Raw genomic sequence first — 288358 nt, forward strand, 5'->3', positions numbered from 1 at the left:
TAACATGACATACTATTACTAGGGTAGTATGTATCTAGGTGTACCTCTAGAGGTGTAGCTTACTTTTACATACTAGTATGAGAGTACTATACCGACATACTACACCTGCTAGAGGTGTAAATTAGCATGACATACTATTACTAGGGTAGTATGTATCTGGGTGTACCTCTAGAGGTATAGCCAATTTTTACATATTTGTGTGAGAGTACTATACTAACACACTAAACCTGCTAGAGGTGTAAAATAGCAGGACATACTATTACTAGGGTAGTATGTATCTAGGTGTACCTCTAGAGGTATAGCCTATTTTTACATACAGTGGGGCAAAGAAGTATTTAGTCAGTCACCAATTGTGCAAGTTCTCCCACTTAAAAAGATGAGAGAGGCCTGTAATTTTCATCATAGGTATACCTCAACTATGAGAGACAGAATGAGAAAAAAAATCCAGAAAATCACATTGTCTGGTTTTTAAAGAATTTATTTGCAAATTATGGTGGAAAATAAGTATATTTGGTCAATAACAAAAGTTCATCTCAATACTTTGTTATATACCCTTTGTTGGCAATGACAGAGGTCAAACGTTTTCTGTAAATCTTCACAAGGTTTTCACACACTGCTGCTGGTATTTTGGCCCATTCCTCCATGCAGATCTCCTCTAGAGCAGTGATGTTTTGGGGCTGTCGCTGGGCAACACGGACTTTCAACTCCCTCCAAAGATTTTCTATGGGGTTGAGATCTGGAGACTGGCTAGGCCACTCCAGGACCTTGAAATGCTTCTTACGAAGCCACTCCTTTGTTGCCCGGGCAGTGTGTTTGGGATCATTGTCATGCTGAAAGACCCAGCCACGTTTCATCTTCAATGCCCTTGCTGATGGAAGGAGGTTTTCACTCAAAATCTCACGATACATGGCCCCATTCATTCTTTCCTTTACACGGATCAGTCGTCCTGGTCCCTTTGCAGAAAAACAGCCCCAAAGCATGATGTTTCCACCCCCATGCTTCACAGTAGGTATGGTGTTCTTTGGATGCAAATCAGCATTCTTTCTCCTCCAAACACGACAAGTTGAGTTTTTACCGAAAAGTTCTATTTTGGTTTCATCTGACCATATGACATTCTCCCAATCCCCTTCTGGATCATCCAAATGCTCTCTAGCAAACTTCAGATGGGCCTGGACATGTACTGGCTTAAGCAGGGGGACACGTCTGGCACTGCAGGATTTGAGTCCCTGGTGGCGTAGTGTGTTACTGATGGTAGCCTTTGTTACTTTGGTCCCAGCTCTCTGCAGGTCATTCACTAGGTCCCCCCGTGTGGTTCTGGGATTTTTGCTCACCGTTCTTGTGATCATTTTGACCCCATGGGGTGAGATCTTGCGTGAAGCCCCAGATCGAGGGAGATTATCAGTGGTCTTGTATGTCTTCCATTTTCTAATAATTGCTTCCACAGTTGATTTCTTCACACCAAGCTGCTTACCTATTGCAGACTCAGTCTTCCCAGCCTGGTGCAGGTCTATAATTTTGTTTCTGGTGTCCTTTGACAGCTCTTTGGTCTTGGCCATAGTGGAGTTTGGAGTGTGACTGTTTGAGGTTGTGGACAGGTGTCTTTTATATTATTAACGAGTTCAAACAGGTGCCATTAATACAGGTAACGAGTGGAGGACAGAGGAGCCTCTTAAAGAAGAAGTTACAGCTCTGTGAGAGCCAGAAATCTTGCTTGATTGTAGGTGACCAAATACTTATTTTACCGAGGAATTTACCAATTAATTCATTAAAAATCCTACAATGTGATTTCCTGGATTCTTTCCCCCCATTCTGTCTCTCATAGTTGAAGTGTACCTATGATTAAAATTACAGGCCTCTCTCATCTGGGAGAACTTGCATAATTGGTGGCTGACTAAATACTTTTTTGCCCCACTGTATTTGTATGAGAGTATGATACTAACACACTACACCTGCTAGAGCTGTAAATTAATGACATACTATTACTAGGGTAGTATGTATCTACCGTAGGTGTACCTCTAGAGGTATAGCCTATTTTTACATATTTGTATGAGAGTACGATACTAACACACTACACCTGCTAGAGCTCTAAATTAACATGACATACTATTACTAGGGTAGTATGTATATACCGTAGGTGTACCACTAGAGGTGTGGCTTACTTTTGCATACTAGTATGAAAGTACTATACTAACATACTACACCTGCTAGAGGTGTAACTTAACGTGAGATACTATTACTAGGGTAGTATGTATCTAGGTGTCCCTCTAGACGTGTAGTTTCCTTTTACTTGTTTGTAGTAGGAGTACTATACTCACATACTGCACCTGCTAGAGCTGTAAATTAACATGAGATACTATTACTCGGGTAGTATGTATCTAGGTGTCCCTCTAGACGTGTAGTTTCCTTTTACTTGTTTGTAGTAGAGCACTATACTAACATACTACACCTGCTAGAGCTGTAAATTAACATGAGATACTATTACTCGGGTAGTATGTATCTAGGTGTCCCTCTAGACGTGTAGTTTCCTTTTACTTGTCTGTATTAGAGTACTATACTAACATACTACATCTGCTAGAGCTGTAAATTAACATGGCATAGTATTACTAGGGTAGTGTGTATCTAGGTGTCCCTCTAGACGTGTAGTTTCCTTTTACTTGTTTGTAGTAGAGTACTATACTCACATACTACACCTGCTAGAGCTGTAAATTAACATGAAATACTATTACTCGGGTAGTATGTATCTAGGTGTCCCTGTAGACGTGTAGTTTCCTTTTACTTGTCTGTAGTAGAGTACTATACTCTCATACTACACCTGCTAGAGGTGCAAATTAATATGACGTACTATTATTACTCGGGTAGTATGTATCTAGGTGTCCCTCTAGACGTGTAGTTTACTTTTACTTGTTTGTAGTAGAGTACTATACTCACATACTACACCTGCTAGAGCTGTAAATTAATATGGCATACTATTACTAGGGTAGTATGTATCTAGGTGTCCCTCTAGACGTGTCGTTTACTTTTACTTGTCTGTAATAGAGTACTATACTCACATACTACACCTGCTAGAGGTGTAAATTAATATGATGTACTATTATTACTCGGGAAGTATGTATCTAGGTGTCCCTCTAGACGTGTAGTTTACTTTTACTTGTCTGTAGTAGAGTACTATACTAACATACTACACCTGCTGGAGCTGTAAATTAACATGGCATAGTATTACTAGGGTAGTGTGTATCTAGGTGTCCCTCTAGACATGTAGTTTCATTTTACTTGTCTGTACTAGAGTACTATACTAACATACTACACCTGCTAGAGCTGTAAATTAACATGACATACTATTACTCGGGTAGTATGTATCTAGGTGTCCCTCTAGACGTGTAGTTTCCTTTTACTTGTTTGTAGTAAAGTACTATACTCACATACTACACCTGCTAGAGGTGTAAATTAATATGATGTACTATTATTACTCGGGTAGTATGTATCTAGGTGTCCCTCTAGACGTGTAGTTTCATTTTACTTGTCAGTAGTAGAGTACTATACTCACGCACTACACCTGCTAGAGCTGTAAATTAACGTGAGATACTATTACTCGGGTAGTATGTATCTAGGTGTCCCTCTAGACGTGTAGTTTCCTTTTACTTGTCTGTAGTAGAGTACTATACTCACATACTACACCTGCTCGAACTGTAAATTAACATGACATACTGTTACTAGGGTAGTATGTATCTAGGTGTCCCTCTAGACGTGTAGTTTCCTTTTACTTGTCTGTATTAGAGTACTATACTCACATACTACACCTGCTCAAACTGTAAATTAACATGACATACTTTTACTAGGGTAGTATGTATCTAGGTGTCCCTCTAGACGTGTAGTTTCCTTTTACTTGTCTGTATTAGAGTACTATACTAACATACTACACCTGCTAGAGCTGTAAATTAACATGAGATACTATTACTCGGGTAGTATGTATCTAGGTGTCCCTCTAGACGTGTAGTTTCCTTTTACTCATCTGTAGTAGAGTACTATACTCACATACTACACCTGCTGGAGCTGTAAATTAACATGGCATAGTATTACTAGGGTAGTGTGTATCTAGGTGTCCCTCTAGACGTGTAGTTTCCTTTTACTTGTCTGTATTAGAGTACTATACTAACATACTATACCTGCTAGAGCTGTAAATTAACATGGCATAGTATTACTAGGGTAGTATGTATCTAGGTGTCCCTCTAGACGTGTAGTTTCCTTTTACTTGTCTGTCGTAGAGTACTATACTCACATACTACACCTGCTCGAACTGTAAATTAACATGACATACTGTTACTAGGGTAGTATGTATCTAGGTGTCCCTCTAGACGTGTATTTTCCTTTTACTTGTCTGTATTAGAGTACTATACTAACATACTACACCTGCTAGAGCTGTAAATTAACATGGCATACTGTTACTAGGGTAGTGTGTATCTAGGTGTCCCTCTAGACGTGTAGTTTCCTTTTACTCGTCTGTAATAGAGTACTATACTCACATACTACACCTGCTAGAGGTGTAAATTAATATGACGTACTATTATTACTCGGCTAGTATGTATCTAGGTGTCCCTCTAGACGTGTAGTTTCCTTTTACTTGTCTGTCGTAGAGTCCTATACTCACATACTACACCTGCTAGAGGTGTAAATTAATATGACGTACTATTATTACTCGGCTAGTATGTATCTAGGTGTCCCTCTAGACGTGTAGTTTCCTTTTACTTGTCTGTCGTAGAGTACTGTACTCACATACTACACCTGCTAGAGGTGTAAATTAATATGACGTAGTATTATTACTTGGCTAGTATGTATCTAGGTGTCCCTCTAGACGTGTAGTTTCCTTTTACTTGTCAGTAGTAGAGTACTATACTCACACACTACACCTGCTGGAGCTGTAAATTAACATGGCATAGTATTACTAGGGTAGTGTGTATCTAGGTGTCCCTCTAGACGTGTAGTTTCCTTTTACTTGTCTGTGTTAGAGTACTATACTATCATACTACACCTGCTAGAGCTGTAAATTAACATGGCATAGTATTACTCGGGTAGTATGTATCTAGGTGTCCCTCTAGACGTGTAGTTTCCTTTTACTTGTCTGTAGTAGAGTACTATACTCACATACTACACCTGCTGGAGCTGTAAATTAACATGGCATAGTATTACTAGGGTAGTATGTATCTAGGTGTCCCTCTAGACGTGTAGTTTCCTTTTACTTGTCTGTATTAGAGTACTATACTAACATACTACACCTGCTAGAGGTGTAAATTAACATGAAATAGTATTACTCGGGTAGTATGTATCTAGGTGTCCCTCTAGACGTGTAGTTTCCTTTTACTCGTCTGTAGTAGAGTACTATACTAACATACTACACCTGCTAGAGGTGTAAATTAACATGAAATAGTATTACTCGGGTAGTATGTATCTAGGTGTCCCTCTAGACGTGTAGTTTCCTTTTACTCGTCTGTAGTAGAGTACTATACTCACATACTACACCTGCTAGAGGTGTAAATTAATATGACGTACTATTATTACTCGGCTAGTATGTATCTAGGTGTCCCTCTAGACGTGTAGTTTCCTTTTACTTGTCTGTCGTAGAGTCCTATACTCACATACTACACCTGCTAGAGGTGTAAATTAATATGACGTACTATTATTACTCGGCTAGTATGTATCTAGGTGTCCCTCTAGACGTGTAGTTTCCTTTTACTTGTCTGTCGTAGAGTACTGTACTCACATACTACACCTGCTAGAGGTGTAAATTAATATGACGTAGTATTATTACTTGGCTAGTATGTATCTAGGTGTCCCTCTAGACGTGTAGTTTCCTTTTACTTGTCAGTAGTAGAGTACTATACTCACACACTACACCTGCTGGAGCTGTAAATTAACATGGCATAGTATTACTAGGGTAGTGTGTATCTAGGTGTCCCTCTAGACGTGTAGTTTCCTTTTACTTGTCTGTGTTAGAGTACTATACTATCATACTACACCTGCTAGAGCTGTAAATTAACATGGCATAGTATTACTCGGGTAGTATGTATCTAGGTGTCCCTCTAGACGTGTAGTTTCCTTTTACTTGTCTGTAGTAGAGTACTATACTCACATACTACACCTGCTGGAGCTGTAAATTAACATGGCATAGTATTACTAGGGTAGTATGTATCTAGGTGTCCCTCTAGACGTGTAGTTTCCTTTTACTTGTCTGTATTAGAGTACTATACTCACATACTACACCTGCTAGAGGTGTAAATTAACATGAAATAGTATTACTCGGGTAGTATGTATCTAGGTGTCCCTCTAGACGTGTAGTTTCCTTTTACTCGTCTGTAGTAGAGTACTATACTCACATACTACACCTGCTAGAGGTGTAAATTAACATGAAATAGTATTACTCGGGTAGTATGTATCTAGGTGTCCCTCTAGACGTGTAGTTTCCTTTTACTCGTCTGTAGTAGAGTACTATACTCACATACTACACCTGCTAGAGGTGTAAATTAATATGACGTACTATTATTACTCGGCTAGTATGTATCTTGGTGTCCCTCTAGACGTGTAGGTTACTTTTACATACTAGAACTAGTAGAGTGCTATACTGAAGGTGTCGACTATTTTGACATTAGTAGCCTACTATCGCATAGTACTTAGTAGGCTAGTATAGTATGCTGAAGAACCTGCTGTACACAACTGCACTAGGCACAATGGAGTACTTCGCGTGCACGGCTCACGGTGCCACACCCTCCGGCACGTGCGGTCGTCGAGCAGGAGCTTGCACGCGGAGCCGAGAGCGAAAAGGAGGAGGAGGAGGAGGAGGAGGGGAAAGAGGAGGAGGAGGAGGGGAAAGAGGAGAAGGAGTAGAGGAGGAGGGTGATGAGCGCGCGCAGCATCAGCAACACACACACACACACACACACACACACAAAGAGGTCGGAGAGCTGGCGCGTGAATGGGAGATGACGGTCCCTGCAGGACGCGCTTGAAGCAGGACTGATACACTGATCATCCACACAGGGAGGTAAGATCTTTCCTCTACAGTCTGATGGCTTTAAGGGCAGAAGCATTGCTTCGTCTGGGATGTTGACCTTGTCGTAGCTCATATTGTTCTACAGATCTGTTCTGCACAGATGTAAGCACACAGGAGTGGGTGGGGGGTGGAGTGTGACACAGATTGCATTTTATTAAAAAAAAAAAAACACCCAAAACATATTATGTAGCACATCATGCACAAGTGACACGTTGACCTCATCTGCTGAGAAAACGCCTTGTGTTGTCTGTCTGTGTCTCACATCTTGTCTTATTCCCCAGCCTTTCATTCTGGCTTAAATTCTAAGACGTCCATCATTTTCCATACACCACCATACTTCATGGGGTTATTATAATGTCCTGTCACCACTATATGTGTGTGTTTTAATGAACAGGAACAATCACAGTGCTTGAACCCCTGATGCTTTGATTTATTCGTGTATGGCTGCATTTGTTTTCCTAATGTACAGACCAGCCGTGCCACCGTGCATGCTATTGTGCCCCAAGCATGCCAACAGCAGCATGAACAGAACATCCAGACATCAAAACTGCTTTCTATCACTGCATCCTTAGAGCTAATGGGAATCAGGTTTCATAATATATTCACATTTGTGGAATATTGTGTACATCTGCATGAATTAATTAAGGGTTTTGACTTCGTTTTCTGCAAGAAAGCCCATTCATTTTTGCGATGATGTCATGTTTGTACTGTAGGCCCACAATATGCACCCTAACAGGGTATGACATGTGTGTGTACATACAGAATTATTCTTATACATTACCAAATGCAGCTCATGTTTGACTAAGAGGGGGGGGGGGGGGGGGAACTGGTGAAAACTATATCATTTAATAGGTTATGATTTCCATTTAAAGTTCCCTTACATTGCACAGATCAGATATCATAAACAGCTTAGGACATGGATCAACGTCGGCAGTTTGCATTCAGTGATAAAACGACACTGACATCCATGACAGATATGTTTATATTTTAGCTTTCCCCCTGTTGGGTCCCTATGCAATGATCATATTCTTCAACTTCCTGGATTTTAGGCTATCCAGTGTCAATTGCAGCTTGCTGTCAAAATGTAAATAAATGTAAATACTGTTTAATGACAATAACACCACTTATATTAGGTCTGTCTATAAGCCGTGCATCATTGGGAATTAAGTCAGTATGGCTAAAACCTTTGCAAAATCTGACCCAAGGGCGAAAACATTGATTTCTTCTCAATTTAAGTCTTGTTCCAGGAAACATCCTTACAGCATATAATCCAGAAATGCTATTTTGGCTCTTTAAAATAGCCAAATGCCAATTTTCTGATTGCAATTAACAGCAATTTGTTGTAATTCCTGGATTTATAAGACGACATAGCCTGCAGGACACCAACCTTTTCAGTAGGGCAAAAGTGATGGAACCAAAACACGAAGAATGTGTTCAAGCATTTCCAATCCTTTGTCTTTTATGAATTACTTAAAGCTCTTATTAGGGATTTTCACAGCACATTTTGCCTAATTGTAGCTTGATAGGACAGGGGGGAATGTTACCGGTATCAGTAATATCAGGAAAGTGGAGATGTTCACAAAGAATGCCAAGAAGCTTCATATAACATCAGGAAACAAAACCAGACTAGAAGGGCACTCGGTAGAGTGCGTACCTCTGCCAAGCTACATATTCAGATTTGCATCAAAATCTAATCAATTGTTCCTTGGTCCATGGCTCACATTTCCTCAAAATTTAATCAAAATCCATTTGCTATAGTTTGAGTTACGTTGGGAAAAGGCAAACAAATGGAGGCGAAAATATAACCTCCTCCAACTAAGTTGGCAGAGGTAATAAACGGCATTAAACAGTCATTTGTGAAAAGCATGATGAATAATACTGACAAAGTCGTGTTGGATTCTCACATATTCAGGGTTTGGAGTTATAGTGGCAGTTATACACTCACTGGCCACTTTATTAGGAACACCCATCCATCTGCTGTTTTATGCAGTTATTTAATCAGTCAATCCCCTGAAAGCAGCACAATGCATAAAATCATACAGATACAAATCAAGACCTTCAGTTAATTTACTTCAAACATCAGAACGGGAAAAATTGTGATCTCTGTGATTTTCACTGTGGCATGGGTGCACGGGCGCAGATAGAGGGGGGGACGGGGGGATTCGTCCCACCCAGATTTAAATTCACCTCGTTCGGTCCCCCCCACTTATAGGGAGGAAAAAACGTCTATGCTGTCTTTCTTTGCATAAGGCAAACCTCACGGAAAAATCAAAAGACTAATTACCATTCGGTTTATTGAGGTGCACAGCAGTGTATACATAGTTGCAACAACTCACATAAAACAAAACAAAGACTGATATTCGGTTGGTTGAGCTGCGCAGACTGCATAGGTTGCGAGCTCAAGCTTGGTTGCTATGGATACTAACAACAAGTTTGACAGGCATGTTGGGGTTGGTTTGCTGGCAGCTTTGTCCCCCCCCAGTTTTTTGTCCCCCCCAGTTCAAAAAACATATCTGCGCCCCTGCATGGGTGTTGGTGCCAGATGGACTAGTATTTCAGAAACTGCTGACCTCCTGGGGTTTTCACACACAACAGTCTCTAGAGTTTACACAGAATGGAGCGAAAAACAAAAAACATTGAGTGAGCGATAGTTCTGTGGGTGGATACAAATGCCTTGTTGATAAGAGAGGTCAGAGGAAAATGGTCAAATTGATTTGAGCTGCCAGAAAGGAAATAGTAACTCATAGCAACTCTTTACAACCATGGTGAGCTGAAAAGCATCTCAGCATTCAACAACAGAAGACCACATTGGGTTCCAGTCCTGCAGCCAAGAACAGGAATCTTAGAATCAAGAACAAGTTTCTGTTAAAGTGCCCAGTGAGTGTATATACTGTACATTTTTTTATGTTATCCCTGTGTCCACTTCTTTTGGGTAGAGTGCTCCCACATATATTAGTGACTTTGTCAATGTGTGCATGTGATGGATTTTGTGGGATTGGTGTCGTATCCATGGTGCACTTCCACCTTGCACAGAACTTCCGAAATAAGATTCAGATCCCACACGACATTCAATAATATCGAATGTGAATTTAGTCAGTGAATGAAGAGACACCTTGAGTCTGACCCAAGCACACATTATTTTTTATTTTTATTTTTTTTTAACGGACGATACGGATACGTTATCTTACAAGTTAATCAAGACAGGTAGCTTCACAATGGCGTATCAGAGAGCTGCTGCAAAAGATGTTACATTTTTTTTGGGCCTTTTTCCCTCCACAATTTCTCACTCTCCTGCATAAAGGGAGTGAAATTTATCTCATCTCATCTCATTATCTCTAGCCGCTTTATCTTTCTACAGGGTCGCAGGCAAACTGGAGCCTATCCCAGCTGACTACGGGCGAAAGGCGGGGTACACCCTGGACAAGTCGCCAGGTCATCACAGGGCCGACACATAGACACAGACAACCATTCACACTCACATTCACACCTACGGTCAATTTAGAGTCACCAGTTAACCTAACCTGCATGTCTTTGGACTGTGGGGGAAACCGGAGCACCCGGAGGAAACCCACGCGGACACGGGGAGAACATGCAAACTCCGCACAGAAAGGCCCTCGCCGGCCACGGGGCTCGAACCCAGGACCTTCTTGCTGTGAGGCGACAGTGCTAACCACTACACCACCGTGCCGCCCGAGTGAAATTTATATTAAACAAAATGGTTTATATGTCCTTTGGTCTTGTTGGTGTAAGCCAGAGAAAAAAATTAAGTAAACTGATCCATTCATTCATTGATGTCAGGAGGTAAATTCAAATGGCCCTTTGGCTACTGATTTATATTAATTAGCACAGACACAATCATATACTGTGAAGTTTTAACCACCAGAGATTCCGGTTACACAGCCTACAGGTTTCGCTTCAACTAGGCCAGTCCAAGCACAGCTAATTTGATGTACAAATCAGTCAGAAAAATAAATAAAATCCTGCGCCATACTTAGGAGGTAAAGAGACAAAACAGGTCAAATATGAACTGTTAAAAATGTATAGTAGGGTAGTATGCATGCAGATTATTGAGTTTCCTAATTTCACAATGTGACAGTAAAGTGTAGAAATGTTTCAGACAGGTCGTATTTCAAATACTGATTGATCGTGATAAAGAAAAGATTTTATCAGAATGCAGTCAGAGTAGCACGCAGCTCGATCGTGTGTGACTGAATGACAAGAACACACATGCTCACATCAGGAGCCAAAGCCTTTTATTACTCACATGGGAACATAACATAACTGTGTATACACCCTCTCTCAGACATGCCTTATTAGCTGTGAGGGATTTTAGAAAATGCTACCTAGAAGGCAGAAAACAATTTATGATGGATGTGTTGTTAATGCTTTAGTCATGCATATACTTTTTTTTTGAAAGAGGGATGGCCTTCTCTGTGAGATAAAGCCCAGCTGAATGGAAAGAGGGAATTATTTAACAGTGAGCACACACACATGCACACGCACAGAAAGACATGCTGAGAAGAGACAAGACAGAACAAAACACGTCAGTCTGCTGGTATGATTTAGAAAGAATTGAAATCAGAGAATAAGACTGACACTGACAACAGCGTTGGCAGAGCGAGAAAGGAACACAAGGAGTGCAAAAGAAGGAAATTAAAAAAGAGCAGTAAATAAGATATAAGAGGGAGAGGTGATAGATATCAGAAAATGGACAGAGTGAGGTGCCAATATATTTAACAGTTATTCCACGAAATGGAGTCGTACATGAGCTGATAGCTGATGAGGTGTGTAGCACTGAGTTAGCTATAAGCCATGTACGACGAGATTGAGGGGAATAACTGTTTTTTCACATTCACTGAATTTTGAGAAACGGAGCATTTTTATTTTTTTCAAATTCAATAAATAAAAACTTTATACAAAACGTCTGACAAAATAATTTCTGCTTAGAATGTAAACAAACCGGCGAAATGACAGTAGCAATTTGTAAAAATGTGATAATAATAATTCTTGAAAAATAAAAAAAGAGACTTTTATTCCATATTTTGTTGTTGCTTGTATTTTTAGGGTTTTGTTTTTGAGTAGAGTTTTTATTTCGTCCTTGGTTGCTTCAGCAACACGCGCCGCCATTTTGTTTTTCTCTACTCACGGTATATGGGCTGATATCCTAGTAGTAGAGTAGCCAATCAGAGCGTGCACTTGCTCATATCCAGTGAATGTGGACAGAGTAATAGCAGGCTTGTAGTATTTGAGTCCAGGACTTGGACTTAAGTCCGACTTGTGCCCTAATCTTAAGGATTTGTGACTTGACTTGGACTTGAGCACTGATGACTCGGACTTGGACTCGGACTCGTACATTAACTGCATTCGCACTCGTAAATTGGAGACGAGGACTCGGATTTTTTCTTTATTTTTTGTAACATGCCATAATAATTTGGTATAAGAGATTTATATCTACATCAATTTTTGTACTAATTTTGTGCAAGAGTGTCACACCTGTGCGCCTTGGCGCGTGCAACAGATAGACTCTTGGGCACACTCCGGACAGCGCGTAGGCTGTAAATGGTTTCACATAAAGGCAAACAGCCACTGTCAAATGATGCGGTTGGAGTCTTGTTCTAGGACTCGACTCGGATCAATAGTGGACTTGACTTGGACTTGACTCTAAATTTTCTTTAATGACTTGGACTTGACTCGGATTTCAACACTGGGGACTCGAGACTGGACTCAGATTCGAAGTTTAATCACTCGACTACAACACTGAATAATAGGTACTAGGCACGCTCTAGTGTGTATAATAAACAGGTAACTAGGGCTTTAATAAAGGCTGAATCTGTATGATGGGGTGCGTGAGACCATGTTATTGGATTTTCAGAGTGTCCACATGGCCACATTCATCAGATTCCAGTTGTGTTTTTACTGGCATGTACTGTATTGTACATACGTCATGTATTCATATGATGAGAGAGAGAGAGAGAGAGAGAGAGAGAGAGAATGTGGCAAAGATACACACTTTAATTACATTCCTAAATTCACCTCAATATTGTGTCTAATTTTATACACCCTCTGCACACTGTAAGTAACTCATTGTGGTCTGAATACACACAGGGACTAGGAGTGCATACTCTCTGTCTGTCTGTCTGTCTGTCTGTCTGTCTCTCTCTCTCTCTCTCTCTCTCTCTCTCTCTGTCCACTCACAAACATGCACACACTTTCTTCTAGATTAATGTTGCAATAAAGAGAATGTGAGAAAGAGCAACAGGAACCTGAAACATACCATCTACTTCAGTACATAACCACATACTTGCACTAATTACACTCAAAGCAAAATAGTGAAGCATCTCTGATTTCACTGAAACCACAAAAAGAAACTTATAAAAACCAACAACCTTAGCTAACCCTTCTCCGTGCTGAGAGTGGTGACCGTGTTCCAATACGAGCTTATTACAGAAACTTAGATTTAAAAAAAAAATAAGTCGAGACTGTTTTTGTGCTTCATATTTAAAATGTTTTGTTTATTCTGCAGAATGTATTTCACTTTTCAGACATTATGAAATGCAGCAGAAGGGCAGGGTGCATTCGACCATTTTGGTGTAATGGATAATAATGTCTCACAGTCAGCGGCCACCCAGCTAACATCAGCACAGAGGCCCACATTTAGCGGATCAGCGAAATCTAACATCTGCTAATGATGAAGCTAAAGCAGCAGTGGCAGAATGGGCTTTACTTTCACTGAAGTTGATCAACCAAGCAGTTCAGGTTTGCTTTCAGGTTTGACTTTGGCCATTCATATGCATGAGTTAAAGAACAAAATCACCCTGAGTGTCTTTTAATCGACTTGTATGGCAAGATTTATTTTGTAATGAAATTCTGTGTTGACCAGATCACTGGTGATCTATTTTCCTTTTGCTTAACAATGTACTATATTACCCACAATGCTGTTCAAATACCTGCTGATGTTGGCACCGGTTGCAGATTATCCCTCACTTTTTTCTTTTTTTTTTTACCCAAAAAGGCACAGCACAGCAGTAATTTAGTCCTTTAGCCTACTGAGTTCTCTCACCTTCTCATCTGTACTCTTTGCTCAAACAGATCAGCTTCCAAAGCTTCAACTTTCATACTAACACTGCCATCATTACCATCGTATTTATCATCTCATAGCTTGTGAACTCACTGACCTGAATCTGTGTACGTGTTGTATCGCTGCATTGCATTCTGGACCTTTGAGTCGCCACTATTTTTTACATTGGATTTCTTATTAATATGATATCGAATGGGCGGCACGGTGGTGTAGTGGTTAGCGCTGTTGCCTCACAGCAAGAAGGTCCGGGTTCGAGCCCCGTGGCCGGCGAGGGCCTTTCTGTGCGGAGTTTGCATGTTCTCCCCGTGTCCGCGTGGGTTTCCTCCGGGTGCTCCGGTTTCCCCCACAGTCCAAAGACATGCAGGTTAGGTTAACTGGTGACTCTAAATTGACCGTAGGTGTGAATGTGAGTGTGAATGGTTGTCTGTGTCTATGTGTCAGCCCTGTGATGACCTGGCGACTTGTCCAGGGTGTACCCCGCCTTTCGCCCGTAGTCAGCTGGGATAGGCTCCAGCTTGCCTGCGACCCTGTAGAACAGGATAAAGCGGCTAGAGATAATGAGATGAGATGATATCGAATGACATCACTGGAAAATAGTGAATGAGAAAAGAAGCTCTTGGTCTTTTTTAGGCACTAGCAGCAAAATCGGACCGTTTTCCCTTATGTGTGAGGTCATTGAAATGTTTTTTATCCAACTAAACATCAATGTAACTCACCTAGCACTGTTTCACTGTGACAGGAATAATGAAAATACAGCACTGACCAACAAACTACCACCAGAATCACTGAACACATCACGCATTTAATGTTTCAGGGTGGAGTTTATCTTTGTTGTGTAATGTAGTCAAAGTCCCTTCAAGAACTGTTTTAGGTGCTGGATCTTTTTAGGTGAACATCTTTCCATCTTATATGTTACATGTTGTCATATTAAATGGTTATAAACTGGTATTATTTATAATATTAATAATTAAGACTATTTTGTATTTTTATTTAATATTCGTTAATATTTTATTTTTATATTTATATTAATATATTAGTATTTTCTATGTATTTTATTTTAATAGTTAATATTAATTTTTCTAAAATAAGATTATTTAATATTAATATTTATTTATGTAGCAGCACGGTGGTTAGCGCTGTCGCCTCGCAGCAAGGTATTGGGTTTGAGCCCAGTGGCTGACGGGGGCCTTTCTGCATGGAGTTTGCATGTTCTCCCCGTGTCTGCGTGGGTTTCCTCCGGGTGCTCCAGTTTCCCCCACAGTCCAAAGACATGCAGGTTAGGTTAACTGGTGACTCTAAATTGACCGTAGGTGTGAATGTGAGTGTGAATGGTTGTCTGTGTCTATGTGTCAGCCCTGTGATGACCTGGCGACTTGTCCAGGGTGTACCCCGCCTTTCGCCCGTAGTCAGCTGGGATAGGCTCCAGCTTGCCCGCAACCCTGCACAGGACAAGCGGTTACAGATAATGGATGGATTTATTCATCTCATTATCTCTAGCCGCTTTATCCTGTTCTACAGGGTAGCAGGCAAGCTGGAGCCTATCCCACACAGACAACCATTCATACTCACATTCACACCTACGGTCAATTTAGAGTCACCAGTTAACCTAACCTGCATGTCTTTGGTGGAAACCGGAGCACCCGGAGGAAACCCACGCGGACACAGGGAGAACATGCAAACTCCACACAGAAAGGCCCTTGTCGGCCACGGAGCTCGAACCTGGACCTTCTTGCTGTGAGGCGACAGCGCTAACCACTACACCACCGTGCCGCCTGGATGGATTTATTTTTGTGTTAAAATTTAGGGCTCATATTGTAGCTTTACATAGGATGTGACATCTCGTCAAGTCTAGAATTATTTGCCTCTTTATGAAAATGCAGGAACATGAAAGTAACATTCAGTGAAAAAGTAAAAAAAAATAGGGTGACATTCAATGAGTGACATTTTTAATATCTACCCTGCAACAAATGGCATCTTAGCAAGTGCTTAAAAGCATCTAGGATTTGCTGTTGTTTCTTATTAGTACATCATATTATATGTATTTCTACTGCGTGTCTATGTTTTATACAGGTGTTATATTGAGAAATAATGAACAGAAACATTAAACGCACAGCAAAAGCATTACTGAATGTCAGCTCAGTATATCAGCCTGTGACCTGACAGTAACCTACGCCAGCATTGGTTAAAATTCCACCATTGTGGATGTTATGTCCATGACAAAATTTAGGATCTCATTGGATTAACAGCCTGTATGTAATCACAGCAGCAGAGCATGTTTATTATAATCTGGCGGTCAGTAGAGATCTGTATACGTGATATTTACTAAACCAATGAATGAAATTCACCATGTTATTTGGTGTAAAATGGGCTTCACCTCCAAACCCGCTGTACCTGATTTACATCCAGTGTCACTGAAAATTTTTAATGGAGTTGTCCTGAATGTCACTGTATCAAGTGTCTCATGAGCTTCATATCTAACTGCCCACTCCCATCTGCATGAAGAGTAAAAGCCGCTCGCTCCCAAAATGTTTTTTAATCCCTGTGTTAACTTACACGCTACCACAGTGCTGCTTTCTGCATGGCTTGTCTTTTTCACTTTTTTCTTACTGACATATCATTGCATTCTTTGCATCCTTCACCACCCTGCTTACTGCATATGGAGGCATCTTATGGCCTTTTCAGGCTCAGTGGTACAACCCCAATTCCAAAAAAGTTGGGACAAAGTACAAATTGTAAATAAAAACGGAATGCAATGATGTGGAAGTTTCAAAATTCCATATTTTATTCAGAATAGAACATAGATGACATATCAAATGTTTAAACTGAGAAAATGTATCATTTAAAGAGAAAAATTAGGTGATTTTAAATTTCATGACAACACCACATCTCAAAAAAGTTGGGACAAGGCCATGTTTACCACTGTGAGACATCCCCTTTTCTCTTTACAATAGTCTGTAAACGTCTGGGGACTGAGGAGACAAGTTGCTCAAGTTTAGGGATAGGAATGTTAACCCATTCTTGTCTAATGTAGGATTCTAGTTGCTCAACTGTCTTAGGTCTTTTTTGTCGTATCTTCCGTTTTATGATACGCCAAATGTTTTCTATGGGTGAAAGATCTGGACTGCAGGCTGGCCAGTTCAGTACCCGGACCCTTCTTCTACGCAGCCATGATGCTGTAATTGATGCAGTATGTGGTTTGGCATTGTCATGTTGGAAAATGCAAGGTCTTCCCTGAAAGAGATGTCGTCTGGATGGGAGCATATGTTGCTCTAGAACCTGGATATACCTTTCAGCACTGATGGTGCCTTTCCAGATGTTTAAGTTGCCCATGCCACACGCAGTAATGCAGCCCCATACCTTCAGAGATACAGGCTTCTGAACTGAGCGCTGATAACAACTTGGGTCGTTCTTCTCCTCTTTAGTCCGAATGACACGGCGTCCCTGATTTCCATAAAGAACTTCAAATTTTGATTCGTCTGACCACAGAACAGTTTTCCACTTTGCCACAGTCCATTTTAAATGAGCCTTGGCCCAGAGAAGACGTCTGCGCTTCTGGATCGTGCTTAGATACGGCTTCTTCTTTGAACTATAGAGTTTTAGCTGGCAACGGCGGATGGCACGGTGAATTGTGTTCACAGATAATGTTCTCTGGAAATATTCCTGAGCCTATTTTGTGATTTCCAAGACAGAAGCATGCCTGTATGTGATGCAGTGCCATCTAAGGGCCCGAAGATCACGGGCACCCAGTATGGTTTTCCGGCCTTGACCCTTACGCACAGAGATTCTTCCAGATTCTCTGAATTTTTTGATGATATTATGCACTGTAGATGATGATATGCTCAAACTCTTTGCAATTTTACACTGTCGAACTCCTTTCTGATATTGCTCCACTATTTGTCGGCGCAGAATTAGGGGGATTGGTGATCCTCTTCCCATCTTTACTTCTGAGAGCAGCTGCCACTCCAAGATGCTCTTTTTATACCCAGTCATGTTAATGACCTATTGCCAATTGACCTAATGAGTTGCAATTTGGTCCTCCAGCTGTTCCTTTTTTGTACCTTTAACTTTTCCAGCCTCTTATTGCCCCTGTCCCAACTTTTTTGAGATGTGTTGCTGTCATGAAATTTCAAATGAGCCAATATTTGGCATGAAATTTCAAAATGTCTCACTTTCGACATTTGATATGTTGTCTATGTTCTATTGTGAATACAATATCAGTTTTTGAGATTTGTAAATTATTGCATTCCGTTTTTATTTACAATTTGTACTTTGTCCCAACTTTTTTGGAATCGGGGTTGTATTTTGAATTGCTTTTGTACTTTCATTTGTTATAGATTCCTCTTGTTTATAGACAAAAAGAGATGCTCGTGCAACCTGACACTACTTGATTTTAATCTGACTGTAAAATCTCTAAGTGTTACTCAGGAATTAGACTGACATTAGCTTAAAAGCTAAAGTAACACTTTATAACTCTAGATTATCAGTATGACTTGGCGTCCTGTCAGTGGCTAAGGCTGTTTTCACACCCTTTTCATTTACTCTGATCCAAATCAGTTGATGCGTTTGTAAAACCTGGACCATTTTCCCCTTTGGTTTGGTTTCTGTTCACATGTATCACTACAAACCACAAACCATAAAGAATGTTCACTCCACTTATTGGTCAGATGTGTTTATGTCTGGAACAGGAGCAAGAAAGTAAATACAGGAAGACGGTCCCGTATTCTGGACTAGTGCATATTTCTTTGAGAGAAACCTTGCTATGCAATTTGACATGGAACAACAGCAGAGTTGACATTTGCTCGTAACTGTGATAATTATCTGAGCAATATACCAGGCAAAAATAAGGTACCAGTCAAATGTTTGGACATACCTTCTAATTTTAATTGTTTTCTTTATTTTTATGAATGAAAAGACACTTCATGTCTTAAAGTATTGATGGATGTCATTTCTCTTTACTTAGTTGAGCAGTTCTTAACATACAACCCCAATTCCATAAATTTGGGACGCTGTGTAAACGTAAATTAAAAAAACAGAATATGACAATTTGCAAATCATGGAAACCCTATATTTCATTGAAAATAGTACAAAGACAACATATCAAAGGTTGACATGTAAAATTTTATTGTTTTTTGAAAAATATATGCTCATTTTGAATTTGATGTCAACAACAGGTTTCAAAAAAGTTGGGACGGGGCATGTTTACCACTGTGTTGCATCACCTCTACTTTTAACAACTTTCTGTAAACGTTTGGGAACTGAGGAGACCAATTACTGTAGTTTTGAAAGAGAAATGTTGTCCCATTCTTTCCTGATATACAATTTCAGTTGCTCAACAGTTCGGGGTTTCCTTTGTTGTATTTTGCACTTCATAATGCGCCAAATGTTTTAAATGGGAGACAAGTCTGGACTGCAGGAAGGCCAGTTTAGCACCCAGACTCTTTTACTATGGAGCCATGCAGTTTTAATCTGTGCAGCAACAGGTTTGGCATTGTCTTGCTGAAAGAAGGAAAGCCTTCTCTGAAAAAGATTTTGTCTGGATGGCAGCATATTGCTCTGAAATGTGTATATATCATTCAGCATTAATGATGCCTTCCCAGATGTACAAGCTACCCATGTCATGTGCACTAATGCACCTTCATACCATCACAGATGCTGGCTTTTGAACTGTGCACCGATAACAAGCCAGATGGTCCCTCTCCTCTTTAGTCTGGAGGACATGGTGTCAATGATTTCTCAAAAGAATTTCTACTTTGGCGGCACGGTGGTGTAGTGGTTAGTGCTGTTGCCTCACAGCAAGAAGGTCCGGGTTCGAGCCCCGTGGCCGGTGAGGGCCTTTCTGTGTGGAGTTTGCATGTTCTCCCCGTGTCCGCGTGGGTGTCCTCCGGGCGCTCCGGTTTCCCCCACAGTCCAAAGACATGCAGGTTAGGTTAACTGGTGACTCTAAATTGACCGTAGGTGTGAATGTGAGTGTGAATGGTTGTCTGTGTCTATGTGTCAGCCCTGTGATGACCTGGCGACTTGTCCAGGGTGTACCCCGTCTTTCGCCCGTAGTCAGCTGGGATAGGCTCCAGCTTGCCTGCGACCCTGTAGAACAGGATAAAGCGGCTAGAGATAATGAGATGAGAGATGAGATGAGATGAATTTCTACTTTTGATTTGTCAGACCTTGGGACAATTTTCCACTTTGCCTCAGTCCATCGTAAAAGAGCTCAGGCCCAGAGAAGGTGGCAACGTTTCTGGATATTGTTTATGTATGGTTTTAATTGCATTTGTGGATGCAGTAATGAACTGTTTTCACAGATGATGGTTTTCTGACGTGTCCCTGAACCCATACAGTGATTTCCAATATAGACATGTGTCTGCTTTTAACGCAGTGTCTCCTGAGGGCCTGAAGATCACAGGCATCCAATGTCAGTTTTCAGCCTTGTCTCTTGCATACAGAGATTTCTCAAGATTCTCTGAATCTTTTAATGATATTTTGTACCATAGGTGATGTGATCCCCAAATTCTTTGCAATTTTACATTGAGGAACGTTATTCTTAAATTGTTGCACTGTTTGCCCAAGCAGTCTTTCACAGAGCGGTGAACCCCTCCCCATCTTTACTTCTGAGAGACTCCACCTCTCTGGGATGCTCTTTTTATACCCAATCATGTTACTGACCTGTTGCCAATTAACCAGATTAGGGCTTTTTTTTAGCATTACACAACTTTTTCAGTCTTTTGTTGCCCCTGTCCCAACTTTTTTCAAACCTGTTGCTGACATCAAATTCAAAATGAGCATATATTTTTCAAAAAACAATAAAATTTCTCAGTTTCAACATTTGATATGTTGTCTTTGTACTATTTTCAATGAAATATAGGGTTTCCATTATTTGCAAATTTTCACATTGTTTTAATTTACGTTTTACACAGTGTCCAAAATGTATGGAATTGGGGTTGTAATATGGATTCCTACACTTGTGGAATAGGGCTATTTGTAGTTAGGGGCAGCCATGGCCTGAAGGTTAGCGAAGCAGCCTTGGGCCCAAAGGGTCACCAGTTTGATTCCTGGGACCAGCAAGAAAAATGTGAGGGGAGTTGAGTGAATTAACAGTACTTTTCCCTTCCTCTGGATGATGGCTGTAGTACCCTTGAGCAAGGCGCCTAACCCCCAACTGTTCCCCGGACGCTGTAGCATAGCTGCCCACTGCTCTGAGTGTGTGTATGTGTGCTCATTGCTCACTTGTGTGCCTGTGTTCACTACTTCAGATGGGTTAAATGCAGAGGAGGAATTTCACTGTGCTTGAGTGTACATGTGACAAATAAAGGCTTCTTTTTCAGTTTACTGTATTTTTATTATTTACAGTTTACTGTTTGATCTCAAACGTATTAAGAAGGCAAGAAATTGCACCAGTTAACTTTTGACGAGGCATAGCTGTTAACTGAAAAGCATTCCGGGTGACTACCTCATGAAACTGGTTAAGATAATGCCGATAGTGTGTAAAGTATCATCAAGGTAAACGGTGGCTACTTTGAAGAATCTAAAATATGAAACATTTTTTTGTTTTTTAACACTTTTTTGTTGACCACATAATTACCTCCGTCAACTGCATTGGAGGAGGTTATATTTTTGCCTCTTTGTTTATTTACTCTTCCCAACTTAACTCAAAAAGGAGTGAACGGATTTTGATGAAATTTTGAGGAAAGGTGAGCCATGGACCAGGGAACAATTGATTAGATTTTGATGAAAATTCATATATATATATATATATATATATATATATATATATATATATATATATAGTCAGCTGAATGGTAAGAACAAGGTCCGAGCCATCAACATGTACGCACTACCAGTCATCAGATACCCCACTGGTATCATAAACTGGCCAAAGGAGGAGATAGAAGCCACAGATATCAAGACTAGAAAGCTCCTCACCATGCATGGAGGGTTCCACCCCAAGTCCAGCACCCTGAGACTATACACTAAGCGGAAAGAGGGAGGCCGAGGGCTAGTGAGCATCAAGACCACGGTCCAGGATGAAACATCGAAAATCCAAGAATACATCAGAAAGATGGCCCCAAAGGATGAACTGCTAAGTGAATGTCTCAGGCAGCAGAACCCTGATGAGAGTGCAGAGGAGGAGGAGGAACAGACAACCTGGAGGGACAAACCCCTACATGGCATGTACCACCGTCAAATAGAGGAAGTGGCTGATATCAAGAAATCCTACCAGTGGCTGGATAATGCAGGACTGACAGACAGCACAGAGGCACTAATCATGGCAGCACAAGAACAGGCCATAAGCACAAGAGCCATAGAGGCCAGGATCTACCAGAGTAGATCAGACCCAAGATGCAGACTGTGCAAAGAAGCCCCTGAAACAGTCCAGCACATAGTAGCAGGGTGTAAGATGCTAGCTGGATCAGCGTACATGGAGAGGCACAACCAAGTGGCTGGGATAGTATACAGGAACATCTGCAACCAGTATGGAATAGAAGTACCCAAGTCCCAATGGGCCATACCACAGAAGGTGGCTGAGAACAACAGGGCCAAGGTTCTGTGGGACTTCAGCTTCCAGACTGACAAACAGATCCTGGCTAACCAACCGGACATAGTGGTGGTGGACAAAGAGCAGAAGAGGGTGGTGGTGATAGATGTGGCGATCCCAGCTGACGCCAACATCAGGAAGAAGGAACATGAGAAACTTGAGAAGTATCAAGGGTTGAAAGAGCAGCTGGAACAGATGTGGAAGGTCAAGGGCTGCGTGGTCCCCGTGGTAGTGGGGGCACTTGGGGCAGTAACCCCCAAACTGGGAGAGTGGCTCCAGCAAATCCCAGGAACAACATCTGAAGCCTCAGTCCAGAAGAGCGCAGTCCTAGGAACATTGAAGATACTGCGCAGAACCCTCAAACTCCCAGGCCTCTGGTAGAGGACCTGAGTTTGAGGATGACATGGATACCACCCCCCCCGCTGGGGGTGAGAAGGAGATTTTATATATATATATGGCGGCACGGTGGTGTAGTGGTTAGCACTGTCGCCTCACAGCAAGAAGGTCCTGGGTTCGAGCCCCGGGGACGGCGAGGGCCTTTCTGTGCGGAGTTTGCATGTTCTCCCCGTGTCCGCGTGGGTTTCCTCCGGGTGCTCCGGTTTCCCCCACAGTCCAAAGACATGCAGGTTAGGTTAACTGGTGACTCTAAATTGACCGTAGGTGTGAATGTGAGTGTGAATGGTTGTCTGTGTCTATGTGTTAGCCCTGTGATGACCTGGCGACTTGTCCAGGGTGTACTCCGCCTTTCGCCCATAGTCAGCTGGGATAGGCTCCAGCTTGCCTGCGACCCTGTAGAAGGATAAAGCGGCTAGAGATAATGAGATGAGATATGTATATATATATATATATATATATATCCTCAGGATTTTTTTGTCTGTTCCCAAAGTAGTGAATGGATTTTGATGGAATTTAGTGTACAGCTTTAGTATTATCTTAGGTTCAAGGATTTGATTTTGATGTTGATAATATGTGGCTTGGTGGAGGTATGCACCCTACCAAGTGTTCTTTAGTTCCATATCTGTTCCATATATAATTCCATAGTTTTGATGTCTTCAGTATTGAAGTATCTACAATGCAAAAAAATAGTCAAAATACAAAAAAACATATGAATGAGTAGGTGTGTCAAGACGTTTGACTAGTACTCTATATTAGCAAAATGCTGAATGTGCTTCGAGGAAACGTCTTGAAAATACTATAATGCTTCGCAGTTGGCAAAGAAGATGTTTTGCCGTGTTGTTCGTCCAAGTGAGACATTGGTTCATTCTCCAGCTAGCTGCTACTACTACTGTGCGAGTTGCTACAGTTTGCTTGCTCTGCTACATCCCAGAATGCAAAGCACACCTGGCTACAGAAGCCATTTATCACAAACCTGCAGCGTACACCTGGTAGCCGGGTCGGATCAAGTTTTGAACCAAAGCTATCACATTCCCACCACAAATGCTCCAGAGTTCGTTTGGAACCAAAGTGAGACCACCTCCGCTAAAGAAACTCGGTGTGGTTGCTTTGGTCCACACCTGAGTACGATTACTGTATTCACACCTGCTCAAATGAATCGTACCAAGGGGGGAAAAAACAAACAAACCAGAGTTTGATTTAGTTGGACTAAAAACCACAGGTACAAAACACTCGACATGATGTTAAGAGTGAGCTAACCTGCAATGTCCAGACATATTTCATAGAAACCCAGAACAGTTATACTCAAAAGAAACTGAAGGTCTCTTGATGCCTTGTTTTTCCCATATGTACAAATTTTGTTGTTCGTGGGCAGTTTCAAGACTTAAAGCTTAATGATTGCAGCATCAAGGACATCATTACACTGAATGCTGAGGTGGTGTCATAAACCCATTTGTCAGCTGAACAAAGTTAGCTAGCTAAACATGTTCATTATAAGCAAATCCTCAGTAAGAACATGACCTAGATATCTAGTGTTAGCTAGCTAGTTTCTTGACGTAGATTTTAGGTGCACCACATAAGTTCATTAAAGCAATATAAATTAGACATGTTGGCAAACTAGTAAGCTGAGCGTGTTAAATTCTTAGTTAGCAAGCCAACTTCACCTCGGAAAGATGGAATTGGCATTGTAAGGCTGGAGCTCCAGACCATGACTTATGATTGCCTGTAACTACAACCATCTTCTGTTGGCTTTGGAAAGATGTCTGATTTGATAATGTGCAATAAAAATGAATATGTTTATGAACACTTTTCGGATTCTGACACCCAACAACACAACGTGAGATTTTAGAAAACAAATTGCTGTTAAAATTCACTATGTATCACGTAAGGGGTCTATTATATGACTTGTGCAGGTCTTACAATTTATTTTAAATATTCTTTTGGAGTGTTCATGTGAATTGCTATTATTTAAATAACTAGCAATTGACTATAATTGAGTGTACTTTTATAAAGACATTTTTGCCGGTTCTTTTGACAGGTGCCATTCTTTGTGGAGTAGTTTTGGGATGTGTTGAGGTTTAACCAAAGAAAATACGTCCTTAGTTCTGAAATATTTCACTTCATACTGTAAAATAAGGCATGTGTGTGACACACCTGGGATTCCACAGTTTATAGACTTTAGTGCACACAAGATCATGTCTGAATTCCTGCAGATTTGGAACATGAAATAGGTCTCATGTGTGATCTGATTTACCCATAATTCCTATCTTATCTCTAAAGCATTGAAAACCCCTTATGGGCAGGCGTAGTAAAACAGAACTGTCATGATGATGTTTAATGCAGCTGTAGATTTCTAACAGAATTAACACACGAATTTGTGTGCTCTGACAGACTGTGGTGTATGTCAGTGGATTTATGGTGCTGGTCTGTGTTCCCTTGTGTGCAGTGCCATCAGATTGCTTTCAGGTTTCTACAACATGCCTGTGGGACGCAGCATTATTAAACATTCTTTGAAGTGCAGTGTAGACCGACTAGTGGCCTAGTGGTAGTGTGTCTGCCTCTCGATCGGGAGATTGTGAGTTCTATTCATGGTCAGGTCATACCAAAGACCATCATAAAAATGGTACCTACTACCATCTGGCAAGGCATGCTGCAATACAGATGCGAGTGGGGAGTTAAACTCTCGTGGTTACCAGAGGACTAGCCCCCCCACTGTAACCCTAGCTATGTAATAGGTGAGAGGCCGAGGGCTGCGGAAACGGAGATCGGCGCCACCACATGGTGCGGGAAGGACTTTAACTTTGAAATGCAGTGTACCCAAGCAACAATTCCTACGCGACTCTTCCTCACAGAATATCTGTGATGACTATTTAAGACTGGAAGATCACAGAAAGAAGGGAAACTTATTTTAACCCACATATGAGTATTTTGCTAACTGTACAGTACATATATCCTGTCCTCATATTTAACCACATATTTAAGCCAGGGTTATGGATAATTAAGAATCAACAGATTGATGAAAATCTAAATGTCAGATTGTACCCAATGTTACTGTTCATGAGCAAACAACGTTGAACCCAGTTAACTCGAATACTTTGACTGAAGTCCAGGGTACGCCCAGGTATTTAGTGCTATAAAACAGAACATTGCTGTGGTGTACCACAAGTTTGTGCATGTGCACATGGGCAGGCACACACACACACACACACACACACACACACACACACACACACACACACACAGGTTATTCTTTGACTTGTGTCAGCGTTACTGTAGCTCAGGAAATTCATCTAACAGCTTAAACTGACTGTAAACCTAACCTCAGTAGCCCAGAGGAAATTTTTAATTTTTAAAACAAACCCTAAAACTTATTTTTAATCAACAATAAGCATTTCTTTCTTTATACCCTAAAAATTCTATTATGATGTTATAGGCTCAATGTTTTTGTTAGTCTAAGTATGCATAGAGTTGTGTGTAAATAAATAAGTATAGTATATTTAACCACAATGTATGTTTGTATAGTTCTCTTGTTCTAACACACACACACACACACACACACACACACACACACACACACACACACACAGGGTGTTTAAAAAAATTTTGATATTATTTGAGATGTAAATATCCCAGAAACTACATAGTCGAGGCAAATGAAACTGAACAGGCTTAATGTTGAGCAATATAAGATTTATTCCTCAAAATTTGAATGAGAAATTCAAAGCTATGTGAATTCCATGAACCATTTCGCAAATTTTCAATATTCGCGCTGCCTGAGACACAGACGCACAGACAGCCTTCCTCCTTGAACTTTTTGTGCCGTGTCCAAATCTGCATTGCAGTTGGTGCATTTTTAGAGAATTCTCTCATAAATGCACACTGCACAGTCTTGTTCAACTGTGTTCGGGTGTACTCTAACACACACACAACACCTTTTCTTTTCCAGTGAATGGCATTTCTATACCTAAAAAGATAAAAACAAAAAGCATTAAATATAAAATCTTGACCTGTTTCCACACACAGGGGCGCAGATACGTTTTTTGAACTGGGGGGGACAAAGCTGCCAGCAAACCAACCCCAACCCCACCCCCAACATGTGTTGTCAACATGTGTTGACTTTCTAACTATGCCTGTGTGTTGCGTGAGCAGCAGTCAGTCAACAACTCTTCGCAAAGTTTCCTTATGAAACAATATGCTCGCTGAAATTATGGCAGGGAACGCCAGATTAAACATTAAAACTGCCTTCTGAGCACTGTATCTACAGGCTACCACCGAAAGAAGGAGGCTACCAGAAAGGCATCTCTACTCCGGACGATTTTACTTTCACTACGACATTACTTTGAACAGACTATCAAAAAATTGCAAGGTGATATGATAAAGTAAGGCACAGTTTACTTACAGTCATTGTTTTCTGAAAAAACGATGCAATCGTTTTCTGCCTTTTCGGTTTGGCACCCTTCATCATGCCGTGTTGGGGTCCTGAACTAGGAGCTGTCCCCGATATGCCTGTCAAACTTGTTGTGGGTAACCATAGCAACCAAGCTCGAGCTCGCAACCTGTGCAGTCTGCGCAGCTCAACCAACCGAATATCAGTCTTTGTTTTGTTTTATGTGAGTTGTTGCAACTATGTATGTACTGCTGTGCACCTCAATAAACCGAATGGTAATTAGTCTTTTGATTTTTCCGTGAGGTTTGCCTTATGCAAAGAAAGACAGCATAGACGTTTTTTCCTCCCTATAAGTGGGGGGGACCGAACGAGGTGAATTTAAATCTGGGTGGGATGAATCCTACCCGTCCCCCCCTCTAGCTGCGCCCGTGTCCACACATGCTGTTAAAATTTGAGGTCAATTGAACGAGAATTGGCAAAGTTATTAGACTGTGAAATGATACACACACACACACACACACACACACACACACACACGAAAGTTTATACTGTTTCAACAGCCACACACACCTTACATCAATAATTGTAGTAACTATTGTTTGCAAATTCTTTTCTATTACATATAATTGTACTAAGCCTTTTAGTAAATTTTCTTTCTCATATTATGTTGTGTGCAAATAAAGTGGATTTGAGCACTTTTTTTGTAAGGATCATATAAAACATAAAAAAGTCACATGTTCCTAATTGTAGGGTAACATCAAAAAGGGATTAAAAACAAACACAGACACACGATATGCATGTTTAAATGTACCGCACTCAAGTTGGTGCTTAGTATATACACAGTACAGCCAAAAGTATGTGAACACCTCACCGTCACAGTGGTATAGTGTGGTTTTGCATACAGTGGTATGCAAAAGTTTGGGCACCCCTGGTCAAAATTGCTGTTACTGTGAACAGTTAAGCAAGTTGAAGATGAAATGATCTCCAAAAGGCATAAAGTTAAAGATGACTTATTCCATTTATAATTTAAGCAAAAACAATTTTTTAATTTTCATCTTTTACATTTTCAAAATTACAAAAAAGGAAAAGGGCCCAAAGCAAAAGTTTGGGCACCCTGCATGGTTAGTACCTAGTAACACCCCCTTTGGCAAGTATCACAGCTTGTAAACACTTTTTGTAGCCAGCTAATAATCTTTCAGTTCTTACCTGGGGGATTTTCACACATTCGTCCTTGCAAAAGGCTTCCAGTTCTACAAGTTTCTTGGGCTGTCTTGCATGCACTGCTCTTTTGAGATCTATCCACAGATTTTCAATGATGTTTAGGTCAGGGGGCTGTGAGGGCCAGGGCAAAACCTTCAGCTTGTGCCGCTTGAGGTATCCCATTGTAGATTTTGAGGTGTGTTATGGATCATCATCTTATTGTAGGACCCATCCTCTTTTTAACTTCAACTTTTTTACAGATGGTGTGATGTTTGCTTCCAGAATTTGCTGGTATTAATTCGAATCCATGCTTCCCTCGACCAATGAAATGTGCCCTGTGCCACTGGCTGCAACACAACCCCAAAGCATGATCGATCCACACCCATGCTTCAGAGTTGGAGAGGTGTTCTTTTCTTGGAATTTGGCACCCTTTTTTCTCCAAATATACCTTTGCACATTGTGGCCAAAAAGTTCTATTTTGATTTCATCAGTACACAGGACTTGTTTCCAAAATGCATCAGGCTTATTTAGATGTTCATTTGCAAACTTCAGATGCTGAATTTTGTGGCTAGGACGCAGGAAAGGTTTCCTTCTGATGACTCTCCCATGAAGGTCATATTTGTTCAGGTGTCGCTGCATAGTAGAACAGTGCACCACCACTCCAGGGTCTGCTAAATCTTTCTGAAGGTCTTTTGTAGTCAAACGGGTTTTTATTTGCCTTTCTAGCAATCCAACGAGCAGTTCTTTCAGAAAGTTTTCTTCATCCTCCAGACCTCACCTTGATCTCCACTGTTTCTGTTAACTGCCATTTCTAAATAACATTACAATCTGAGGAAACGGCTACCTGAAAACACTTTGCTATTTTCTTGTAGCCTTCTCCTGCTTTGTGAGCATCAATTATTTTATTATTCAGAATGCGAGGGAGTTGCTTAGAGGAGCCCATGGCTGTTAATTTTAGGGACAAGTTTGAGGAGTCAGAGAATTTATACAGCTTTGAAATCTGCATCATCTGACCTTTCCTTATGAAGAATTTGAACAAGCCGCAGCTCAATAAGCTAATTAAGGTCTGGAACCTTGGTAAAAGTTACCTGAGAACTCAAATGTATTGGGGTGCCCAAGCTTTCGCATGGTGTTCCTTTTCTTTTTTCACTCTCCAATTGTACAAAACAAAAATAATACACAAATCTTGCAGAAAATGCTGAAATGTATCGTCTTTACCTTTATGCCTTTCGGTGATCAGTTCATCTTCTGCTCACTTAACTATTCACAGTAACAGACATTTTCAGTAAGGGTTCCCAAACTTTTGCATGCCACTGTATGTCTTTGTTCCTCAAACTACTCTCACAAATTTGGAAGCACACAATTATATAGAAGAAGAAGGACAACAACAACAACTTTATTTATCACACGTACTGTACAGTTAAGCACAGTGAAATTCCTTTCTGCATGTGGGCAGCTATGCTACAGCATCCAGGGAGCAGTTGGGGGTTAGGTGCCTTGCTCAAGGGCACTTCAGCTCAAGGTTGCCCCATGTTAACCTAACCGCATGTCTTGTCTTTGGACTGTGGGGGAAACCAGAGCCCCCAGAGGAAACCTGTGCAGACACGGGGAGAACCTGCAAACTCCACACAGAAAGGTCCCCATCATAACTCTATGAGCTGGGCTTGAACCCCGAACCTTCTTGTTGGGAGGCGACAGTGCTAATCACTACACCACCGTGCCGCCTTAGCCATCCTATATAGAATGTCCTTCTATAGTACTGTAGCATTACAATTCCCTTCACTGGAACTAATGGGCCTTTTCCACTACCCTTTTTCAGCTCACTTCAGCTCACTTCAGCCCAACACAGCTCGCGTTTCGACTACCTCAGAGCAGCACGACTGAGCTCACTTCAGCCTTACTCAGCACCCAAAACTCGCACGGTTTTGGAGTGGGGCTGAAGTGAGCTCAACCGAGTCGAGTGGGACTAGGGGCATGAGGAGACACTCCCCTGTGCACTGATTGGTGAGGAGGAGTGTCCTCACATGCCCACACACATCTGGTTTACAGATCCCAGCGAGCACGCTGGGATCTGTAAACACCGTAAACCCAGAAGAAGAAGAATTACGACAAAGAAGAAGAAGAAGATCAGAAAACTAGAAGATGGAAGACCAACCCAAGCGAGGAAAAGCCAGCCAGTTTATTGTTTACTATCCGGGTCGTGAGACTACCGCTTAAAAGGTCACTGATGTCACTGTTTGCGCCGCCTAACGACATCACGTGACGTCCACCCACTTTCGCTAACTCCACCCAATGTGTCCACCCACTTCCAGCCAGCACGGTTCAGCGCGGTTGTAGTCGAAATGCAACCCCAACAGCCCCACTCAGCTCGACTCAGCCCAACTCAGCCGCGTTGGTAGTGGAAAAGCCCCATAAGAGGCCCAAACCTGTTCCAGTATGACAGTGCCCATGAGCCAAAGCTGCTCCATGAAGGCATGGTTTGCCAAACTTGGAGTGGAAGAACTCAGGAGCCCTGACCACAACCCCAATGAACACCTTTGGGGGTGAACTGGAACACTGACTGCATCCCAGACCTCCTCATCAACATTCATGCCTGATCTCACTAAAGTGCTTGTGGTTGAATGAACACAAATCCCCACAGCCACGTTCCAAAATCTGGAACGGGCTGCTTAAAAAGCATACATGAATGGGATGGTCAGGTGTCGACAAACCTTTGGCCATATAGTGTATATCTCAGTAAAAGAGCCCTCCCTACAATTAACAGCTTTAGGGAGATTGAAACCATTCTTGATCACAAGCCTAATGTAATTTGCAGTTACATAATTAACAATACATCAACACACCCTTAAAAGAATAGTATACTATACATGAACAATACTAAATTCAATAAGGCTGAATTCAGTAGAGCTGAAGAGATAGTACACAAAAAACAGCATCCTACCTTACCATTCTGTTATGCATTTAACAACATAACCTCCATGAACTGAGGATGCAGTCTGGTTGTCAGTAGGAAGGATATCTTGCTAGACCTCCTTTTCAGAACCAGGAATGCGAAAGGATGTGAAAACATGGATAAAATACTGTACTGTGCAGCACAGAAACTGTTATATAACTCTAATGCTTGAACATGCAACCCACCTCATGCGTAAACTCTTGTACAGTGAAAACGAAGAAGCTAGTCAGACTCAAATAATGTTGTTACATGCGAGATAATATCACAGCTCATAATGTTAGCCAAAGCCTTTCTGCTTTTTGTTGAGGGTACAAAAACAATATTTCATCACCAAGTACTCATACAGTAGTCTGTAATATTGCATTTAATCAGTGTCCTGGTCACACTACAGCTCGCGATGGGTTTGCGAATACTTGGCAATGAAAAATTGCTTGGATTACCACCAATCGTGCAATGGACGGCGAATATTCTTTAAGCTTTGCGAGTAATTTTTGGTGTATGCATGCATTTGGTGCATGCATTGATATTTGGTGGCGATGTTTTCATCAGCAAACAAATACTCGCAGATGGGTTTGGGAATACTTCCTGAAGCTTGGGGAAGCAGTGCCACCAAAATGCCTCATTTTCATCAATAACCTATCGCAAAGCATCGCGAGCTCTAGTGTGACCGTAGCCTTAGCTTATCATTCTTAACGTTAATTTAAATTACATTATATCACAGCAGGGCAGCACGGTGGTGTAGTGATTAGCACTGTCGCCTCACAGCAAGAAAGTTCTGGGTTTGAGCCCAGTGGCTGATGGGGGCCTTTCTGTGTGGAGTTTGCATGTTCTCCTCGTGTCTGCGTGGGTTTCCTCCGGGTGCTCCGGTTTCCCCCACAGTCCAAAGACATGCAGGTTAGGCTAATTGGTGGCTCTAAATTGAGCTTAGGTGTGAATGTGAGTGTGAGTGAGTGATTGTCTCTATGTGTCAGCCCTGCAATGACTTGGCGACTTGTCCAGGGTGTACCCCGCCTCTCGCCCATAGTCAGCTGGGATAGGCTCCAGCTTACCTGCAATCCTGCACAGGATAAGCAGCTACAGATAATGGATGGATGGATATATCACAGCATGGTTGAATTTTTGAATCTGTTTGGTCAGAAGTTGTGCATTATTTTTATATAGCAGCACGGCTCAGACAGCAGTTCTGGCTTTATCATGAACGATAGTTTTGTATTAATGGACTCAATCTATTACGTTATTGTTTCTGTAGTAACAGCTCGTACCCAGGGACTTGTACAGCAGAAGTTTCACATAATCTAAGAATAATAATAAACAGAATAAAGAAAACGTTTTGTTGTTTAGTAAAATCTCATCTCATCATCTCTAGCCGCTTTATCCTTCTACAGGGTCGCAGGCAAGCTGGAGCCTATCAAATTTGTATCCCACAATGCCTTGCGCAAATGGGGAAAGCCCACCACATGATGCTTGAATTGGATCATGGTGAAGCAAGAAAAACGCTGCCCTAAATTCATTAATTGTTCTATTTTAAAAAAAACACAACTAATAAAATCGGAAGTCTGTGATTCAAATTCAGTAGCTTTCAGTCCACTAAACAAAAATAATTGGGTGTCAGGGAAAATTCTTTTTATGACCTACACTTAAAATCTGAAAGGCAGTACAGCTTTAAGATTTATGGAAGGAGTCTTGGTTGTAAACTTTGCAACAGTCAAAGTCTTGAGGACAGATGAGTTTACGCTTCCCGATTAATCTGAGAAATGACAGGCTGCTTTTTTTTTGAAAGAGAGAGAGAGTGAGAGAGAGAGAAAGAGAGAGAATCTGGTGAGAGATCAACTATTTATTGTGGCTATAATGTCGGTGAGAACAGGAGCTAACTTGTCTTTTGGACGTTATACAACATTAACTATAAGCCATTAAAATGTGTAATGTATCATCCATTAACAAATTAAACATTGTAATCATTGTTAAATTGCTGTGGTGGAAGTAGTAACAGCACTCCGCTGCATGTTGTGTCACATCACACCACCCCCCTCAACCCGGGGTGCATTATTTTCTTATAACAGACTGATCTGCCTTGTGTTATTCCTTACTTAGCCAACACTTTTCAGGCTGGTTCATTGGTTGGCTAGCTCACAGAGTTAATACATAGAGAAAGCAGACTTCGACAGTTGTCTGTTATACAGTATGCGCCATGACGGAGTTACCAATATGACGACCAAAACAGGAAACAATAACCTATGCCAGTATACATAGAATAGAAAACTGGCAGTGTACACACTATGTAAAAGTTGCATACACCTATATTATTTTGGCTCTGTGTGACTATATACATTATTACAGCTTCAAACTAGCACTAGTAGTAGTAGCTACTGCTGAGGACTGGTCCATGAGCATTTGTTTACAATGAGGATGAGGCGAGAGGGCAAGCACTGGAGAGTGAACCAAGTTTGGACACAAACTTTCTTAAAAAAAATTGTTTGATTGAATAAATTACGCCTATGCCCTGTGGAATCTGAAAATGATCTAGTGAAATATAACAAGGCCCGTGGCAGTGCCTGAGGAGGTATCATTTTAAGGCCCGGTCCCACTGGCCGATGGACACAAAACGTATGCAAAAAGGACACAGCGGACGAGCAAAATTTCGGGGGTGGCTTTATCCGTTTTCATCCGCTACAGAAATGGACAAAATTGGCGAAAATTTGCGAAAACAGAACGGAAAAGAACGGACGTGGGTAGTATATAGCGGGGATGTTAAACGCATGTTCATAGGAAGCCTAGCGGATGAAAGTGGATGGAAGTGGATGACAGCTCCGAAGCGGTTACCGGTGATAACTGAGAAGCGGACGCATAGCAGAAAGAGCGGATGCATAGCGGATGAAGGGGATGCATCACGTACGCCTAACGGAAACAAAGGGGATGTTGCGCGGATGTATATCGGATGCAGACCGTTCACTGCGCATGCGGGGGGTATGAATTGCGTCTGCTCCGTGGATATAAAGGGATGCAGCACGCACGCCGTCAGCATAAAGCGGAAAGACGTGCTGGCGGCTACATCGATACATCTCTACTACATCTCGTTTTTGAAGAAGGCTACATTGATACATCTCTACTACATCCTTCTACATACTCTAGACATACTCCAGACATCCTAAATATATGAGATACATCCCAGATATAAACGCTTTGTCCGTTTTGAATACTTTATATACGAGATGCATACGCTTACATTCTGTTTCCGTGCTACTAACAATGAATAGACGTTTCATGTACCTTATCTTTCCTCCCTCTTTCCGTTTTCAGCTGCAACGGATGTGAGTTGCGAGGATGCCCAGAGGATGCAGAGAGGATACAGCAGACGTTTAACGGATGATAACGGATATAGAACATTTGTTGCTCGTATATGTCGCGGATTTACATCGTACACGGCGGAAAGTTCATCCGTTCTAAAAGTTTTGTGCAGCTCAAAACTTTTTGCGCGGATGAAATCACAGTGGACGGATGCTCGATGGACAGAGCGTATGAAGCACGTATGCAATGAGTACACAACGGATGCATAGCGTTTTCCAACGGATGGCAAAGATTTTTTTACGTTTTACATCCTCTTTGCATCCGTAAGTGCAGTGGGACCGGGCCTTTAGCTGGAAATGGATCTCCAAATATGGTTAAAACACTGATGATCGTGACCTCTTTCTAAGGCACCTTAGATCAACTAGTTGCAGGGCTGGTGTCATTCGCAAGCTGTTGAAAAGCTCTTTTTAATGGTTATAATGTGGTACATGTCGGTTATTTGTGCGCGCTATTGGGCTATCAGGCACTTAAGTGCAGATGATTCCTGTTTTGGTGCAGGCTCATCGTGGAAGAGAGAAGTTCACGTGATCAGTTTTCTATCTTTTAACTCGATGAGCAAGCTAATGAATTTATCATAATGCTTCACCTAAACCTAAATTTGACAGTTACCTGTAAAATCAGTAATGGATTTGAGCTGATTTATTATTATTATTATTATTATTATTATTATTATTAATTTTAAATAAAACTTGTGTGTGTAAACATTTTATTCTCCCCATGAAGACCAGATAAATGTCCCCACAAGGTCAAAAGTATCCTGTATTTCTATCTTCATGAGGACATTGGGTCCCCATAAAGACATTTTTACACACACACACACACACACACACACACACACACACACACACACACACACACATTACTGTATTTCTATCTTTGTAGGGACACTCACATTCCCTAGGCTCTTCCACAGCCCTTTGAAAAAGTGAGGACCAGCCAAAATGTCCTCAGTTCTCAAAAATGTCCTAAGTCTGTTGGTAAAAAACATATAACATATTCTGTTCCTCAATATGTAGCAAGTACACACACACACACACACACACACACACACACACACACACACACACACACACATATTACTGTACTTCTATCTTTATGGGGACACTCACCAATATAATGCATTCCCTAGGCTCTTACCCTAACCTTAACAATCGCAACTAAATGCCTAACCCCAACCCTTACCCTAACCCTAACCGAAACCTAATTCTAACCTAAACCCTGATGCTAAGTCTTAACCCTTAAACAGCCATTTGAAAAAATGAGGACCAGCCAAAATGTCCTCACTTCTCAAAAATGTCCTAAGTCTGTTGGTAAAAAAAATGTATTCCGTTCCTCAATATGTAGCAAGCACACACACACACACACACACACACACACACACACACACGTATTTACAGTTTTTTAACAATTCTGGTCTTTGTGTGAGTCAGGCAGTTTAAAATGATCAATGCCCATCTGTTCCTCCTGCTTTGCTAAGCTGGCTGAGGAACAGAGTGCCATTCTGTGAGCAGAAACAGAGATGGCTGTAGAAACCAAACCATACCACCTCAGTATCACCCACTCTCTCTCTCTCTCTCTCTGCTTCTATTCTGTTGCTTTCTTCACTTCATGGTCATGCTCATGAATATGCATGTGCACATACTGCACATACTGAACATTACTTCCTTTTCGTATTTTCTCACGCTTTCAACCCTGTACAAAAACACTTTTTCACACATAACACGCACACACACACTAAAAATATACATCCATTGTTGCTCATGAAGAGTGCGCACAAACGCATGCTTGCTTATACTTGTTCAAATATTCTTCTTCTTATTATTATTATTATTATTACATTTCTCATGCTTTTTTCATGGTTCTAAATCTAAAAAAATAATATTATTGTTAGCTTGAAATATAAAATATCACATTCATTAAAAGTGTGTGTATGTTTGTAAGGTAAACATAAGTGCATATATGTGTTATGTGTAAATTGTAGTAAGATGCACGTGTGAGTTGACCAACACTCACACACTCACAAACACTCTTCAGGTCGCAAAGTGACACCTGACTCCAGATAATGTCCCAGTTACACAACGGCAGGGAGGTGGAATGGACACACACACACCCACACACACACACACAAACTGACACACACATGCTAATAGATGTACTTTCCCTGGGATAATTCAGTAACAAGGTAAGCCTACATTTTTATAGATTGCATCCTTATTACAGCTTCTTTTGTTCCATGTTAAAGCGTTCATCAATAAATGACTGTAGTGTAGCCTGTTAGAGCACAATGCACTTCTGTTCTCGAGACAGCTATTATTTACCAGCCATGCCACTCTGAAATCCTCACACAGGCCTGTGCTGTTGTTTTACTTTAGCATTTGAGATATAAATGGCTACATGCACAAACACAGCAGCACTTTTCCTGTATGTTTTGCTGTATTTAACCTACTAAATAACATATAAGGTGAGTAACTGAATAAAGAAGGTGGGCATATGACACTGTCTTTATTGTGTTATCAAAGAGTGTAAACGTTATAAATCCAGGTTGCACCTTTTATTATTTTATATTGTACAGTATCTTTGAGATAAGTCAATTAGTACTACTTTTTGATCTGCTAGTTGTTTTTTTTTTTGCATGTACCATTATTTTTGTTCAGCTTATGTGTATGTATGTGTGAGAGCCTATAGGCCTTTTTATTTAGTATTATTTCAGTGTTCTTCTATTTTCCTCATCATTTTCAGCCCCCTCATACCATCTTAGAATGCCATAGGAAGCAGCATAAACAGAGTAATGTGAAAATGATAAAAGTATGCATGTAACTATATATATATATATATATATATATATATATATATATATATATATATATATATATATATATAAAATGCGATGATAAATCACGGTGAAAATTAATGGCGATTTGAATCAATGAAAAAAAATTAATCATGATTATTATCAGGCTGTGTAATCGCGAAGTTTTTATGAACTGTAATTGTGTTGTTTAGACAGCAGAGGGCACAATAACATACAATAGCAGGAATGCACGGGACTTCACCCTAGGCGGAAGTAACACAGCTCTAATGCTGTGAAAACCATGATCTCTATGTAAAATATCTGGGTGGCTCATTGGCTCATCAGAGTGAAGCCATCTGGCTGCCATCTTACCATGCACATCGGATCAGTACGGTTATCTCTCTGCCTAGGAAGCTACACAAAACTGGACATGTTATTCATCTAACTGTTGAGAAAAAAAACACAAACTGGACGTTATTTATGCACGTGCATGAGTGTGTGAATGGTTGATTTTTGTGGTGTGTTTGTGTTTTAATCATAATGTACAGTATTCAATACATTTTATCATCATGGATACATTCAGGAAGATTACTAAAGAGTTTATAATAATAATAATAATAATAATAATAATAATAAACACTGGCAGATCTTTTACCGATAATTCACCCAAAGGAGCAGGCCACAACCCATGGCCAAAGGTCCATTGAATCTTTCTCCACTTAGGTTTCAAGCACCTTCCTTAATATCCTGGCTGCGCCTAACAAAGTTGTCTAGGAGAGCTACATCAATCTTCAATTCCAAATTATCCAGCCATTTTTAAGGGCTTTCATCACTGAGCCTAAAGCCCCAATCATTATTTTAATAATAATAATAATAATAATAATAATAATAACAACAACAACAACAACAACAACAATAATAACACGACCAAATAGAAAATGCATAGACAATACATGCATAACAGAGAAGAAAACAAAGTGTACATGACAACGTGACAGAACAATTCTGGTTTACACAGAGATGGAGACAGCATGTGGGTTCGGGTCCACAAAAGTAAAGTCATTTCCTGTTGCCCGGAGGCATATGAACCTCATATACTGTTCCAGATCAGCAATAAAAAAAATAAACAAAGACATTCTATTCCACAGAATGAAAAATGAAATGAAACTAATCATGCAAATAATGGATGGAACAGCGAGTTACATGTAGATATTACAAATTAACTATTTAGAAACAGATTGATACCAATCTATCGCTATAGATACAAATTAGGTATAATCAATCATCTAATAATAATAAAATTAAACAAGTCCTACATTAATTACAATGTACTGCTTAATTATAATAAAACAATACATTATACTAATACTCCATTTATTAGAAAATATTTCCATACAAATTAATATTTCCAAAACATTTTTAAAAATTTGACGTAAATTTCAAGGAAACTTAAATAACTTTGGGCAATATTTATTTATAACTACATCAAACAAAAATAAGATCAATACAACAATTCAGTGGGCGGCACGGTGGTGTAGTGGTTAGCGCTGTCGCCTCACAGCAAGAAGGTCCTGGGTTCGAGCCCCATGGCCGGCGAGGGCCTTTCTGTGCGGAGTTTGCATGTTCTCCCCGTGTCCGCGTGGGTTTCCTCCGGGTGCTCCGGTTTCCCCCACAGTCCAAAGACATGCAGGTTAGGTTAACTGGTGACTCTAAATTGACCGTGAGTGTGAATGGTTGTCTGTGTCTATGTGTCAGCCCTGTGATGACCTGGCGACTTGTCCAGGGTGTACCCCGCCTTTCGCCCGTAGTCAGCTGGGATAGGCTCCAGCTTGCTTGTGACCCTGTAGAAGGATAAAGCGGCTAGAGATAATGAGATGAGATGAGACAACAATTCAGTAGTATAAAAAAAGCCAATGTGTGTTAAAGAATATGAGATGTGAGATATTAGCGTGAGCACTGAGGAATAATCTATAAGTTATTGAACTCTATCAGGATCGATTCATGTGTGATGTGAATTATGTGACCAATAAATACTGTTAAGACATGACTGTGAGAATGAAGTGAAAATAGCAAAGAACATGAGAAAATAATCCAGTTTCAACAACTGTCCTAAATACAAAAGGAAGAAGAAATATACGAAAGAGAAAGATACACTGTATCGGAGAAAACTGAAATAATCTCCGTAAACATAATAGCAAAAGAGCCATTCAAAACATGATCAGAGACTGGAAAAAAAAAACAATAACAGTGAAGGGGAGCGCTGTAAAGATATGTAAGGAATGTGGGTAAAGTTGAGAAAATAAGAGGAGGTAATGAAAGGGGAAAAAAGTCAGGAAACACTTTTCTTGGGCCAAATTTGATCGGATATGACGGTTTAACACATAAACCAAATACATGCGATGTGCGTCATAATATGGCAGCCAGATGGCTTCACTCATCTGTACAGTGCGGATTAGACAATGAGCTCTCCAGGTATTTTACGGAGAGATCAGTGGCAAAAACACACAAAAAGCAGATCTGAAATGGGAAAGAGTTGTTGTGTACTTGACAGTACAAATAGATTTAATAAGAAATCGGAGCCTCTTTTTACAGATTGCTGAAAGCTAAAGAAAAAATAAGGAAATGGAGGTAGTACAAATGTTCATAACATTTTATTAAGGATAGTCGTATTTGTTATTTATTTTTAATAAAAGGAATATTTTAGCGAATAGGCCATTTTATTTTTTTTTCATGGTCCGGTTTCCATCAAATCCTACCCTCTGCTTGGCTGGCGAGTGGGTCTGTATCCTATGGTACGGATCCCAGTTACGGACCCTGGATACGGACCTCTGGCGACTCGCTCGTTCACAACAACAAACATAGTAGCAATTTTTTTCAACATTTATTTTCGCATTTCTCAGGAGAATAGCATTAATTTTACAGCATGGATAGCAATAACGACAGTGTTCACAGCGAAAGCGAGTTTTACTACCCTGAGGAAGAAGAAATAAAAGAAAACATTGCAGGAGAAAGCTAAACACCTGTAACTGTTGCTAACGCCGAGCAAAAACATGGCTGAATCCTGAATGACTAAATTTTGTATAAATAGGGGACTACATAGGCGGAAAAATGTAGGTTTTTTTTCTGCCATGGAAGTGCACTTGTAGACCGAGGAGGAAGCAATTTGCATTACAGCCGTGAATGATTCAAAACGGCGGCTCGCCTCAGCTCGGCTTTCCCTTTTGGCATTCTAGTTTTCTGTTAGAATTTGGTAAAGAAAAAAATAAATATATTATTTACCAGCTTAAGGTCGGTCCGTATGGTGAAATACCATGACCTCGGCCTTAAATACTGACCTCGTCCCAGAGGGCCTCGCTCAGTACTTTCAAGACCTCGGTCACGGTATTTCACGATACGGACCTCCCAGCTGGTAAATAACATATTTTACTCTAACCTTTAGAAATATGGGTAAATAATTATCGTTGGTTATTACAAAAATTAAACAAAGGGATTTTTTTATTTAACAAAAGGAAAATGTAAGTCGATAAAGAATAAGAATTTTTTTTTTTAGTTTTTGAGAATAAAATTCTCTTCATTTAATTTTTTTAAATATATTGTGAGAAAATTGAATTGTTAATTCAATATCATGAATCAAATCTAATCGAATCCTGAATTGGGTGAATCATTATATGCCTAGGCAAAAGTAGCTTACAGTATGTTAGTACATTCTAAGATTACTCCATCATCATCTTCCATACATTACCTAATGACTTTAGTAGTGACTGTGAATGTGTCATGTAAGGTTCATGGGCTTCTGTTTCCCAAATTTCATTTTATATATACACTGGCATCACACAAACTGATGTCATTCATATAGACACGATTCACAGTCTGTCTTATATTTCTCTCCTAAGTGTCAAGGTGCAGCAACAGGTAAAGCTACCTGCGGAAGACTGATCCCATGTTCCCTAAGGTTTTCCTGCAGTGGTATGCGGCATTTTCCTCTTGTGCAGCTAAATTAGGTAAAGGTGCACTTTCAAGCACCAAGCATTGCATCACTATGTACGCCTGCTTGCTACAGCATTGCATATTCTGTATGCTGTAAAGCTGCTGCACTGCAACTTGTGGCTGTAGCTTGCCATTGACAGAACAGGATATTCAGAAATGTATTACACTGTTTTAAAAAAAAGACGATGGAGGCCTTTCTGTGTGGAGTTTGCATGTTCTCCCCGTGTCTGTGTGGGTTTCCTCCAGGTGCTCTGGTTTCCCCCACAGTCCATAGACATGCAGGTTAGGCTAATTGGTGGCTCTAAATTGACCGTAGGTGTGAATGTGAGTGTGAATGGTTGTCTGTGTCTATGTTGCCCCTTTTCCACCAAAGCAGTTCCAGGGCTGGTTCGGGGCCAGTGCTTAGTTTGGAACCGGGTTTTCTGTTTCGACTGACAAAGAACTGGCTCTGGGGCCAGAAAAACCGGTTTCAGGCTAGCACCAACTCTCTGCTGGGCCAGAGGAAAGAACCGCTTACGTCAGCGGGGGGGCGGAGTTGTTAAGACCAACAACAATAACAAGACCGTGAAAGATCACCATTTTTAAGCGACGAGAGGCAGCAGCTGTACAAATGCGAAGTCATCCATTATTATTGTTGTTGCTGCTGCTTCTTCCGTGTTGTTTTTGCTTCGATATTCGCGCCAAGGTTTATGCAAACGTAACGACGTAACTGATGTATACAGCGATGTAATGACGTATACAACGACGTAATGACGTGGCTTCCCTTAGCACTGCGAGCTATGGAAAAGCAAATTGGTTCTCAGCTGGCTCACAAGTTGAACGAGTTGTGAACCAGCACCAGCACTGGCCCCGAACCAGCCCTGGAACTGATTTGGTGGAAAAGGGGTATGTGTCAGCCCTGCGATGATCTGGTGACTTGTCCAGGGTGTACCCCACCTCTTGCCTGTAGTCAGCTGGGATAGGCTCCAGCTTGCCTGCGGCCCTGCACAGGATAAGTGGTTATGGATAATGGATGTTTAAAAAAATCCTGTAAGAAATGGTCAGAATAGGGGCGGCAGCAGAAAACCATTCAATTATATTAACCCATTGACGCCGGATGCTGCGTTGCGCAACATTGCCCCTAGCGCCGGTTGTTGCATAACGCAACATTGCCCCAAATGCTGGTTGCTGCATAACGCAGCATTGTTGATTTGTCATTATTTTCAAGACGCATGCCAGATTTGTTTTTTTTTTTATAAAAATGTGTTAGTGTTAATGCTGAATGAACATGATCCAATAAAAGCAGATAATTTTATCTTTTAAATGCAACTTATTTCATATCTTTATGTGCTTCAGAGACTGAGATATTGAATTTTTCATAGGCATTTTCAATTAATTATTTTTATTTCAGAAAACCCTCAGGCAGATGGGGACCTTTTCTAAAAACTGGCTTAGGCATTTGCAGACGTTTTTTTGCAGGCGTTTCAGGCGTCAATGGGTTAATTTACCATGTGGAAAGAAAGCATAAGCAAACCATTTATTATTACAGTGATTCATTTTCCAGAAAAATAAACAAGTATGCAGTAAAAACAATGCGCCTTGCTGTCATACGAAAAATAATACACGCTGAGGTGGTATGCTACGGCCTGACCAAAGTGATTTCCATTGATTGTGGGTGGTAGAAATGGGCAACTGGACTTGCTTGAAAATTCTTGAAAACGTTTCACCTCTCGTCCAAAAGGCTTCCTCAGTTCTGTCTGACTAATAGGGAGTATCAGATATTTATCTTCTCCTGGATCAGAATCAGAATCAGAATTCTGATGACCAGCTCATCTAAAGTGTCATTGAGGCATCATGTTGGTGTGGGTCACTGGAGGCTGGGTGTGAACGGCGAGTCATTAGGGTGATCGTTTTCAAGAATTTTCAAGCAAGTCCAGTTACCCATTTCTACCACCCACAGTTTACTATGACCTGGATGATTGAGAATCTTCACAGACATATTTCCATTTATTAAAATTTTTAATTTATTAATGAATAATATCACTTTTTAAACCAGTTTATAGTTACAGTTAACGTTGCGAAACATCTGCAAGACAAGTTAGATCCTCTCATTACTTACATTTTAACAGTTGTTCCCTTACCAGCATCTCCTTCTCGCTCTTGGAGTTAATGAGATTTAAAACAAAAAACAAAACAAAAAAAACACAGCTTGTCATTTTGGAAAGTAGAATCTTCTGTCTTGAAGATTTTCCCATTCTGGAAATCTTTACAAATCACCTTGACTGTTACACACAACTCCTTCCATAAATGTTACGTAAATGTCTCTTACAAAAAAAAGAAAAACTAACTTCACCACATCCATAGCTATACATATTTCTTTGCTAAACTAGAACACAATTTTCAAAAACCTGTGTATTATTAGTTTTATGATGTGTTCAGATTGTCCACTTGTCCATTCACTTACTCACTATACAGTGTTCGTTACAAAGAACATTTTCTAGGGCATAAGGGCAGACAGCTGTTGATACATTTCCGACACTAGAGGGATGTTACACTGCGACATAATTATGCACCGGATATTCGTAATTATTCTATCCATGTTCACTGGACATGAGCAATCGCGTGCTCTGATTAGCTACTCTACTACTAGGCTATAAGCTCATATACCATGAGTAGAGAAAAACAAAATGGTGGAGCATGTTGCTGAACCAACCAAGGACGAAATAAAAACTCTACTTGAAAACAACCCCCCCCCCAAAAAAAACCCCAAAAAAGCAACAAAATATGGAATAAAAGTATCTTTTTTTTTATTTTTAAAGAATTATTATTATTATAGCATTTTTCACAAATTGCTACTGTCATTTCACTGGTTTGTTTACTTTCTAAACGGAAATTATTTTGTTGGACATTTTGTTGTCAGAATGCAGGCACTTACAGATGTAAATGCAGAGGAGAGCAGGGAAGCAGACTGTCGACGATGCCAAAACAATAGACTAGAAGCAAAGTCAGGAAACAAGCGAGAGTCGGGCGATCAGCAAACAACGTAGAATAGATGAGACAAAGCGCGTAAACGAAATAAAGCTAGCAAATGTCAGAAAATTGAGAGTCAGATAGAGAATAGTAAGCCTTAGTATGGACTGGATGAAACAGAATGATACTTCACATGGGAGTGGTGTTTGAGAGTGGCTTAAGTAGGGAAGAGCTAATTAGGGAGATGAGTGTCAGCTGTGATTTATACTCTGGGACAGAGGGCACTGTGGATCTTGGGGCTTGTAGTTCTGAGTGTCCATGTTTTGTAGTTTGTGTGTCTTTGGTAGGTTTACTGACAGAGCCCCCCTGAGGAGCTGAAGTTTTTTGAGGACACCCCCTACCTTGAGGTGCTGGTTTGTATGGCTGTTGGGCATGGAATTCTTGCCTGAGGAGAGGGTCTAGAATGTCTTTGGCAAGAACCCAGCTTTATTCTTCTGGTCCATAACCTTCCCAGTCTACCAGGTATTTGACCTGTCCTCTTCTATGTCTGGAGTCGAGTCTCTTATTTACCTGGTAGATGGGTTCCCCCTCTAGAAGGTGTTCAGGGTGTTCTTGGACTGGAGTGTTTTCAGCAAGAGGGCCCAGGATAGCTGGTTTAAGGTTGGAGACATGAAACGTGGGGGATAATCTGCTGTGAGGGGGTAGTTCTAGGCGGTGGGAAACTTCATTAATGCACTGTAATACCTTGAATGGCCCAATGTAGCGTGGCTGAAGCTTTCTGTAGGTGTTGGGTTCTCTAAGATTTCTAGTGGCCACCCATACTCTGTTGCCCGGGGAAAAGTCTAGATTTTTTCCTCTGTGTTTGTCTGCATATTCTTTATACTTAGCATTGACTGTTTTGAGACATTGGTGAACCTCCTCCCATATCATTTGGCTGCGTGTGAACCAATCCTCCACGGCCTGTACTTGGCTTGGTGGATCGTCCCAGGGGAACGGGGTGGTTGATAGCCGAGTATGCACTGAAACGGTGTTAATTGTGTTGCAGAGTGTCTGAAGGAGTTTTGTGCATACTCGGCCCATGGGAGAAAACATGCCCAGTCCCCCTGGTTGCGCATGCAGAAGATTCTCAAGAAGCAGCCGATTTCCTGGTTGTCTCTCTCAACCTGGCCATTGGATTGTGTGTGGTAGCCTGATGTAAGACTCACTGTGACCCCTAACCTCTCCATAAAGCAGGTCCAGAAGCGAGAAATGAATTGTGAGCCCTGGTTGCTGATTATATCCTCTGGGATATCATAGTACCTGAACACATACTGGAAGAGGAGTTCTGCTGTCTGGGATGTTGTTAGGATGCCTGGTAAGGGGATGAGTTTGAGAGCCTTTGAGAAGCGGTCCACAGTCACCATAATGGTGGTGTTCTCTTCTGAGGGAGGGAGGTCTGTGATGAAGTCAATGGCTATATGGGACCAGGGTCTCTGAGGAATGGGGAGGAGGCACAGTTTGCCAGCAGGAGGGGTTCTAGGAACTTTAGCCTAAGCACACGTAGAACAAGAAGCTATGAACTGGTGAATTTCAGAAGGCATGTTTTCCCACCAATACTTATTCTTTAGCATTAGATGGGTGCGATGACTGCCAGGATGACTTGTGGCAGATGACGAATGGGCCCATGTGTTTGGTCGACCTTGAAATCACTTGGGCACATAGAATAGACCAGGTGGGAGGTTATTTGGAAGAATTTGTGGTTGAGCGTTCCTTCTTGGTCCAGGTCCCAGGTGATGGATTGTATGAAACATTGAGTTGGAAGAATGGGGTGGTTTACGAAATCTTGGTGCATGGAACCAAAATTGCGAGATAGAGCATTGGCCTTGGTGTTCTTGGAGCCGGGGCGAAATGAAATGGTGAAGTTGAACCTCATGAAGAACAGTGCCCACCTGGCCTGTTGAGGGTTTAGCCTCTTGGCTTTCTTGAGATATTCCAGATTCTTGTGGTCCGTAAGAATGATAAAAGGGTGAATGGACTCTTCGAGCCAATGCCGCCACTCTTCGAGAGCTAGCTTAATGGCAAGCAGTTCCCTGTTGCCAACGTCATAGTTCCCCTCTGCAGAAGAAAGGTTTTTTCAAGAAGAAAGCTATGGGATGTAGTCTCTGTTTCTCACCAAACTGCTGAGACAGAATCGCGCCTACTCCCATGTCAGATGCATCCACTTCTACTGTAAATGGTTTAGTGGGATCTGGATACTGGAGGACCGGAGCAGATGTGAAAGCCTGCTTGATACGCTGAAATGCTTTCTCGGCCTTGGGGTTCCACTGGAGGTGCTTTGGTCCCTTCTTCAGCAAAGTCGTTAAGGGGGGAGCTATAGTGCTGAAGCCCCTGATGAACCGGCGATAGAAATTCGCGAACCCCAAAAAGCGCTGAAGCTCTCTCACAGAAGCAGGTATGGGCCAGGATGTGACTGTGGAGACCTTGGAGGAGTCCATGCTAACTCCTTCGGCACTTATAATATATCCTAGGAAGGAGATTCGAACCTCATGAAACTCGCATTTCTCAGCTTTGACGTAGAGGTGATTTTCTAGCAGGTGGTTCAAGATGGTTGTGATTTTCTTCATCTGGGGAGTAGATCAGGATGTCAATGTATGCGATGGCATATCTACCTAGCATGTCCCGTAGCACGTCGTTGATGAAGCACTGGAACATGCTAGGTGCTAAAGAAAGACCATACGGCACCACCTGGTACTCGAAATGGCCGGCGGTCGTGTTAAAGGCGGTCTTCCATTCATCGCCCTTTTTGATCCTGATCAAGTTGTATGCACTGCGGAGATCCAACTTGGAAAAGATCGTAGCTGATCTAAGTTGTTCTAGTGCTGCAGGAACTAGTGGAAGAGGGTAAGGGTATTTTACCGATACCTGGTTCAAACCTCTATAATCAATACATGGTCAGAGTCCACCGCCTCGTTTCTGCTGGAGCTGTACAGGACGTACTAATGGGACAGTGGTTAAGCTGATGCTCAGAGTTCCCGCAATAGAAGCACAAATCCTCCCTTTTTCTTTCACACTCAGAGTGGGACAGCTGGGTGCATGAGACCTCCATGGGCGAGCTGTCCACAGAAGCTGTGATGGGCTTAGTGCTTTCCTGAATGGAGGGGTGGTGTGCCAACAGATGATCGAGTCGAATGGCTAAATCTCATCTCATCTCATTATCTCTAGCCGCTTTATCCTTCTACAGGGTCGCAGGCAAGCTGGAGCCTATCCCAGCTGACTACGGGCGAAAGGCGGGGTACACCCTGGACAAGTCGCCAGGTCATCACAGGGCTGACACATAGACACAGACAACCATTCACACTCACATTCACACCTACGGTCAATTTAGAGTCACCAGTTAACCTAACCTGCATGTCTTTGGACTATGGGGGAAACCGGAGCACCCGGAGGAAACCCACGCGGACACGGGGAGAACATGCAAACTCCACACAGAAGGGCCCTCGCCGGCCCTGGGGCTCGAACCCAGGACCTACTTGCTGTGAGGCGACAGCGCTAACCACTACACCACCGTGCCGCCCGAATGGCTAAATCAATAAGAAAATCCAACTAGTTCACTAAGAATTGCGAGACGTAGACCTTGGTGAAAGACGGCTTTCAAAGCAGGCTTGTTCCATCCACTGGCTGCTGCTAGTGTTCTGAAGTCGAGAGCATATTCTGCCACGCTTAGGGGACCTTGTGAAATGGAGAGTAGACTTTCATTGATTTTGATACCCTCCGGTTCATGGTCAAAAACTCTCTTAAACATAGAGAGGAATTGTTCATAAGAAGTGGCTTGCTCTTTGTTCTTGTTCCACACTGCACTTGCCCAGTGTAGTGCTTTGCCAGTGAGGAAAGAAAGGAATTTGGCGATCTTATGTTTATCGGAGGGCGGCACGGTGGTGTAGTGGTTAGCGCTGTCGCCTCACAGCAAGAAGGTCTGGGTTCGAGCCCCGTGGCCAACGAGGGCCTTTCTGTGCGGAGTTTGCATGTTCTCCCCATGTCTGTGTGGGTTTCCTCCGGGTGCTCCGGTTTCCCCCAAAGACATGCAGGTTAGGTTAACTGGTGACTCTAAATTGACCGTAGGTGTGAATGTGAGTGTGAATGGTTGTCTGTGTCTATGTGTCAGCCCTGTGATGACCTGGCGACTTGTCCAGGGTGTACCCCGCCTTTCGTCCGTAGTCAGCTGGGATAGGTTCCAGCTTGCCTGCGGACCTGTAGAAGGATAAAGCGGCTAGAGATAATGAGATGAGATGTTTATCAGAGAGGTTTGGCATGGTAGCAAAATACATGGAGCATTGAAGCAAGAAACCCTTACAGTCAAGAGCATTTCCAGCAAACTTCTCAGGTGCAGGAAGTTGTAACATGGGGCTGGAAAGAGGCTCAGGGTGCGGTAGGAGGGCCTGCGACATCACGGTTGCTAGTTGCGTCATACGGGTGTTGAGATCTGCTAGCATCTGTTGATGTTCTCCCAATGAGCGTCCCTGAGCATTCAAAGCAGTCTGCTTCGCCTCTTCCGCTAAATCCATGGTGGTGAAGTATCCTGTCAGAATGCAGGCACTTACGGATGTAAATGCAGAAGAGAGCAGGGAAGCAGACTGTCGACGATGCCAAAATGATAGACTAGAAGCGAGGTCAGGAAACAAGCGAGGGTTGGGCGATTGGCCAACAATGTAGAATAGATGAGACAAAGCGCGTAAACGAAATAAAGCTAGCAAAGGTCAGAAAATCAAGAGGCAGATAGAGAATAGCAAGGCTTGGTATGGACTGGATGAAACAGAACGATACTTTGCATGGGCGTGGTGTTTGAGAGTGGCTTAAGTCGGGGAAGCGCTAATTAGGGAGATGAGTGTCAGCTGTGATTTATACTCTGGTGACAGAGGGCACTATGGATGTTGGGGCTTGTAGTTCTGATTGTCCATGTTTGTAGTTTGTGTGTCTTTGGCAGGTTTACTGACATTTGTATAAAGTTTTTATTTATTGAATTTGCAAAAAATAAAAATAAAAATGCTCCGTTTCTCAAAATCCAGTGAATGTGGATAGACTAAAACAGTTATTTCACTCAATCTCGTCGTACATGGCTTATAGCCAACTCAGTGCTACGTGCCTCGTCAGCTATCAGCTCATGTACGACTCGATTGTGTATAATAACTGTTAAATATTATCTCTGTCATATAAACTAGAACATGGACAGCAACATTGCTGTTTTTTGTTAAGTACATGATGCAACTGACATAACTCTTCACAACGTTGAAATTAAAATAAAACAAAACATTTATAAAAAATTGTAATAAAACTTTCCAACTCACATCACAGGCCGCAATGCATGATGGTCTAAGTTGACCAATGTAGAGTACAGCTTCTGTACAATACATTTCAGTGTGCATCATGATGATTTTGTAATGCACTATATAGTGAATGAAATTTACAGTTGAGAGTTCGAAGGCACTACAAAATGCCTGATTCACTACATAGTGGACAAGTGGATGTTCCGAACACAGCATTAGATTATGTGGAGCATCCAGTGATCAAAGCCCCTGTGTAGGAGCTGTTACTATAGAAACAATAAAATATTAGAAAGAGTGCATTAATATAAACCTATTATTCATGTTGCAGCCGGAACTACTGTCCAAGCCACGTGTTTATATAGAATTAATCCACAGCTTCTGACCAATCACAATTGAGAATTCAGTCGTGGTGTGAGTATGGATACTTCAAATGATTATTTCACACGAAGTTACAGGCTGGTAAATTAACACAGATAGTCGGTTAAATTTTTATGGTAACCTTAAACTGAGGAAAACGGATTATTCAAGTTGACGTTCTATCAATTATTATTGTAATAAAAAAGCACAATATGCTATATTACAACAAATACTTTCAAAACATCCGACAATTGCGGTCTTAACTGTCATTTTACACAATTACAGCAGATTTGAGAAGAGAAAATGTGTTATTTCGCTTTGTTGTGTTGCCCATAAATAAGCAGTAATTGTTTAAAGGCACAAAGTGTTCCAGCACTATGGGCTTGGTCTTTGAATAATACATTGTAAATCATGATCCAGAAAACAGAAACGTAACACAAAGCGAAATAAACTTTCATCCATTATCCGTAACCACTTATCCTGTGCAGGGTCGCAGGCAAGCTTGAGCCTATCCCAGCTGACTATGGGCGAGAGGCGGGGTACACCCTGGACAAGTCGCCAGCTCATCGCAGGGCTGACACATAGACACAGACAACCATTCACACTCACAGTCAATTGGAGCCACCAATTAGCCTAACCTGCGTGCCTCTGGACTGTGGGAGAAACCGGAGCACCCGGAGGAAACCCACGCAGACACAGGGAGAACATACAAACTCCATACAGAAAGGCCCCTGTCGTCCGCTAGGCTCAAACCCAGAACCTTCTTGCTGTGAGGCGACTCCTAAAACCACTACACCTGAAATAAACTTGTGAACTGTTAATTATAGCCGTTTTTAATGTTAGATGGAAAAAACGCAGACGAGCCATGTTTCCATTAACCTGCTTAATGCACAGTTTCAAATAGTGAACTAAAATTGAGTAATGGAAATGCGTGAATTTCGAGGAAAAAAACCCCCTGACTCTCAAGTACCGCAAAAAAGTTTTCATGCTTGCATGAGGTGGCTTTTCAGATGATTCGATAGAGCAATATTTCACTAAAGTGAAATGGTAACACATTTTTCGCATTTTCGTCCCACACTTGACATGAGGGGCAAATGGAAATACTACTTTCTGGAAAAAGAGCACTAGTAAGAACTATCACGAGAGGATAAAACCCAGCTTTACTTGCATAATATCACAGACCATTCGCAACTGTGTTTTATCAAAATGCTTCAAATATCACTTCTATTATTATTTAACGATTAACAAATGATAAACAGGATTTTATGACAAATACACTTAATCAAACAAGTAAACATGCAAGATGAAGTAAGCAAATAGAAAACACGATGAAGTTAAAACCAAAGTAGAAATATATACATAAGCATTAAGTATAAGCAGGCAGATAAGGCAAAAAAAAAGTTAAATAAATAAATAAATAAATAAAAGCCAAAAAAACAATAGATATTAAGGGGGTGGAGAAAACAAAACAAAACCAAAGATAGAAGCACATGGAATCAGAACTCTGGGGAAGTGTCATGGGCGTGTCACAGTGGATGTGCGCATTACATATTGGATTACACTACTAAGGTTACTCTCCTCTCCATTCAAGTCTGCCAAATTTACAATGACCAAAGAACTCTTGGGTTTCATAAAAAGACTGCTACTTGTTCGTGTTTTTCCTCAATGTTTCTCAACTTCATGAGGAAAATGCTTCTTTTGAATTGTTTAAAATGTCCATATTAGGACACCGAAGTCAAACTCACTTTTTTATTAAGCATGAGCAAATAGTCAGGAACAAGGCTCTGTCGAATTGTCTCGCTCATAGTTACTGCTGTAACTGAAGATGTCTGAAGCACAATGATTTGGAAGAAGAGGATGTAGATATTGGTTCTGATAGTCTGTCTAACTGTTTATTCCAACCGACAACAAAAGAATAAGCAAAGCTATACTAATAATACACTTAAACACTCCAATAGTTTTTGTTCCCTTAAAGGTAGACTGCCTTTCAGATTTTTCAAGTGTAGGTCATAAAAAGAATTTTCCCCGACACCCAATTGTTTTTGTTTAGTGGATTGAAAGCTACTGAATTCAAATCACAGACTTCCAATTTTTTTCGTTTTTTTTTTTTTAAATAGAACAATTAATGAATTTAGGGCCATGTGGCCCTAAATTCTCCGCTATTTTTTCCTGCTTCACCATGACCCAATTCAAGATACTACGTCATGCATCATGTGGTGGACTTTCCCCATTCATGCAAGGCATTGTGGGATACAAATTTGAAACAGGAGAGAAAAATGGAGGACGTGGGTATGCGAATGAAACGTGAAAGACTGACTACAGTAACGGAAAGTGAGAAGAAAAGACGTTATGTTGCGAAGGAAAGGAAACACAGGACCAAACTAATAAATATCAGCGGTCAGCGAGCACTTCGGTGTGATCAGCTGTTCGTTTAGCGACAGAATGATGGAACTGTCAATGCACGGTCAAGGTAAACCTGCGCATGCGCACACGGACTTCCTCTGTCTGCTTGACTGCGCGAAGTGAGCGATTTCATGCACATTATTTGCTCGGAAATCCCCTCAAATGAAATAACTTCCCAGCCACAGAATGACCTGATATTTTGTGAGATATTACAGAAATAAACATATATCACAATGACCAAATTTCAGAGGGAACTAAATTTCACCGATTTTTTTGAAATCGAAAGGCTGTCTCGCTTTAAAATGGAGCATCTTGCCACAAGGGTCAAACTAACTAAAGCATTTATTATTTGCATAAATGTGAGAAAGTGAATGTCAGCATGTCTAATTAGTTCTGATGGAGACAGAATAGTAGTACAAGATAAATATTCAGTACCAGTCAAAAGTTTGGACACCCCTACTCATTCATAGGTTTCTCTGATTTTTTTAAACTATTTTCTGCATGGTACAGCAATACTGAAGACGTCAAGACTATGAAATAACATATGGAACTTATAAGGAATTATGTGGGAAAGAAAAAAGTGTTGAGCAAAATGTTTCATATTTTAGATTCTTCAAAGTAGCCACCATTTACCTTGATGACACTTTGCACACTATTGGCATTCTCTTAACCAGCTTGATGAGGGAGTCACCTGGAATGATTTTCAATTAACAGCTATGCCTCGTCAAAAGTTAATTAGTGCAATTTCTTGCCTTCTTCATGCATTTGAAATCAAACAATAAATAGTAAATAATACAAATACAGTACATAGCCCTAGTCCACAACTGTAGTAATCCATATTATGTCAAGAACCGCTCAGCTAAGTAATGACATCCATCATTACTTTAAGACATGAAGTCACTTTTAATTAAAAAAATGAAGAAAAACCACTGAATTAAAAGGTGTGTCCAAGCATTTGTTTTGATAAGTCTTGATTTAATTGAATTTTATTTTCTACTACACTGAAGTCAACATTAATAACAAGCATTATTATTTGCGAATGACTTTAATCAGGTATGTCCCTATTTACGTATTACTTGCTAGACAATATTAGCAAGCTGACAAACAAGCTAACCTACAGCGCCCTCCACAATTATTGGCACCCCTGGTTAAGATGTGTTAAAAGACTTAAAATAAATTCAGTTTTTATTGCAGAAGCATAATCTCACACTGAAAATTGTAGAAAAATGTAACTATTACCTCAAGTGAATTAAAAAAAAAATCCCTGACTAAGAAATAATTATTTTTCATAAAATCACCTGTTCCACAATTATTGGCACCCAGAAAAAATTCCTAGAAAATAAATGTAATTGAAGCATTTCTGTCATTTCTACTGTAGTTTATAAAGTTGATCAGCATATCTAGGAACCTTTAATTAGTAATTCATCACATCCTGTTTCCCTGGGGTATAAATATGATGTGACACAGAGGCCTATTTCTCTTATCCACTCTTCAACATGGGAAAGACAAGAGAACACACCATTCAAGTAAGGCAGATGTGTGTCGACCTTCATAAGTCAGGCAATGGCTACAAGAAAATAGCCACTCGCCTACACCGGCCCATATCTACAGTCAGAGGAATCATCAAGAAGTTTAAAGCAACTGGAACAGTGGCAAACAAGCCTGGACGAGGATGCAAGTTTATCAAGCCACCACGCACAGTGAGGAGGATGGTAAGAGAAGTAAAAAGTTCTCCAAAGCTCACTGTTAGAGAATTGCATCAAAGAGTAGCATCTTGGGGTCACAAAGTCTCCATAACAACCATCAGGCGCTATCTACATGCCAACAAGCTGTTTGGGAGGCATGCACGGAAAAAGCCTTTTCTCACTTACAAGCATAAACGTAAACTTCTGGAGTTCGCTAAGCGGTACTGGGACTTCAACCGGGACTGTGTGCTTTGGTCAGATGAGACCAAGATAGAGTTTTGGCAACAAACACTCTAATACATCACAAAAGATGAGTATGCGGAAAAGCACCTCATGCCCACTGTGAAGTATGGGGGAGGATCGGTGATGCTGTGGGCCTGTTTCTCTTCCAAAGGCCCCGGGAACCTTATTAGGGTGCATGGCATCATGAACTCTTTGAAATACCAGGACATTTTAAATCAAAATCTGGTGGCCTCTGCCCGAAAGCTGAAGACGGGTCGTCACTGGGTCTTTCAGCAAGATAATGACCCTAAACATGTGGCCAAATCTACACACAAATGGTTCACCAGACACAAAATCAAGCTCCTCCCATGGCCATCTCAGTCCCCAGACCTCAGTCCAATTGAAAACCTGTGGGGTGAGCTGAAGAGGAGAGTGCATAGGAGAGGACCCAGGACTCTGGATGATTTAGAGAGATTGTGCAAAGAGGAATGGTCGAATATCCCTCTCTTTGTATTCTCCCATCTTGTGAAATGTTATAGGAGAAGATTAAGTGCTGTCTTGTTGGCAAAAGGAAGTTGTACAAAGTATTAACATCAGGGGTGCCAATAATTGTGGCACACATGATTTCATGTAAAAGAATTATTTCTTAATGTGAGATTTTTTTCACACTGAATAAATGCACTTGAATTAAAGGTTGGATTTTTTCTCTTTTTTGTATTGTTGTCCTATATTATTAAAAAAAAAGAATTTATTAGAAGCCTAAGAACATATCTTAACGAGGGGTGCCAACAATTGTGGAGGGCGCTGTAAATGTTCATACATTGGTCACTGATGTGATGAATCTGGAAATCTGGGAACGCCGGACATGAGGCAGAAACACACCCTGGATGTGACAGTTAACCTAACCAGCTAGTGCTTCATCAACAACAAAAATATTATTGTCGCTAGTTACTTTAGACAATCTTAGTGAACTAATTATTGAAAAATGAATCCAAATATCGTAACATAAAGCAGAGCAAGTAGCACTTCCACCTCACAGCTCCAGGGTCCTCGGTTCAATCCTGATCTCAGGTTACTGTCTGTATGAAGTTTCTGTGCATGTTCTGTGCACTGTATCTGCGAATATGTACAGGCATCCACACAATCAAGGTCGCAAGATCAGATTAAGGTCCATTAGTTTTATAAAATACAGTCAATGTAACCCTCAAGATATATTTACTGTAGGTTGATTTAGATATTTAGGTTGAATTATTTGCAGTGTACTCTTACTAGCATAAAACTGTTTCTTTAAAAATAATCTCAAATTTATGATGTTGCCCCTGTGAATATATAGATTTATTTATTTTTTACAGTGTATTAAAGACCCACGTATTCATCTGTTGTACTGTATGTGATGCCTTACAATTGTAACTCAATTGTGGATAAATGGGGCTGTAGAATTACTAAATGCTTTCATTAGAGCAAAACTGCCGACTAACTGAGCTGCGCTATACTCATAAAGCAATGCCATTATGCTTCTGCCGTGCCCCACCTGGTGTGTGTGTGTGTGTTGTGCATGTTTTAGTTGTAATAGATCCAGGAACTACAGGATCTGCACAAGTGGCATAGGTGAGCCAGCTGTGTAGAATGATGTGCTGTTTTTCGTCCTCATGTATCGTGTGTTTAGCTTCGAATGTTTATGCCTGTGCTGGCATTTTTAGACTGAGGAAGCAATGAAGGGTTAAAATTATACTTCCTGTTACAGCCAACAAGAAAGGCAGAAGTAGGAAAAAACATGGTGGGATAAGTGAATCATGCTTCTGTTAGCTACAAAGCTGCAGTTGTGTGGCTGTGTGTGTGTGTGACTGAGGAACTGTGTCCGACTCCAAAGCATATGCTGTACTTTGTGCTTTCTAGCATCATCCCATTCACAGCTTCTGCAGCATGCACGCACACACACACACACACACACACACACACACACACACCACTGATAGTCACAGAATAACTCGTACTGTGAATGACCAAGTGACTCAGTCTTGATACAGTTTATTATATTTCCTTCTTGTAAGTACAAGCACAGATTTTTAAGGTCAAGAGTCCATGTTTTCTTCTCTCCTGCATAGCTGCTTCCACACAAAACTGTAAATATCAATCTTTCAACTTGATCTGACTCTGTAAAAATAGAAATATTGCACTGCAACTTGATCTATTCCCATTCCCGACTTTTATTTATCTGTAACTAGGTACTATATATAACTCTCTACTTGCTTTCCACATCTAGTAACCCTAACTATACCTGAGCAGTATTTTATCCAATATACACTGTAAAAAATGTCCGTAGAATTAACAGTGAATTTATGTAAAATCATGACATAAAAAAACTGTAAATACAAAAACAGTGAAGCAGTGTGTAATTTACATCAATATACTGTAAAACTCCTAACCAAATGCCACTGTTAATTTAACAGTAAGAATATGTTGAATTGATCATATTTTTTTGTATAATTTACAAATTGTTGTAGTTTAAACACAAACAAACTGTAAGACTAAAACAGAATGTGATGGTTAAAATTACATCATTGCCCTGTTAAAAAAACAAAAACATGCCCACCATTGTGGCTCAGTCAACTAAGGTGTCATACAATGAATCTGGGGACCTGGGTTCAATTCCGACCTGAGGTCATTTCTCGATCCCTCCCCGTCTCTCTTTCCAGCTCATTTCCTGTCTCTGCATTGTCCTATCCAATAAAGGTGAAAAAAGCCCAAAAAAATTCTAAAAATATATATATATATCTGTCTAGTAGATCATTGCTTGTAACCATCATTTTGAATCATTGTTTATTGTACAATGAATATCCGTAAAATTAACAGTTATGTACTGATTATTGTACATTGAATACCTGTAAAATTGAACATTTTCAAACTGTTGTTTTTACAAGTGTTGATATACCTTACCGTAAAGTCATATACACTGTCACTGTATTTTTTACGGTGAAAAAATGGCAACCACAGCTGCCAGTTTTTCACTGTAAATTTGACAAGATTTTTTTTTACAGTGTAGTCTCACAGATTAAAAAAAAAAAAAAGGATTCACTGCAGCACCTTCTATAAATTGAATATCAACATTCTGGCACAAGCCTACATTTTGTTTCACTCTAAAATACAACAATATATTATATGGACACAAGTGTTTTACTGGGAAATACACCACTCGTATTTTTTATACAAACTACATCCGGGACATGGAGAATCAAAACCGTGACACAAATCTCTATATGTCACTCGTGAGGAAATCAGTGAATTGTTTTGATAAATTTGGGCACTTTTTGTTTGTGAATGTGTCCATATAATAAAAAGAAAATCACGAGTTGGCTTGAAGACGTGAAGTTTATCTTCTCATGTTGAAAAACTTGCATTTTTCATACAAAATACATCGTGGATCTGAGTGACATATTTTCCGATATTTCACTCTGATGACGTCACTTCTAGTGTTTTCCCGCTGACTAGACGTGTGTTGTCAAAATGCTGAACCGGTTCAAAATTAAAATTCTTTTGATTAACTTGCATATTTTTTGTGGATGTGTCTATATAATATAAAGAACATTACACAGTGGCGTGAAGATATGAAGTTTAGCTTCTCCTGTTGAAAATACTTCACTCTTTTGCTTCGCTCACTCGTGAATATATACGTTCATCACTCGCAGATAAACTTCATGTCTTTGCGCAACCGTGTAAAATTCTCTATAGATTTTAACTAAACTAACCTCTAGCAATATGCTCTCTGAGTAAGATCAATATGTAATGGATAATTTTACCTCTTCCTTTGTTTAAAAAAGATAATCAGTGTTCGCCAATTTATGCGTAAAGTTTGTGCTTTTTACAGCATACAGCCCTAAGGCTGGGGCGGCACGGTGGTGTAGTGGTTAGCGCTGTCGCCTCACAGCAAGAAGGTCCGGGTACGAGCCCCGTGGCCGGCGAGGGCCTTTCTGTGTGGAGTTTGCATGTTCTCCCCGTGTCTGCGTGGGTTTCCTCCGGGTGCTCCGGTTTCCCCCACAGTCCAAAGACATGCAGGTTAGGTTAACTGGTGACTCTAAATTGACCGTAGATGTGAATGTGAGTGTGAATGGTTGTCTGTGTCTGTGTGTCAGCCCTGTGATGACCTGGCGACTTGTCCAGGGTGTACCCCGCCTTTCGCCCGTAGTCAGCTGGGATAGGCTCCAGCTTGCCTGCGACCCTGTAGAACAGGATAAAGCGGCTAAAGATAATGAGATGAGATGATTAGGGCTAATAAAACGACAGTTTTGCAAGTGATGTAGTAATGCAGCACACGGTAACACGGGTATTTCTAAAGTACAGAAATTCCCTGCTAAAGAATTTATAGCTTAAAGGTTATCTGCACTTTGAATAGACCCATGTTACCATGCTGCGTAACCACTAGAAATTGCAGAATGCTCAATATGTGTAAAAGGATGATGTCAGATTATTTTTATTACATTCTTATTGAATATATTACTGTATACAGTGGGGTTCAACCATATGAGGGCACAAGTGAAAATGCTTCTTTTTTGCATTCTGTTCTAATTGAATACAACAATTTTCATTATTACAAATTATATTATTTATAGTCATATTATTTGAGAGAAAAGTATAATCTGAAATATTTACATAAATTTCAGAGTTTCTTAGTATGTATTTCGTCCCCATTTTTGCTTTAATGACAATGTGCGTTTGAGCTGACACGGCCTTCGCAAGTTTGTGCAAAACCTTATGATCCATTTTAGATCAAATCCACCAGAGTGCCAACTGAACACATGCTTCAGTAGAAGAGATTAGACATGAGGGAAGTATTACCTTTTGTACAAAGCAGTTAACATGATCAATATCACACAGTTGTTTACATTTAAATATAATAGTGCAGAATCTTATATAGTAAATATTTGAGATAACAAACATTTACTTTCTTTGCTTTAAATAATTCAAAAATTCCAAATCATTCTGTCTATTTCCATATTATTCAGTGTGGTCTCAGACTTTTGGACCAGATAGCTTCGTGATAAAGGCTAGCTTTTCTCATACAGAGCATTCAAATAAACATTTTAAACATTGTTATGTAATATACAGTACCAGTCAAATGTTTGTACACCCCTACTCATTCATAGGTTTTTCTCTATTTTGACTGTTTTCTACATTGTAGAACAATACTGAAGACATCAAAACTATGAAATAACATATTGAACATATATGGAATTATGTGGTAAACAAAAAAAAATGTTAAAACATGTTTGATATTTTAGATTCTTCGAAGTAGCCAGCGTTTGCCTTGATGACACTTTGCACACTGTTGGCATTATCTTAACCAGCTTCATGAGGTAGTCACCTGGAATACTTTTCAATTAACAGGTGTGTCTCGTGCAATTTCCTGCTTTCTTAAATAATAAATAATACAAATACAGTAAATAGCCCTATTCCTCAACTGTAGTAATCCATATTATGTCAAGAATCGCTCAACTAAGGCTACATCCACACGACAACGGCAACGAGATTTTATTAAAAAATATATCGCGTCCACATGGGCAACAGATCAGTAAAATATCTATCAGGTACATATGGCAACGCAACGCTTGCTGAAAACGATGCAATACACATGCCACACCTCTACGTGCGCTGTAAAACGGTCCCATCGGAGACACCAGAACAATAGAAGAAGTAGGACGCATGCGCATAAACCCCTTCTTCTACCCAGCGTGAAGTACTCAGGAACAAACACACAACAACAAGAAGAAGATGGCTGCGACTACGTGAGGAAATCGTGCCTTCTGTGTGTACAAATTAGTTTTATTAGTGTGCATAGTTTTATATAACTTAATTTTCTTATTGTGTGTGAACATTTTGAAAAGCATTTTTATATAATTTATATAACTTTTTATATTGTGTGTGAACATTTTGAAAAGCAGTCTTATCCAATAAAAAAAAGAAATTCAAGAAATGGTTCAGTTACTTGTTTATTTGAAAGAAAAGCTGTATACAAAAGTGAATGCAATGCAGTGGTTCATACAAAACAGCGAGAGTGCTGCTTGTTCTAGTCATGTGGTTGTGACGTCATCGTAAACAAATCCGTTCTACTCATCCAGACGACTTCGCAACGGCGCCGTTGCCAGATTTTTCCACTCTGGAACCCGTTCTCGTTTTGGGGCACCCAAAACGCCGGTGCCGTGTGGACGCCAGGCCGAAACGATAAACAATTTTATCAGATTCACCTGAATCTGTTGCCGTGTGGACAGCCTCTCAGTAAAGAGAAACGACATACATCATTACCTCTGCCAATTTTGTTGGAGGTTATGTTTTCACCTCTGTTTGTTTGTTTGTTCCCAATGTAACTCAAAAATAGTGAACAGATTTTGATGAAATTTTGAAGAAAGGTGGGCCATGGGCCAAGGAACAACTGATTAGATTTTGATGCAAATCTGAACACATGGCTTGGCGGAGGTATACCGAGTGCCCTTCTAGTTACTTTAAGATATGAAGTGTCTTTTAATGAATAAAAGAAAGAAAAAAAAACCTTAAATTAGTTGGTGTGTCCAACTTTTGACAAGTACTGTATACTTTTTCCAGAACATTGATCTTCAAAATATCAGAGGTGCTGCAAATAAGTTGAATGTGAACATTGTTTTCTGTGAAACTGGGTTGTTTTTTTCACTGTGTGTTGTGTTCAGTGTCCTGTCTAATGCTGCTAGTCACCAAATGTCCTTTACTTTGTCTCACATGTTATTTGCACCAGCACATTTTTATGTTTACACCGGAGGCTAGCTAAACTGTTTCATCATACATAATACACGCATGTACAGTATAATGAAACATTTAATTATTTTATTGTTGTTTGTTCAGTGCAGACAGTGTGATTCAGATTGACCAGACATCACAGCTCTCAGAGTTACCTTACAGTTGACTATTATATACACTCACCGGCCACTTTAATAGGAACTTGTTGTTGATTCTAAGAGTCCTGTTCTTGGTTGGCAAGAGTGGTCTTCTGCTGTTGCATGCTGAGATGCTTTTCTGCTCACCATGGTTGTAAAGAGTTGCTATGAGTTACTATATTCTTCCTGACAGCTCGAACCAATCTGGCCATTTTCCTCTGATGTCTTTTATCAACAAAGCATTTGTTTCCACCCACAGAACTGTTGCTCACTCAGTGTTTTTTGTTTTTCGCACCATTGTATGTAAACTCTAGAGACTGTTATGTGTGAAAGCCCCAGGAGATCAGCAGTTTCTGAAATACTCAAACCAGTCCATTTGGCATCAACACCCATGCCACAGTGAAAGTCACAGAGATCACAATTTTTCCCATTCTGATGTTTGAAGTGAACATTAACTGAGGCTCTTGATTTGTATCTGTATGATTTTATGTATTGTGCTGCTGGATTGGCTGATTAAGCCAGTATCTCAATGGCTGCGACAGCTTGCGACAAATTGCAAACATCATTCGCGGGAGTTTCAAAAGTGTCTTGAAACATTCGAGGGGCATCTCAATTTCCTCACATGAGTCGCAAAGTGTCGCTCCTTCGTCGCTGAAATTTTGAACATGTTCAGAAAATTCGTGCGACAAAATTTCTCTCAAAATAGCCGCAAATGCGTCGTTGGGGCCATTATTAAAAAATGTTCTGTTTCCGGTCCGCCGGCCGGGTGAGTGCCGTTTGTGCAGGTGAAATTTTTTTTTAAACGCCGGTTTTTCGACATTTTTTTCGGGTTCATAAATCTAAAATCGAACTTGACATTTCCGCATTCCCAGGGCTTTCCACTAAGGTCCATACTAGCCAGCCATGACAAATAAGTAGCCAGCCGGGGGGGTAAACACAAAATAAACTCCTGTGCACGCAGTTCCCAGGGTTAAGTGTATTTTCCACAGACCATTTATTTATTCACTTTACTCAAATACAAAGTAAAATGGCAGTAAATCTTCTTTCTTTTCTTGCGTATTGCATCATGAGGCGTTCCTGGCTTGTAAATCTCTTATTTTCGGTGCATGACACATTCACGCAACTGAGCATGCGCCGAGTGCGCACGCACACCGCATGTCGGGGCCGCGGATGAGTTACTCTCCCTTGATCAACGGTTCAGTTTGACATTATTGTCAGTCCGTTAGATAAACATTTAATTTTATTAAAATCGAAAATTAATATTTAGAGCCTGTGGGCTACAAAAATAGTCATTAAAGTAGCCGGCTGGACTTAATTGTGTGTCCAGCGCTTGTGGAAAGCCCTGTCGAATCAGCTCTGCGCATGCGCTGTGCGGCACAAAAAAATGGCAGCCACCATGAAGGAAGGAGATCCGGAGCTTTCAAACATTTGCTGAAGTGTGAAATCGCAAAATGGTATTCTAGCGAACAACAAAATAGTAAAGATTCAGAAAAACAAATCATTCAGTGATCATTTTAATAGTGTAATTTCATCCGAACTAGGCCTAACGGTCGATTTAGAACTACAAAAAGTCCGTGTGTCGGACATTTTAAGTACCTTTGTAAAAGTTTTGCAAATGTTGCAGTCAGCATTTAAAATGCTAACTTAAAGTTTTTGTACAAGTTTCAGTTGATTTAACTGTCATATTTTATTAAATGTGTCTGCTTTTGTAATAAAAAAAGTACTGAAAGAAAAAGCAAACACAGCATTGCGATTTCTTATCCATCCATATATAATAAAATTTTTTTTTTTTAAAAATCCCTCCCTCCTGACTGAAATTTTTTTTGCCCACCCGGTGGACAGGAAACGAATTTTTTTTTAAGGATGGCCTGGTGTCGCAAATCCGTCGTGAACCCTTCTCAAGTCAGTTTCCGTGAGGCTTCCTCTACTTCCCTGCCTGCTGAGGGAAAGCCGGGCTGCGACAGCCTGCGACTAGTTGGAGACACAATTGTGGTAAAATATGCGAATATCAATTCAGTGTGATTCCAAGTGAAAATTGTCGCTAATTCACATATTTTATCGCAATTGTTGTGTCTCCAACTAGTCGCAGGCTGTCGCAGCCCAGTGAGATACTACCCTTAGATAACTGCATAAAACAGCAGGTGGATGGGTGTGCCTAATAAAGTGGCCAGTGAGTGTACGTGTTTATAAAAGCTACACACGTACATACAGTACATGTATCAGACACTCTGAGCTTCATTTCATAGACATGGGCTACAGGGTGAATACACACACACACGTCAGCAATTATATAGGTTAGATATTAGCTATGGTTAATTCTAGTGTAGGTGTAGGATTTGCTTAGCATTAGGTTTGGGCTGTCGTTAGTGTTTGAATAGTCTTCTTATCTTAATATCTTTGTGAGGACTTTCCATGCACATAATTATTAATGCAACTGATTAATGCTATCCTACACCTAACCCTATCCTACACCTAAATCTTCTTAACCAAAAGGATTTTTAAAAAAAATGGTTTAATAAAAGCTGCAGTTCTTGTAAAAAGCGGTTTTAACTTTGTGGGGACCAGCCAAATCTCCCCACAAAGTCAAAACTGTCAGATTGTCCTTTCCCTTTGGGGTCATGCCAGATATTGACTTTGTTTAGTGCATTACATTTTATTGTTCTTTATATGTGCCTGAGATTATACACAGTACCGTGTGTGTGTGTGTGTGTGTGTGTGTGTGTGTCTATCTGTATCGTAAGATGATAACTGTAAGTCTCTTCATCTCCAGTCATTAATCTGAATTAGGTATGACTCCCACGACAGGCCCATATCTATAATGCAGTAATGACCTAAATAATCTAATGACAGTTCTTTTTCTATCTGTATTATCAGTATGATGGAATTAAATTGTGTGCACACACAGAGAAACACACACACAAATAAACACACATACCTAGACCTGTGTAACTTGAGCTTGTTATTCAATTCCAAACTCGAACAAATACTCTATCTGCCATTCTGTCTTGCCAAAGCTGTAGCATGTTAATTGAATTTTGTTTGATCCACTTTCTTGACGTGACTTAGTTACAGATGTTTATGCATATTTCACATCTGGACAACAGTGTGAGAGAGACAGGATGCCTGATGATGGAGAAATATAGCAATGTTGAGAAAAATGTGACAAAGCTGTTGATGGCACAATTGAGGAGAGGAATAAGGAATACGTTGAAAGATGAAAGGAGAAAAAGTACAGATTAAGAGTCAGAGAGAGAGAGAGAGAGGGAGAAATCAGACGCAGCTGAGCCATCAGCATCATGGTCTCCCTGAGCAACTGAGAGCTCACATTTCCTCTAATCTTCTTCACCTCCTCCGTTACACTCCCAAATCCAAACCCTTCCACTTATATTCACATCAGATCCAGTGGAATTCTCCCATGTGTTTATGTTTCTCCCTACTCTCTACTCTTGATGCAGGTAAAAAAGCTCTCCATAACCATGGTGATGGACAGTAAGGAGGCTAAGCATGACGCATGTGTAGACGTAACCCTATCTGAAGGCCCAGGTAAACAGAGCAGCCGCCTTAAAGAGACAGCGCTCCTACCCAAATTATGTCAGTGTGGTAAATGGAGCAGTTAAAGGTGATAATTACCTGATTTAAGTGCTGTCTCTTTAAGAGGAGTGTGACACTGATGGGTTGTAAGAGGTCATTAAAACTTACAAAAACCCATCCAGGACTTGTGTGCCGTGCTCTCTGCTCTAAATGTATGCCTCCAGTTTATTCCATTGCTGTGTATCGTGTGATGCTGTGCATCTGGTGATACTACATTTCTACATATGATTTAATTTAAAGTGTCAATCTATTCCACGTTCATCTCAATGTTTGGAAGTCGTTTTGAGTCAGTAGAACACTGTGCTGTGCAAATAAGGCAGTTAGGAGCCATATTTCCCTGCATTGTAATATACTGAGCTTTACAGTATTGAGCTAGAGAATGATATCAGAGATGAACTCTAGATTTAATGGGGGTTTTGTTTGTATGAAGCTTGAGAACCAGGAAATTCTATTTTTAAATAACCCTTCCCACACACCCGGAATGGTGTTAGTCGTGTATGTAGTGAGTGTAGGGTGACCACCTGCTCATAAGCCCAAGGGGGGGCAAGGGGTATGTTTTTGAGGGACAATGTGGGACGGCGCCCCCACTGCGCCGCGCCGGCCGCTGGAAGACTCACAGATAGTGGTTTACCCATTTCTAGCACATACTACCTTGCATGGTATATCAATAGGGGTGTTCACACGGCAACTTTTACTCCGGTGTAGCACCGGGGCTGCCCCGGTAGAGCGTTCACACGGTACAAAGTTATACCGGTGTAGCCCCTGAAAGCTGCTTAAACCGGTGCAAATCTAACCCTGCTCGGGAGGTGGTTTAAGAAATTTACTCCGGAGTAAATGCTAGTTTGCGGGGCAGCACCGATATAAAATGGGCCGTCTGAACGCTACAGGGGTAGACTCGCTACGCGTGAGGAGAGTTGATTACATACGGGCATTGCATAATTTGCATCCTGGTATTTTGCGCTTCCAAAATGGCGAATATCAACAACAACAGAACTGCGTGTCTTCCAGTGTTGCCAGATTGTCAGTTTTAAGTGCATTTTGGTGGATTTGAACATATTTTGGGCTGGAAAAAGTCAACAATATCTGGCAACACTGGTGTCTTCATCCACGTTGTTTTCCCGGCGCTTGATGATGCCATGACAACCGGGAAAAGGAAGTACATTTTCACGCATGCGCATATTTCATTTCCGCATTATTACTATCGGAAATGATAATAATAAAAGGAAATGATATCAAAACTTTATTACTATCAAAGGAAATGATAGTAATAAAGTTTTTGCTACTATTGCACGGTCGCAGAAACTGCCGTGTGACCGCAAGTGGGGCTGCACCGGTGCTGACACGCTTCTCTCCAGTAAGCAGGGTTGTGACGTGTGAACGCTCCACAAAATTTACACCGGCGTAAGATATATCGCAACAAAATACATCGGTGCAGCATCGATGCAAATATGTGCCGTGTGAACAGGGCTTTAAATACCCTATTCTGCTGTTATTGGTGATGTATGGTCATGAACAGGCCACCAAATGTGTTTTTTTTTAAATAAACATAATATTTTGACCATTCAGTGACTTGACAGACACACTTCCACTTATGATTTACTGAAGCTACTCAGTTTTATTTATTTTCCATTACAATTCATTCACTTTAAATCAATCATAATATAATATTGAGTCTGAGGCTTTGCAGTGCATCAGAACAGCAGGAATAGTGACAAGTCTCCATTTAGTTTTCAGTGGATTAACAGGAATTGTAGTGGCTCAGCACCACAGAAACAGTAGAAAAAAAGTCTCTTAACTCACAACCGCAGTCACTTTGTCAGCTAGAGAGTCGTTTTTAGGTCGGAGGAAAGACGTTTCTTTCTGTTGCACACGTTTCTTGTGAGTCTCCGCGAGCCTGTCGTTTCACATCGTATTCCCCGCCATGTCCGACTGAGAAAGATGTTTTGCAAAGGTCACAAAAAGCCCTCTCGGTATCCCTCTCAACCCCTTTCAGCCACAAATATTCATTTTCCCACTCTTTCCTGTACATACACCTTCTCTTTTTAACTGGAGGTGGTGGTGCCTCACCTGCCATCTCCCCGGTACCTTTCTCCATTTTTTAATATGAAAGCAATGCATGCGTTGCACCTGCGTCCCTCGTCACTGTCTGTGCACGTGAGTGCGGTGTCATGGCAACAACAAAAAGTTGACAACAACCAGTCAGTTGTGAAGGGTGTGTGTGTGGTTTTGTTCTACAGTCTATAGTGGCGACGGTGGTGTGCTGAAATGTCAAGTAATATTCGTTTGGCTGCCTGGGTGGCCCGGGGAGAGCGACATCCCCCTCAGCAAGCATCGATTATGCGGGACACGTTCTGAATTTGCGGGACGCATAAATTCGGCTTCAAATGCTGTACGCGCACGCGCTATGCGGGACAGGTGGTCACCCTAAGTGAGTGCAGAACTTGTTCTTAAATCCAACTCGTCACAATTTCTGTGAGAAACTCAGAATTGACATACTCTTCTTTAATCATTAAACTTCTTAGTCTTAGGTTTAGTAAATAGTGTTAATTAGTATCTTAAATGCCAAGTATTAGTGCTGTACACTGTGTCACAATATGAAATACAGGAGTTAGAATGACATGAGGTGTTGGACTTCTGATCAGAAGGTCAAGAGTTCCAATCCCAGCACTGCCAAGCTATCACTGCTAGGACTTGAACAAGACCCTTAACCCTCATTTGCACAGTTGTATAAAATGAGACAAATGTAAGTCGCTCTGATAAGGGCATCTGTTAAATGCCGTAAACATAAATGAGGTGAGTGAGCGCGTCTTCCTTCATGGATGCTAACAACAGTACCTTCAGTTCAATGGATGAACTGAATACACAGCGGATGTATTAAATGGAGCTCTCAAAACTGATATCACTTGATATATCTCTTCATGTACTAACTATGTTTAAATGATAACCAGCTGTATAAATCTTCAGCATTCCCCGATTGTTCCTTTGCCAAGTTTGGCAATTAAAATGATAGTTTAAAGCAAAAGCACAACTTTATGCATCACACACTTGTGAAATTCTTCTCTGCATTTAACCCATCTGAAGCACTGAACACCCACATGCATACACACGTGAGCAATGAGAACACACACATACCCAGAACAGTGGGCAGCCATGCTAACAGTGCCCGGGGAGCAGTTGAGAGTTAGGTGCCTCGCTCAAGGGCACCTCAGCCCAAGGCCGTCCCATATTAACCTAACCGCTTGTCTTTGAACTGTGTGGGAAACCGGAGCACCCGGAGGAAACCCACGCAGACACGGGGAGAACATGCAAACTCCACACAGAAAGGCCCCCGCCAGCCGCTGGGCTCGAACCCAGAACCTTCTTGCTGTGAGGCGACTGTGCTAACCACTTATTAAACCTTTTAATCAGTACACTGGTGTTCCATTCTGATGGTGGAATGGAAATTGGCTTATCAGACATTTTCAATCCATATAAACAAACTAATTATTGTATCAGCACAAGTCTGTTCTAAGATTAATCAGGACACTGTTGGGTTTCTGTATCCAGAGTATCATGACACTGTGTTTAGCTGCTGGTAAGCAGGTAGATAGGAAAGTGGAAGGATGTGAGCCCCTTGCTGGGCAAACAATTCACATCTCTTCACAGTAACACTGGTATAGAGATAAAACAGACAGCATAACTACAGCTTTTTTGATAGTAGAAGACCTTAAATAACTGTCACAATAAAATTATTGCAGTTAAATCTAGTAGGAGAGGTAACACCAGAAATACTCATGAAATGTTTTAAAGCCCTGAGTGTCTACTTTCATATGAGCCATTAAGCACTACTGTGGAGTTTGACATCACAAATAAATTCAATGCTGAACCTGGGCACCCCAAAAACAGGCAGAAATAACGTTTTTTGGCCTCTGGTAAAAAAGCGTTAACAGAATAGATGCAAATCCAATAATTGTCAGCAATAAACCAGTCCAGGTCATACACAAAATATCAGAGGGCAAACACAATCCAATCCACAAATCCAAAAGTCAGGTCAAGGAGCAAGTAATAGTAGGCATGTGGTAAATGAGACACACCAAGATTAGGGCTAATCCAAACAGATAAAAAGGAAACATGGCAAAGGTTCAACATGAAAACCAGTCACGATACAAATTCCTCAGAATTTACAAGACTGAACAGACGAATTATAAGGCTTAATGATGTGAGTGAGAGTTCATGTGATTTATACAACCCCAATTCCAAAAAAGTTGGGACGCTGTGTAAACTGTAAATAAAAACAGAATATAATAATTTGCAAATCATGGAAACCATACATTTCATTGAAAATAGTACTAAGACAACATATCAAATGCTCAGTTTGAATTTGATGTCAGCAACACATTTCAAAAAAGTTGGGACAGGGCATATTTACCACTGTGTTGCATCACCTCTACTTTTAACACCACTCTGTAAACGTTTGGGAGACCAACTGCTGTATTTCTCATCTCATCTCATTATCTCTAGCCGCTTTATCCTGTTCTACACGGTTGCAGGCAAGCTGGAGCCTATCCCAGCTGACTACGGGCGAAAGGCGGGGTACACCCTGGACAAGTCGCCAGGTTATTGCAGGGCTGATACATAGACACAGACAACCATTCACACTCACATTCACACCTACGGTCAATTTAGAGTCACCAGTTAACCTAACCTGCATGTCTTTGGACTGTGGGGGAAACCGGAGCACCCGGAGGAAACCCACGCGGACACAGGGAGAACATGCAAACTCCACACAGAAAGGCCCTCGCCGGCCACGGGGCTCGAACCCGGACCTTCTTGCTGTGAGGCGACAGTGCTAACCACTACACCACCGTGCCGCCCAGTTGCTGTAGTTTTGAAAGAGAAATGTTGTCCCATTCTTGCCTGATATACAATTTCAGTTTCTCAACAGTTCGGGGTTTCCTTTGTTGTATTTCGTGCTTCATCAAACCAAATGTTTTAAATGTGAGACAGGGCTGGACTGCAGGCAGGCCAGTTTAGCACTCTGATTATTTTACTACGGAGTCATGCAGTTTTGATATGTGCAGAAAGCAGTTTGGCATTGTCTTACTGAAAGAAGGAAGGCCTTCCCTGAAAAAGATTTTGTCTGGATGGCAGCATGTTGCTCTGAAACGTGTATCATTCAGCATTAATGATGCCTTCCCAGATGTACAAGCTACCCATGACATGTGCACTAATGCACCCTCGTACCATCACAGATGCTGGCTTTTGAACTGTGCACTGATAATAAGCTGGATGGTCCCTCTCCTCTTTAGCCTGGAGGACGTGGTGTCCATGATTTCTCAAAAGAATTTCTACTTTTGATTCATCAGACCTCGGGACAATTTTGCACTTCGCCTCAGTCCATCATAAAAGAGCTCGGGCCCAGAGACGGTGGCGGTGTTTCTGGATATTGTTTATATCTGGTTGTAACTTGCATTTGTGGATGCAGTAATTAACTTTTCACAGACGATGGTTTTCTGAAGTGTTCCTGAGCCCATACAGTGATTTCCACTACAGTAGGGTGACCAGATTTCCCTAGTCTGAAACCGGGACACTTTTGCGCGCGACCATGCTCATGCACGCACACCTTTTTTTTACGTAAACGTGACACTCAGAGAGGTGCTCTTATCATTTTGTTGAAGCTCACATTTATCAACATCTCACATGAAATAAAACAAACAGGCATTTTGTTATCTAGTAGCATAGTGGTATACAGATCAGTTAAATTATGGTCAGACAACAGATTTTGTAATGGCTGAGAATAGGCCAGGCTATGTCCATAGGCCAAATTTACACTGATTTATTTCACCTGTTTGTGAGAACACCAAGAAGAATGCATATGCACATGTAGGCTATATCTCTAAAATTGTATGCACATAGCATGAACTTAAAAAGTAGATATGTGACCTCAACATAGCCTAGGTCAGAATCAACCTTACTAACCATTCCCCACAACTGAATGAATAAAGCAAGATGATGTGTACAAAAGTGAACACTTTAATGGAAGGTGCAACAAGCTGTTCAACACAGCAATATGGCCAAACTGTCAGAATGGTATGTTAAACAGAAACAAAAAAGAGACAAGTGATTTGAGAATATATACTACGGAAGCTGAGAGAGGCCCTTCATATAATCCTTTTTTTATTCACCTTGTTATCCCGAGATAACGACATAATTAATTAGGATCTCTAGAAAACAACACAACTAATTCGAGATCTCGAGAAAACGAAACCGTTATTTCGAGATCTCGAGAAAACAAAACAATTATTCTGTGATCTCGAGAAAACAAAACAATTATTTCATGATCTCGAGTAAACAGCTGAGAAATGGTTCATTCAGGTGCGCCAAGAGACTTGTGATATGCTGACTTTGGGGCTATTTCTCATTCTGTATAGACGCAACTTTGGTCATTAGAATGTCTGGAATAATCGATCACCTAATAAGGCAATATTTTGATCAGGGGTTGACACAGGGAGAGATTGCATTAAGTCTTTTAATAAGGGATAATTTCAAAATTAGTCCGCGGCACCTCCGCAGAAGACTGGCCCGGCTTCGTTTCCTCGAGATCCTGAATTAATTATGTCGTTATCTCGGAATAACGGTTTTGTTTTCTCGAGATCTCGAATTAGTTGTGTTGTTTTCTCGAGATCCTGAATTAATTATGTCGTTATCTCGGGATAACAAGGTGAATAAAAAAAGATTATATGAAGGGCCTCTCTCAGCAATAAAGGAGGAGAGGGGCGACAGCCCGAGGAAAGTCCCCACAGGAGCGCACAGCATTTGCAGCATAGGCTACCGAACTCAGTACAAGAACAAAGCACTTACAGTGTGTGCAGTAGGCTTCGTGCGCATTGTTCTGCACCTCTCGGAGGAAGGGGTAGGCGCCCTGTAAATCTTTGGAAAAGGTACATTTTCTTTTCGGCATAATTGCTGCGGCGTTACTGCTGCTAGCTGCTAGACAAAGAACATTCGCGCCAGTTAATGTTTATTTTATTGTTGCATGGCAACACGTTCTGTTGTCTGGAATAACGTGGCTAAATAAACACCCATGCCACAGGGCCAGGGGGCAGTAACCAGGAAAGTTTGCGATTCCTGTCAATTCATCAAAATAGTAAATGCAGACATTTCTCCGCTAATGATTCCCACGCTGCTCAGTCGCAAACATCGCGAGTGGCGAAAACCGGGACATATCCGTGTCCCGACAGACTTTTGTCGGGAATCGGGACACACAACCCCAAATCGGGACTGTCCCGGTAAAACTGGGACGTCTGGTCACCCTACACTACAGACACGTGTCTGCTTTTAATGCAGTGTCGCCTGAGGGCCTGAAGATCACAGGCATCCAATGTCAGTTTTCAGCCTTGTTTCTTGCATACAGAGATTTCTCCAGATTCTCTTTTAATGATATTTTTTACCATAGATGATGTGATCCCCAAATTCTTTGCAATTTTACATTGAGGAACGTTATTCTTAAATTGTTGCACTGTTTGCCCACGCAGTCTTTCACGGAGCGATGAACCCCTCTCCATCTTTACTTCTGAGAGACTCCGCCTCTCTGGGATGCTCTTTTTATACCCAATCATGTTACTGACCTGTTGCCAATTAACCAAATTAGTTGTTGTTGTTTTTTGCATTACACAACTTTTTCAGTCTTTTGTTGCCCCGTCCCAACTTTTTTGAAACCTGATGCTGAAATAAGATTCAAAACGCGCATATATTTTTCAAAAAACAATACAATTTCTCAGTTTCAACATTTGATATGTTGTCTTTGAACTATTTTCAATTAAATATGGGGTTTTCATGATTTGCACATATTCACATTCTGTTTTCATTTATGTTTTACACAGTGTCCCAACTTTTTTGGAACTGGGGTTGTATACTTTGTGGCCAGGAAATGGAAAAAGATACATGAAGAAGTGTTCAAACTTCATGTGTGGATGCCCTCTGGTGGCGTGATGGTAAATTATCCATGGCTGGTGTGACCACTGTAAAGCCTTTAAATTAACAAACATTTTTTTAAAAGTTTTTTTTTTTCATATCAGTCTGCCCATTTTTAATAAAGAGAGTTTGTTTTCAGCTGTATGATGACCCACTGCCATTTTGCCCATTGGAGCATGTTCAGTTTCTTACAGGTAAACACAGCTTAGGATTAGTATTGGGCCATGGGTTGTTTGTTATTACATGGAAGACTCATGTGAAATGCTAACAAGGTCCTGTTGCAATACACATTGGTTTCCTTAAAATGCAGGACATCTCAAAATTCAGTACTTGGGCAACGCAAGTGGGCTTGATGCATTCACAGCAGTGCTGCACTTCCTGATTTATACACTACCGTTCAAAAGTTTGGGGTCACCCAGACAATTTTGTGTTTTCCATGAAAAGTCACACTTTTATTTACCATCATAAGTTGTAAAATGAATAGAAAATATAGTCAAGACTATTTAATCGACCCCACAAACGTGATGCTCCAGAAACTCAATCTGCTCAAAGGAAGGTCAGTTTTATAGCTTCTCTAAAGAGCCAAACTGTTTTCAGCTGTGCTAACATGATTGTACAAGGGTTTTCTAATCATCCATTAGCCTTCTGAGGCAATGAGCAAACACATTGTACCATTAGAACACTGGAGTGATAGTTGCTGGAAATGGGCCTCTATACACCTATGGCGATATTGCACCAAAAACCAGACATTTGCAGCTAGAATAGTCATTTACCACATTAGCAATGTATAGAGTGGATTTCTGATTAGTTTAAAGTGATCTTCATTGAAAAGAACAGTGCTTTTCTTTCAAAAATAAGGACATTTCAAAGTGACCCCAAACTTTTGAACGGTAGTGTATAATTTTCATTATGATAAAGTAAGATTAGATTTTCTTAATTTGATGGAACTAAGTTCACTGAGTCAGAAAACAACTTTTATTGACATTTTAACTTCTTAAAGTATTGTAAGGACTCGATGACTCAGACTTATGTACTGATGACTAGAACCTGGAACTTAAAAACGCTTTTTAATTCCAGTATAGACTGAGATTAAGCCTTGTTACTGTATCAGTTGAGCTGAGCTGAAGTTTAGCTCTAATGTGTTACTGTCATTGATTGGCGCACTGTGGAGTTGTGGAGTCGAGTGTTGGGTTAAGTAGGTTGGTTGGAGTACTCATGCAGTGTGGTGTATACATTTAGGGATGTAAATGTATTGATATGTGTTGATGCATCACTCTGAAAGTAATGACATAAATGCAAAGACTGGAATGACAGAATTGATTGTAATCGTTACACAACAATATTCAATTAACTATGTACAATGCCAATTCCAAAAAAGTTGGGACGTTGTGTAAAATGTAAATTAAAACAGAATGCAATGGTTTGCATATCTTTTATGACTTATATTCAATTGAATACAATGCAAAAACAAGATATTTAATGTTCAAACTGATCAAATTTATTGTTTATGCTCATTCTGAAATTGATGTCTGATATATATTCTCAAAAAGTTGGAACAGGGGCATGGTTACCACTGTCTTACACACATTTTCTTTTAATAACACTCAGTAAGCATTTGGGAACTGAGGACACTAATTGTTGAAATTCTGAATGTGAAATTCTTTCCCATTCTTGCTTTATATATGAGTGATTCCACGCTTATGGGTACTGAAATGGGGACATGAACTTATTTTTAAAAATTCACCTAAAACCATTTCTTTTTTTACCATCAGGTCACAAAACATGTAATCTTTAATGAATGATATGTTAAAAGATAACTTTAATTTTCTGAGATGTAATAAAAACATATTTATATGTCAAAGTCAAGCCTATGAGTTCCAAAATGATGTCTGTTACATTACTTCTGTTACGATTGTCCATCTCGCGTCTGTTACAAATTAATTACAATCTAGCTATATACCATGTTAATCTTATTGAAAGAATGCGCATGTTTATTCTACTACACGTTTATTAATTATATTTGCTAAAACATCACCTTCCTATGTTTCAAAAAGTAATTCTACATTGTTAAAATTGAGAATATATATGTCCACAACACTTCTGTTACGTTCTGACTTTGGCATATAAATATGTTTTTATTACATCTCAGAAAATTAAAGTTATCTTTTAACATATCATTCATTAAAGATTACATGTTTTGTGACCTGATGGTAAAAAAAGAAATGGTTTTAGGTGAATTTTTAAAAATAAGTTCATGTCCCCATTTCAGTACCCATAAGCGTGGAATCACTCATATGACTTCAGTTGCTCAACAGTCCAGGGTCTCGTCTGATGTATTTTATGCTTCATAATGCACCACACATTTTCATTGGGAGGCAGGACCATTCCCATAAAATCAGTTCCATCCAGGCCCATCCCTAAAATCAGTTGAAATCCCTAAATTCCTCACAATTGTACATTGAGAAACATTGTTCTTAAACTGTTGGACTATTCCTAAATTGGTGAACCTCGTCCCATCCTTATTTATGAGTGACTGAGCCTTTCCAATTCCCAGTGAACCTGTTTACCTGTTGAATGCTCCAAACAGGTGTTTTGTCCCCCCGCATTTCACAACTTTCCCAGTCTTTTGTTGTCCTTGTCCCAACTTTTTTGGAACATGCTGCAGTCATCAAACTCAGAATGAGTGTACATTTACAAAAAAAAAAAAGAGTTTATCAGTTTGAACATTAAATATCTTGTCCTTGTATTGAATTCAGTTAAATATAGGTCAAAATGATTGGCATTTTAGGGGTGGCACAGTGGTGTAGTGGTTAGCACTGTCGCCTCACAGCAAGAAGGTACTGGGTTTGGGCCCAGTGGTAGACGGGGGCCATTCCGTGTGGAGTTTGCACATTCTCCCAGTGTCTGTGTGGGTTTCCTCTGAGTGCTCCGGTTTCCCCCACAGTCCAAAGACTTGCAGGTTAGGCTAAATGGTGGCTCTAAATTGACCGTGAGTGTGAATGGTTGTTTGTCTCTGTGTGTCAGCCCTGCGATGACCTGGCGACTTGTCCAGGGTGTACGCTGCCTCTCACCCATAGTCAGCTGAGATAGGCTCCAGCTTGCCCGTGACCCTGCACAGGATAAGCGGCTACAGATAATGGATGGACTTGCATTTTACAGAGTGTCCCAACTTTTTTGGAATGAGGGTTATACTAAGTACTTTGTGCTGTACCTATTATTTTTGGCCAAAATAAAATTCCTAGCGTATTTTCAGATGTGAGGAGAATGAAAATTTTGATGTATTTAGTTTAATTGTCTGTATAACACAGCTGTGCTTTTTAAATTATATTCAAATCATTCCAACTTAATTAAATTATATAAAATCAGGAAGAGATCTGAGAGTCAGGATCCATTTGTCATTTTGAGGTCAGAGATCTACACCTATTCTGTTACATTTAATAGAAGTTTTAGTGCATCTATAGTGTGGTATTGAAAAGTTGTTGGATGCGCCGTCAGATGTTGGCTGTACCTTAACAAATATATGTGCAAATTTAAAAGAGAGACTATTTTATTTTTAATATTCAATTTATCACAATGAAATTTAGATATAAACTTTGGTTTGCTGCAACATTGTTAGTTTGGATTCTTAGACAAAACAAGCCAAGTATTACTGGTGGCAAGTTTTCCATTTCATTATTATACTGCAATAACTATGTTGTAATGGCTATATTATGATATTAGTAAGCACTCCATCTCATTTGTGTTCAATACACCGACCATTATACAGTGGGTTCAGAAAGTATTCAGGCCCCTTCTGGTTTTGTACATTTTATTGTATTATAGATTTGAATTAAAATGGGTTACATGTTACTCTAAACTGCCCATATGTTCCTCTCTGTGTTAGCCCTGCGATAGATTGGTGACCTGTCCAGGGTGTACCCCACCCCTTGTCTGAAGTCAGCTGGGATTGGCTCCAGCTTTCCCCGTGACCCTGATGCATGAGTGGTGTAGATAATGGATGCATGGACGGATTAAATGTACTTTTTTTTTAACCTATTAATCTACATACAATAATCCATAATAATCCAAAGCAAAATAGTGCAAGAAGCAGATGGTCTGACCGTAGTTCTCAGGTGGCATCATAAATCATTCATGGTTTCAGGATGGACATTAGACAAGCAATTTGTAAAAGGATTAAAACAAAAATGTAGTGTTATGTTTCTTACTGTCAACTGTGATTACCACCCGCCATGGTTCTGCTGTATTATAAGACTTTTGCTTAATTGTATTTTATTTTCCAGTAAATATTAGGCAATGATTTGACAAGGTTGTTTTTTGGTGGGGAGTGGAAGGGGGTTGGGGTGAAGGGTTGAAAATTATTGGGATGGGGTGCAATTTCTCAGGAAATGGGGTTCATTGGGGAAAAACTTTGAATACTTCAGGCTTATATACTGTATATGGCATATGCCATCAGCTTGTGTTGTTCACAATAACATGGCCCCCCTTTTTCTGCTCCTTAATATTGTCAAGCTGGTTATCATTATTGGTCTAGATGCATTGGAGTCTGAGTGTAGATGTACTGTGGTGTTCAGTGGATTTGTATCAGTGTAAGTTTATGATGGTGTAGTAGAGTGATGTGAGTAGCCTGTGGTTGTACTATAGTATTGAGGTGAATGGTACAGATGCATTGAGCGGCACCAAATGCCACTCTCCTCACAGAGTGCTGTCATGTCCACTTCCATGCCTCAGTAACTGAACATGCCTGCAGCACTATACTGTGCAAGAGAGACAGGACCAAACCCGGGAACAGCATATACAGAGAGAGGGAGAGAGAATAGGGATTTCCATCAGCCTCGTAAGACAAATAGTAATAGAGAATTACAATATTATGACATATTATAACTTCAATCAAATGAAACTTATATAAGGAATGAAAAGTAATATTACTGAAACAAAATACTTGGAGTGGTGATTTAATACATCTGCCGCAAGCAGAACATCACAAGCACCTATGCATCAGTGACACTGTTGTCATTCTTCCACACTGCCTTTGTGTGCTAAAACACAATTTGTAACTCAACACGTCTTTCCACTTTTAGACTGTAACAGATCCATCCAGGTCCCTAAATGCATTTACCGTGTCAGCGGTGTAGAGTGGCCCTGTAATGAGAGATCTCACATACACAAAAACACATGCAGATGTCTGAAGTAGAATCTTATCTATCCATCTGTATGGGGTTTATGATTGAGTATAATTCAATGCCAAACGCAGACTCATAGGAGTAGCTAGTAGAAACCAAAGGTCCTTCTCTTATCTTTAATTTCACATTATTACATGGACATAATCACACAGAATGAGTTCCTGGTGGCTGTGAAAATTTGCAAAGAGAAAACTCTGTTATAAATGGTAGGTCAAAACATTTTTTTTTTTTAAATTGAATTTATTTCACATATTTTAAATGTATACAAAACTGATGTGAAATCTGAGACTTATACCCATTAGCAAGTTTGGTATACGTTGAAGAAATCAGGCGGGATCATGTGAAACAAAATCACGTGTATAAGTGCATTCAAATATACAGTAGCTGTAGGTATGTATGTATATGTGTTTTTAAAATCCTCAGTGTTCTCAGAACATGAACAGAAATGTGTGTGTACATATATAGGATTGCTGTATAAAATAATTGTAAATTGGGACTAATATAATAAATCACATACATGATACTGGGGCCAATATTAAATTCAGTAGATGAAGAGGTGCAAAGCGTATAAAGTAATGGGTTTAATAAATATGTTGGTTATTTATATGAATTATTTTGTGTGGTAATATCACAGAGCTTGTGCTAAATATGAGAATAATTTGTTGTGTTAAAATTAAATACACATCAAGTGGTGTGTTAAACAATATTTATATGCTCTATAAGCACTATCTTACTTCAGTGCCTGTTAATATGTATAATATTTTACTTATATGCACTTTATACTGTCTGAAGAAATCTCCACATGATCAGCAGTAATCTGTTCTGTAGGCTATCTGGACAAAATTTATTGCTTTAGTCATGTGCTCGACGTTCTTCTAAATAGTAATGCGTTTTGTACAAATGATGCTAAATAGCCACTGTTTTGAAAATGACTATACCACAGTAAATTGTAAGGCTAAAAAAGGCTGACCAATTTTATCGCTTGGTATACACAGGACATCAACCCGTAATACAAAAGATCTGGAAACACAACAAGGAAACAAAAGACACCACAAATTACCCAGGCACACAGATACCCAGATTATTGGGTGGTAATAAGCCCATTAACGTATTGCAGATGTGACGAGGAAGTGGTGGTGCTGGAACAAAGCAATAGGTCAGTCAGTCCTGGAACTAACAATCCTTTCTAATGGATTTATAAACTGTGCTTCACATTTTGTGTGTAAATACAAGGAGATAAAACACTATACGCTATACATAAATTTCACTCAAATGGGTTGCACCTTTGCCTGTAATCTTCTGTTTAAAGCAAAATGTACGTAACGTACACCTATCTCCACTTCCGATGGTTCTTGACTGTGACAAATAAACATCTGTAGGCATTTATACAGACGTGGACAAATTTGTTAGTACCCTTCCATGAAAAAAAAAGAACCCACAACTATCTCTAAAATAATTTGAAACTGACAAAAGTTAATGGCATCCATCATTGTTTATTCCATGTTTAACACAAATCAGACTTCGCTTTTGATTTTTGATTCAACTGAATCTTTCACATAACAAAACAAATGAAAATGGCGTAGACAAAAATGATGGTACCTTTAACTTAATATTTTGTTACACAACCTTTAGCAACAATCCCTGCTAACAATCTATGTAGCTCTCAACAAGTCAAGTTTGTTTGTATAGCACTTTTAACAATAGACATTGTCCCAAAGCAGCTTTACAGAATCTGAATGACCCAAGACATGAGCCAATTTTATCCCTAATCTATCCCCAATGAGCAAGCCCGTGGTGATGGTGGCAAGGAAAAACTCCCCCAGACAACATGAGGATGAAACCTCAAGAGGAACCAGACTCAAAAGGGAGCCAATCCTCACCTAGACGACAACAGACAACATGACTATAACATTAACAGTTTTAACATGAAATCAGTTTCGTTGATGTTATAAACACTTCATTAATGGAAACTTGAGTGCAAAACTGTTCATGACAACTGCAGTCCCAAAGTTACCAAGTCAACTATAGTCCTCAGTCATAAGGGGGGGACACAGGTTGTTAGGTATGCCCAATGTCACCTGAATAAGTAGGTACAGTATATATTTTGCGCTGAGTACAAGCAGGGGCTCCGTCAAAACTAACTATGACAGCATAACTAAAAGGGGAGAGCCAGAAGGTAACACAGGCATGAGGGCGCCCCGGGACATAAAGCAGCAGCCACTACACCATCAACAAACTCGAGTGAGCAAGCGAGTGGGGACTGACAGCATTCATACATCCCAGTTTACCAAAGCACTCTATGTCTGAGGACCCTCCAGATCTACTCCTTTACCTCATAAACACCATTAACAAAAGGCTTGACTAAACAGAGATGTTTTCAGCCTAGACTTAAATGCTGAGACTGTGTCTGATTCCCAAACACTATTGGGAAGGTTGTTCCACAACCGTGGGGCTTTGTAAGAAAAGGCTCTGCCCCCTGATGTAGCCTTCACTATACGAGGTACCAGCAGATAGCCTGCACCTTTTGATCTAAGTAGATCGGACCAGGCGGGTCATAAAGGACCAGAAGTTCGCTCAGGTACTGTGGTGCGAGACCATTCAGTGCTTTAAAGGTCAGTAGTAGTATTTTATAATCAATACGAAATTTGATTGGGAGCCAATGCAGTGTGGATAAGACAGGGGTGGTGTGGTCATATTTTCTAGTTCTAGTAAGGACTCTTGCTGCTGCATTTTGAACTAACTGGAGCTTGTTTATGCACTTACTGGAAAATCCAGACAGTAAGGCATTACAATAATCCAACCTGGAGGTAACAAAAGCATGAACTAGTTTTTCTGCGTCGTGTAGTGACATTACATTTCTTATCTTAGCAATATTTCTGAGATGAAAGAAAGCTATCCGGGTAATGTAAGTTTCGAATGAAAGACTGGGGTCAGTAATCACCCCGAGGTCTTTTACTGCTGCACGTGAAGAAACAGAAAGGCCATCCAGAGTTACTATGTAATCAGAAAACTTACTTCTAGCTGCATGTGGTCCTAGTACAAGTACTTCAGGCTTGTCAGAGTTAAGCAGAAGGAAGTTAATAAGCATCCAGTGTCTAATGTCCTTTACACATTCCTCAATTCTATAACAAGACTTCTGCATCTGCCAACAGGTAGTTTGGCCCACTCTTCATGAGCAAACTGCTCCAGCTGTTGCAGGTTTGAAGCGTACCTTCTCCACACTGCATGTTTCAGCTCTTTCCAGAGATGTTCAACAGGATTCAGATCAGGGCTTATAGAAGGCCATTTCAGAATAGTCCAATGTTTTGTTCTTTGCCATTCTTGAGTGCTTTTAGCTGTGTGTTTTGGGTCTTTATCCTGTTGGAGGACCCATGACCTGCGACTGAGACAGAGCTTTCTGACACTGGGTAGTTTGTTTCGCTCCAGAATGCCTTGATAGTCTTGAGATTTCATTGTGCCCTGCACAGACTCAAGGCACCCCATGCCAGACGCAGCAAAACAACCCCAAATGATAACCAAGCCTTCTCCGTGTTTCACAGTAGGTATGGTGTTCTTTACTTTGAAAGCTTCATTTTGTTCTTCTGTGGACATAAAGCTGATGTAACTTGCCAATAAGTTTGAGTTTTGTCTCATCTGTTCGAAGGACATGCTCCCAGTAGCCTTGTAGCTTGTCAATATGCATTGTAGCAAATTCCACTCTGTTTTTTTTGTTTTTTTTTAGTTTTTCTTTCAATAGTGGAGTCCTCTTGGGTCTTCTTCCATTGAGTCTGCTGTCGCTCAAAAAGTGACAGATGATGCAAACAGACATTGATGTACATTTGACCTTGGAGTTCAACTTTTATATCTTTGGAAGTTGTCCTTGGCTCTTTGTCTACCACTGGCACTATCCTTCTGTTCAATCTGTGATGGATTTTCCTCTTGCAGTCACATCCAGGAAGGTTGGCTATAGTCCCATGGAACTTCTTAATAATATTTGCAACTGTAGTCACAGGAACATCAAGTTGCTTGGAGATAGTCTTATAGTCTTTGCCTTTAACACCCTTTAGTGTCTGTAATTTTCTTTCTGATCTCCTCAAACAACTCTCTGCTTTGCTTTCTCTGGTCCTTGTTCAGTATGGTGCACACGACGATACCAAACAGCAGATTGACGACTTTCCTCCATTTAAATCGACTGAATGACTGATTACAAGATTGAAGACACCTGTGATACTAATTAAGATTAAACAATTAGTTTGAAATATCACTATAATCCAATTATTTATAATCTTTTCTAGGGGTACCAATACATCTGTCCAGGCCGTTTTAGAATATCTTTGTAAAATAAACAATAAATCATTTATTTTCACACTTTCTTTTGGTTTACTCTGACATACCAAAGGCATGCAAGTATACATGAGAAAATTGCCTTTCAGGAGGAATAAAGCATTGTTTCGACGAGCTATAAGGGTACCAACAAATTTGTCCATGTCTGTAAATAAAAAACATTGCACATTCATTAGATAGTTTGACAGCCCATTTTGTTTATGATGTTACCAGTCGTACGGCACCCCAAAGCTGTATTCAGAGTATGAATATTATCCTGTATACTAAGAGTTTCATAAATAACAGCAGTGGGTACCATTGTTGTCGCACAGCTCCAGCTAGAGTCCCTGGTTAGCTCCTGAGCTCGGGTTAATGTCTGTCTGTGCGTGTGTGTGTGTGTGTGTGTGTGTGTGTGTGTGTGTGTGTGTGTGTATGTATGGGGCTCTGTCTTAAACACAACAAAGTGAAAGTACTGGAGCAACCATCACAAAGCCCTGACCTGAATCTGGTAGATAATTTGAAAAAGTGCCTGAGCAACTGACAAACCTGACTGAGTTACACGAGTTCCGTCAGAAAGAATGAGCAAAATATTGTGAGAAGCTTACAGAAGGCTATGCCAAGTACTTGATTCAAGTTCAAGCAATGAAAAGGCAACAACAAATATTATGAACGTGTATGTAAATTTATGACCAAATTGCAAATATTATATAGTAAATAAAAGCTTAAATTAATCCCTTGTCTTAGCTATTAATCTGAAATGTTCTCTTATGGAAATAAACTAGATGCCATAAATAACAACACAGAAAATGTACAGCAATATAAAATTTGTCAAGCTGTGAAAAATTGAGTTTGACCGTTTCTTTATGTTTAATAACAATTTGTATGATTTATAATGGCAGTGGGTAAACTGTGAGAGTCGTATTTTTTGTTTGATGGGACCCACGTTTTATTACACCAGATGTGTTGTGCAGTAGGAAACCAGACTTGATGTGTTTTTACTCAAAGTAAAATATGGTGGTGCTTGAAAGTTTGTGAACCCTTTAGAATTTTCTATATTTCTGCATAAATATGACCTAAAACATCATCAGATTTTCACACAAGTCCTAAAAGTAGATAAAGAGAACCCAGTTAAACAAATGAGACAAAAATATTATGCTTGGTCATTTATTTATTGAGGAAAATGATCCAATATTACATATCTGTGAGTGGCAAAAGTATGTGAACCTTTGCTGTCAGTATCTGGTGTGACCCCCTTATGCAGCAATAACTGCAACTAAACGATTCCGCTAATCAGTGCTGCACACCGGCTTAGAGGAATTTTAGCCCATTCCTCTGTACAGAACAACTTCAACTCTGGGATGTTCATGGGTTTCCTCACATGAACTGCTTCCTTCAGGTCCTTCCACAACATTTCGATTGGATTAAGGTCAGGACTTTGACTTGGCCATTCCAAAACATTAACTTTATTCTTCTTTAACCATTCTTGGGTAGAACGACTGGTGTGATTAGGGTCGTTGTCTTGCTGCATGACCCACCTTCTCTTGAGATTCAGTTCATGGACAGATGTCCTGACATTTTCCTTTAGAATTCGCTGGTATAATTCAGAATTCATTGCTCCATCAATGATGGCAAGCCATTCTGGCCCAGATGCAGCAAAACAGGCCCACACCATGATACTACCACCACCATGTTTCACAGATGGGATAAGGTTCTTATGCTGGAATGCAGTGTTTTCCTTTCTCCAAACATAACGCTTCTCATTTAAACCAAAAAGTTCTATTTTGGTCTCATCTGTCCACAAAACATTTTTCCAATAGCCTTCTGGCTTGTCCACATGATCTTTAGCAAACTGCAGACAAGCAGCAATGTTCTTTTTGGAGTGCAGTGGCTTTCTCCTTGCAACCCTGCCATGCACACCATTGTTGTTCAGTATTCTCCTGATGGTGGACTCATGAACATTAACGTTAGCCAATGTGAGAGAGGCCTTCAGTTGCTTAAAAGTTACCGTGGGGTCCTTTGTGACCTCGCCGACTATTACACATCTTGCTCTTGGAGTGATCTTTGTTGGTCGACCACTCCTGGGGAGGGTAACAATGGTCTTGAATTTCCTCCATTTGTACACAATCTGTCTGACTGTGAATTGGTGGAGTCCAAACTCTTTAGAGATGGTTTTGTAACCTTTTCCAGCCTGATGAGCATCAACAATGCTTTTTCTGAGGTCCTCAGAAATCTCCTTTGTTCATACCATGATACACTTCCATAAACATGTGTTGTGAAGATCAGACTTTGATAGATCCCTGTTCTTTAAATAAAACAGGGTGCCCACTCACACCTGATTGTCATCCCATTGATTGAAAACACCTGACTCTAATTTCACCTTCAAATTAACTGCTAATCCTAGAGGTTCACATACTTTTGCCACTCACAGATACCATATGTAATATTGGATCATTTTCCTCAATAAATAAATGACCAAGCATAATATTTTTGTCTCATTTGTTTAACTGGGTTCTCTTTATCTACTTTTAGGACTTGTGTGAAAATCTGATGATGTTTTAGGTCATATTTATGCAGAAATATAGAAAATTCTAAAGGGTTCACAAACTTTCAAGCACCACTGTAGATTTACCCACCCACCCAGCTTTGAAACTTTGCAGTATTGTTCTCGTGGCATTGCACTGAATAGACACCCATCCATCCATTATCTGTAGCCGCTTATCCTGTACAGGATTGCGGGCAAGCTGGAGCCTATTCCAGCTGACTATGGGCGAGAGGCGGGGTACACCCTGGACAAGTCGCCAGGTCATCACAGGGCTGACACATAGAGACAAACAACCATTCACACTCACATTCACACCTACGGTACGCTCAATTTAGAGCCACCAGTTAGCCTAACCTGCATGTCTTTGGACTGTGGGGGAAACCGGAGCACCCAGAGGAAACCCACACAGACACGGGGAGAACATTTCTCCACACAGAAAGGTCCTCGCCAGCCACTGGGCTCGAACCCAGGACCTTCTTGCTGTTAGGCGACAGTACTAACCACTACACCACTGTGCCGCCTCCTGAATAGACACAAACAGCATAAAAACATATAAAAGCATGCACTACTGGTCGGGAGAAAAATTATGACATTAAAAATGAAGCTATGTTACAGGAGTGAATTAATGAGAAACATGACATGCGTGCTGCTAGCATAGAAAAAAACATCAAAAGGATGGCTCTGTTACGACACAAATCTCTGAGTCTGTATTATGCATATCTAATGAGTGACATGCTTTATGCTTCTATATAAAATGCAGATGTGTCAGTATTCATTGCATGAAACTATCAGTTACAGATACACACACTTCCATATCTTCACGCTTTCTTACTTCATTCACAATCACAAAGCTAAAATTGTGTCTTTCATCACATGATGATTTCTTTTTCTCGCTTGCAGACCGGCGGCGGCCGGGTAAATTCCAGCCATTCCGCCGCCTGTTTGGGAGGAAGAGGAGGAGGGAGACAGAGCGAGGGTTTGAGGAAACCAAACTGAAACCCAGCCACTCCACTGGTGATGTGTGCAATGGGGTGGTCTCAGGCCTGGAGGAGTCCAATCAACATCTAAGGTTATAGATGTGGCAGGAATGTTAGAAGTATTAAAAAAAAAAGAATAAAAATTATTGGATAAAATACTGTTGTATTTCATCATACTTTGACTTTAGAAGCATCAACGTAAGGCTTTTTCCCCCAAATACTAATCTAGAATATGTTTGACTTTCATATTCCATCCAATGAGTAAAATGCTACAAAATAATAGTTGAATAGCAGAAGTGAAATTCTAGCTTGTATGTTGATAATAGTAAAATTTGGTTTGTAATTTGCTTTGTAGCCCTGTGATGACCTGGCAACTTGTCCAGGGTGTACCCCGCCTTTCGCCCGTAGTCAGCTGGGATAGGCTCCAGCTTGCCTGTAGCCCTGTAGAACAGGATAAAGCGGCTAGAGATAATGAGATGAGATGAGATTTGCCTTGTTACAGAAACATTTTGAGCTAAATGTTTGTGTGTGTGAATACAGAGAGCTAAATCCCCTGGGATCTCGAGCTTTTTCACACGAGAGCATCTTCATCCCTGAGGATTCTGTAGAGAAGCCGTGCACAGAACTGACCATGTCTCAAGAGAACGTTTCAGACAAAGTCAGGAACCTACAAGTAAGTGTTTTTAATAAAATATTCGTTCTCTTATACAGATGCATAAGTGCAAACACATATAACAAGGAAATGCTATTACAATTATTATCTCGATTATCCTCTATTTTTTCTCTCTGGATGTTAAGGCATAAAAATTCAGCTTTTCGTGTTACCTAGAATCCAGAAAGTGCAAAGTCTTCTGGACTGAAGACAATCTCATGGTGGAAAACTTCGTAAATTTTGCAAATTGCTGACACCTGAAGCTCCTTCCATCAACGTTAAATAAACGTCTGCTTATATAAAGCTTCATTTAATTTTCCAGTCTGTTTGGTCAGAAGGTTTTCATTAACAGTAGTGTCAAAGCCTCACTCACTCACTTTCAGTAGCCGCATTATCAGGGTCGTGAATCCGGAGCCTATGCAAGTACCACTGCACACAAGGTTGGAGAATTCACTCCAGATGAGATGCTAGTCCATTGCAGGGCACCATTCACATACTCATTCACACCTAGGGGCAATTTAGCATAATTAATCTGCATACCTGCATGCTTTTGGGAGGAACCTGGAGGAAAGCCCTACAAACACAGGGAGAATATTCACAGACAATAACCCGAGCTCAGAATCGAACCCAGGAACTATGAGGTGACGATGCTACCTCTCTGTGCCATAGTATCGACCCCCAGAGTCCATGCTGTTATATAAACTTAATCAACACTTTCTTACTAATCATACTTGAGTAGTCAATATACTTATTACTATTATTTTTACAGTATTATATTCAAATTTAAATCTAGCACCACTTACCTCATAATATAACTGAGATCTCTGCCCCATGTTTAATTCTAGAAGCAGATAGCTCATAATATAAAGTTTGGTCAGAAACCTCCCTCACTAAGAAAAAATGAAGGAGATGAAGGTAGCTCCGATGAAGAGGAGGAGGTACCGAGAAGTCCATTGCGAGTCCTGGCACAGGTGGAGCCAGAGCCACAGGACACTGAAGCCAGGGAACAAGTAAGAAAAAGAACCTTGAAACTTTAAAGAACCTTTCAAAGTCCTGTACAACAAAAATCACAGATTTTGATTTAAAAAATGTATAGCCCTAAGACAGTATAATGGAACTATTGTACACTATCTGACCAAAGGTTTGTGGGCACCTGACCATCACCTGACTTTTGCACTTGTACGTCGCTCTGGATAAGAGCATCTACTAAATGCCATGTAATGTAATGTAATCACACCCACATATGCTTGCTGAAGAGCCCATTCCAGATATAGGCATCTTTGCTGGGATAATAACCTCCACTCTTCTGGGAAGGCTTTCCACTAGATTTTGGAGCATGGAAGTGGGGATTTGTGTTCATTCAGCCAAAAGAGCATTAGTGAAATCAGTCAGTGATGTTGGGTGAGGAAGTCTGGGTACAGTCAGTGTTCCAGTTCATCCCAAAGGTGTACAATGGGATGAACAACTGAATGTACAATTTGCCCACGCAGTTTTTCACAGAGCGGTGAACCCCTCCCCCATCATTATTTCTGAGAGGCTATCTGGGATGCTCTTTGTATACCCAATCATATTACTGACCTGTTGCTAATGAATCTAATTAGTTTTTTAACAGTACACAACTTTTCCAGTCTTTTGTTGCCCCTGTCCAAACTTTTCTGAAAGGTGTTGCTGGCATCAAATTCAAAATGAGCATATATTTTTCAAAAAACAACAACACTTCTCAGTTTCACCATTTGATATGTTGTCTTTGTACTATTTTCAATGAAATATAGGGTTTCCATGATTTGCAAATCTTCACCTTCTGTTTTTAATTTGTTTTACACAGCGTCCCAACTTCTTTGCAATTGGATTGTATAACTTTAATATTTATTTATGTGTATGGTCTATGAAATTATTTGAATGTCATTGCTTTTTACTATGACTCTCTTCTGTTTCATAATTAGGTTGTATCTGCTACCCATGAATTGGTTCACTATAGGACCCCTGTGAAGTCCCCTCGCACAAAACGTCCTCCTCCCCTTGGTACGATTGAATCAATTAACCTAGACGCTGTTCCCCAGTCTGCTCCACGCCTGGATAACACTGCTGCCAAACATAAACTGTCTATCAAACCCAAAAACCAACGAGTGTCACGCAAGCACCGCAGATTCACACAGGTAAGAAAAAAATATTCTTTGAATGACACCTAGGACAATTGTGAACATCTGATAGCAACATGATGGACTCTGATTCAGGGCAAGGATCCATGTGCAGAAGTTTAATAACAGTTCCCATTTCAAAATATGCACACAATCCAAGAATCAAAAGTCAATAAGGCAGCCAAAGGGGTTCAAAAATCACCCTATAGCAACCAGAGGGCAATCCAAACTACAAAATCCAAAGCACAACAGATAAACTACTGACAAGGCTTTGCAATAACCAAGTGATTAACTCCATGATCTGCTTATATAACATTAAACCAGGCAGTGATCTGGAAGTGAGGTGCAGCAGAGGTCACACTAATAGTCTGGAAAACACAACCTCTGCTGGCAGAGAGGGGGAAAAGCATAAGGGGTCCTGAGTCCCACTTACACTTTTTTGGTTTAGCCATTACAAAACTCATGTCTTTCTTTGTCAATTTAAGGAGTTTCTGGAGGGGGATCTTTCAGCAGATCTGCAGGAAGAGACAGATGTGCAGAAACTTGTAGAGGAAACAGGAGTTTGGAGAGAAAGGCATGCAAGGAGTCACTGGACCAGAGATGATCAAGAGCTTCCTGAAAGATCTAAGAAGCAGAGACTTCATGAAGAGGAGCAGGAACGTCTGGGGCTTCAGAGAATCCAGGAGCAAGAGAAACAGAGAATAAGAGAAGAAGAAGAAAGAAAAGCTGAGGAACTGAGACTGGAACAGGAGACATTGCGCAGAAAACAGGAAGAATATCAACAGAGGGAGGAAGAGGAACGAAGACAGCATGAAGAAGTCAGAAGGAAGGAAGAGGATGAGAGGAGAAAGAGGGAAGAAGAGCAACGCTTGAGGGAAGTGGAAGAGAGGAAGAGACGTGAAGAGGAAGAAAGAAAAAAGAGAGAAGAAGAGAGACGTAGAGCAGAGGAAGAAAGAAGAGAGCAGGAAATCATAGCAGAGCGCCTTCGCTTGGAGGAGGAGATCAGAAGGAAAGAATTGGAGGAGCATAAACGAAAAGAGGAGGAGGCAGAAAAACTGAGACTTTGGGAGTTACAGGAAAAACAGCGCAGAGAAGAAGAAGCACGCCTTTATGAGGAACAAAGAAGGCAACAAGAAGAAGAGGAGGCTGAGATGAAAAGATTGGCTGATGAAAAGAAAAGGAAGGAAGAAGATAAAAGAAAAAGGCAGCAAGAAGAGTTGAGAGCTGCTGAGGAGCACTCCACATCCTCTGATCCAGAGTGGAAGAGGAAAGCAGAGGAGCTGCGATGGAGGGAGATGGAAGAGAGGCAAAGACCTTTCACCTTCAAAGTGTCCTCAGGTGAAAAGCAAATCTTATTTCAGAAGGTCAATCTAACACCAGTTACCCCAGTACCTCCTCAGCAGGGTGAAACAGCTGCTGAAATCAGGGAAGCCACTTCAGGTGTTCCTGATTCACCAAGTTTATCTTCATCCCTGTATGTTCCTCACACTGCTATATTAGTGACTGGAGCCCAGTTGTGTGGTACAGCAGTAAATTTGGATCAGATAAAAGATACAGCCTGTAAGTCTCTGCTTGGTCTCTCTGAGGACAAAAAAGCCTTTGGGACACCAGCAGGGAAGAACAAGACCTCACCAGATCGCAAATCTGGAAGAACTAAATCATTAAACGAATCATCTTTATCTACAGACCAGTCTAGTGCTGCAGTCCTGGCAGAGTGGGCCAGTATACGATCCAAGATTTTTAAAGGTGGCCTAGATGGAAAATACCAGGAATACCCAGACAGACAGGTGCAGAGCCGAACAAAAAGTGAGGACATCAACGATTCACCATTCTCTCACACCAATCTCAGGAAGACCATGTCAGCAAGCGCTAAGTTTTCTATCACTCCAGCCAGAAAGAAGTTTCCTGACTCAAATAGAAGTTCTGAGGTCTTTAGTCAAGAAGAGACAGAGGGAAGTAGGGGGGAATTACCATCTACAGATTCTGCTCCAAGCCAGCATCTCCATTCACCTTCCTCTGCCAGCAAAGGTCAAAATAAGGGAGGAAAAATGGTCCGTATCTCAGACACTAAAGAAGAATGCAAGTTTGCCAAAGACCTCCCTTCCTTCCTGGTTCCAAGCCTGCCACATGGAGCCCAAAAACCTCTGATTTCTGAAACAGGACCCCTGAGCCAGGTGGAATCAGAGGACTCAGACACAAAGGATTATGGGGAACAGAAAGACCAAAGTGGTGATGAGAGACCCTCACCATTTGGTATCAAGCTGAGGAGGACCAACTACTCCCTTCGTTTTCACAGTGAGCAATCCACAGAGAAGAGGAAGAAAAGGTATAGTGCGGGTGACAGTTTTGAAGGCGTATCAGTGCCCCTGACCTCTGTTGACCAATACTCTGACTCTTCTGCATTCTCTGAGAAGACCACCATCACAACTCCATTTGGAGACAGTGGAATGAAATTCCAAGGAATCTCTAGTATAGAGTCACGCTTCAGGCCTGGTAGAAATGTTCCCACTTCAGGATGTAATGAACGTGACAAAGTCATCTTTAAGCCCCCAATTTATCAGAAACCAGCCACATTACCCAAACCATCTGATGGTGCCACACCTCCACCTTCTCCACTACCTAAACCTGGCAGAAGGACTTCTGGGGACATGCTGTCCCAGAGATCAGGTGGGCCAGAATTGGCAGTCTCTGAAGAGCGTACTGATCAAAAGTTAGAGCCCTCAGAGTCCATGCAATGTCAGAAGAATGGTCAGGGGGATGATGAGCCAAAAGAAAAGAAATCCTTCTTTCCATCCATTAGCATTCCATGGAGGGAGAAAACAGATCGGAGGACAGAACTCATAAGGAGAGGCAAGTATGATCTCACTTGTCATATGAATACTTAAATGTCATATGATCTTTAAATGTCTTGATACAAACAAATATGTATGTTAAAATTACATGCCATTCTATAATAACACATTATATCCTGACCAAAAGAGTAATGAATAATGTAACTTCCATAAACGTGAACACAATACAGAGCATCGTTAAGGTAATCAAGTCTTTGCTTAATGTGTCTCTGTCACCTAGTGTGTAGATGCAAACTGCTCTCCTGTCTCCCTTACAGAAAAGCCCTCTTTGCAGACCAGGCATTCCTTAGACAGCTCACGGACGCAGGAGAAGGAGACGGGACCATTATGGATCACTCTGGCTTTGCAGAAACAGAAGGGCTTTCGAGAACAGCAGCAAAGCAAAGAGGAAAGGAAGAACCATAGAGAAGCCAAGCTGGCTGAGAAACAAGCCAGAGACAGAGAAAGCGTACGTACAACAGCACCAAACACCTGTTTTACCTGTAGTTCGTATAAAGCCGAGTGCACACTACATGACTTTCAAAATCTCAGAATCATTGACCCTTTCACACTACATGAATTGAATAACTTGTAATCAGTTGTTTGGTGGACGCAAGGGTGTACACCCTACCTGGAGGGAGCCCCGTAGAAGCCCATCTGATCAACAGATCCCACTTTCTCAGGAAAATGAACAAAAGAGCTCTCTATCATGTGACTTTGGAACTACACTGCAAAAAATTATATCTTAGCAAGTGAAAATATCTTGAAAATAGTTGAAATGATCCACAGTGGTGCTTGAAAGTTTGTGAACCCTTTAGAATTTTCTATATTTCTGCATAAATATAGCCTAAAACATTGTCAGATTTTCACACAAGTCCTACAAATAGATAAAGAGAACCTAGTTAAACAAATGAGACAACAATATTATACTTGGTCATTTATTATAAATAAAGGACCAAGTATAATATTTTTGTCTCATTTGTTTAACTGGGTTCTCGTTATCTACTTTTAGAACTTGTGTGAAAATCTGATGATGTTTTAGGTCATATTTATGCAGAAATATAGAAAATTCTAAAGGGTTCACAAACTTTCAAGCACCACTGTAGCATTTCCTATTAGAAGAATACAAGACACCAATTCTGAGATTATTAAACCTAGATCTAGATTGCAACCAACTTATTCTAAGATGTCTTATCAAGTAAAATTATCTGTCCATGCAGCAAGATAATTTCACTAGTATTAAGTAATTTTCTCCTCAAATTCAGTTTTCAATTTTTTGCAGTATATTTTGTATTGAAACAAGAAAAAAGAGAAATAAGAGAAAAATGTGGCGGAAGGATTGGTTGGGGAAACACAAGCAGTGAGGACTGTTCTGCAAAGAGAACCACTGGTATAGTGCTAAAAAATAGCTGTTTTTATCCTGTGCACCACCCGGAATCACATTGGTTTTGTTTTATTATTGTATGATATGCCAAATAGGGCGGCACGGTGGTGTAGTGGTTAGCGCTGTCGCCTCACAGCAAGAAGGTCCTGGGTTCGAGCCCCGGGGCCGGCGAGGGCCTTTCTGTGTGGAGTTTGCATGTTCTCCCCGTGTCCGCGTGGGTTTCCTCCGGGTGCTCTGGTTTCCCCCACAGTCCAAAGACATGCAGGTTAGGTTAACTGGTGACTCTAAATTGACCGTAGGTGTGAATGTGAGTGTGAATGGTTGTCTGTGTCTATGTGTCAGCCCTGTGATGACCTGGCGACTTGTCCAGGGTGTACCCCGCCTTTCGCCCGTAGTCAGCTGGGATAGGCTCCAGCTTGCCTGCGACCCTGTAGAAGGATAAAGCGGCTAGAGATAATGAGATGAGATGAGAGATATGCCAAATAATTTCTTACAGAAGCAATATTATTTGTGCTTTCATATTATTCTTGCTCTTCCACACAAATAGATGGATGATTAACTGGGTCTAGTGCACATGAGAACAAATGAATTTGCAGAAGGTTTCACATTATGTGATTCATCATTGAGAAAATCAAACATGCTTAAAAAGATCAGCGCCTGGGAAATCAAGGCTATGTAGTTTGCACTACACTTAAGCTACAATGAATGTTTACAGGTATCTACTGTGGGATGGGAAACATCTCAGGAATTGTCTTACAGGGTAGAATCGTGAGCCCTACAGAGGGTAAGGGGAATGGAAACTCCAGTACTCCGAAGGCACAAACCCCAGAGGAGAACAAGAGACCAGAGACATTACTGACTCGCTTTGAACGTCGGGACAACTTAAAGAAGGCCAGTACCCTACCTACTTCTGTCACAGGTGCAGTTTTTTTTTTCTGTTTATTAGCATGTCCTGCACAAAATACACTTATGTTAAAAATATTTAAGGGCTTTTGTCCACCAGATGCATTTTTTGCCCTGGCAGCGCACACAACCTCAATTTTCAGAGCATTTCCACAGCCCTTGTTGTTGCTAGGTTACAGAAGACATCTTCTAGCACTTCCGGCATTCCTTCTTTGTGAACGTCAAGTCTCTATTTACTTTAAAAAGGTGATTTCAAATGCTGATCATGATAAACCTTCAATGATAGATTGTAAATAACTGGGTTGTCAGTGAAAGCAAGGATCAGTTTCTCCTCTGCCATTGTTGACAGTGTTGATATCGTAAATCCTTCGTGATTTTGATTCGTCAGTGAGGGAGAAGTAACACTGGTGAGCTCGGTGGTGTTCCAAAAGTTGAACTATTTTCAGCTGAAAACATCCTGAGCGAGGGGCGGCACGGTGGTGCAGTGGTTAGCGCTGTTGCCTCACAGCAAGAAGGTCCGGGTTCGAGCCCCATGGCCGGCGAGGGCCTTTCTGTGTGGAGTTTGCATGTTCTCCCCGTGTCCGCGTGGGTTTCCTCCGGGTGCTCCGGTTTCCCCCACAGTCCAAAGACATGCACATTAGGTTAAGTGGTGACTCTAAATTGACCGTAGGTGTGAATGTGAGTGTGAATGGTTGTCTGTGTCTATGTGTCAGCCCTGTGATGACCTGGCGACTTGTCCAGGGTGTACCCCGCCTCTCGCCCATAGTCAGCTGGGATAGGCTCCAGCTTGTCTGCGACCCTGTAGAACAGGATAAAGCGGCTAGAGATAATGAGATGAGATGAGAGACATCCTGAGCGCTGAGGGCATTTTTGTGCTCAGGACGTTGAGGATTCTTCATAGGATTTGTATAGAAAATAAACGCTGCCAGCACAAAACACACATTCGGTGGACACAGGTCCTAAATGTAAAATATAATCAGTGAAGTAGGTCTATTGTTCATCTTTTTTCAGTTGAGATAGCAGACTCTACCCCATCACCCCCAGCAGCAAAGGAGATAAAGCGCTTCCCACCTAGTGACACTCCACAGGTTTCCACTGAACCAGCTTGGCTTGCTCTTGCCAAGCGTAAGGCCAAAGCATGGAGCGACTGCCCACAGATCATTAAATGATGTGTTAACTCTGACTTCTATTACAAAAAAGGGAAACACACTTTTCATCAGCTGTGTCACTCACAGGGTATGATTTCACCATACTCTTGACCATTCACAAAATACCACACTATCCGTAAAACTGCATTTGTTTTTCTTTTTGTTTGTGTGCCATTTTCACCCCTCAGAATGGGTAGCAAGCAGCACGTAATTCAAAAATATTGACATACTTGTAATATTATGTAAAATGGTCCATACAGTGGTGCTTGAAAGTTTGTAAGCCCTTTAGTATTTTCCATATTTCTGCATAAATATGACCTCTAACATCAGACTTTCAAGTCCTAAAAGTAGTTAGAAAGAACCAAATTAAATGAGACAAAAAAATTATATTTGGTCATTTATTTATTGAGGAAAATGAGCCTCTTGGCCCTTTTCCAGCTCACTTCAGCTCGCTTCAGCTCACTTCAGCCCGACACGGCTCGCGTTTCGACTACCAAAAAACAGCACGACTCGGCTCGCTTCAGCCCTGCTTAGCCCCTAAAACTCGCACCGTTTTGGAGTGGGGCTGAAGTGAGCCAAACCATGCCGAGTGAGGCTGGGGGCGTGAGCAGACACTCCCCTGTGCACTGATTGGTGAGGAGGAGTATCCTCACATGCCCACACACGCCCCGCGAGCACGCTGGGATCTGTAAACACCGTAAACCCGGAAGAAGAAGAATTACGAGAATTTCTGAAGCCTTATGCGCCTCGCCTCATCTATACGCTCTTGCCAGTATCTGTTGGCGTTGTTGGTGACAACAAGCCACAGCACCAAGACCAGCAACACTAACGACTCCATGTCCTCCATGTTTATTGTTTACTATCCGGGTTGTGAGACTACCGCTTAAAAGCTCACTGATGTCACTGTTTGCGCTGCTTAACGACATCACGTGACGTCCACCCACTTTCGCTAACTCCACCCAATGTGTCCACCCACTTCCAGCCAGCACGGTTCAGCGCGGTTGTAGTCGAAATGCAACTCCAACAGCCCCGCTCAGCTCGACTCAGCACGGCACGGCTCAGCCGCGTTTGTAGTGGAAAAGCGGCATATATTCCATATCTGTGAGCAGTCTGAATACATACCTGTATTCATATATCGACTGCTATATACACTAATAACTTTTTATTCTATCCACATTCACTGGATATGAGCAATCGCATGCTCTGATTGGCTACTCTACTACTAGGCTGTCAGCTCATATACCGTGAGTAGAGAAAAACAAAATGGCGGAGCGTGTTGCTGAATCAACCGAGGACGAAATAAAAACTCTACTCGAAAACAAAACCCCCAAAAATACATAAAAAGAGCAACAAAATATGGAAAGTATTTGATGGTAAGAACGTATCTTTTTTTAATTCTTCACAAATTGCTACTGTTATTTCGCCCATTTGTTTACATTCTAAGCGGAAATGATTTTGTCGGACGTTTCGTATAAAGTTTTTATCAAATTTGCAAAAAATAAAAATGCTTCGTTTCTCAAAATCCAGTGAATGTGGATAGGATAAAATAGCTATTCCACTCAATCTGGTCATACATGGTTTATAGCCTACTCAGCGTTACGTGCCTTGTCGGCTATCAGCTCATGTACGACTCGATTTCGTGGAATGACTGTTAAATCTAAGAAATACCATTAACACTAAGTAACTTTCTGATAAATTGAATATAAACCAGTGTACAATTTAAAAAGAAAATATAGTGAACTAGTGCGTGTGCCAGGCTGGTGGTGATTAGCACTGTCGCCTCACAGCAAGAAGGTTCTGGGTTTGAGCCCAGCGGCTGGCGAGGGCCTTTCTGTGCGGAGTTTGCATGTTCTCCCCGTGTCTGCATGGGTTTCCTCCGGGTGCTCCGGTTTCCCCCACAGTCCAAAGACATGCAGGTTAGGTTAACTGGTGACTCTAAATTGAGCGTAGGTGTGAATGTGAGTGTGAACGGTTGTTTGTCTTTACGTGTCAGCCCTGCGATGATCTGGCGACCTGTCCAGGGTGAACCCCACCTCTCGCCCATAGTCAGCTAGGATAGGCTCCAGCTTGCCCGCAGCCCTGCACAGGATAAGCAGCTACAGATAATGAATGGAAATGGATGGATGGAGAGTGTGTGCCAGAGTGACATATTTGGTACTGTTGGAAACCAGAGGAATTCTGCTTCAAGAACATGCAACACTTATGACAATAAACTGAACAAAGATAAATTTGCATTTTATCCACTAATAATTTACCAAAAGAAAGATGCATAACCCTAATTAACACAAAAGAACATTGTGCTTACCTAAATTACATTGTAGGAAATCCCGGTGAATCTGACTTCTCAACCAATCAGCGTATCCAATACACAAGGGTTTCCCTACTACAGTGAGACCGGAATAGCAGTCTGCAATGGTGAAAGGTTTCATTTGGTTCTCTTTATCTACTTTTAGGATTTGTGTGAAAATCCGATGATGCATTAGGTCATATTTATGCAGCAGAAATATTTAAAAAATTCTAAAGGCTTTACAAACTGTCAAGCACCACTATAACTCGAGTGATTTGTTCAAACATACAATTCTGGATTTGAGAGACAGACATGAATAAAGCAAAGCTTCTCAATGTAACTCAAGATAATCATAAATTTTTTTATTAAAAACAAAACAAACAAAAAAAACCCAACCAACCACCAAACCAGGTTTCAAGTACGTATCTTCTAATCACAACCCGGGAATCTAAGCCCAGCAGACCCTTTGCTAGCAAATCATTTGTCCAAATATATAAAGCATGTGTAGTGTACAATGAAATATTACTAAAACAAAATGATTCATGATTCACAACTTCTTTAACGGTTTGAGATAAACTCTTTGGGGAGTCTTTTCAGAACTCACTCAAGGGCTAAAGTCACCCTGAAAAACGTCTTGCTTCACTCTGACTCTCTGATATGTATTACAAGCATGAACATCGGAACTGGCTATATATTTTTTTTTGTAGTCTAGATTCTGGTCCTGACACATTTCAAAAATGTGTTTGTTAAATTGTCTTAACACCTCATATCTAATATGGACAAGGTTAATTCTCTTTTTGTTTTTGTGAAAATTAACTTATTTGATATCTTGGCCAAGATTTTCACTGTGTGACAAACGACTGCTGTCATTTAAGCTGTCACTGAAAATTAACGTAATGATGACGGTCACTGTGTTTACTTATGTAAATAACTTGCATAGTAAATGTTATTAATGACGCTTCCGTTCGAGCACCATGTTAAATCATTTCACTGGAAACCATTAACCAAATGTTAATGAACTATCTGCTTCTTGCACAGTGTTTATGCCCTCCAGTTTCTTTGGAAATAGTTCTCTGGAACACAGACTGCTTGCTTGCTGTAATAAACACCATTATCCTGTAGCTTGTCCTAGCTCCTCTTGCATCAGACATTAAAAGCAAATCAGTGGGAGATCAGTGCTTTAAAAAAATCCTGCTGGAGGAAGTCTAACCAATGCCGTTGCATATGAAAAGACATTATTCTCAGAAATAACAACAGCTTCGAACTAACAAAAAGCCTTGATCTCCCAGCAAAACACTGACCCCCTCTACTTGACGTAATATTTTGTATGTATGTATGTAATGTATGTAGGTATCTATGTACAGAGGTGGACTGAACTGCACTGTGTTCCTTTGAAGATCCATGAGCTCTGTCGCATTGTTTTTAATTTGGTCGTGTGCAATCGTGTAGCGTCAAAACAGTGTTGTACGTAACATTGAAATAAAAGCAGTTTGTTGGTAATTTCACTTTTTTTTTTGTTCCATTTACAAAAGGTACTCATGAGAAGCTTCTGAAGTAATACAAATGTTATGAATTTAATTCTGTAGAAAAAACCCCCACTAAAGACAAATGTTTGGCGTCTTGTTGAAATACTCGATTTTGCCTAGAAATCTCTCTCAGGCAATATTAGAAAATAATTTATTAACATCTGTACAATTTAATACCAGTGCATAGAGCTAAAATGCTACTACTATTCTAGACAACATTATACACACACACACACATTATAGTATAGCAATTTACACAACCAGTAAGAACGTTTTACATATTGTACCCAGAGATGATTTAGTTATTCCTTCTTGCTAGTCAGTTCCAAGCAGTACACGTAGTCATTCCGACATCCTATAACTATAGTGTGACCCCACACGATAGGAGAGGAGAAGAGTTCTCCAGGTAAGAAGAAAGAGGTTTTCAGTGTTCCCTGTTCTCCATCTAGGACCCACAGGGTTCCATCAGTTGAAGCTATGGCTACCAGGGTTCTGATGCCCCAGGGAGTACCATCAAAAACAAAAGGACTGGAAAACACCTTTCCTGTGGTTTGGAAGCGCCACAGTAATGATCCGTTAGCGGAATTGATGCAGTATACGGAGGAGTCATGTGACCCACAAAAAACAGCTTGACAAGCTGGAGATAATGTTGTGCAATTGTCATATGATCCCGAACTGGTTCTCTGATTGGTCGAAGCTGGCAATGAGGCCAGGCATGGTGATGAGAAGACAGGTCCATCAGTGAGAAAGTCCCATAACTAAAGAAAGGCAAAAAGGATTGAAAAAATTATAAAAGGAAAACAAGTCAAAAGCAACTCACAAGCAAAACGCACTGACCTCTCTATAGACGCTGGCCAGACTTGTTTAAAGGAACAGTCCACCGTACTTCCATAATGAAATATGCTCTTATCTGAATTGAGACGAGCTGCTCCGTACCTCTCCGAGCTTTGCACGACCTCCCAGTCAGTCAGACGCAGTCAGACGCGCTGTCACTCCTGTTAGCAATGTAGCTAGGCTCAGTATGGCCAATGGTATTTTTTGGGGCTGTAGTTAGATGCGACCAAACTCTTCCGCGTTTTTCCTGTTTACATAGGTTTATATGACCAGTGACATGAAACAAGTTCAGTTACACAAATTGAAACGTGGCGATTTTCTATGCTATGGAAAGTCCGCACTATAATGACAGGCGTACTAACACCTTCTGTGCGCTTCGGCAGCGCACTGATATCTGAGCTCCGTATCAATGCGTTGCCGAAGCGCGCAGAAGGTGTTAGTACGCCTGTCAATATAGTGCGGACTTTCCATAGCATAGAAAATCGCTACGTTTCAATTTGTGTAACTGAACTTGTTTCATGTCACTGGTCATATAAACCTATGTAAACAGGAAAAACGCGGAAGAATTTGGTCGCATCTAACTACAGCCCCAAAAAATACCATTGGCCATACTGAGCCTAGCTACATTGCTAACAGGAGTGACAGCGCGTCTGACTGACTGGGAGGTTGCGCAAAGCTCGGAGAGGTACGAAGCAGCTCGTCTCAATTCAGATAAGAGCATATTTCATTATGGAAGTACGGTGGACTGTTCCTTTAAAGTTTCTGTCAAAACTCAAATATGAATGCACATCATAACCTTTCTATACTCCACTGCCTCTTTTTTCACACTTGTTTAACTACAGCCACCCCGTCCCCCCACCCCACCTGTACCTTCTCTTACCACATTTCCGTCATGGCTTAATGCACTGATGTGTCCATTCACTGAACCAATGCAGACACAGGAGTCAGAACAGGAAGGAGAGGAGAAAAATGGAACATTACTGGAATATGTCCACAAGACTTGACCACTGTCCTATAAAACAAAAACAACTGAAATGAATTTTAAACTTTATGTCCATGATCAAAATCAGAATATGGATTATGAGAGGACAATACTAGGATGAGACATAATTTGATCTGTCATCTGACATCAAACCATGAGCTGACCTAGTGGTTAGCGTGTCCACCTCTTGACCGGGAGATTGTGCATTCTGATAGCAGTCAGGTCATACCAAAGACCATCATAAAAATGGTACCTACTGCCATCTGGCAAGGCATGCTACAATACAGATGCGAGTAGGGAAGTCAAACTCTTGCGGTTACCACAGGACTAGCCCCTCACTGTAATCCTAGCCATATAGGCGAGAGGCCGACAGCCATGAAAACAGAGATCAACGCTGCACCCATACGCCTCAAAGAGCTGGTTAGTACTGGGACAGGAGACTGCCTGGGAAGTAAGGTATTAGGCAGAGACCCGTCCACCCGTAAATTTGACGGGCAATTGCCGATTTCAACGGGCAAGTATACACACAGACGGATACTGAAACGGACGATAATGCCGAAAATTTTCGCACATGAATACTCCCACATGTCATCCGATAAATCCAGTTATGTTCCGCCCACACACGGACTGGCCATCGGGAGTAGCGGGAGTTTTCCCGGTGGGCCGGTGGTTCAGCGTGGGCCAGCGGAGAAAAAAAAAAAAAAAAAAAAAAAAAAAAAGTTGCGCGCTGGCCTTTAATATGATAAGCAATGTTAACAGTTTCTTTAACAAACTGTTAACATTGCTTATTACAGTTGCGCGCTGGCCTTTAATATGATAAGCAATGTTAACAGTTTGTTAAAGAAACTGTTAACATTGCTTATCATATTAAAGGCCAGCGCGCAACTGTTTTTTTTTTTTTTTTCTCCGCTGGCCCACACTGAACCACCGGCCCACTGGGAAAACGAGGGTTATGTATATAACCACGGTTCTATGAGTTTCGGATGACCGCCAGAGGCGGTGCTTTCAGCACATGGATATCCATCACACGAACGTGCAGGTCGAGTAATAGTAACAACAAAGTCACGTGTGACCTGGGTGACGTCACCCCGTGACCCCGGCATAAAAGACCGGTAAACCCAGGAAGTGACCTCTTGGCAAATCTTCTCGTGTACACTCCGAGTGACTGCCAAGCTCTGGCGGTCATCCGAAACTCATAGAACCGCGGTTATATACATAACCCTCGTTCTATTTCGTTTCTACTGACCGCCAGAGGCGGTGCTTTCAGCACATGGATGACTAATACCAACCAGGTCATGAGGAGTGCCTACCCGTACCCAGTGCTGCTGCGACGGGCCTGGAATGACAGCCGTCGCCACAGGATTATGTGGGACGACATTAAGACGGTAAAACCTGGTGAAGGTGCAGCTGGAGCCCAGGAGGCTGCGCTGCATATGTCTGAAAGGGGCACGCCCTTCAGTGATGCCCATGAGGCTACCACGCCCCGTGCAGAGTGCGCCCTGGCAGCCGGAGGAATCGGGAAGCCACTGTGCCTGTAGGCATGTAATATGGCCTCGACTATCCACTTGGATAGCCTCTGCTTAGAGAGCGCCAGACCCCTCGACGGTCCTGTGTGGCACAGAAACAGGGCGTCACTCCTACGGAAGCCCTCTGTACGCGACACATACACCCTGAGGGCGCGAACTGGGCACAAAAGTTCCGACCTCTCACCATGGCCCGCCTCGAACGCCGCAAGGCTAAGGGGCTGGTTGACGAAGGTAGCAGAGAGGGTCTTTGGGAGGAAAGAGGGGTTAGGCCACAGGGTGACCCCACTGTCGCCGGAGTGCCACTGCAGGCACTCCCCACTGACTGACAGCGCGTGTAGTTCCCCGACGCGCCTCGTCGATGTAATAGCCAGAAGAAAAGCAGTCTTCAGGGAGAGCCATGAAATGTCTGCCGTGAGCAGGGGCTCAGAACGGTGCGTCGCAGAGAGCCTGCAGCACCAATGAAGGTCCCATGTGGGTACCCGGCTCCGTCGGGGGGGGTCTCAACCGGAGAGCACCCTTCAAGAAACGTGCCACCAAGGCGTGGGACCCCACGGTCCTTCCCCCAACTCTGGCATGCTGAGCAGAGATGGCAGCTGCATAGACCTTGATGGTGGCAGGGGTAAGACCCTTATCAAAAGCAGAGACTGGCGGAACAGTCAAATGGTCGGCAGGGGGCAGCATGTAGGCTCCTCCCCCCGAGTTAAGCACCAGTTGGAGAAAAGCCTCCATCTGTTGGCATAGAGGGCATTGGTGGGGGGTGCCCGAGAGCTTGCAATGGTATTGACCACTGCCGGCTCACAAGGACCTCGCAGGGGGTCCGGCCCTTCAGCGGCCATACCCAGAGCTGCAGACGGGCTGGATCCGGGTGCCAGATCTGCCCTCCCAGCTGTGATAGCAGGTCAGTCCTCACTGGCAGGCACCAGGGGTCGCCGTTCAGAAGTTGCAGCAACTTGGGAACCACACTCTGCCCGGCCACCGGGGGGGCGACAAGCAGCAGCCCGTGGTGGTCCATCGCAACCCTGTGTAGGGTTGGCATGATCAGCAGCAGAGGAGGGGAGGCATACAGCAGTTGCCTCGGCCAAGCATGCGCCAGCGCATCCTGGCCCAGGGGACTGGGCCGTGGAGGCTGAACCACAGAGGGCAGTGTGTCGACTCCCGGCAGGCAAAGAGGTCCACCTCTGCCCTGCCAAAATGTTCCCAGATGGCGAGAACCACCGCTGGGTTGAGTCTCCATTCCCCGGGATCGGGGTCCTGGCGGGACAGCAGATCTGCTGCCCTGTTGGCAGTGCCTGGCAAGTACATGGCACGCAGGCTCAAGAGATGTCGATGGGCCCACCGCAGAAGTTGGCCAGCCACTTCCAAGCACTGGAGGGACTTTGTGCCTCCCTGGTGGTTGATGTAGTACACTACCGTAGCGTTGTCCGTCCGCACCAGAACGTGTCTGCCGGTCAGGCCTAGGAGGAAGTGCTGTAGGCCGAGGAACACAGCCCGTAGCTCCAGCACGTTGATGTGCTGCGCCCGTGCAGCACCGGGTGGAGGTGGAGACCGTTGAACCACCTCTGAAGCGGCAAGTCCAGAAGTCCCAGCGGGACCAGAGAGGAGGCTGCCGTAAGCATGCCCAGCAGGCGCTGAAAGGTCTTCAGGGCGAGTGACCTACCCCGTCCGAAGCGGCCAAGCAGTAGGCGGATGTTGTGGATCCTTGTCTGGGAGGGAGTTACCATCAACGACCTCGAATCCAGGTGCACGCCCAAGAAAGTCGTCTCCCGGCTGGGCACCAGCGAGCTCTTCTTGTAATTCACCCTGAGCCCCAGCTCTACGACATGCGAGAGCACAGTCGCGATGTTGGTGCGGGCCTGAGCTGCTGACCGTGAACAGACAAGCCAGTCGTCCAGGTAGGGCAGGACACGCAAACCCCTTGCCTGAAGTAGTGCCGATGCCACTGCCGCACACCCGGTGAACACACGGGGTGCCAGCGATATCCCAAAGGGCAGAACATTGAACTCGAAAGCCTGGCCCTCGAAGGCAAACCGCAGGAACTGCCTGTGGTGTGGCACAATGGGAACATGGAAGTAGGCGTCTTTCAGGCCAAGGTGACAACCAGTCGCCCGCCTGGATGTGGTGTAAGACATCCACTGTACGCAGCATGCGGAATCTCATGGTCCTCAAGTGGGAATTGAGGGACCTCAGGTCGAGGATCGGGCGGATACCGCCGTCCTTCGGAACCAGAAAATACCTGGAGTAGAACCCACCTTGCTGTCTCTGCCTGTCGACGGGAGAGACTGCTCCTTTCTCCAGGAGGGTGGCGATTTCCTGCCGGGGGACGAGGGACTTCCCCGGATGGCTCACGGTGGTGTTTGACCCCATGAAACGTGGTGGACAGCGGCAGAACTGGATGCGGTAACCCTCGGTGAGGGTCACCAGCACCCAGGGGTCAACGCTCTCCAGCTTTGGAGCTGTTCGCTGGAAAAGCGGCCGACCGCCGGCGCGCTGATGTCAGCGCCGTCCAGAGCGCCCCCGTCGGTCACCATGGGGGCGACAAGGAGTGGACTGGGTGTAGGGGGCGGCACCGCGGGTCCGGGAGGTGGTGGGGTGGCGAAAGTCATCAACCCGTCTGGTCTCCTGGCGGGTGCGTGGCCGAGACAGAGTCGGTGTGGGCCCCCTGAAGGACTGGGCAGCATTGCCATGGTGGTGGGCCTGGCGGGGGCCAGCGAACTGCTGTTACGCCTAGATGACCTGGGCACTCCGATCCAGGGCTTGCTGAGTGGCTTCGCCAAACGGCTCCCCGGGGACAACAGGGAGAGAGTGCAGCACACGCCGGTCGGGCTCGGCCAGAGGGGACTGTGCCCGCCATATCTGCTGGCGGCCGAGGGTGAGATACGACATCAGCCGGCCCAGTTCCCGCGACGAGTAGGCAAAGGCCTGGAGCCGCGTCACACAGCTCCCGTGATGCCGCGCTCGTCCCCTCCAGCGTCTGGGGGTCCATGACACCTGGCTGGCAGAAGGGAACTTAAATAGGGTGAGAACGCTCCAAGTAAGTAGCCCAAAATAAACTATCAGGCGGAAATAAGAAATAAACGACCGGGCGAACACACCCGTGGTCGGGAATATTAACAAGGATGGCGCCGTGCGCTACAGAACTGATAAACAGCGGCAAGAAACACCGCTTTAATTTAAATGAATGAAGACCGCTTACCTGAGCGACAACAAACCGGCCTCCAGCAGCGAGGACACGCCTCGGAGGGCTAGTCAGCTAACTCCACCGAGCGAGAGCGCTCAGCTTAACGGAGTAACAACCAATACGAATATAACACACAAGACAGCCGGCCCGTGAGCAGGCCGGAGACAAGACTACACAAAACAAGCGGTTGATAATATTAACAAGGATAGGCACTGTGCGCCACAGAACTGATAAACAGCGGTGAGAAACACCGCTTTAATTTAAATGAATGAAAGCTGCTTCTCAATGTTGGGCATCTGCAGGAGGCCATAGGTAGGGGTGTCCTGCATTGCCGCCAGGGCCCTGCAGTCACTAGGGAGGTGGGAAGGCATCTAGGGTCCGCCCAACACCTCTGTAACTCCTCGATATATGAGGCCGAGGGCGGAACAGACAACGAGGAAGGCTATGTGGGACCTCTGAAGAAAGCGCTCTGATGCTGGGCCACCGGGGCGTGTCCAACCCCAGACGGGCCAATGCAGCCCTCAGCGTTGGCTGGATGCTCAGGCACATGCAGTCTGCGCAGGCCATGTCCGTCAGCCCCTGCCGCAGGTGATCAATACCCAGGCATGAGGGGCACTCGCGGTGGCCGTCCTCCGGTTCGAGGGGGACCGGCAGTTGGCGCAGCGAGAGAAGAGGTCCATGACGCCTGGCTGGCAGAAGGGAACTTAAAAAATAGGGCGAGAACACCCCAAGTAAGCAGCCCAAAATAAACAATCAGGCGGTAATGAAAAACGACCGGGCGAACACACCCGTGGTCGGGAATATTAACAAGGATAGGCGCCGTGCGCCACAGCACTGATAAGCAGCGGCGAGAAACACCGTTTTAATTTAGATGAATGAAAACCGCTTACCTGGGCGACAACAAGCCAGCCTCCAGCGGCGAGGACACCGCCCCGGAGGGCTAGTCAGCTAACTCCACCGAGCGAGAGCGCTCAGCTTAACGGAGTAACAATATGAATACAACCCACAAGACCGCCGGCCTGTGAGCAGGCCGGAGACAAGGCTACACAAAATAAGGCGGTTAATAATATTAACAAAGATAGGCGCAGTGCGCCACAGAACTGATAAACAGCGGCGAGGAACACCGCTTTAAATTAAATAAATGAAAACCGCTTACCTGAATGAGGACAAGCCGGCCTCCAGCGGTGAGGACACCGCCCCGGAGGGCTAATCAGCTAACTCCACCGAGCGAGAGCGCTCAGCTTAACGGAGTAACAAACAATACAACACAAGACCGCCGGCCTGTGAGCAGGCCGGAGACAAGGCTACACAAAATAAGGCGGTTAATAATATTAACAAAGATAGGCGCAGTGCGCCACAGAACTGATAAACAGCGGCGAGAACCACCGCTTAAAATTAAATGAATGAAAACCGCTTACCTGAATGAAGACAAGCCGGCCTCCAGCGGTGAGGACACCGCCCCGGAGGACTAATCAGCTAACTCCACCGAGCGAGAGCGCTCAGCTTAACGGAGTAATAAATCAATACGAATACAACACACAAGACAGCCGGCCTGTGAACAGGCCGGCGGCGAGGCTACACAAAACAAGGTGGTTAATAATATTAACAAGGATAGGCGCCGAGCGCCGCAGAACTGATAAACAGCGGCGAGAGGAACGCCGCTTTAATTTAAATAATGAAACCCGCTTACCTGAAGCGAAAACAAGCCGGCCTCCAGCGGTGAGGACACCGCCCCGGAGGGCTAATCAGCTAACTCCACCGAGCGAGAGCGCTCAGCTTACGGAGTAATAAATCAATATAACGACAAGAAGAAAAGAGTTGGTGGACTTAGCGCAGTTTCTTGGAGGGTGCATAAGCACAGCCCCAACCCTACGGGTAACGAAACTACCACAGCGCTTTGTCCAAATTTCAATCCAACTCGCAACCTGCAAACGCGAGAAGATGTAAGAGGTCACTTCCTGGGTTTACCGGTCTTTTATGCCGGGGTCACGGGGTGACGTCACCCAGGTCACACGTGACTTTGTTGTTACTATTACTCGACCTGCACGTTCGTGTGATGGATATCCATGTGCTGAAAGCGCCGCCTCTGGCGGTCAGTAGAAACGAAATAGAACTCCCGCTACTCCCGATGGCCAGTCCGTGTGTGGTTCCGCCATCATTTACAAATCGTAAGAAACACAGTTTAATACGAAAAATACTGAAAACTTGAAATGAAAAATCAGAATATTTCATCGTTTCCGCCATTTTGGCCCGCACTGAATCTTGTAACATGCGGACTGCATAAATCGCGAATTCTGATTGGTCGAAAATTGCCAAACACCCTGCGTTGTAGTTTCCTCTTTCTTGGCGGGAGAACCGCATTTTTTTTTGCTGACTCACTCTTCTGGATCAAGATGAATCCCAACAAACGCCCCAAATTGAATGTGACAAAAACTGATTCGTTTTTCCACAAAAAGACAGAAAAGGTATGTGTGATACATTGATTAACAAGGGGGTTTCATTGGGGTATGGTAAAATAGAATACTGTTGGTTTTTTTTTTTTATTAAATACTGTAACTAGATCAAAAGATTATATACAATTCATTGTTGTTTATTTTCTTTTCACTTTTGTTACCAAATCAAACACCATACATACATCTGATACATTCAGGAGTGAAACTGAAAAAAATACAAAGTAAAAATATGCAATATTTCTGATCAAAAATTACACGCCATTTCACCCTGAAAATGTCCTAGAATGCAGGAAATGAAGTCTAAATTTCAAAAATTTTCTGGGGGGGCATGCCCCCAGACCCCCCTAGAGGGACTTCGCGCCTGCGGCGCTCGTCTTCGCACCTGCGGCGCTTATCAGGATTATATAAAATATTATTTTTGACTGGTAAATTTCTTTTTCTGCCTAATACCCTACTGGGAAGACCAGATTCTGGCATGGAAGGGACTTTGACTTGACATCTGACATCAAACTAACAGGTCAAAGGTTAAAATTGTCAGCATGATCTGTTTATGGTACATAAAAAGAGGCAAGTTACAAAGCTAATAAACCTCACTATCCAAAGGTCGAAAGGGAGTTCTGTTTTTCTGCTATCTACAAAGAATGTCGAATAATCACCGGACTGAGGCAATGGAGCTGCCCTCTTAGTGTGGCTGAGTACAGTCGCCTGGGAGAGGAGTGGACACAGGGGGAAGAAAACACCGCACCACCTCCACAAAAGTATTTCCACACGCAACGCTTCACCTGAAACGCACACATACATTACACACATCATCTCTGCTGATTGTACAGGATTTGAGAAACACTAATATTTACTAAAATGTAATGAGTATTATTAAGCAGATGATAACAGTTGTCCGTACCAACGGTTCTAAAGCGTAGACATGTCCATCATGGGAACCAATGATAAACGATCCAGTCTGAGGGTCTACAGCAGGAGAACTCTTCACTGCATCTCCTGTCTTAAACACCCAGCACGTCTCCCCCGAGTCCACGTTCAGAAAATACACCTGCCCATCATAACACCCTGAGAACAGAAGTTTGGTACTGGACTATCAACAGTAATGGTAGGTATTCACTCATGCCTAATACTAGCATTTCTGTGGAATCCATCACCGAAATAAATAATGCAGGTTTGAACAAATTAATAATGTCCCCAAAATTCATCAGATCATAACGGTTCTCTTAACTGACAAGAGTACATTCTTAACAATGGATGTACTCTTCACCAAGAGCACCAAGTTTTTTTAAACTAAAATTTAAAGCTCTATTTACTCATTTTTATTTATTACTTATCTCATCTCATTATCTCTAGCCGCTTTATCCTTCTACAGGGTCGCAGGCAAGCTGGAGCCTATCCCAGCTGACTACGGGCGAAAGGCGGGGTACACCCTGGACAAGTCGCCAGGTCATCACAGGGCTGACACATAGACACAGACAGCCATTCACACTCACATTCACACCTACGCTCAATTTAGAGTCACCAGTTAACCTAACCTGCATGTCTTTGGACTGTGGGGGAAACCGGAGCACCCGGAGGAAACCCACGCGGACACGGAGAGAACATACAAACTCCACACAGAAAGGCCCACGCCGGCCACGGGGCTCGAACCCAGGACCTTCTTGCTGTGAGGCGACAGCGCTAACCACTACACCACCGTGCCGCCCCCTATTACTTATAATTGCTTTGATTAATTACACACACACACACACACCTATATATCTAAGTATGCATCTACCTAAATACAGCACAAATGTATTTTCCAACATTCATGAACTAGTTCTTAAAACACTTCTTACATAATCTTAAATCTCATATTATATTAGTAATGGAAAAAAAAATACATTCCTCCAGGTATGCACCAGTATGAGCACAAATATGAAATAGAGCGGCGGCTACAATTATCGACACCTTAATGAGCTTTTGGCCATTGCAAAAGTAGAAAAAACTTTCAATACGTAAATTGTGCATGAATAATTACTCAAACTTCCCCTGGAAAAAAGATGAGTCGATTCCAGATTACTTAGCGTATCAGATCGCATGACACTGTTCCACAATTATCGACACCATTCCACAATTATCAACATCCAGATGATTATTTATTTAAAAAAAATTTTAAAAATCAATATGTGGTATTAAGTTAACAAAACATGGTTTTTATTTAAAATTTGTTTTACACAGACTTATATTCTCATCTCATCATCTCTAGCCGCTTTATCCTTCTACAGGGTCGCAGGCAAGCTGGAGCCTATCCCAGCTGACTACGGGCGAAAGGCGGGGTACACCCTGGACAAGTCGCCAGGTCATCACAGGGCTGACACATAGACACAGACAACCATTCACACTCACATTCACACCACCGTGCTGCCTAATGTTTAACCTGTGTCAGAAAATCTTTTTGTTCCCCTTTCTAAGTACAAACCTAATGCCACCAGAGTTCCACATTTAGAAACAGCAGCAGAAGATTCCAGTCGGTCCCCAAGCACACGCTCCCACACCACCTCACCATTGCTCAGGTCCAGAGCCTGCAGTCTGTGTGAGTGAGAGCCAATAAACACTGTGGCCCGCTCAGGACCAATCAGTAGCACTGGTGAAGCATCCACACATCTGCCCGTGTCAGAACTCCAACAAACCTGCAGGCACAGGGGTTGGCTGCCTTTTGTAATGCCTACTTGCGAAGTAATATCACTTCCTGAGTCACTGTGCTGACTTTGTCCATCCCCAGATGGATTGTCTCTGTTAACGTGAATGCTGTCTGTGGATCTTACAGAGGAACTGGTCGTGACTGTCATACTTGGTTTGCATATAGATAATGGGCTGCGTTCTGCACTCTGATAATTCTCCTGTATCCTGCCCATGTTGTCACTGGCTCCTTTTGAATTTGTAACAAGTCTCTGCTCTCTGTCTGGAAAGTAATCCCAAAATACAACATCTCCAGCTCTACGAACAACTACAAATCTCATATTGCTTCTTTCCGAGGACACCACAGGTTGTAAAATCCCTTCAGGGTCGACGTTTGCATCAACTTCTCTGTGGTACCTCTTCGTTGGAACAACAGATACAGAATCCTCAGGTTGTCTCTTGCTTGATGTCTTGACAGGATTTTGGTGGGTTGCTGTGATGTGTTTCAGGACATCTGAAAAAGAGCCATCTAGAATAACCTCCAGCAGACCTGCAGAAGCGGTTTCCATAGTAATAGTGATGTAATCAAAGAGGCGCAGGGCTTGTAGAGAATCTCCGCCGCTTAACATGAAGTGTGCATCATCTGCGACAACACCATCCTCACAAAGGCCTAGACACTCCTACCATACACACACACACACACACACACACACACACACACACACACATAATTAGGGACAACCTGAAATCAAAGCTTTTTATACCTTAGTTATAATGTGCAAGATTCATCTGTATTAATCACATAAAAGACAATTATCAACATCATCTGATTTTTGACCAGGTCACCCAAGACACATTAGCTATGGAAAATAATTATAGAAGGTGGTGGTGCGGTTTAACAGGAGTGTAGAAGAAGCCCTTATTTGTCACATGCACACTCAAGAACAGTGAAATTCATCCTCTGTATTTAACCCATCTGAAGCAGTGAACACACACAATTGAGCAATGAGCACACACACATACCCAGAGCAGTGGGCAGCTATGCTACAGTGCCCAGGGAGCAGTTGGGGGTTAGGTGTCTTGCTCAAGGGCACTTCAGCCCAAGGCCACCCCATATTAACCTAACCATGTCTTTGAACTGCGGGGGAAACCGGAGCACCCAGAGGAAACCCATGCAGACACGGGGAGAACATGCAAACTCCACACAGAAAGGCCCCCTGTCGGCCGCTGGGCTCAAACCCAGAACCTTCTTGCTGCGAGGCGACAGTGCTAACCACTACACCACCGTGCCATGTAGAAGGTCAGTATAATCCCCCATGATCTGTAATGAGGCCTGCAGAGTTGGAGTAGTAGAGAACCAGGCCACGTCTGCAATCTACGGGTGATATGCTGAGTACTAACAAGTATACGCATCAGGCTTTGGTGAATCGATCCTGCTTGTAGACCCTGATCTACCAAGGTCTATTTCAAGATGTGGCATTGGATAGTGGCAAGGAGGTGAACGTGAACTGGGTTCATAAGAATATGTACACTTATCTTTTGGTGCTACTCCAAGGACCAAAAGCATAGAAGGCAGGTGCTGGTTAGTCACTGCCTTTCCCAACTGGTAATTTTAGGCACAGACTAGCCAAGTGTTATTCAGTTAGCAGAGGATTTATGACAGGGTGTGTCCTGACCAGTAAAGTAATTCATAGTTTATGCATCACTAGGAGCAGACACTGACAGAGAGGGGACAAGGGAGTCAAGCAGGACCTTCCCATCACTCCTGAGCCCCTCTGCAGAGTTACCTTTGGTGCACTTGCACAATGAAACCTTCAAACAGGTGGCAACAACTGAGGGGGAGAATATGTCAGGGTCATGTTAACTTAATTTTCCCTGTTGTAGATTCAAAATATCCATCCATCTGTCCATCATTTATACTGCTTATCCATCCAGGTCACAAGAGAAGATGGAACCAATCCCAGCTGACTTCAGGCGAGAGGTGGGGTCGAGTCTGGGCAGGTCGCCAATCTATCGCAGGGCTGACACAAAGGTGAACAACCATTCACACTCACATTCACAACTACTGACAATTTAGAGTAGTCAGTTGACCTAATCCACATGTCTCTGGACTGTGGGAGGAAACTGGAGCACCCAGAGGAAACCCAGGCAGGCACGAGGAGAATATGCAAACGCCACACAGAGTCGAGGTCCTCAGAGTCGGCTGTGAGGTTCAAACCCAGAGCTTTCTTGGTGTGAGGCAACAATGCTAACCACTGCACCACTGTGTTGTCCTGGTTCCAAACAGTTACAGTGAAATTCTTTTCTATGCAATTCCTTATAAATTGCCGCATTTCTGTTGGGCATGCTTTCACAGTGATGTGCGTCTTGTTGTGAATGTCCATCCATCCATTATCCGTAACCGCTTATCCTGTATAGGGTCGTGGGCAAGCTGGAGCCTATCCCAGCTGATTACGGGCGAGAGGCGGGGTACACCCTGGACAAGTCGCCAGGTCATCGCAGGGCCAACACATAGAGACAAACAACCATTCACACTCACATTCACACCTACGGTCAATTTAGAGTCACCAATTAGTCTAACCTGCATGTCTTTGGACTGTGGGGGAAACTGGAACACCCGGAGGAAACCCACACAGACACGGGGAGAACATGCAAACTCCATACAGAAAGGCCACCATTGGCCACTGGGCTTGAACCCAGAACCTTTTTGCTGTGAGGTGACAGTGCTAACCACTACACCACCGTGCCGCCCTGCTGTGAATGTGAGCTAGTGAATCCATCAGCTACCCCAAACTGGCTGGAGTGCCCTGTTCCCCTTATTGGCATCCCTTTCAAAAGAATTATGGAGTATGGATCTCTTTAAGCCATCAGACTGGGCAGCACAAGGGTATTTCTTTGCATCAGTCCTACACGACCCTGATCCGGAAGCAGTGCCTCTGTGAAAAGCATGGCTGAGGCACTTTTTGTGTGTTCTACCTGATCAGGCACATCAGTTAGGTCATGTACACTACAAAAATATTTCAAATTGCTGGGAATTGGTTACTGGCCTGATGGCTCCTGGCTTGTCAGTTGGGGTATGTCATAGGTGGGGGCGTGGTTTATCGTGAGTGATTTAGGGAACGGGTTGAAAAGGTGATAGTGCACACCTTAAGCCACATTTGTATTGAATTTCTGAAGCCCTATTTCTGTTTTCTTGGCAGGAGACTGAGTGTGCGTGGCTGTGAACAAAGCAAAGCTGATGCCATAGGGGAAAGCTTTGGTGTTAAAAGTTTTGCAAAGAGTTAAATGTTGGCACACATTAGAAAGGCTCATGTGCACTGTTAACTTGGAGCTGCTGTGTTATCTGAGCAGCACACTACCAAAACTGTTACACAAAAACCATCCATTCATTATCCGTAACCGCTTATCCCGTGCAGGATCACAGGCAAGCTGGAGCCTATCCCAGCTGACTATGGGTGAGAGGCGGGGTACACCCTGGACAAATCGCCAGATCATCACAGGACTGACACACAGAGACAAACAGCAATTCACACTCACATTCGCACTTATGGTCAATTTAGAGCCACCAATTAACCTAACCTGCATGTCTTTGGACTGTGGGGGAAAACGGAGCACCCGGAGGAAACCCACACAGACACGGACAGAACATGCAAACTCCACACAGAAAGGCCCCTGTTGGCCACTGGGCTCGAACCCAGAACCTTCTTGCTGTGAGGCGACAGTGCTAACCACGACACCACCGTGCCGCCCCAAACAAAAACCCTGAGTGAAAAAACTTTCACTCTGAAAGTTGTCACAGTATGGAATACAAATGCATCATTATTTCCAATGTAATGTTATCCTTAATAGTTCTTTCACTAAGCCTGGATAAGAGTGTCTGCTAAATGCCATGTAATGTAATGTAATGTAATGTAAAAGCCTCTTTGAGAATGTGGTTATTTAAACCACAAATATGCAGTTTGTACAATGGTAAGTTTGTCTAGTAGTTTACCATGTAATTTCATATTCCTGAAATTTTCCTTCAGAAGTATTTGTTTGGTCAGCCAAGCAATAAGTAATAATCGTCATACCTTCCATAGCGCCTGTAGTCTCTCTCTTATGGTCACCATGTCTCCCACTGTGTTAGTGTGCTTACCACTGACATCTCTCTGTCTCTCATACATCTTCATTAGCTTCTCCATGGCCACTTTACCTATAGAATTCACAATTCAAAACAAATATGAGAGGGAGATTACTGTACTAGAGTTACTGATCATCACTACAACAAGGGAACAAAGCCCCAACTTGTTGCAATTAAATGTGCTCCAGTTATGCACTGGTGATTTTAATAAAGCGAGTGGGTTTCCCCCCCCCCATGATGCATGCTTCAGGCCTACTGATTTGTGATGCACACAGGGGAAAAAAGCACACTGTACCATGATTAGTGAGTGGCAGGGCAGGGACCAATAATACAGTATCTGGAATGCTGTGATTGGGCACAAGTTGAGACAGTCCTTGAAGCACTTCCATCTCTAGAGCTCTGGAGGAAACACGGAAGTCCTCAGAGTCCTTAGTGGAGTTGCGCACATGCTGTTCTTGATTGCCATTGTCTTCAGAGGACAGGGTTCTTGTGTAAATTTTAGGCACCACAAAAGCCACCAATCTACTGCTCTTGTGCAGACCCACCACACCTGCTTCGACCTGAGGCAAGCTCTCCATGGCCTGGTGGCATGGCCAAACAGACCATCAAAAAAGACAAAACACAACCAGAAGATCAGACAGACTGACAAAGGCTTTGCTCTTTCCAGAAAGCTCAAAATCCTTAGTTTACACCGATATGTTCTCAATATTATCAGCACAGGTAAGCAGGATAAGGAAAGACACACCTACCTGTTGTAAGGCATCCAGGTGTAGCATCTGACCATGCCGTTTAACCAGACAGTCCTTTCTACCTAAGTAATAGAGGTGTGAGTTCTGCACCATCACCCAGTCCCCTGTAGCACGCATCACTCCTCTGGCAGCAGTCATCGTCTCATCATCTAGCAAGCATACCCTCTCCTGACCACCTACAATATAGTTCAAATATGCGCTGGAATTCTTCACTCTGTGCCATGCATAAGTGATGACACATTCAACACTGAGCTTTTTTTAGCTTCGAGTGATACCAATATTGTTAACAAGTAAATCCTAGTAGGCTGGAAGAACCAGTAGAACTCGAAGGGGTCTGCCTTTGCCGGCAACAAGTATAATCCTTCATTTTACAAATATGTATGGCTGAAATACCCTTAAAATATACTTCAAACTGGAAGGAAGCTATTACTGTAAAGCTAGACGGCCTTTTGATTTCATAAAGACGGTGAAATTTAGTTCCCTCTGAAATTTGGTCATTGTGATATATGTTTATTTCTGTAATATCTCAAAAAAAAAAAAAAAAAACAGGCCATTTTGTGGCTGGGAAGTTATTTTATTTGAAGGGATTCCCGAGCAAATAATGTGCATGAAATCGCTCGCTTCGCGCAGTCAAGCGGACAGAGGAAGTCCGTGTGTGCATGTGCAGGTTTACCTTCTTCTTCTTCTTTTGGGTTTTATGGCAGCTGCTGGCATCCACAGTGTTGCATTACTGCCATCTACAGGTTTACCTTGACCGTGCACTGACCGTTCCATCACTCTGTTGCTAAATGAACAGCTGATCACACCGAGGTGACTGCCAATAATTATTAGTTTGGTCTTGCATTTCTTTTCCTTCGCAACATAACGTCTTTTCTTCTCGCTTTCTGTTACTGTAGTCGGTCTTTCACGTTTCATTCATACACTCACGTCCTCCACTTTTCTCTCCTGTTTCAAATTTGTATCCCGCAATGCCTTGCGTGAACGGGGAAAGCCCACCACGTGATGCATGATGTAGTATCTTGAACAGGGTCATGGTGAAGCAGGAAAAAACAGTGGCGAATTTAGGGCCACGTGGTGCTAAATGCATTAATTGTTCTATTTTTAAAAAAAACTAATAAAAGTTAGGGTTTTTTTTTAAACTAATAAAAGTGGGGGGCGGCACGGTGGTGTAGTGGTTAGCGCTGTCGCCTCACAGCAAGAAGGTCCGGGTTCGATCCCCGTGGCCGGCGAGGGCCTTTCTGTGCGGAGTTTGCATGTTCTCCCCGTGTCTCACCCGGGTTTCCTCCGGGTGCTCCGGTTTCCCCCACAGTCCAAAGACATGCAGGTTAGGTTAACTGGTGACTCTAAATTGAGCGTAGGTGTGAATGTGAGTGTGAATGGTTGTCTGTGTCTATGTGTCAGCCCTGTGATGACCTGGCGACTTGTCCAGGGTGTACCCCGCCTTTCGCCCGTAGTCAGCTGGGATAGGCTCCAGCTTGCCTGCGACCCTGTAGAACAGGTTAAAGAGGCTCGAGATAATGAGATGAGAATGAGACTAATAAAAGTTATTCGAATTCAGTAGGTTTCGGTCCACTAAACAAAAATAATTGGGTGTCAGGGAAAATTCTTTTTATGACCTACACTTGAAAAATCTGAAAGGCAGGACAGCTTTAAAGAAAAACTGTATCAGACTTTTTTTTAAAGATTTTTTTTGGGCTTTTTTCACCTTTATTGGATAGGACAGTGTAGAGACAGGAAATGAGCGGGAGAGAGAGACGGGGAGGGATCGGGAAATGACCTCGGGCCGGAATCGAACCCGGGTCCCCGGATTTATGGTATGGCGCCTTATCCACCTGAGCCACGATGCCCCACTGTATCAGACATTTGACCATGCTGTGACCTTGACCCTGTTCAGATCAGTTCCAAAATCTAATCAGTTCATCTGCTGCTTACAATGATAATTCCACATAAAGCCAACAAACATTCAACTGCTCATTCTTGAAATATCATACTAATGTGAATCTCAGACAGATGAACAACCTGAAAATATACACTCGCCGGCCACTTTATTAGGAACACCCATACACCTGCAGCTTTATGCTGTTCTCTAATCAGCCGATCCCTTGACAGCAGCACAGTGCATAAAATCATGCAGATACAAATCAAGAGCTTCAGTTAATGTTCACTTCAAACATCAGAATGGGAAAAACTGTCATCCCAAAGTGTGACTTTCACTGTGGCATAGGCATTGGTGCCAGATGGACTGGTTTGAGTATTTCAGAAACTGCTGATCTCCTGGGGTTTTCACACACAACAGTCTCTAGAGTTTACACAGAATGGTGTGGAAAAAAAAAGAAAAAAAAAACCCCACTGAGTTCTGTGGGTGGAAACATCTTGTTGATAAGAGACGTCAGAGGAAAATGGCTGGATTGGTTCAACCTGCCAGGAAGGATATTAGTAACTCATATAATCACGCGTTACAACTGTGGTGAGCAGAAAAGCATCTCAGCATGCAACAGCAGAAGACCACATTGGGTTCCATTCCTGCTAGCCGAGAACAGGAATCTTAGAATCAAGAACAAGTTCCTTTTAAACTGCCTGGTGAGCGTAATGCCTCCACCGCCTAGTAGCCCATTTCATTATCTCTCTAGCCGCTTTATCCTTCTACAGGGTCGCAGGCAAGCTGGAGCCTATCCCAGCTGACTACGGGCAAAAGGCAGGGTACACCCTGGACAAGTCGCCAGGTCATCACAGGGCTGACACATAGACACAGACAACCATTCACACCTACGGTCAATTTAGAGTCACCAGTTAACCTAACCTGCATGCCTTTGGACTGTGGGGGAAACCGGAGCACCCGGAGGAAACCCACACGGACACGGGGAGAACATGCAAACTCCGCACAGAAAGGCCCTCGCCGGCCACGGGGGTCGAACCCGGACCTTCTTGCTGTGAGGCGACAGCACTAACCACTACACCACCGTGCCGCCCCGCCTAGTAGCCGAGGCATAAAAATCAGAATTTTTACTCTGTGGCTCCTGTATTGTTGTAGCAAGGAGTAAATGCCATAGTTAAACTGGAGATGTTAGCACTTGCCAATGTGATGGAAATACGAGGGTAAGTCAAAAAGTTCTAAGACAAATGAAAAAGTCTTTATTTATAAAAATAACAAAGCTATTTCTCTACATATTCTCCATTTAAGTCTAAACACTTCTGCAAGCGATGTTTCCACTGGAGAATTCCTTCTTTGTATTCCTTTTTTGAATTCCTTTTGAAATTATAACATCTGTCTTAGAACTTTTTGACTTACCCTCGTAGATATATACAATATACAAACAGCACATTACATGTTAGTTATGCGTTAGAAAGACCAAAGCACTGACCCATTATTATTATTATTACCTATAAAGAGCTGTCCCTCTCCTTCAGTCACCAGGCGTCCATTCTCATCTCTCACTTCTACAGCAGTGTCCATGAGCGGTTCCCCCAGAGGCACACACCCACTGTTCCTTTCAAACATGACACTCTAAATTACCCACAATGCACTTTACTAACTACAGTTTCAGCCTGTGTATCTCAAGATACTTTGTATCTGGTTCAAAACTTTAGTTACCTTTCTAATACACTTTAAAATACAACTCAGGGAAACAAGAATACGTAGCAACGATTTAAAACGAGCACATTCATGCAATAAATATCAGAAGTCAAGCATCACTCACATGTGGTCTGAGGAGAGGAGATTGTCTGGCAGTTTGTAGCAAGAAGCCCAGCAAGAAACTTCCGTGGTGCCATAGAGATTATAAATATGCGTCTTGTTACCTGCTTGTCTCCAGCTCTTGAGGACAAATAGCGATGGACATACCTCTCCACCCAAAGCCAACACCCTCAATGAGGAGCCTGCACTGAGTATCTCCTCCTGCAGGACACGTCCCCCAAAGCGCCTCAGTAGAGTTGGGGTGGCCTGATGAACAAAAAAAACAAAATGAGAATTGAATCTAGCCCTGTGATGACCTGGCGACTTGTCCAGGGTGTACCCCGCCTTTCTCCCGTAGTCAGCTGGGATAGGCTCCAGCTTGCCTGCGACCCTGTAGAACAGGATAAAGCGGCTAGAGATGATGAGATGAGATGAGAATTGAATCTCGTGAATCCAGCCATGATTTAAAAAAAAAAAGGATAATCGCTTTGTTGCTTACAGAGTCTGACAATGATGTCAACAGAACAAGCTTGAAATAATACTGCTAATGTTGTTCTTTGAGATTATGGTTTTTTTTTTGTGATGAACACAAGATGAAAAAGACCAAACATCTCATCTCATCTCATTATCTCTAGCCGCTTTATCCTGTTCTACAGGGTCGCAGGCAAGCTGGAGCCTATCCCAGCTGACTACGGGCGAAAGGCGGGGTACACCCTGGACAAGTCACCAGGTCATCACAGGGCTGACACATAGACACAGACAACCATTCACACTCACATTCACACCTACGGTCAATTTAGAGTCACCAGTTAACCTAACCTGCATGTCTTTGGACTGTGGGGGAAACCGGAGCACCCGGAGGAAACCCATGCGGACACAGGGAGAACATGCAAACTCCGCACAGAAAGGCCCTCGCCGGCCACGGGGCTCGAACCCGGACCTTCTTGCTGTGAGGCAACAGCGCTAACCACTACACCACCATGTCGCCCACGACCAAACATATCAAACAAATAAAAAAAATTTTATCATTTCAGAAAGCAATTTTCGAACATTATAACATTACTGCACAGCCTGTTAATAACTACCTCTGGGAGGAGGTTGCAGTCTCATCTCATCTCATTATCTCTAGCCGCTTTATCTTGTTCTACAGGGTCGCAGGCAAGCTGGAGCCTATCCCAGCTGACTACGGGCGAAAGGCGGGGTACACCCTGGACAAGTCGCCAGGTCATCACAGGGCCGACACATAGACACAGACAACCATTCACACTCACATTCACACCTACGGTCAATTTAGAGTCACCAGTTAACCTAACCTGCATGTCTTTGGACTGTGGGGGAAACCGGAGCACCCGGAGGAAACCCACGCGGACACGGGGAGAACATGCAAACTCCGCACAGAAAGGCCCTCGCCGGCCACGGGGCTCGAACCCGGACCTTCTTGCTGTGAGGCAACAGCGCTAACCACTACACCACCGTGTCGCCCACGACCAAACATATCAAACAAATAAAAAAAATTTTATCATTTCAGAAAGCAATTTTCGAACATTATAACATTACTGCACAGCCTGTTAATAACTACCTCTGGGAGGAGGTTGCAGTCCATTAGAACAAAACCTCATGCCATAAGGCCAGCTTTTTCCCCACTGCAGTTGGCCTCATCAACAAGGTCAGAGACCCCTGGTGACCCGAAACTCACTCTCTCTAACATTAATGCATTTCCTCTCTGGACCGCTATTTGCACAGTCCATGGTCATGACATTCCATCTTCACTCTGTGATCTTTTATTGCACATTCCAGCACACACTGTACAGCTTGGTTATCTAAATAGCCCATTGCACATATTCTCTTCTTCTTGCACATTTCATGTCATGACTCTTCATTTTCATCCCGTGTCCTATTATTGCACTTTCCAGGACATACTGTACAGCTTGGACTTTTAAACTATCCATGCACATACTCTTTAAATATGTAAATTTTTTCCAATTGTATATTTTAAATTTCTACATATACCACTTGTTTTGCCTCTTACTAAATTCCTTTATTCAAGCACCAACCACTAAAGCAAATTCTTCGTATGTGAGAACATGCTTGGCAATAAACTTGATTCTGATAAATATAATCACAAAACAGAACAAAACAACAACAAACAACTAGAACGGCACTCGAAGACTGCAGACTTCCATCAAGGCCAAAAACCGCATCTAGTGAAAGAGAAACTAAATGCATGACTCCGCCCAGTGACTCGAATCCACTCCAAATTTTAATTTGTTCTTCCTTGGCCCGTGCTACACCTTTCCACCAAACTTCATGGACATCGGGTGAATAGATTTTGCGCAATTCTGCTTAAAACCAGACAAGCAACCCTGTTTGTCGACTGCTTCTTCTTTTGTGAGGATTAATGTTATTACATTTAAAGAGTTTAACTGTACAGTGCTTCAACATATAAAAAAGTAAAGCGTCATAATTTTTAAAGAAAACTATATCAGATGTGTCGATATCGGCTGGTATTCAAGGTTTCACCATAAGTAACAAAATAATAAGTGCTTTCATGCCATCTTGATCTTGGGAAATATCAGTTTTGTTTTGTTTTGAATTAAGCCAACACTAGCTCACTTCAAGCTTCAGTAACTCACTGAAACATCCCTTGTGAACATTTACCTGTAAAATGGTGGTGGCATTTCGTCTAAACAATACATTGGCTAGTCTGCTAGGCATTCTTTTCACAGCAGAAGGAACCATCAGAAGACAAGCTCCAGAAGACAGAGCCAAAAACATCTCCACCACTGAAGGGTCAAAGGTTAAAGGTGATGCAAGGAACACAACATCGTCTGGGGTCATCTGAAATAAAGAGCTGAAGAGATCATAATTTAAGCAGCTCGTGACGACCGCACGCTGTCACAAGCTTATACAATAAACTATTAAAACAGATCAATTTATCACTGAAAGTCCTTATAAAACAAATAAAAAGCCAATATAATTAGTATGCAACTTGTGAATACTGTAGATTTGGATAAAATATTTGTGCAGATATGCGAAAAACTCTCAACTGCTTCTATTAGGTGTTAAATACAGAACTCTAAACTCACCTCAGATATACTATATTAGGCACAATACACTTGTGTGGAACCTTTACTATTTTAGGAAGCCCTGTTGTTCCAGATGTGTGCAGAACATATGCTAAATCTTCTGCCTGGTGTTCCTTTCCAGGATCATCAGCACTGGGATGCTGCCTTTCCTCCTGCTCGGTCTTTAACGTCGGATTATCTTCCATCGACGGTCTTCTGTTGCTTGCTTCAGGTGACATCAGGGATCTTTTGTGTAGCTTTACTAATGTAAGCTTATGTGCTGACCAGGATGCGAACACTTCAACTGACAGTAAAGTGGAAAAGGCACTCTGGAATTGCTGGACAAAAAGAAAAAGGAAGAAAAACCTGTAAAATCGCACATTAAAAGTAAAATCTGCTTTCAGGGTGTTTGTAGTTGTTCTGAAAGGCTGAGATTTAAAAAAGTGTTACATAGCAGTGTGTTAAAGCAACTACTATTTGAATATTTATTAAACACGTGTACAGTAGGGCGGCACGGTGGTGTAGTGGTTAGCGCTGTCGCCTCACAGCAAGAAGGTCCTGGGTTCGAGCCCCGGGGCCGGCGAGGGCCTTTCTGTGTGGAGTTTGCATGTTCTCCCCGTGTCCGCGTGGGTTTCCTCCGGGTACTCCGGTTTCCCCCACAGTCCAAAGACATGCAGGTTAGGTTAACTGGTGACTCTAAATTGACCGTAGGTGTGAATGTGTGTGAATGGTTGTCTGTGTCTATGTGTCAGCCCTGTGATGACCTGGCGACTTGTCCAGGGTGTACCCCGCCTTTCGCCCGTAGTCAGCTGGGATAGGCTCCAGCTTGCCTGCGACCCTGTAGAAGGATAAAGCGGCTAGAGATAATGAGATGAGATGAGACGTGTACAGTGTGTGTTTATTGTATATAGTGTATGCATGGATTGTCTACACCAACCACTCACATGAGCTAAACAAACATGTGGTCTGAAATCTTATCAATTGCTACAACATCCAAAAAGACAACAGAGTCCCTTTTTTATTTCACTTGTATTGTGAACACTAAAGGAACTGAGGTCGTTTGCAGCTACAAGTAGTTCTCCTTCAGGTCCACTGTAACAGAAGTGAGGATTGTTTGTTTAAAAAAGAAATACAGTGGTGCTTGAAAGTTTGTGAACCTTTTAGAATTTTCTATATTTCTGCATAAATATGACCTAAAACATCATCAGATTTTCACACAAGTCCTAAAAGTAGATAAAGAGAACCCAGTTAAACAAATGAGACAAAAATATTATACTTGGTCATTTATTTATTGAGGAAAATTATCCAATATTACATATCCGTGTGTGGCAAAAGTATGTGAACCTCTAGGATTAGCAGTTAATTTGAAGGTGAAATTAGAGTCAGGTGTTTTCAATCAATGGGATGACAATCAGGTGAGTGGGCACCCTGTTTTATTTAAAGAACAGGGATCTATCAAAGTCTGATCTTCACAACACATGTTTGTGGAAGTGTATCATGGCACGAACAAAGGAGATTTCTGAGGACCTCAGAAAAAGTGTTGTTGATGCTCATCAGGCTGGAAAAGGTTACAAAACCATCTCTAAAGAGCTTGGACTCCACCAATCCACAGTCAGACAGATTATGTACAAATGGAGGAAATTCAAGACCGCTGTTACTCTCCCCAGGAGTGGTCGACTAACAGAGATCACTCCAAGAGCAAGGTGGTGTAGTGGTTAGCACGGTCGCCTCACAGCAAGAAGGTTCTGGGTTCGAACCCAGCGGCCGGTGAGGGCCTTTCTGTGTGGAGCTTGCATGTTCTCCCCGTGTCTGCGTGGGTTTCCTCTGGGTGCTCCGGTTTCCCCCACAATCCAAAGACATGCAGGTTAGGTTAATATGGGATGGCCTTGGGCTGAGGTGCCCTTGAGCGAGGCACCTAACTCCCAACTGCTCCCCAGGTGCTGTTAGCATGGCTGCCCACTGCTCTGGGTTTGTGTGTGTGTGCTCATTGCTCACGTGTGTGTTCAGTGCTTTAGATGGGTTAAATGCAGAGAGGAAATTTCACAAGTGTGTGATGAATAAAGTTGTGCTTTCTTTCTTCTTAGTTGGCAAAGTCACAAAGGACCCCAGGGTAACTTCTAAGCAACTGAAGGCCTCTCTCACATTGGCTAATGTTAATGATCAGGAGAACACTGAACAACAATGGTGTGCATGGCAGGGTTGCAAGGAGAAAGCCACTGCTCTCCAAAAAGAACATTGCTGCTCATGTGCAGTTTGCTAAAGATCATGTGGACAAGCCAGAAGGTTATTGGAAAAATGTTTTGTGGACGAATGAGACCAAAATAGAACTTTTTGGTTTAAATGAGAAGCGTTATGTTTGGAGAAAGGAAAACACTGCATTCCAGCATAAGAACCTTATCCCATCTGTGAAACATGGTGGTGGTAGTATCATGGTTTGGGCCTGTTTTGCTGCATCTGGGCCAGGACGGCTTGCCATCATTGATGGAACAATGAATTTTGAATTATACCAGCGAATTCTAAAGGAAAATGTCAGGACATCTGTCCATGAACTGAATCTCAAGAGAAGGTGGGTCATGCAGCAAGACAACGATCCTCAGCACACAAGTCGTTCTACCAAAGAATGGTTAAAGAAGAATAAAGTTAATGTTTTGGAATGGCCAAGTCAAAGTCCTGACATTAATCCAATAGAAATGTTGTGGAAGGACCTGAAGCCAGCAGTTCATGTGAGGAAACCCACCAACATCCCAGAGTTGAAGCTGTTCTGTACAGAGGGATGGGCTAAAATTCCTCCAAGCCGGTGTGCAGGACTGATCAACAGTTACCGCAAACGTTTAGTTGCAGTTATTGCTGCACAAGGGGGTCACACCAGATACTGAAAGCAAAGGTTCACATACTTTTGCCACTCGCAGATCTGTAATACTGGATCATTTTCCTCAATAAATAAATGACCAAGTATAATATTTTTGTCTCTTTTGTTTAACTGGGCTCTCTTTATCTACGTTTAGGACTGGTGTGAAAATCTGAAGATGTTTTAGGTCATATTTATGCAGAAATATAGAAAATTCTAAAGGGTTCACAAACTTTCAAACAAACACCCTAAATATCTTTCCTGTTAGTTTCACTTCAGCTAGTTATGCTTTAAGAGCAACAGCTGGATGTCAAGTTGTTCAACAGAGACTCAATACCTGCAGCAAAGTGCTCTGTATCAAGCAGAACTTCAAATGGCATCTGTCCATTATTCTCATGGTAAGCAGAGGTGGTGAGACTGGGTCCAGAGGAACATAGGCAGCAGGCACCTGCAGGATACTGAGCAGTGAAGAGACTGTGACTTGGTGGGAAACTGAAGCATTGGATGGTTACAATATAAAAATGCAGTTCAGCGTGTTGTTTGCAGTGAACGGTACACTATATGGCCAAAAGTTTGTGGACGCCTGAACACTCATATCCATTTGCTTTTTGAACATGCCATTATAGCTTTAGTCCCTGCTTTGCTCCACTCTCCTGCGAAGTCTTTCCACTAGATTTTGGAGCATAGCTGTGGGGATTTGTACTCCTTCAGCCATAACCATTACTGAGGTCAGGAGGGGGCCTGGGGTGCAGTTCATCCCAAAGAGGCTCTGTGCAGGCCATTCAAGATCTTCTACAATTTTGACAAACCATGTGTTCATGGCAGCTTGCTTTGTGCACAGGGTTATTGTTATAATGGAACATAGTTCCAGAGAAGGGAAGACATCCTATACAATTGTGTGTTTCCAACAGTTTAGGGAAGAACCACATCTAGGTGTGATGTTCAGGTGTCTACATACTTTTTGTCCATTTAGTGCATCAGACAAACTTATATACCTAAAGATCCAGACCGGAAGGAAGATGTTCACATCACAGAACACACCAATAGCCTGTTCATTCTCTCCTACTGCTCCCTGGAGATTTCTGCATAGCTCGTTTCCTAAAGCTACAAGCTGATCATAGGACAGGCAGGTAGCAGGCGACGCGCTTCCGGTATCGAAGATAGCAGCAGTTTTAGTGCCGTAATGAACAGCAGCCTCATGCACCATCGCGTGCAAACTTTTCATGATTACGCGCTTACCAGATTTTTAAATAAAGCAGCAGTTCGTTCTTAACATGTAACCAAAACATGAAAACGGTCGGTCCAGCTCCAAAGTAACGAGTCGCTCTTCTTTTTGAACGACTCTTTTTAGTGACTCATTCGTACCGGTTCACAAGCATCACTGAATCGTCAATTGCATATAGTTAGTTGGAAAACTTTGGTATTACTACGCATAGAGCACAATAATGGACTAATAACAAAGAGCAAGAAAGTGTGGACTCTAAAGAAAATACTGTACCAGGTTCGGTTTCTCGAACTGTTCGAAAGAATCGATTCACTAAAATGACTCGAGCTGCCCACCACTACGCCAAGCAATGCGTCGCGCAAAAATGACGCGTCATCTAACCCGCCAATCAACGCGAACTATTTTACAACGGGGGAAATTTGAAAAATATATGGATTAGCGAGTGATGCTGTTAAAGTCTGCTATTGAAGCGGGTTAAAGTCATATTTCTTTATTCTGGAAAATTTTTATCCTTTAAAATGGAGCGCCATCATGGCCGGTCTGATCTGAGTCAAAAACTAATTTCAGAACAGTTCAAGAAAAATAACGAAACGTTCAGAAACACGATGGAGCGGATTTTCCAAAAAGTGAGTAGCTGACTTTACTCCTGGCTAACGCTAGGGAGCCATCTTCATTAGCTAGTCATGATATTTCACTAAATTTAGTTTATTAATTAACCTCCCTAATCACACACTAGCTACAAGTTTAGCTTAATAACTTTTAAAAACGTAACTGCTGTAAACATTTACCTGACTGACTTTCACAATCACAAAGTACAGAGAGTCTACACACATGATCAGGCTACAGCAATAACAACAACAACAACCACCATCTCTCTCAGTATTCGAATTTAGATGATCCAGGACCTGACGTCTGTCTGAAAACACTGACCTTCAGATCAGGGAAAGGTGAGACAATATTTACAATACTGATCTAAGCCAAAGAATTGTGCAATTTTCTGACCTGTTACACTATGTAGCCAAAAGTATGTGGACACCTGACCATCACACCTACATGTAGACTTTCCACGGTGACTGAAACACAAAGTTGTACATGGTGCCTCATCTCATCTCATTATCTCTAGCCGCTTTATCCTTCTACAGGGTCGCAGGCAAGCTGGAGCCTATCCCAGCTGACTACGGGCGAAAGGCGGGGTACACCCTGGACAAGTCGCCAGGTCATCACAGGGCTGACACATAGACACAGACAACCATTCACACTCACATTCACACCTACGCTCAATTTAGAGTCACCAGTTAACCTAACCTGCATGTCTTTGGACTGTGAGGGAAACCGGAGTACCCGAAGGAAACCCACATGGACACGGGGAGAACATGCAAACTCCACACAGAAAGGCCCTCGCCGGCCCCGGGGCTCGAACCCAGGACCTTCTTGCTGTGAGGCGACAGCGCTAACCACTACACCACCGTGCCGCCCTACATGGTGCCTTTTGAATGTAATTTCTCTTCCCTGGAACTAAGACTGGACGACACGGTGGTGCACTGGTTAGTACTGTCGCCTCACAGCAAACCGGGTTCTGGGTTCGAAGCTGGCAGTCGACTGGAACCTTTTAGACCAGTGGCGAGGAGCTGAAAATAAAGGGCATACCCCTCCAGGCGGTAGAACAAAGCGGGACCTGTTTTATTTGAAGGGTATGGGTGTCTACTTCATAAAAAACATGGTTGTACAAAATTAATATTGTAACAACATGTGGTCCTTATTTGCCGGACCATCTGCAAAATTCCGTATCGCTATACCAGAGGCATTTCCTCTGCAATGAATGCACATATTGATGTGTGGGCATCAATGCACTGCATCATTTAGGTCCATGATATGCTAATGCAACCTTTCTGGGCGTTTAATTTGATTTTCATCAATTTATGGGTGTATTAACTCCTTAGAATCCAAATATTTGAGTTTTTTTTTCAGGTTGTTCGTTGAATATTTCAATTATAAATGATTAATTGTCAGGAAAATAAGAGAAAACTTATTCTATAGTTTTAGATGTCTTTTATTCAAAAATACCAGTTTGAATTGTTCAGAATGGGTACAACACTGCCAATTGAGGTTTTTCACCCACGTGACCAAGTCATGTGAGGCTGCCATTTTGGAGGTCACGGCTCGAATCAGTTTGAATGCGAGGAAGGCGACAAACGAAAAACATAAAAGAAAAAGGAGCGAGATGCAGAAAACACCTTCACTATCCAGCGACGTAGGGCATTTACAGGGCGAGCAGAGGGAGAGGTATTTGCAAAAATTGAGGTTAGCAGGCTTAGAGAACGACGTTTACCCGCTTCCACCGGGATTGTTCACTGACGTACGGAAGTACACGAAGCCCTCGTCTTTACCTGACTTCGGCCCACATGATCTGTATACCTATGTCGTTAAAAACCCATCGCCATACACAGGTATTGATCTGAAAGCGTATGAGTTTGGATACCTACAAATATTTTGTGTCAGGCTGGGTAACATGCCTGGGTAACATGCCTAAGCGGGTCGTCCCTGGAGCCGGTGGTCGCCATCTTATTACAGCTAAGGTTTGTTCACATTTTCATTTACTTTCGGTCCTCAGGATAAACAAAATGTTATTAAATGTCACTGAAATAACTTCTTAGTCTGTTGAGACATGGCCCGTTATAAATTTGCTGTTACCAGGCAATGACCAAGAACTGTATTATTAGGGTCGGTGTCTGTGTTGTAGCAGTGCACTAGCAGCTAGCTGTTAGCAGTAGCTAATGTCAACAACATCATAGCTGGTATGTTACTGTAGCAATGTTTACGTTCAGTCATTTGGATGACTGTTAAAACCTTTCAGTCTCAAGTTTTTCCTTTACTGTATTTACTAGTTTACTGTAATTATGATCCGGCAGCTATTTACACCGGATCCAGTGTAAATAGCTGCCGGAGCACGCTCCGGCTTGCTCCCCCTCAAATTAAGCAGCGCGCTCCGGCTTGCACTCTGGGAGCAAGCCGGAGCGCGCTGCTTAATTTGAGGGGGAGCAAGCCGGAGCGCGCTCCGGAACCTCGGCCGGAGCACTCCGGGAGCAAGCCGGAGCGCGCTGCTTAATTTGAGGGGGAGCAAGCCGGAGCGCGCTGCTTAATTTGAGGGGGAGCAAGCCGGAGCACGCTCCGGAACCTCGGCTGGAGCACTCCGGGAGCAAGCCGGAGCGCGCTGCTTAATTTGAGGGGGAGCAAGCCGGAGTGCGCTCCGGAACCTCGGCCGGAGCACTCCGGGAGCAAGCCGGAGCGCGCTGCTTAATTTGAGGGGGAGCAAGCCGGAGCGCGCTGCTTAATTTGAGGGGGAGCAAGCCGGAGCGCGCTCCGGCAGCTATTTACACTGGATCCGGTGTAAATAGCTGCCGGATCATAATTACAGTAAACTAGTAAATACAGTAAAGGAAAAACTTGAGACTGAAAGGTTTTAACAGTCATCCAAATGACTGAACGTAAACATTGCTACAGTAACATACCAGCTATGATGTTGTTGACATTAGCTAGCTTGACCTTCAAAATGGCGGACACCGGGGCGTCACGTGACCCTGTGACGTCAGGTGAAAAACCTCAATCAACCCTTTGTTTGCGACTGCGCATAAACCCAGATTTAACGTTGAAATCACAATTTGAGAAAATGAAGCCGATATTTTCTCTATGGATGAGTTGTACGTTACTAAGGAGAGAAATCATTATTTCAAAGATGCAAATGTAGTCTGAGACATGTTTTCAAGCAATTTAACCCCTTCCTAGCTAATACAGGTTGATCGGGTCATTGGTCATACAAAACATTGCTGACATCTTTGATCGTGAAATTAGGTTTGCTAGCATAAGATATTTTTGAAAAGCACTATCTTACTAAACATCTGCTTCCTCTTCTATAAAAACCTGTTGATGTTTTTGTATTGAAACAATACACACATTATTTGGATGGTTTGTACAACAACACGAAAATGAATAGAATATATTTTGTTCATTTTGTGCAGATCTGGGGATTCTTTTGTGCTGTTAACCCTGAACAGTTACTAGTAAATAATAGGCCTTCATTTCGATCAAACATGACTTTCAATAATTATAACCCTTTTTATTCTCAGGTTGAAATCTAGTTCACTCATTATGTCAAGGGGTGGTCAAGTAGAGATTCATGTAGAAAATGCCATGCTGTATGTCATTCACATCTCTGCCAATGTCTCCTGATCATGGGGGACATTCGGACAGGAAACACACTCACAAATGTCAATGCAGAAGAGCCCTGCCGACACACAAACACACTTGGTACCTTCTGAGCAGTTACCGTCCGTACAGTAGAGGTGAGTGATATCACGGACTTCGGCTGGTCCTGATTCTTTCGTGTACAGAACCTGATGCAATCCTGGGATAGTGGCCAGACTGAGGTTTGGTGGCCACAGCAATTACATAATCCAGCGTTGGCTGCCCATAGAAACACAGAGTTCCATTCATTGTACATGAAGCCATGTGCTGCTTAGGACTGTGCAGCATGCAGTAATTAAGATGGCCATAGGCCTTCCTCCCACAACTCTTACCTTAGTTGGAATGAGAATTAGGTTCAAATTACAGAAAACTTTGGCCATACAGAATTTTGCAGATGGTCCGGCAAATAAGGGGTTAATCCATATGTTGTTACAATATTAATTTTGTACAACCATGTTTTTCATGAAGTAGACACCCATACCCTTCAAATAAAACAGGTCCCGCTTTGTTCTACCGCCTGGAGGGGTACCACCTCTTTTTAGAGGGCTTTTCAAGGGTTGGCCGCTGCACTATTTCTGTGTAGAGGTTAGATGTTCTCATGCCTGTGTGGGTTTCCTCCCACATTCCAAAAGATTAGGTCAACTGACTACTCTAAATTACCCATAGGTACGAATGGTTGTCTGTCTATCTGTGTTAGCCCCATGATAGACTGGTGACCTGTTCAGTGTCAGTTGGGATTGGCTTTAGCAGCTCGCCTGTGACCTGCAATGGATAAGCAGTATAGAAAATGAATGAATGACAGTGCCTCTGTATGCATAGTGAGCTCCATGAAGACATTTTTTGCCAAGTTTTATATGTAAGAACTTGCATTTCCTGCTCACATCCCTGACCTGAACACCTCTGGGATGAACTGGAACTCTGACTGCAGCCTAGGCCTCCTTGCCCAACATCAATGCCTGATCTCACGAATGTTCTTGTAGCTGAATGAACACAAATCCCCATAGCCACGCTCCAAAATCTAGTGGAAAGCCTTCCCAGAAGAGTGGAGGATATTATAGCAGCCAAAGGGGGAACAGCTCAATATTAATGCCAATGCTTTTGGAACAGAATACTCAGGTGTCCTTATACTTTTGGCAATATACTATATGAGTCTGTGGAAGGTTCAGGGTTAAAACATTCAATGGCTCCGAGATTTGATGCTGTGTTTTTCAGCAGGTTCTGTGCCTTTGAACAGCGCCACAGCAGAAAAGGAACTGGAGCACTTAAGGGTAAGAAGAAAATGAGATCACATAACACAACTTTAGACTAAGGCCAAGTTTACATTAGACCGTATCTGTCTCGTTTTCTTCACGGATGCACTGTCCGTTTACATTAAAATGCCGGGAAACGGGAATCCGCCAGGGTCCACGTATTCAATCCAGATCGTGTCAGCTCCGGTGCTGTGTAAACATTGAGAATACGCGGATACGCTGTGCTGAGCTCTAGCTGGCGTCGTCATTGGACAACGTCACTGTGACATCCACCTTCCTGATTCGCTGGCGTTGGTCATGTGACGCGACTGCTGAAAAACGGCGCGGACTTCCGCCTTGTATCACCTTTCATTAAAGAGTATAAAAGTATGAAAATACTGCAAATACTGATGCAAATACTGCCCATTGTGTAGTTATGATTGTCTTTAGGCTTGCCATCCTTCCACTTGCAAGTGGTAAGTGACGCGCATGCCCAATATGCGCTGGGATCACACACACAGCGGCTCAGTCCCGAATCACTGCTCGTGCGCTTCACTCGCGCGCTGTGTGAGCTGCGCAGGGCCGGAGTGCGCACCCTCCAGAGGGCACTCGCTGTTCAGGGCGGAGTGATTTGGAGCGCAGGATGCCTGCGGAGCTGAGCGTATCTGTGTATTGGCATTGCTGTGTGCACGCTAATCGTTTTAAAAACGTTAATCTGATGATCCGCTGATACGGTCTAATGTAAACCCCACCTAAGTGTCTGGTTTTGATGGACATGGAGGTCAAAATGGCATGTTTTTATTTTACAGTGGATACGCTTCATAATTGAAAGGATGTTTATTATAGTAACACAATTTAAATGATAATAGTTTACCTCGATTGAAAAATGTTGTGTTGGACACAGACAAGCCTTGCTTAGTAACTCAGCGATTGATTTTAACACGGACAGAGATATAAAAATGTCATCAAGGCCACATCCTACAACATTTTTGTTTAAAATTGTATGTAGGAAATAACCAATAAACAAAGAAGAATTTTTACAACTCATGGGGAATTCTGATAGTGCATAGATTAATCTTGGAAGGAAGTAGTTTTGTTTATGATTCACTACCAGCTAAAACCTGGCTCCTGGACACACATTAAAAAAAAAAAAGTCTGTTGTCATGGCATTCCTTCTTTTGTTGGTATGTTACAAGATCACATCAGTGCCTTTTGTACCAGAGTACAAAAATCTTAACGAATGTGTGATGTTTCCTTATGCGCACTCATTGTTCTTGCAGAATCAACTCAAAGAGCGGTCAGTGCAGGGTAGGAAACATTTTGTTTTGGCACTGCTTTTCTACATACTTATAATGAATTGCTTTGCAATTGATGATCCCTTTCACAGCCCACATTTAACTTTTTTTTTTTTCCCTTTTTCATCTAGCTTTGGATGTTCTTCAGGAAGAAGACGCTCTCTTGGATCAAGATGCAAATTTATCTCTTTCTTCATGCCAGGTGGTGTGACTTGTGTTTTTAACACCACTATAAAATTTTCCTTCTTGATTCTCTGCCAGCAAATCATGATGTAAGGGTTAATCAGTCCTCCTTTTTTTTGTGGTTGCTATACTTTGAGTTACAGGTAAGACATTTGTTTACATACATGGCTGGGTGTTTGTTTTGGGGGGAAGGAGAGAGAATGATCTTCTTGAACTGCACTGAATAAGTAAATAAAACCCTTTTGTCTTGTCCTAAATCAGATGGATGATGCAATGATTGATCTTGACCGTTCCAGTCAGATTGAAAACAGCAATAGCAGCCTGTGTAAGAACTCGCCACTTGAACCTATATACATGCTCACATACTCCCTCGAGTCAGCTGTGTACAACTTTGCATATACAGTATGAATACTTATTGAATGAATAAGAGAGGAATTCTGAAGGCACTCCCTGCAACACTAATTATGTTGTCTCAAACACAGGGTGTGGTTCTGAGACATCCCAGCTCTCTGTGAAATCAATGAGCAGCTCTCGTAGCTGTTTGTGGGGCGAGCCGTCTCAGCCTGAGGAAGAGGATCGGGATCTGGAGAGGACGCTAAGCAGCCACGGCAGCACTCTCTTGGACCTCTACCCCAGCATGCTGAACCAGATTGGCGAGGCGTACCGACGTCAGCACGTGACTGAAGCAGCTAGTGCTGTCTTGCGCAGATATCGTCACAGGCGCTGGCAATCTTCCCAAGCACAGCACCGCAGTCATGACTTCAGCAATACCTTCAGTCATACGTTGAACAGGACAAGAGAGAGCTCACTCACTGTCCCAAAACCACCCGATGAAACCATCACTAACCACCAGCAAAGTAAATTCAAGTATCAGGGATCTTCACCACATAAAAGCAAGCTGGATGTTTCACCACTGAAGTGTATCAGTAACACGTCCCCTGTATCCACCGCTTGCTTTTTTTCACCAAGAAGAGATGATGTAAAGAAAAGCACAGGAGTGGAAATCAGGTCCCATTGGACAGGCCAACGCTCAGACAGCAGCTCACCGCGTCGATCTGTTCGTGTACTGGACCTTTCAACGCCACCGTCTTCTGGTTCTTCCTCCCCTCGTTCTCAATCACCAGATCTCAACCAGACCTACGTTGTTGAACCTGACCCTTTGCCAAGATCTCATGGGGTTCCAGCTTCTTCTGTTTGTAGCTCAACCTGGTCTCCATTAAAAATAGCCAAAATGTCATCTCTTGCAATCCAAGTAGGGAACTCTGTTAATTCCTCACCATTTTATCATCACTCAGGCCTGAGCAGGGACCACAGTAATTCTTCTGCTGCCTCCCCACAGAGAGCGCTCAGTGTTCATCTTTCTCACCTGAGGAGTCCACTAAAGGCCAGCCTGGAACACGACAGGCAAGCAACTTTGTCCTCTCCCAAACAAGCGTTGCCTGTGATTCATACCTCCGAGATGCGCCGATCTCCTCACAAAGGTCAGAGATATCCCTCTCCCCACCAACAATTGCCTCATCATCAGGAGAATCCCACCAAACAGCTGAAGCGTCAGCCATTCTTCTCTAGCCACTATTCTCCATTCTTTTCCATCTCCCAGATGCCCAACAAGCAGATTGATGTTGAGTTCATGAGTCTTTATCATCATTTTATCTGTCGCAGCACTAAACCTACATCTTCCTGTCACCTGTGCAAGACACAATTGGGGGTCCAAAGTCCTGCTGTGTCCTCCAAGAGCATGTCTGCTCTCTCTCTAACACCTGTACGTAGCCAACTAAAGAAGAGACATCGTGAGCCAGAGGTAGTGGAGTCTCTGCGATTCAAGCGTTTCCGTGAGAGCTGTTCACCACGCCGGACCACCCAGTTCTGGCCAAAGCAGCAGCAGGAGAACAGATATGTGAATACTGCAATGGTAGAGCCCAATGAAGACAAATACACCTGGAACAGGGCTCTTTTCTTGCAGTGTCCGAGCCCAGGATTTCTCAGAGCGATCAGACAGCATGAGGCAAGTACCTCAGGAAGCAACGGAAAAGGACCAGGCTCCAGACAGGACCTGCAGAGACAGCGTTACTCCCCATCTTGGGTAACATGTGTAATATGACACAAAAATAATACATCACCTAACATTAGCTTTTGTAATAACTTTTTTTTTCCTTTTCCAATTTCTCATATGCTTGCAGAGAGATACATTGAGAAGGAGAGGTGACGGTGAGAATTTTGACATCTCTGAAGCATATGCAGGCAGTAAGTAACTGGACAGTGGTCATTTCTGTTGGTTTGACTCTGACTCCTTCACTCTGGCTTTGGAATTTAACAGTGACTTTAATTTGAGTTTGTGTGTATGCATGTTGAATGAACCAAATAGGTCTTATCCATGGTAAGTCCTTTTTAGGGGATCAAAAGTAATGAACAAATAAACATGATCTTAAATAAATGGTCATTTTCGTCACTTTTGGGTGCAAATCCTTTGCATTCAGTGACTGCCTGAAGTCCACAGAAAGCCAAATTTAGTTCAGTTCACTGACCAAATCATTCCACTGTTTGATTTTTAGCAAAACAAAACTGCAGTACCTTTAGCAGTAGGCCAGTAGTTATGGATGCAAGGTTTACATTAATTCATTCTTTCTAATGCATTAATCATATACAATACACTATCGTAAAAACATTGTATGACAGACGCCCTCCGTAAACAAATTTTTAAAACGTGTGAAGTTGATGAGGTAAATCTTTGTAGTATCTTTACTCTTCAGGCAAAGCTGTAACTAAGTTTTACAACACTGGAAAGTTTTTGAGGTTTCCTGATATCATAAGATACACATTTTGTTTATATTATATGGACATGAGTGTTTTACTGGGAAATACGCCACTCATATTTTTCATACGAGCTACATCCAGGACATGGAGAACCAAAACCATGACCTAAAATCTCTATATGTCATTTGTGAGGGAATCAATAACTTTTGATAAATTTGGGTACTTTGTGTCTGTATAATAAAAAGAAACTCACATGTTGGCTTGAAGATGTAAAGTTTATCTTCTCATGTTCAAAAATGCATATTTTTTCATATGAAATACTTCGCTGATCTGAGTGACATATTTAAAAATATTGGCTGGCGTTGAGTGATATCAGGTATATTCCATTCAGCTAGCATGATACTGAATGAGTCGAAGACGAGTAGTAATAATAATAATAATATTGGCTGGCTGGCAGCACGGTGGTGGAGTGGTTAGCACTGTCGCCTCACAGCAAGACGGCGAGGGCCTTTCTGTGCGGAGTTTGCATGTTCTCCCCGTGCCCGCGAGGGTTTCCTCCGGGTGCTCCGGTTTCCCCCACAGTCCAAAGACATGCAGGTTAGGTTAACTGGTGACTCTAAATTGACCGTAGGTGTGAATGTGAGTGTGAATGGTTGTCTGTGTCTATGTGTCGGCCCTGTGATGACCTGGCGACTTGTCCAGGGTGAACCCCGCCTTTCACCCGTAGTCAGCTGGGATAGGCTCCAGCTTGCCTGCGACCCTGTAGAACAGGATAAAGCGGCTACAGATAATGAGATGAGATATTGGCTGTTTTTTTTCTTTTTTTTTTTTTGTATATCAGATGTATTCCATTCAGCTAGCATGATACTGAAGGAGTTGAAGACATAATAATAATAATAATAATAATAATAATAATATTGGCTGGCTTTTTTTTTTGTAGTATAATCAGATATATTCCATTCAGCTAGCATGATACTGAATGAGTCGAAGACGAGTAGTAGTAGTAATAATAATAATATTGGCTGGCTTTTTTTTTTTTGTATATCAGATATATTCCATTCAGCTAGCACGATATTGAACGAGTCGAAGACGAGTTCAGTATCATGCTAGCTGAATGGAATATATGATATACCATCAAAAAAGCCAGTGCTATTGAGAGCAAGTAGCACAGGCTAATGACCGAGAAACTAAGATTTCTGTCTCCAGACTCTTCCACACACACTCGCCCCAGTATTTTTCACTCATGCTTAAGTATTCATTTCCCTATGTAACTGACTTAGTTACTTTTAAAATCGACATCAACAAATCTTCATACAACGGTGCTACCTGGCAGCCTGACGCTAATCCTTTGCCCTGTTGCTTTTTTGCTGTGTCTGGCTAAGCTTTGGCTGAACTCAAATCCCAGCTCTAATACTAACGGTTCGCCACTGCTTGTAAATGTGTGTGAAGAATACCTAATGAAGCTTTGGTAGCCTTTCGGGTGTTCAGGACGTCTTTAGTTTCAGTTTATTTATTTATTTAGTGCTTAATTATAGCATAGCTAATCCTAGCACTGGATTAGTCTAGTCTTTCTCTTTCCTGGTGAATAAAGCAATGCTTCTGTGCATGTGCAGCAGAAAACTCTCATGTGACGTCATGTTGTCTTGACAGCCATGCAATATCGTAGATCATATTTAACGCTCATTCTCCATTGGGTAGAGTGACATAATACATGTAAGAAAAGCGAAATGATAATATTGCATGCTCATCTCATTATCTCTAGCCGCTTTATCCTGTTCTACAGGGTCGCAGGCGAGCTGGAGCCTATCCCAGCTGACTACGGGCGAAAGGCGGGGTACACCCTGGACAAGTCGCCAGGTCATCACAGGGCTGACACATAGACACAGACAACCATTCACACTCACATTCACACCTACGGTCAATTTAGAGTCACCAGTTAACCTAACCTGCATGTCTTTGGACTGTGGGGGAAACCGGAGCACCCGGAGGAAACCCACGCGGACACGGGGAGAACATGCAAACTCCGCACAGAAAGGCCCTCACCGGCCACGGGGCTCTAACCCGGACCTTCTTGCTGTGAGGCGACAGCGCTAACCACTACACCACCGTGCCGCCCATATTGCATGCTCATCTCATCTCATTATCTGTAGCCGCTTTATCCTTCTACAGGGTCGCAGGCAAGCTGGAGCCCATCCCAGCTGACTACGGGCGAAAGGCGGGGTACACCCTGGACAAGTCGCCAGGTCATCACAGGGCTGACACATAGACACAGACAACCATTCACACTCACATTCACACCTACGGTCAATTTAGAGTCACCAGTTAACCTAACCTGCATGTCTTTGGACTGTGGGGGAAACCGGAGCACCCGGAGGAAACCCACGCGGACACGGGGAGAACATGCAAACTCCACACAGAAAAGCCCTCACCGGCCACGGGGCTCGAACCCGGACCTTCTTGCTGTGAGGCGACAGCGCTAACCACTACACCACCGTGCCGCCCATATTGCATGCTATCAAACCAAATGAATGAAATGCGCTAGAGGGGAATAGAATACATATGTTATTTACCAGCTGGGAGGTCCGTATCGTGAAATACTGTGACCGAGGTCTTGAAAGTACTGACCGAGGCCCTCTGGGCCGAGGGTCAGTATTCAAGGCCGAGGTCACGGTATTTCACCATACAAACCGACCTTAAGCTGGTAAATAATATATATATATTTTTTCTTTACCAAATTCTAACAGAAAACGAGAGCGCCCGAAAGGGAAAACCGAGCTGAGCCGCCATTTTGAATCCTCATTCACGGCTGTAATGCAAATGGCTTCCTCCTCGGTATACAAGTGCACTTCCATGGCAGGGGAAAAAAAAAAAATACATTTTGCTGTCTATGTAGTCCCCTATTTATACAAATAGGAGTCATTCAGGATTCAGCCATGTTTTTGCTTGGCGTTAGCAAGTTAGAGGTTTTTAGCTTTCTCCTGAAATGTTTTATTTTATTTCTTCTTCCTCAGGGTAGTAAAACTCGCTTTCGCTGCGAAGACTGTCATTATCACTATCCATGCTGTAAAATTAATGCTGTTTTGAATCCTTATTCAGGGCTGTAATGCAAATGGCTTCCTCCTCGGTATACAAGTGCACTTCCATGGCAGGAAAAAAAAAAACTACATTTTGCCGCCTATGTAGTTCCCTATTTATACAAATAGGAGTCATTCAGGATTCAGCCATGTTTTTGCTCGGCGTTAGCAAGTTAGAGGTTTTTAGCTTTCTCCTGAAATGTTTTATTAGGGCCCGAGCCCTATGGGCGAAGGCCCTATTGTTCTTGTAAGAGTTCACTATTATTCTTCTTCTTCCGTCTTCTTCTTCTTCTTCTTCCGTCTTCTTCTTCTTCTTTATTTTTCTCCGCTGTTGGGCCATTTTCGGGGCGCTTGCCATGGGCGAAAACGCACGAAATTTGGCGCCAGTTCCGAGAATTGCCACCGCTACTCAGAACCAGAACCCCAAACTTGGCCGGGGCTCCGGGCCTCTATAGCGCCCCCTAAGTCGTTGTGATTTTGGCCTCCCGCATTAAGGTGCCTGGGTGCCATGTAGTTTGTAGTAGTGGCATCCCATTTGGTAGGCATATGTATCTCACTAACCCGGACAAAAATGTCATGCCAATGCATTAGCCACGCCCAACAGGAAGTGAGGTAATTTCACTTTTGTGCGAAATGCATGGCCACGAAGACGGCGCAACTCCTCCTAGACCGTTCATAGGAATGTCACCAAAATTGATACACATCATCTACAGACATGGCTGACAAAAGTTACTAAATACGTTTCACGTTGGATAAACCGTTCAGAAGTTATACGTCAATCAATTTTCGATGCAAAATTTTACATGCTTAAAAATTCATAACAAATCTTCTGATTGCTCAAAACTGCTCATACGTCACAGGCAAATCACTCATTGGGCTTCTGACATGTTACCCAATTTCTGTGATATTTCGCCACTGGGGGCGCTATTTTTGGGCAAAAATTCCAATCTTTCCTCAAATTTGGTCAAACTTCACGGCCACCCTCTTTCTACCTCCCATGTCATGTATACCACATTTTGGAAATTTTCGTCCATGGGGGGCGCTGTTTTTGGCCGACGCAATTGCTCCAAAACGGGTTTTTGGTAAATAATTCCATGATGCTTTTCCTTCACACCACTACCTTGTGATAGTACGTTGCTGTTGTAGACACTTATTTTTCCAACTCATAATCGCTCATGTACAGCATAGCGCCACCTACTGACATGGGAAAAACCAAAAAATTTATTCTTCAAAAATCTATATCTCATCTTCTATTTACTCAATTGTCATCAAACTTCATACGCAAACTCTTCATAGCTCACCTGACATCTACACCAAATTTTGTGCACTTTCGCCCCTGGGGGTGCTGGTTATGGCAAAAATGATATTGCAGCTTCTGATCTGTCAAACTTGCCAAGCAAACTCTTTACAAGACCCTTATTGGGGCGCTTGCCATGGTCGACAACGCACGAAATTTGGCTCCTTTTTCTTAGACTGCCACCGCTACTGAGAACCAGAAGCCCAGATCCAGGCGGGCCTCAGGGCCTCTATAGCACCCCCTAACTCGTTGTGATTTTGGGCTCCCGCATTAAGGTGCCTGGTTGCCATGGAGTTTGTAGTACTGGCATGCCATTTGGTTCGCATATGTATCTCACTAAGCCGGACAAAAATGTAATGCCAATGCATTAGCCACGCCCAACAGGAAGTGAGGTAATTTCACTTTTGTGCGAAATGCATGGCCACGAACACGGCGCATCTCCTCCTAGACCGTTCATAGGAATGTCACCAAAATTGATACACATGATCTACAGACATGGCTGACAAAAGTTTCTAAATACGTTTCACGTTGCATAAACCGTTCAGAAGTTATACGTCAATCAATTTTCACTGCAAAATTTTACATGCTTAAAAATTCATAACAAATCTTCTAATTGCTCAAAACTGCTCATACTTCACTCGCAAATCACTCATTGGGCTTCTGACATGTTACCCAATTTCTGTGATATTTCGCCACTGGGGGCGCTATTTTTGGGCAAAAAATCCAATCTTTCCTCAAATTTGGTCAAACTTCACGGCCACCCTCTTACTACCTCCCATGTCATGTATACCACATTTTGGGAATTTTTGTCCATGGGGGGCGCTGTTTTTGGCCGACGCAATTGCTCCAAAACGGGTTTTTGGTAAATAATTCCATAATGCTTTTCCTTCACACCACTACCTTGTGGTAATGTCTCTTGCCGAAGATGCTGTGGAAGGTATTTCGCGGGGACGCATGCCCCCGCCCCCCTTGGCCGCTGGCGCGAGGGCCCGTCGAGGCCGCTTGCGGCTTTAATTAGGGCCCGAGCCCTATAGGGCGAAGGCCCTATTGTTCTTGTAAGAGTTCACTATTATTATTAGGGCCCGAGCCCTATGGGCGAAGGCCCTATTGTTCTTGTAAGAGTTCACTATTATTATTCTTCCGTCTTCTTCTTCTTCTTCTTCCGTCTTCTTCTTCTTCTTTATTTTTCTCCGCTGTTGGGCCATTTTCGGGGCGCTTGCCATGGGCGAAAATGCACGAAATTTGGCACCAGTTCCGAGAATTGCCACCGCTACTCAGAACCAGAAGCCCAAACTTGGCCGGGGCTCGGGGCCTCTATAGCGCCCCCTAAGTCGTTGTGATTTTGGCCTCCCGCTTTACGGTGCCTGGGTGCCATGTAGTTTGTAGTAGTGGCATGCCATTTGGTACGCATATGTATCTCACTAAGCCGGACAAAAATGTAATGCCAATGCATTAGCCACGCCCAACAGGAAGTGAGGTAATTTCACTTTTGTGCAAAATGCATGGCCACGAAGACGGCGCAACTCCTCCTAGACCCTTCATAGGAATGTCACCAAAATTGATCCACATCATCTACAGACATGGCTGACAAAAGTTACTAAATACGTTTCACGTAGGATTAACCGTTCAGAAGTTATACGTCAATCAATTTTCGATGCAAAATTTTACATGCTTAAAAATTCATAACAAATCTTCTAATTGCTCAAAAATGCTCATACTTCACACGCAAATCACTCATTGGGCTTCTGACATGTTACCCAATTTCTGTGATATTTCGCCACTGGGGGCGCTATTTTTGGGCAAAAATTCCAATCTTTCCTCAAATTTGGTCAAACTTCACGGCCACCCTCTTGCTACCTCCCATGTCATGTATACCACGTTTTGGAAATTTTTGTCCATGGGGGGCGCTGTTTTTGGCCGACGCAATTGCTCCAAAACGGGTTTTTGGTAAATATTTCCATAATGCTTTTCCTTCACACCACTACCTTGTGATAGTACGTTGCTGTTGTAGACACTCATTTTTCCAACTCATAATCGCTCATGTGCAGCATAGCGCCACCTACTGACATGGGAAAAACCAAAGATTTTATTCTTCAAAAATCTATATCTCATCTTCTATTTACTCAATTGTCATCAAACTTCATACGCAAACTCTTCATAGCTCACCTGATGTCTACGCCAATTTTTGTGCACTTTCGCCCCTGGGGGTGCTGGTTATGGCAAAAATGATATTGCAGCTTCTGATTTGTCAAACTTGGCAAGCAAACTCTTTCCAAGACCCTTCTTGGGGCGCTATTATTATTAGGGCCCGAGCACCGTACAGTGCGAGACCCTATCGTTGCCATGTGTCCAATTCTGTGCTTTGTCGCCATTGCGGGAGTAATGTCTCTTGCCGAAGAAGCTGTGGAAGGTATTTCGCGGGGACGCATGCCCCCGCCCCCCTTGGCCGCTGGCGCGAGGGCCCGTCGAGGCCGCTTGCGGCTTTAATTTTATTTCTTCTTCCTCAGGGTAGTAAAACTCGCTTTTGCTGTGAATACTGTCGTTATCACTATCCGTGATGTAAAATTAATGCTATTCTCCTGAGAAATGCTGGCAAAAATTTATAAGATTTTTGATAATCTTATAAATCTTATTAAAAAAAGATAAATGTTGACAAAAAAATGCTACTATGTTTGTTGTTGTGAACGAGCGAGTCGCCAGAGGTCCGTAACCAGGATCCGTACCGTAGGATACGGACCCGCTCGCCAGCCAATCAGAGCGCAGGATTTGATGGAAATCGCACTGTGAAAAAAATAAATGTTTTTATTCCATTGAAAAAGTGTCCTGTATGTAGCATAATTTCTGATATTTCACTCCGATGATGTCACTCCCAGTGTTTTCCCGCTGAGTGGACGTGCTTTGTCAAAATGGTGAACTGGTTCAAAATTAAAATCCTTTTGATTAACTTGCCTTGCTTTTTTTTTTTTTTTTTGTGGATGTGTCCATATAATATAAAGAACATTACACGGTGGCGCGAAGATATGAAGTTTATCTTCCCGTGTTGAAAAATATTTCACTTGTTCGCTTTGCTCACTCATGAATATGTTCAACACTTGAAGATAAACATCATACCTTCACACAACCATGTAATATACTCTATTAACTTCAAGAGAAAACGAAGCTTATGGCAAACAAATCTGTTTCTACATAGCTGTTATAACAAACAAAAACGGGAACCAATTCCTTTGGGGGATTTTAACAGACAGTTTTTTTAAATGTTTTTTTTTTTCCTTGATTTCCACCCATCAGTTAGATACCGTACAAAAATATTGTGCTGCAAAAGAAGTACAAGCAATCAAGTGCTTTTCCCCCCAAGACACATGACTCTAGCCAACCACATCTTTTTGAACTGCTGTTCCTGCTGCATTACAGGGTGGTGTAATGGTACGTTCATACCAAACATGGCGAGTGTGTCAAAACGACCTGAAGTCTTTCATTTTTTTACATTGACATTCGGCGCCCTGAGACAGAACCGGCCTTGGTTCAGGCAGTTGCTGAGAAAACATTTCCCCCTGAAGGTCAATGCCAGGAGACACTCTCATTCCTCGCATTCCTCTCTAACTCTCTGCGGTCACCATTTTTACCCCCAGTGTGACAAGTGGGTGCGTGACCAGCGCCTTCATGGCTGCAGGAGCGGACGGCTGCTTGCTTGCGCTGGATTACCTCCTCCCCTCCCCCCCTTACCCCTGATTCCCCCCCTCAAGTCCCGTGTTTAAGTGTACCGGTGTTGTAGTTGTGCTTATGCAAAGGTTTTTTTTAAATGTTCCCACACTGTACTCCTGACAGGAGCATAGTGGGGGGGGTGTTCTTTTTTTTTTCTTTCCCTTATCTCTCATGTTGTGTTTCCTTTTTATCTTTATCCCTGTCTTCCTGTCCTGTCTACCCTATGTCAATTGTATGTTGTATATGTACGGACAGGTTGACGGCTAATTTTGCTGTCGGCAGCACGTCTTGGGCCATTGGGGTGTTGGATTAAACTTGAAGTCCAAGCAACTTTATAGTAACGAGCTATGACGCGTTTTGGTAGCAACCAGTCGGAATTTAGAAATGCTCCACTCTAAAGAATCCTAGCAAATACAGTCGTGTTAATTTTGTTTTCGTTCAAACTGTTCTCAAGTACAATGGAGGAGAAATGAATAATTGCGGTGGTGAGATTCCATGTGTTGTGTGTCCCTGTTTACATACAGAGGCATAAATAAAAAAAAAAAAAAAAAGAATAAACTGCATGTTGAAGTTTGAATTGGTATCAACACAAAAGTCTCATCTCATTATCTCTAGCCGCTTTATCCTTCTACAGGGTCGCAGGCAAGCTGGAGCCTATCCCAGCTGACTACGGGCGAAAGGCGGGGTACACCCTGGACAAGTCGCCAGGTCATCACAGGGCTGACACATAGACAACCATTCACACTCACATTCACACCTACGGTCAATTTAGAGTCACCAGTTAACCTAACCTGCATGTCTTTGGACTGTGGGGGAAACCGGAGCACCCGGAGGAAACCCACGCGGACACGGGGAGAACATGCAAACTCCACACAGAAAGGCCCTCGCCGGCCCCGGGGCTCGAACCCAGGACCTTCTTGCTGTGAGGCGACAGCGCTAACCACTACACCACCGTGCCGCCCCAACACAAAAGTCAAACCATACAAATAGATTTTTAGTTTATCATCTTACCAAGTATGGAATCATAATTGTTCATTATTTTTCCTTCATCAGTTGTTTTCTTATCTTCACGTTTGAAAGATTTAATGAGGTTAAATTATGCCCTACTTATGATCAATCTGCACAAAGACACCGGTTGACATGTGTTTGCTTTGCAGGCCTTTCAAATAAAAGTTTGCAAGACAAAGCATTCCGAATGAACTTGCAGCTGCCGATTTCGTTTATGTCAAAGAGCATCCATGAACTTCAAAAGCGTCGTTGGCAGAGCAGCCAGAGCAAGTTAACCCTCTCTTTGCTTTTGGTGTGAACGTACCATAACAAACTTGGAGGAAAGCGATATCTATCCGTCCCCTTCTGCATACATGAGCTCACAGATGTCCGTGATTAGCTCATGTTGCTGTGATTGGTGGAGAGAACTTTGCTATCCTATAGTCTCGGCTACAGATGGCTACGGCATCATCGGGATTCAAACTTGCGATGTCCAAATGATAGTGACCACTTTTCTCTCATCCCACTCAGGAGCCAAAATACCCGTCTTTAATGTTGAAAATCATATTGGTAAATTTCTACAGTATAAGAGGAATAAAACACTTCAGGGCACGCTGTTATTGGCAAATAATCAACTTTGGTTTGGTAACAGTAACTCTGTTTTACATTTTGGTCACATCACACCACCCTGTCCTTGACTCTTTTCTTATATAACACCATACCCCATCATGTTTTATTCCATATTTAACCTACTGTTTAATGCAGGGCTTTCCTCAGAAAAAAAATACCAGAGTGGTGCTACTGATGTGGAGACTGGCCTGGAGGGCCCCAAAAGCTGCTAGGGGGGTCTGGGGGCACGCTCCCTCAGAAAATTTTGAAATGAGAGACTTTACTTGGTGCATTCTGGTGGCATCTCGGGCTGATTTAGGCACAATTCAACATTATTAAATCTGCTGTTTTCTACTTTGTCGAATATACAGGGGGCAAAATTAGATTTGAAATGAAACACTTCGTAGCCACCTCTTCATTTTCCAACTCCAGGATGCCAGGAACAGAATCGAGGTTAAATCACGCAACAATGCCACCTAGCGACCAGCGCTGAGAACACGGTTTTATGTATGGTTGCGAATGGTTGGTAGTCAGTGCATGCAGCGAAACCCTTTTTCACTTCTGGGTTGAGTACCAGGATGGTCTAGACCTATATATTACAATATCTTCCCATTTCGATAGTTATTGCTCATTTTCAAAGGGAATAGGAGACATTTAGGTGCAGAAAGTATTCTGCATTGTTCAATTTGTATTGTTTTTATCCCCCGCTGGCCGAAAGGCCCGGATGGGGATTATATCGTGGCGGTATCTGTCCGTCCTGGGAAGGGTACTCACCTTCTGAAATCAACTCCTCTCACAATTTTTGGAGGAATTTCACAAAACTGGGCAGGATCCTGTTATATGTTGGTAATAGGCATGTTGCAATTTCGTTCAATTCAGTCACATTTTACCAGAATTATGGCCCTTGATTACGAAACTTGTACTTTGACAATTTCATGAGGGTATATTAAGCACTCGTAGCATAGAGATAGTTGCCAGCGGGGGATATTGTGCTCTCCGAGCACTCGTTTGTTTTGGTGTGCAAGTGACAGTGCAGCGCTGACGTCACACAGCGTGGCGGAGCGCTACGTATCTGCACTTTGGGGAAAGCCCTGTAATGGTCTGAAAAGTTGTTTAACGTGGTACCAGATATTCATTTTAGCTGTTATTGATGTTAACATGCTGGATTGATTTCTATCCATTTATCTTTTTATGGTCTACATGTTCATGGACCATGGTAATACTCCACATGGGGAAAGTGGTCAAGCTGTTTAGAAAATGATACAAACAAAATGATAAATTTAAAAAGGTTTTGTATATGATTTAAAACATTATTCATAAACCTCCACTCACCTTTTTTTCCCTTCTTTTCTCTCTCCTTTTTTTTTTAAATTCACAGCCAAGTCACCAGTGAGAACCTGGGATCAAAGTGATGTCTTAGTCTCCCCAAGGTAAAGGCCTACACATTGCACAGCATTCACTGTAATGGTGTGTGTTTATGATGTTGGTTTTCATTTCACATGACTCCGTGACCAACTGCTCAGATGACTTGATTTTTACTTTCAGGTTCTCAAGGAGGCGACTTCTGTACGGACCTCTCCAGTGATGAGCCTTTTTTCCACTCGCTTGTGATTTGCTCATTCAATAGATTCAAGTTGTGCTATGGTTTTTGCTTTTGTTCTTTTTAAACTCCTCTTTTCCTTCATCTTAAGCATCAATATTGCAATGTAGTATGATGCAGTATTGATTCTAGTATTCATGCTACTTACGTGTAGCATGAAATTCAAAATAGAAACATTATATTCAACACAGTCCCCAATGTGTAAATTTCTCCCCCCCCCCCCAAGCAAGTTATTTATGATCTAACCAGAATAAATCCAGTAGAATAAATAGGACTCTGCTTTGAATACAAAAGCAGGTATCAACTTTAAAAAAAAAAAAAAATCCATATTATTTGTGATCACAGTAGTAGCCCTGTCCTTTTTCACTTAAATAGGATATTTTGTCAGGGCCTGCCTAAAGGCTATTGCTTTTAAACGAAACTCCTGATTGGAACCTCTGTAAAATAGTTTAACACTTACAACCCATTCCTTGAGCCGTAATCTATAAGTGTACATAATACTGAAGTCAAATGTTCTGTCTAGAGATGTCAGCTTTGTATTCACTATGCTTGTATGTACACTGATTGACTGATTTAATAAATAAGCTTTTCTACACTTGGACAATATTTTATTGGAAAATGCTGTGAGAATATATATATATATATATATATATATATATATATATATATATATATATATATATATATTTTTAATCACACTGGATTAACAGGTTAAGCCAGTATCTCACTGGGCTGCGACAGCTTGTGACAAATTGCGAACATCATTCGCGAGAGTGTTTCAAAAAAGTGTCGCAGGGCTTCTCAATTTCCTCTCATGAGTCGCAAAGTGTCGCTCTTTCGTTGCTGAATTCGTGCGACAAAATTTCTCTCAAAATAGCCGCAAATGCATCGCTGGTGTCACAAAGCCGTCACGAACCCTTCTCAAGTCAGTTTCCGTGAGACAGGAAGTGCGAGAGTATCTCACTGGGCTACGACAGCCTGCGACTAGTTGGAGACACAACAATTGCGATAAGACATGCGACTATCAATTCAGTGTGATAAGTGAAAATTGTCGCTAATTTATATATTTTATTAGTCTGGCTAACGTGACTTCAAAGCTCTGCGAGCATTTGGTCTGGCAAAGATATTAAGCCCAACCATTTCCCAAAGGCGTGGTTGACCCGCCTCCCTGAAATGCCTCAGTTTGCTACTGGTCGAAGCCAGAAAAGGCTGTGACGAAGCTTAAACCAATCACATCACTCTTTCCTCTGACGTATGTGACGCGACGGAAACTGCTTGAGTAACAGGAAGAAGAAATACCTCCAGGGCTGCTCTTTGCTCCGTTTTCAATGAGAACTTCCCGTTGAATGCTTTCAATACAGCATCTACCGCTGTGTCAAAGGCTTGCCGCTGCTCCATGTTCGTAATGTTTCTAGTGAATGAAGCGCTTCCGGCATAGATTCTGTAAACAATCTATGGCTTCCGGTCGCAGTTCTACTACGTCAGTGCCTTGAACACGCCTCTACCCAGGGCCATTGGAGATGCTCAAAGTTGATTGCCTCCCAATTTTTCGGGAGCTTGGAAGAGCTGGAGATAGCTTGCCTTGCCAGACTAAGCTCGCAACAGGCCCTCGTGTTGCGTCACACTTAGGATGGGTGGGCCCAGGCTAATATTTTATCGCAATTGTTGTGTCTCCAACTAGTTGCAGGCTGTCGCAGCCCAGTGAGATACTAGCCTTATGCTGCACAGTTGAAATAGAACAAAAAACAACCGTTCTGTTTTCAGACATTTTACTATGAACGAAAAGTGTTCTCTTAAGAGCATGGAAAACTGAGAAAGGTCATCTAGATTTGTCAATACTGTAATGCTATGTGGTTGCAGAAAAGGCACATGTACAGGTTCATGACTACAGATAGAAATACAAAGGTTAAATGTAATGTTACAGAAATAAGAGTTAATAAACAGCTTGTATGGAAATACTCTGCATATAACGCATTAATCTTGGATGCATCAGTGAAGCAAGACTGTTCAGGGGCTCTTCACACCAGGCGGGTCAGTGAACCAGTCATTCAATAGAGAAAAACTGAAGAGCAAAAATGTGCTTAAATTTGCATACAAGTTAACACATTAAGCAGACGCTGCATCACAGTAATTGTCGAAATATACAAAAGGGTGAATGAACTGAAATTGAAATGTCCTTGAGAGAGTGGAAACCCTTGACAATGTAGAGCATTATTAAATGCATGCTGCGATCACTATTGCCTTTCATACCTCCCAGTCTAGTAGTCCTGATCTACCTACAACGGTTACCACTTTTTACAGGCTGAATTTTCATGAGGTTCAATGTTGGTTGTTGTGTTGCTGGTGTGTTTCATCACCACTCCAGCTCGACTGGGTATTTGCCAGTAAGGCAGGCTGTACAGTGACCCAGTTTTCTGCTGGCCTTGCTGCTGGTGCTGATCTGCTCCTCCTTGTACAACTCAATCTCACTCTGAACTGCAGACACCAGACCCTCGACAGACAGGTAACGCACGCTGGTAGCTCCTACAGAACAGAAGAACATCCACATATCAGGGATTTGTTCTCAAAGACAGGGTTTACATGCTAACCAGATCATTTAACTCAAAATTTGCATAAAAATGTTATGAATTGTATGGGCTTCTGAGTGGCACCAGATCACAAGTTCAAATCCTGATGGTACCACAGCTAAGGAAGCTAAACTGATGGGATGGGAGGGGTGGCATATTCACACACTCTCTCTGACACTAACCAATCAATCATGGCTGTTTATGCAGAAAATGGCGGACTGCACTTTCAGCAGTGTGTGAGAGCAGCAGATTGAAAAGATGTGGTTGACTGACTTCATGTATACAAGAGGAAGTACGTATTGTATTAGCCTTCACCCTCCCCAGTTTAGTCTATACGTATTGTTTCACAGGGGAGAGCTGGCTGGGTGGGAATTGGCAGGAAACCAAATTGGGGAGAAAAATATGGAGAAGATTTCATGCAAACTTGAACTGCAAGCGTGACTAAGAGACGAGAGCAAAAACAATCGTCATGACGTACTGTTTTACAATGAGTGGCACGCTGAAACTGTGCCATGTGAAAATACAAAGCATACAGTGTCTTGCAAAAGTATTCATCCCCCTTGGTGTTTGTCCTGTTATGTTGCATTACAAGCTGGAATTAAAATGGGTTTTTGGGGAGTTAGCACCATTACACAACATGTCTACAACTTTAAAAGGTGAAAATTGTTTTATTGTGATACAAACAATAATTAACCCTCTGGGGTCTGAGGGTATTTTCTGGCATGCTTATGATTTTGGCATGCTGTGATTTTGTCATCAATTTCAACAAATCTCAGCGCGTGTGTGTGTGGATATCCAAAAAAAACACACAAAAAGGAATAAATGAAGAGGGAATTCTATTTTGTAAATAAATTGTAAAGGAGATGGATTTTTTTCCCCTTTTCATTTGATGATGATGATGCCCTTTATTGTCACTGGTCACATGTACCAGCGAAATTAGCCGTCAACCTGTCCGTACATATACAACATACAATTGACATAGGGTAGACAGGACAGGAAGACAGGGATGAAGATAAAAAGGAAACACAACATGAGGAGAGATAAGGAAAAAAAAAAAGAACACCACCCCCCCCCCCCCCCCCCAACACTATGCTCCTGTCAGGAGTACAGTGTGGGAACATTTAAAAAAACCTTTGCATAAGCACACAACAACACAAGTACACTTTAAACACGGGACTTGAGGGGGGGAATCCAGCGCAAGCAAGCAGCCGTCCGCTCCTGCAGCCATGAAGGCGCTGGTCACGCACCCACTTGTCACATTGAGGGTAAAAATGGCGACCGCGGAAAGTTTGAGAAGGAATGCGAGAGTGTCTCCCGGCAGTGACCTTCAGGGGGAAATGTTTCCTCAGCAACGGCCTAAACCAAGGCCGGTGCTGTCTCAGGGAGCCGAATGTCGATAAGATATAAATTGTTTGGTCTTTCCAGACGCAGTCTTTGCACGTCCACACCACTCGTCCATATCTGTCCATTCCGTCCATTCTATTCAAATTGATCTCCGAAAAACGTATTCCTTGCAAAGCTGAAAGCTGCTCCGAGATAACAACCATTTTGTGGTTCAAGTTCTGAATGTCCACAGTCCGAGTGCCAACAGCTTTGCCCACCATATCATATCGGGCAGCTTTGTGGGGCTTTGAACAGCTGTCACCGTTGTCTGATTTCCTCGATATACCAGGGCAATGCCTAATCCAATCAGCAAAAGTCCTGTAATCATGGTTCCGAATAGGTAGATATCTTCAATGTCCTCCACAGAAAGAATCGCCAGCCACACGACCCGCCACCGCTCCCACGCGTCCATCGTGTAACCAGCCGCAAACGTTCCGGCAGGACAGACGGGTTCCCCCGAACCCAGGCTTCTCGTCGAGAAAACTGTTTCAATTTCGTTAGGAGACCAGTTTATCAATTCCATGCTTTTTTTTAGTTTAGAAAGTAATGCAGGGAGAGTCTCTTCAAAAGTACAGCAGACAAGACACAGAAGCACAAGCAGGGAAAAAAAGGAGGGAGAGGGAGAGCAGAAAATGTGACCGCCTTCCGTGGAAGCAGGGAGAGAAAATGAATTTAGAAACCAAGGGGGCAACTGCATTTGCAGATTGTGTACATTGATTTTTGAAAGTCAAAAGTTACATCTATAGTGGTAATACTACACAGATTTTATAAAGATGGAGTGGGATGGAGGGATGGATCTATTTTACACAAGTAAATTTCCTTTAACAATATGCAAGAGTTTATGGGAGCCAATACTTATCTTGACTTACCAAGATAGTTAGCAATGTCCTTGAACTCTGGTTTGTTAGCAATAAGCTCTTCTTTGGTAGGAATGTTGATGCCCATGTAGCAGGGGTACCGAATTGGAGGAGATGCCACACGAATGTGGACCTACTCATTGATTTTCAAGCAAGAAATTAAGAACTGTATTAGTAAAGCAGAAGTAGTTTTTTTTAACTGTATGTGATTAAATGTCAGACACTTTGCATACACGTCAAACGTACATGTTACTACATATACTGTATATAGATCCTACCTCTGTTGCTCCTGCCTCTTTGAGCAGTTTAATGATTGGCGAGATGGTGTTGCCTCTCACGATAGAATCGTCAATAAGAACTACTCGTTTGCCAGCGAAGTTGTCCGTCAGCGCCCCAAATTTCTTCGCTACCCCAAGCTGACGCAAACGAGTATTTGGTTGAATAAACGTCCTGCCGACGTAGCGGTTTTTACACAGGACCTCAACGTAGGGTAAGCCAGACTAGAGAGACAGAACAATACGTGCTGTCAAAGTTATACCAATGAGTACAACTCACAAATACAAACATGAAAAGGATTAAGCATGGAACAAAATTTATCATTAGTATCAACTTTATCCTGGTCATCCTGGGGTGGGGAGAGAAAAAAAATTAAAAAATCACAGGGCACACACAGGGGTGTGAATTTAGCAGTTTAACTACTGGTAAGCTTTTGAGAGGTGATAAGCTGACGGAATCCAAGAAGATACTGGGGGAGCATACCCAGAAACATCACACAGACATATAACTTGAGCTCAGGATTAAAACAGGGACTGTGGAGGTGTGAGTCAGCAACGCTGTACCATCATTTCACCCAAGATAACTTTTAATAGTCATGCTTGTAAACTTGTCAGTAGTTACATTTTTATGCCTTATAGTTATATTTAACGTTATGGAATGTGCAAAAAAACAAGTTCCTGTTAGAAACCGTTATTCCTCACCAGTCTCTCATCTCATCTCATTATCTGTAGCCGCTTTATCCTGTTCTACAGGGTCGCAGGCAAGCTGGAGCCTATCCCAGCTGACTACGGGCGAAAGGCGGGGTACACCCTGGACAAGTCGCCAGGTCATCACAGGGCTGACACATAGACACAGACAACCATTCACACTCACATTCACACCTACGGTCAATTTAGAGTCACCAGTTAACCTAACCTGCATGTCTTTGGACTGTGGGGGAAACCGGAGCACCCGGAGGAAACCCACACGGACACGGGGAGAACATGCAAACTCCACACGGAAAGGCCTTCACCGGCCACGGGGCTCGAACCTGGACCTTCTTGCTGTGAGGCGACAGCGCTAACCACTACACCACCGTGCCACCCACCAGCCTCTCATTTTTTTCCCCCCATATATACACACACAGGCGGCACGGTGGTGTAGTGGTTAGCGCTGTCGCTGCACAGCAAGAAGGTCCGGGTTCGAGCCCCGGGGCCGGCGAGGGCCTTTCTGTGCGGAGTTTGCATGTTCTCCCCGTGTCCGCGTGGGTTTCCTCCGGGTGCTCCGGTTTCCCCCACAGTCCAAAGACATGCAGGTTAGGTTAACTGGTGACTCTAAATTGACTGTAGGTGTGAATGTGAGTGTGAATGGTTGTCTATGTGTCAGCCCTGTGATGACCTGGCGACTTGTCCAGGGTGTACCCCGCCTTTCGCCCATAGTCAGCTGGGATAGGCTCCAGCTTGCCTGCGACCCTGTAGAATAGGATAAAGCGGCTACAGATAATGAGATGAGATGAGATGAGATGAGATACACACACACACACACTGAGGTCTATATAAAATCTGAAGAGCTCATAGCCTATTCCCCGCTGTAGAGATGAGTGATGCCATCTGGCCGCCATATTACCAGTCACATCGCGTGTATGTAACTGGTAATAGGTCTATGGGTTAAACCGTCGTATCTGATCAAATTTGCCCCAAGAAAAGTATCTCCTGACTTTTTTCCCCCTTTTATTACCGCCTCTTATTTTCTCAAAATCACCCACATTCCTTACATATCTTTATAGCAAACCCCCCCCCCATTGTTTTTTTTTCTTTCCCCTTTTCCAGTACAGTCTCTGATCTTTTTTTTTTTTGGAACGTCTTTTTTACTACTATAATTATTTCAACTGAGATTATTTCAGTTTTTCTCTTATACAGTGTATCTTTTTCATATAGTTCTTCCTTTCTATCTATTTACTTAATATACCAACACAAAGACTGTACAATACTTCCTTTCTATCTAGGACAGTTGTCAAAACAGGATTATTTTCTGATCTTATTTGCCATTTTCGTGTAGTGATTTTCTGTGGGGCCTTTCTGTGCGGAGTTTGCATGTTCTCCCCGTGTCCGCGTGGGTTTCCTCCGGGTGCTCCGGTTTCCCCCACAGTCCAAAGACATGCAGGTTAGGTTAACTGGTGACTCTAAACTGAGGTATTTCACCTGACGTCACAGGGTCACGTGACGCCCCGGTGTCCGCCATTTTGAATGTCAAGCTACATACTAACGCTGCAGACAGAGAGGGAGAACCAGCTTGAAAAAAAAAAACATGTTACAGACACCTAGAATAGATTAATTTGTCAGTAAGCACTCTATAAATAACCATGGTGTTTGCTTGTTGTGCTGTGGGCTGCCACAACAGACAGGGACAGCGTGCAGGACGCTCCTTTTACCGGTTTCTAGTGATGGGAATTTCGGCTCTTTTTCGGGAGCCGGCACTTTTGGCTCTTCTTACTATAAGGAGCCGGCTCTTTCGGCTCCCAAACGGCTCCTGAGATTTTATTTTTGATTTAATTGCTGCAATTAACTAGTTAATTAATTACATTATTATTTATAGTTTATCAATAGGATGTTTTCCATTTTATTTTTTAGTTTTTGTAGCCATTGTACAGCTTTGTAAAGTATAGCAGTGTAACAATGTTCTAGCTATAGAAATAAAACTTACTTACCAATTAATAAATTATTTTCTCACAAACATAATGCAAAACTGTTATATTACCAATATAAAATACACAGCTGATTTTCCCCTCCTCAGGTGCCTCACAGACTCCTCTCCCCTGCGCTCCACAGCTTTAAGCATTACACCAATTTTCCTATTTTCGCAGCTGTGAATGACATCAACCCCCCCCCCCAACCAAAAAAAAGTAGGCGTACACCATGCTACTTTTTTTCCTTTGAACAGTAATAGACAACACAAAGACGCAATCGGACAGCAACTTTTTTTGTGAAAGTCTCTCTCTCTCTCTGAGGCACCTAAGGACAAAAAACTAATTCGGCTCCCCAACTCGGCTCCCACCGAAGAGCCGGCTCCCGTCGTTCACTTCAAAGAGCCGGCTCTTTGAACCGGATCGTTCGCGACCGACACATCACTACCGGTTTCCTACTGACCCAGACAAGAGGGCCAAATGGATTGCAGCTGTGAAGAGACAGGATTGGGAGCCAACAGAGTACTCCAGACTTTGCAGTGATCATTTCATTTCAGGTTAGTTTATCAGTTAACGCAATTTTGATAAAATATATAGCAAAAAGTAAATGGGTCAGTGTTTGTTAACCCATCTGAGCAGTGAAACAAGGCAGTGTTAATTTGTATAGGGTTGCATGCAGCAGACATCAGACATAAAACGCAATAACAGAGGCTAGAAAGAAACGGGACACAGAAATAAATAAACAGGGCTCCATACCAAGGCTGGGTACAGTGTTTGTGATAAAAGACAAATCCAATTTAACACGAATCACAGCTTACTTTCTTGTTAAAATGTGCAAAGGTCTCCACCATCTCATACCGCCTTGCACTGAAGGACTTAAGAGTGCCGTCCAAAATGGCTGCGTCACGTGACTTGGTCACGTGGGTGAAATACCTCAATTGACCGTAGGTGTGAATGTGAGTGTGAATGGTTGTCTGTGTCTATGTGTCAGCCCTATGATGACCTAGCGACTTGTCCAGGGTGTACCCCGCCTCTCGCCCATAGTCAGCTGGGATAGGCTCCAGCTTGCCTGCGACAGGATAAGCGGCTACAGATAATGGATGGATGGGTATTGTACAGCCTTTGTGTTGGTATTATGATAGATGGATGGATGGATGGATGGATGGATGTGAAAGTACACTGTATAAGAGAAAAACCGAAATCTTCTCCCTAAAAATAATTATAGTAGTAAAACAGCTGTTCAAAAAAAAAAAAAGACTAGACTGAACTGGAAAAAAACTCCACAATAACCGTGAATACTAAGATATGTCAGGAATGTGAGTAAAGTTGAGAAAATATGAGGAGGTAATGAAAGAAAAAAAAGTTAGGAGATACTTTTCTTGGGGCAAATTTGATCGGCTACGATGCTTTAACACACAAACCAAATACATGCAATGTGAGTGGCAAGATGGCGGCCAGATGGCTTCACTCTGACAAGCATATGAGCTCTCCAGATTTATAGAGCTCAGTGCAAAAAATGCAGCATGTGTTGTTGAGAAACAGCTTTACCTCTGACTGTTAAAGCACTGACACTGGAGGCTTCAACAGAAAACTTCAACACATCAATGCTAATACGGTTTTCTTCATTTTAATCAGTTTATTATTTGGCTTAGATTATGAACGAGTCCAGAATTCAATAGTGCTGGGATATAATCATAATTAATACAGGATTAAGAAGCTCTTCTACATCATTTCCCATCTCTTACCACTTGTGCATATCCTAAAGCAGCTGGAGTAGCAGACTCGGGCACAGTACTGACCACATCTGCATCAGTAGGAGCCTCAATGGCCAGCTGGCGTCCACAGCGCTGCCTGACTGTATATACCATCTGACCTGCAACATAGCACCATAGACTCAGTGAATAAGATGAGGAACGTAAAGCTCGAGTGTGAATTTTTGCTCCTCATTTAAACACACCTTTAATAATACTTATTAACAGTGTACCTCATTATATTCTCCTACTACTTGTGAAGGTAGTGATATATTTTGCATTACTAGTACACTGCTTATACACCAGCGATCCCCCTCTTTGGAGACCATAGTTATCTCAGTAACTAGAATTCATACCATACATTTACTTAATTACATCTAAGTTTTCAGTTATATTTATTTAAACAAATTAAGTAAAGTCTACTTGTTTTTCATAGGCAGGAACATCATTTTACTCAATTTTAAGTAAATTTTATATTTCTGTAGTATTTGCTGTTATGAAGTAATTTAGTAGATTTTAATTATTTTCTTGTGCTTGACATTTTAATTTACTTGGTTGCATTATGTTACGTTACGTTATCTTTAAACCTTAACAAAACTAAATTCATGTTATTCAGGAAATGTAAAAGATATTACCATACTTAAATTACTGTGTAGAGATTTGGGGTAATACTTATAAATGTACATTACAACCACTGACTATACTGCAGAAAAGAGCCATAAGGACAATTCATAACACTGGTTACAGAGAACATACTAATCCTTTATTCTTAAAATCAAAAATACTAAAACTCACAGATCTGGTTCATTTTCAAACAGCACAAATCATGTACCGTATAGAACAATGAACAACCTATTTCCAGTCAACGTTCAAAAATTGTTTTTTTTTTCAGAAAGAGGGGGGATATAATTTGATGCCTACATTGTGATTACACTGTATGTGTGCACCTTTTAATAAAAAATACACAAATTGCAAGAACTTCTCTGATGTCTTTCGTATTACCGTACACTAAGGAAAGGGCATTTGATTTGATAGCAATAATAACTAAATAAATGTGTCGGAATAAGGCAGAATAAGTAAACTTATTGTAAGAACAATAGTGTGCTTTTTCTTTCATTGGTTCTTAAATGTTCTGTTTTGGGGGATACATTTTGCATTATTCAAAGACAGGTGAGAATGGTGACTTAGGCCAAGTTTACATTAGACCGTATCGGTCTCGTTCTCTTCGCGGATGCACTGTCCTTTTACATTAAAACGCCTGGAAACGCCGGGAAACAGGAATCTGCCAGGGTCCACGTATTCAATCCAGATCGTGTCTGGTCCGGTGCTGTGTAAACATTGAGAATACGCGGATACGCTGTGCTGAGCTCTAGCTGGTGTCGTCATTGGACAACGTCACTGTGACATCCACCTTCCTGATTCGCTGGCGTTGGTCATGTGACGCAACTGCTGAAAAACGGCGCGGACTTCCGCCTTGTATCACCTTTCGTTAAAGAGTATAAAAGTATGAAAATACTGCAAATACTGATGCAAATACTGCCCATTGTGTAGTTATCATTGTCTTTAGGCTTGCCATCCTTCCACTTGCAAGTGGTAAGTGACGCGCATGCCCGACATGCACTGAGATCACACACACAGCGGCTCAGTCCTGAATCACTGCTCGTGTGCTTCACTCGCGCGCTCTGTGAGCTGCGCAGGGCCGGAGTGCGCACCCTCCAGAGGACACTCGCTGTTCAGGGCGGAGTGATTTGGAGCGCAGGATGCCTGCGGAGCCGAGTGTATCCGTGTATTGGCGTTTCTGTGTGCACGCGAATCGTGTATTGGCGTTGCTGTGTGCACGCTAATCGTTTTAAAAACGTTAATCTGATGATCCGCTGATATGGTCTAATGTAAACCCCACCTTAGGGGTAGGGCAGCTTGCGCATTCCAGCCAAACGAGCCGTTACGCATTACAAAAGGTTACGCATCAGCAGATTCGTGCAATGAAAGTAAACATTTTACGGTACCATTTTACCATAAATGATAGCCTACATCAAGCCCACCTTCTCAGATTTTTAAGTGCAACAACGCAAATTGTCAAAAAATAAAATATTTACAAAACAAAGACATGATGCTGATGTTGAGGTTTTATTGGGCGTATTATTATTACATAATTACAAATAATGCAGGGCATAGTGGAAAATGATAACTATCTTGTCGGTTCAAATAGCCTTGTGATTACACTGTATGTGTGCACCTTTTAATAAAAAAATACACAAATTGCAAGAACTTCTCTGATGTCTTTCGTATTACACTAAGGAAAGGGCATTTGATTTGATAGCAATAATAACTAAATAAACGTGCTGGAATAAGGCAGAATAAGTAAACTTATTGTAAGAACAATACTGTGCTTTTTCTTTCATTGGTTCTTAATGTTCTGTTTTGGGGGATGCATTTTGCATTATTCAAAGACAGGTGAGAATGGTGACTTAGGGGTAGGGCAGCTTGCGCATTCCAGCCAAATGAGCTGTTACGCATTACAAAAGGTTACGCATCAGCAGATTCGTGCAATGAAAGTAAACATTTTACGGTACCATTTTACCATAAATTATAGCCTACATCTGTTAGGACTAGGACTGTTTTGGCCTCTAGAGGCCGCTGTTATTTCCTTTTCATGTCGTGTTTATTTTGGCCTCTAGAGGCCGCCACTGTTCCTGTGTTTTGTGTTTGTGTTAATTGCCTAATTATCTTCACCTGTGTCCTTAATTAGTTTGTCTATTTATACCCCTGAGTTCAGTCCTCTTGTCACGGAGTCTTTGTGCTGTTATGTTTATCTCCAGTTTCCTTTGTACTGTGTTTTTTGATCTTCTTAGCTTTTGTATTTTTGCACTTTGCTTTTCTTTTGGATTTTACTCTGTTTTTTTTTTTTTTTTTGTCTTTTGTTTTGCCCTGTATATAGTGTATATAGTTTAAATAAACCTTTTGATTCTTTTTCTACTTCCGCCTCTCGCCTCTGCATTTGAGTCATCCCCCTGGTGGCCTAGTGGAGGGTTTGCTGGATTATCACACCAACGAACCAGGTTCGAATCCCAGCAAAACCCTAACAGAAAGACTCCGTCATGACCGACTCAGCAGAGGCTGCTTCAACTGTCTACCCGGCCAACCTTCAGGGAATTATGGCAGCTTTGACACGCTTCGGAGCGACCATGGACGCTCATGGACGTACGCTCACCAGCCAACGTGAGGCCCTCGCTCGCCACGAGGAACTGCTTCAGCAAATTGGGAAAACCCTGGCACAGCTGACATCTCTGCCTGCATCTCCTGCTCCTGATCCAGTTCCTGCTCCTGATCCAGTTCCTGCTCCTGATCCAGCTCCCACTCCTGCTCCAGTGCCTCCTGCAATGCTGCCTTCTTCACCTCGCGAACCCAGCCTTCCTGCACCACAGAGGTATGACGGCAAGCACAGTGAGTGCCGAGAGTTCCTTACCCAGTGTCAACTCACCTTTGAGCTTCAGCCTACCACCTACACTACGGATCGCCGCAAGATTGCCTTTGTGATCACCTTATTAGCTGGTAAGGCGCGAGCCTGGGCTACTGCTATCTGGCAAAGACAGGGACCTGAGTGCTTTGATTTCCAGCTGTTTTCTGAAGAGATGCTTCGGGTCTTCGATCAGGCAGACATTAGTACCGACGCAGCCCGAAAGCTCATGTCCATCCGGCAAGGAGGAAGCGTCGCAGATTACGCCATCTCGTTCCGAACACTCACAGCAGTAAGTGGATGGAACGAGACTGCCCTGGTGTCAGCCTTCCACCATGGTCTGTCTGACCCCATCAAGGACGGTCTGGCCTCTATTGGATGCCCAAGTGACCTCGAAACCCTCATCTCACATGCTATTCGTCTGGACAACAGGATGAGAGAACGCCACCAAGCCTTGAGCCCCCCCAGCCTCCCTACCTCTACCTGGAGACCGTCTACCTCCTTCAGTGACTGTCCAGAACCCATGCAAGTGGGTCGTACTCGCCTCTCCGCATCTGAGAGGGAGCGCAGAAGGAGGGACAAGTGCTGCATCTACTGTGGCAAGCCTGGTCACTTCCGAGCATCATGTCCCGAACTCTTGGGAAAAGGACCGCCCCGTCCAGCCGAGGGAGGGTTGTGACGGGGCCTACCCTCTCTCCCGGACTCCCTGGCCAAGGAATCTACATCCCGGTCTCCATCTCCTGGGGTGAGTCTGTCCACTCTTGTCAAGCTTTGATAGACTCAGGGGCGGCTGGGAACTTTATGGATATTCACTTCGCCCAAAGCATCAATATTCCGACTGCACCTCTTGAAGTCCCTCTGTCTGTGTCTGCCCTCGATGGCCAAGCGTTAGGTGATGGAAGAGTCACCCAAGTTACTTCTCCAGTCTTCCTCCAGTCTCAAGGTCACAAGGAAGAAATATCCCTGCACCTGATTCCTTCACCTGAGTTCCCAGTTATTCTAGGCCTTCCTTGGCTTACTCGCCACAACCCTCGCATAGACTGGGTAACAAGCCAGGTTGTGGAATGGGGCCCTGCATGCCATGCCTCTTGTCTGCTCTCTAGCTATCCTGTGTCTCCTGCCGAGCCCCCTGATCTCACCGAGTTATCTCAAGTTCCCACAGAGTACTGGGATCTCAAGGAGGTATTCAGCAAGAGCAGGGCCGCCGTTCTTCCTCCGCACCGGGCCTACGACTGTGCCATCGACTTGCTCCCTGGGACTACCCCTCCTCGTGGCAGACTGTTTTCACTCTCTCAGCCAGAACGCAAGGCCATGGAGGAATACCTCAAAGATGCCCTGGTCTCTGGGTTTATTCGACCCTCCACTTCACCTGCTGGAGCCGGCTTCTTCTTTGTCGGCAAGAAGGATGGGGGGCTCCGACCATGTATTGATTACAGGGGCCTGAATAAGATCACTGTGCGCAACCGATATCCCCTTCCGCTGATGTCCACAGCTTTCGACCTGCTCCAAGGCGCCACCGTCTTCACCAAGTTGGACCTACGGAACGCATACCACCTCATCCGTATCCGACAGGGAGACGAGTGGAAGACTGCCTTTAACACCCCGTCTGGGCACTACGAATACCAGGTGATGCCCTTCGGACTCACCAATGCACCAGCTGTTTTTCAGGCCCTAATCAACGACGTCTTAAGGGACATGATTAACCTATACGTTTTTGTCTACCTCGACGACATCCTTATCTTTTCCAAGACCGTGCAGGAGCACCGCCACCATGTCCGCCAGGTTCTCCAGAGGCTGCTACAGAACAATCTGTTCGCCAAGGCCCAGAAATGCGAATTTCATGTTCCCGAGGTCTCCTTTCTGGGATTTATTGTACGGACAGGCCAACTCCAAATGGACCCTGCCAAGACCCTGGCCGTCCGGGATTGGCCTACTCCCAAGTCCGTTAAGGAGGTTCAGCGGTTCTTAGGATTCGCTAACTTCTACCGCAAGTTCATCAGGGACTTCAGTTCTGTGGCAGCACCCATGTCAGACCTCACCAAAGGGACAGGTGGATCTTATGGCTGGTCTCCTCAGGCAGAAAAGGCGTTCAAAGACCTCAAGGACCACTTCTGCACGGCACCCATTCTGGTTCTCCCGGACACCTCCCAACCATTCATCGTGGAGGTGGACGCCTCGGACAGTGGTGTCGGCGCGGTGCTCTCTCAACGTTCGGAAGGAAAGCTGCACCCCTGCGCTTACTTCTCCCACCGCCTGAGTCCTGCTGAGTCCCGGTACGATGTGGGGGATCGAGAACTGCTAGCGGTCAAACTGGCCCTTGAGGAGTGGAGGCACTGGCTGGAGGGAGCACAACATCCATTCCTGGTTTGGACTGACCACAAGAACCTGGAGTACCTCCAGCAAGCCAAGAGACTGAACCCTCGACAGGCTAGGTGGGCCCTGTTTTTCAGTCGGTTTGACTTCACCCTCTCATACCGCCCCGGCTCCAAGAACACCAAACCTGACGCACTGTCCAGACTGTTCTCTGCCACTAACAGGGAGAATGAAGTCGGGCCTATTATCCCTGTGTCCCGGATTGTGGCCCCTGTCCGCTGGGGTATTGAGGAGGCTGTCCGACGAGCCCAACGCCAGGACCCCGGTCCTGGGACGGGGCCACCAGGCCTCTTGTACGTCCCACATCAAGCCCGGGCCAAGGTTCTCCAGTGGGGTCACTCTTCCCCTCTCACCGCCCACCCGGGAGCTCGGAGGACCCTGGACTTCCTGAAAAGACGCTTCTGGTGGCCTAACATGGAGAAGGAAGTAAGGTCATTTGTCCTGTCCTGTGAGGTTTGCACCAGAACCAAGAACCCACGACAGCGTCCCCAGGGTCTCCTGCATCCTCTGACCATTCCCCGGCGTCCCTGGTCCCACGTGGCAGTCGACTTTATCACGGGTCTCCCTGAGTCACAAGGTAACACGGTCATTTTGGTCTTAGTTGACAGATTCTCCAAGGCCTGCCGCTTCATACCACTGTGCAAACTCCCCTCTGCTCTTGAAACTGCGAAACTTTTGTTTAATCATGTCTTCCGAGTCTTTGGTCTTCCACAGGACATCGTCTCAGACCGAGGGCTCCAGTTCTCCTCCCGAGTGTGGCACGGGTTCTGCAAGGTCATCGGAGCCACTGCCAGCCTCTCCTCTGGGTTTCACCCACAGTCCAATGGTCAGACGGAGAGGCTCAACCAGGACCTGGAAACCACCCTGCGAGGCCTGGCTATGGATAACCCGACATCGTGGAGCACCTGGCTGCCATGGGCGGAGTACGCCCACAACACCCTGCAGTCATCGGCCACCAAGCTGTCGCCATTCCAGTGCCAATTCGGGTTCCAGCCACCTCTGTTCCCGGACCAGGAGGAGGACGCGGGGGTGCCCTCGGTCAACCAATATGTGAGACGGTGTCGCAAGACCTGGAGCAAGGTCAGGAAGACCCTCATACAGACCTCCAGAACCAACCAGACTCAGGCCAACCGCCATAGAAGACCTGCACACGCTTTCCGCCCTGGGCAGCGTGTTTGGCTGTCCACTAAGGACCTTCCACTGCGGGTGGAGAACCGCAAGCTTGCTCCTCGCTACATTGGCCCCTTCAAGGTGGTGCGCAGGGTGAACCCTGTCTCCTACCGGCTCCAGTTGCCCCGGACTCTGAGGATCAACCCCACTTTCCATGTTTCCCTGTTACGGCCCGTACTGACGTCTACGTATGCCCCTGCCCCTAGGAACCCCCCACCCCCCCGCATCTTCCAGGGGCAGACTGTGTTCACTGTGAATCGCCTGCTTGACTCCCGCCGGGTCCGCGGCGGGTTGCAATATCTGGTGGACTGGGAGGGCTATGGTCCTGAGGAGCGCTGCTGGGTTCCTGCTCGGGATGTCCTTGATAAAGAACTATGTCGGGACTTCCATTCGGCCCATCCGGATCGCCCTGGGAACGTCAGGAGACGCTCCTAGAGGGGGGGGGTCCTGTTAGGACTAGGACTGTTTTGGCCTCTAGAGGCCGCTGTTATTTCCTTTTCATGTCGTGTTTATTTTGGCCTCTAGAGGCCGCCACTGTTCCTGTGTTTTGTGTTTGTGTTAATTGCCTAATTATCTTCACCTGTGTCCTTAATTAGTTTGTCTATTTATACCCCTGAGTTCAGTCCTCTTGTCACGGAGTCTTTGTGCTGTTATGTTTATCTCCAGTTTCCTTTGTACTGTGTTTTTTGATCTTCTTAGCTTTTGTATTTTTGCACTTTGCTTTTCTTTTGGATTTTACTCTGTTTTTTTTTTTTTTTTGTCTTTTGTTTTGCCCTGTATATAGTGTATATAGTTTAAATAAACCTTTTGATTCTTTTTCTACTTCCGCCTCTCGCCTCTGCATTTGAGTCATCCCCCTGGTAGCCTAGTGGAGGGTTTGCTGGATTATCACACCAACGAACCAGGTTCGAATCCCAGCAAAACCCTAACAACATCAAGCCCACCTTCTCAGATTTTTAAGTGCAACAACGCAAATTGTCAAGGAATAAAATATTTACAAAACAAGGAGGACATGATGCTGATGTCGAGGCTGTATGTGTGCACCTTTTAATAAAAAATACACAAATTGCAAGAACTTCTCTGATGTCTTTCGTATTACACTAAGGAAAGGGCATTTGACAGCAATAATAATAACAACAATAATAATACGCCCAATAAAACCTCGACATCAGCATCATGTCTTTCTTGTTTTGTAAATATTTTATTCCTTGACAATTTGCGTTGTTGCACTTAAAAATGTGAGAAGGTGGGCTTGATGTAGGCTATCATTTATGGTAAAATGGTAAAATGTTTATGGTAAAATGTTTTTACTGTGTGTATTTTGACCAGCAGTGCATTTAGTAATGTTTTGACTTTGGACTGAAAGAAAACATTATTTTAAAGTAAATTGGAAAATTATAGTTCTGTACTGAATCATAAATTTAAGATATATAAGACAACTTAATAAAATTGTAATTACAGCAAGGCAAGGCAAGTTTATTTATATAGCACATTTCATACACAGTGGCAGTTCAATGTGCTTTACAGAAGTAAAAGCAAAACAGTAAACAATAGAAAATAAAATTACATAAAATAAATGGGGAAGAAAAATAATAAGAATTAAACAATAGTAGAAATTAAATAATAAAATGAAGTAAAAGTTCAGTAAAAAAAAAACAGCAGAATAAAATAGAATAAAAGTTAAATAAAGTTTAAAACATGCAGAGACTGTAAAAGTTAAGAAAGTTTAAAACATGTAAAGATGACAATATTAATCATTTAGCAGAAAGCATCTGAAAACAGCTTGGTCTTTAGTCTAGATTTGAAGCTGCCAAGCAGGAGCATTTTTGATGTCCTCTGGGAGTTGGTTCCATAGCTGGACTGCATAGTAGCTAAAAGCTGCTTCACCACACTTTGTTTTAACAACAGGTTTTACCAGCAAATTTTGCTGCTGCGATCTGGTAGATCTGATTGGGTTAGGCCGCTGCAACATATCAGAGAGGTAATTGGGCCCTGTGCCATTTAGAGATTTGTACACCAGCAGCAATGCTTTAAAGTCAATTCTGTAGCTTACTGGAAGCCAGTGACGGGACCTTATGGCCCTTTTCCACTACCCTTTTTCAGCTCACTTCAGCTCGCTTCAGCTCACTTCAGCCCGACACGGCTCGCGTTTCGACTACCAAAAACCAGCACGACTCAGCTCGTTTCAGCCCTGCTTAGCCCCTAAAACTCGCACCGTTTTGGAGTGGGGCTGAAGCGAGCCAAGCCGTGCCGACTGAGGTTGGGGGCGTGAGCAGACACTCCCCTGTGCACTGATTGGTGAGGAGGAGTGTCCTCACATGCCCACACACGCCCTGCGAGCGCGCTGGGATCTGTAAACACCGCAAACCCGGAAGAATAATAATTACGAGAATTTCTGAAGCCTTTTGCGCCTCGCCTCATCTATACGCTCTTGCCAGTATCTGTCCGCGTTGTCGGTGACAACAAGCCACAGCACCAAGACCAGCAACACTAACGACTCCATGTCCTCCATGTTTATTGTTTACTATTCGGGTCGTGAGACTACCGCTTAAAAGCTCACTGAATCAGTGACATACAGAGCATCGTGGACGAGTTCGCGGAGCGCAAGGCTCGTCGTATGCCCTTCAAATAATGCGCGCAGTAGGCTATTGATGTTTTATTATGAGCCATGTACAGTATGTCACCTAATGTTTTTTTGTTTCTGAGTTACATGTTCGTTTGAAGGACTTAATGTACAAAATAACATAGTTGCACCCCGTAGTGTTGAAATTGGTAAACACAGTGCATTCAGTGAGGTTTGCACCGCCCTCCTTTTATTTCTGACTCTTCCTGTCACCGTTGCAACCTCTGAGCGCTCATTCGTATGCCCTTCAAATAATGTGCGCAGTATAGGCTATTGATGTTTTATTATGAGCCATGTACAGTATCCTAATGTTTTTTGTTTCTGAGTTACATGTTCGTTTGAAGGACTTGATGTACTAAATAACATAGTTGCACCCGGTAGTGTTGAAATTGGTAAACACCGCAGTTGCGGACATTTTGTAGCCTAAAATGATGTTATGATAAGCTTTAATAAAGGGCCCGGTCATTTGCCCTGCCCCCGGCCCGGCTCTGACTTGTTCCGCCACGGTCACTGATGTCACTGTTTGCGCTGCTTAACGACATCACGTGACGTCCACCCACTTTCGTTAACTCCACCCAATGTGTCCACCCACTTCCAGCCAGCACGGTTCAGCGCGGTTGTAGTCGAAATGCAACTCCAACAGCCCCGCTCAGCTCGACTCAGCACGGCACGGCTCAGCCGCGTTTGTAGTGGAAAAGCGGCATTAGAATTGGAGTAATGTGCTCTGTTCTTTTTGTTCGTGTGAGAACCCTAGCCGCTGCATTTTGAACCAGCTGAAGTCGTTTGATGGTCTTTTTTGGCAGGCCTGTGAAAAGGCCATTGCAGTAATCAACCCTACTAGAGATGAAGGCATGTACAAGTTTTTCCAGATCATTTTTTGACATAAGTCCTCTTAGTTTGGAAATGGTTTTTAGGTGATAAAATGCCGTTTTAGTGATTGCTTTCATGCGACTGTCAAAATTTAGCTCGCTGTCAATGAAAACACCAAGATTTTTAACCATATCTTTTGTTTTAATCCCCTTTGTGTCAAGAATAGTGGTAATCCTGAGTCTTTCATCTTTTTTCCCAAATAGAATTACTTCTGTTTTATCTGTGTTCAGCTGAAGAAAATTTTGTGACATCCAGTTGTTGATTTGGTCAATACACTGGTAGAGACATTCAAGGGGGGCATAATCATTAGGTGAAAGAGCAAAATACATTTGGGTGTCATCTGCATAGCAGTGATACAAAATTGAGTTGTTCTTAATAATTTGTCCAAGTGGGAGCATATAAAGGTTGAATAGTAATGGTCCAAGAATTGACCCCTGGGGAACACCACAGGTCAAGGACATTGATGTTGAGGTACAATTTCCCATGGTAACAAAGAAGCTTCTATCTTTTAAGTATGATTTTAACCAATTGATAACTTTACCAGTCAACCCAACCCAGTGTTCAAGTCGATATAGCGGTATGTTGTGATCAACAGTATCAAAAGCTGCACTGAGGTCCAGTAACACCAGGACCGTTGTTTTGCCTGCATCGGTATTAAGACGTATGTCATTTATAACTTTAATCAGCGCTGTTTCAGTGCTATGATTGGCACAAAATCCTGACTGAAAGTTATCAAAACAGCTGTTTGATATCAAGAAAGTTTATTGAATTTATTGAAGACAATTTTTTCAAGGATTTTCCCGATGAATGGTAGATTTGATATTGGCCTGTAGTTGTTTAATACTGAAGCATCCAGATTATTCTTTTTAAGCAGGGGCTTTACAACGGCTTTTTTCAGGGACACAGGAACAATGCCAGTCTCTAGGGATGTATTTATGATCTGAAGCACATCTGTAATTATAAGGTGAAGAACAGACTTAAAAAAGTTGGAGGTCAGCAATTTAATTTAATTCGGTTTTTCCACAGTTTATCCAAAGTATCATTTTTTTCAGTGTGTGTTCTGAGTGACTGACAGAGCCCCGGCACATACAGTAACTAAGCATTATAAAGTTAAAATATATAATTTTTATTGAAAAAACAAGAATGTAATGATTTCTAAAATTTCTAAAATGATTTTTACCAGCAAAGGCTGGTGTTGAGGAATTGGTCTGTGGGCCCACTTCTGCCAATCACATGTGGCCCCCATCACACCCCACCTCCCATCCCCGCCAAGTTAACGTTAAATATGTCACCACTGCGCCACAGTAGATTACAGTACATTACAACCAAGAAGACGCGCATCAGCAGAGAGAGTTCCCAGCAGATTCGTTCAATGAGAGAAAATGGAAAGTCAACACAAGAGATGTGGCAAAATTTGGCATGCAGGGGCATTAACGTTACACTGAGAGCTGTGAGATATCACTACAAAGAGAAACCACCACGACGCTCAGCTCCCAGAAAACTGCAGAAGTAAGTATCCAACTCATTGAGGGAATGTAAAATAGTTTACATTACAGTACGTATGAAAACAATTGATTTTTTTCTCTAATGTTTTTCCTTAATTTTCACAGCAATATCCTTGCTGCAATCGATGATCTGACAAAGACCAACACCGAAATGAATGCCCGAGCTGTTCAGCAGAAAATCAAGGCAGATTTTGGTGTTGAAGTGAGCGCGACAAGTACATGCTGCGCTCGCAGACGGATGGGTTGGAAATTCTCCAAGACCCATTTCTGCCCAATGCTGAAGGAGCGCAACAAAGAGGCGAGGCTGCAGCAAGCTTCTGAGTGGAAGGCGTCAGGGGAGACATGGCACAATGTACTCTTCACCGACGAAATGACAGTTGCACTGGAGCACTTTGCAAGGCAAAGTTTCCACAGAAAGGACCACTTCATTTCAAAACCATGACCAAAACACCCATTGAAGCTGCATGTACAGTATGGGGAATGATTTCCAGGCAAGGGGCAAGTCCCTTTGTCATCTTTGATGGGATAATGGACAGAACCTACTTCGAGGAGACCATCATAAAAGAATTTGCGGGACCATACGTCAAGAAATATTCTGGGTCTGATCACCATTTTTTCCAGGACAATGATCCAAAGCACACCGCAGCTGCAGCTTGCATGGCATCAGAGGGCATCAACTGGGTTAAAACTCCAGCAGAGTCACCGGATTTGAATCCAATTGAACTGGTTTGGCACTCCATGAAGGACTATATCCGCAAAGAGGCAAAGCCATGTACAAAACAGGAGCTATTCCAGGCCATATATGTGTTCTGGGAGACGAAAATGACCGTGGATTTCTGCAACAGACTTATAACGGGTTTATCAAACGTGATAGATCTGGTTATTAGGAACAAAGGAGGGCATACTGGGAAATGATAACTGTCTCTTGTCGGTTCAAATACAGTACTATACTGTTTTGTGATTACACTGTATGTGTGCACATTTTCATAAAAATACACAAACGGCACAAACCTCTCTACTGTCTTTCTTATAGACCCATTTACTGTTTGTAAACAAAGACGGCTGCGCGCGCACCCTGGCAACAGAAGCAGTAAGCTTCCCAATTGATTCTGGGACAGATTAGCCTACTTATCAATCATTTAAACGTGGATATATACTTTTCTCAGCATCAACATGAAATAAAAATAAAAACAACAAAATAACCGGTCACTTTTTCATTTTTTGATTGCCGATTGAAAATAGAAAGAACGAATGATACACGGATTCAAACAATTAAGCTATACTTTCATCACAAGCATGTTGTTTAGCGTGCCCTATAAGGCCTACTTCATGAAACAGTAATCAGTGGCTACACTGAAAAAAGTAACCTATAGAATTTACCCAATAAATCTGAGGTAACAATTTGCATTGACGTGTTTGGGGTAGATTTAATTCCATATATTGAGTATAAAATAACTGAAATAAAAAGCTACTGTATGAAATGCTTAAATAAATTGGGTAAAATTTACCTCACATTCATGTATCTATTCAACAGCTACTTTCTCATTGAAATTGGGGAAAATTATCTCTTGTTTGCGAGTACTGTACAAGACAGAAGAATTTATTCTAAAAAATATAAAATATGGTATAAGAATTGTTGGGACAATATACTTAAGACACTACATAAAAAAGCCCTTATGTCATGTTTAGTACAGTATCTAGCCAATTTCCTCATGGGCTATAAGCTAATCAGCATGATGCTGACATTTGTGAAGCAACATTTGATTGGAATCATTTTTAAAATAATGCACTTACCTTCAAATATTGAGTCTGGCCTGGCGAAGTAGACATACTCAAATATACAGAAGGCTGGAGGATCTCCCTCGGGACGGGGGATTATGTTCAGGCTCTTGACCCCGTGTTTGGAGATCTGCACTATTTCTCCAGGCTGGATTTCGCGGTAATACCTGTGGACAGAGACACGGGAAGCGTCCACCTGCTGTACCATGCGTTGCCAGTTTCAAAGTGACACGTTTAAAAGTCTCACTTGGCTCCAATGGACTGGAAGCTGCAGGACTCCGAGGAGACTACCCAACCTTCTGTGTCTCCTTCTCCACCTCCTGAGGAACATCGAAAGGGAGTGTTTGTGTGCACATACATACATACATACATACAGTGGTATGCAAAAGTTTGGGCACCCCTGGTCAAAATTGCTGTTACTGTGAACAGTTAAGCAAGTTGAAGTGATCTCCAAAAGGCATAAAGTTAAAGATGACTCATTCCTTTTACATTTTAAGCAAAAACAATTTTTTATTTTCATCTTTTACATTTTCAAAATGACAAAAAAGGAAAAGGGCCTGAAGCAAAAAAGTTTGGGCACCCTGCATACCACTATTCTTGACACAAAGGGGATTAAAACAAAAGATATGGTTAAAAATCTTGGTGTTTTCATTGACAGCGAGCTAAACTTTGACAGTCACATGAAATCAATCACTAAATTGCCATTTTATCACCTAAAAAACATTTCCAAACTAAGAGGACTTATGTCAAAAAATGATCTGGAAAAACTTATACATGCCTTCATCTCTAGTAGGGTTGATTACTGCAATGGCCTTTTCACAGGCCTGCCAAAAAAAGACCATCAAACGACTTCACGACTTTTAGTTCTCACACGAACAAAAAGAACAGAGCACATTACTCCAATTCTAAGGTCCCGTCACTGGCTTCCAGTAAGCTACAGAATTGACTTTAAAGCATTGCTGCTGGTGTACAAATCTCTAAATGGTACAGGGCCCAATTACCTCTCCGATATGTTGCAGCAGCCTAACCCAATCAGATCTACCAGATCGCAGCAGCAAAATTTGCTGGTAAAACAAAGTGTGGTGAAGCAGCTTTTAGCTACTATGCAGTACAGCTATGGAACCAACTCCCAGAGGACATTAAAAATGCTCCTGCTGTTGGCAGCTTTAAATCTAGACTAAAGACCAAGCTGTTTTCAGATGCTTTCTGCTAACTGATAAATATCATCATCTTTACATGTTTTAAACTTTACTTAACTTTTACAGTCTAAACTTTACTTAACTTTTATTCTATTTTATTCTGCTGTTTTTTTACTGAACTTTTACTTCATTTTATTATTGTATTTCTACTATTGTTTAATTCTTATTATTTTTTTCTCTCGAGGCGGCATGGTGGTGTAGTGGTTAGCGCTGTCGCCTCACAGCAAGAAGGTCCGGGTTCGAGCCCCGAGGCCGGCGAGGGCCTTTCTGTGTGGAGTTTGCATGTTCTCCCCGTGTCCGCGTGGGTTTCCTCCGGGTGCTCCGGTTTCCCCCACAGTCCAAAGACATGCAGGTTAGGTTAACTGGTGACTCTAAATTGACCGTAGGTGTGAATGTGAGTGTGAATGGTTGTCTGTGTCTATGTGTCAGCCCTGTAACGACCTGGCGACTTGTCCAGGGTGTACCCCGCCTTTCGCCCATAGTCAGCTGGGATAGGCTCCAGCTTGCCTGCGACCCTGTAGAACAGGATAAAGCGGCTACAGATAATGAGATGAGAGATTTTTTTTCTCTCTTCTTCCCCATTTATTTTATGTAATTTTATTTTCCATTGTTTACTGTTTTGCTTTTACCTCTGTAAAGCACATTGAACTGCCACTGTGTATGAAGTGCGCTATATAAATAAACTTGCCTTGCATGGTTAGTACCTAGTAACACCCCCTTTGGCAAGTATCACAGCTTGTAAACACTATTTGTAGTCAGCTAATAATCTTTCAGTTCTTGCCTGGGGGATTTTCACACATTCGTCCTTGCAAAAGGCTTCCAGTTCTACAAGTTTCTTGGGCTGTCTTGCATGCACTGCTCTTTTGAGATCTATCCACAGATTTTCAAATGATGTTTAGGTCAGGGGACTGTGAGGGCCAGGGCAAAACCTTCAGCTTGTGCCTCTTGAGGTATTCCACTGTAGATTTTGAGGTGTGTTTTGGATTATCGTCTCATTGCAGGGCCCATCCTCTTTTTAACTTCAACTTTTTTACAGATGGTGTTTTGTTTGCTTCCAGAATTTGCTGGTATTTATTCAAATCCATGCTTCCCTCGACCAATGAAATGTGCCCTGTGCCACTGGCTGCAACACAACCCAAAGCATGATCAATCCACACCCATGCTTCAGAGTTGGAGAGGTGTTCTTTTCCTGGAATTTGGCACCCTTTTTTCTCCAACCATACCTTTGCACATTGTGGCCAAAAAGTTCTATTTTGATTTCATCAGTCCACAGGACTTGTTTCCAAAATGCATCAGGCTTATTTAGGCCACACCAATTCGATTAGTTGGTTCTCGGAATCACCGCTTGAAGAAAATGCAAAATGAAAAAAAATAAATAAATAAAATCGAAAATCGACTGCAGGTTGAGGTCACGTGACGTCGAAAACCAATCAAATCGCCCCTTTCACTTTAGATAAAGACTTGTGGAAGAAACATGGCTGTTTGTGATTGTTAGTATATTCAGCGAACAGAAGCGTAAAATCTTTGACAGGTGTGTCGAAATTCAAGAGGGGGAAAACTTTGCACAGTTGTATTCAAGATGCCGTGAGCTTGTTACCCTGCGATGTGCCACCTTGGACTACGACTCTGTGGAGGTGGGTTTGATTTATACATTTCACTGATTGATGTGAGGGGCAAACAAAAAATCATTCAAAAGTATTTAGCCATCAGAAGTAGCCTACTCCTGGTCAAATATTTTTTTCTGTGCATTGTAGATGTTCAATTGACTATAATTCAATCGTTTATTTAGCCTATCTGTTTACTGGTTTGCCTGATAAAAGACGTGCAGCCAGAGCTAGCCCTTAATGCATATGGGTGGAAATAAGATAAGCTATTAAAAGAGCCATATGAAATGTGTAAAAATAATGTATTGTCTTTGTTTTGTTTCTCTATTATGAAAGCCCTCTATTTCCATCGCTAATTTTACCATCAGAGCATTTTTTTTTATTTTATTTTTATTTTGCGCGCTCGCTTCATATTTTTCCTGAAAAAATCCAAGAACCAACTAATTAAATTGGTGTGGCCTTAGATGTTCATTTGCAAACTTCAGACGCTGAATTTTGTGGCTTGGACACAGGAAAGGTTTTCTTCTGATGACTCTCCCATGAAGGTCATCTTTATTCAGGTGTCGCTGCATAGTAGAACAGTGCACCACCACTCCAGGGTCTGCAAAAGACCTTCAGAAAGATTTAGCAGTCAAACAGGGGCTTTTATTTGCCTTTCTAGCAATCCAACGAGCAGTTCTTTCAGAAAGTTTTCTTCATCTTCCAGACCTCACCTTGATCTCCACTGTTTCTGTTAACTGCCATTTCTAAATAACATTACAATCTGAGGAAACGGCTACCTGAAAACACTTTGCTATTTTCTTGTAGCCTTCTCCTGCTTTGTGAGCATCAATTATTTTATTATTCAGAATGCGAGGGAGTTGCTTAGAGGAGCCCATGGGTGTTGATTTTAGGGACAAGTTTGAGGAGTCAGAGCATTTATACAGCTTTGATATTTGCATCATCTGACCTTTCCTAACGAAGAATTTGAATAAGCCACAGCTCAATAAGCTAATTAAGGTCTGGAACCTTGGTAAAAGTTACCTGAGAACTCAAATGTATTGGGGTGCCCAAACTTTCGCATGGTGTTCCTTTTCTTTTTTCACTCTCCAATTGTACAAAACAAAAATACACAAATCTTGCAGAAAACGCTGAAAAGAAATGTGTCGTCTTTACCTTTATGCCTTTTGGTGATCAGTTCATCTTCTGCTCACTTAACTATTCACAGTAACAGACATTTTCAGTAAGGGTGCCCAAACTTTTGCATGCCTCTCTCTCTCTATCTAATTTTATATACAGTGGGGCAAAAAAGTATTTAGTCAGTCACCAATTGTGCAAGTTCTCCCACTTAAAAAGATGAGAGAGGCCTGTAATTTTCATCATAGGTATACCTCAACTATGAGAGACAAAATGAGAAAAAAAAAATCCAGAAAATCACATTGTCTGATTTTTAAAGAATTTATTTGCAAATTATGGTGGAAAATAAGTATTTGGTCAATAACAAAAGTTCATCTCAATACTTTGTTATATACCCTTTGTTGGCAATGACAGAGGTCAAACGTTTTCTGTAAGTCTTCACAAGGTTTTCACACACTGTTGCTGGTATTTTGGCCCATTCCTCCATGCAGATCTCCTCTAGAGCAGTGATGTTTTGGGGCTGTCGCTGGGCAACACGGACTTTCAACTCCCTCTAAAGATTTTCTATGGGGTTGAGATCTGGAGACTGGCTAGGCCACTCCAGGACCTTGAAATGCTTCTTAGAAGCCACTCCTTCGTTGCCCAGGCGGTGCGTTTGGGATCACTGTCATGCTGAAAGACCCAGCCACGTTTCATCTTCAATGCCCTTGCTGATGGAAGGAGGTTTTCACTCAAAATCTCACGATACATGGCCCCATTCATTCTTTCCTTTACACGGATCAGTCGTCCTGGTCCCTTTGCAGAAAAACAGCCCCAAAGCATGATGTTTCCACCCCCATGCTTCACAGTAGGTATGGTGTTCTTTGGATGCAACTCAGCATTCTTTCTCCTCCAAACACGACAAGTTGAGTTTTTACCAAAAAGTTCTATTTTGGTTTCATCTGACCATATGACATTCTCCCAATCTTCTTCTCAATCATCCAAATGCTCTCTAGCAAAGTTCAGATGGGCCTGGACATGTACTTGCTTAAGCAGGGGGACACATCTGGCACTGCAGGATTTGAGTCCCTGGCGGCGTAGTGTGTTACTGATGGTAGCCTTTGTTACTTTGGTCCCAGCTCTCTGCAGGTCATTCACTAGGTCCCCCCGTGTGGTTCTGGGATTTTTGCTCACCGTTCTTGTGATCATTTTGACCCCACGGGGTGAGATCTTGCGTGGAGCCCCAGATCGAGGGAGATCATCAGTGGTCTTGTATGTCTTCCATTTTCTAATAATTGCTCCCACAGTTGATTTCTTCACACCAAGCTGCTTACCTATTGCAGATTCAGTCTTCCCAGCCTGGTGCAGGTCTACAATTTTGTTTCTGGTGTCCTTTGACAGCTCTTTGGTCTTGGCCATAGTGGAGTTTGGAGTGTAACTGTTTGAGGTTGTGGACAGGTGTCTTTTATACTGATAACGAGTTCAAACAGGTGCCATTAATACAGGTAACGAGTGGAGGACAGAGGAGCCTCTTAAAGAAGTTGTTACAGGTCTGTGAGAGCCAGAAATCTTGCTTGTTTGTAGGTGACCAAATACTTATTTTACCGAGGAATTTACCAATTAATTCATTAAAAATCCTACAATGTGATTTCCTGGATTCTTTCCCCCCATTCTGTCTCTCATAGTTGAGGTATACCTATGATGAAAATTACAGGCCTCATCTTTTTAAGTGGGAGAACTTGCACAATTGGTGACTGACTAAATACTTTTTTGCCCCACTGTGTGTGTGTGTGTGTGTGTGTGTGTGTGTGTATATATATATATATATATATATAAATAAAATCACAAGTGTAGTAAGATCAGTCAGCTTTAAACAACTATTTAAAATGGTGTAGATGATCTTTTCCAAAAAGAACTTTGAATAAATAAAAATGGCAATAGTAAGCCTTCAGCAGTCATAATTTTTAGGATGGCAAATATAAAAGGTTTTTATTCTGCTGTTATTTAAGCTTAAGTACAATTATGTTTACTATACAGCTCCTTTACTCAAGCACTTGCTATTCTTCCTTGCATTTTTTTCTCTGTACCAGAGTTGTGTAGTTTAGAGATGGGCACCAGCCGTCCGATGCACAGAGGTCTGTTGCCATATGGGTCTCGCACAGCGTAGATCACATCTTTGTGCATTATCAGCAAGGAGTATGACATTGGTGTCTTCGTCATCAAGTTTTTAATGCTAAAATCAACCAAAACAAATTAAAACAATTATAGCAGAAGATCCTTCACATTGTTATATAATCCAAGGCACTGAGATTCGACTGAACACCAAAATAGTGGGTATCGTTCACGTGAAATTAAACAATGTGCATTAAACACTGGTTATGATGAACGTATGGAACTGACCGTGCTACCCAATCAGGACTGTTGACCTCCTCCATGGGCGGAGTCAGACAAAGGAGTTGAGTGATGAGCTCGCTGTCTGAACTAGTCGAAAGACCCACACCATGTCTCATCACCTAGAAAACATACGCATACAAATTTGGTTGGTTTTGGTTTTCTTTCTAGTCTTGTTTTAATGAAGTAGGATGTAGAATCTACTATGGTTTGTTTTATAAACTAACTTTGTCAAATTGCATTGTTAAAAAAAAGGGCATCTCACTAATAAAGTACAAAAAAAAAAAAATCCAAATCTTCCCTCTAAGCAATAGTAATAACAAATCCATAAATCATAGACAGTACCAGAATAAACAGCAGGTATTCATGCGTCATTAGATGATGGATAACAATTCTGTTTAGGTTTGTGAGATACTGAATTTTCCCTGCTCATGATTTACCAATTTCTGAACATTTCTCTTCCTCTCTTTCTGTTTTGTCTCCCCCCATAAAGTGACCTTGGGATAGTGAAAGGCATTACAGAAATTTAATAATAATAATAATAATAATAATAAACAACAACCAGAACGTCAAGGCCGTAGTAGCTCTTCTGGCCTGACATCAAAACAGACTACCAAAACATGCAACAGACCTGAAATGTGACGATGTGAGAGAGGACCAACCTCCACGACTAATCGTTTACAAGCGCAAAATCAACAAAGGACTAAATTTTGTTCCTCAAGAGAAGATCTACCCAAAACATCATCAGAACTGAATTCGCATGATAAATGAGAGAGAAGATACAGTTCTAGTCAGAGGAAAATTTGTTAAGTTGACCTAATTACTAATTTGTTAGCAAATAACTGACAATACAATGACCAAGTTTTGTGCAGAAGGTCTAGTTCTTTCAGATAAAACAATCAGACCTGAAATCTATTGAGGTGATACAATTTAACTGAAAATAAACAAAAGTTGTAAAATTATTTACAGCAAGAAAATCAACAAAGAAATGGCCAATTTTTGTTCCTCAAGGGAAGATTTACCCAAAACATCCATCAGAACTGAAATCGGATGACAAATGAGAAACAATTCTACTGATAGGCCTGGAAGATTTGTTAATTTGGCCTAATCACGAACTCGTTAGCAAAAAAGTTGACAAAATAAAGACCAAGTTTTGTGCGGAGTGATGAGTTATTTCAAACAAAACAATTGGAACAGAAATCCGTGGAGAATTGACGGAGGAGATACGATTTAACTGAATTGTGGACGACGGACGCCACGCCATGGCAACAACTCATCAGCCTTATGGCCAGATGAGCTAACAAAACAACAACAACAATAATAATAATAATAATAATACATTTTATTTATAAGCGCCTTTCAAGGTACCCAAGGACACTGAACAGTAAAAAGCAAAACAATAAAATAACAATAATAAAATAATAAGAAATCAATAATAATAATAATAATAATAATAATAATAATAACGTTATTAAAAATCAAAGAGAAAAGGCCAAGCTAAAGAGATGTGTTTTTAGCTGTTTTTTGAAAGAGGACAGTGTTGAGCATTGGCGCAACGCTAGTGGCAGGGCATTCCACAGCTTAGGGCCATTTACACTGAAAGCCCTGTCACCCATAGAGCAGAGCCGAGAGTAAGGGACTGCTAATAGGTGGACATCTGTGGAGCGAAGATTTAAAGGTAACTGATATGGAGTTAGAAGATTTGATAAATAGGGAGGGGCCAGGTTATGTAGGGATTTGTAAACAAGTAAGATAATTTTGTACTGAATGCGGTATTTAACTGGGAGCCAGTGCAGGTTGTATAGAATAGGAGTGATAATAATAAACAACAACCTTTTTTAAAAATCATGAACAATTTAGTCATCCAAAATCAGCAGCCTAAAAATGACGAGAGTTTTTCTACCATTTCAGCTTTAAGAATATTCAGGAAGGGTGTAATAAGAATTTTACCAGCTCTGCAGTCAGGAACTAGCCTGGCAAGCCAGACTAAATGTGAATATTTAGTCTGGCCTCGATCCGTAGACATTTCCAAAGCGGGTAGGAGGAACAAACCGCTGTCTTTCAAACTGTCTCTGTGCGTATAGGCCAACGCTCTGACCAATCAGCGCAACAGTGACTGTGACGTAGTCAGAGCGACAGAAAGCAGTGGGGGAGACCTTGAAATAAATAATTTTTCAAAAAGGCGTATTAATTAATAAACAGGTTCTAGATATTAAGAAGTTTGGAGATAATGACCACAAGTTTGGAGTCTGTACCACATACACATTTTTTTCCAAGTGTTTTTCAAGGGTTTGCTTAAACTGTTTTTGAGAGTTTTTATTTAGTGGTGTTTGGTGAAATAATTTCCCTTAAATTTAAAATAACAGGAAAATAAGAAACAATCAAAAAGTAATGTTTCAAAGCTGTTTATTAATTCTTCGTACTGCACAAACTAGCCCCATCCTTTTGGCTGCGAGCGGAGCCAGCTGGTAGATCAGACTTTTGCCATAGCCGGTCGGCAAAACAGCGAAAACGTCCTTCTTGAAAAGGAATGAGCGGAGAGCCTCTTCCTGCTCATGTTTCAACGAAAACTCCAAGTCTAATTCTTCTAAAACTGATTCCAAAGCGGAGTCAAACGCGCGCTGTTCACTAGCCATAGCCATCTTTCCTGTTGTGCTTTCTCCAGCGTCGCGCAGCTTTGTCGTCACTCCTGCAAAAGTCTGCCCAAAGAATCCAAACAAAAACCTTGCGTTGTGATTGGCGGGCACGATTTGATGCCCGGGGTGTTTTTGTTTATATGGTGCGAGGCTAGACCCACTTGCTAGGCAAAAATATTTTTGGCCGCTAGGCGGGTGGGTCTAGTTTACTAGGCTAGTCAGGAACCGCTTGGTGGCAGTGGCAATTGCAAAATAACTTCTGGATGGACTTTTAGATAATTCTGCAACAACATGCAGTAAAGAGTAAAGGAAATTAACTGTGCATCGTCATCGTCACTGCCAAACCCAATCTGGGCTTGAGGCGAACTGGTTTGGTTGACTTGGCCAGAATTTCAGCAGTAGGGTGTCCAGTTCCTTTCTGCGCGCACTCACACACATTCACACCTGTGGGCAATTTAGAGTAGCCAGTTAACCTAACTGCATGTCTTTGAACTATGGGGGAAACCCACGCAGTGGGCAGCTATGCTACAGTGCCCAGGGAGCGGCTGGGGGTCAGGTGCCTTGCTCAAGGGCACTTCAACCCAAGGCCACTCCATGTTAACCTACCCACGTATCTTTGAACTGTGGGGGAAACCGGAGCACCCAGAGGAAACCCACGCAGACACGGGGAGAACATGCAAACTCCCCACAGAAAGGCCCCCGTTGGCCACCAGGCTTGAACCCATAACCTTCTTGCTGTGAGGCGACAGTGCCAACCACTACACCACTGTGCCACCCCAAATAACCCCAACAAATCAATTTTCTAATGTCCATATGACTTTTTTAAACAGTTGATGCTCGTCATATTCTTTGAATATACAGACCCCCCAACCACAAGGTGATGAAAGTGCTGTTTTCACAATTTTTGACCAAATACTTAGTACATATAGTGAACCAAATGTTTACTACATACTTGTCTAATATTATGTATTAATTTAAAAAACTCTAAACATTCTCCTTTAAGAGAAGGGCACTCATGCAAGTCTAGACAAGTGCATAGTAGATTGGGGGAAGAGGGTGGGGCTCCCAAGCAGTTTCTGTTAATATGGTAGAGTTCAATACACCTGCACAAATTATTGGGGATTATTAGTCTCATCTCATTATCTCTAGCCGCTTTATCCTGTTCTACAGGGTCGCAGGCAAGCTGGAGCCTATCCCAGCTGACTACGGGCGAAAGGCAGGGTACACCCTGGACAAGTCGCCAGGTCATCACAGGGCTGACACATAGACACAGACAACCATTCACACTCACACCTACGGTCAATTTAGAGTCACCAGTTAACCTAACCTGCATGTCTTTGGACTGTGGGGGAAACCGGAGCACCCGGAGGAAACCCACGCGGACACGGGGAGAACATGCAAACTCCGCACAGAAAGGCCCTCGCCGGCCACGGGGCTCGAACCCAGAACCTTCTTGCTGTGAGGCGACAGCGCTAACCACTACACCACCGTGCCGCCCGGGATTATTAGTATTATTTTTAATTTTATACATTATTGAGCGATAACTCCTACTCGCGTCCTTCAAGGTTAAAATGAGGAGCTCCAAGATGAATCCAATGCAACAACCCACAATGTAAATGTCAGTGTAAATAGTCCTGCATGTCAGTGCATGCCATTGGCAAGTATTGAGAACCTTGCATTTTGAAATAAACATTTTCATAACTGAGGAAATGGAACACAGTGGTGTATTCAGACTCACGGACCCCTTTATGCATCAAAAAGTCCTCGGCAGTCACTAAAAAAATAACCCCTTCAGATACAAGGAAAAATGTTATGGAACTTCATGTGTACAATTGTATGCATTATGTCCGAAGGGAATAAAGACCTGCCTTTTTGCGCAGTGCAGCAGCATTGACGAGTTCTCCGTTGTGAGCCACTGCAATCTTGCCATGCAGAGTGTCCACCACAAAGGGCTGGCAGTTCTGCAGCTCTGAAATTCCTGTGGTGGAATAGCGCGTGTGCCCAATCCCCAAGTTACCATATCGCAATTTCATCAAGTCTTCCGGTTTAAAAGCTGCGCTCACTAACCCCATGGCCTAAGGAGAGAGAGGAAGAAAAACACAGAGAAAGAAAAACAACAGACATGAACAGAGCTTTCCTCTGCATTTCTCATGACAATATGTGAAAAGTCCCAAATTCAGGCCTTAGTACTACTTTGTGCATGGATGTGAATTTTTTCGCTTAATGAAAACAAACATCTTTAAAACAGATATTACCTTGAGAGTGGTGTATATGGGTGGATTGGCTCCGTTACTTGTAACAATGCCTGCACTCTCCTGGCCCCTAATTCAACATAACAAATGCACAATGTTAATAAAATGTTAACGCACCTGATGCTAACGGCTTTGATACTATGAGCTTATATGGGGCTTTTAGGCTTCCAAGTTTGCTGTACAAGATCGTGCATTTTTCCCCTTTTCTACTAGCCAGGAGAAAACAAAGTGCAGATCTAGTTTTATGAAGTACAATATCCATCTATTATCTGTAGTCGCTTATCCTGTACAGGGTCGCAGGCAAACTGGAGCCTATCCCAGCTGACTATGGGCGAGAGGCGGGGTACACCCTGGACAAGTCGCCAGGTCATCGCAGGGCTGACACATAGACACAGACAACCATTCACACTCACATTCACACCTACGGTCAATTTAGAGCCACTAATTAGCCTAACCTTCATGTCTTTGGACTGTGGGGGAAACCGGAGCACCCGGAGGAAACCCATGGGGAGACCATGCAAACTCCACAAAGAAAGGCACTCGTCAACCACTGGGCTCGAACCCAGGACCTTCTTACTGTGAGGCAACAGTGCTAACCACCAACCTTGCCGCCGAAGTACAATATCATTTTCTTTTATTACTAGGATGTCATTTTAATCAATTTAAGTGGAATGATCATATATTCCTGGCTATACCATATCATACGATACCATCACAGAGTTACATGATGTGAAACAACATTAATCCACGACTATTTGCAGAATGCGTTTTTATTGAAAATGTATTTGTCTGCATACTAGTTCAGGCAGTGTAGCAGTAACATGCCTCAGCATGGCTGACAACATGAAAAAGGTGGAAATGTCTCCCTCCCCTCCGTGCCGGATTCTTTCCCTCAAACATTAAACCCTCTCAGTAATCAAAACAAGCGTGCTTTCCCAGCCTGTTTTATGACTTGGCATCTGCCTTGCTTTAAGCCCAGAGGCAGATGAAACTGGTTTGTGTGTGAAGTGAGTTTTCAGAGAAAGAGGGTGTGTGCAGGGGGAAGAAGAAAAAGAAAGGTGAAGAAAGAAAGAGGGAAACATTTGCAAGACAAGCTGAAACAACCTGCCTACTGCACATAAACATAGCTTTAAAAACTGAAAAAAAAAATCTCTCTCTCTCCGTCACACACACAAACGCTCTCAGCCTTTATCATTTTCTGTATTAGTAGGGGTTCTTGTTGCAGCTGCAGCTTTGTTTGCCAAGCCACTTCTCACATTTCCGCACCCCCTCCCCCCTTCAGCTTAAGCCAGTCACAAAACTGCTCGTCATCACATGACCATTCCTAACTGGCTCAACTGTCTGGTTGCCTAGGACACTGAGCTTAAGGCAAAGGGGGAGGGAGAGAAAAAGGAAGCAGAAATTCAACAGAATCCATTTCCAAGCTTCTAGCTCAAGAGCATGGAACTTAGTACAGAGCAAAAAGCAGGCAGAGAGGAGGAAGAGAGCCAAAGAGGAGCAAGTGGTCGCTGGGGAGGGGAAGAGGTTAGGGCCTTGCTTGTGGTGTGGAGGGAGAGGGAGGCCTGGGACGAAACTGAGAGCAAGGCCAAGTATGAGGCCATCTCGAGCCGCCTAAGCGAGTTGGGCGTGCGCAGGGACTGGCTGAGCTGCCAGGCACAAAGCAGAGCAATGGCACTACCCGACTGGAGACCTCCAGCCATCCGGACATCAATGGATAGTACCACGATAACCCAAAGGTCTTACGAGATGGATGAACAACAGATAAGTCCTGCCATCAGAAGACAGGGCAATGCTTCTCTGAGCAACTTTCAGGAGGGTAAATATCTGACACTGCCACAAAATAGACTTTTTTTTTTTTTAAATAATGAGGAACTTTTCTCTTTAGAGCATTTTACCCTTTAACTGACTTAATAATAATAATAATAATAATAATAATAATAATAATAATAATAATAAATTTATACTAAAATCATAAAATCTTTTGTTAAACATTTTTTTTTAACCACACCAAAACTAATGCTTAAAAGCACCAAAAATCAAAAGCCCTAAAAAGATTTCAAACCCAACTATGTTATTCTTTTAACATTGACCTCATATGTCAGAAAGGGTATCTGGAGGTTTAACCCCCTGGTGGTTTTGCCCCCAGTGTATTAGCCCCATCTTCAAATGCTTTAGCCCTACGCTTAAATGTGAATAAAGTTGATCAAACGTGTCTACGATTGATCATTCTAGATTTAAAAACAGAGGTTTTTTTCAAGGAAAGTTTGAATGAAGTTTTTGACTGGATTTTTCAGTTGACTTATGTAAACTACTTTAAAGCGATTAACCAGGAAAAAATTTTAAATTATGGGCTTAGGAAATGTCATCATTATACATTAATACAAGCTGTTCTAGATGAAAAAAATTAAGTGGATTTTAGCTTAAAAAACAAGTTGTAACGCCAGTCCATTGGGCCATTTCCCCGGGTGCGGCCATAATGGATTAGCCAGATATATGGATGTATTATGAGACGAAAACGAGGGTGGCGCTGCGTGATGTAGGATTCCACACATCTTCCTCATTCCGTCCTGGATCCAAGACGTTTGGCCGAATGGCTTGATCAAGTAAAGCGAGAAAACTTTACTCCTGGAAAAAGCAGCAAATTGTGCAGTGAGCATTTTATAGAAGATTGTTTTGTGGAGGGTTTGTATGAAAAAAAAATCACTGGGAAGTAACGAGACATGAGGCAGAAACAACGACTGAAGCCGCATAAAATACTGACACTGGCAGCACGACAGCATACTGCGTCAAGTCGCCATAATTTTTGTGTAGAAATGCAAACAAATTGACAGAGAAGTCACGCTAGACCACAATATTACACTATAGTCTAGGGATCGACCGATATGTTTTTTTCAGGACCGATACCGATTATTATGGAATTGGGATGCCGATAACCGATATGTGCAACCGATAAATGTAAACATTATAATTCACATGAAATTAAACATAGCACACACTGACACAGACCTTCATATCCATGAAATGTATGTTTAATTGTAAAATTGAACATGAAATTTTGTGCAGGGAGATGCCAGCAGCATTTGTACAATAAAGTCAAACATTAGTTAGAATAAAATGAGTAAATAAAATAATAATAAAATATTCACCAATAAAAAAATAAAATCACTCCCTACTATATTACAGCTCACCATTTTCAGTGGAAAATAAATGAAAATACACTCTGGATTCTTTTACACTAAGAACTAAGTAAGACTTACCAACTTCAAGTAGTTTTTAAATAACAAATCAAGTGTAGGGAGCTGCCTGCAGCATTTTTTAAAAAGTAAAATCAAACATAAAGTAGGCCATCACTCCCTACTATGTAACAACTTAACAAGTAACCATCTACATTCTAAGGCTACGTTTACACTAGACCGTATCTGTCTCGTTTTCTTCGCGGATGCACTGTCCGTTTACATTAACCCCCCTGGAAAAGCGGGGAAACGGGAATCCGCCAGGGTCCACGTATTCAATCTAGATCGTATCAGCTCCGGTGCTGTGTAAACATTCAGAATACACGAATACGCTGTGCTGAGCTCTAGCTGGCGTCTCATTGGACAACGTCACTGTGACATCCACCTTCCTGATTCGCTGGCGTTGGTCATGTGACGCGACTGCTGAAAAACGGCGCGGACTTCCGCCTTGTATCACCTTTCATTAAAGAGTATAAAAGTATGAAAATACTGATGCAAATACTGCCCACTGTGTAGTTATGATTGTCTTTAGGCTTGCCATCCTTCCACTTGCAAGTAATAAGTGATATGCGCTGGGATCACACACACAGCGGCTCAGTCCCGAATCGTGGCTTGTTCACTTCACTCGCGCACTCTGTGAGCTGCGCAGGGCCGGAGTGCGCACCCTCCAGAGGGCACTCGCTGTTCAGGGCGGAGTGATTTGGAGCGCAGGATGCCTGCGGAGCCGAGCGTATCCGCGTATTGGTGTTGCTGTGTGCACGGCTAACGGTTTTAGTGTAAACGCGAATCATTTTAAGAACGTTAATCTGATGATCCGCTGATTCGACGTAATGTAAACGTAGCCTAATGCTTTTAATGCCCAAGCCTAATATTCCCAATTTAGGAGGATTATATTGTAGTGAAGGAAGCATTACATGTAGTTTCAGCGAGACTAGTTGGTTGTAGGCTAATTCAAGTGCTTCCTTCCGTAAGCTAAGTTTGCCTGGCTACACAGATGCAAATGGACAATTTTAACGAGTAGTAGATGAAGAATGTAAACATATAATGATGATGTGCTTTTGCAACTTGTGTGTTTGTGACTTATTGCAGCAAAAGCAGCGTGTCCTTACCTTGAAGTGGGATCTGCTTCTGCCCGAGTGCCCGTACGGCTGCCTTGAAACAGTTCACAGCGTTTAGCTACGCGTGTTGATTGGCTGTATCCCTTGTGCCGCTTCTGCCCGAGTGCCCGTACGGCCACCTTGAAACAGTTCACAGCGTTTAGCTACACGTGTCGATTGGCTATATCTCTTGTGCCAAACAAATCAGATGTTGTGGTGGGCGGGACCGTGTTCTTGAACTCAGAGAGGCGAGTGCAGGAAAGGACGTGCAGTGACAGTCGCGTTAGGAATGAAATGGCTGCAAAAAGGCATGTTATCGGCATATCGGTGGAAATTATGGCCGATACCGATAACCCTAAAAATGCAGAATATCGGCCCGATATATCAGCCAGGCCGATTATCGGTCGACCCCTACTATAGTCTAGTGTAGCATGTACTTGTACACCTCCACTGTACTCGCGGAAAATGACATCAAGCATGATGGAGTTATGGCAGCCTCCCTGACAAAAAAATAGTCCTGTCTATTTTCATTACTATTTTAGTGGTTATATCGTTCAGAACAAATTCAACATGCAGCTTTTTTATAAAGGACAGTCATAAAGATTGACTTTTAGCTCAATTTGTTTATTTGTGAAATATTTCCTTTAAAGTAGTTGAAGAAACTCTGACTACCTAGCTGAATCAAATCAAGGGTTTGCACGTTTAAATATATGCTAGGTCAACAGAGCAGTTTCAAAAGACATTCTAAAAGATGTGATCGTCATTCGAAGAAACACTTCACATCAAGATTTTGTTGCTGACGGGATTAACTTCAACATGAAATTGACATGCATGTAGACAACAGAATCAAAACCACTTGTTTCATAGCAAATCACAAAAGCATAAGTTTCACTTCTCCTACTTGTTACATTTTGGCTTTTGCTCATCTTCGGAAGATCATCTGAACTGAATAAAACCACTTGAAGAATGCAAAATGTTCAGCATGTTAGCGGTCATGGCAAAATGCCCACCAATCAATATATGGCTGCGGGCTATACAATTTCTAATCCTTAACTCTAAAAACTGATAAATTACCGTTATTGATGTCTTAGAAGGCAAAATTACGATCAAGCTTGGTTCAGTTCAATGATGGGGCTAAAACACCTGACGATGTGGCTAATACACTGGGGGCTAAACCACCATAATTCGTCAGAAAGCTACCCATCTATTCGCTTTCATCATATGAGGTCAATGTAGAAGACTTACATTACTAATAATTTTATAAAAAGACCACTAAAACAGAAGAACCCTAAATGAAGCTTTTTTTTTTTTTACCATTTCAACTATCATCCTCCAGATTTCAGACGAATCTCTCATGTCAGTACTGGTTTGGCTTGCTTCATCTTAAAGTTCTTATAGAACATGGCACACAAGATGAATAAATGTTTGATATGGTTAAGGTTAAACTCTAAACGCTACGGTGTTCACAAAGCCGTTTACATCCGGCTTTTTAAATGCATCACCTGTGATCAATTGTGTACGGAAGCCGAGACAGGCCCTTCATATAATCCTTTTTTTTTAATTCACTTTGTTATCCCGAGATAACGACATAATTAATTCAGGATCTTGAGAAAACAACACAACTAATTCGAGATCTCGAGAAAACAAAACCGTTATTTCGAGATCTCAAGAAAACAAAACAATTATTCCGTGATCTTGAGAAAACAACAATTATTTCATGATCTCGAGTAAACAGCTGAGAAATGGTTCATTCAGGTGCGCCAAGAGACTTGTGATATGCTGACTTTGGGGCTATTTCTCATTCTGTATAGACGCAACTTTGGTCATTAGAATGTCTGGAATAATCGATCACCTAATAAGGCAATATTTTCATCAGGGGTTGCCGTCTCAAGGCATCGTAAAAAGCCATTTCTGCTCTGTTACATGTCTGCCAATTTCTAAGTCTTCACTGTCTGACCCACAGGGGGGGCGCAGCTCTGCTAGAAATTTCAGCTGTTTTCTTGAGATCATGAAATAATTGTTTTGTTTTCTCGAGATCACGGAATAATTGTTTTGTTTTCTCGAGATCTCGAATTAGTTGTGTTGTTTTCTCGACATCCTGAATTAATTATGTCGTTATCTCGGAATAACGGTTTTTTTTTCTCGAGATCTCGAATTAGTTGTGTTATCTCGGGATAACAAGGTGAATAAAAAAAATTAAAAAAAAAGATTATATGAAGGGCCTCTCGCGGCTTCCGTAATTGTGTTTGGAGTTCATACACGATTTCTTTTGGACTAGTTTACTGAGCTAGCGCACACTGGCCGCCAGCAGGCTAGCGTGCGCTAGCTCCCAGCTTGCCCGAGCGCGCTAGCTCAGTAAACTAGTAAATCCAGTAAAGGAAAAACTTGAGGCTGAAAGGTTTTAACAGTCATCCAAATGACTGAACGTAAACATTGCTACAGTAACATACCAGCTATGATGTTGTTGACATTAGCTAGTGCTAACAGCTAGTTGCTAATACACTGCTACAACTACACCGACCCTAATAATACAGTTCTTGGTTATTGCCTGGTAACAGCAAATTTATAACGGGCCATGTCTCAACAGACTAAGAAGTTATTTCAATGACATTTAATAACATTTTGTTTATCCTGAGGACCGAAAGTAAATGAAAATGTGAACAAACCTTAGCTGTAATAAGATGGCGACCACCGGCTCCAGGGACGACCCGCCGATGTAGGCATGTTACCCAGCCTGACACAAAATATTTGTAGGTATCCAAACTCTTATACGCTTTCAGATCAATACCTGTGTATGGCGATGGGTTTTTAACGACATAGGTATACAGATCATGTGGGCCGAAGTCAGGTAAAGACGAGGGCTTCGTGTACTTCCGTACGTCAGTGAACAATCCTGGTGGAAGCAGGTAAACGTCGTTCTCTAAGCCTGCTAACCTCAATTTTTGCAAATACCTCTCCATGACCAGCAAGAATTTTACAGACTGTGCAACTTAAGGACAACAGGAAAGTGCACTTACTGTAACAAAACATTGTAAATAGTTGGCTAACATAACAATAGCAGTTGAATAAATAGATGAGTGGATCTTTAGATCTTGCAATTACTGGTATTTACCAAGGATATTACCAAAGTGCTAACTCTCAGAGCAAGTGTGGCAAATATAAAAATGCACATTGAAAACATCAAAAGTGAACGGATTCTGTGACTGTGTGTGTGAGAGAGAGAGTCACGAAGTCAACCAAACCCAGAAGAACACCACGGTGACTGGAGCCCTCAGTTTTGTCTTTGCCTCGTAGAGCTAACTCGAACACTCCACAAAATTTCATGCATTGGATGAGCTGGTTTAATATGTGCCTGTTCTTGCTCACCTCATCGTTGTGGCAGCGAACTGCTAGCCTGTAGCCCTCATCCGGTTGTGTAGCGATGTTCACTCTCCCAAAAGCCGAAAATTTCAGGCAGCTGCCCATGTGAATCTTTGATGACTCATGTTTTTTTATTTTCTCCGACAAATGATGCGTATCCGAAACTCCGGTGACCGTCCAAGCAGTGTTGTCCGTGGAGCCACCTCCAGGGTGGAAAAGTAAGCAGGGGTAGCAGAAAACCGCTGAGGCGTCCTCGCAGCCAGCTCGCCAGGATTTGCGCTGGTACCATGTTGAAGTAAAACCTTGAGTATATGATTTCCCCCTTTGTCGAAATTTATGTTTAGATTTGGTCGAGGGGGTCCAGCTTGTTTTGTTGCCAATTTAACTCGATTTGATCGCTGACTAAATGGAACTTCTTTTAAGGACCGCACTGAATTGCTTTCCACATCCATCTCACCTCAGAAACTGAGAGGATCGAACGCAACTTTGCCGCGCTTCGCAGTGACGAAAGCACGTTAGGGCAAGCCCCCCCGGAACCCATAGAGATTGCATTGAAGTGTCAGGACAAAAAAATATATTAACATGGGACTCTATCAGTGAACTCTTGGGCGATTTTCAATGTGACTGAAATCGCCCCAAAAGGGGTGGCACTCTAGAAGCAAGACCACCCTGATTGGACAATGATACCCAGAGACAGATTAAAACGGCCTACAGCAGCACTGGTGAAAGTTTGTTTAAAAAAAAAACCAAACAAAAATTTTTTTTTTCGTTTTGGCAGTGTGTCACCCAATCGCTCTTATGCACCACCCGCCCTTGCCTCCAATGCGTTTATTTTCAAGCGACAATGTCTGGTAAATCCTCTCTTGTACCTTAATAGGTTGTTTCAAATATTTCACTCACATGGTAGGCATATCAGACACTTGCTGGCCATGCTGTGAAAATTGTGCATGCAGACGCTCATCTAAGTTTCCAAATCTGTCATTGCTTAACTCTTGAATATTTTCTATCATCAATACCATCATTAAAAAGCTTATAATTTCTGCTTTCCAAAAAAATGCCTCTAATTAAGATCTGTTCAGTACTTTGGGAGTAACGGCAGGTTGAAGTCGGTACAACAGAGTGCACGCTCTGCCCGCGTGATGTCGGAAAACTACCGGTGCTTTTTGAGTCACAGGAAGGTGCTCAGGCTCTCTCTCTTCTGATCGGTTTCCGACTGGATTACCCATGAATATCAGTTAGATAACTTTTATAGGGATGTTCTATAGCGCTCACCGTTTCTGATGAAGTAAGTATTCAGCAAAATTTTCTGTCTGCTAGTTTTGATGTTATACTTCACGGGAGACTTTTAAGTGAGTTTTCATAGCTTTACCTCCTTATTTTTTTCAAATAAAACTGATTCATGTAAATAAATAACTATTTTAGAATATAACTAATTGCTTTGATGAAAAATATAGACATCTTAGTGGTCGGAATGAGGTTTTTAAAAACCGGAAGCCAGAAACACGAGTGTCAATTTCAATTCAATAAACTGGAGTTGTTTATTGGATGCGGCTCACACAGTTTTTTCTAGGTTTGTCTTGAAAGCTGTGAATATTAATTGAAATAATTTATATTCTTTCATAAAAACACTAGTAGGCCCTACTTAGAAATACAAAGGCCTACAGAGCACAAAGAGGAGATTAGAAATAATCTTTTATTATTTTTTTATTTTGATAAAGAATGGTAGATGTGAATGACGTTCAATACTTATTTATGCATATTTTATACATGGATTAAAGCAAAAAAAATTATTTGAAAATTTACGGGGGGTGGGGGAGGTTATGGGTGGATTTCGATGAAATTCTATGGGGGGGTTATGGGTGGATTTCGATGAAATTCTATGGGGGGGTTATGGGTGGATTTCGATGAAATTCTGAGAATGGTTAACTTGGAACTGATAACTTTATTATCAATTAATTAATGGATTAATATATTCAATTTATTGCACTTTCTTTCTATTGCTTCCGTATATTATTTTTTTGTGGCAAACCACACAAATGCAAGCGCCTGGAATGTTTAGGTTTTTGCACCATGAACTAAATGGCTTTCCGTTTTCACCCATTTCGTACAGCCAAGCCCACCTCCACTTGTTTTTTTACACCTTTATCGATGGCAGACACATCAGTGCCTTCTTTCATGTAAAGCGCATCCATGCTGCCGAAACCGAAAGCAGAATGACATGCTCCTCTATGCTCGACGTCAATATAGAAAAAAAGTTTGGATCTTCGCTTAAATTAAAATTATAATTTGACGTTACTTTGTGTTGAATACGACTTCAAAAACAATTCAAGATTTTATTAAGAGAAATATTGTGGCCAACACGAGTGTTAAGTTGCCTAAAAGATTGTGTGAAGTTGGCTGCTATCTACTTTGCGTTCGTTCTCATTTTCCTCCATCATTTCATCGGCCAGAAACAGATGTTTTGACGTAATTTAACTTAGTAGGCTATGATTATTATTTAACCGTAGTCTTCTAGACATTTTGACTGTTTGGGGCATTGAACGCTGGTGTATGATTTTCAGGGAATAAAGTTTAGCGCATGTCGGAACATCATCGCGCTCGCAGCCTCCAACTCCTCAAACGTCCTTTAAATTGTGATATAACGTAGGCTATAAGGCACGGTTCTAACATACCTTACACATTGGCATAATGAAAATAATAATTGTTGGGGCGTATGCTGATTTGTTAGTTATAAATTTAGGTCTAATTACTTCTGACAGTCTGCAAGCATTGCACCGTCGGGTCTTCAAGTCTGGCTGAAGCAGAGGAGCGGGCTTTCCGGGGTTTATTTTTTCGTTTTTTTTTTTACATGCTCTATTTCTATATGTCCAGGTTTGAACTAAGTCATTTTGGCAAGATTTAATTTAATACAAAACAGAAATGGTCAGACACAAGCACGCCAAGCACATGGGAATGTATTTTGCCAATTTTGACAGTGCATGTTTTTTTAATGCCGCACCGTAGACAGCGAACGTTTAAATATGATCAAACATAGGAAATGAACGACACAAAGCATGGCTCAAAAACAAAAAAGTTAAATAAACCCTGCTGATAGTTGATGGTGTTGCAACACATCAGTGTTATAACCCAACCTCTACCCAACCACCCGTCATTTTAATTCTCCTCGGATCAGCACCGACCTCACATTTGGCCTTGGGAGAGTTCAGTTGACGGAAATCCGTCACATGACGGAAAACTTTAATCCATGATTTTATAAATCAACACTGATTTCTCCTTTTTTGTGATGTATAAATGAAAGTTAAGAGCAGCTTTATATTGCACAGATAAAGCCATTTGGTAAAAATTTGAAGAGAGTGTACAGATTTAACGTTTTAACATAATTAGCATAATTACTACTAATTAAATTCCAATTTGCATAATTTGTTTTTTTTTTACTAATTTTCCAAACTTTGTATTCAGTATACAACCATCTATGTGCCTGCCAATTTCCATGTAAATTAGGGCTGTGCCGATAGACGATGCCACCGTCCATCGACGATGGTGGTCATCCATCACGATGGAGAGCCACCATCGTGATACCACGCCCCCTCCTGTCATAAACATGCATATACGGTATCATCTGGGCCTATTTAACCTAAAAAGTTAGTTTTTTGTTAGTTTAGTTAGTTTTGTTTAATATATAAATATATTATATAACACACACACACACACACATATATATATATATATATATATATATTATAAAAATCATTATAAAGTAATATCCTATTACCGCTTGTTCACGTAGGCTATGGTGCAGGGACGTGCTAGTGAACATAACATGGAATTACACAAATACAGTATGCTACTAATAATAAATTTCGACTTCATTTTTTAGCCTACACTATACTTTTAATGTAAAATTTGTCATGTTGTTCAAACAAATAGCCACTATTAACGACTTCAGTCGGGAAATATTGCATCTTATCAAACGGCAGTGAAGCGCAGACTTCGGCAGAAGTCAAATAACTTTAATCTGGTAAATAGGCCTATACTTTCAGACACAAAATGGTCCACTCTAAGCCATAATGTCAAACCAAATGGAAGAATGAAGGTGATTCTGATAAATGTAGACAGTAAAAAAATAATAATAATTATATTAAATCATGATTTTAAAAGCTGGTGCAATAATTCAAACACTAATAAATTTGGAAAAATTAGCGCGTTCAAGTGCGCACTAAAGGCCGAAACGCATCTTCAATTGATATGGTGTAAATAAACAATGAGTAATAGCTTAAGTGTAGTTTCTTCTCATAGTTTGAATACTAGTCTTTCATTGTTAGAGCTGATTAATATCTTGCCGTGATCAGTGAGTGCTCGGGGAGGTTCATTTCCACCTGCGCTTTGCGCAGCTCATTTCTCCGAAGCCAGCTGTGCGCAAACGCAGTGTTGACTGCTCGGCAAACTCCAAACGCTCGGTCTGTACTGGCCCTCTGTTGCGCAAGAGAGTTGGTTATGGCCAGGTTCAAATTGTGCCCAAAACAACCTAACCACGGCCATTTCAATTGCCTGATGGCTGTGACAATATTCGCCCCGTTGTTATACAGGCGATCTTTTTCTCCTCTATTTTCCATTCGGCAAGTGTCTCGCGTAATGCGTTTTCTAAATTGTCCGCTGAATGTGTCTCTGGCATGAAACTCGTCTGCAGGCATTTGGACTGCATTGCCCACTCTCGGTCCACATAATGTACGGTAGCTGACATATAGGGCATCATGTTGCAGCTGGACCACATATCCGTTGTCAAGACCAAATATTCCACATCACCTAGCGCTTTTTTTTTTCCTTTACGTGCCAAAGCCTCGGATGAGTATCTAATACTTTTAATAATAATAATAATAATAATAATAATAATATATTTAATAACGTGGTATTAAAATCCCCCCCCCCGATATCATCGTCCATCACGATGTTTGCACTGTAAACATCGTCGATGCCAATTAAGGGGACATCGCACAGCCCTAATGTAAATATCTTGAAAAATAAAGTTAAAGAAAAAAACATTTGATCTCATTCGTTAATGAGGCCCATTTTAGACCATGTGATCCTCATACAGAATATTGCGTCAATTTTCTAAAAAATTAAGCCTTTTTTTCTTCCAATCTTTGATTTGTTCTATCTCAAGAACAGACACATGTATTTTAATTCTGTAAGAAGTATGCTGTTCAGCATTCAATTCTAAATTCAAATGAGAACAGTTTCAAGCAATTTGAACTGAATTTGAATTTTCACCTGATATGCCTACATATAGTCTGCTAACAAAATCTATAAAATGCACAAGAGAAAGGCGATGACAAAAGAAGTTACAAACAGCAGCTGCTTTCGTTTCCGCTTTACAAAACAGTCTCACAATGATTATATATTTTCCATAAAGGCACTTTTGCATTTACACTATAAAATGTGATCATACGAGTCCCAGACGACCTCCAAAGGTGGTTTGAGTGATCGGATTACAAGGCGTCTCTGAGACTCATTGGATCCTGTTTACACTTGTACAGGTAGCCGTCAACTTACGACCTATGCGACTTACGACCAATCGACTTTACGACCGTCTGGTTATGACTGGCAAGTGTTTCCCAGCTGAGCTAGCTGAGCGTACAACAGTTTCCGGCCCAGCTCCCGGCAGCACCCAGCATCCAGCCAGTGTTGCCAGATACTGCTGACGGTTTCCAGCCCAAAATATGTTCAAAACCCGCCAAAATGCACTTAAAACCACCCAATCTGGCAACACTGCATCCAGCCTCTTCTATTATGTGTGCAGTGTTTCGCTGGACAAACAACGAGCGAGCTACAGCGCGCGTACGGCTTAACCAAATCTTGCGCAGCTGGTAATCAAAGTAACTTTCACTTTTCTGTTCTGTTACACTGTTCTGTGTCCAATGTCCAAAATGAAAAGTTAGTTTTCAACTGTTCAGCTAAAAAAAATGTAATTAAAACGATTGTGTTGTTGAAATGATGTGTTTGCAATTTATTTATAATCAAAAACTGATGCAGGTGGATGAAAGAGTGATAGTGTGATAAAAAAGTACTATACTAGTACTACTGAGTGATAAGAAGTCCTAGTGAATGCTTGATAAGTAAACAATAATAAATAATTAGGTGTATTTTTCGGCGCACGCTGCACGCACGCACATTATGGCTCAAAATAATATACCGGCAAGAAATAAAAGTTACTTTCACCCCCGAGTATGCAGTGTTTGACTTAAACCAAATAATGAGCCAAGGTAATGAAATAAGAAAATGTTGATAAAATAAGACTTTAAGATGATTACAATATCATTACACATCACAATATACTTACGTTCATTTAACATAGGCCGACTTACGACCGGTCAGTCGTAACCAAACGCAGTCGTAAGTCGACGACTACCTGCAAGTGGATTGCACCAAGTACCCAGGATGCAGGTTATTGCCAGGTGTGAATGGGGCCTTAGCTCAGCTTCATCACATATAAAGGACCATTCCCACTGTTTTCTCTTATTCAGGGACTGGAGATCAACATTTTGTTCCTCTCTCAGGCATGGAGGGAGGGAGACACTGGTCTGATAAAGAGGTTTGGGCTCTCCTCAACATCTGGGCTGACCGGGAAATGCAAGTGCGGCTGCAGAGCACCCATAGAAACAAGGCAATCTTCCAGGAAATGGCCCGCCGTCTGGAACTCCAGCATGGAGTCGTGCGAGACTGGAGACAGTGTCGCACCAAATACAAGAACCTCAAATATGACTACAAGGTCAGCAAGAGCCAAGGTCGACCTATGCGCTTCTTTGCAGAGGTGGATGCAATCCTGCAGGGCAAGGATATAGAGGATTTCCAAGATGAGGAGGATTCTCCCAGGAAAGGAACAGAGGGAGACCAGATAGCTGTTAGAAGAGAACCAGGAGAAGCTCACTACATTAAGATTGATGATGGTAAGATAAGCATAAGCCAAGAAAGTGCTATGGATTTTGATTAACAAAGTACGACTTTGAGTTTAAAGTCCAATTCAAGTAGTTTTTCCTTCCCGAGTTTTGCTTCACATTTGCTTTTTGTAATTCTCATTCCATTACAGATGAGAGTCTGGCAGATATGCAAACAATTATAAATACCGGTTCTCATCACCTCATCACAAAAGATACAGGTGGGTCATCAGGTCAGAAGACCAACAACTGGTTCAGTAGGTGTGAACCCATTGTATAATTGTGGAAACATTGGCCAAGTTCCTGAGCTGCTATTTTCTAAACCAGGTTCAACCATATCACCAGGGGCTAGAAGGACATCAGATGAGGAGAATGTGATCACGGTCCATGACTCAGGCCGAAATTGGTCTGAGGAGGAAGTGGCAGCGCTGCTTAATATCTGGTCTGAGGAAGGAATTCAACAGCAGTTGCAAGGCTCGACCCGAAACAAGGACGTGTTTGTGCAAATATCACGCCGGCTCCTTCAGCAGGGTGTAGAGAGGGACTGGAAGCAGTGTCGTACCAAATACAAGAACCTGAAATACCTGTACCGATCCTTGCAGAGAGGCAAGGCTGATATTGGAGACACTCGGCGCATTATGAAGTTCTACGAACAGCTCGATAGTATTCTGTCCCAGCCAGTCAGAGGCCTATACAGAAGCTCTGGGATGTTCAGTCCTCCCACATTAGAGGAGCATTCCATCTGTGAAATGCCTGCGAATGAGGACAGTGACATCATTGCTGTTGGATATGATCAGCAGACCATGGATGATGCCATTTTAAGGAGGTCTCCAGGCATCACCACAAGAGCTTTCCAAAATGAGGCTAGAACAGACGCCATTTTGAGGCCAGAGGAGCTCAGTGGGGTGGAATATGAAACAGAGGATCAGTCAAATAGCATGCGGGTGAGGTCAAAAAATGGCGTTCAGACAAGATACAAGGAACAACCTTTGTCCAGTCATTCTGATACAGCAGGTACGTATAGAGGAGGTCAGGAATATAAACTATACACAAGCAATACACTGAACTACAGGGATAAGTTCCATTGCATCAAAAACAATTCTGTTCAAGTGTGCAGGAAATAAATTGTGCGTGTGCACAGGTGACACAGAGACGACATTCAGAGAGACAGAGCCTGCTGGATCAAGACGAGGAAAAAAGCGGAAGGCCACAGATGAAGGTTCTTCAATCTTCTCATTTCATGAAGAAAGACGTCATTAGTAATTTAAAGAAAGAAAGAAAGAACCTTAATCATGACTGTAATCATGTCCACAAAACCTGTGAAATGAGCAAGACAAAATGACAAGTCATAACGTCTTGAAACTCACAATATCTTTCAAGGCTAATAAGGCTACGTTCACACTGCAGGCTGAAGTGACTCAAATCCGATCTTTTCGCCCACATGTGGCCTGTATCCGATCTTTTATTGACAATATGAACGACACAGATCCGATTTTTTCAAATCCGACCCAGGCCGTTTGGATATGTGGTCCTAATTCCGATTCCTATCCGCTCTTTTCATATGCGACTTCAGTCTGAACCGCCAGGTCGCATTCATCCGACTTACACGTCATCAACAAGCCACAAACGTCACTATTCTGCGCTGAAGTAGGCGGCGGGTCTCTCAAAAAAAGTTACAACATGGCGCATAATCACGGGCGCAGATAGAGGGGGGGACGGGTGGGATTCGTCCCACCCAGATTTAAATTCACTTCGTTCGGTCCCCCCCACTTATAGGAAGGAAAAAACGTCTATGCTGTCTTTCTTTGCATAAGGCAAACCTCACGGAAAAATCAAAAGACTAATTACCATTCGGTTTATTGAGGTGCACAGCAGTGTATACATAGTTGCAACAACTCACATAAAACAAAACAAAGACTGATATTCGGTTGGTTGAGCTGCGCAGACTGCACAGGTTGCGAGCTCGAGCTTGGTTGCTATGGTAACCCACAAGTTTGACAGGCATATCGGGGTTGGGGTTGGTTTGCTGGCAGCTTTGTCCCCCCCAGTTCCAAAAACGTATCTGCGCCCCTGCGCATGACATCAATGCGAGGGACGCTTCGGGCTGTGAAGGTTCTGAATCTTCTCAATGGAAGGACGCAGAGGTTAGGGAGCTGATTTCCATTTGGGGGGATGCAGCTATTCAAGCTAGATTGGATGGGTCATACCGCAACCGGGCGGTTTTACTTCCGTAAACACTGGCCATGCTCACTGCGTGTGACGTCGTCGTATCCTGCAATGCGCATGCAGAACACTTTTAGGTCGCTTTTCGTTCATACTGAGGATCACATACAAGTCGCATATATTTGTTAATGTGAACGACCTCACAAAAAAATCGGATTTCACAAAAAAATTGGAATTGAGCATTAAGCCTTGCAGTGTGAACGTAGCGTAAAAGTCACACGGTTTGTGCAGCTAATAGAATCGTCTTAGGAAAAAAAAAAAAGGTTCAATCTAGAGCCATTAAGGTTCTTGAGTTTGGCCCTCTGGAGAAACCCTTGAAGGTTCTACAACCCCGATTCCAAAAAAAGTTGGGACAAAGTACAAATTGTAAGTAAAAACGGAATGCAATGATGTGGAAGTTTCAAAATTCCATATTTTATTCAGAATAGAACATAGATGACATATCAAAATGTTTAAACTGAGAAAATGTATCATTTAAAGAGAAAAATTAGGTGATTTTAAATTTCATGACAACAACACATCTCAAAAAAGTTGGGACAAGGCCATGTTTCCCACTGTGAGACATCCCCTTTTCTCTTTACAACAGTCTGTAAACGTCTGGGGACTGAGGAGACAAGTTGCTCAAGTTTAGGGATAGGAATGTTAACCCATTCTTGTCTAATGTAGGATTCTAGTTGCTCAACTGTCTTAGATCTTTTTTGTCGTATCTTCCGTTTTATGATGCGCCAAATGTTTTCTACAGGTGAAAGATCTGGACTGCAGGCTGGCCAGTTCAGTACCCGGACCCTTCTTCTACGCAGCCATGATGCTGTAATTGATGCAGTATGTGGTTTGGCATTGTCATGTTGGAAAATGCAAGGTCTTCCCTGAAAGAGACGTCATCTGGATGGGAGCATATGTTGCTCTAGAACCTGGATATACCTTTCAGCACTGATGGTGTCTTTCCAGTTGTGCAAGCTGCCCATGCCACACGCACTAATGCAACCCCATACCATCAGAGATGCAGGCTTCTGAACTGAGCGCTGATGATAACTTGGGTCGTCCTTCTCCTCTTTAGTCCGAATGACACAGCGTCCCTGATTTCCATAAAGAACTTCAAATTTTGATTCGTCTGACCACAGAACAGTTTTCCACTTTGCCACAGTCCATTTTAAATGAGCCTTGGCCCAAAGAAGACGTCTGCGCTTCTGGATCATGTTTAGATATGGCTTCTTCTTTGAACTATAGAGTTTTAGCTGGCAACGGCGGATGGCACGATGAATTGTGTTCACAGATAATGTTCTCTGGAAATATTCCTGAGCCCATTTTGTGATTTCCAATACAGAAGCATGCCTGTATGTGATGCAGTGCCGTCTAAGGGCCCGAAGATCATGGGCACCCAGTATGGTTTTCCAGCCTTGACCCTTACGCACAGAGATTCTTCCAGATTCTCTGAATCTTTTGATGATATTATGCACTGTAGATGATATGTTCAAACTCTTTGCAATTTTACACTGTCGAACTCCTTTCTGATATTGCTCCACCATTTGTCAGCGCAGAATTAGGGGGATTGGTGATCCTCTTCCCATCTTTACTTCTGAGAGCTGCTGCCACTCCAAGATGCTCTTTTTATACCCAGCCATGTTAATGACCTATTGCCAATTGACCTAATGAGTTGCAATTTGGTCCTCCAGCTGTTCCTTTTTTGTACCTTTAACTTTTCCAGCCTCTTATTGCCCCTGTCCCAACTTTTTTGAGATGTGTTGCTGTCATGAAATTTCAAATGAGTCAATATTTGGCATGAAATTTCAAAATGTCTCACTTTCGACATTTGATATGTTGTCTATGTTCTATTGTGAATACAATACCAGTTTTTGAGATTTGTAAATTATTGCATTCCGTTTTTATTTACAATTTGTACTTTGTCCCAACTTTTTTGGAATCGAGGTTGTATACAGAATGCTACAAAGAGAGTAATTACACAATATACTGTAGGCTATGACAATCAGACTCAAAAGGTAACACGCCAAAGTACAGAATATATAGCAATTAATTCAGAGCAAGATAAATGTATGTGACTGAAAGCTGTTTAGACCAACTCTGTAGATTGTGCTTACAAAAGGTGTTATGCATGATCATAGGGCTATAAATTACACAAGGAAACCTATGCTGATATATAATTCTTTTTAGATTCTCTAATTCTTGTGTTTACAGATCACAGTGTTTTCAGCAAACGGTTTCAGGAGTGTGTTGATGACGGAGACAGCAGCACAGACTGGTCCGAGCACATTGACTATCAGTGCAAAGAGGAGCAGGATCAATACATTCCGGTTATGGAGATCAGCTCTGTGCGCTCTATGGCCGACACTAATGATAACCTGGTGAGCTGATACAACATCAGTACAATGACCACTCGGTAATCCAGGACTTCCCAAATGAAGGGTCACGACCCCAAAAGGGTTCACTTGATTTGCAAATAGGTTTGTAAGAGAAACTCTCAATCTTCACATATTCAAATCCATAAATATAACATTCAATAGATACAGCAATAATTAAATACATCAATAAATCTTTCAATGTATTATTGCAAAATGTATTCCAATATTATGTACATATATTTTATGATTTGACATTTAACGAATGATAGATTGAAAGTTTGAAGTACTCTAATATGCAAATTAGGGCCAAACTGTAGACCTGCAACCACAGACAAAATGGAGAAGAGCATCTGATATGCGACGTAAAGAAGCAGATAGACTTTTTTTTATTATGATGTATCCCCCCCCCCCGTATTTGCTCTACAATTATTTCTCAAGGTGCCAGTTGAAGTGCTGTGTCTGTGGTTTTGGTACACTGCGATGGGAGTTAAATTAATTAGTTATAATGTGAATGGTCTTCATAGTCCTGTGAAGAAAAAGAAGATTCTCCATCAACTGAAACAAAGTAGCTGTGGAATAGCATTTCTGCAGGAGACACACCTTTCAGATGCTGAGCATGGCAAACTTGGTAGAACATGGGCTAACAAAGTCTATTTCTCATCTCATGCATCAGGGAGAAAACGAGGGGTAGCAATACTGTTAAATAGGAGCCTGAATTTCACTTATGTCTCCCACTTTGCAGACTCTGAGGGTAGATATATATTACTAAATGGAATAATTGATGGTATGCATATCTCTTTGTGTAACATTTATGCCCCTAATGAAGATGACCCATTATTCATAAGACAGGTATTTGGTTTCATTTTAGACAAAAGCTCTGGGGTTTTCATTGCAGGTGGTGATATGAATTGTGTAATGTCTCAGCTTAAAGATAAAACCCCATTAGCATCATCCAAGTCAGGGGCCAATATGAGCAGAGCTCTTAATTATCACTGTCAAGAAATGGGCTTGTTAGATATTTGGCGATACAAACATCCAAAAGGTAAAGATTTTACATTTTATTCCAATAGACACTCTTCCTATTCACGTATTGACCTACTGTTTACACCTAGGGGGGAGATACATAGAATTACAGAGTGTAAAATACTTCCAGTCACTCTCTCAGACCATTCCCCAGTACTGGTGGATTGGCATCTGGGGGTGAGAAACATATCAAAAACCTGGAGACTCAATACATCCCTCCTTAATAACCCAGATTTTGTGCAGTTTGTCAAAACAGAACTAAACTATTATTTGGAGTTAAATTCTCTTCCGGAGACCTCCCCATTAATATTATGGGACTGTGCAAAGGCATATTTAAGGGGTCGTATTATAGCTTTTTGCAGCGCCAAAAAGAAGGAAAAAGATTCTGAACGTAAAAGGTTAGAAAGTAAAATTAAGAATCTTGAGCAACAACATAAAATTACACAATCCACAGAGATATTGGAATCACTGATGAATACACGCAGATTACTAGACTCTTTATTTACTGACAAAGCAGAGCGGTGTTTACGGTTTACTAGACAGAGATACTATGAACATGGGGCAAGGGCGAGCCGTTTACTTGCATTTCAATTAAGAAAACAACAATCCTCCAGGGTCGTGACAAAAATTAAAATAAACACCCCTCCCACAATGTTGACAGATCCAGTACAAATTTCTGAAGCATTTGCTAACTTTTATAAGTCTCTATACACCAATTCAGGGGTCTCCACTTGTGAAAGTGAGATCCAAAACTTTCTAGACCAAATTAATATTACACAACTGCCTGATGGTGCAAAAGAGGAGTTGGATCGGCCTATTGCCCTTAATGAACTGGAGGAGGTTATTAAAGATCTTAAGAATAATAAAACCCCTGGCCCTGATGGGTATGTAAACGAGTTTTATAAAACTTTCAAGGATATATTGTCTCCTTTGTTACTAAAGGCGTATAACTGCATATTAGAAGAAAAGAAGCTGGCCCCATCATGGAGAGATGCCATTATAGTAGTTTTACATAAAGAAGGCAAAGATCCTTCTGAATGTGGCGCGTATAGACCCATCTCTCTCCTCAATGGAGATCTGCGCCTACTTTCATCTATGTTGGCCCGTAGACTGAATAAATATATCACTGAAATTATACATCCAGATCAAACTGGATTTATTCCTGGGCACTATTCAGGGAACAATGTGCGCAGACTGCTAAATGTCATGTCCTGTGCATCCACCCAGACTTCTGAAGCCATGGTCTTATCCTTAGATGCAGAAAAAGCATTTGACCGTGTGTCATGGAAATATTTATTTCAAACTTTGGTGCGGTTTGGATTTGGTAAGAAGTTTGTGTCATGGATCCGCATCCTTTATTCTGAACCTAGGGCTGCAGTTAGGGTCAATGGGCATTTATCAGAGCCCTTCAGTCTTGAAAGAGGTACACGCCAAGGCTACGTTTACATTACGTCGAATCAGCGGATCATCAGATTAACGTTCTTAAAACGATTCGCGTTGACACTAAAACCGTTAGCCGTGCACACAGCAACACCAATACGCGGATACGCTCGGCTCCGCAGGCATCCTGCGCTCCAAATCACTCCGCCCTGAACAGCGAGTGCCCTCTGGAGGGTGCGCACTCCGGCCCTGCGCAGCTCACAGAGCGCGCGAGTGAAGTGAACAAGCCACGATTCGGGACTGAGCCGCTGTGTGTGTGATCCCAGCGCATATCACTTATTACTTGCAAGTGGAAGGATGGCAAGCCTAAAGACAATCATAACTACACAATGGGCAGTATTTGCATCAGTATTTGCAGTATTTTCATACTTTTATACTCTTTAATGAAAGGTGATACAAGGCGGAAGTCTGCGCCGTTTTTCAGCAGTCGCGTCACATGACCAACGCCAGCGAATCAGGAAGGTGGATGTCACAGTGACGTTGTCCAATGAGACGCCAGCTAGAGCTCAGCACAGCGTATTCGCGTATTCTCAATGTTTACACAGCACCGGAGCTGATACGATCTAGATTGAATACGTGGACGCTGGCGGATTCCCGTTTCCCCGCTTTTTCAGGGGGGTTAATGTAAACGGACAGTGCGTCCGCGAAGAAAACGAGACAGATACGGTCTAGTGTAAACGTAGCCCAAGGCTGTCCTCTCTCTCCTGTGCTCTTTGCCCTTTGTATTGGGCCATTTGCTCAAATGATTAGAGATAGTTCAAATATAGTTGGAATAATGGCAGGAGACGAAGAACATAAAATCTCATTATACGCTGATGATGTTCTTTTGTATCTATCCAATTTGCCTTGCTCCATTTCTGCGTTGATGGATACTGTTAAACTGTTCGGACACTACTCTGGCTATAAGATTAATGTTAACAAAACAGAGGCGTTAGATATAAATAGATGTATTTCAAAACAAATTAAGGATAATAGTGGTTTTCGTTGGCCCGCTGAAGGTATTAAATATCTTGGCATTATAATTACTCCTTCACAAGACAAGTTATACAATGCAAATTATGATAAAATAATTAGACAAATCAAACAGGATCTAGCCCGTTGGTCATCTCTCCCCCTGTCCTTGCTAGGCCGAATAGAATCCATCCGTATGAATGTTCTCCCAAGGTTGTTATACCCATTTCAAATGCTTCCTATTCCTGTACCGAAGTCCATTTTTGATATTTTGGATAGGTTGATTTCCCGTTTTATATGGCAAGGTAGGCGGCCAAGAGTACGACTAAAAACGCTACAGCTCCCTAAATCTGAAGGGGGTCTTGCCCTACCTTGTCTGAAATTATATTTCTGGGCTGCACAGCTGAAGCCCTTCGTGGCTTGGATCACAAATGATATCTCCACCAGATGGCTGGACATAGAGGTATCACAGTGTGAATATACTCTACAACAATTAGCTTTCTCAAGTATTTCTCTGAAATCCTGTAGGGTAAGCATATGGTCTAAACACACCATTCAGATATGGAGGGAAGTACAGAAGAAATACAAATTAGCAAACTCAATTTCAAGTCTAACTTTAATTAAATCTACTCCCAACTTTAAGCCGTTGCAATTAGATGTAGGATTCAAACACTGGGCTAGATATGGCCTTACTTATATTCATCAGCTAATTGAGTCAAACAGGGTTAAGCCCTTTTCCCAAATTAAGGAAGAATTTGATCTTCCTAATACTGACTTCTTTAGATTTTTACAAATTAGGCAGTTTCTTAATAAACTTGAGAATCCTGAAAGAATCCTCTCACCATCGGCAATAGAACAATATTTTATTGGGGTTCAACTTGGTGTCTTTTGTAAGAAGACTATTTCATGTCTATACAATTGCCTCCAGAGTATGGAAACTTGTGATACACTATATATTAAACTAAAATGGGAGACAGAGCTTCAGCCAGATATTTCTCCAGACACATGGGCTGAAATTTGTACAGAGGCACACAAGGTGACATATTCGAATAGTTGGCGGGAATTCAGATGGAAAATGGTTGTTAGATTTTTTAGGACCCCATACATAACAGGGAAGTATGGATCTTCATCCTCTAGTTCTTGTTGGAGGGATTGTGGTGAGAGTGATTCGAACTTTCTTCATACCTTTTGGTCGTGTGTAAAGCTGAGGAAATACTGGGATGATATATTTTCTGCATTGGTTGATATTTTTCGTACAGATATCCCTAAAGAGCCCCTGTATGGGTTGTTGGGAGCGGTCCCTCAGGGCTTTGAATGTAGAGATGATATATACCTCTTACAAATCCTCCTAGTAGCAGCTGTCAAAGGGATCACTGTAAATTGGCTGAAACCTGCTGTTCCAACATTTCAATCATGGAAAGATAGAGTATGGGAAATATATAGGATGGAGGAGATAACTCACAACCTAAGGCTTCAGAAAGAGAAGTTCCTGAGGAGATGGTCTCCTGTATCGCTTATGATGTTTTGAGAAGAGCAAAGCCCCCCCCATTTTGTTGTCTGGATTTGGTTTTTGTTTTGGTTTTATGGTCTGTGTTTGTCTAGTGTCTCTTTAGTATCTGTATGGTTGCGGACTGTCTGTGATTTCTGTTTTTGATTAATAAAAAATAAGTTTAAAAAAAAAAAAGAAGCAGATAGACTTGAAAGAGGAGCACAAAACAGTTATGTGAGTTAACAGTACTACTAAAATATGTATCTCACTGTGTTATACAGTGTTTTGGTAACTAAAATGACCAGATTAGTTTTGTTCCTCTTTCTGGTAGTACATGGTTATGGCACCAATGATAACCATAACATTAGCAGAGTGGGATGGTGATGTGTCGTTCATGAACGATTCGTTCATTTTGAACTATTTTTTTTGTATAATTCAGCAGTAACGAGTCGTCTAAGGGAGTGATTTGTTCGTTTTGCTCCGGGCTACACATGCACCAAACAGGCTCAGCTTCATTTACGAGCAGGTCTTTTCATTAGGAGTCTCATATTTGCAACCCACCCCCCAACTGCCCTTACTCATGTACAAATTTGATCTGTTCCTGCTCACCCAAAAAAAACAAAAACCCTGACGTGACAAACAAAAACGATCCAGTGCCCCATTATGGTCCATATGTTATAACCCATTACCTGATCTGCAGTTTTAAAAGTTAGACTCGCCCAAATTCAAAGCTTCTGGAGGAAATAAAGTTAAATCTTGATTAATCCAGTAAAACCTGAAGTATAATTTAATTTAAAGAAATTAAAAGAAAACAAGTTGGACATGATAAGGGTAACAAAATCACGTTGTGAATGAAAACAAACCGTAAGTGAGTTTGGCACTGTTGTAAAATTCTCGTAAAATATTTTACGTCATTTGTGATGGTTAATGTGAATCGCACAAAAGAAGACTGCAACAGATGTCTGAATGAAAGGAAGATTCACCACAGATATTTATTTTAATGAGGTATTTGATCACCATTTCTCCGATTTCTGTGAATTCAGAGTCGAATAATCTGTAATTACATATGACGACGTGATTACTTTTACACACACACCTGCTGTACTTGGCTTCCCCGGAATTGCGTAAACAATAACACGGCTGGATCATGGAGATCAAATTAATTTTGTTGGAACTTCATTAATGTAACTCTTGAATAATTACTATAAAAATGATTATCTTCAACACATATTCAACTTGTCCCATTGGATAGGCAGATGCAGGTTTGACTTGTCCAGACCAAACATTTGGTTGTCCTGGACAGTCGGACTACCATTAATGTCGAGCCTTGCAACCAACAGAACACAATGCATGTCTTTGACCAATGAAGTCATCACTGTCTCCTTGGGTGCGTTTACTTTACGAATCATTCACGAACGACACATCACTATCTCACTCTGACCATATGACCATATACCACTAGAAAAAGGAAAAATGTTAATCTTGTCATGTTAGTTACCAAAACACTGTATAACACAGTGAGATACAAAGAGATACAAATTTTAGTCATAATGTTAATTCACACAACCGTTTTGTGCTCCTTTGTCAAGTCTATCAGCTGCTCTTCTCCATTTTGTCTGCGATTGCAGGTCCACAGTTTGATAAGATAAACTTTATTCATCCCTCGGTGGGGAAATTTACATGTTCCAGCAGCTCACAGACAGAAAGAGTCAGGAATTGCTGGGTTTCAGTCACATGACTTTTTTTAGTGGTTTTACCGGAAGCGAAATAGCTGGTGGTCTAAACGGCTGCCGTAGTGCAAACAACCAGTGATAACTTATCAGAGTATGCTCATAATCTAGAAGCTACTGCTCACTTAGATATATTCAGAAGATTGCTATGTGCAATGAAATCGACCCCTACAGTCTGGGAAGGAACGATTTATCATACGATCTCAAAAACTACCCTTCAGTCGAGTTCCCCAACATCTTGAACTATCTGGTGTTGCAGACATCCTTCTACATTGCAAAAGAGACGAAAGTGTGGAAGAGTTTGGAGACTTACATCTTTTTTGTTTGTGGCTGGGTAAAGGACCTCGGGATCAAGTCGCTGCCGAATGAATCCTGTATTGTTTTTACCCGTCTAAGTATGGGGAAGTTTAAGCTTTTCGTTCGCGTCTTTACAACAAAGCGCTGCAAGTGTAAACAAACAACAGTTCACTTGATTCTCACTTGTATTCGCTCTTATTTCTCCGGTAAATCATTCACAAAGATCATCAGAAACCCCTTTAAAGACCTGGATCTTAGGTGGTGTTTACATTAGACCGTATCAGCGGATCATCAGATTAACGTTTTTAAAACGATTCGCGTGCACACAGCAACGCCAATACACGGATACGCTCGGCTCCGCAGGCATCCTGCGCTCCAAATCACTCCGCCCTGAACAGCGAGTGCCCTCTGGAGGGTGCGCACTCCGGCCCTGCGCAGCTCACAGAGCGCGCGAGTGAAGCGCACGAGCAATGATTCGGGACAAATAGCAGGAAGTGAAAGTCCGCGCCGTTTTTCAGCAGTCGCGTCACATGACCAACGTGGCATGACCAACGCCAGCGAATCAGGAAGGTGGATGTCACAGTGACGTTGTCCAATGACGACGTCAGCTAGAGCTCAGCACTGCGTTTCCTAGTTCCTCAATGTTTACACAGCACCGGATCAGATACAAACTGGGTTGAATACGTGGGCCCTGGCGGATTCAAGTTGTTCCGCCTGTGGAGTCATTTCCCGGCGTTTTAATGTGCACGGACAGTGCATCCGTGACGAAAACGAGACGGATACGGTCTAATGTAAACACCACCTTAGTTAAACAAGACGGAGAAGTGATCACGGCGCACTGTAACTGTATGGCTGGGCAAGAATTTTGTCGCGACCTTCGTGCATATGGACTTTGTGAGGAATAAACAAAGAAACAGCTGGGAACTTTAGCGCTTTATGACTAAAAAAAAAAAAAAAGTACCGTAAAATAACACATAGCAAGAAAAGTAGTTGGAAAACACTAAGGACATGGCTGAGAGGGAGATACAAACCTTTCACCACTTGATCACTGCAAACTCGAGCATGCTTCGACTCGGCTCCCTTCGATTTCAGTGAGAGGTTCAAAAGCCACCTTTCTCGACATCTTTTTGTGAAATCCTGTGTTCGTTCACCCTTTTTTATTAGTTCATGGGGAACCCTGAAGAAACTTATCAGTTTTATGGTTTGATCGATTCGAACAACCTAAAACCACGCAAGCATAAGGCATTTTTCATGCAAGCAATGCACCTTCTCCGTACAAACACTTTGTCAACTGAGCTTTAGTAGACCACCAGCTAAAGTTCTGAATAACTAATGAGGCGGATGTGACGTCACGTGAAACCCAGCAACAGACAGTAACAAAAAAACCCAGCGTGCAATAAAAGTATAAAAAAAATAGTAATAAACTCAAATAAATAAAAAAGTAAAAACACAGACCATGTATGTAAATTATATGTTGGCCACGCCACTGCGCTTTTACAGACCAATCATAACAGGCCTAATTTGCATATTAGAATCCTTCAAACTTGCAACCTATCCGTTATTAAATGTGCCAATAAATCATGAAGTATATATTGAAATATTTTCAATTAATACATTTAAAGATTGATTAATGTATTTAATTATCAACGTATTTATTGAATGTTGTATTTATGGATTTATTGATGGATCGATTGACGTATATAATTAAAGATACGTCACAAAAAATCCTCCATCGTGTGGGTTTCCTCTGGGTGCTCCGGTTTCCTCCCACAATCTAAAGACATGCAGATTAGGCCAACCGGCTACTCTAAATTACCCACAGGTGTGAATGCGAGTCTGTGAGTGGCTGGCTGTCTCTGTTGCCCCTTTTCCACCAAAGCAGTTCCAGGGCTGGTTCGGGGCCAGTGCTTAGTTTGGAACTGGGTTTTCTGTTTCCACTGACAAAGAACTGGCTCTGGGGCCAGAAAAACCGGTTCCAGGCTAGCACCAACTCTCTGCTGGGCCAGAGGAAAGAACCGCTTATGTCGGGGGGGCGGAGTTGTTAAGACCAACAACAATAACAAGACCATGAAAGATCGCCATTTTTAAGCGACGAGAAGCAGCAGCTGTACAAACGCGAAGTCATCCATTATTATTATTGTTGTTGTTGCTGCTTCTTCCGTGTTGTTTTTGCTTCGATATTCACGCCAAGGTTTATGCAAACGTAGCGACGTAACTGACGTATACAACGACGTAACTGACGTATACAGCGACGTAATGACGTGGCTTCCCTTAGCACCGCGACCTATGGAAAAGCAAACTGGTTCTCAGCTGGCTCGCAAGTTGAACGAGTTGTGAACCAGCATCAGCCCCGAACCAGCCCTGGAACTGATTTGGAGGAAAAGGGGTATGTGTTAGTCCCATGCTAGACTGGCAACCTGTCCAGAGTGGACCCCACCTCTTCCCAGTGTCAGTTGGGATTGGCTCCAGCTTGCTTGCAACCCACAATGGATAAGGGGGTATAGATAATAAACGAATCATTGAATGTACAATTGGAAATGGGACGTGAAAGTGCCATTTCAAACACACCTCCTGAATTTTTTTGAAAAGCTGCGTCAAGAAATGCAAATTGACCCTTCCCACTAGACCAGAATGTCGATGCAAGGAATATTATTTTGATTTTTAGTCACTTATGTTACACATATATTAATGACCTAATAAAACTTTCAAATGTTACAGTAGTCCTTAATAATAAATCTGGAGTTTAAAAAAAATACAGTAGTCAAGGCTTGTGGCTGCAGAAAACTCAAAGTCCATTTAGGGCTGTTTGCCCATAAAGTTTAGGCACCCCTGCAGAAATCAGGAATGAAACTCTGTAAATTGATAACATTAATGATAAAAAAGTGCCTCACTGAATCTTAGTCCTTGTTAATTCTTGAAATAAAAATACATAATCCAAATCTACCTCTGGGCAGCACGGTGGTGTAGTGGTTAGCGCTGTCGCCTCACAGCAAGAAGGTCCGGGTTCGAGCCCCGTGGCCGGCGAGGGCCTTTCTGTGTGGAGTTTGCATGTTCTCCCCATGTCCGCGTGGGTTTCCTCCGGGTGCTCCGGTTTCCCCCACAGTCCAAAGACACGCAGGTTAGGCTAATTGGTGGCTCTAAATTGACCGTAGGTGTGAATGTGAGTGTGAATGGTTGTCTGTGTCTATGGCCAAGTTTACATTAGACCGTATCTGTCTCGTTTTCTCCGCGGATGCACTGTCCGTTTACATTAAAACGCCTGAAAACGCCGGGAAACGGGAATCCGCCAGGGTCCACGTATTCAATCCAGATCGTGTCTGGTCCGGTGCTGTGTAAACATTGAGAATACGCGGATACGCTGTGCTGAGCTCTAGCTGGCGTCGTCATTGGACAACGTCACTGTGACATCCACCTTCCTGATTCGCTGGCGTTGGTCATGTGACGCGACTGCTGAAAAACGGCGCAGACTTCCGCCTTGTATCACCTTTCATTAAAGAGTATAAAAGTATGAAAATACTGATGCAAATACTGCCCATTGTGTAGTTATGATTGTCTTTAGGCTTGCCATCCTTCCACTTGCAAGTGGTAAGTGACGCGCATGCCCGACATGCACTGAGATCACACACACAGCGGCTCAGTCCCAAATCACTGCTTGTGCACTTCACTCGTGCGCTCTGTGAGCTGCGCAGGGCCGGAGTGCGCACCCTCCAGAGGGCACTCGCTGTTCAGGGCGGAGTGATTTGGAGCGCAGGATGCCTGCGGAGCCGAGCGTATCCGTGTATTGGCGTTGCTGTGTGCACGCGAATCGTGTATTGGTGTTGCTGTGTGCACGCTAATCGTTTTAAAAACGTTAATCTGATGATCCGCTGATACGGTCTAATGTAAACCCCACCTATGTGTCAGCCCTGTGATGACCTGGCGACTTGTCCAGGGTGTATCCCGCCTTTCGCCCGTAGTCAGCTGGGATAGGCTCCAGCTTGCCTGCGACCCTGTAGAACAGGGGTGTCAAACCTGATCCATAAAGGGCCTTGTGGCTGCAGGTTTTCATTCCAGCCATGCAGCAGCACACCTGACTTGGCTCATTCAATCAACTGAACTGTCTTCACACAGTCAAATACTTGCAGCCACACCCACCCTTGATTAAAGGGTGGGTGTGTCAGTTGATTGAATAAGCCAAATCAGGGTGCTGCTGCATGGCTGGAATGAAAACCTGCAGCCACACGGCCCTTTATGGATCAGGTTTGACACCCCTGCTGTAGAAGGATAAAGAGGATAGAGATAATGAGATGAGAAATCTACCTCTAAATTACTTCTAGAGACTTTTGTTTGCTTGATTTATTCGGTAAATAATGTAAAACATAAATACAAAGACATTAAGAACCAGGATAACACATGAAAATGAAAGCACTTATTTCCAATGTGGTCCTCAGAATCACATAACTATCATGGACATTACTTAAAACACACACACAAGAAACCAAAAGTTATTAAAAAAAGAACAAAAACTAAAAATATCAGACACAAGTTGAATGGTCCCAGTTTGATAAACTGCACTGAAGGCTTGCACAAGATATTCACTTCAGTTAAGAAGAGTTTCTAAAATATTGGCACCTTCAAACTAAAAAGGGGGGGGGGGGGGGGGGAATAGGAGAAACTCAACTGTTATTTACAAAAGTTTAATCACATAAAGCCCCTTGTGTCTGTTCTAGTGTTAATTCAGCCTTCGAATCCAAGTGCCATGCATTAGGAGTGTAAACAGTGATCTTACCTGTGCTGCAAAGCTACAAGCCCCAGTGTTATAATCTGAGCCACCTCCAGCTGTGTTGGCCACTCGCCTGCAGCAACACAACCGAAAACCCCACATTCCTCTCCGATACCAGACTCCTCAAACTCCATGACCAAAACACAACTCCAAATTCCCCCCCAAAATCTACAAAAATCTACAAATCTTCACTCCCCACGCGGCTCAATAATCTCCCAGTCCGACCACGTGTCGCCTCAGGCAGCCGTTTAGCCCGGAATGTACCAACTACAGAAACAGGGGGGTTCGAATGGGCTGGAAAACACACTTGTGAGCGCTAAAAAAGTTTAGTACAAATAATCAAACGTGTGCAAAGTTAACTAAACAGAACAAAAAGTGGAATTAAAATCTGTTCAATTTGGACCAAACTACTCCCTAATAGATATCACAGATATCTTTAGGAGAATTTGCAGAGTTTTGAAACAGGAAACTGCTTCCAAGAACAAAAAAGACACGAGACTTTTTTCCCCACGTGGTGAATGAAGATGACGTCAGAGACTTTTTTTTTTTAAATAAAGTGTCGTAAAATCTCTCGTGCTTCTTTCATTTAGAGCTTGAGCTCACTACTTACAGGTGCTTTAAGTTCATTTGTTATATTGTGTAGCTTGTTGTCTGCGCTGGATGATCATTTTCTGTGTTTTTTTTTGCAGGATAACGGAGTTGTAACCGAAATGGCGTCGACAGCAGGTATGTAGTTGTGTGTACAGCTTGCACTGCAGTGTGTGTGATGTTTTATCCAGAGTGCAGTGACTGCATGAAGGAGTGTTGAACTGAAAATAACCTGACAACTTGAAAGTTTGTGTCCTTATTCTGTTAATTGGGTACTTGATTATTTTTTTTTTTTGCATTATTATGCACTAACTAGTACTAAAGGGCTGATTTTGTCTTTTTGATATTGTCAGCACAGGAAGTTTTGATCACGTGTTACATAACACAATTCATAATTCATGGAGGAAGATCATTATGGTTTGATCAGATTTGGTGCATTATCAGAATTGGACATTTTTAGGTCTTGATCAGTTCATCTACTAAGCATGTAATGGGAAGTAGTACTGCTTGTTAAATGAAGAGAGAATTTCCACCTGAACAGCAAATATTGAAAGTTTGGGAATTTTTTATTTTTTTTTTGATAAAAGCTTCAAAACCACTTGTATCATTCTTACATGAATCACCCACAGTAATGGGGGAAACTACATAGAATTATGTGAACATGCAGATTTATAATTGGGTCCCTGGTAGTAAGAAGAAAAATGTGTTGGCTACCACCAGAGTTGCCCGTCCCTGATGTACTTCATGAATGTGTACCTGGCAAACTACTCCCCATTTTTTTTTCTTCTTTTAATAATGGGCTTCAGCTGCATAAAAACCTGGTGCATGTTGGAGCATGTGATCCATCTAAATTCACAACTCTATTGGTCTTGTTGTTGGGGGAGGAGTCTTGTTTTGCCTGTTTCCTTCCACATGTTTTAGGAAGGACACGACATGATCCACAGTAGGCTTGTGGATTTTTTTTTTAGTCAGTTTAACACCCCCCCCCCCCCATGTGTATACATCAATAAGCCATTACATCGAAACCACTGACTGGTGATATGAACAATCTGAACAACTTTGACACGGGTTAAATTGTGATTGCTAGACGACTGGGTCAAAGCACTTCCAAAACAGCAGGTCTTGTGGGGTGTTCCTGGTATGTAGTGGCTCGTACCTATCAAAAGTGGTCCAAGGAAGGGCAACTGGTGACAGGATCATGGATGCCCAAGGCTTATTGATGTGTGTTTGGAAGCAACAGCTAGTTTATCTGGGCTGATTGTATAGAAGAGCTACTGTAACACATTACTGAAAAAAGTTAATGCTGGCTATGATGGAAAGGTGTCAGAACAAACAGTGGCTCACAGCTTGCTGTATAACCACAGATTGGTCAGGATACCCATGCTGACCCCTGTCCACCACTGAATGTACCTACAATAGGCCTGTGAGCATCAGAACTAGACCATGGAGCAGTAGAAGAAGGTGGCCTGGCCTGATGAGTCACGTTTTCTTTTACATCATGTGGACTATTGGTTGCCTGTGTGTCACTTACCTGGGGAAGAGATGGCACCAGGATGCACTATGGGAAGAAACCAAGCTGACAGAGGCACTGTGATGCTCTTGGCAATGTTTTGCTGTGAAACCTTGGGTCCTGACATTTCATGTTAATGGCACTTTTGACCAGGGCTTTGAACCAGAATTTTTTTCCTATTGGTTCGTTCCGAACAGAAACGGAATTTTAATGTTTCCGGTTTGGGGTTCCACCATTAAATAGACGTTCCCGAACCGGTTAGAACAAAAAAATTTCGTTCCCGGAACGGTTAATTACGTTCCCTGTCAGCTGTTTAACAAATGGCTATAAAATTATGTCTCTGTCTCATCCAGCTTAAGCCAAATGTAGGCTAATTCTATTACAACCTTCATTAAATAAGACAAGAAATAATTCAAAACAATTATTATTTCAAACGTTGGCGATTTGGATTCTCAGTATGTCTTCCCATCTACACAAACAGAAAAAGTGCCAAAAATGAAAGATAATTCGTTTAGTGTGTTACCAAAGGCTAGTCAGGCCCTATAGAGGGCTACCGCATGACGTCACCGCGCCGCGAGATTTTGTTAGGCGCCATATTGGAAGACCAAGTACACATCTATGCAAGTGCATGCATGCATGCATACATACATACATACATACATACATAAACTACACCTGAAATGTAGCCAGGGCCGGTTCTGCCCTAATCTGGACCCGGGTGCAACATCGCACAATCCCCCCCCAAAAAAAACATTCTAAATCAGGACAACCATCATATAACTATAAACATTTTATATCAACTATTTTAACTAAATGGGCTATAATAAATAAGCCTGCAGGCAGCCACGGCGGGCTGCCTCAGAAAAGTAACCATTTGTCCTACCTTAAAACTCGTTTTGCATTTTCTGCCTCCTTTTTTGTATTTTCAACCCTCCGTTTATTTTCTTTCCTTTTCTGAAAACCTGATTTGTGTCCAGACATTTTGTTGTGCTACCAACGAACTAACTCGTCAGGTCTCGTCTCTCGAGCCCGTGATGATTCCCGTGGGAGGGGCAACAATTGATACATTTTTACAAACAGCCAATAGGGAGGTTGCAACGTTCAGGCTCTTCTTTGCTCAGACACTCAGTAATTCACTTATCACATGGAGACGTGATAGTAGTCCACCTTCCCGCTCTCTCCATTCAGTCAGCGACCGTCACACAGGAAGTGAACCCCAGCGGGTCATAGAAACTTGCGCAGGAGAAGAATTACTTTTTTTTTTTTTTTTTTTATTTGTAGGCTACGGAAACTTTGAGGAACTAAATAAAAACCGGTATTAACCGGTTACCATTATTTTTAATAAGCGTTTCTGTTCCGGAACATAAAAAATAATAAAGTTTCTGGTTTCGTTTCTGTTCCATGTGAAATAGAAAGTTCCCGGTTTTCGTTTTCGTTCCTTGAACCGGTTCAAAGCCCTGCTTTTGACACATACCACCTACTGAAACGTTGCAGACCAAGTATGCCCCCTTCATGGCAAGTGTTCCCTAATGGCAGTGGCCTCTTCCAGTAGGATAATGTGCCCTGCAAAAATTATTCAGGAAAGGTTTAAGGAACATGACCGAGTTCCAGGTATTGACCTGGCTTCCAAGTTCTCCAGATCTCAATCCATCTGTGGGATGAGATGAACAAACAAGTCCAATCCACAGAGGCCCCATCTCACAGCTTACAGGACTTGGAGGATCTGCTGATAATGTCTTTGTGCCAGATACCACGGCACACATTTAGAGGTTGTGTGGATCCCATGCCTTGATGTGTCTGTTTTGGAGGCACAAGGTGGACCTATAGAATATTGGGCAGGTGGTTTTAATGTTATGGCTAATCTGTGTGTGTGTGTGTGTGTGTGTGTGTGTGTGTGTGTGTGTGTGTGTAATGATGGCTGACAAGGCGCATGGCACGGAGTTGGCTATAAGCCATGTACGATGAGTTTGAGTGGAATAATTTTTATTCTATCCACATTCACTGGACTCTGAGAAATGGAGCATTTTTTTTTAAATAAATACAAAATGTCTGACAATTTTTGCTTGGTGGACACGTGACACATTGCATACATGCATAGTAAAATATTAATTTTCTTTTTCTTTGAGCTTTTGGACCAGGCTTAAAAAAAAAACCTCTAAGCTTTAATGCTTAAAGATGACGAATGTAAACAAGCCTGTGAAATGACCGTAGCAATTTGTGAAATGCTACAATTCTTGATCTGTTATTACCATCCAATATTCATTCCATATTTTGTTGCCTTTTGTATTTTTGGGTTGTTTTCGAGTATGGTTTTCATTTCGTCCTTGGTTGGTTCAGCTATGTGATATGCCATTTTTGGTTTTCTCTCCTCACGGTACGAGTTGATAGCCAAGTAGTTGAGTAGCCGATTTTTATTTATATATATATATATATATATTTTATTTTTAAAGGGTTTTTGATTCAAAATGCCCCCCCCCCCCCCCCCCCCAGTGTTTCCTTATTAAGCATTAATTGCAAATGTGCTTGCACAAAAGAACTGGTCAAGGATGAAAAATATCATTTCTGCTTGGGGGGGGGGGGGCAAATTGGCCTTGTGTCCGTCTTTCGATTAGGAGATTGCGAGTTCTGCTCGTGGTTGGGTTATACCAAAGACTATCATAAAAATGGTATCTACTGCTGTCTGGCAAGGCATGCTGCAATACAGATGCAAGTGGGGAAGTCAAACTCTCGTGTTTACCAGAGGACTAGCTCCCCACTGTAACCCTAGCTGTATAGGCAAGAGGCTGAGGGCTATTGAAACGGAGATTGGCGCTGCACCTGTACACCTCAAAGAGCTGGTTAGTACTGGGACAGGAGATTGCCTGGGAAGACCAGATTCTGGCATAAGAGGGACTTTGACTTGAGGGGGACAATAAACATGATTTCCCCCCCAGAACATTTCCTGAAAGGGACATAAAGATATGTGTCCCCCCCATTCATTCATTATGTCAAACATTCTTGTGGGAGGCAGTGGATTAAACCACTGTGAGGTAGGGCTGAATGATTTTAAGAAAAAATTGAATTGCTTTTTTTTTTTTTTTCTGGCAGATAGTTCGATTTCAACCACGATTTTTTTTTCTTTAAATCGAGTTTCAGTGTAAATTAATTAATACAATGAATTCCATAAAGCTAATGCAAGAATGAAAACTGAGGTCAACAGATTTCAAATGTAGACCTGTTTATTAATATTGAGTGCCTGAGGAACAAGTTATAACAACTTAAAATAGAGAGCCATCTTTCTTAAGTAAACTTTTGCTTCTTTTACTTTTCCCATCTACAACATATCGGACATAAAAGAAGGTTGATCAATGGCTCAGCAGCATCAAAATATTGCACTTTTGTAAAAGAATGTACATAAGCATTATAAATTATAACTAGAGCCAACAATTCCCCTGTGGAAAATTGAGTGATGCAGTGCGCGTAGCAGTCGCTATTGCAGGAGCTGCATTGTACTGTGTAAATGTGTGACTTGCCCCGATGCTGAAAGCCTGTGTCTGAGAGGGAACAGCCCCTCCCTCCTGTGTGTGTGAGAGCGAGCAGCCCCTCCCCCACCCGCGCGCTGAGTGCAGAGAGGCACACAAAGTAGGGGTGTTCACACGGCAACTTTTACTCCGGTGTAGCACTGGGGCTGCCCTGGTAGAGCGTTCACACGGTACAAAGTTATACCAGTGTAGCCCCTGAAAGCTGCTTAAACCAGTGCAAATCTAACCCTGCTCGGGAGGTGGTTTAAGAAATTTACTCTGGAGTAAATGCTAGTTTGCAGGGCAGCACCGATTATAAAATGGGACGTCTGAACGCTACAGGGGTAGACTCGCTATGTGTGAGGAGAGTTGATTACATGCGGGCATTGCATAACTTGCATCCTGGTATTTTGCGCTTCCAAAATGGCGAATATCTACAACAGAACTGCGTGTCTTCCAGTGTTGCCAGATTGGGTGGTTTTAAGTGCATTTTGGCGGATTTGAACATATTTTGGGCTGGAAAACGTCAGCAGTATCTGGCAACACTGGTGTCTTCATCCACGTTGTTTTCCCGGCGCTTGGTGTTGCCATGACAACCGGGAAAAGGAAGTACATTTTCACGCATGCGCATATTTCATTTCCGCATTATTACTATCGTTTTCGTTTTTAAAACACGGCAGTTTTTGCACGGTCGCAAAAACTGCCGTGTGATCGCAAGTGGGGCTGCACCGATGCTAACACGCTTCTCTCTAGTAAGCAGGTTTGTGACGTGTGAACGCTCCACAAAATTTACACTGGTGTAAGAGAGATATATATATATATATATATATATATATATATATATATATATATATATATATATATATATATATATATATATATATATAGATGCAAATATGTGCCGTGTGAACACCCCTAGTGCAGTTTTTCCTCAGAGTGCTCCCTCCAAACAACGGGGATTTACACGAAAATGGAAGGAGATATTCACAAAATTCTTTAACATTGAGTGCCACAAGGCTCTCCTGAACACATTGATGTAATTTTTTTTTTTTTGTTTGTAGTGTAAAAAATGAGGACAATTTATTGACGAAACAAAACATGGGTCAGTTTAGGAGCACTGAGAAAAACCACGGCTTTGACGATCCCAAAATCGTGTTGTCTGAGATCGCGATTTTTCGGTCGAAAACGATAGATCGTTGAGCCCTACTGTGAGGTGTATATTGGTGAGGGTTGGAAATAAACATTGTAGAAAATTGTGTGCAACTTGTGCATCTCCTTTCTTTTATTCATTATATTGTTTTGCATAATTATTTTCCCCAAAGATAAATTGGGGGGGGTTCATTGTCCAGGGAGTTTCTACCTATTGAACAGGTCATCATTTTAATGAGTTCATGTTGCTTTGCTGTGCTGTTCCCGATCACTTTGTAGAACTGAAGCTCGGCAAAAAGCTCAGTGAGGGCAAGACCAAGCAGATCTTTGAGCTTGTGGACATGCCAGGTCAGGTTCTGGTCCAGTCGAAAGACCAGATCACAGCAGGCAATGCAGTGAGGAAAGACCAGATGGAGGGCAAGGCAGCAATCTCCAACAAGACCACCAGCTGCATCTTCAAGCTACTGCAAGAGGCTGGTAAGCTTGGTCACAGGGTGAACAGCTGCTTCATTGTCACCTTCATATAGTCTATGATGTACTATTAACCTTTAAACAGCACCACAGTTTGTCCAGTCTGCAACATTTAATCATGTTTTCTTCCTGGTTTTATCAGGGAAAGCTCAAAGATTTCCCTGATAAAACCAGGTAATACTGGTTGTAGTAGTACAATGTAAAGCCTGAACACCAGGATTAGTACGGTTCTAATCCTGGTACTACTTTGAGTCAATATTCAAAGTTGTCTCTTCTGAGTTGTTTTCACTGATGTCACTATGACCAATGCAGTTACCCACAATAGAGCATGGGATTTTTGTAACAGTGCAGCCATTTTGGTTCCCTTGCTAAATGCCAAATGGCTTGATCCTGTCATGCAGATCTTTAGTTCGTTAAAACACATGAAATACTCACTCATGTCCTCCATTCAACTCCCTTCACCAGTTTGTATACAGGTACCTTTAACTGTGTGGAGATCTTTCTTGGAACATCTTTAAACCTTGTCAATATTGTTAAATTATTTAAAGTGAGACAGCCTTTCGATTTTATAAAATCGGTGAAATTTAGTTCCCTCTGAAATGTGGTCATTATTTTGTGAGATATTACAGAAACGCATCAGGCCATTCTGTGGCTGGGAAGCTATTTAATTTGAGAGGATTCCTTAGCAAATGTGCATGAAATCACTCGCTTCATGCAGTCAAGCAGACAGAGGAAGTCTGTGTGCACATCTGCAGGTTTACCTTCTTTTGGGTTTTACAGCAGCTGGCATCCAGTGTTCCATTACTGCCTTTTACAGGTTTACCTTTGACTGTGCACTGACGGTTACATCATTCTGTCGCTAAACGAACAGCTGATCACACAGAGGTGCTCGCTGACTGCTGATATTTATTAATTTGGTCCTGCGTTTCCTTTCCTTCAACAACGTCGTCTTGCTTTATTGTAGTTGGGCTTTCATGTTTCATTCGCACACTCGTGTCCTCCATTTATCTCTTGTTTCAAGTTTGTATCCGACAATGCCTTGGTTGAACAGGGAAAGCCCACCACGTGATGCATGATGTAGTATCTTGAATTGGGTCATGGTGAAGCAGGAAAAACTAGCAGAGAACTTGGTCACGTGACCCCAAGTATAAAATTTTCCAAGTCTGTGATTTTGAATTCAGTAGCTTTTGGTCCACTGAACAAAAATAATTGGGTGTCAGGGAAAATTTATTTTTATGACAGACACTTGAATCTGAAAAGCAGTCTACCTTTTAAGTGGTACATCTCAAAGCTTCTGTGGTGATGTGAGGTTGATTGAGTTAAATGGTGCATAATTTTTCATTTTACAATGATGAACTGTAAGCGACGTGAGGTAATCAAGGATCAGTAGTTCAGAATTCGCCATATGAAGTCATTGGTGACATTTTTACTTTGCCATAAACAAATTAAAAGGGGGGGGGGAGGTTTATCAAGCCCGCCGCTCTTCAGTTGTGCTATCCTTACAATTAATGGTGGTCTTCGATAACCAACTCCTTTCTTCAGATAATGAGTCTCATGAGTCATAACTTTTGAAGAATCATGACTTGTTTTGTCTACCTGGTGGGTCGGAACATCCGCTTGTGTACGCAGTGTAACAGTCTTTGCACAGAGATGTAGTATTTGTGTAGGGGAATCAAAATGCCAAGCAGAAAGTATATACTTTTGTGACATTCACATGAAAACAAAGAATAACACTGGCCTAATTCAGACACATCACCCTTTAATGCATCACTTCTAGTTAATTGGAGAAACGGTAGCCTGTCTCTGTAGCTCATGAGAACACCACCGTATTTGTTAAATCTTTATCTTGTGACTCGTGCTTTCTTCAATTAGATATGATTCACATGCCTGCATATCCATTCATGCTCACTTGGTCTGTCTATTGTCAGTCTTGGCCAGCTTTAATCTTTCATGGCTAATGAATGCAGCATGAGTTTATTTATTTATTTTTTTCCCCCAGACTGCTTGGTGGAGAAGGGGGGGACGACACTAATCACTTTTTACTAGTGTAGCTTTTTAGTACTGAAATGTTCCATCAAATCTGAGGAATGTGAGAGAATCTGGACTCTGTCCATCCACAAAGTAGCGGTTTATTGAAACCCTTGCATGTCATGCACATCAGTAACTTCATACCACATGCTTTGAATTTTGTATTTATACTTTTGAATATACAGTTCATCGCTGTATCCATGTCTTTTGTTCTGTCAGGAATTAAGACTGCATTTGTAAAGCAGCATTCGGAGACGGCATTCATAGCCAGCCACTGTGAGATGATCCCCATCGAGTGGGTGTGTAGACGCATCGCCACAGGCTCCTTCCTTAAAAGGAATCCAGGTGTCAAAGAAGGCTATCGCTTCTCACCGCTGAAGATGGAGATGTTTTTCAAGGTGTGTCTCGGCTGGTGGTTGGACAAAGCATAGCTGACAGTTCATGCCTCCCTGCTAACACTTCATTCTGAAGACTGTGGTCTGGTCAATACGTTGCTACATGCTTATTAGAGAACATTGAGTGCAGCTTGATGACAGGATTGTCCCATGCTGTTATCACTGGAGTATTGCATCAGGTTGCTGATGAAATAACACGGCTTGGCAATTTGTTAAAACGAAGCAGCTTGGCTTTCAGATAAATCATAGTTGGCACCTTTGGTGGTAACTATATAATTAGTTCTTTGCTCAAGATTTCATAATCTAGATCACTGTTCGTGATCTACTCCTCTGACAGACCTTTACTCCAAATTTGATTTAATGGAATGTGGTTCACATGCATGTTTCCTTGCAGGATGATGCCAATAATGACCCGCAGTGGTCTGAGGAGCAGCTATTAACAGCTGGCTTTGAGTTGGCAGGTGTGACAATTGGCCGCTGTGAGGTGGACATTATGAGTAAGAGCACAGTGGCCATCTTTGAGGTCCTGGAGAAGGCCTGGGCCACCCAGAATTGCACTCTGGTGGATATGAAGGTACTTGAAGATAATGGACTAGGGTATATTTTGGCACTCGTTTGATGCTGTGCAGTGTTATCCCAGCATGGATAAATTCTGTTGTGTTTAAGATCGAGTTTGGTGTGAATGTAACAACCAAGGAAGTTGTGCTGGCTGATGTGATCGACAATGACTCGTGGAGACTGTGGCCGGCTGGAGATCGAAGCCAACAGAAAGACAAACAGGCAAGTTTCGCAATGCAAGACTGGCTTTACCTGAAGCCTTATGAAAAAGCCCTATGAACATTCCTCCCCCCCAGTGTCACTTTGCTTTGTCATGTTTGACAACGCTTCAAGTTCCCAGACCAACCCCCCCCGCACATTTCTGATAATTGCCTCCTTTAGCCTATTATAAGGATGTCAAGGGGAAGAAAAAAAAGGCATGTGATCATGCATTTTAACAATTTTTGTCCTGTGTAGATGTAGTTTATGTACTTCAGAAATGCATTTGCTATATCCTCTAATGCAGCAGCAGTTGGATTTTTCTTTTCCCAACAAATTCTGATGGATCCTTACTAGGTGCAGTCAAGTTTAACCTTGTTTTTCTCAATTGCTTGTGCAGGTATATCGTGACTTGAAAGAGGTCACACCTGAGGCCATGCAGATGGTCAAGAGGAACTTTGAATGGGTGGCTGAAAGAGTACAGGTATGTGTACACACAGACGTGCACTTCATTCTATTACAGCACTGTTATTGCTGGCAGTACTCGATACTTGAACTGTATCTTGTTGTTTTGCTCTGAATGCATAGAACACCAAATATTGCCTCACGTGATAGAATAAGTCTTAATGATCAGACAGTTAGAATCCAGGGTTTTTTAGGACGTTAAACATTTACATTTAGCTTGCTGAAATTGCACAATTTGCCCAGTTGCTCATGTTAACTCCAGATCTGTGTACTTGCCCTTCTTAACCTTTAATAAAATCCATGTCTTTCACAACAGACTTCAGTCTCTGTGAGCATTGACCTTTTTGGGTTGACTAGTGGGGTGGGTGGTATTTATTTATTTAAAAGTAAAGTAATTCCCTCTGAGAACATCAGTGTTTTTCTGCATTTTCAAATCAGAATTCATTAGCATTGTTAGTCATTGGCCCATGTGTAAGCAATAGTATATGGTAACTACATTGGCTCCAGCAAGTGGCTTAATGCAATGTTTCCCAACCTTTCTTGAACCACAGCACATATTTTACATTAGAAAAATCCCACGGCACACCACCAAATGAATCACAAAGTGCATACAGTGGGGCAAAAAAGTATTTAGTCAGCCACCAATTGTGCAAGTTCTCCCACTTAAAAAGATGAGGCCTGTAATTTTCATCATAGGTACACTTCAACTATGAGAGACAGGATGGGGGTAAAGAATCCAGTAAATCACATTGTAGGATTTTTAATGAATTAATTGGTAAATTCCTCGGTAAAATAAGTATTTGGTCACCAAACAAGCATGATTTCTGGCTCTCACAGACCTGTAACAACTTCTTTAAGAGGCTCCTCTGTCCTCCACTCGTTACCTGTATTAATGGCACCTGTTTGAACTTATCAGTATAAAAGACACCTGTCCACAACCTCAAACAGTCACGCTCCAAACTCCACTATGGCCAAGACCAAAGAGCTGTCAAAGGACACCAGAAACAAAATTGTAGACCTGCACCAGGCTGGGAAGACTGAATCTGCAATAGGTAAGCAGCTTGGTGTGAAGAAATCAACTGTGGGAGCAATTATTAGAAAATGGAAGACATACAAGACCACTGATAATCTCCCTCGATCTGGGGCTCCACGCAAGATCTCACCCCATGGGGTCAAAATGATCACAAGAACGGTGAGCAAAAATCCCAGAACCACACGGGGGGACCTAGTGAATGACATGCAGAGAGCTGGGACCAAAGTAACAAAGGCTACCATCAGTAACACTATGCCGCCAGGGACTCAAATCCTGCAGTGCCAGACGTGTCCCCCTGCTTAAGCCAGTACATGTCCAGGCCCGTCTGAAGTTTGCTAGAGAGCATTTGGATGATCCAGAAGAGGATTGGGAGAATGTCATATGGTCAGATGAAACCAAAATAGAACTTTTTGGTAAAAACTCAACTTGTTGTGTTTGGAGGAGAAAGAATGCTGAGTTGCATCCAAAGAACACCATACCTACTGTGAAGCATGGGGGTGGAAACATCATGCTTTGGGGCTGTTTTTCTGCAAAGGGACCAGGACGACTGATCCATGTAAAGGAAAGAATGAATGGGGCCATGTATCGTGAGATTTTGAGTGAAAACTTCCTTCCATCAGCAAGGGCATTGAAGATGAAATGTGGCTGGGTCTTTCAGCATGACTATGATCCCAACCACACCGCCTGGGCAACAAAGGAGTGGCTTCGTAAGAAGCATTTCAAGGTCCTGGAGTGGCCTAGCCAGTCTCCAGATCTCAACCCCATAGAAAATCTTTGGAGGGAGTTGAAAGTCCGTGTTGCCCAGCGACAGCCCCAAAACATCACTGCTCTAGAGGAGATCTGCATGGAGAAATGGGCCAAAATACCAGCAACAGTGTGTGAAAACCTTGTGAAGACTTGCAGAAAATGTTTGACCTCTGTCATTGCCAGCAAAGGGTATATGACAAAAGTATTGAGATGAAATTTGTTATTGACCAAATACTTATTTTCCACCATAATTTGCAAATTCTTTAAAAATCTGACAGTGATTTTCTGGATTTTTTTTTTTTCCCCCTCATTTTGTCTTTCATAGTTGAGGTATACCTATGATGAAAATTACAGGCATCTCATCTTTAAGTGGGAGAACTTGCACAATTGGTGACTGACTAAATACTTTTTTGCCCCACTGTATATAATCATTTAGTCTCAGTTTACTCGCAGTTTACATGTCGTCAATACGTCTGACGATTATATTATTTGAGAGGGGGACTTAGGCTGTTTCTTTAAGAGCACCAGGGCCGAGCATCTCATTTATGATGAATTTTTCAGGCAGGTAGTATTAATGTTTCTGCCATGGTGTGTGGCTGTTTTGATCTGGTGAGGAGTTCAGCAACTTTGAGAGCTCTCTCATTCATCTTTTGTGGTTTTCCTCAATAAAGCTGCTGGTTTCTCAGTCTGTTCACGTATTTGAACAAAATAGTCTGTGTTTTTGTTTGGAGATGGTGTTTAAGTTTGCTTGGAACCATGGTGCTGTTGGACAGCTTTTCCCCACACAGCAAGCATAAGAGTCTGCTCGGTTGGTTCCCCAGTAAAAGTAAATCCAAAGGAAAAATAACTTTCATTGTATTGTCTTGAGCTCACCTTTTTTGCTTTCTATTGACCACTACTCATACTTGGGCCTTCATCTGGGTAAGAATTTTCTCCAGGACCCAGTTCAGATTGTGTACTTTTTTTTTTTTTTTCTTTTCAAATATTTATCCATCGCTGTCACACTCAAAGCATTTACTAATTGTACTGTTTGAATGGCAACAGGTAGATGCACAGGTTAATCTGCTGCCATCTAGTGTAAAAGTATTTTAATTGTTCTGCCAGTCCCTATACATCGTTGGCATAGATGAACGAAGACAAGTTATTTGCAGTAAATTAATTTTTGGACCAATTAAGTGAAATTGGACAATTTCCCACGGTACACCTGATCTCTCATGGCACACTAATGTGCCGTGGCACAGTGGTTGGGAATCACTGGCCCAATGGCAGTCCTGCACCAAGAGCACTTTCATATTCGACTCTGTACCCAGGAATGATGCTGGGCTCACTTATAGGAGGGGCTCAGCCACAGGTTTGTTTTCACATAGAAGAGTTCTGAACCATAGATCAATTGCACAATTCTGTTTGGCACTTTTCAAAATGGTACATACTAGGCTCGTTCATTTGTTTTGGATTTTGAATCATTGTGTTGGTACCAGATTAAAATGTGGTGTGGAATTTTATGCATGCATGCATGGCCATTTTATAAGATTTTTAGCCATGCAGGTTGGTACGAGACCAGAATTCTGCTTGTAACTTGCAACTTTGTGCCTTTAGCTGCTCCTGGAGCCACAGGCAAGTGGAAGAGTTGTTGTACTGATGGGCTCCACATCTGACATGGCTCACTGTGAAAGGATTCGTAAAGCTTGCGACTCCTACAGGATCCCCTGCTATCTCAGAGTCACCTCTGCACATAAAGGCCCTGACGAGACGCTCCGCATCAAATCTGAATATGAGGGTAAGACAAGGGGAAATGTGTGCAGAACAGTGGTTTGTAGTAGTTTACATAAGGCTTGTAATAGTTTGTGTAAGTTGGCAGTTTGAGTTTTTATAGAACGTGCACAAGTGAAGTTGTATTGTCATCACGGTCTCTAAGAATTCCCAGTCTTATGTTTTACTGTGGGTTTTTTTTTTTTCTATTTCCTCAGGTGATGGTGTCCCTACCATTTTTGTAGCTGTTGCAGGGAGGAGTAATGGTTTGGGTCCAGTGATGTCAGGAAATACGGTTTACCCTGTCATCAACTGTCCTCCTGTTACATCTGACTGGGGTGCTCAGGACATCTGGTCATCTTTACGCATGCCCAGTGGTAAGGCTTCCTCTGTTGCATTTGGTCAAGGTACTTCAAGGACCCTGGACTGAAGAATAAAGCACAAGTACATTACCTTAGTGCTAAGATGCTTAAATACTGCAATCTGTCCAACTATATTAAAGTGCTGTTATTACAACACTATCAATAAACATAAAGGTTAATGTACACAACTAATGTTGCATAAATGTCCAATGGTGTGGTTTTATTTTGCAATCTAGAAGTATCGCTACAAAGAGCCTGCAAACTGGTTTGTTTTGCTGTGACCGTTTCACTGCTGGTGCTTGCTGTAGATTTGCAATCATGATGCAGTGTTGTGGTATAATCGGAGTATGAAAGCATGGTGTAGGGAATATGACCTCATGGCTTTGTTTTCAGAGTCAGCAGATCGGGATGTTCAACTATTGTTTCGTTACTAATCCCACTGCAGGAGCTGAGGAAGTACTGTATTAACCAGTCCTGTTTGATTTGGACAGATTAAAGTCAAGAAGATTTAATTTATTTAGAAAGTAAATTGGGAAGAAATAGGAGAAAACCTGCAACTTTGCTTTATAGTGACCAAATTAAATTTATTCCCAGCAGTCATTGAATTATGGCTGATCTGTTCATCCTTTGGGGACAAGTGTGTTCGGTGATTGTTAGTTTGTTGGCTCTTCTTGCTTTGATGCCATTTTAAAGCTGTTATGTTGCATGTTTTGGTATGGATTGACTCGCCTGCTTCTGCCATTTCTGGCAGATGCAGTATATTAAGGTTTGGTTTCTTCAAAAAGCTGGGGGTTGTGTGCGCTTGTATGTGTCCCTTGGCTTAAAGTGCCTCTCCCAGTTGCAAAATTAGTTCTCTACCCATTCTTTAATGGTCTCCCTCTTTTTCCTCTCTTCAGGTTTAGGCTGTTCGACAGTTCTGTCTCCAGACTCTGCTGCCCAGCATGCGGCTCAGATCCTGGGCCTGACTGATCACCTGGTGTGGGCCAAACTGCGTGCCTCCATGCTCAACACCTGGATCTCCCTGAAACAGGCTGACAAGAAGCTTCAGCAATGTAGCATCTGAACACGCAGCACTTCTGAGCCATTCCCCCCGATTAACCATCATAACACGCACTACTGTATACAACATTTTAGTTTCAGATGGGTTATGATCTAGTGTAGAATCTGAATATCACTTGTAGATGAAACTAATAAATATAGATTTACAGAAAACATTTATGTGGACTACTTCTTTACGCAACTAAAGGCATAACTACATAAAGGGAAACTTTTTTTTTTTCTTAATCAAGAATGGGATTTGTCCTTGATGCAAATTGCAGAGACGCAAGTTTGAATGACATGAACATGCTGGGTTCAAGTTTGATTATGGAGAAATTATTTTAATAGAAATTAATGTTTCAGCTCTAAAATAGTGGGAGGCAGGGGTAACAATGCAAAGATTATAGCAAAAGCGCCCCCTGGAAGAAATTATCTACATTTTCAGTATTGTATCAATTTCAATTCTGACCACAGGATCCTGGTGGCTGGATACAATCATCCCAACAGCCACTAATTGTGTGAGAATGAGCTAGCCAAATAATACCTCCTCAGTGGTGGTCCCTTTTTAAATCAGCTGTTATTAACCAACTGCAAAAAGTGAATGTAGGCAAAAGCATTATTTAATGCTCTGTTCCATGGACTGTAGGTTTGTTTGAAATGGGCCGAATTCTGCCAATACATTAATGCATTGAAATTGGGGGAGAAAATAACTAATTGGTTAACTAATCTTAATCTGTAGCTAATAATCTCATTAAATAGAGTCTCATGCCTAAGGTCACTGGGGCTAATTTATTAAATTGGCACTGAACTTGTGTTTTTGTTTTTTTTTTTTAAAGGAAATCTGTTAAATGCTTAAATTTGTCATCTACTGTCCTGTCACTATATTTTGCTTTTTTTTAAACATAACTGCAATAAAGCTGATAGATAATTAAAGGTTAAGTTGACAAGTAGAAGATAGATATTGTTGCTGTATTTAAAAAAAAAAGTTGGAGACAACCCATTTGCCATTTCAATCATACCCATAGTGATCCTGATGGTTTGTCCTCTTTGCCCCACCCATCTACACCAAGAATCAGTTTGTTGAGAAGAAACACTTCATCTCTCCTGTTACTGAAATGGCTGAGGACTGTAATATTTCAGTGGACGATCTTCAATTCAGCTGTTTGATTTGCTGAAGGATCTGATAACTACTCCATATGGACACAGCTTTTGTATGGTGTGTATTAATGACGTTTGTGATTAGCCTCTTCAGAAGGGGGTGTACAGCTGCCCTCAGTGCAGAGAGACCTTCATACTAAAACCTGTCCTACATAGGACTAATGTCATGGCTGAAATGGTAGAGAAGCTCAACTGGAAAGACCCACAGTGTCTTGCAAAAGTATTCATCCCCCTTTGTTTGTCCAGTTTTGTCACATTATAAGCTGAAATTAAAATACATTTTTGGGGGGCTGGCACCATTTGATTTACACAACATTAACCACTTTACAGGTGAAAATGGTTGCTTTATTGTGACACAAAAATTAAGATGAAAAAACAGAAATATGGAGGGTACATAGGTGTCTCCCCCCCCCCCCAAAAAAAAAAGTCAGTACTTTGCCACCTTTTGCTGCAATTCTCTTGGGGTATGTCTCTATTAGCTTAGCACATCTAGCCACTGGGATTTTTGCCCATTCCTCAAGGCAAAACTGCTCCAGCTCCTTCGAGTTAGATGGGTTGTGTTGGTGTACAGTAATCTTCAATTTATGCCACAGATTCTCAATTGGATTGAGGTCTGGGCTTTGACTAGGCCATTCCAAGGCATTTAAATGTTTCCCTTTAAACCACTCCAGTGTAGCTTTAGCAATATGTTTAGGGTCATTGTCCTGCTGGAATGTGAACCTTCATCCCAGTCTCAAACCTCTGGCTGAATCCAAAAGGTTTTCCTCCAGAATATTTAGTGCCATCCATCTTTCCTTCAATCCTGACCAGCTTTCTTGTCCCTGCAGATGAAAAACATCCCCACAACATGATGCTGCCACCACCATGCTTCACTGTAGGAATGATGTTTTCAGGGTGTTGGGTTTGCGCCACATGTGGCATTTCCCATGATGGCCAAAAAAAAAATTTTAGTCTCACTTGACCAGAGAATCTTCCATGTGTTTGGGGAGTCTGCCACATGCTCTTGGGCAAACTCCAAATGTGTTTTCTTAAGCAATGACTTTTTTCTGGCCACCCTTTCATAAAGCCCCGCTCTGTGGAGTGGAGCTTTTATGACTTGCCTATGGACAGATACTCCCATGTCTGCTGGGGATCTTTGCAGCTCCTTCAGTGTTCTCTTTGGTGTCTTTGTTGTATCTCTGATTAAAGCCCTCCTTGCCTGGTCTGTGAGTTTTGGTGGGCGGCCTTCTCATCAGGTTTGTAGTGGTGCCATATTCTTTCCATTTTGCTATAATGGATTTAATGGTGCTCCATGGGATATTCAAAGTTTGGGATATTTTTATAACCCAACCCTGATCCACACTTCCCCCACAACTTTGTCTCTGACCTGTTTGGAGTGCTCCTTGGTTCTCATGTTGCTGTAGTGTTGCAGAGTCAGGGTAGAACAGGTTGATTTATACAGACATCATGTGACATTTTGCACACAGATGGATCTTACTCAACTAATTATGTGACTTATGAAGTGAATTGGTTGGACCAACTCTTATTTAGGGGTTTCATATGAATGAATGAATACCTATGCACACTCCAGATTTCTGTTTTTTCATCTTAATTATTATTTGTGTCACAATAAAACAATTTTCACCTTTAAACTGGTAGGCATGTTGTGTAAATCAAATGGTGCTAACCCTCCAAAAATCCATTTTAATTCCGGCTTGTAATGCGACAAAACAGGACAAACACAAAGGAGGATAAATACTTTTGCAAGACACTGTATAAAGAAAATTTGAGGCCTGGAAGCTTTTTGCTGTTTTCTACAGAACTTCACTTTAGTTTAAAAGGCACAAAAAGAATGAGCTGACAATGTTCATATGCGATGTTAAAATCTTTGAGGAAATGATATGTGCAGTGGACACAGTGATTTTGGTTTCACTTTGCATCAGAGACGAGAAGTCTACTCCCAGCCATTTCACAGAAAATTAAACTGGTAAGAATCCTGCTTTGCTTTCTCTCTTTCAGTCTCTGAGTGTGGCAAAATGGCAGAAGCCAGGATTTCAATTGATCCGGGACATTTAAATTGTTCAACTCTGTCTGAATCTCCTCAGACTTATTGTCATTCAACCATGTGACATGATGAGAACGAGACGCAGTTACCCAGGTCTCGGTGTGTGCAGCGTGAATAAATAACTAAATAAGTAAAATAGTTATAAATAGCAAATAGAATAAAATAGAATAAACTAAAATAAAAGCTATCAAGATAACATTAAAATTCAAAGGACAGTAAAATAAAATAAAATACTGCACAATGTACTGCAGTGGCACAGCTTAAGGATATTCTGTGCAACAATGCAAAAGTACAGCGGCAAAACCATGAGCAGCAACAGTTCACAGAATTAAGGCATGTTGATAAGGTGCGTAGTGTTCAGTATATGGGAGGTGGAGCAGTTCAGCAGTCTGACTGCATCCGGGTAGAAGCTGTTTTTCAGTCTAGATGTTTTTGCCCGGATGCAGTGCAGCCTCCTTCCAGAGGGCAGGGGAGTGAAAAGTCCCATATACTGAAGAATCCAGTGACGACTCCATGTGGACACAGTTTCTGTATGGTGTGTATTAAAGGGTTCTGGGATGTAGAAGCTCAGAAGAAAGCCTACAGCTGTCCACAATGCAGAGAGACTTTTACTCCAAGGCCTGACCTTCGCAAAAGCAATGTGCGACTGAGATCATTGACCTACTGCAGGAGAATGAGCAGCAAACATCTTTTGCTCAAGTTTTCAACATTATTATCCCCTGCCACAAAGTGCACAGGAGATATAGGAATGGAGTTCGTCCGTCCGTCCGTCCTTCCATCTGTCCATCCTTCCGTCTGTCCGTTTCAATCTGGATAAGTTTTCGCAGAAACAACATAAGCTACATCAATGAAACTTTGCGTGCTCATATTACTATTCATGATCTGAGTTGAATTCAAAAATAATTTACGATTAATTATTATTTTCAGAGTTATGGCCAGTAACATGCACAAGACAATATTAAAGCAATGGGCTTATAAGGTTGTAAGTGTTAAGAGGTCTTCATAAAATGCTCGTGGCAGGGGATAGTGATGACCATGCCTTCTTGTTCCCCTTGAAGCTCAGGATGTGGAGTGTGATTCTTGCATTGGTGTCAGAGTAAAAGCTGTGAAGTCCTGCCTGGCTTCATACTGCGATACACATGTTCATGCTCATCATGAATCTCCTGCTTTCAAGAACCACATGCTTATCACAGCCCTGAGTAACCGCCAGGAGAAAACATGTGCTCAACATAACAAGCTTCTTGAAATTTTCTGCCAGAAGGATCAGAGAGTGATTTGCTACCAGTGTCTCATCTCATCTCATTATCTCTATCTCCACTTTATCCTGTTCTACAGGGTCGCAGGCAAGCTGGAGCCTATCCCAGCTGACTATGGGTGAAAGGCGGGGTACACCCTGGACAAGTCGCCAGGTCATCACAGGGCCGACACATAGACACAGACAACCATTCACACTCACATTCACACCTACGGTCAATTTAGAATCACCAGTTAACCTAACCTGCATGTCTTTGGACTGTGGGGGAAACCGGAGCACCCGGAGGAAACCCACGTGGACACAGGGAGAACATGCAAACTCCGCACAGAAAGGCCCTTGTCGGCCACGGGGCTCGAACCCAGGACCTTCTTGCTGTGAGGCGACAGCGCTAACCACTACACCACTGTGCCGCCCTTTGCTACCAGTGTTTGATGGAAAAACACAGACATCATGATACAGCTCCAGTTCAAGATGTGTGGATGGAAAAAAGTGGTATGTGATTAAAATGTTATTTCTGTTTAATACAGATATAAAACGCCCATCTGTGTGTGACTCCAAAGTGCCTCATAATTACACACAAAAAAAGAAAACTAGAATAGTACAGACTGATTAAAGTTTGCCCTTGTACCCTTAGTTAAAGGTGACCGAATAAGTTTTTCATTCACAGAAGTCCTTTGGAGATCTACAACAAAAATATCCGAATAGACTTGAGAGAAGAGAGAGACATTGCTGGAGCGAAATGATGTGATGGAGGCTTACAAGGTAAAATTTGTCCCATTTACCATGCAGAAGTCATATCACATGAGCCCCAAACTCTCAAAAACTCATCCTGATTGGAAACAAATCAGAAGAGAGATGGTCTTATGGATTGATTTCCTCAAATTACTTTAATGACTGATTATTAGGTCTTGTTCTAATAATATTCTCTCATTTAAAATCTCCCAAAGATTTTGGTCATCCAAAGTAATAGCACAAAAATAAAAGTACAAATTAATAAACAAACCAATTAACCCAATTAATTAACTAACCCAATTGATTGATTGGTTGATTGATTAAAATTTTCTTGTTTAATTTAAACTGCTTGATTAAAGAACAGACAAATTATATTTAGAATAAATTAGCTGGGGCGGCACGGTGGTGTAGTGGTTAGCGCTGTCGCCTCACAGCAAGAAGGTCCTGGGTTCGAGCCCTGGGGCCGGCGAGGGCCTTTCTGTGTGGAGTTTGCATGTTCTCCCCGTGTCCGCGTGGGTTTCCTCCGGGTGCTCCGGTTTCCCCCACAGTCCAAAGACATGCAGGTTAGGTTAACTGGTGACTCTAAATTGACCGTAGGTGTGAATGTGAGTATGAATGGTTGTCTGTGTCTATGTGTCAGCCCTGTGATGACCTGGCGACTTGTCCAGGGTGTACCCCGCCTTTCGCCCGTAGTCAGCTGGGATAGGCTCCAGCTTGCCTGCGACCCTGTAGAAGGATAAAGCGGCTAGAGATAATGAGATGAGATGAGATAAATTAGCTGGCTAGCTCTCTCAGAATGATTTGTACAATTCACCTGTGAAATTGGCTTCTCTTTTTCCTTTTCTTCTTCATCTGGCAAGCTTTTATATTTTAAGTCAAAAGTTATACTCATGAAAAATGTGTCATTTGCCATGACCACTGATGATGTCACTAACTCGATGTAGTAACAGTTTCAGTGATAAGAATGAAGTAATACAAAATAGTGAAGTGTCACAGTGCAGTTATAAGCCCTTTTGAAATGGCACTCATTCTATCAAATTAGTGGCTCAGAACAGAGTCAATGTTCTGTAAGTCATAAGTAAGTCATTAAATCCCAAATCAAGTCCCAAGTCAAGTTATAATTCTTTAACTTTAAGGTTTGTGTCCAGGTCATAATTTAGGGAGCAATTCTACATTGGTTTATTTACTGATGGGCACACATACCACTGGATGTTTACTTACTGATGCGCACACATCCCCTACTGGTGTGGTGTGAATAACAGTATTATTCCCAATACATCACAACTCCTCCCCTCTTATTCAATTACTGGCTATTCATTAACAACAGTAGCCTGATGGGGGTAATGTAGAACTAGACTAAACACTTAGACCAGACATACTTTTTAAAAAAAATATATAAATACAAACATGTCTCCGAGAAACAAAAAGACTAAACTAAGGCTAGGGGGTAGACTGCCCCATCGCCTTGAGTGTGTCAAGGGATTACTCTGCCCTTTTCTTGAGACCACACTCTCTAACTGACCATTTATACAAATCATTCACCAGTTTAAAGAGTCAGTCTATCTGGTGGTTTGCGGTTCCCACTGGGGTACCTGCTTAGTGTCTGTTGGGATGTTGATGGGGTGTCAGTGGGGGTGTTGTCTGACTGACCTAATAGTGGAGTGACCCACTCACTGACAGGGCTGGATGTCTCCGGCTTTCCACCTGTGCCTGGCAGAGCTGGCGGACTATCCAAGCTGGGTGTTGGTTGTATGTCAGCTGCAGGCTGGACGATGTTCGGGTGGCATGCCACCATCTAGTCTGCATGCCGATTCCACAGGTGTTTCGATCCAACACTGACCTGGTAGGATACTGGAACAGCCTGAGATGTAACGGTTCCTGCCATCCACTTTTCCTCCCCCTTCCGGTAATCCTGGACAAGGACTGGATCACCGATGCTGAATGTTCTGGCCTTAGAGTGCACTGCCCTGTAACTGCACTGGGCGTCTTGTGCCTGATCCACCACTGCTGCCACACTTGGTTTTAGCAGGTCAAGACGAGTGCAAAGCTTATGGTGAAGGAACAACATCGCTGGTCTCTCCTGAGTAGTTGTATGGAGGGTGTTCCTATATTGAAGCAGGAACGCATCAAGTTGCTTTTGAACAGCTGAAGTTCCCTTTGATGACTTCAGAGAATGTTTAAAGGTCTGTACAAAGTGTTCAGCCAGACCGTTAGTCATAGGGTGAAAGGGAGCTGAGCACACATGCTTAATGCCATTAGACGTCAAAAATCTGGCAAATTCCTCAGATGTGAACTGTGGCCTATTATCACTAATGAGCACTTCCAGTACTCCATAATGGCTGAACAGACCTCTAAGTACCTGAATAGTCTTTTCTGACGTGGTTGAGTCCATTAGAATGGCTTCTGGCCACTTGGAGTGGGCACTGACCACTACAAAGAACATGTGTCCCTCAAACGGGCCAGCAAAATCAATGTGAATTTGATGCCATGGGGCTGTGGGCTAGGGCCATGGGTGCAGAGGAGTAAGACCAGGTGTTTTCAGGGTGCATTGACACGGCACACAAGTTTTGCATTTCTCTTCAATCTGAGCATCAAGACCTGGCCACCACACATAGCTCCATGCCATGGCTTTCATCTTGACCACCCTGAGGTGCCCTGTGTGCAGTTTCTCTAGCACCTGTTGACTTAACTTTGGTGGAACTATCACCCTGTTTCCCCACATTAAACAGCCTTGCAGTAGTGTCATTTCATTCTTCCGTACTAGATACGGCAAAAGGCTACTATCAGAGCCCTTGATGGTGGGAAAATGGCTGGTTGACACCATCTCCATGACCTGTGAAAGTGTGATATCCAATCTGGTTTCTCTTCTCACGCCAGCACAGTGTATTGGTAGACATTCCAGGTGGTTAATAAGGAACGTGTCAATTGTCCCATTTTTCCTTATGCCGAACAGGAAGCGGCAGACGGGACAAACCATCAGCACTGCCATGGTCAGTGGCACACTGGTACTTGATGATAGTGTAATTGTGTGCTGCTAGTAAGAGTGCCCATCGCTGTAGTCTCACTGCAGCCACTGAAGGAATTGCCTTACTAGGGCACAGTATGGTTGTTAGTGGGTGGTGATCAGTGAACAAAATTAAATGATGACCATAGAGATAGGAGTGAAAACGCCTAACTCTAAAAATGATTCCCAGCGCTTCTCACTCAATTTGAGCATAGTTTTGCTCTACTTTGCTCAGTGTTCTTGAAGCGAAGGCTATGGGTTTTTCTTCACCACTTGGCAATTGATGGGAAATGACAGCTCCAACGCCATAGGGCGAAGCATCGCAAGCAAGTATAGTGGGAAGTTTAGGATCATAGTGGGTCAAAACACTTTTTTGCTTGAGATCTGTTCTTTTGCTTTGCAGAATGCATCATCACATTCATCTGACCATTCCCACTTCGCATCTTTGTGAAGCAACGCATTCAATGAATGGAGTAAGGTTGATAGGTTTGGAACAAAACATGCATAGTAGTTAATGAGTCCCAGAAAAGCACGCAATTGACTTGTGTTGGTGGGCTCAGGAGCATCCACTATGGCACAAATTTTATCAGGTGACTTGTGAAGTCCTTTTGAATCAATTATATGCCCCAGATACTCCAGAGAGCTCCTGAAAAACTCACACTTCTCCTTTTGGACTCTTAATCCAAATTGTTCCAGCCAACTAAGTACGGCCTCCAAATTTTCCAGATGATGGACGTCATCTTGACCTGTGACAAGGATATCATCCAGAAAGCAGTGAACATTGGGAAGTCCTTGTAGCACCTGGTCCATGATCTTCTGAAAAATTGAGGGTATGGACGTTATTCCAAAAGGCAAACAATTGTAGCAAAACATGCCTTTGTGTGTGGTGATGGTGAGATATTTCCATGAATTTTCACTGACAGGCACCTGAAGATAAGCCTGTGAGAGTTCCAACTTACTGAAACGATGTCCTCCGTACAGAGATGCAAACAAATCCTCAATACGAGGTATTGGATAATGTTCAATGCATAAAGCTGGATTAACTGTGACTTTAAAATCCCCACAAATTCTCACGCCATCATTCTTCTTTATAACAGGAACTATGGGGGTTGCCCAATCACTGAATTGAACTGGGGAGATCACTCCTTGTTGGAGCAATCTATCGATTTCAGCTTCCACCTTTGGTTTCAATGCATATGGGACTACGCGTGCTTGACAGAACTTTGGCTGTTGGCCTGGTTTTATGTCAGGGAATCTTCAAACCCCTTCAATCCCCTTCAATGTTCCTAGAGTTTCACTGAAAACCTTGCCATGATGTTTCAGCACATTTTCAAGAGTCGCACTAGCCTTGTGCATGGTTCTCACTATCTTTATTTCACGTCAGTCAAGCTTTATGTTCCTTAACCATTCACAGCCAAACAGTGAATGTATCCACACTGAACAGCCTTCTTTTCCTCGCTGTCAGTGGGCCAGACGTGCGTTCCTTCCCTGCTGAGAAATTCGCAGAAATGTGGATTAAAGAAGGGCGAAACGCGGCGGATAGCGCACCGACGGGAAAGCAGAAAAGGCCACATGAACTGCGCCATCAGATCGCATTTAGCATTCATGTATTTTAGTGATTTTCGAGTCACTGTCCATTTAATCCGGAGGGAGAGAAACATCACAGCAACGCGACAAGCAATGCGAACTTTGTTGTGTGTTAGTGTTCGTGTATTTAGTCAGAGAGATAGGAAGATGAATTTACTATCTCTGGTTCGTTTTCATTTAGTGTTTGTGGCAGCGGCAGCGTGGTCAAGCATCGGTCTGTGACAGAAGGACGGCAGGACAGAACTGATTTCACACAACTCGCTTTTATTCAGCTTTTCAGCTTCTACTCACTCACTCACTCACTCACTCACTCACTCACTCACTCACTCACTCACTCACTCACTCACACTCTCTCTCTCTCTCTCACACACACACACACACACACACACACACACACACACACACACACACACACACACCAATCGTCTAGTTGGGGAGAGAGCTCCCTCTGCTCTCGCTCTCTCTCCTTAAATAGGGTGCGGTCACTGGGAAGACACACAAACACATGAATTAACGACAGGTGTAGTGATTCTGCCACTTACCTTCCCTGAGTCCGCCCTCCTGTCACAGACCCGCTGCCACAGTGTTATTCATTTGATATCATCGGATGTTATTGAGCTGTTAGCCTATTGTTACCTTAGTTCTATTTCATTTCTCCTGACCGCCAGAGGCGGTGCTGTAAGCACCTGGATGTCCATCACATGTGCATGCAGTTCGAGTGTCTGTATACCAACAAGGTCGCTTGCGACAGGGGGTGATGTATGTCACTGCACCGGTACTTAAGGTGCGTTCACCCCGGAAGCGTTCTCTTGCATCTTCTCGTGCAGAGCAGATTATTCGAGTAGTACTATTTTCTAAGAGCAATCGCTGGAGTCTTGCAAACCCTTAACGGGTTGGAGCTGCTTTTTTTTCCGCCCTCTTAAGACTGCGATTTGCCATTTGCTTAAGGTAAGAAACCGTTTATGAGTAAGTTCGCTGACTTTGGCAGCTAGCAACTTCCAATTATAAATTTCAGTTTTACTGCGATCATAGGGGTGTTTTCTCGCCTTGTAGCGTTCTAATAAGTATCGTTTTGTTGCAAGTATGACACTTATTTGGTGCTTGTGTGTGCTTCTGATTCGCACTGTAGCTTGTTTACTTCAGCTAATTGCTGAGTGAAGTTCGCTCTGACTTCGGCAGATAGCAACTTCTAACTAAGTTTCAGTTTCACCGCGATCATAGGGGTGTTCTCTCGGCTTGTAGCGATTTAATAAGTATTGTTTTGTTGCAAGTATGATACTTCATTAGTGCTTGTGTGCGCTTCTGATTCGCACCGTAGCGTGTTTACTTCAGCTGATTGCTGATTACCTAAACGCGGCTGGGTGAGTGTGTCCGCTCCCGACTCCGCCGCGGATATTTCATTTGGTTGCTTGGCTCTGTATTGGTACTTCGACACTGCTTGTTTACCGTCACCTAATCCATATTTAGGTAAGTAAAATAAACAGCGGTCATGTTTATGTGCTGATTGTCTCAAACCTTTAAGGTAAGTAAAGTATTTTCAACTAAACCGGTTATGAGTGAGTCCACTTGGACTTCGGCAGCCAGCAACCTCTAATTATAAGTTTCAGTTTCACCGCGAGCACATGGGTATTTTCTCGCCTTGTAGCTTGTTTATTTCAGCGTTGATTGCTGATTACCTGAACCCGGTTGGGTGAGTATGTTCGCCTGACTCCGCCGCGGATATTTCATTTTGTTTGCTTGACGCACTGCTAGGCTTGCTCAGCTGGAAAGCAGTTGGGCTCTCGACTGCCCCCAGCACCGAGCGACTACGCTCCGCCTCCTAAGTCTAGGAAGCGTCCTAAGCAGCCGTCATGGGAGGCTCCCTGTAGGCCCAAGTACCAGAAGGTGGACCCCTTGGCGCAACAAGTGGGCACCTTGGCTCTTTTTGTATTGTATTGATTTATTTCTCAATAAAAACATAACATGTAAACATAATATAAATATTATAGAGGATAACACAAAAGTAAAAATACTTTTCCATTGTGGTCCTTCAGAGTTTGCTGAGATTAAGGCTTTGCTCTATAACCTACAACCACCTGAAGCACAGCCTGCGGATGCTCTCGCCTCTGCTGCTTCATTTACTCCTCCTGAGCTACAGCCTCCGGTGCTGTCCCCAGCCGCGGAGCTTCAAGAGGAGGACGTGCTTTCCACTATGGTCAAGCCCGCGATAAAAATGGCGCCTGAGGTTGGACACGGCACCATCTGAAGTACGGATGCAGAGTGCCTTTTTAGGGCCCGAGCCCTATGGGCGAAGGCCCTATTGTTCTTGTAAGAGTTCACTATTATTAGGGCCCGAGCCCTATGGGCGAAGGCCCTATTGTTCTTGTAAGAGTTCACTATTATTATTCTTCCGTCTTCTTCTTCTTCTTCTTCTTCTTCTTCTTCTTCCGTCTTCTTCTTCTTCTTTATTTTTCTCCGCTGTTGGGCCATTTTCGGGGCGCTTGCCATGGGCGAAAACGCACGAAATTTGGCGCCAGTTCCGAGAATTGCCACCGCTACTCAGAACCAGAAGCCCAAACTTGGCCGGGGCTCAGGGCCTCCATAGCGCCCCCTAAGTCGTTGTGATTTTGGCCTCCCGCTTTAAGGTGCCTGGTTGCCTTATAGTTTGTAGTAGTGGCATGCAATTTGGTAGGCATATGTATCTCAGTAAGCCGGACAAAAATGTAATGCCAATGCATTAGCCACGCCCAACAGGAAGTGAGGTAATTTCACTTTTGTGCGAAATGCATGGCCACGAAGACGGCGCAACTCCTCCTAGACCGTTCATAGGAATGTCACCAAAATTGATACACATCATCTACAGACATGGCTGACAAAAGTTACTAAATACATTTCACGTAGGATTAACCGTTCAGAAGTTATACGTCAATCAATTTTCGATGCAAAATTTTACATGCTTAAAAATTCATAACAAATCTTCTGATTGCTCAAAACTGCTCATACTTCACACGCAAATCACTCATTGGGCTTCTGACATGTTACCCAATTTCTGTGATATTTCGCCATTGGGGGCGCTATTTTTGGGCAAAAATTCCAATCTTTCCTCAATTTTGGTCAAACTTCACGGCCACCCTCTTACTACCTCCCATGTCATGTACACCACGTTTTGGAAATTTTCGTCCATGGGGGGCGCTGTTTTTGGCCGACGCAATTGCTCCAAAACGGGTTTTTGGTAAATAATTCCATAATGCTTTTCCTTCACACCACTACCTTGTGATAGTACGTTGCTGTTGTAGACACTTATTTTTCCAACTCATAATCGCTCATGTACAGCATAGCGCCACCTACTGACATGGGAAAAACCAAAAAATTTATTCTTCAAAAATCTATATCTCATCTTCTATTTACTCAATTGTCATCAAACTTCATATGCAAACTCTTCATAGCTCACCTGACGTCTACGCCAAATTTTGTGCACTTTCGCCCATGGGGGTGCTGGTTATGGCAGAAATGATATTGCAGCTTCTGATTTGTCAAACTTGCCAAGCAAACTCTTTACAAGACCCTTATTGGGGCACTTGCCATGGTCGACAACGCACGAAATTTGGCTCCTTTTTCTTAGACTGCCACCGCTACTGAGAACCAGAAGCCCAGATCCAGGCGGGCCTCAGGGCCTCTATAGCGCCCCCTAACTCGTTGTGATTTTGGCCTCCCGCATTAAGGTGCCTGGTTGCCATGTAGTTTGTACTAGTGGCATGCCATTTGGTAGGCATATGTATCTCACTAAGCCGGACAAAAATGTAATGCCAACGCATTAGCCACGCCCAACAGGAAGTGAGGTAATTTCACTTTTGTGCGAAATGCATGGCCACGAAGACGGCTCAACTCCTCCTAGACCGTTCAAAGGAATGTCACCAAAATTGATACACATCATCTACAGACATGGCTGACAAAAGGTACTAAATAGGTTTCACGTTGCATAAACTGTTCAGAAGTTATACGTCAATCAATTTTCAATGCAACATTTTACATGCTTAAAAATTCATAACAAATCTTCTACTTGCTCAAAACTGCTCATACTTCACACGCAGATCACTCATTGGGCTTCTGACATGTTACCCACTTTCTGTGATATTTCGCCACTGGGGGCGCTATTTTTGGGCAAAAATTCCAGTCTTTCCTCAAATTTGGTCAAACTTCACGGCCACCCTCTTCCTACCTCCCATGTCATGTATACCACATTTTGGGAATTTTCATCCATGGGGGGCGCTGTTTTTGGCCGACGCAATTGCTCCAAAACGGGTTTTTGGTAAATAATTCCATAATGCTTTTCCTTCACACCACTACCTTGTGATAGTGCGTTGCTGTTGTAGACACTTATTTTGCCAACTCATAATCGCTCATGTACAGCATAGCGCCACCTACTGACATGGGAAAAACCAAAAAATTTATTCTTCAAAAATCTATATCTCATCTTCTATTTACTCAATTGTCATCAAACTTCATACGCAAACTCTTCATAGCTCACCTGATATATCCGCCAAATTTTGTGCACTTTCGCCACTGGGGGCGCTATTTTTGGGCAAAAAATCCAATCTTTCCTCAAATTTGGTCAAACTCCACAGCCACCCTCTTACTACCTCCCCTGTCATGTATACCACATTTTGGGAATTTTCGTCCATGGGGGGCGCTGTTTTTGGCCGACGCAATTGCTCCAAAACGGGTTTTTGGTAAATAATTCCATAATGCTTTTCCTTCACACCACTACCTTGTGATAGTGCGTTGCTGTTGTAGACACTTATTTTGCCAACTCATTATCGCTCATGTACAGCATAGCGCCACCTACTGACATGGGAAAAACCAAAAAATTTATTCTTCAAAAATCTATATCTCATCTTCTATTTACTCAATTGTCATCAAACTTCATACGCAAACTCTTCATAGCTCACCTGACATATACGCCCAATTTTGTGCACTTTCGCCACTGGGGGCGCTATTTTTGGGCAAAAAATCCAATCTTTCCTCAAATTTGGTCAAACTCCACAGCCACCCTCTTACTACCTCCCCTGTCATGTATACCACATTTTGGGAATTTTCGTCCATGGGGGGCGCTGTTTTTGGCCGACGCAATTGCTCCAAAACGGGTTTTTGGTAAATAATTCCATAATGCTTTTCCTTCACACCACTACCTTGTGATAGTGCGTTGCTGTTGTAGACACTTATTTTGCCAACTCATTATCGCTCATGTACAGCATAGCGCCACCTACTGACATGGGAAAAACCAAAAAATTTATTCTTCAAAAATCTATATCTCATCTTCTATTTACTCAATTGTCATCAAACTTCATACGCAAACTCTTCATAGCTCACCTGACACATACGCCAAATTTTGTGCACTTTCGCCCCTGGGGGTGCTGGTTATGGCAAAAATGATATTGCAACTTCTGATTTGTCAAACTTGGCAAGCAAACTCTTTACAAGACCCTTATTGGGGCGCTTGCCATGGTCGACAACGCACGAAATTTGGCTCCTTTTTCTTAGACTGCCACCGCTACTGAGAACCAGAAGACCAGATCCAGGCAGGCCTCAGGGCCTCTATAGCGCCCCCGGAGCACCGTACAGTGCGAGACCCTATTGTTGCCATGTGTCCAATTCTGTGCTTTGTCGCCATTGTGGGAGTAATGTCTCTTGCCGAAGAAGCTGTGGAAGGTATTTCGCGGGGACGCATGCCACCGCCCCCCTTGGCCGCTGGCGCGAGGGCCCGTCGAGGCCGCTTGCGGCTTTAATTATTCTTCTTCTTCCGTCTTCTTCTTCTTCTTCTTCTTCTTCCGCCTTCCGTCTTCTTCTTCTTCTTTATTTTTCTCCGCTGTTGGGCCATTTTCGGGGCGCTTGCCATGGGCGAAAACGCACGAAATTTGGCACCAGTTCCGAGAATTGCCACCGCTACTCAGAACCAAAAGCCCAAACTTGGCCGGGGCTCAGGGCCTCTATAGCGCCCCCTAAGTCGTTGTGATTTTGGCCTCCCGCATTAAGGTGCCTGGGTGCCATGTAGTTTGTAGTAGTGGCATGCCATTTGGTACGCTTATGTATCTCACTAAGCCGGACAAAAATGTAATGCCAATGCATTAGCCACGCCCAGCAGGAAGTGAGGTAATTTCACTTTTGTGCGAAATGCATGGCCACGAAGACGGCGCAACTCCTCCTAGACCGTTCATAGGAATGTCATCAAAATTGATACACATCATCTACAGACATGGCTGACAAAAGTTCCTAAATACGTTTCACGTAGGATAAGCCGTTCAGAAGTTATACGTCAATCAATTTTCGATGCAAAATTTTACATGCTTAAAAATTCATAACAAATCTTCTGATTGCTCACAACTGCTCATACTTCACACGCAAATCACTCATTGGGCTTCTGACATGTTACCCAATTTCTGTGATATTTCGCCACTGGGGGCGCTATTTTTGGGCAAAAATTCCAATCTTTCCTCAAATTTGGTCAAACTTCACAGCCACCCTCTTACTACCTCCCATGTCATGTGTACCGCATTTTGGGAATTTTCGTCCATGGGGGGCGCTGTTTTTGGCCGACGCAATTGCTCCAAAACGGGTTTTTGGTAAATAATTCCATAATGCTTTCCCTTCACACCTCTACCTTGTGATAGTACGTTGCTGTTGTAGACACTTATTTTTCCAACTCATAATCGCTCATGTACAGCATAGCGCCACCTACTGACATGGGAAAAACCATAAAATTTATTCTTCAAAAATCTATATCTCGTCTTCTATTTACTCAATTGTCATCAAACTTCATACGCCAACTCTTCATAGCTCACCTGACATATACGCCAAATTTTGTGCACTTTCGCCCCTGGGGGTGCTGGTTATGGCAAAAATGATATTGCAGCTTCTGATTTGTCAAACTTGGCAAGCAAACTCTTTACAAGACCCTTTTTGGGGCGCTTACCATGGTCGACAACGCACGAAATTTGGCTCCTTTTTCTTAGACTGCCACCGCTACTGAGAACCAGAAGCCCAGATCCAGGCGGGCCTCAGGGCCTCTATAGCGCCCCCTAAGTCGTTGTGATTTTGGCCTCCCGCATAAAGGTGCCTGGTTGCCATGTAGTTTGTAGTAGTGGCATGCCATTTGGTACGCATATGTTTCTCACTAAGCCGGACAAAAATGTAATGCCAATGCATTAGCCACGCCCAACAGGAAGTGAGGTAATTTCACTTTTGTGCGAAATGCATGGCCACGAAGACGGCGCAACTCCTCCTAGGCCGTTCATAGGAATGTCAACAAAATTGATAGACATCATCTACAGACATGGGTGACAAAAGTTCCTAAATACGTTTCACGTAGGATAAGCCGTTCAGAAGTTATACGTCAATCAATTTTCAATGCAAAATTTTACATGCTTAAAAATTCATAACAAATCTTCTAATTGCTCAAAACTGCTCATACTTCACACGCAAATCACTCATTGGGCTTCTGACATGCTACCCAATTTCTGTGATATTTCGCCACTGGGGGCGCTATTTTTGGGCAAAAAATCCAATCTTTCCTCATATTTGGTTAAACTTCACGGCCACCCTCTTACTACCTCCCATGTCATGTATACCACATTTTGGGAATTTTCGTCCATGGGGGGCGCTGTTTTTGGCCGACGCTATTGCTCCAAATCGGGTTTTTGGTAAATGATTCCATAATGCTTTTCCTTCACACCACTACCTTGTGATAGTACACTGCTGTTGTAGACACTTTTTTTTCCAACTCATAATCGCTCATGTACAGCATAGCGCCACCTACTGACATGGGAAAAACCAGAACATTTATTCTTCAAAAATCAATATCTCATCTTCTATTTTCTCAATCTTGATCAAACTTGATACGCACACTCTGAACAGGTCACCTGACATATCTCCCAAATTTTGTGACCTTTTGCCACTGGGGGGGCTGTTTTCAGGCAACAATTTATATCTCGGCTTCTGATTTGTCAAACTTGATCAAACTTGACACAACAACTCTTCATAGGTCCCTTGACATGTATACCAAATTTGGTGAACTTTCACCACTGGGGGCGCTCATTGCGCTGTAGCAGTTGCAGGTCAGGTGTTTACAATCATGAGGCACCAGGAGTATGTTGTTTTGGTTGCCTTTAACACACATTGACTTTTGGGGAATGGGTCGGCAGTCGGGAGCAAGTGTTGTAGCGTTACATACAGACTGATAGATGTCTAACAGAAGACAATCCTATGTAGCTATAGCTTGGTGACTGATGAGGTAAATACATTGATTTGGTTGGGAAGCCATGGCATAAAATGTTCTGTCCATGACAACAACTCAGCGCACCATGTACTCTGTGTCCAATTCTGTGCTTTGTCGCCATTGTGGGAGTAATGTCTCTTGCCGAAGAAGCTGTGGAAGGTTTTTCGCAGGGACACATGCCCCCGCCCCCCTTGGCCGCTGGCGCGAGGGCCCGTCGAGGCCGCTTGCGGCTTTAATTAGGGCCCGAGCCCTATAGGGCGAAGGCCCTATTGTTCTTGTAAGAGTTCACTATTATTATTCTTCCGTCTTCTTCTTCTTCTTCTTTATTTTTCTCCGCTGTTGGGCCATTTTCGGGGCGCTTGCCATGGGTGAAAACGCACCAAATTTGGCACCAGTTCCGAGAATTGCCACCGCTACTCAGAACCAAAAGCCCAAACTTGGCCGGGGCTCAGGGCCTCTATAGCGCCCCCTAAGTCGTTGTGATTTTGGCCTCCCGCTTTAAGGTGCCTGGGTGCCGTGTAGTTTGTAGTAGTGGCATGCCATTTGGTACGCATATGTATCTCACTAAGCCGGACAAAAATGTAATGCCAATGCATTAGCCACGCCCAACAGGAAGTGAGGTAATTTCACTTTTGTGCAAAATGCATGGCCACGAAGACGGCGCAACTCCTCCTAGACCGTTCATAGGAATGTCACCAAAATTGATACACATCATCTACAGACATGGCTGACAAAAGTTACTAAATACGTTTCACGTTGGATAAACCGTTCAGAAGTTATTCGTCAATAAATTTTCGATGCAAAATTTTACATGCTTAAAAATTCATAACAAATCTTCTGATTGCTCAAAACTGCTCATACTTCACACACAAATCACTCATTGGGCTTCTGACATGTTACCCAATTTCTGTGATATTTCGCCACTGGGGGCGCTATTTTTCGGCAAAAAATCCAATCTTTCCTCAAATTTGGTCAAACTTCACGGCCACCCTCTTACTACCTCCCATGTCATGTATACCACGTTTTGGGTATTTTCGTCCATGGGGGGCGCTGTTTTTGGCCGACGCAATTGCTCCAAAACGGGTTTTTGGTAAATATTTCCATAATGCTTTTCCTTCACACCACTACCTTGTGATTGTACGTTGCTGTTGTAGACACTTACTTTTCCAACTCATAATTGCTCATGTACAGCATAGCGCCACCTACTGACATGGGAAAAACCAAAAAATTTATTCTTCAAAAATCTATATCTCATCTTCTATTTACTCAATTGTCATCACACTTCATACGCAAACTCTTCATAGCTCTCCTGACATGTATGCCAAATTTTGTGCACTTTCGCCCCTGGGGGTGCTGGTTATGGCAAAAAAGATATTGCAGCTTCTGATTTGTCAAACTTGGCAAGCAAACTCTTTACAAGACCCTTATTGGGGCGCTTGCCATGGTCGACAACGCACGAAATTTGGCTCCTTTTTCTTAGACTGCCACCGCTACCGAGAACCAGAAGCCCAGATCCAGGCGGGCCTCAGGGCCTCTATAGCGCCCCCTAAGTCGTTGTGATTTTGGCCTCCCGCATTAAGGTGCCTGGTTGCCATGTAGTTTGTAGTAGTGGCATGCCCTTTGGTACGCATATGTATCTCACCAAGCCGGACAAAAATGTAATGCCAATGCATTAGCCACGCCCTACAGAAAGTGAGGTAATTTCACTTTTGTGCGAAATGCATGTCCACGAAGACGGCGCAACTCCTCCTAGACCGTTCATAGGAACGTCACCAAAATTGATACACATCATCTACAGACATGACTGACAAAAGTTGCTAAATACGTTTCACGTAGCGTAAACCGTTCAGAAGTTATACGTCAATCATTTTTCAATGCAGAATTTTACATGCTTAAAAATTCATAACAAATCTTCTAATTGCTCAACACTGCTCATACTTCACACGCAAATCACGCATTGGGCTTCTGACATGTGACCCAATTTCTGTGATGTTTCGCCACTGGGGGCGCTATTTTTGGGCAGAAAATCCAATCTTTCCTCAAATTTGGTCAAACTTCACGGCCACCCTCTTACTACCTCCCATGTCATGTATACCACATTTTGGGAATTTTCGTCCATGGGGGGCGCTGTTTTTGGCCGACGCAATTGCTCCAAAACGGGTTTTTGGTAAATAATTCCATAATGCTTTTCCTTCACACCACTACCTTGTGATAGTACGTTGCTGTTGTAGACACTTATTTTTCCAACTCATAATCGCTCATGTACAGCATAGCGCCACCTACTGACATGGGAAAAACCATAAATTTTATTCTTCAAAAACCTACATCTCATCTTCTGTTTACTCAATTGTCATCAAACTTCATACGCAAACTCTTCATGGCTCACCTGACATATACGCCAAATTTTGTGCACTTTCGCCCCTGGGGGTGCTGATTATGGCAAAAATGATATTGCAGCTTCTGATTTGTCAAACTTGGCAAACAAACTCTTTTCAAGACCCTTATTGAGGCGCTTGCCATGGTCGACAACGCATGAAGTGTGAGACCCTATTGTTGCCATGTGTCCAATTCTGTGCTTTGTCGCCATTGTGGGAGTAATGTCTCTTGCCGCAGAAGCTGTGGAAGGTTTTTCGCAGGGACGCATGCCCCCGCCCCCCTTGGCTGCTGGCGCGAGGGCCCGTCGAGGCCGCTTGCGGCTTTAATTTAGACTTCCCCTCTGCTGTTTTCACTGTTCCACCTTCAGCCCCCTTTATTGAGGAGCTGTAGAGATACAGGATGTGTCCAGTCAGGGTCTGGTCAGCATGGAGACGTTGAGACCCGATGCTCGCTGTCCATGGCCACAGTGTCGTTTGACCGATGACTTCATCAGGAAGAACTATGACGCTGCAGCACGGGCTGCATGCATAGGCAATTCGTTATCTCACCTGATCCTAGCCCAGTCTCAGGCTCTTCAGTCTTCTGGAGCAGACCCATCACTGCAAAGCCTAAGCGAGGCCTCGCTGAAGGCATTTGCTTTCATGTCCAGGGAGCTGGGCAGACTAATGTCGTCTTTAACTCTCGCCAGGCGTCAGGTATGGTTGGCTCAGTCACCACTCTCAGATCCCTGCAGGAGGGCCCTCCGCACTCTCCCAGTGATTCCGGGACAGCTCTTTGGTGCCGCCGCACAGGCACGTCGGGGTACAATTCCCACCCACCCCCCCCCCCATAGGGGGCATGGAGGCAGACGTTGACTACTCCACTCCGGCGGTCGGACACTTCACCAGTCAACAACTTGCCGACTGGGAAGTGGTAACATCGGACCCCTGGGTTATATCCACCCTCTCTCAGGGTTACAGCATACAATTCAGATGACGACCGCCAAGATTTCAAGGGGTCAAAATGAAAGCTCTGGCAGGAGGTCTTGACCCTCCTGAAAAAAGGGGGCCATCGAACCATTAGATCCACCTTCACAAAACAGTGGGTTTTATTCCACCTATTTCATCATCCCCCCCCTCAAAAAAAAGGGGGTGGGCTTCGCCCCATACTGAATCTGAGACATTTGCATCCGATGTCTTAAACAGCATCAGACGGGACGATTGGTTCACAACCATCGATCTGAAGGATGCATACTTCCCAGAATCTTTGAGTTTGGTCGCGGCAGCACTGTCCCTACTTCAGAGCAGGGGAATGAGTATCCTCCCCCTACCTGGATGACTGGTTGATTTGGTTCTCAGTCAAGGGTAGACGCGCTCAGCGACCCAGCCGTGCTGGTTTCTCACATCACCAAACTTGGGCTCAGGGTGAACCACGCCAAGAGCTCCCTTACACCCAGCCAGAAGACTGTTTTTCTTGGCCTTCAGCTGGATTCTCAGCTGTTGAAGGCAACACTGTCTTAGTGACGGGTGAGCGATATTGTCCGACGGCTACATCGCTTCAGGAAGGGACGAACCCTGACCTTCAGGTCTTTCCAGACACTACTACGTATACTCACCGCGGCCTCGTCGGTAGTTCCGTTGGGCCTCCTCACACTCGGGCCTCTACAAATCTGGATGAACAGCCTTGGGTTACATCCACAACATCACAGGCACAGGCCAGTCAGAATCACGGCCAGTTGCTCCTCATGTCTACGTCCATACCCTCTCGCAGAGAAGTAGTCGCCACCGATGCATCACTGATCGGCTGGGGCACAGTGTGGCAGTACAGGACTGCCCGGGGTGTATGGGCCCCACAACAGCAGGGACAACACATCAATGTGTTAGAGCTGCGGGCCGTTTTCCTCGCCCTGAAACATTTCTGTCCGGTTTTAGCGGGTCGGCATGTCCTTATAAAGACCGACAATACATCTGTAGTCTATCATATAAACCATCAGGGCGGCACCAGGTCACTACCTTCCCTGAAAGCTCACTCGGCACCTACTGACATGGGCTTACCCTCGTCTGGTGAGCCTGAGGGCAATGCATTCATCAGGAGTGAGGAACACTGCTGCAGATCTTCTGTCACAACAGAACCCCGATCCAGGGGAGTGGAAGCTGCACCCGGAAGTGGTGCAGAGTATTTGGCTGCAATACGGCAGGACAGAGGTGGACCTTTTCGCCTCCCAGGCCACAACACATTGTCCCCTGTGGTTTACACTGAAAGAAACGTCAAGCCCCTTGGGCCAAGACGCACTGGCACACAAGTGGCCACAGCAGCTCCTATATGCTTTCTCACCACTCCCGCTAATTCTGCCCACTCTCGAGAGGATCCTCAAGGAGGGTCACAGGGTGCTGTTGATAGCCCCCTATTGGCCGGGGAGAGTCTGGTTCCCTACCCTGTATGGGTTGCTGCACAAGGAGCCTTGGTGTCTCCCTGCACGGATGGACCTCCTCTCACAGATGGAAGGTCAAATTTGGCATCTGAACCCAGTACGGTTGCAGCTGTGGGTGTGGCCTCTGAAGGGCCCGACCCACTGCTAGCAGAATGTGAGTCGACCGTTGTGCAGACCATCCGGTGTTCCCGCGCACCTTCCACCAATGCGCTCTATGCCAATAGGTGGAAGCTCTTTGTAAGTTGGTGCCAAGCACGCCATCAGGAACCAGCATGTTGCCCGATACTGGGGATTCTCAGCTTTTTACAGTCTCATCTGGACGAGGGCCTTGCACCCTCCACCATCAAGGGGTATGTAGCGGCTATATCCGCAATGCATAACAGAGTAGATGGGCTGACTGTGGGATCCCACACATGGGTGAGCCACTCTCTTAAAGGTGCTCAGCGCATAAGACCCCCTCAACGCAGTCCAAGACCAGCTTGGGACTTGCCTCTGGTTTTAAGCGCACTGTGTAAACCTCTATTTGAGCCCCTACAGGGGACGGAGCTCAAGTGGCTATCTTTAAAGACAGCCGACGTCATAGCTAAAAGGAATGCTAAGAGAGCGGGTGAACTACACGCCCTGTCTATCGGCCAGGAGTGCTTACAATGGAGCCCGATGGCACGGGTGTAACATTGTGGCTTAATCCTTCGTTTATGCCCAAGAACTTCTCGTCTTCATACACCAATCAGCCCCTCAGCCTGGAAGCCTTCAGACCACCACCTGAGGAGAATGAGCAGGGCCAAGGTCACGTCCTTCTTTGCCCAGTTCGAACACGGAGGGCATACATTGAAGCGACTGCTGCATTTCGGCAGTCGGATGCACTATTTGTGGGCCACACTGGACATAGGCGCGGCCACGCGCTGTCCAAACAGACTGAACTGGACCGTGGAGGCCATTAGCAGCAGCCTCCCGGTCCCTCCCCACATCCGAGGCCGTTCCACTCTCTGATATCTGCGCCGCTGCCTCATGGGTCTCAACCTGCACGTTTGCAAGGTTTTATAGGGTTAATGTGGCCATGCACAACCCACTGGCCACAGCCACCCTTTCCAACCATTCGTAGGGTAAATAGGTCTTCCTCGTGACCCTGTTGGTATAAGTCATCCAGGTGCTTACAGCACTGCCTCTGGCGGTCAGGAGAAATGAAATAGAATGATGGTTACGTATGTAACCGCGGTTCTATGAATTTCAGATGACCGCCAGAACTTGGCCGTCACTCGGAAGGCTGACAAGAAGACTGCCAAGAGAACGCTTCCGGGCTGAACGCACCTTAAGTACCGGTGCAGTGACATACGTCACCCCCTGTCGCAAGCGACCTTGTTGGTATACAGATACTCGAACTGCATGCGCATGTGATGGACATCCAGGTGCTTACAGCACCGCCTCTGGTGGTCATCCGAAATTCATAGAACCGCGGTTACATACGTAACCATCATTTTGTGACGTTTCATGATTTTTTTTTTTTTAAATCATCCCCCCCTTCTGGTTTTTTGACAAATCGGACCCTGTGTGTGTGTGTATATATGTGTGTGTGTGTGTATATATATATATATATATATATATATATATATATATATATATATATATATATATAAATAAAAATGGGTATCGCCACCATTGAATGTGGCGGGGGCGTGTCCCCTTCACATTTCATAATTCTTCGTTTAGACACCCCCCCCCCCCCCCCCCCCTATTAACGTAAAATATGAGTTCATCCGGGCATGGTGGTGTAGTGGTTAGCGCTGTCGCCTCACAGCAAGAAGGTCCGGGTTCGAGCCCCGTGGCCAGCGAGGGCCTTTCTGTGTGGAGTTTGCATGTTCTCCCCGTGTCCGCATGGGTTTCCTCCGGGTGCTCCGGTTTCCCCCACAGTCCAAAGACATGCAGGTTAGGTTAACTGGTGACTCTAAATTGACCATAGGTGTGAGTGTGAATGGTTGTCTGTGTCTATGTGTCAGCCCTGTGATGACCTGGCGACTTGTCCAGGGTGTACCCCGCCTTTCGCCCGTAGTCAGCTGGGATAGGCTCCAGCTTGCCTGCGACCCTGTAGAACAGGATAAAGCGGCTAGAGATAATGAGATGAGTTCACCCAGCGCCGTTTCTATTGCTTCGTGAAAGAATCCATTCCACTTGATTGATAAGAGAATACACAGCCCACTGAAAATCCACTCCTGGTTTTCCGGGCGTTCCCTACAACAACTCACCGCGCGCGAGTGAATCTCAGCACGAGCAGAGACATTTGTTACAGCTGCTGGAAAGTGGAGGAAGTGACATCAGCCCCATTGCCACCTCACTAGCTTGCTAAAACCTTATTCTTTTGTTATATGCCCTCAAAATTAACCCTAGGCCACGTTAAATTAATGTTCAACTAAACAATGAAATAAGCTTAGCCTAATGGGTTGATGATGAATTGTTTGCAGTATTTGCTCCCTCCCCAGACACAATAGACATAAGGAAATTCTTTACAAAGAAGCAGAAAGTCAGTCAAAATTTCCCCACAGGACAGGGTTAGTTAGTGCAGTTAGCTGGCTAGTCAATATTAGGAGATGTATCAGCGAGCTTAATGTTAGCTATCATTTAATTCAAACCCAGTAGGCCTGCCTTACTGTAATGCCAAGAGTGAGGTCAAGTCTGCTCTGATGATATTTATTGATTCCTTGTTTTGTCTGGTCTTTGCCAGTTTTCTGGAAAGTAACATGGGAAATCAGTGTATGGGGAAGGAATAGTAGAAAGGAAAGCAATGGAGAGAGATGGATGTTATTCCAGGTGGATTGTGAAGGAAAGGGGGGATAAAAGTTATGAAGTGGTAGAAATTGTGGTGGCACCAGTGTAAGGAGTTATATCTATAAATCTATTTGTTATACTAATCTGTAAATGTTACTGTAGTACCACCATTGCATGTAGGTTGACAAAACTGCACTTGTTAATTGTGTGAAGTTCTCCTTTTATGTGTCATTGCTTGACAGTGTGATTTTGTGTTATGAAGTTTGCATGATGCCATGTCATGCCTGTTCATTGTGTGAAATTATGAATATTTTTAAACATATGACTGAATGAATGAAGGCTTTATTTCAAACATATCAAAGTAGTACAAAACAGAAGAGAAGAAAAACAAAAGAACAAATAACACTTAATTCAATTAAAAAAACAATGGAACAGTAACTTAACATGTCTGAAAAGGAGTAGGAAGAAGCATTAGCTTATTTAATCCTACCCCTTTTCCAATTAATTAATTATGCTATTTACTTCCTCTGTGTGTGTGTGTGTGTGTGTGTGTGTATATATATATATATATATATATATATATATATATATATATATATATACACACACACTGGGTGCAATTTGCGGGTGGGGATCATCCCCCCCTCTGGTTTTTATCTCTGCTGAAAAAAAATCCTCGGGACAACCCCGTCAATAAAACAAGCAAACCAAAAAAAAGTTGACATGACAGGCATGTTGTGACACAGTTTTCTATGGTCTACATTGCACTCACTTTCAAAATGACCCGAAGTGGCAGCTTTGATGTTCACGAACGTCCCCAGCAAATAGATACATTGTAGATAATAACAATATCTTTGCTTTCTATGCAGGGATGCAAACAGCACGACTTTTGGCGGATGCTGCCTTTTTCACGGCCGTTTTTTTTTTCTTCTTTTTTTTTTTTTAGGGGGGGCGTTGGAGTGTCTGATTATAATTTCAAAGTAAATTCTGTATTAAAATTACTAAATAAGCAAATCCGTTACAGTCCATGAAACAGGAAGTATAAGGATGAGAAAAAAACAGTTTAAATCGGAAAGCTGGGCACAATGTGAACTGCGCCATCAGAGCAAACTGTTCATTTAGTATTCATGTATTTTAGTGATTTTCGAGTCACTGTCCATTTAATCCGGAGGGAGAGAAACATCACAGCAACGCGACAAGCAATGTGAACTTTGTTGTGTTAGTGTATTTAGTCAGAGAGATAGGAAGATGAATTTACTATCTCTGGTTTAGTGTTCGTTTTCATTTAGTGTTATTCATTTGATCTCATTGGATGTTATTGAGCTGTTAGCCTATTGTTACCTTAATTTTGTGACGTTTCATGATTAAAAAAACATCCCCCCCCTTCTGGTTTTTTGACAAATCGCACCCTGTGTGTGTGTGTGTGTGTGTGTGTGTGATTGATATATATATATACACAAATTAGCAAAAATTAATAATAATAAAACAAAAATAAGAAACTACATTAACAATTCTAATTGGGCGGCATGGTGGTGTAAGTGGTTAGCACGGTCGCCTCACAGCAAGAAGGTTCTGGGTTTGTGGAGTTTGCATGTTCTCCCCGTGTCTGCGTGAGTTTCCTCCAGGTGCTCCGGTTTCCCCCACAGTCCAAAGACACGCGGTTAGGTTAATATGGGATAGCCTTGGGCTGAGGTGCCCTTGAGCGAGGCACCTAACTCCCAACTGCTCCCGGGTACTGTTAGCATGGCTGCCCACTGCTCTGGGTATGTGTGTGTGCTCATTGCTCACATGTGTGAGCATGTGTGTGTTCACTGCTTCAGATGGGTTAAATGCAGAGAGGAATTTCACAGGTGTGATGAATAAAGTTGTGCTTTCTTTCTTTTACATAGCATCAGATGAAATGATATTGAAGGTTAGATTAGTGCCAATACTTAAATACATACAAAATACGCAGACTAATTAACTTTAGACCAATAATTATTAGTAAAAGCCCTCACAGAAAAAGATTTCTTAATACGGTCATCAAGACTATTAAACGATTTGGCAGCAGAAAAGGAAAAAGAACGAAGGCCAGACTTAGAAGAAACTTTTGACATATGAATATTATTTCTAGATCTAGTGTTATAATTATGCACTTCTGAATTCAAGCAAAAAATATTAGACAAATATGACAGGCAAAAGCCATTTAAGCATTTAAATACAATCAAACACTTATGAAAATTCCACCTGGCCGTTAAACTAACCCAACCAAGACTTTTAAATAATATCTGTACGTTCATCTCTGACTTTCTTTCTTAAGATAATACGAGCACTTCTTTTCTGTAGCCGATGCAGTCTTTCAAGACTAGTAGGATCTGCATTAGTCCACATCACAATACTCATGTAGAGGCTGGACCAAGGATGTATGCAGCGGTCAACAAGTGCCCTTGTATAGATATTTTCTGATTCTACTCAGCAGACTTAGCCGGCATGAAACCTTAGAAGCAACAGTGTCTATATGTGAATGCCAGTTCATAACAGAGTCAAACCAAGGTATTTTATGGTGTCATTGAAGTCCAGTATACTGTAGAAGCAGCAAACAATAGAACAGGTTGGGTACATCTAGCAAGCCTCTGTCTACTACCAAACAGCATTACTTTTGTCTTCTTGCAGTTAACTATAAGTTCGTTGTCATTGAACCATTCATTCAAACAATTTAACCCTTACAGAAAAAACACATGAATTTCACATGTATTTCACATGTGATCACATGTGGAATACATGGTATCAGATTTTGTAACGTGTTACCATGTAGAGCACATGTGGAAAACATGTCACCACATGTGTAAAATATTCCCACATGTGATTCACATAAAATTGGGGCAAAACCACGTTTCCCATGTGCAAATAACATGTTTCCCATGTGCAAAACCACATGTGGAATACATGGTATCAGATTTTGTAACGTGTTACCATGTAGAGCACATATGGAAAACGTTACCACATGTGTAAAACATTCCCACATGTGATTCACATAAAATTGGGCCAAAACCACATGTTTCCCATGTGCAAATAACATGTTTCCCATGTGCAAAACACATTTTCCACATATTTCACATGTGAGTAATCACATGTAAAGTTCATGTGGTTTTTCTGTAAGGGAAATCATACTGGAGAGAAGACTGGATGGTACCAACATTGCCAGCGAAGAATAGTGCTGTGTCGTTGGCGTAAATTACAACTTTACTATGCTGGACAACACTCAGCAAGTCGTTTATATAGATAATAAACAACAAAGGACCAAGTACTGATCCTTGTGGAACTCCCAATGTAAGATAGAATTGATCAGACAAAGTTCCGTTGACACAGACAGATTGTGTTCTCTGGCTCAGATAGTTGTCAAACCAAGCTAAAGCCACACCATGTATACCAATATTCTCTAGTTTACATTTGAGAAGAGAATGACTTACCATAAACGCTTTGCTAAGGTCCAAGAAGACTGCACCAATGACTTTACCATTGTCAGTGTTCTTCAAAATATAAATCTGAGACGTCCAAGAGGGCAGTACACGTAGAGTGGCCATGCCTAAAAGTAGACTGATGTACAGAAAGAATCCTATTGAACACCAAGTAATCATGAACCTGTTGATGTACAGCACATTCTAAAATGTTCATCACAACTGGAAGAACAGAAATGGGCCTGTAATTATTTGCATCAGTCAGATCACCAGATTTATGCAATGGAGTAACAACAGCTGATTTCCAGGACTTAGGAAGCTGCCTGGTCTTCAGGGACAGATTGTATATGGAAGTGAGAGGTATGGCCAATGTCAGCACCAAGCTTTAGAAGACGTGTAGGGACAATTTTAAGACCTGAGGACTTTGTCACTCAAAGCGAAGAAAGTTCTTTCTGTACAAAGTCAGATGATATATTCTTGAAGGCAAAGGTTGGGACATCAGACGAACTGCTGCAAACTATGGATGGACTGCCACTAAGAGAACCAAGAGCACCACACAGTCGAGACCCAATGGTTGTAAAAAATTCATTAAAGCAGTGAGCAATACTTGAGTCATCAGTGTATCTCAGATCTTCATAAACAAGTTCATGCAATGACTGTTTTTCTTCGGAATCAACTTTCTGTTTATGGACCAGACCTTAGAAGGGTCATCAGCATTGTCAGAAAGTAAGGTGTTATAATGATCACACTTAGCCTCGTTGATAAATTGGGTAACCTTGTTTCTTAGCGTTTTGTAGCAAATCCAGTCATCATAAGACTTTGATCTTACAGCTTTATGCTTTAGTATATCACAACTTTTGATAGCGGTTCTGATTTCTTCAGACATCCAAAGAGGCTGGCTACCACGTACTCGAAGCCTACGTAGAGGAGCATGCTTGTTGCAAAGATCTTCAAGGAAGGTTTCCATACAGAACCAGGCATCGTCATGGTTATCAAAAAGGCTAATAGTATCCCAAGAAACACTCTCAAGATCATTTATAAAGGCAATGGGATTGAAGGTCTTAAAACTACGAACACTGATCACCTTAGCCTTAGGTCTTGGGACTTTGCAGGTCCTGTTACAATAAATCAAATAATGATCACTGAGGGAGAGATCAAGGACACCAGAGTTGGATACACAATGACTAACGTTGGAGAAAGATAAGTCTTTATTGTTATTGTCACTTTTTCAAAGGTACAATGAAATTGAAGGTGCTGTTGACTCATTATGAGTTATAGAAAAAATAAGAACAAATAAAGTATAAAAATAAATAGTAAAGTATACAGAATTGCACTGGTAAAATAGTATAAACAGAATATAAACAGAATTGTATTGTATTGGTTCTATATGTACACAGAATCAGTCAAAAAATCAAGTCAATCTTAGTGAAAGAATGTGGTGTGACACGAGTTGGCTCTTTTATGAGTTGTTTTAGGTCAGTATCCTTCATCTTTTTGATAAAATCCTTCCCCTGCTTTGAAGCAGTGTTGCAGCTGAAGTCACCTAACAGAAAGAATTCTGAGGTTTCAAAATCAACACCGTTAAGGTAATTAAGCAGACTAGAATAGAAGGTAGTAGCGTCAGGAGGGCGATAAACACATCCAATTAGATCGAGGAAGCTTGAAGTTACAAAGAACTATTTCCAAGTCATTGAAATTAACAGGCAATGAAAGACGATTGTAAACAAAGCGTTCATGTAAATAGATGGCTGTTCCACCACCATGTCTGCTCCTATCGCGACGCTCCAGTTGATAACCATCAATAAGGATTTCTTTGTTTGATACAGAGTCATCCAGCCAAGTCTCTGCTAAGGCTATGACATCAGGATGTGTGTTGACGAGGGCAAAAAGACATAATTCTTCGATATTTCTTAGGAGACTATGAATATTCAAATGAACCATTGTAAGTCCGTTTATATATTTAAAACTATATATGTCAGCCGTGACAGGAAAATTAAATTCAGAATTCAATGAGTTCATATTATCAGAAATTAAATAATTTGCATCTGCAGATACGAATAATGATGAATCACTCACTGGAGGAAACAGGCATTTGATGCAGAACCAATCACTGTCCTGAGTTTGAAATTCAGATATGCACTTTCGATGAAATTCATGCATGCAACCAGAACAAGCAATATGACGTTGATTTCTCATAATAGTCGAATTAGAAGCTCCACGTACAGGTCATCTAGCTTTAGCTTCATCAGCCTTCACACTTCAAATGAATATCACCAGACAATAACAGCATAGTTGACAACAAACACTTGTATACAGAGACTGTGCCATAGTCAAGAGAACTTCTTCAACGCCTAAATAAACTTGGCTTCGACTATATATCTTCAACACAAGTGAGCTTGTTCAGGATTTCTTGACCAAATTGACGCCTGGGACTGCAAAAACTACCGTAAAAACACTGTGTACAATTTAACTTTGAACTATAATCCTCATGGAGTCTCATTATAATGAACTAATCACTGGAGTCTCTCTTCCCTCCATCATGGACATCACACGCTGCATCCGGAAAGCCACTAGCATTGTGGCCGACCCCACTCACCCTTTACACAATCTCTTCACCCTCCTGCTGTCTGAAAAAAAGGTACCAAAGCATTCAGGCCTTCACAACCAGACTCTGTAACAGTTTCTTCCCTCATGCCATCAGACTTCTCAACTATGAGGGACTGGACTGATTCTCACGGACTGTGAACACACCACTCACACTGCAATCTTTGCACAGTGGACAATAATGCACTATTGCTTTACAATGTTTACAGTGTCTCTCACACAATAAGGTTTACATTTATGTATTCCCTTTTCATACTACCTCAATATGCACACTCAACTCTGCACCTTATGCTTGTTTGGGTCTGCACTTTATGTTGTTTGTGTCATTTATTGTCTGCACTGTTGCACTCATGGCACTCTTGCACTTTATGTGTGTTGTAGATTGTAGTCCTTCAATGTTTAATGTAGCACCATGGTCCTGGAGAAACGTTGTTTCGTTTTAACTGTGTACTGTACCAACTGTATATGGTTGAAATGACAAATAAAAGAACCTTAGCCTTAATGAATATACATACATGTCAACCTTTGGTCAATCAAACCTGTATAACCAACCTCCAAAATCCGTATTTCCCTTATAAAATCCTTATAAGATGCAAATTAAAATAATTTACCTAAAATTTGAATGATAATTAACAATGATATATCCAAGTTACTTTTTATTCAATATTAATAACAATAAACCTTCAGAATGAATACAAAGCTCCAATGTTTGACAAAAACACCAAGTGTCACTCTAATGTTCTGAATTGTACTCCATGACAGCTTTTTTAGCAGTCTGCACCAATACCTCACTAGGCTGCATGTCACAGCAAGTGTCTGTGTTGATCTTGCCGGAGTGCCCATTCAGAATCTTTTCAGTCGCTAGTGAAAGTCGCTGAGGTGGAAATACGCGTTTCAAACAAAATGTTACTTCCCGGTTGGCGGGATTCTCGCAATGCGGTGTGCGCATGATCAGGAGTGGAACAAAGTCTCGCTACCACAAGATAACGCGCGATTTCATAAGACTCTTTACTGGCTGTTTGTGCTTTCTGTGGTGTACAGTACGTTTGTAGATGTTATGCGCTCTTTTATCATCGTGGGAATTGATTATAGCTCTAAATAAATATTGAAGTTTTTTTTAAAGAATCCGTATAATTTTATTTGTACGCCCGTATACTACGTTTATTGAATCAAATCCATATAAAATACGGACATTCCGTATAGGTTGACATGTATGAATATAGAATATGAAAGATTACCTTTTTGAATTAAATTACAAAAAAAAAACTTCATGGCATTCTAATTTTTTGAGATGCACCTGTATTTACAATGAAAATGCAAGAGGTGGAAATATTACATCCCAAGTTGCCCTTTGTCATCTGTGGAATGACATTTTTATATGTATGACTGATATCTTTGAAGTATTTAGGCAGGTTTGCCCAGTGTAATCTGTTCAACTGACATTGTAAGCGCATCTGTGTACAAGCACAAACATCCAACCATATTTCAAAAACTTTTGGAGCAGCTTCTGCATGTGAAACAAACAAGTCATGGGTATCTAAAGCATTAAAAGAGAAAACAAGATTAGAATCAACAATATTCACAAGCTACTAAAATAATTTAGCCCCCTTTCATAACATTATATTCTACTAACACAGTACAGTGTTTTCAGGATGCATCTGTCAATGTTCATAATCTTTTCTGCTAATGCTAGTCAGGTAAATATTAGCTAACTTGACAGAATTTAGCTCCTGTTGCCATTTACGTATATTGCAGGTATAAATAGTCATTAAAGCATGAGACTCTCTTTTTCTTTCATGAAAGCTTGTCATGTTACTGAGAAAGTGTACATGAAGATTTCCTGTGACAGAAAACTGACACTGGAAACTCCTTCCATAATTAACCTTTATTATTATTCGTCACATGCACACTTCAAGCACAGTGAAATTCATCCTCTGCATTTAACCCATCTGAAGCAGTGAACAGCCACACCAAAGCGCCCGGGGAGCAGTCAGGGGTCAGGTACCTTGCTCAAGGGCACCTCAGCCCAAGGCCGCCCCACGTTAACCTAACTACATGTCTTTGGATTGTGGGGGAAACCGGAGCACCCGGAGGAAACCCACGCAGACACGGGGAGAACATGCAAAATCCACACAGAAAGGCCCTCGCCGGCTGCTGGGTTCGAACCTGGAACCTTCTTGCTGTGAGGCAACCATGCTAACCACTACACCACTGTGCCACCCCTCTGCATCTTTACAGAAAGTTTCACTCTTTTTGGCAAATAACAGCACATTAATATATTTTGTGGGCAAGTTCTATGTTCACTTAGTCCCTTAACGTCCAAGGGGCTATCTAACAAACTTCACTTGGGCTAAGAGAGTGATTCCCTTAAGATGGCATCAGATTTATCCCAACAGATAATGCCATGGGCAAGTCAAAGAGAGCATACTAAAAGAGTACTGAAACCATGCCCTGCAGTAGTGGAGGACAATAGTAGTAGAGGTAGTGATAGAGTACAGGGAGGGGAGATGCATCTGCACTGTCTACAGTGTGCCTGAACCAGCCACTAACCTAGCTACAGGGTTAAACAAAACCTCGCCAACACTGTACACATAACCCAATAAAATGTCCCAACACATTCATCCCACTGTTTAGGTTGAAAAACGACCCAGAATTGTTTTTACTGTACATAATATGACCTTTTATCGACTTAACAAATAAAAAAAAAATTGAGCATTTCTAATACTCAAGATTGGTGAAACATTTTACCATGCATTAAATGTAATCTTTTTTTTATCAGCTATAAATACATTTTAATTGGAAACACTGAGTTTTGTTTTGCCATGCTCTGAAGGTGTAGTTCTCAGTAATGGGTACCTGTGGAAAAAACAGAGGAAGTTTGCCCTCACAAACCTGCGCCACTTTGGTGAAGGGAAGAAGACCCTAGAGCTGAGTATCCAGCAGGAGAGCATCTTTCTGTGTGATGCTTTCAAAGCAGAACAGGGTAAGTGGCCACTCCTAAAGTTATTATTCAGGAGGTTATTTGGATGATTTCTTTGGTAAAGCAGGTTTCCCCATTACTAAAAATATAAAGTACCTCAGATCAGGACTATTCATTATAAATCATATATGATAAATAGACAGTGTTGGGCACGCTGCTTTCAAAAAGTAATTAGTTATAGTTACTAGTTACTTTTCCCAAAAAGTAACTGAGTTACTTTGTCATAAAAGTAACTAATTACCAGGGAAAGTAATTATTCCGTTACATTTTGTGTTTCCCCCCCCCCCCAAAAAAAAAATCAAATTCAATTAGTGTAATCATAATAAAAGTGAATGTTAAATGTGTTTAATGACTGAAATTGACACTTAACAGAACCAATTAATAACGTTATCTACACTATATTAATATTTTTGTGGGACAATGTGAGAAGACATCTATCAAATTTAATATATTTTTGTAGTTATTAAAATTATGTTACTAATTACTGGCCACTGACAAGGACAAACGCTTTGTTCCTCGACATAATGTGCATTGCACGTAGACATTTTTGCCTTTTATTTCAAGTAATGAAAAGTCCTGGCTGTATTTCCAATGTGAAAGCGCAGTGCTGGGCTGACCGCTCGCCATCGCTGTGTCTTCTGATTGAAAGTGTGCGCAGTAGTGCAGTAGGCGGAGCCTACCTTCGTATGCTGTCCAAATCTACTCTGATTGGCTTACTATGCCGTTGTCTCGCATCTCCCTGCCCCACACTAAAGCAGAGGAAAGAAAGGCTGAACGAGCAGCGTGCCAGATGAGAACAGCTTTAATAAAGTAACGCATAGTATTTTATTGTAAGTAATGGGAATGGCGTTATAACGATGTAAAAAGTAATTAGTTAGATTATTCGTTACTAAAAAAAGTAACGCCATTAGTAACGCTGTTTATTCCCATCACTGTAAATAGACATACACAACCAAATTATGTATGTAGTGTACAAATCACATTTTTGTGCCCATTTAGGTCCTTTTGATCCTCAGTTTTTCCTGAACAATGCAGTGTCAAACATCATCTGTACATTAATTTTTGGTCACCGCTTTGAATATCATGATGAAAATTTCTGGTTCTACACGATCTCAGGTCAGTAGGCAAAAATTCTGCTCTTAGGGCAAATCAAACAATTTTTATTCACATTTTGATGATTTCCTGTATTATCTTACATGGAATGTCACTTTTGGAATTTTTATTTATGACCAACTCATTCTATGATGCTTCATTATGTGATGTATTCACAAATAGATTCACCACTGTCTTATTTTTGTGTCCTCTGTGGCATGTGGTAGCTGTATAATGCCTTCCCTCGCCTCTTTGATTACCTTCCTGGCCCCATCAGACGATTTTTGTCAACTATACAAACATAATAGAGTTTGTAAAAGAAGAACTGAGAAAACACAAGGAGGACTGGGATCCCTCAAATCCTCGGGATTATATTGACAGTTTCCTTCTAGAAATGGAGAAGGTTTGTTTAAGATGTTAACACATTTTCTCTGAAATAGACTGTGGGTCTGAATTATGCAAAAAAAAAAAAAAGAGCCAAGAACCAGTCATATAAATGTTTAACACTTCTCAATTTAGAAAAAGAGTGATCCTGTAGCTGGATTTAACATTGAGACATTATTGTTTGCAATGGTGGAACTATTTGATGCAGGGTCAGAAACTACATCCACTACAATGCGCTGGGGTCTTCTCTTCATGATGAAGTATCCTGAGATACAGAGTAAGCATATGCATATTCCAATTCATAAATATAAGTCAGGACTTACAGATGAACATGAAGAAAGAGTCCGTTGAGTCTGAAATATATACATTCTTACATTCAATTTGCTGCACAAATATTTTTCAAATTATGACTATTATCTTATTTTTCCAGAAAAGGTGCAGGCAGAGATAGACAAAGTGATTGGACAGTCACGCCAGGCCAGCATGGCCGACAAACCTAACATGCCCTACACTGAAGCTGTTATTCATGAGATTCAAAGGATGGGCAACATTGTGCCTCTGGGTATCCCCAAGATGGCCTCTAAAGATACAGTACTGGGTGGATTCTTCATACCAAAGGTTTGACCTTAATCACATTAATAAAATAATAATTATGAATACACAAATACAATTTAACAGATGATGGATTTTTTTCTCTCATCATTAGGGTACGTCTGTGACTACAAACCTATCATCTGTGCTCAATGACCAAAACGTATGGGAAACACCAGACACGTTTAACCCAGGACACTTTCTGGATAATCAAGGCCAGTTCAAGAAAAAGGATGCTTTCCTGCCATTTTCAGCAGGTAAAGCAAATAGGCAATGCTGTATAGATGTCTGATAAATGGATAATACAAACATGGAATAATAGTTAATCATAATAGTTAGATCAAGACATCTCATTTATGCATTATGCAGGTAAGAGAGCATGTGTGGGGGAGCAGCTGGCTCATATGGAGCTCTTCCTGTTCTTCACCTCTCTGCTGCAGTGCTTTACATTCTCCCCTTGTCCTGGAGCTGAGCTGAGCTTGGAGGGTCAGCTGGGCTTCACGTATGCACCCAAACCCTACCGCATGTGTGTGACCCCACGCTAAGAGTCCAGACACAATTATGTTTGTTTTTAAGATAGCTGATGTACGAAACCTTATCTTGACTCCTATGATCTGGAGAATAACTACAATACACATTATATTTTTCAACATGATTCAGTTTTAACCATGCTATAATTCATCATTTACTGTAAGAGAAAATACTGTGGTGCTTGAAAGTTTGTAGACCCTTAAGAATTTCCTATATTTCTGCATAAATATGACCTAAACCATCATCAGATTTTCACACAAATCCTAAATATAGATAAAGAGAACCAAATTAAACAAATGAGATCAATATTATACTTGGTAATTTATTTACTGAGGAAAATGATCTAATATTACAATACACACTGGCGCCATCTGCGGGGGGGCACGGACCTTTTTGACCCCCCAAAGATAAAGTTGGGGGGGCAAAAACACCCCAATAATGAAACGTGAAAAAGTAGTAAACAGTACAGATGAATTCATGTTAACTGACGATTGAAACCAACTAAACAAATAATAGCATAGCTTTGAATGCAAAATAAGGTAATCTATAGAAACGTCACCTAAAATGTTATGATCGGACATGACCCGCCCCCTTTTCCGCTTGCAATATTCCAATGGTTGGCAGTGAGTGATTGACAGGTTGCACTCCGCAAAATTTACACTGTGTAGCACTAGGCCTAGGCGGCACGGTGGTGTAGTGGTTAGCGCTGTCGCCTCACAGCAAGAAGGTCCGGGTTCGAGCCCCGTGGCCGGCGAGGGCCTTTCTGTGCGGAGTTTGCATGTTCTCCCCGTGTCCGCGTGGGTTTCCTCCGGGTGCTCCGGTTTCCCCCACAGTCCAAAGACATGCAGGTTAGGTTAACTGGTGACTCTAAATTGACCGTAGGTGTGAATGTGAGTGTGAATGGTTGTCTGTGTCTATGTGTCAGCCCTGTGATGACCTGGCGACTTGTCCAGGGTGTACCCCGCCTTTCGCCCGTAGTCAGCTGGGATAGGCTCCAGCTTGCCTGCGACCCTGTAGAACAGGATAAAGCGGCTAGAGATAATGAGATGAGATGAGATGGTTCGTTGCGTAGCAACCAAGGCAGCACTACTGAGGCGAAAAGTTCTGTGTGGCTTCCCGCAACCGTTTTCACTGAACAGTGAACATAGAAATGAAGCAAAATGGACAAGTGGATTATCCGAACCAATAGGCCGGCAGCCACCAGCAATGAAGGTGATCATGTTGTGCAGAATTTGAACACTGAAGTCTGTGTTAAAGCCGATGCGGATATATGAGTTTAACGCGCTTAAGCCTTTTTATGGAGTATGGTGCACGTTTTTTTTGCACTATTCTTGTCAGTTGTCTGCCGAATTCATCTCAAAGAAAATTGCATTAAACTAAATTTGTTTATTGAATAAATTGTTTCATACAATGTTTAAAGTCGTGAGATTTTTTTTAATGCATCATAATAAGTTATCGTTAAAATGGGCGCTTCCCACTTGCAACAGTGAATAGTAATGAATGAAAATGACTTACAACTGAGTCTTTGATATTCAACTACATACACTGCCGACGTCATGACGTCACGGTGCAAGAACATAATTCTGACCCCCCAATGTTGACATGAAGTTGGCGCCTATGACAGTACATATCTGTGAGTGGCAAAAGTATGTCAACCTCTGGGATTAGCGGTTAATTTGAAAGTGAAATTAGAGTCAGGGTTTAAGGCTATCTTCAAACAATTTGAAATTCACCATTCTACAGTGAGAAGGATTGTTTACAAATGGAGAGCCTTCAAGATGGTTGCCAATCTTCCTAGGAGTGGGTGTCCCAACAAAGTTAGTCCAAGGTTGGACTGTTTAATGCTCAGAGCTTTATATATATATATAATTAGGGTGTAGGCCTGTGCGATGTCCCCTTAATTGGCATCGACGATGTTTACAGTGCAAACATCGTGATGGACGATCATATCGTGGGCGGGGGGGGGGGGGGGAGGATTTTAATACCTTATTATTATTATTATTATTATTATTATTATTAAAAGTATTAGATACTCATCCGAGGCTTTGGCACGTAAAGAAAAAAAAGCGCTATAGGTGATGTGGAATATTTGGCCTTGATAACGGATATGTGGTCCAGCTGCAACATGATGCCCTATATGTCAGCTACCGTACATTATGTGGACCGAGAGTGGGCAATGCAGTCCAAATGCCTGCAGACGAGTTTCATGCCAGAGACACATTCAGCGGACAATTTAGAAGACGCATTGCGCGAGACACTTGCCGAATGGAAAATAGAGGAGAAAAAGATCGCCTGTATAACAACGGACAACGGGGCGAATATTGTCACAGCCATCAGGCAATTGAAATGGCCGTGGTTAAGTTGTTTTGGGCACAATTTGAACCTGGCCATAACCAACTCGCTTGCGCAACAGAGGGCCAGTACAGACCGAGCGTTTGGAGTTTGCCGAGCAGTCAACACTGCGTTTGCGCACAGCTGGCTTCGGAGAAATGAGCTGCGCAAAGCGCAGGTGGAAATGAACCTCCCCGAGCACTCACTGATCACGGCAAGATATTAATCTGCTCTAACAATGAAAGACTAGTATTCAAATTATGAGAAGAAACTACACTTAAGCTATTACTCATTGTTTATTTACACCATATCAATTGAAGATGCGTTTCGGCCTTTAGTGCGCACTTGAACGCGCTAATTTTTCCAATTTATTAGTGTTTGAATTATTGCACCAGCTTTTAAAATCATGATTTAATATTGTTTTTTTTTTACTGTCTTTACATTTGTCAGAATCACCTTCATTCTTCCATTTGGTTTGACATTATGGCTTAGAGTGGACCATTTTGTGTCTGAAAGTAGGCCTATTTACCAGATTAAAGTTATTTGACTTCTGCCGAAGTCTGCGCTTCACTGCCGTTTAATAAGGTGCAATATTTCCCGACTGAAGTCGTTAATAGTGGCTATTTGTTTGAACAACATGACAAATTTTACATTAAAAGTATAGTGTAGGCTAAAAAAATGAAGTCAAAATTTATTATTAGTAGCATACTGTATTTGTGTAACCACATGTTATGTTCACTAGCACGTCCCTGCACCATAGCCTACGTGAACAAGCGGTAATAGGATATTACTTTATAATGATTTATATAATTATGTATTTATATATAATTATCTCATCTCATCATCTGTAGCCGCTTTATCCTGTTCTACAGGGTCGCAGGCAAGCTGGAGCCTATCCCAGCTGACTACGGGTGAAAGGCGGGGTACACCCTGGACAAGTCGCCAGGTCATCACAGGGCTGACACATAGACACAGACAACCATTCACACTCACATTCACACCTACGGTCAATTTAGAGTCACCAGTTAACCTAACCTGCATGTCTTTGGACTGTGGGGGAAACCGGAGCACCCGGAGGAAACCCACGCGGACACGGGGAGAACATGCAAACTCCACACAGAAAGGCCCTCGCCGGCCACGGGGCTCGAACCCAGGACCTTCTTGCTGTGAGGCGACAGCGCTAACCACTACACCACCGTGCCGCCTATATATAATTATATGTTATATAATATATTTATATATTAAACAAAACTAACTAACTAAACTAACAAAAAACTAACTTTTTAGGTTAAATAGGCCCAGATGATATATGCATGTTTATGACAGGAGGGGGCGTGGTATCATGATGGTGGCTCTCCATCGTGATGGATGACCACACCATCGTCGATGGACGATGGCATCGTCTATCGGCACAGCCCTATTAGGGTGCATCAGTTGCCCTCACTTTCATAAAATCTGATGCATTTTTGTTTGGGTGTTCCTTTTCACCAATAAAGACATCCTGTAAAATGTTTTGACCATATTCAAAAGTCTAATGGTGGCACCATGAGGTTCATTTTTTGCCAAAAAACGCTCGTTTTATGTTTTTGCGTAAGGTTTGAATCACAATGTTGGACTCCATTTATTGATTTCTTGTGACCCAGAGATCATGTTAAGAACCTTTGCAAGGGATTGAGAAGCATTAATGTGATTCATAATACATTTGTATTGTTTAAAAGTAGTTGAACAATGATTCAATGAACAGCTAAAACTCAAACTGTGCTTGATAATATATTTAGAATATGTACTAAAAATGTGTATCTAAGATATTTGGTATACTCTATAAGGTGCCATAATGTTTCATGAAAAGTGATCGAAATTTTGTCATAAAAGTCATAAAATAGCAGCTTTTTCCATAATTTTGAGCTCCTGCTGCCACCATTAAACTTTTGAATTTTGTCAAAATATTTCACCCAGTGTGTTTTCTTACCAAAAGGAACACAAAAGCAAAAATGCATCATGATCGGAGGAACTTTTCATTTTTAGGGGGCAACTGATGCACCTACACACACTGTAAAAATTATTTGTTATTTTAACTTTAAAAAGTTAGTGACTGGGCTGCCTTAAAATTTTGAGTTCACTGAAATTAATATAGTAAGTTCTTTACAATTTAACTTACTATGTGAATTTCAATGAACTCAAAATTTTAAGGCAGCTGGGGCACTAACTTTTTTAAGTTAAAACAAATAATTTTTTACAGTATATATACACAACCAAGAGCTACATCATGTGACCTATAAGCCTCTGAAACCAAATTTAATGTTTACATTCATGACAGCACAATCAGAAAAAGACTGAACAAGTATAGGTTTTATGGATGGGTAACTAGAAAAAAGCCTCCTCTCTCCAAAAAGAGTATGGCAGCATGAATTAGGTTTGCAAAATTTCATCTAAACAAACCACAAAAGTTCTATAAAAATATCCTCTGGACTGATGAGACCAAGGTAGAATTTCTCAAACGAATGTTTGGTCATCTTGTACAGGATCATGTTTGGAAAAACCAAACACAGCATATCATCCCAAACACCTCATACTAACTTAAGCATGGTGGTAGAGGGGTGATAATTTGGCTTGTTTTGCAGCCTCAACCAAACCTCAACTGCACCAAGATGCTGTGCTGGGATCTTAAAGTGCCATTCCACCATTGGATGTATTCTTTGGCATAAAAGACAATATATTTTGACAACATATATAAATGGTATCACTAGATAGAGAAATCTTTTAGCTTCAAAATGATATATTAAACATAATTTTTTGACAACGACAAGTATATTAATTTTGCGACCAAAGTCACCTACCCTTTTAATTTCCGCGCGTGATGTCATCAGCAGGTTCCCCTTCTTGTGTACCACGTGACGTGTGACGTGGCACATATTATCAGCAATGGCGGATAGAACGCGATAAAAATAATACCAATAAATCTAGCTAATACCAATAAATCTAGCTAACTGAAAGATTAACTCAATTTTTCACAATTTTTTTGGCCCCCATATACGAGGAGAAATGACTCTCTCACTTTGGGGGTTTCCTGGTCTAAAAATAGACCGACACGTGGTACACAAGAAGGGGAACCTGCCGATGACATCACGTTTCACTACCGCGCGGAAATTAAAAGGGTAGGTGACTTTGGTCGCAAAATTAATATACTTGTCGTTGTCAAAAAATTGTTTGATATATCATTTTGAAGCTAAAAAATTTCTCTGTCTAGTCATGTTGTCATAAAATATATTGTATTTTATGCCAAAGAATACGTCCAATGGTGGAATGGCACTTTAAGAGTGCTGTGCATGAACATAAGGTTACACGTTTGTTTGTAGAAGTTTGTGAGGACCACGTAATTGTAATTTAGGCCCTGAAAAATAAAAACATATAATTGAAAGAGCATGTACTTTCTTGTTCCTATGACTGGATGTGCATCCCTTTGTTGCCACGATTTACACATCTTATAATGGCTACTTCCAGCATGATGATGTGTCATATTAAAACGCGCACATCATCTCAGACTGGTTCTATGAGCATGACAGTGAATTGAGTGTACATCAATGGCTTCCTCAGTCATCACGTCTGAATTCAATAGACAAGATTTGCAGCATGAATGTGTAACGGACACATCTTCAGCAATTATGCGATGCAATCATATCAACATGCACCAGGATCTAAAACGAATGTATATCACAACTTGAGGAATCCATGCCATAAAGTATTGACGCTGTTCTCAGAGAAAAGGGAGGCTCTACCCCAGTATTAGTATGGTGTTCCGAATAAAGTGGCTGGTGTATGTGTGTTTAAATACTGGGAAGAGGAAACAGGTTTCTCTGTACAGCCTTTCGAGCAATTCAGAGTGGATCACATCACTGTAGCACTTTCTTTATGGGTGGTGGAACACTGAAGTATTAAGACATGCAGGTTACTGAGTTTAGCACATTTATGAAGCTTTCCAGCTTGGTAACACTCACACATGCGTGTACACACACAATACTGCTGTGTAAAAAGCTCTCTTACTCTCACTTCCTCCCTCCTTATTAGCTCTCGGCTATCACTGCAAGACACACACACACACCCCAGTTAATTGGACACAGGTGTGATTGTTTTGCCAGTCATCTTCCCTGGCCTCACCCTGCATTCACAAACTGGCACTTGACTGGGCTCCCACTGCCACAATAATCTCTTCCCTCTGCTCCAATTCAGCTAAAGGTCGAGAGCTCAAACAAAACAAAGTACAGAAACCTTCACACACAGGAGCAGATATAGCACCAGAATCCTCACAAACCATATCAAGCAGGGATGTGAGTGGGTGGTCACCAAAAAAGCAGAAAACAAGATGGCGCTCGAAGCCGGGGGTCTGGGAGGGAGGGATACCCCCCCCCAGGAAAATTTTGAAAAATAAGGCTTTATAAACCACTTTTCCTGCAATCTGAGCTGTAGTAGATAAAAAATCTCATCTCATTATCTCTAGCCACTTTATCCTGTTCTACAGGGTCTCAGGCAAGCTGGAGCCTATCCCAGCTGACTACAGGCGAGAGGCGGGGTACACCCTGGACAAGTCGCCAGGTCATCACAGGGCTGACACATAGACACAGACAACCATTCACACTCACATTCACACCTATGGTCAATTTAGAGTCACCAGTTAACCTAACCTGCATGTCTTTGGACTGTGGGGGAAACCGGAGCACCCGGAGGAAACCCACGCGGACACGGGGAGAACATGCAAACTCCGCACAGAAAGGCCCTCGCCGGCCACGGGGCTCGAACCTGGACCTTCTTGCTGTGAGGCGACAGCGCTAACCACTACACCACCGTGCCGCCCGATAAAAAATCTGTTGTCTTTTTTATATATTTACATGAAAATATGTTTCAAATCAATAGGAGTATTGTTTGAATTCAAAATAAAATCACATTCTACATTCAAGGGTATGGTTATAATTTATGTTCAACAAAAATGACAAACTAAATTCACATTAAACGTAAGTTTTATTAATTATCAAAATGTTCAAATATTAAATAAAATTTCTTAGGGAGAAAAGGTCAGTCACCCTATGTCCTCATTAGTTGCATATGATTTCAAAGTCTTTTCAAATATTTAAGTTTTCAAAACTGTCAGCATTAATTCAGATTTACTGACCATCATATACATGTTCAATGTATTAAATCAAACGAATGCTAAGTTTATGGGATAATGTCTATGTACACTTTATACAATTATTTATAGTTCACAGTCACTTCTCATTTTCATTTAATCATTTCGACGACTTCTTCAGCTTTTTGGCCAAAGACAAAAGCTTGTCATTCCTCTCTCTGTTTTTTTATACCAGCATCGATTTCACGTACCTTCGCTTCGTCTCGCTTGTCAATTGTATTCGGCATTTTGAGTAAAAAAGCCGATACGAAAGAGAAACGTATTTTTGAAGCGCAGCGACGATGAACATGTGCAAGTTTCGATAAAATAGAACGATGCGGGTACTTTTGTAAGAACTGTTATGATTGGCTTTTGTTCTCTCCCACACTCTTGTAAGAACTGTTATGATTGGCTATCATGCTCTCGCCAGCGATGTTTTGGCCAATTACATTGTAGATAACACATATTCTACCGCGAGACTTAGCAAGACTAAAGATGGCGAAAATATAAACATGTAACATAGTCGTACACTTGAGTATCACGAAGGAACATACCCCAACCCCCCTCAATGAAAAAAAAATCTCAACGGATTTGGCATAATATCGATTTTCACTCAGAAAAAGCGGAAATCCGCCGAAAAGCAGAAAAAAACTCATCCCTGATCAAGTTCCAAGTTTGTTTGTATAGTGCTTTTAACAATGGACATTGTCCCAAAGCAGCTTTACAGAATCTGAATGACTCAAGACACGAGCCAATTTTATCCCAAATCTATCCCCAGTGAGGAAGCCCATGGCGATGGTGGTAAGGAAAAACTCCCCTAGACGACATGAGGAAGAAACCTCAAAAGGAACCAGACCCAAAAGGGAACCCACCCTCACCTGGACAACAACAGACAACATGACTGTAACATTAACAGTTTTAACATGAAGTCAGTTTCATTGATGTTATAACTCTTCATTAATGGAAACTTGAGTGCAAAACTGTTCATGACAAGTGCAGTCCCAAAGTTAGCAAGCCAATTGTAGTCCTCAGCCACAAAAGCATTACTGTAAGTGTCCAGAGTGTCTTCCAAGTGTGACTTTCAACTGTCTATATGGGGCCGTCCTCCACAGGAGCGATGTGATGAGACTCCAACCAGACATAGGGCATCAGGATGGATCAGGCAGGTCCGAGGAGCAGAAGAGGTCAGCACCCCATTCCCAGGATTAACATGTAACCCAGAGGGACAGATTGGGGGGGAGAAAACACAGGTTGTTAGGTATGCCCAATGTCACCTGAATAAGTAGGTACAGTATACATTTTGCGCTGAGTACAAGCAGGGACTCCGGCAAAACTAACTATGACAGCATAACTAAAAGGGGAGAGCCAGAATGTAACACAGGCATGAGGGCACCCCGGGACATAAAGCAGCCAGACTACACCATCAACAAACTCGAGTGAGCAAGCGAGTGGGGGACTGACAGCATCCATACATCCCAGTTTACCAAAACACTCTATGTCTGAGGACCCTCCAGATCTACACCTTTACCTCATAAACACCATTAACAAAAGGCTTGGGTAAACAGATATGTTTTCAGCCTAGACTTAAACGCTGAGACTGTGTCTGATTCCCAAACATTACTTGGAAGGCTGTTCCACAACCGTGGGGCTTTGTAAGAAAAGGCTCTGCCCCCTGATGTAGCCTTCACTATACGAGGTACCAGCAGATAGCCTGCACCTTTTGATCTAAGTAGGCGTGGCAGGTCATAAAGGACCAGAAGTTCGCGAGACCATTCAGTGCTTTAAAAGCCAATAGTAGTATTTTATAATCAATACGAAATTTGATCGGGAGCCAATGCAGTGTGGATAAGAGAGGGGTGATGTGGTCATATTTTCTAGTTCTAGTAAGGACTCTTGCTGCTGCATTTTGAACTAACTGGATCTTGTTTATGCACTTACTGGAACATCCAGACAGTATTATATCAATGCTCTTAAAAAAGTTAACTTATTTTGGGTTTTCTGAAATCAACAGAGGGTCAAAATTATACATGCAGGGTCAAAAATTTACATAGGCCTATTTAGATTATTAATTCAGTGATGATGAAATTATTTTTTAACTTGCTCTGTGTGTGTATATATATATATACACACACACGGGCGGCACGGTGGTGTAGTGGTTAGCGCTGTCGCCTCACAGCAAGAAGGTCCGGGTTCGAGCCCCGTGGCTGGTGAGGGCCTTTCTGTGCGGAGTTTGCATGTTCTCCCCGTGTCCGCGTGGGTTTCCTCCGGGTGCTCCGGTTTCCCCCACAGTCCAAAGACATGCAGGTTAGGTTAACTGGTGACTCTAAATTGACCGTAGGTGTGAATGTGAGTGTGAATGGTTGTCTGTGTCTATGTGTCAGCCCTGTGATGACCTGGCGACTTGTCCAGGGTGTACCCCGCCTTTCGCCCGTAGTCAGCTGGGTTAGGCTCCAGCTTGCCTGCGACCCTGTAGAACAGGATAAAGCGGCTAGAGATAATGAGATGAGATATATACACACACACACACACACACATACATACACACACAGTATATATAAATTACCAAGTATAATATTTTTGTCTCATTTGTTTAACTGGGTTCTCTTTATCTACTTTTAGGACTTGTGTGAAAATCTGATGATGGTTTAGGTCATATTTATGCAGAAATATAGAACATTCTAAAGGGTTCACAAACTTTCAAGCACCACTGCTCAGGCATAGTGGTGTAGTGGTTAGCACTGTCACCTCACAGCAAGAAGGTTCTGGGTTCGAGCCCAGTGGCCAGCAGGGGCCTTTCTGTGTGGAGTTTGCATATTCTCCCCGTGTCTGTGTGGGTTTCCTCCGGGTGCTCCGGTTTCCCCCACAGTTCAAAGACATGCAGTTAGGCTAACATGGGGTGGCCTTGGGCTGAAGTACCTGACCCCTGACTGCTCCCCAGGCGCTGTAGTATAGCTGCCCACTACTCTGGGTGTGTGTGCCTGTGTTCACTGCTTCAGATGGGTTAAATGGAGAGGATGAATCTCACTGTGCTTGACGTGTGCATGTGACAAATAAAGGTTTCTTCTTTCTTCTCACTGTACCTCTGTGATGAGAACATCCAAAAAGTTGAACAAATCAGGAGGACGCTGGAGAAGATGGCCCTGTGTTCACGACTCCTGATTTTGGCAAGGGAAAATGAAGACTTGATGAAAAGGCTGAAAAAATTGGACTGTGCAGGTCATACCCTCTGGATTTTCTTTTCCATCTCTTGAATGGTTAAATTCCTAGGTTAGGGTTAGACATTTTCTCCGCCTAAGTAAACAAACTTAGGTGACTCTGGTTTTAAGAACCAGACTTCTATAGCTTGCTTGCATGAGACATTATGTAATGTGGTCAAGAATGTACACGCCATTGCAGAAAAATGTACAACCATTGCAGGAGAATGTACAAGCCATTGTAGAAGAATGTACCTGACATTGCAGATATAAAAATTTGCAAGAACTTGCAATTCCACTTGTTGGAAATTTCTTCTTTACCTATTTCCAGTTGCTGGAAATTTATGCATGTCCAATCAATCAGTTCTTGATATTCTACTTTTGCTTGGCTGCTTGAACTATAAAAGATGTCAGTAAACCCCATTTAAGGAACAGGCTAGGATGCTTAGAACTTAGGATCTTATAGTCCGCATTTTAAAGGCATGATATAGAAGCCTTTTGGTATATACTGGATTAACTGTTGATAGAATTGCATATTGTAGCTAATCTTAATTTTCATTATTATTTCAGATCAATTTGTACTCAAACATTATACGCTATGACAAGCCTCCACGCCAGGCATTGCCCAAATGCCCGATTTACCCGACCAAGACGTTCGGGCAGACATATTTTAGCGAGATAGACCCGTTCGGGCATACCTACGGTCAGCTTTTTTAAGCACAAAAATTATTATCGAGAGAGCACATTACAAAAAACAAGACATATTAATCAGTATCCTCTCCTCCCCTGTGATCACTGTTTTGTTTTTTTCTTCCCGATTTGTAATGGCGATTCTGATTGGCTTGCTTCAGGCGCACGTGCGCAATTTGTGCTTTTCATCACTACGAGTGGTCTGAAGCCAAGTGAAGATGTCCAGCATCTGTTGCTGTTGTTCAAAGAAAACTACAGCTAAAAAAGCTCTACTACCGGATTACTTGGATAATCTTAGTCAGAAAGAAGTGCAGGATAGATATACTTGGAAATTAGAGTTTATTAGCGGTTCTGATCCGTACAAAATTCCTCAAAATGACCGGAATGACGGTGCAGATTTGTGGCTTAGTGTTAGCATTAGCTACATGTTGGAACATACCTTCTTTTTCTCAAAGAGTCCTGATACAGAAGAACAGTTATATATTAAAAAAAAAAACACTACAAAAGCAAGAAAACCTTTGTGTAAAGACATTTTCCCGACATCAGCTTTTGGGAACAGAATGTTGCAAAAAAAAAACAAAGCATTTACTTTCATAGGACTCCGACCTGAACTGTGGGCTGGATGTTATTCCTGCCTCCCTCCATGTCTCAGCAACCCCACAGACATGTAGTTACAGAGCTATCTGCACTCCCTCATTTATACATTGATGCTTATTATTGTTAAAACAATATCTGAAGTGTTATTTGTAAAATAACAAAATATCTTGCTCTAGACTTTCAATGTTGTAAGATTTTATTTTAATTTTACCTAATAGTAGATGGTACAATAATTACAAATGCTAACAGAATCAGCACATTCCAGTTGTAGCTATAGTCATATAGTAACTATAATCACCCCTGTAATAATAAAAGCTAGTAGTAAGTAAATTCAGTGAATGGAAAGACATGCTTTTGTGTCTCAAATAGTAAACCACACCCTCTACAGGAAATACTGTATATATCATTTACATAGTGCATTATCCTATAGATAAATATATCTTACCCCATTTATCATAGACATTGGCCCATCATGCATGTGAAGATGAGGAGGACAAGGTGTTTAATTTCCTCCTAAATGTAATGGCAAACTGAATGATAAGACAGTACTGCAGTACAGACTCCTGTTTTATAATGTTTTTAGTTTTATAATTCATCTTTGCAATATTGCTAGTCATTGTTATAGGCAAAACAAAGTGTGTTTTGTGTCCTAAACTCATCTCATCTCATTATCTCTAGCCGCTTTATCCTGTTCTACAGGATCGCAGGCAAGCTGGAGCCTATCCCAGCTGACTACGGGCGAAAGGCGGGGTACACCCTGGACAAGTCGCCAGGTCATCACAGGGCTGACACATAGACACAGACAACCATTCACACTCTCATTCACACCTACGGTCAATTTAGAGTCACCAGTTAACCTAACCTGCATGTCTTTGGACTGTGGGGGAAACCGGAGTACAGTTCTCCTTCTCAGATCTTCACTGAGTTCCTTCACTGCAAAAAATTATATCTTAGCAAGTGAAAATATCTTGAAAATAGTTGAAACGATCTAGCATTTCTTATTAGAAGAAAACAAGACACCAATTTTGAGATTATTAAACCTAGTTCTAGATTGCAACCAACTTATTCTAAGATGTCTTACCAAGTGTGATTATCTTACTGCACTGGCAGATTATTTCACTTGATTATAGTCTAAATGTTTTCAAATTTATTATGTTTTTCCTTATATTAGAATGGCTAGTTTTTGCAGTGTTGGACTTTCCCATGGTGCTCAGTATTGGTCAATCCAATGATTGCTGTCAAACACATCCTTTTTATGCTGGCAAAGAGAAACTATCAGTTGTAGTCAATCATGATCACTAACGAGAAGTTAATAGGCCTTGGCCTTGTCAAGTTAAAAGACATTGTAGAATCTTCAGCAGCACTTATTAACAGAGTTAAGTGAATGTATGTATATATTTGAGCCTGTATGTATAATTTTGACCCAGTGTGGATTAGAGAAAATCCAAAATAAATTCAAATTCTTGTTTTCTGAAGTCATTAAAGATGTATGCTGTACAATCATTCCACCCTGGAAAAAGAACAGTTCAAGGAAATCATTAACAGCCCAAAATTACCATGACATTCATGCCCATGATGAGTGGATGTAAACTTCTGACCACAACTGTATGTTACCTCTGGGTGATATTATTCGTAAGGATGGTATTAGCTTCCATTGTTATACTGATGACACACAGTTGAATGTTTCTACAAAGCCAGATGAGCGACACCAGCTTAATGAAATTGAGGAATGTGTAAAGGATGTTAGACACTGGATGCTTATTAACTTCCTTCTGCTTAAAACTTATATGCAGAGCCATGGCCTCACTTTCGTTTATACGGTAAATGCCATGAGACCTCAAGAATGGCACAGGAATAGTTTTAAGTGCTAACAATAAATCTAATATAGTAATTTTTACAATTAAAGTAATTTATATAGGTAGCGGTCTGAGTGAATGACCTTGACGTCCGTAACGTCACAGCAGGAAGTCTATCGGTCTCATCGCCATTTCCGCTATACTAAAACACAGAGCTGACTGCAACTCCGAGCCTCCATTTTGAGCTAATTTATCACCATGCCACGTAGATGTGTTTTTGGTCGGTCCAGCAACATGACAGAAGGTGGATTTACGTTGCATTCATGGCCCAAGAATGTTCAAACTGCAAAGATTTGGATGCGTTTTGCGAGAAGTTCACGGGCACATCGGGCGCTTATGAAGTGGTCTCTCCTCTGCTCTGCACATTTTACTGAAGACTCATACGAAACCTCTGATCTGTTGAGGATCGTTGGCTATAAGCCCGTATTGAAAGAGGGTGCAGTCCCAACAATTAAAGAAAATTAAAACAAGAAAGGGAAAGCATTTGTTTTATTTTTATTTTTTTAAAGTGAGTTCAGTTGCACCAGTCTTCCTGGAGTGTGAGCCAAGGGTTGTTGCTAAAACCTGGGACAGAACGGGACGGGACATATCGCTTGGGCAGTGGCCTTCTCACGGTTGTTGCTAAAACCGGTGACATCCCGTTCCGTCCCGGGTTTTAGCAATTGCCTGAGCCAAGCAGTAATGGCAGAATACACAGTATGGAGAGAATGAGTGGAGCAGCCGTCATTTCTAAACTAGATATTGCTGCCATCTCACTCTTACGTGGAAGAAGTGAATGAACGAAGAACTGAACGAACAACTGAAAGTCAGATTGTTTCAAAACAATCGGCCACAAGATCGGCCTTCAAGAAGCGAGAACACAGACGAGTAAGCTCCGACTCTCATTTGGATATAAAACAACAAAAACACGTTGTTTACCTGCATATAGATTAATACATGTAACTTGTATTGTGTATTTAAGTTACCAGTATAAGATTATTTAATTTGCTTCAGAATGTGATTGTCTCTGTTCATCTGATTATTTAATTAGCCTTATACGTTTTATCAGTGAAAATGCATGCATGTACATGTATGTTGCATAATTTATAACACCTATCCTGTTTTAATGAGAGTCAACCCACAATCAATGAAGTTAAATCAGTCTTAGTTGAGCAAGTCGGTAACGGTATTTCTTACTCTCACCATAAATTTTTATTTATATGATTTTGGTCTATAGCTGTAAAAGGCCTTGGCCTTAAAGGAACAGTCCACCGTACTTCCATAATGAAATATGCTCTTATCTGAATTGAGACGAGCTGCTCCGTACCTCTCCGAGCTTTGCGCAACCTCCCAGTCAGTCAGACGCAGTCAGACGCGCTGTCACTCCTGTTAGCAATGTAGCTAGGCTCAGCATGGCCAATGGTATTTTTTGGGGCTGTAGTTAGATGCGACCAAACTCCTCCGCGTTTTTCCTGTTTACATAGGTTTATATGACCAGTGATATGAAACAAGTTCAGTTACACAAATTGAAACGTAGCGATCTTCTATGCTATGGAAAGTCCGCACTATAATGACAGGCGTACTAACACCTTCTGCGCGCTTCGGCAGCGCATTGATACGGAGCTCAGATATCAATGCGCTGCCGAAGCACGCAGAAGGTGTTAGTACGCCTGTCATTATAGTGCGGACTTTCCATGGCAGGCACACCCACACAGGACCGAAACCATCAGAAAACAACTCGATGGGTTACTCACTACTCAGCTGCTGGGTGTTCTGCAGTGGCAGGCACACCCACACAGGACCGAAACCATCAGAAAACAACTCGATGGGTTACTCACGACTCAGCTGTTGGGTTTCCCGGGGTGGCAGGCACACCCACACAGGACCGAAACCATCAGAAAACAACTCGATGGGTTACTCACTACTCAGCTGTTGGGTTTCCGATGATGGCAGGCACACCCACACACAGGACCGAAACCATCAGAAAACAACTCGATGGGTTACTCACGACTCAGCTGTTGGGTTTCCTGGGGTGGCAGGCACACCCACACAGGACCGAAACCACCAGAAAAAAGAAGGTCCGGGTTCGAGCCCCGTGGCCGGCGAGGGCCTTTCTGTGCGGAGTTTGCATGTTCTCCCTGTGTCCGCGTGGGTTTCCTCCGGGTGCTCCGGTTTCCCCCACAGTCCAAACACATGCAGGTTAGGTTAACTGGTGACTCTAAATTGACCGTAGGTGTGAATGTGAGTATGAATGGTTGTCTGTGTCTACAGTATGTGTCAGCCCTGTGATGACCTGGCGACTTGTCCAGGGTGTACCCCGCCTTTCGCCCGTAGTCAGCTGGGATAGGCTCCAGCTTGCCTGCGACCCTGCAGAACAGGATAAAGCGGCTAGAGATGAGATGAGGTTAAGATTTCCCAGTTAGACTTGGTTTGTTTGTTATTTTGGCCTTGGTCCACCGTGAAGTTAAACTTAGGTTGTTATACCTCTCTTTGTGTAAATAAAAACCCACTCTTGTCACCTTAAACTTGCTTGTCTTTGTGGCTGCTTGGACTTGGGGGAAAATGGGGTTATTTTTCATGTGTCTCAAACACCCCAAGATGGGGCATAAAAGTAAATACTAAAAGCCTTGCAGTAAAGTGGGGAAAAACACAGTGGAGAGGAAATAGAAAAACTTAATTTAAAAAAACCCTAAGAATTCAGAGTGGCTTATGTTACAGGTCCCAGGGATGGGAGACCGGGGTAACAAATATATACCTGTATAAAGCAGGTAAAACAGAGGAATGAGGACACAGTTCATCTTGTTTCCTTTCCAGATTGCCTCTCTGTATGATTTATTCAACATCATGTATCATAACAGTCATATAAGCACAATGCATATCTGTTTCTCTCATTTCAGTTCTATGTAGTTCAATTTCATATTTTCTCGATTCAGTCCTTTATCTCACTTAAATCACTACTTCAATCTCAATAACGCATTTTCTCTCATCTTCTGTTTTCTAATCAACACACATAATTTATCAATAAAGTTTCTGTAAATACATTACATTTTCCTTTTCCCTTTCACAGTATGAACTGGTTCAAAACACCATTTTCATGTAGTGTATCATGCATCTTTAAATACAACAGACTACATACATACCTTGCTTCTGTAAAAGAGCACTGAAATGTGTGACTAACAAAGTGCTTGTGTTATATTTTAAACTTATATTTACCAGACTTGTAAACAAAGATAAATTACATTTGTAGACTTAAATATTTAAATTTTAACAATAATACATATTCACAATAAACACACATAAATCATAACTAGTTGCAAATACCTCATGTACAAGAGCTCTAATGTCACTTATTGCCACTTTAACTAGTGCAACTGCAGTCGCGCTCGGCACAAAATGGCATCCGTGTGGGCAAACTGTTCCACTTATTAATGCTGTTTAAATATACATATTCATTAAAACATGTCACAAACTACACACACACACACACACACACACACACACACACACACACACACACACACACACACTAATATGGTCTGTTAGGATAACATTTCATGGCACATTAACCGTTTACTGACCTAGGCAAAGCAGAGGAATGAGGAGACAGTTTGTCTTCCCTGTGTCCGAAATCGCTCACTCATTCACTACTCCCTACTGCCTATATAGGGAATTACTATATAGAGGACTATATATTGAGCTCATTGGTAAAATGAAAAAAAAAAAAACGCTTTCAGATACTAGTCTGTTGCGCTGGAAGGCGGCAAGATGGCAGTTTGAGCAGTTGTGTTTTTTAAGGAGCTCGTCAAACTTAGTTCCAAAGTTTTGTTTGTACTTGTTAATTTCCACTTTTGAGAGTCAAAATGGATGGAAGACAGCTGATTAAACCTGCCTCACTAAGACTAAGCCAGGAGGATCAAGAAACTTCGTCTGATGTCGAAAGAAAAGAAACAGACCCAGTCGTGGAGCACGACTATGCAGTGGATGTTTCTCTGCTAAACAAGAGAGAACGTGGTGATGACTCTGCACCGCCAGCGCCAAGTAAACTGGAAAAAAGGGCCAAGTCAACAAATAAAGGTGAGAGTGATGTAGTCTCTAATAAAACAATTTAGAGGATATTCTGAGCCTTGAAAAGAGAGTGGATGCGCAGCTAGCCGACTTGAGTGAGCAGACCAGGCAAAGCAGCACCATGATTGCTAATTTAGCTAAAGCTGTTCAGTTCAATGCTGAAGAAGTTAAAGAATGCAAAAACAAGGTTAAAGTCTTGGAGAAACAAAACAACCAACTGCTTAAAGATAGCAAAGAACTTAAGGAAAGAATCAAAGAACAAAACGCTATTTTTTGAGAATGGTTTCCAGAGTGGAAAAATCTGGATGAGTAGAACGGATTTGTTTACGATGACATCACAACCACATGACTAGAACAAGCAGCACTCACTCATTCACACTGGGTAGAAGAAGGGGTTTATGCGCATGCGTCCTACTTCTTCTATTGTTCTGGTGTCTCCGATGGGACCGTCTTACAGCGCACGTAGAGGTGTGGCATGTGTATTGCATCGTTTTTAGCAAGCGTTACGTTGCCATATGTACCTGATATTTTACTGATCCGTTGCCCATGTGGACGCGATATTTTTTTTACCCGCTAAAAAAAAAAATCTCGTTGCCGTTGTCGTGTGGATGTAGCCTAAGATGGAAGAAGCAGTTGACATCGAGCATTGGGTGGGGAAAAAGACGGACAACAAGAACTGACATGTCAGCATTCTGTTTGCCATAAGACGAGTGGAGGAAGAAGTATGGCGGTGGAGCAAGGACTCTCCGGTCTGCAAGGAAAAAGGTATTTGTTTTGCTGAAGTACTTCCATGAGAGGATTGGGAAGAAAGGAGACGGCTTTGGCCACAGATTCGAGCAAGGCAGGCCAACAAGCAAGCCTACTTTTGGGGTCCACACGCATGCATCGAGGGATGTCGGATTGAGTGAGAGCAGGAGAATTCAGGCTTTAATGTCTGATACGGTGGAATACATTAAAGGAACAATGGAGCTCTATTTAAAGGCTACTGTTCAGTTAGTTGTGAAGTGAGCTAATCAGGTGTTAGACTTGAAGGTTGTATAAATTATTTTGTTTTGTTCTGTTCCAGTTGTAATGGTAAATGTGAAAATTTCGTTTAGTTCTTTAACTGTAAGGGGCTTAAAGAACAGTGTAAAAAGAAAAGCACTTTTTCTGTTTTGCAAAGGGCAAAAATCTCCTTGTTTGTTTTTGCAAGAGACTCATTCCTCTGAGATGAACAGGACTTTTTGGACTAACCAATGAGGAGACAAGATGCTATTCAGCCATGGATCTAACCAGTTAGGAGGTGTGGCAATATGCTTCAATAGATGTCCTGGTGAAATTGTGACTCACAGAGCTGATAGAGATGGTCACTGGTTGACTGTGGTATTGAAAATCGAAAGTCTATTCTTCCTGATAACTAATGTTTATGGATACAATAATGATGGTCAAAACATAAAACTAATGGAAAATATTACAAATGTGATTTCAGACCTCAAAACTTTATATCCTACTGAATGTATCATAGTAGGAGGTGATAGAAACATAATGAATGTGAGGATAGATGGCCTCCTAGACTAAGAAAGTTGAAATGCAAGGACATTGTTGAAGGTTTCAAGACAGATAATACATAGATTTAGGCACTGCCTAAAAACGGAGCTCCCATCTGTTTCTGGGTTGTAGAATTTTCTTATATCATAGCCAGCCTCTTTTGTTTTATTTTTCTTCCGTTATAGTTACTATAGGGGAGAGCGGGGTAAGATGAGCCAGGGGGTAAGATGAGCCACCCCCTGTTTCTAAGAAACAGTAAACAAATGTGACCATGTGACCACATTCAAAGGGGGGCGGGACCATTTACTTACACTTGTGGAGAGGAGCACCACATGTCAAACTAGGTGAGGGAGATATTTATAAAAATGTGTTTTTGTGCTTTCTAATGCCGCTTTTCCACTACAAACGCGGCTGAGCCGTGCCGTGCCGAGTCGAGCTGAGTCGAGCTGAGTGGGGCTGTTGGAGTTGCATTTCGACTACAACCGCGCTGAACCGTGCTGGCTGGAAGTGGGTGGACACATTGGGTGGAGTTAGCGAAAGTGGGTGGACGTCACGTGATGTCGTTAAGCAGCGCAAACAGTGACATCAGTGACAGTGGCGGAACAAGTCAGAGCCGGGCCGGGGGCGGGGCAAATGACCGGGCCCTTTATTAAAGCTTATCATAACATCATTTTAGGCTACAAAATGTCCGCAACTGCGGTGTTTACCAATTTCAACACTACCGGGTGCAACTATGTTATTTAGTACATCAAGTCCTTCAAACGAACATGTAACTCAGAAACAAAAAACATTAGGATACTGTACATGGCTCATAATAAAACATCAATAGCCTATACTGCGCACATTATTTGAAGGGCATACGAATGAGCGCTCAGAGGTTGCAATGGTGACAGGAAGAGTCAGAAATAAAAGGAGGGCGGTGCAAACCTCACTGAATGCACTGTGTTTACCAATTTCAACACTACGGGGTGCAACTATGTTATTTTGTACATTAAGTCCTTCAAACGAACATGTAACTCAGAAACAAAAAAACATTAGGCGACATACTGTACATGGCTCATAATAAAACATCAATAGCCTACTGCGCGCATTATTTGAAGGGCATACGACGAGCCTTGCGCTCCGCGAACTCGTCCACGATGCTCTGTATGTCACTGATTCAGTGAGCTTTTAAGCAGTAGTCTCACGACCCGGATAGTAAACAATAAACATGGAGGACATGGAGTCGTTAGTGTTGCTGGTCTTGGTGCTGTGGCTTGTTGTCACCGACAACCAATCAATCAATCAATCAAGTTTATTTGTACAGTGCTTTTAACAATAAACATTGTCGCAAAGCAACTTTACAGAATTTGAACGACTTAAAACATGAGCTAATTTTATCCCTAATCTATCCCCAATGAGCAAGCCTGTGGCGACGGTGGCAAGGAAAAACTCCCTCAGACGACATGAGGAAGAAACCTCGAGAGGAACCAGACTCAAAAGGGAACCCATCCTCATTTGGGCAACAACAGACAGCCTGACTATAATATTAACAGTTTTAACAGGTATAACCCTCAACTGTCCTCATGGGGCCGTCCTTCACAGGAGTGGGGCGATAAAACTCCGACCAGACACAGGGCACCAGGATGGATCAAGCAGGTCCGAGGGGCAGAAGAGGCCAGCATCTCAATCCCAGGATCAACATGTAACTCAGAGGGACAGATTGGGGGGGGGGGGGGGGGGGGAAGAGAGAGAGAGAAAGAAAACATGTTGTTAGGTATGCCCTAAAAATGACAAGTATTAAATCTGTGTGGTAGGCTCGCAGAGACAAGAGTCTTTACATCAGGCATGACACACAATGGCATGTTAATATGGTAAAAGAATATATCATGACCTGCTCTGGCTGGATGCTAGATTGGGTGATGGGAGCACACTCCTCAGCAATGATGAGATGCAGATGGGACCCTTAGGCCTGGCCAAGACAATTCAGTTACATTTCACCGGGTCTGGGACATGCGACAGAATGTCTGACGGCCGATTCCCTGCAGGCTACGATAGCCAGTCGAGGTCCCCACCGTCTCCACCAAAAGATTTCCTGTTGACTCCATGTAACTCAGAGGGACAGATTTGGAGTGGGGGGGGGGGGGAGAAAGAAAACACAGGTGGTTAGGTATGCCCAATGTCACCTGAATAAGTAGGAACAGTATACATATTGCACCAAGTACAAGCAGGGACTCCGGCAACTAACTATGACAGCATAACTAAAAGGAGAGAGCCAGAAGGTAACACAGGCATGAGGGAGCCCCGGGACATAAAGCAGCCAGCCACTGCACCGTCAACAAACTCGAGTGAGCAAGCGAGTGGGGACTGACAGCATCCATACATCCCAGTTTACCAAAACACTCTATGTCTGAGGACCCTCCAGACCTACTCCTTTACCTCATAAACACCATTAACAAAAGGCTTGACTAAACAGATATGTTTTCAGCCTAGACTTAAATGCTGAGACTGTGTCTGATTCCCGAACATTACTTGGAAGGCTGTTCCATAACAGTGGGGCTTTGTAAGAAAAGGCTCTGCCCCCTGATGTAGCCTTCACTATACGAGGTACCAGCAGATAGCCTGCACCTTTTGATCTAAGTAGGCGTGGCAGGTCATAGAGGAGCAGAAGTTCACTCAGGTACTGTGGTGCGAGACCATTTAGTGCTTTAAAGGTCAATAGTAGTATTTTATAATCAATACGAAATTTGATTGGGAGCCAATGCAGTGTGGATAAGACAGGCGTGATGTGGTCATATTTTCTAGTTCTAGTAAGGACTCTTGCTGCGGCATTTTGAACTAACTGGAGCTTGTTTATGCACTTATTGGAACATCCAGACAGTAAGGCATTACAATAATCCAACCTGGAGGTAACGAAAGCATGGACTAGTTTTTCTGCATCATGCAATGACATTAAATTTCTTATCTTTGCAATATTTCTGAGATGAAAGAAAGCTATCCGGGTGATGTTATCAATGTGAGTTTCGAATGAAAGACTGGGGTCAATAATCACTCCGAGGTCTTTTACTGCTGCACGTGAAGAAACAGAAAGGCCATCCAGAGTTACTGTGTAATCAGAAAACTTACTTCTAGCTGTATGTGGTCCTAGCACAAGTACTTCAGTCTTGTCAGAGTTAAGCAGAAGGAAATTTATAAGCATCCAGTGTCTAATGTCCTTAACACATTCCTCAGTTTTATTAAGCTGGTGTGTCTCATCAGGTTTTGCAGAGACATACAACTGTGTGTCATCAGCATAACAGTGGAAACTAATACAATGTTTACGAATAATATCGCCCAGAGGTAACATATATAGAGAAAAAAGCAGTGGACCCAAGACAGAACCTTGTGGAACACCAAACTTTACCTCGGTACGTCTAGAAATATCACCATT

General features: G+C 42.3%; 5 protein-coding genes across 14 annotated transcripts; 3 read left to right on the forward strand and 2 right to left on the reverse strand.

The window, feature by feature from the left end:
• The first annotated feature begins 85993 nt into the window (after positions 1–85993).
• Positions 85994–98909, forward strand: cracd (capping protein inhibiting regulator of actin dynamics). Of its 3 annotated transcripts, XM_060917499.1 has the most exons (8): positions 85994–86158; positions 86607–86739; positions 87564–87728; positions 88662–88874; positions 89342–91706; positions 91966–92156; positions 93831–93990; positions 94986–98909. In XM_060917499.1, exons 2-8 carry the CDS (start codon positions 86698–86700, stop codon positions 95141–95143), a joined length of 3294 nt encoding a protein of 1097 aa, XP_060773482.1. In that variant the 5' UTR covers positions 85994–86158; positions 86607–86697; the 3' UTR covers positions 95144–98909. The 3 variants fall into 3 exon arrangements, with proteins under 3 accessions (XP_060773482.1, XP_060773481.1, XP_060773480.1); XM_060917498.1 differs by lacking the exon at positions 85994–86158 and having other exon boundaries at positions 86613–86739; positions 93831–93962; positions 94986–95077; XM_060917497.1 differs by lacking the exons at positions 85994–86158; positions 87564–87728 and having other exon boundaries at positions 86613–86739.
• Positions 97751–126555, reverse strand: aasdh (aminoadipate-semialdehyde dehydrogenase). 3 transcript variants are annotated; one of them, XM_060917495.1, is made up of 14 exons: positions 126020–126554; positions 125362–125482; positions 122198–122514; positions 121770–121962; positions 119137–119378; positions 118820–118920; positions 115439–115614; positions 114985–115270; positions 114640–114761; positions 110370–111249; positions 108810–108973; positions 108565–108690; positions 100650–100781; positions 97751–99693 (listed from the first exon to the last, which is right to left on the reverse strand). In XM_060917495.1, exons 1-14 carry the CDS (start codon positions 126247–126249, stop codon positions 99238–99240), a joined length of 3546 nt encoding a protein of 1181 aa, XP_060773478.1. In that variant the 5' UTR covers positions 126250–126554; the 3' UTR covers positions 97751–99237. The 3 variants fall into 3 exon arrangements, with proteins under 3 accessions (XP_060773478.1, XP_060773477.1, XP_060773479.1); XM_060917494.1 differs by having other exon boundaries at positions 118820–118926; XM_060917496.1 differs by lacking the exon at positions 100650–100781 and having other exon boundaries at positions 118820–118926; positions 126020–126555.
• An 85-nt stretch (positions 126556–126640) lies between these two features.
• si:dkeyp-117h8.4 (uncharacterized protein LOC572032 homolog) lies at positions 126641–147816 on the forward strand. 2 transcript variants are annotated; one of them, XM_060917507.1, is made up of 10 exons: positions 126641–126875; positions 127130–127196; positions 131707–131759; positions 133001–133028; positions 133147–133217; positions 133460–133523; positions 133681–135281; positions 135379–135442; positions 147000–147051; positions 147167–147816. In XM_060917507.1, the coding sequence occupies exons 1-10, from the start codon at positions 126768–126770 to the stop codon at positions 147204–147206; spliced, it is 2148 nt and encodes a 715-aa protein (XP_060773490.1). In that variant the 5' UTR covers positions 126641–126767; the 3' UTR covers positions 147207–147816. The 2 variants fall into 2 exon arrangements, with proteins under 2 accessions (XP_060773490.1, XP_060773488.1); XM_060917505.1 differs by having other exon boundaries at positions 126642–126875; positions 131704–131759.
• Positions 147817–148973: 1157 nt separating this feature from the next.
• ppat (phosphoribosyl pyrophosphate amidotransferase) lies at positions 148974–212835 on the reverse strand. The gene is made up of 11 exons (XM_060917508.1): positions 212572–212835; positions 181675–181741; positions 181288–181494; positions 176793–176905; positions 176480–176625; positions 170742–170814; positions 170510–170661; positions 156712–156839; positions 152307–152528; positions 152041–152161; positions 148974–149744 (listed from the first exon to the last, which is right to left on the reverse strand). Exons 1-11 carry the CDS (start codon positions 212697–212699, stop codon positions 149575–149577), a joined length of 1527 nt encoding a protein of 508 aa, XP_060773491.1. The 5' UTR covers positions 212700–212835; the 3' UTR covers positions 148974–149574.
• On the forward strand, positions 183097–228530 carry paics (phosphoribosylaminoimidazole carboxylase, phosphoribosylaminoimidazole succinocarboxamide synthetase). 5 transcript variants are annotated; one of them, XM_060917500.1, is made up of 15 exons: positions 183097–183487; positions 195883–196305; positions 196446–196514; positions 196621–197307; positions 197435–197512; positions 200710–200876; positions 213255–213291; positions 219592–219789; positions 222031–222209; positions 222601–222780; positions 222873–222986; positions 223363–223446; positions 226804–226984; positions 227175–227333; positions 228215–228530. In XM_060917500.1, exons 1-15 carry the CDS (start codon positions 183112–183114, stop codon positions 228379–228381), a joined length of 3099 nt encoding a protein of 1032 aa, XP_060773483.1. In that variant the 5' UTR covers positions 183097–183111; the 3' UTR covers positions 228382–228530. The 5 variants fall into 5 exon arrangements, with proteins under 5 accessions (XP_060773483.1, XP_060773484.1, XP_060773485.1 ...); XM_060917501.1 differs by having other exon boundaries at positions 196639–197307; XM_060917502.1 differs by having other exon boundaries at positions 195916–196305.
• Positions 228531–288358: the final 59828 nt, after the last annotated feature.

The sequence above is a fragment of the Neoarius graeffei genome, chromosome 3 (assembly GCF_027579695.1).
Source record: "Neoarius graeffei isolate fNeoGra1 chromosome 3, fNeoGra1.pri, whole genome shotgun sequence".
Classification (NCBI taxonomy): domain Eukaryota; kingdom Metazoa; phylum Chordata; class Actinopteri; order Siluriformes; family Ariidae; genus Neoarius; species Neoarius graeffei.

Excerpts from the sequence above, each read along its gene's own strand:
- cracd (XM_060917499.1), top strand. The coding sequence starts at position 86,698 with ATGTCTCAAGAGAACGTTTCAGACAAAGTCAGGAACCTACAA. Across the intron at positions 86,740-87,563 it reads ACAAAGTCAGGAACCTACAA|AAGCAGATAGCTCATAATAT; the intron begins GTAAGTGTTTTT and ends GTTTAATTCTAG. Across the intron at positions 93,991-94,985 it reads CCTACCTACTTCTGTCACAG|TTGAGATAGCAGACTCTACC; the intron begins GTGCAGTTTTTT and ends ATCTTTTTTCAG.
- aasdh (XM_060917494.1), bottom strand. The coding sequence starts at position 126,249 with ATGAAAAGTTTGCACGCGATGGTGCATGAGGCTGCTGTTCATTACGGC. Across the intron at positions 115,271-115,438 it reads ACCTGGATGCCTTACAACAG|GCCATGGAGAGCTTGCCTCA; the intron begins GTAGGTGTGTCT and ends CCATGCCACCAG. Across the intron at positions 108,974-110,369 it reads TGGAACTCTGGTGGCATTAG|GGTGTTATGATGGGCAGGTG; the intron begins GTTTGTACTTAG and ends TTCTGTTCTCAG.
- si:dkeyp-117h8.4 (XM_060917505.1), top strand. The coding sequence starts at position 126,768 with ATGGAGCGCCATCATGGCCGGTCTGATCTGAGTCAAAAACTAATTTCA. Across the intron at positions 135,443-146,999 it reads CTCTGAAGCATATGCAGGCA|CCAAGTCACCAGTGAGAACC; the intron begins GTAAGTAACTGG and ends TTAAATTCACAG. Across the intron at positions 147,052-147,166 it reads GATGTCTTAGTCTCCCCAAG|GTTCTCAAGGAGGCGACTTC; the intron begins GTAAAGGCCTAC and ends TTTTACTTTCAG.
- paics (XM_060917500.1), top strand. The coding sequence starts at position 183,112 with ATGGAACTTAGTACAGAGCAAAAAGCAGGCAGAGAGGAGGAAGAGAGC. Across the intron at positions 213,292-219,591 it reads CGAAATGGCGTCGACAGCAG|AACTGAAGCTCGGCAAAAAG; the intron begins GTATGTAGTTGT and ends ATCACTTTGTAG. Across the intron at positions 226,985-227,174 it reads CATCAAATCTGAATATGAGG|GTGATGGTGTCCCTACCATT; the intron begins GTAAGACAAGGG and ends CTATTTCCTCAG.
- ppat (XM_060917508.1), bottom strand. The coding sequence starts at position 212,699 with ATGGAGTTTGAGGAGTCTGGTATCGGAGAGGAATGTGGGGTTTTCGGT. Across the intron at positions 170,815-176,479 it reads CTCTAAACTACACAACTCTG|GAGGTGGAGAAGGAGACACA; the intron begins GTACAGAGAAAA and ends GATGTTCCTCAG. Across the intron at positions 149,745-152,040 it reads GGACATTGCTAACTATCTTG|GAGCTACCAGCGTGCGTTAC; the intron begins GTAAGTCAAGAT and ends TCTGTTCTGTAG.